Below are 232,368 nucleotides of genomic sequence, written 5' to 3' on the forward strand. Positions count from 1 at the left end.
CCACTTGTTAGTTGTAAGACTCTGGGCAATTTATTTGATCCCTCTGAGTCTCAAATCTCTCATCAGTAAAACAGAGGTTAGAATAATAAGTACCTCATAAAGTGACATTTACAAACCCAGTAAGGATAGCAAAAAACAGTTCTGGCACACAGTAGTCAACAGTTGTTTTCTATTACAGGATTGGATTATTCTGTAGGGAGGAAAATGGGGAATGAAATGGTAGGGTTGGGGGGATGGATTATAAGGGATGGACTGGGGTTGTGCAAAGAAGGACTTAAGAGTTTAGTCGGAGGCGGGTAGTTGGAGGCAAAGGTGGTGTGTGGAGTCCTTACCTTGGTCCTCAAGATTTTTGGAATGGTGACATGCCAAAAATCTTAGCGACACTTAAGAGTACTGTGGTTTATTTACAAACAATATGTGGCTAGATAAAGGAATGGTCAGAAGGAGTATCTGGATACAGGGCTGGGGATTAGCTGACTCTGCAGGCTGTCTGCCTGTGCTCAGGAGTCAGGCCACTCTATCCCCTCCTGCTTAGTGTGGTCCACAGACCAGCTGCATAGCACCACCTGGGATCTTGTTAGGCAGAGCCTTGGGCTCTGCTCCAGTCCTGATGAATCAGAATCTGCATTATAATAAGATTCCCGGGTGATTCATGCATATATTTAAGCTTGGGGGAGATGTGTGAGCTGCTGAGATTTAAAAACTCTTTACACCAGGACAGAATGCCATCAGGTGATGCTAAGAACCTGATTACATTCTAATTTTAAACTAACTTTATACTTTAGTGGGCTCATTCTTGAATAAAATCTTTGTATACGGACCAATACCAGGAGGAAACCATATTACCAATGTGCCTTTGACATATTTAACCTTCTTGACCCTGACTCACGTGGGTACGGGCACATGCATACATGCATGCATGTACACACACACTATAACATCAGCACTATTCAGCATGAGTTTTGACTACCAGACATAATTCCTGTATTAGTGATTCACTAGACATTCCCTAATGCATAACTTCTATTAATAGTCTTCTTAAAAATTCCCCTATTGCCACCTGCCAGGGGATGCAGGAAATCAATTCAAACAACCTTCAGCAGTCCTGAAGGGAAACTTTTAGGTCTCTGTGCAGAGAATCCAATCCCAGAAGGACTGAGAGCTAGGTTAAAGTGTCTATTGCTGTGTCCAGCATGGTTCCTTGAATACGTCATTGCTGTGTGCCTCAGTTTCTCTTCTGCAAATGAGCCACATGATTGACAAAGAGGGTTTCAGCTTATTGAACAGACTCTCCCTTTCCTCTTCTGTTTTACCCTTCCTTTTTCTGGGTCCTAAAGAGACCCCAGGTTCTTTTAACTAGATGCTGGTGTCAACCTGGGATAGTGTAGATTTAGACTCAGGCTAAGACAGTGAGGCTTAGAGGCTCAAAAAGTAGTTTGGTTGCAGGGAGTGAAAGGGGAATAGAAGAAGCTAAAGGATTTAGCCTTTCTGCAAGCTCAAAGCCAGCTCGGATGATACTTGAGAGCCCTAAATTATCTCATGCTCAAAGGTTTACAGTTCAGTCCACTGTGGGTGCAGTATTAGTACCTTGCTTACACTGAATTACATGCCAAATGGGCCACTGGCATGCCTTTTTAATTTCTTCATTTCCTTATCATAGATGTTTCCATAAAACACTGGTCTACTAAGAACCTGTAACCATGCCTGATAGTCAGATACCCCGTTTCCATTGTTCTTACCTCCATCCCTTCATCTTTTCTCAAGCCCCTCTACACGGACCAGGAAGGACCAATTCCATATGGAGTTACCTAGGATATCCTACCATATATTTATGGAATATTAGGACTGTAAAAGACTTTACAGTTAAGTAACTGCCAAATATCAGTTTATGAACCAGTACTAGAATTCTAGCTTCTAAAAAAAATAGTTTCCTAGACCCCATCATGTATATTTTTAAAAATGCTGGCTGGCTGATTCTGACACTCTGACAGATTTCTGACTCATCTTTGCCCATTTATAGGTGAGTATAAGGCCTGCCACAAGCTCAAGTCCCACAGCGAGGGATGGCTGATCCGGGTTCACGCTTCCTCAGGCATGCGTCAGGTGCTTACCTGCATTTCTAAGCCCACGTGTGTGTCAAAGAAGCAGAAGCCCTATAATGCTGAATCAAAAATAACCAAAAAGTAAAAATGTAAGGAACATTTCGATAAAGTCACCTTGACTACCAGAGTTCTCTTCTGAAAGAGGGGAAGACCGATGTGTTTCAGATGTCCCTCCCTGACCCCTACCCACAGCCGGCACTTTGCCTGTCCCCAAAGCCTCACTGCTCTGAGGTTGGGAGAATGAGGGAATGGACTATGTCTCTCCATGATTGCACAGTTTCAGTTACTTCTAAATCTAGAAATATCATTTGCCTTATAGGCTGCCAGACTCCACTTAGGACTTATCAAAACAGACAAAGCAAAGCAAAACAAAACATAAAACCAGACCAAACAAGAGCTTTCGCTCAAGACTCCTCAGATGACCTTGGAAAGCTTCGCGGCCTTCTCTTGTGGATGACTGACCCAGCCCTCGGTTCTTCACTTCGGGAGCTCTTTTCCTCCCTCCACATTGGTAATCATTTCTATGCAGGTGACTCTCAGACCTTCCTCTGAGTCGTTCCCCTTCCCCAGCACACATCCCACCAGGATGTCCTGTCATCACCTCCCTCTTCACTGCATCCTAACAGAACACAGCCCTCTCCATCCACATGTGTTATCTCCAGGTGCCCCCATTTGGCTGGCACTTTCACAGTGCTTCTCATTTCCTAAGCTTGAAAATTGAACGGAGGTTTCTAGTTAAGTACCCTGGACTCCATCACTGGTCTTGTCTTATGTTGGATAAAGGACAGAAGGAATTATTAATTCTGTAGGTGGCATAAAGTTAGGGAAACTGGCAGATACAGTTGGCAGAATCAAGACCAAAATGTTCACAGAAGCTATGAGGAAATATGGAAAGCAATATGATTATATTTAATAGGAATGAAATTGTATTGCATTAAGATAAAAAAGTTATAATACTGTATTTTCCCACTTATGTGAATGTCAGAAACAATTTTTGTCTTTGTAAAATGAATCTATAGGGCTAGAAATCAGAATAGCGGTTGCCTCTAGGAGTTTGAAGAGGAGATTGACTAGAAAGGGGCATGAGAGAAGTTTCTAGGGTGATGATGATGTCCTATATTGTGATTGGTGTATTGTTGCAGGATCGTACTCACTTATTAACTAATGCTTGAGATCTGTGCATTTTGTGGCACATAATTATGACTCAATAATACAATATGTGAAATTTATTTGGAGTAATTTATTATTACTTTATATTATATTATTATTTAAAAAGTAATGGTACAAGTAAGAGATGGGGCCACAAGCATGCTACATTCCAACTGTGAAATGATTGGATAAAAAAGCAAGGCATTTTGCAATGCAGAGGTAGGGAAATGATGATGGTTCCCTGTTTTCTGTGCTGGCCAGTACAGTTCTGTGTGCCATATTTAAAGAGGGACACTAGGCCAGGCGCAGTGGCTCATGCCTCTAATCCCAGAATTTCGGGAGGCCCAAGCCGGGGGCCTGTTTGAGTTGAGCCCAGGAGTTTGAGATGAGCCTGGGCAATACAGCGAGACTCCCATCTCTACAAAATAATAATAATTATTATTATTATCTGGGTGTGGTGGCATATGCCTGTGGTCTCAGCTACCCAGGAAGCTGAGGTGGGGGAATCCTTTGAGCCCGGGAGTTTGAGGCTGCAATGAGCCATAATTGTGCCACTGCACTCCAGCCTGGGCAACCTCGTCACACACACACACACACACACACACACACACACACACACACACACAGTGAAGGACACTAATAGACTGAAAAACAAAGTTCAGGGCTGAAAAACCTGTTAGCAGAGGAGTTGAAGGAACTGAGAATATATAGGCTGGAAACTAGAAGATTATAAAGACAGCTCGGATGACTGACTGTCCTTAAATATTTGGAACAATGTTATGTTGAGGAGAAGACTGTCTTTCCCTGGGCAGGGCCAAGGAGATTGTGGATAAAAGCTACTGAAAGACAGATTAGCCTGACATAAGAAGGTCCATTCTATTTTTTTTTTTTTTTTTTTTTGAGACGGAGTCTCGCTCTGTCGCCCAGGCTGGAGTGCAGTGGCCGGATCTCAGCTCACTGCAAGCTCCGCCTCCCAGGTTCGGGCCATTCTCCTGTCTCAGCCTCCTGAGTAGCTGGGACTACAGGCGCCCGCCACCTCGCCCGGCTAGTTTTTTGTATTTTTTTAGTAGAGACGGGGTTTCACCGTGTTAGCCAGGATGGTCTCGATCTCCTGACCTAGTGATCCGCCCGTCTCGGCCTCCCAAAGTGCTGGGATTACAGGCTTGAGCCACCGCACCCGGCCAGAAGGTCCATTCTAAATGGCAGAATGAACTAAATATGGAATGTGCTGTCTTTGACACAGGGCTCCCTGGAAGTGTTCAGGCTGTGGCTAGAGAGCCAACTGTTGAGGACATCATAAGGTTCTAATGTGAAGATCTATGGTTTCCCAAGAATCTGCTCTGTGCCAGGCACTCTGCTAAAAGCCAGAGACAATCAACACCATAAGACATGGCAAAATAAATAAACAAAGAAAACAAAAGCCAGAGACAAAATGAATGATATGATTATTATTCCCCAATAATTACCGAATACCAAATAATGCTTACTTTGTACCAGACACCATCCAAAGCAGTTTACATACATTATGACATTCCATTCTCAAAATAGTTATGAGGGAATGGTACTATTACATCTCTATTTTCATAAATGAGACACACCATTCATACATGTTGAAGTCTGAAGTTGAACCGGACAAAGGGTGTGTGCACCAGCACGGAGCCAGAAGTAGACGCCCATGTCACAGACCGTGGAGCCCTCTTCCCCGCTAGGGCTCTCTCTCATGCAGACTGCAGTCTTGACTCTGTCTTCATTCAGCGGCAGCGGCTACAGACGGGTCTGGGGGTAGGAGCACTGGACATTCCATGAAGGAGCTGGATTAAAAGAACCAGTCGGCCCCACCAATCTGGTAACTGTTTGGTCTTCCTAGGATCTTCCTGAAGGCTGTAGAACTTTGGTGTCCCATATGGTAGCCACTAGCCACATGTGATTGTTGAGCAACTGCAATGTGACTAGTCCAAATGGAGATGTGCTGGAGGCAGAAATTACACATTGGGTTATGAAAAAATGTAAAATGTATCATTTGTAGTTTTTATGTTAAGGATATGCTAAAATAGTAATATTCTAGGTATATTGGGTTGAATAAAATATATTATTTAAATAGTTTTATTGAGATATAATGCACCATTTAAGATGTACACTCCCTTATACTTTTAGCCTATTTACAGAGTTATGCATCCATCACCACAATCAAGTTTAGAACATCTTCATTACAAGAAGAAACCCTGCACTCTTAGCTACCACTTCCCAATCCTCTCATCTCCCTGACCCCTTCTGCTAGGCAACCACTAATCTGCTTTCTGACTCCATGGATTTGTCTGCTCTGGAGATTTCATGTGAATGGAATCACAAAATATGTGATACATTGTGCTTGGTTTCTTTCACTTAGCATAATGTTTTCAAGGTTCATCCATGTTGTAGCATGTATCAGTACTTCACTCCTTTTTATTGTGTATAATATTCTGTTGTGTGGATATATACCACGTTTTATTTATTCATTCATTATCAGTGTTGATGGGTATTTTTTTCCCACCCTTTAACTTTTATGAATAATGTTGCTATAAACATTACTGTATAGGTTTTTGGGTGGACACATGTATTCAGTTCTTTTGGGTATAGACTCAGGAGTGGAATTGCTGGGTCACAGGGTCACTATGATTAACCATTTGAGGAACTGCCAGACTCTTTCACAGCAGCTGCATCATGTTGTGTTACCACCAGCAGTGTATGAGAGTTTCAGTTTCTCTACATCCTCACCAGTACTTGTTACCTGTCTTATTCATGATAGCTATCCTAATGGGTGTGAAGTGGTCCTGAATTGTGGTTTTGATTTGCATTTCTCTAATGGCTAATGATGTTGATGATCTGTTATGGTATTTATTGGCCATTTGCATATCTTCTTTGGAGAAATGTCCTTCAGATCCTTTGCTCATTTAAAAATTGGATTATCTTTTTATTATTGAGTTGTAATAGTCCCTCATATATTCTAGACACAAGTTCCTTATCAGATATTGGATTACACACATTTTCTCTCATTCTGTGGGTGGCCATTTCATGATGGTGTCCTTTGAAGCGTAAATATTTTTAATTTTAATAGATAAAAGGTCTAGTTTATCTACTTGTTCTTTTGTGGTTTGCGCTTTTAGTGTCATATCTAAGAAACCATCAATCCAAGGTCATCAAGGTTTATACCTATGCTTTCAACTAAAAATTCTATAATTTTAGCTTTTACATTTAGGTCTTTGATCCATTTTGAGTAAATTTTTATAGAGAGAGGTAGGGGCCTAACTTCATTCTTTGGCCTGCAGCTACTCAGTTGTCCCAGCACCGTTTGTTGAAAATACTCTTTTTTCTCCATTGAACTATCTTAGTACCCCTGTAGAAAATCAATTTACCATAAATACTAGGGTTTATTTCTGGGTTCTCATTTCTATTCCATTGATCTATTTGTCGTCTGTCTTTGTGCCAGTGCCACATTATCTGGATTACTGTAACTTTGTCGTAAGTTTTGAAATCAGGGAGAGAGGGTCCTCCTACTTTGTTCTTTTTCCATATTATTTGGGCTATTCTGAGTCTCTTCAATTTCCATATGAAGTTTAGGATCAGTTTATCATTTTCTGCAATGAAATCAGTTGGAATTTTATAGAGACTATGTTGAATCTGTAGATCAATTGAGGAGTATTGCTATCTTAACAATATTAAGTCTTTCAATTCATAAACATGGGATATCTTTCCATTTAATTTAGGTTCCTTTACTTTCATCCAACAATCTTTTGTAGTCTTCAGAGTAATAGTTTGGAACTTCTTTTGCTATTTATTTCTGAGATTTTTTTGTTTGGTTGGGTTTTGAGAGACAGAGTCTTGCTCTGTCGCCCAGGCTGGAGTGCAGTGGTGCTATCTCAGCTCACAGCAACCTTCACCTCTTGGTTTCAGGCGATTCTCCTGCCTCAGCTTCCCAACTGTCTGGGACTACAGGAATGTGCCACCATGCCCAGATAATTTTTGTATTTTTTAGTAGAGATGGGGTTTCATTATATGTTGGTCAGGCTGGTCTTGAACTCCTGACCGCAGGTGATCCACCCACCTCAGCCTCCCAAAGTGCTGGTATTACAGGCGTGAGCCACCACACCTGGCCTATTCCTGAGTATTTTATCCTTTTGAAAATTTTATTTTAAAGAGACAGGGTCTTGCTCTGTTGCCCAGGCTGGAGTACAGTGGTGTGATCATAGCTCACCACAGCCTTGAACTCCTAGGCTCAAGGGATGTTCCTGCCTCAGCCTCCCAAGTAGCTAGGGCTATAGGAATGCACCACCATGCCTGGCTTATTCCTGAATATTTTATTCTTTTGGGTTGTTTCCATAGTTTTATTTTCATGTAGAATGTATTACTGAAAGAAATTTTCTGGCCAGGCACAGTGGCTTACACCTATAATCCCAGTACTTTGGGAGGCTGAGGCGGGCGGATCACAAGGTCAGGAGATTGAGACCATCCTGGCTAACACGGTGAAATCTCATCTCTACTAAAAATACAAAAAATTAGCAGGGCGTGGTGGCAGGCGCCTGTAGTCCCAGCTACTCGGGAGGCTGAGGCAGGAGAATGGCGTGAACCCGGAATGCGGAGCATGCAGTGAGCCGAGATCGCACCACTGCACTCCAGCCTGGGCGACAGAGCGAGACTCCATCTCAAAAAAAAAAAAAAAAGAAATTTTCTGTATTTCTTTAAAGTAACTGTTAGAAAAATTAAAATTATATAAGTGGTTCACATTACATTTCTAATGGGCAGCACTGCTCTAGAATAAAAAGGCTGAGATTAGAGAAAACAAAGGAACATAAAATAATGGGATATATTCAAGGTACTCATAACATTATGCCCCTGGAGCTACATGTGTGAGCTAAACTTGGTCTAGAATTTTCCCTGTTATAGAAATCACAGATCTTGAAGGGTTCTGACTGTACTTAGAGAAAACACACCTAGCTGCTTGTTCCTACTCTACCTGGAGGGGATTTAATCAGATGTAACCTCCAGGGTCTTCTGTGATTTCTCTGCCGTTCGGGCTTCCAAAGGTAGTAAAAGTGACATTGCTTGAGCCCAGGCATGAAAAAACAGAAAAAAAGCAAGAAGACAGTTCACGTGATGTTTCTCTCAAATCTTTTCACATTATATCCAGGAAAAGGAGTACTAGAGTATTGGCGTAGGCACCAGTCTAAAGCTCACTCATCTCATATCACTCCTGCCCCACCCAGTTGGCTCCCCTCAAGAAATTCTTCCTGGATCTTCTGGAGTTGGTATAGATTCTCTCTTCTATGTGTTCCCATGATTTTTGTTTTTGTTTTGTTTTGTTTTTTGAGACAGGGTCTTGCTCTGTTGCTTAGGCTGGAGTGTAGTGGTGCGATCTTGGCTCACTGCAACCTCTGCCTCCTGGGCTCACATGATCCTCCTACCTCAGCCTCCCAGGTAGCTGGGACTACAGGCATGCACCATCATGCCTGGCTAATTTTTTTATAATGACAGGGTTTTGCCATGTTGCCCAGGCTGGTCTTGAACTCCTGGGCTCAAGCCATCCGTCTGCCTCGTCCTCCTAAATTGCTGGGATTACAGGCGTGAACCATGGCACTGAGCCTCCATGATGTTTTCTAGAACATTTCCTGCACAGAACTGACACTGCGCATTTACTTTTTTTTTCTTCCCTATACACTGTAAGCCCCTCAAGCAGAGACAACACCTTGTTACCAATGAACCACCTAATGAAGTGATTGGAATAAGTACTGAGTGAGGGAGTGAAAAAATGAGTACTATGCTCCTTCTTCCTTTAGAAGAGAACAATTTTACAGCATATATATATATATATACACACACACACACACACACACACACATATACATATATGTGTGTATATATGTTTTGGAAGTGTACTTTGGTTGGTTCAGTGGAAAGAGTATTGTTTGTTGTCAGGAAACTGACCTGAGTTCCAGTTCAGATTTGCTACTTACTATCTGCGTGACCTTGAATAAATCTCTTAATCATCTCTGGACTTCGTCTCTCATCTGAAAGAAAAGAGGGTTGAACTACTGAGCTTCAAGCTTCTGTCCAACCCTAACATTCTGTGAGACTTGCAAAACAAGGCACATCTAGGGGTCAAATGTAGGCTCCCTTTCAGACAGGCAACTCAACAGAGCAGCTGAGATGCCCAGCCTTTCTCAGGAGCCTCCACCGCCTTCCCCTCCTCCATGTCTTAGCGAATATTAATAGTCAAGGACCTCACTGAATGTGGTTTTTAATAGAATCCAATTTCAGTCCATTTACAGTGGGACTTTTCATGCTGACTTGGTAATTTGAACTATGCCATGCCTGATGGACTGAATGCATTTTCCCTGCCTCCGCTGCCCGCCCTGGGCTGCTGTGGAGAGAGAGTGCTGGCATTGGGACCAGGGAGTGGGGCATCTTAAAGCAGCTGCAGACCAGCTATTTGACCTTACAGACAGTCTTGTCTTTCCTGCCCTGAGGCATGTGATGAGGATACCAAGGTCATTGGAAGGGGAGTGGGCAATGGCCATTCTACTTCCTGGCAATGGCCATCTCCTTGCAGCTTAGAGGCTGCTGGCTTCTGGTGGACTATCAGGAAGAAAACTGCATTCATCGTTGGATGTGACTGGAAGACAGCTGATTCTGAGAACCATCAGAATTATTCCAACTGATTGCTGTGGAGTCTCTTTGAAGCCTGGAGAGGCATGGGTTGGAGCATGAAGTTTCCTCTGTCTTTCTACTCCCCACCTCCAAGTACTTGTCCTGTTTGAGCAGAGAGTAACCTAAGGTCCTGTTGGAAGGTTTCCTTCCTTCTACAGTGCAGAGAGGGGGAATATGGAAGGTGAACGTGCAAGTATTAGCAGCCACACTATAAACAAGGAAACTGAGGCCAGGGAGGGTGGGGGAAGGAAATAAATGTTTTTTCTGTGCTTATTGTGTGCCAGCCACTGAGCTGGGACATACTTATTTCTTAGTCCTCCCAACACCCTTTTAAGGGATAAAACATTTCCCCAGCCTGGCCAACATGGTGAAAGCCCGTCTCTACTAAAGATACAAAAATTATCCGGGCGTGGTGGTGTGTTCCTGTAATCCCAGCTACTCAGGAGGCTGAGGCAGGAGAATTGCTTGAACCTGGGAGGCAGAGGTTGCAATGAGCTGAGATCACGCCACAGCACTCCACCCTGGGCGACAGAGCAAGACTCTGTCTCGAAAAACAAAACAAAACATTCACCCATGTATGGGTGAGGAAAATGAGGGTCAGAAAAGTTAGACTACTGCACCAAGGTCACATAACTAGCAGATGTTAAAGCTGGTATTCAAACAAAACTCCATCTATCCACTGTAAAATGTCACATGGTTTGAAATGGTGGAGCGGCGTGCTCTAAAGTTTGCTGGGCCTCAGCAGTGGCCCCCTTAACCTGGCTGGTTACCTCATGGTGTTCAAAAAACTATCCTGAACATTATCCCTGTGAAACTGATTCAATGGGTCTAACGTAGAGTCTGAGATTATGTATTTTTAAAAAGCTCTTCCAAGTGATTCTGATGTCTTGGAAAGCACAGGGCTGGAGCATGTGGCTTCTCTTCTGACCCAAGTCTCTCAGGACATCTTCATTTCTCAGAAGCACAGATCTAGTCCAGACCTGCATTTACCTCAAGTAACATTTGCCACTGAACCCATTATTCATTCATTCCAGGCTCAATGCTCAACATTTTCTCAGTACCTACAATGTGCCAGGCATGGTGCTCGACATTCTGACTGCAAAGATGAATATAATACAGTGCCTGTCTTGAGGAACACCCAGGGTGTGCGGGAGATGAATGTAAACTAGAAACTACAATTTGTTGTAGCAAAAGCTAGGCTGAGGTAGGCTTGCGTTGCTTTAATAATTCAGACTAAAGGACCAAGGAAGGCTTTCTAGCAGTAATCCTGAGTCAAGGCCTATACGAGCTAGCAAGGCAAAGAGAGGACTGAAGGGCTAAGGAATAGCCAGTGAGGCAGAGGGAAGCAACAGCGTGGAAAGGTCCAGAGACCCAGCACAATGGTTCAGGGCAGCACAAGATGTTGTGCAGCAGTGGAATGTAGAATACTTTGGGAAGAGGACCAGCAAGTGAGCCTGGAAAGATCAGTGGAGACAAAATATGAAAGACCGTGTGTGTTGTTAAGGCATTTGGCCTTTATCCTAAAAGTGACGAGGCGCCATTAAAGATTTTATTTTTTTCTTGAGACAGAGTCTCACTCTGTCGCCCAGGCTGGAGTGGAGTGGCGCCATCTCGGCTCACTGCAACCTCTGACGCCCAGGTTCAAGTGATCCTCCTGCCTCAGCCTCCTGAGTAGCTGGGATTATAGGTGTCTGCCACCACACCCAGCTAATTTTTTTGTATTTTTAGAAGACATGGGGTTTCACCATCTTGGCCAGGCTGGTTTTAAACTCCTGAGCTCATGATCCACCCACCTTGGCCTCCCAAAGTGCTGAAGTTGTGGAGTGACATGGTCAAATTGTGTTTTGGAAGGGTCACTCTGATAGAAATAAGAGAATGAACTGTAGACAGAAGCCAGCAACAGAGGAACCAATTAATTGCAGAATTAAGAATTTATGTATGTCAAAAAGCACCATAAACAAAATTTGAAAGCAAAGCACTTGGAAAGCATATTTGCAGCATTTCTTGACAAAAATAATATTCTTAATAAAATTACAAATTGATAATAAACATACCGATATCAAATAAATAGAAAATTCACAAAGAAAGAAGTACAAATGGTCAATAAGCATATGAAAATGTTATTCGCGAAGAGTCAAAGAAAGTTAAAATAACATTGACATACTATTATCCCAGCTATCAAATTGGTAAAGATTTGATAAGTGATGATACCTAGTGTTAGGGTGCAGGAAACAGGGTACTCTCTAGACTCCAAATAGGAGAGTGTTTTGGTACAAACTTTCTGGAGGGTGGTTGGCAACATGTATCAAAATTCTTAAAAATAGCCAAGCAAGTCTCTTCTTGGAGTTTATCCTAAGGAAATAGTTATAGACATGTGCAAAATTTAGCTACAAGAATGTCAGCTGCAACACTATTTACAATAAAGATTGGGAACAAATGAAATAATCACTATTTGGTGACTGATGATAAAAAAAGGGTCCATCCGTATAAATGAAGATGCTGTTGAGAAAGTTTGATATGCAGAAAATGTTCATGATATTATTAAGTGAAGGAATAGAAGGAACAAAAAACAAAAAGTGTCCAATATGCTGCCATTTGTGTGTGATAAAAGAATATATACATATGTTTGACAATGTGTAAGCATCTCCAGAAGGATGTAAAATAAATCAGAGGGAAACTAGATGCTGGCAGACAGGGTAGGGAGAAGATTTACTTCCGACTACAGAGCAGTTTGTACTTTTTGAATCTTGTGTCTGTGTATGTATTACATATTCTAAAATATAAATACACATTTGAAAAGTTATTAAAGAGTATATTCAGTGTGATCCAGTTTTTGTTTAAAAAAACCCACAACTGTGCGTGTGCATGTGTACATTTACACCAAAAAGAACTAAAAGGTATATTCAAAAGAACACACATTTGTCTTGGGTGGTAAGCTTATGGATTGGATTTTGTCCTTTTTTCCCCTAAAACTTCTACAATACACACATGATGCTTTCACAATAATTAAAAAGCATTAGTTTTTCCCCCAAAGAGTCCATCGCAAAAGTCCAGGCAGGGGATGACAGTGCAGGTCAGATGCATGATTAGTACTCCAGTTATATAGGTCAGCAGTGACATCCACAAAGTATGGAATTAAATCACAGTTCTTGTTTTGGGGAGGGATGAGGAGAAGGAAGCTGAAGATTTGGTAGGGAGAATGAACGTGGTTTTGTGCTCTAAAGCCTTTGTTGGACAAATGCACAGAAAATTCAGCCCTGTCACCCCAAACATCAACCAATACCCCAGGTAGCTTTTTTTCTTTGGGATTATTTAACTTCGGGTCACAGTGAATGGAGTTCCAATAAGCCTGTATATCTAAGTTAACCAAATAAGCAGATGACCTGGACGCTTGTTCTATGAGGTTCTGAGAGGCTGTCCTCATTTCGTTCTGGTTTTTGATCTTTCTACATGGGATGGCTACAATCATATCCCCAACTGTCCAGCCCTGCCCCAGCACACTCATGTAAACAAGACCTCTCTCCTGTCTCTGCACGGGGAATAATTACTCAGAGTCCTTCCTGACGCATAAAGACCAAGGGAAGACCCTGGCAGTTTGAACTGGTTCTCCGGGTGACCTCTGCCCTTCTCTTCATCCTTCAGATCCTAACAAACTATCTGCCAAATCACAAACGTTCTAAGTTGGAGGCTTGGGAATGGGGGTGGGGGTCGGGGAGTTTGAACACATGCCCGTGTGGGGCCATAGGGTAGTTTTGGGTTAGGGTCATATAAAGCCAGCTAGGAGGAAGAGGAAAGACAGCCTAACATAGTAGGGATTGGGGAGAATGTGGCAGCTGAAACAGCTTCTTCCTTTTCCTCTTCTCCAGAGAGTGAGCTCTAGGTGAGTAATGGCAGGGCCCTCAATATTTCCAGCACCTTCCCCGTACCCCCCATTGAAAGCCTTTGGGGAACTATGTGAATATAACTTACGCTGCTCTCTTCTGGGCCCCTGGGCTGTGATTGGATTCTGCTGTGGTGGGGCATCTGCTTATATAATTAACCCATATTTAACTTTGTGTTTCCTTTCAGTCTCAGTTGTGACCCTTTCCCAATGCTGGGGATGGGTGATGAATGCTACAGGAGTTGTTGGGATACATGCTGGCTCCATCAGTAAGTAGAATGAGCAATACATAGACATAACTACTGGACCTCAGCTGCCTTTTTCTGACCTGTCACTGCTCTGACCACTAGGGATTCTGGCCTCTGGTCTTTTTGGGCCCTTGAGTAAATACATGAGAAAGCCATGTACTATCACTGACATCATGAACACTTTTCAGGTTAATACATATAGTCCTGTTCTCAAATGGTTATAATTGCCCAATATTATACTTATAGAGAGGCAACTAAGTATAGCATAGATACCAGCCAGAGCTCTGGAGTCAGGCAGGTCTGGTTCAAATCCTAGCTATGCCACTAAAGGCCATGCAGCCTTGGGATAATTAATTTTTCTGGTTTTCAATATTCTTACCCATCAAACGGGAACAGTATCCCAGAGTAACTGCATGAAAGAAATGAGATTATACATGTAAAGATCTGAAGATAATGCATTTAATAAATCCTAACTATTCACATTATTGCATCTGTATATATTTTAATTTTCTACAACATTGTCTTTTTCACTAGTCACACGAAAAATACATGAAAGTGCTCTGGTAATTTTAAAGCATTATATAAATTAAAGGTGTCATTGGTAATAATCTCATATGCATTTCTTAACCCTTCCATTTCCTTGAAGACTGAGACTACATCCCATGTCCCACAGCACATTGCACAATGACGGGCAAACAATACGCCCTCAGTAAGTCTTTCTTGTTTGACCGAAGCAACATGGCTTAGCATAATGAGCACAGACATCAGGAGACTAGGCTGGGATGAAATTAGTTTAAGGCAGGAGAGCCAGTCTGCAGTCATAATTTATTCATTCAACAAGTATTTGTTGAACACATTCTATGTGCTAGATATTGAGTTCGGATAATTTCATCAAAAGAAGATTGTACAAGTTCTGACAAAGTCAAGCCCCTGGGCGGTCTCCACAATCCCAGCCCACTCTTAAAAGCACAAAGGCTGCAGCCACCATTGTCTGCCACTGGACAAATGGCCAATTGCTTTGGGGGGACGCCCCATCCTGCCTGGCTGTAAGTAGCTCTGACTGAGGGTTGGAGGAAGGAGTAAAAGTGAGGGAGCGGGCTGCTTACAGAACTGACAAGAACTACTATCTGTTAATTTATTTTTATTTACACTGAATCAGTCCACAGTTCATTCCCCTAGTCTATATGATGCTCTTTCCCCTGGTCATCATCTTTCCCTCCCTGTCACCTACACAGTCACCCTGTCCCAAACCTTGGCCCACTTCATCCTGCCCTTCTGCGGTCACAGCTGCCCGCTGGGTGGGAGTCCGGGGGAATGGTATGTGTGGTCACCAGAGGGCACTGAGTGGGCTTCAGTGGCATGTGAATCCTGGCAGAGTCTCGGATCCCTGACGGGGAGAGGAGAAAGCACAAGCCAAGACAACGAGTTGGGGAAGGAGGCAGGGGCTAAGGTGACTGGTTGGGGGTGAGGGGTGGGAACTCCAGTGTACACATTCACAGTCTCTACGTCGGCTTCACCAGTGCTTCTGCTGTTTGTCTCATCCCTGGATTTCGAACAGTTGCCTTGAGATGTTCTGGCTCTGGTCTGTCAGGAAGGTGTGGAAGGATCCAGCCCATGGGCTGTGTGCCTGCTGCCTATGGGATGCTATGCTTGCCAGGCTCCGCCTCTGTCAGAAGCACTGGCCAAAGTCAAAGCCACAACAGCATCCCAGCCCGCGAGACTCCTCTCCAGCTGTCCCAGCAGAAGCCGGGCCCCTCGCAGTCGCTGACCTGCCAGAGGAGAGGATGTCTCCAATGTCTGGGCGACCTACCGGATTCCAAATTTGCATCTCTCCTTCTTTTCACACTGGGAGGAGACAAAGAGTTGGGGTGCAACAGGAGGAAAAACGGGGAGCCAGAAGAAGTGGGGAGAAAGGGACAGAACCCAGGACAGGGCTCTCCACCAGGGGGTGTCTGGAAGTCCCTGGTGAGGCGTGGGCGCAGCTCTGGAGCTGCTTCCTGGTTACATGGCTTCTTTCTCTCTCTGGGAGCATCGGCTGAGCTTCATCTCCGTCAGCTGGATATACCGAATCACGTTGGTGTCTGTGAGGAGAGAATAAACCTTAGGGAACACCAGGTGAGGGCAACTATCACATTTACACAGAATCAGCAAAGGCTGTGTCTGCAGACAACCAGCAGGCCAGGCTCACCCAACCAAGGTCCCTTCCGCCTATCCATGGTGGCTGAGAGGGCAACTAGGTGTTGGCCTTCTCCTTCACTGCCTCCCCTTAGCAAATGTGGACAGGTTGGCCTGACCCAGGGGACATGAGAGAGGATGGGTGGGAGAGGAGAGATAATTTCTCTCCTTCTTTCTATGCAGCAGCATATTCCAGTGGTTGGCCAGCCAGCGCAGTTAGTTTAGTGAAACCCCAGTTGGAGTTTAACAGCAGGCAAGTTGCCACCTTCTCTGAGCCTCCTGTCCCATCTGCAAGAAGCAACCTCCACTTTTTTTTTTTTCTTTTTCTGAGATGGAGCCTCGCTCTGTCGCCCAGGCTGGAGTGGAGTGGCGCAGTCTTGGTTTGCTGCAACCTCCACCTCTCAAGTTCAAACAATTCTCCTGCCTCAGCCTCATGAGTAGCTGGGATTACAGACACATGCCACTGTGCCCCGCTAATTCTTGTATTTTTAGTAGAGACGGGGTTTCATCATATTGGCCAGGCTGGTCTTGAACTACTGACTTCAGGTGATCTGCCTACCTTGGCCTCCCAAAGTGCTGGGATCACAGGCATGAGCCACCGTGCCCAGCCAACAAGCTCCATTTTTGAATGCCAACCTTGTGCCAGGTTTCTAACCTTCATGATCTCATGTAATCCTCACTACAATCCCGCAAGGTATGTATCCTCCTCCTCACTGTGACAAAATGGAATAGGGATCTTGAGAGATTAAGTCAGATGCCCAAGGAGACACATAGTAAATTGTGTGTCTGGCTGCAAAGCCTGCCTCTCCTGAGGACTGTAATACCTGCCTCATGAAATTGCTCTGAAGCCCAAAATAGGTAAGTCTAAAAGTGCTTAAAACAATGATCAATAAATATTAATCTAATGTAATTTTTTTTTAAGCTTGAAGAGTTTAAAATGACTTTGCTTCATTGTCTTATTTTTGTCCTTATAAGTAGGGTCAGATGACCACCTCACCAAAACAGGGGCATTTCTTCTCAGTTCCTGTTATTAGTGAGGAGGGCACGGCATGGAACAACTGCTAAGTTCCACACACACCAGAACATAAGAGTGACGGGGTGCCTGGAATAGTTACTTCTGGAAGTAAAAATGAATACTATATCATGCTAAAAAATGCCAAGCGTATACTCCAGGACAGTGCTGGCAGATAGCAGTGCTCCAGAAAATTCTGTTGTATGAGTCCAATGCTTAGTCTTCAAGCTGCTTACAGTTGGTAGAACACAATTTATATACAGAAAATAAATCAACAACAAGGTGTTCTTTAAAAAGATAAAAAAAAGTATACATTTAGACGTTTGTAAATTGATCCTAAAGTTCTTTAAAAACTTTTGAAAGGAGGATTGTATTAAAAAAAAAAAAAAAAAAAAAAAAAAGGCTGGGTGTGGTGGTTCATGCCTATAATCCCAGCACTTTAGGAGGCTGAGGCAGAAGGATTGTTTGAGCCCAGGAGTTCAAGACCAGCCCTGGCAACATAGCAAGACTTCGTCTATACAAAAAATAAAAAACATTAGCCAGGTATGGTGGTGCATGCCTGTAGTCCCAGCTATTGGGGAGGCTGAGGTGGGAGGATCATTTGAGCCCAAGAGGTGGAGGTTGTAGTGAGCTGAGATTCCAGCCTGGGTGACAGAGCGAGACTCTGTCTGAAAAAAAGAAAAAATTAATCATATAAACAACAACAATAGCAACATCTAGTCAAGGTTGTTGTTTAAATGTTACTTCCTCAGAGAGGTTCTTTCTGACCACTTGGTCTAAAATAGCTCCCCACCTTTACTCTTTTTTTTTTTTTTTGAGACAGAGTCTCACTCTGTCACCCAGGCTGGAGTGCAGTGGCACGATCTTGGCTCACTGCAACCTCCACCTCCTGGGTTCAAGTGATTCTTCTGCCTCGGACTCCTGAGTAGTTGGGACCACAGGCGCGTGCCACCATGCCCAGCTAATGTTTTGCATTTTTAGTAGAGACAGGATTTCACCATGTTAGCCAGGATGGTCTCGATCTCCTGACCTCCTGATCCACCCACCTCAGCCTCCCAAAGTGCTGAGGATTACAGGCGTGAGCCACCGCACCCGGCCTTACTCTTTATTTTTTTTTTTAGACAGGGTCTTGCTGTCGCCCAGGCTGGAGTACAGTGGTGCCATCTTGGCTCACTGTAGCCTCCGCCTTCCAGGCTCAGGTGATCCTTCTGCCTCAGCCTCCCAAGTAGTTGGAATTACAGGTGGCCATCACCACACCCAGCTAATTTTTGTATTTTTAGTAGAGACGGGGTTTCATCATGTTGGTCAGACTGGTCTTGAATTTTGGAGCTCAAGCGATCCACCTGCCTCGGGTTCCCAAAGTGTTGGAATTATAGGCATAAGCCACCACACCCAGCCCTCTGTTTACTCTTGATCTCTTTATTCTGCTTTATTTTCTTCACAGCGTTTATTACTACTAAATAGTTCATTTGTTTACTGTCTGTTTGCTTGTTTACCGGTTGACTTCCAGTCATCCCTTGGTGGAGAGTCCCTCCCTGGGTTCTGTCCCCTCTCTACACTTTTTTTTTTTTTTTTTTTTTTTTTTTTTTTTGAGACGGAGTCTCGCTCTGTCACCCAGGCTGGAGTGCAGTGGCCGGATCTCAGCTCACTGCAAGCTCCGCCTCCCGGGTTCACGCCATTCTCCTGCCTCAGCCTCCTGTGTAGCTGGGACTACAGGCACCCGCCACCTCGCCCGGCTAGTTTTTTGTATTTTTTAGTAGAGACGGGGTTTCACCGTGTTAACCAGGATGGTCTCGATCTCCCGACCTCATGATCCGCCCGTCTCGGCCTCCCAAAGTGCTGGGATTACAGGCTTGAGCCACCGCGCCCGGCCTCCCTCTCTACACTTTTTTTCCCACTTACCATAGACAGTGAGCCATTATAATATAAGCTCTTTGAAGGCAACAACTTTCTTTGTTCACTACTATATACCTAGCAACATTGTACCCCCTCAATAAATATCTGTAGAATGAATGAATGAATGACTGGTGGATATGATCTAAGTGAATGGTATAGATTACACATGTCCTAAGGATTAGGATCTGACTGGAGGAGTCAGAGCATGCTTCCTGAAAGGTGCTGGGCTTAGCACCAAATTTGCCTGTTTGTATTCTGTGTCATCAACCAGACGTGAGCTCCTCATGGGTAGGGACCATGTCTTTTCATCTATTCCCTTGGTGCTCAGCACAAATCTTGGCACATAGTATGAATTCAATATATATTTGTTGAATAAGTGAAGAGAGCTGGATTCTGAGTTGAAAAAGATGAGGAATTCTCTACTCTATTTGAACAGAAGAGGTGCCCATGCTCCCTGGAACTCAAACCCTAGGCAAATGCATGGGCTGTGTGCTCCTCTTACTTACGTCTTATCATATATCTGATCCCTAATTTTGCCATCTCTGCCCCTGCCTGGCCCTCCTAGCCAAGAAAACTGCTGCAATGAGAAGGTTCCAGGAGCCACCAGAGCGGGGAGGAAGTAAGAAAACGGCTATTTCCGCCTTACCTGTTGGTTGTTGGGTCCTTGCTTCTTTCAGGTAGTAGAGTGCTTTGTCATAGTCCCCAAGGTGATAGAAGGCCACACCAGACCGGTAAAGGGCCTTGAAGTTCTCCCCTTCCTTCTTCAAGACTTTGAGGCAATATTCCTTGACTCGTTCATAGTTTACCAGCTCAGCCTGGAGCAGGCAGGCTATGGAGGAAGGGAGGGAAAATGCCATCAGCACAACAGCGGCCGGCTCTGCATGTCTCCCTTGAGTTCCCTCTCTCCAGAGGTTTAGCAGGGTTGGGGTTTTCCACTGGGGTTTATGTCATGGGATTTGTCTTCCAATAATCCTAGGCTCCCCGACCAGTTTCATCACTAACAAGCCATGTTAACAAGCCTTGAGCAAGTCACTTAACCTTCTGTTATGGGTTGAATGATGCCCACCCTTCCACCATGAAAAGATATGTTGAAGTCCTAACCTGCAGTACCCAAGAATGTGACCTTATTTGGAGACAGGGTCTTCACAGAGGTGATCAAGTTGAGGTCATTAGAGCAGGGCCTAATTCAGTTGTTTGGGTGAGGGAGAAGGGACAAGATGGAGGAAGGTGAACAAGATGGAGCAGTCCCTGTTGTTTCCGGGTTCTTCATCACAGATTTTCCCACGCCCGGGAAAAATTCCCGGGCCCAGGGAAAGAACCAAATCAACTGAGCATGCGCAGAGTGACGTCAAGCCGGGGACACCGAAATTCAAGAAGCCACTCCTACACACAGGCCCCAAACTCCTCCCCTTCCAGCTCCCAGGCATAAAAGTCCGCCGCGGGTAAGCGCCGGTGTGACTTCTTCGGCCCTGGCATTCGTGGACTGGAGAACCTCACCCGAGAGCGCCGGCACGACTTCCCTGGCCCTTTCCTGCGGACCAGTGAACCTCGCCCGAGAGTGCGTGCATATTTGCAAATAAAAGGGCTGCCACTTTCTTCGCTCGTTTTGGCCTTTATTGATATTTAGTCTTTGCATCTATTAATAATAGTAATAGAGAAACAAAACACCAGTGTGACTGGTGTCCTTATAAAAAGGGGAAATATGAACATAAAGACAGACACACACAGAGGAAAGACGACGTGATAAAACATGGGGAGAAGATAGCCATCCATAAGCCAAGGAATGCCTGAGGCTACCAGAACCTTGCAGAGAGGCATGGAACAGATTCTTCCTCACATCCCTCAGAATAACAACCCACCAGCACCTTGATCTTGGACTCCTAGCCCCTGGAACTGTGAGACCATACATTTCTGTTATCTCAAGTCACCCAGTTTGTGGGACTTTGTTATGGGCAGCCTTAGGAATAAGCTACCAGAGGCAATCATCATCATCTTCATCATCATCTTCGTCGTCATCATCACCATCATGGCCAATATTTGTTGAGTGCTTACCTTGTAGAGATGCTGGTCTCATTGTTTTACATGTATTACTGATACAATCCTCAGAATACTCTGATGTGGGTACTACTATTGTTTCAGTTTTACAGGTGAGGAAGTTGAGGCTCAGAGAGCTCAAGAAATTTCCCAAGGTCACACAACGTGAAAGAGGCAAAGATGGGATTTAAACCGAAGCTGTCTGGCTCCAGAATCCAAGTCCTTCCTAATCTAGTTGTTGGAGGGATTATGTAAAATAATGGCTATAAAGTACTTAACGTGGGTTTGGCACATAGCAAGCATGAAAAAAATGTTAGTTAACATTCTTAGAATTCTTTTTAGCCTTGTGCCAGTAACATCTGCCTCTGACTTCCCTCAAGTTCCCTTTCATATATATTTGTCTCTGCAGTTCCTGAGAAAAGGGGCTTTCTGGTAGGCTAGTGACCAGCTCATACAGGGCACATGTCTGGACATGAGAGACCTAGGTGTCCCAGGCAAGAGGAAGCTATGGCAGGCAGGTCTTATGGTAGAGAGCCCTCCCCATCCCACAAACAGCCATCTTTGAGTAAACTGTGTCCCTTTGAAGCTTTCTCTTACCAGCTCTGAGCCACAGGGAGCCACAGGGCTGAGACTAGGGTGATGACACGCCTGGAGGATGACTAAATAGCCTTGAAGAATGATTGAAATTTTGTGCCCTAGGCACCTCCCTCTAATCCCAACCCTGCTGAGCCACCTCACCTCGATTTAACCACTCAAATATCTAGTAGGCATTGACCAAAGGCAAAGAATGTTGTATATTTGGAGGGATTACAAAAAAAGAGACAGGAAAAAGGCACCTGTCTGCTTCTTCAAAGCACATAAAATCAGAGACTTAGGAGGCAAAACTGGTGCTTCTGTTCACAACCCAGCTGGGTGGCTGGGGGAAAATGCTGATGCTCTGTTCCTTCTTTGTGCCCAGACTTTTCCACACTGACAGAAGACACCTCAGGATAGAGACAAGTCACTGATTTCAATCTTCAGGGATCTAACTTCAGTCATTCTGACCCCTTAAGTAACTTCTCAGGTATCAGAATTGCTGAGATTTTTTTAAGAGACCAGACTTTTCTTTGAGCATTTAGGACCAAAAAAGTCCATTCTTTCACAGAATGAGGAGAAATACACAGACTCTCAAGATGAAGGTATGAGAACCAGGAAGTGAAAGAGAATCAGCCCAGATCTAGAAACTGACCTGTCAGGTTTCACTGGCTGCAGGGCAGAAAGCCAAGTCAACAGAAGCAACAGGCTGCTAACCCCCTGAGGGCAGCTCCTGTTCACCCAGGACTACAATCTTCTGGTGCGCCAGGGGGTCCTTCTGATCAGCTGATGCTACAAGCCCCGCTCCCCTCTCCTCCCTCCATGGTGGGGTCTTAGGCCCTTCTGTTCCCTTCCTCACCCCCATGTTGTTGGAGCCTGTGCTGGTGCTTATGTGGCTGTACAAAGAGAGAGAGGGGTTTCTGTACAAAGGTTCCTGGATGTGAACCTCAGTGAATGCTACTTGTGTGGACTTGGCTCCAGCACCTGCTCCCAGAGCTAAAAGCTGTCCTGTCCACAGCTTCCACACTCCCTGTCTGATGTCCTCTCTGACCAGGCCCGGCAGCCCTCTTCCTGTCCAGCCCTCCCTCTTCAAACAGACACTTCTGTTTGCTGACCCTGGCAGTCTAGGAAAAGGACCTTTGTTTTGTTTTTTTTTCCTTTTTTTTTTTTTTTTTTTGAGATGGAGTCTCGCTCTGTCGCCCAGGCTGGAGTGCAGTGGCCTGATCTCAGCTCACTGCAAGCTCCGCCTCCCGGGTTCATGCCATTCTCCTGCCTCAGCCTCCCGAGTAGCTGGGACTACAGGCGCCCGCCACCCCGCCCGGCTAGTTTTTTGTAGTTTTAGTAGAGACGGGGTTTCACTGTGTTCACCAGGATGGTCTCGATCTCCTGACCTCGTGATCCACCCGTCTCGGCCTCCCAAAGTGCTGGGATTACAGGCTTGAGCCACCGCGCCCGGCCCCTTTTTTTTTTTTTAAACAGTTTTTGAATGCATAAAATGGTGGTGACAGGGGGAGGGGAAGCAAAGAGGCCTGGAAATGGGGAAGGCTCCTCACTCCCACAAAGGGTCAAAGGAACCACAGCAATCAATTTTCGGCACTTATTTGGTAAAAACATTTCTAGGTCCCCTGCAGATCCGGTGGGAACTGGCATACCTGGCTGTGGACTAGGATTCAGACCTGGGGGGAGGCAGGGCTAGGCTGGTTATAGGGTGTGCAGCCTCAGCTGACACGAGAGACAGGGCCCAGAAAGATAGAGAAATGGCTGGGCCAAGAAGTGGAATCTGGATAAGATGTTGGGATGCCACGCCAGGACTCTTTTTTTTTTTTTTTGAAATGGAGTCACGCTCTGTCGCCTAGGCTGGAGTGCAGTGGTGCGATCTCTGCTCACTGCAGCCTCTGCCTCCTGGGTTCAAGCAATTCTCCTGTCTCGGTCTCCCGAGTAGCTGGGACTACTACAGGTGCCCGCCACCATGCCTAGCTAATTTTTGTAGTTTTAGTAGAGACGGGGTTTGCCATATTGGTCAGGCTGGTCTCGAACTCCTGACCTCTGGTGATCTGCCTGCCTCAGCCTCCCAAATTGCTGGGATTATAGGCATGAGCCACTGCACCCGGCCCAGGCCAGGACTCTTAAGGGAATCCAGGGGTGGAGGGGGTGAGAGCCAGGCAGGAGGCTGGCCCCAGTGCTACCTCCAGGTGATTTTTAGGCACCTCTCTGCTTTTGGGTGGGTAGCTACTGGTACATCTAATAAGCCCATGGGATAGGTCAGATGGCATGACAGCAGGCACATGTGAGGGTGGAGGAAGTTAAGAAGAGGTGGACTGGCTGCCTCCTGATTGCTCCTTCCCCATCCCTGTAGCCATTAGCCAGGACCTGGCATTGCAGTGGACCTCAGGATAAGTGGTATCACCCCACAGTGTGTTCTCCTCATGGTTATTAATCCCTTCTCTGGTGTCAGAGGTGCTAAATACTTCACATACACTATGTCTTTTTAATCCTCACATCAACTCCATGAAACAGGCTCAGGTTCTATTTTTATCTTTCTTTTATAGATGATGAAACTGAGTTCCAGAGAAATGAAGTAACTTGCTGAAGGTCACCCAGCTGGAAGGTGGTAGAATTAGGATATCAGCCCACTTATGTCAGGCTTCCAAGACTGTGCACTTGACCTCTGGGGTGTCTGTGGGGCTGCATTTGAAGCCATCGGAAACCCACACAGCCCCTGGGGAGAAAGAGAGGTCATCTGTGGAAACCCCCTTCTGCTGTGTTCCAAAGCTAACAAGCAAAAATTGATGCCTAACTGCTGGGCACTGCGTGGGGCAGTGGGATCAGGTGATGAGCTGACATCCCCCCCACCCACTTGGGGCTAACAGATGGGCAGGGAGGGCAGAGGTCATATTATCTCAAATATTCACATGTGGGTTAAGTGCTATGAAGGACAAAGGTAGAGAAGGAGCATACCCAGGCAGGAGGGGCCTTACCTTGATCTAAGGTATAATGGGAGGCCTTCTTGGAAGAAGTGGTATTTTAGCTGGGATCTAAAGATTGGGTATTTCTCAGCCTCAGCACTATTGGCATTTTGGACTAGATGATTTTTTTGTTACATGAGGATGTCTTGAGCCTTGCAGGATGCTTAGCAGCTCCCCTAGCGTCTTCTCACTACATGCCACTTGTGACAGCCAAAAAATGTCTCTGGAAATTTCCAAGTATTCCCTGGGTGGTGGGGTGGTGGTAAAATCACTCATGTTTGGGAATCACTGATCTGGGTGAAATTGAGACGTTTTCAAGGCAGAGCCCAGAGAAAGAGAGTGGGCGAGGGTGAATGGACTGTTTGAGAAAGTTTGGGAAGCCATGCCTGCAAGGTTGGAGCAGAGAACCAGAGGGAAGGGTGAAAGAGGTAAAGCTGGAAAAGAAAGAAACCAGGACACAGAGACCCTTCTGGTCCACGTAGAGGACCTGGGACTTCATTGTGAGGCAAGAGTGGATTTGGATGATGAAATGATGGTGACTCATGGGGCCAAAGTGGAGGCAGACGAGCAGGAAAAACGGATCAATGTAAGTGGCATCCAGGAGGTAGAAGTCACCAGCAGCAGGGAATTTCTGCAATATTTTCTCTCTACTGTCCACATTTGTGAAGTAGAGCCGTTCATCCGGGAGATCTTTATTGTCATTTTGGATTTCCTGATTGTCGAGAAGTGTTTCTCCATGTTGTGGTGACCTGGTCTCTGTTTGAATTAAGGATTATCGTCTCACAGTCTCTGTACTCTGCCATTTGGCATGCATCAATATTTTAAAGAGCACTGAACTAGGAATCATAAGAGCGGGATTCTAGTTCCATTTTTGACACTAGCCAACATTACGAAAATTAGTTTCTCTTTCTGGGCATCTGCAAAATGAGGGATCTAAATTTCACTAAATAACCTCTACCGTCCTTTCAGATCTAACAGCCTCTGAATACAAATGCTTGCCACTTAACAGAAGGACAAAATAGTTTCACTGGTTACTCTTCAAAAGGATTTCCATTCTCCCTATTAATCAAGGTCAGGTATCTTCATCAGAACTGGTAAAGCAGTGATCAAGAGGGCTTCTGTAAGACAACAATTACATCCTGCTGTGTGGATTTTTTTTTTTTTTTTTTGGCATAGAGATTGGATTATGTTCTGATGTGAGTCTTCCCAAGTCATGGCACTGGAGTGAGATCTTCCCTGAAGGGAGTAAACTTCCCCACTGTCAGTCATCCTGAGCACAGGAGGCTGTTGAGTTGGAAAGGCAGGTTTTGGACTGACTGGCAAGGGAGCCTGGCCTGGACTCTGTGGATATACTTGGATTCAAAGATGCAGTCACTTGGCAGCAGAGAGGTGCAGGGTGGAAGATGCATGGTGAAGGGTCTGGGCTCTCAGACAACCATATCTAGAGGCTCCATTGAAATAAGTGTTATTAACTTTCTGGCCTTTGGGTCTTTTGAAAAGGCTGAATAAATGCAGTGGCCTGGAATCAGTCAAATTGTGGAGAATGAAGACAAGCCTCTATCAAGGCATGGGAAGAAGTGCTAGAGGAGAAACAGCCTTCCTTGAGCCAAACGAAGTGACAGCAGAGGTGGCCAGTGCAACTTACAAGAGAAAGGCAAATCTGGGGGACAAGAATTGAAGCTGCAAATCTCCAACCACCCCTCCCAAGTACAGATTCCTCCTCCACTGCCAGCCTTAGGCGGTTGGGGTGTGATCTTATGAAAAAAATTGGCAGGCCTTCTGAGCCCCACAAAGGGGTCGTGGTTAGCAAATGTTAGAGAATCAGCTACTCAGAGAGCCCCCTGGCACACTCATGCACACAGATGGAAAATCCTAAGTGTGATGTTCCTCACAGCAACCACACTCAGACCTCAGGCTAAAGCATGTCGAGTTCTCCTCGCTCTGGCACCTGTTTTGTTTTTGTGTTTCCTGGTGCATGCAGGGCAAAATGCCACCCACTGGCATGAGATAAAGGGAAACCAGATGAAAGGAAGAACAAGTTCATGCAATCACTGGTTTTCTTCTTATAGCTGACTCACTATAGTTTGCTTTTACCTGCTGAACAGAAGGGAAACATGGGCTAAATGGAAGGAAGACCAGACCCATCTGGGGCTAGGAGGGAGGAGGAAGAACCCACTCTACAAGGCTGCCTCACTGTTTGGGGTTGCACTGTATCCATTTGCACAGGATACGTTACAGTCCTCATCCTCAGTACCTAAGAATGTCACTTTATTTGGAGATAGGGTCTTTGCAGAGACGATCAAGTTAAAATGAAATCGTTAGAATGAGCCCTAATCCAATATGACTAGTGTTCTTATAAAAAGGAGAAATTTGGACACAGAGACAGATACACAGGGTGGAAAGATGATGCGATAAGATCTAGGAAGACGGCTATCTACAAAGCCAGGGAGTGCCTGAGGCTACCAGAAGTTAGGAGAGAGACCTGGAACAGATTCTTCTTCACAGCCCTCAGAGGGAACCAACCCTGCCAACACCTTGAGTTTTGACTTCTAGCCTCTAAAATGACAAGACAATGAATTTCTGTTATTTTAAGCCACCCAGTGTGTGATATTACAGCAGCCTTAGGAAACTAATATACCTTGCTAGTCACTCCTTTGTGAGATGGGCCTAGGAAATGGCCATTGCGTTCCTGGGGGAAAATTTTCCCAAAAGTTTGCCAAATTATTTGATTTGCTTTCAAATTTATTTCAAGAAGCAATGGCATAGTAGTAAAATGGGAGAAGTCTAGGATCTGGACAGAGGTGATATTAAGAATACTGAATGGCTGGTATAGACCAAACCGAATAGGCAAACAGTATTGTACCAGCTCTGGGCGCCCTGGCTGAAGACCAATACTGGGTCTACAGATACAGTCCTGACCTGGAATCTGAGCTCTGCCACTCACTAGCACAGGCCTGAGGGTGAGTTATATGATCACCCTGGGTCTTATTCTTCCCATGTTAAATAGGAACTTTGTGGGAACTCTTATGATGAGGAAATGAGATAATTAATGCACATTATATGCTTCTCACAGTGCTGGGACAAAAATGGATTCTCAGAAATACTAGTTCTTTCGAAAGCCACTTATCAAATATGGTTTGCCCAGCAATGTGTACATGAATTGGAGAAAATTTCCATCTTGAGTCCTATATACAATGTGTGGTACATACACAAAGCTACAGCGTAATTTAAAGTAGATTTTCTATCTTCTGTAGATAATCTAAAGTAGATTTTCACCCATTACCCACAAGGGCAGACAGGTGTCAGATGGCCAAGTCCTAGAGCTGGAAATCTGCACATGTGCGCAAATAATTGTTCTCTGTTACGCTGTCAACTTGTGACATTTGGATACATCTCGTCTTAGCAATTTGAAATATTCCCCCTGGAGAATAAGAACCCTGGCCAAGGAGATGGGGAAACATAAATCATTTGGGACGGTAACTTAGAGGGTCTTGCTTCAGAGGACATGGAGTATGTGCAGTGAAATTTTTACTCCCTGACACCCCATATCTAAGACTACAATGACCCACCCAATTTCACCTTTCTATGAAAGTGATGATTTTCTCTTCTGCATACACAAACGCATGCATTTGCAGTTCTGAAAATGACTTTCTTTAGTTTGAGTAGGTGTTTGGGGAAAAAAAGACTCTCTCTTTTTAAAAAATTTATTATTTTGGTTTCATGGTCTAGGGTGTACATAAACCCACACCTGCACTGAATGTTTCTGAAATCTAGGTTTGATCTTTGGTTTTACTTACCAGGTTTCCTTCCAGAGGTGTATTTTCCGTTTTGGGGTGAGGTAAGTAAACGTAGAGAGCATTACAAAAGCAACTTTGCAGCCAGATAGAAGCTTGGAGGGAAAGAATGGAATGGGTTCCAGGCCTATTTTCACCTCTTACAGATTATAAACCCTCTGAGTCAACAGCTGGTTGTACCCTGCCCCCTCCATATCCCCAAGTTTCAGACACTAGTGCTGCCTGCTGCCTGCCCTCAGCCCCTTCCCTTTCCATGAGTGGATTCCACAGTCATATCTGGCTGACAGCTTTCTGGATGGGGTGGGGGAAGGATCAAAAGTCTCTGGGCTCCCCTGCAGTCTTGATTGTTCAGGGGATCTTGGAGCTCTAAAAGCCAGCTGTGGCAGGAAGAATGAATAGAACCAGTTTCTGACTCTATAGAGCATGACAGAGCCTATGAGATGACAGGGAAGTAGTAATTTTAGCAGAGAAGTTACCGGACAGCTTTTGCGCCTCTGAGCTGGTTCCCTCAAGACCATGTCCAAGTCCCTGGGTTAAAACAGCCTACCTTTCAGGGTCTCAGTGTTGAAAATGGCAAAAATGAAGATAATTATGGTTACTACCCACCTTTTCCTTGAAGGCCTGTTGGCAGTAGGAAAACTGTGTTTCCCAAGTACCAGATCTTCACATGTGGAGAGCCTCAAATATGACTGTTTCTTAGAAAACTATTTAGGCTGGGCATGGTGGCTCATGCCTGTAATCCCAGCACTTTGGGAGGCCGAGGCAGGTGGACCACCTGAGGTCAGGAGTTTGAGACCAGCCTGGCCAACATGGCAAAAACCCATCTCTACTAAAAATACAAAATTAGCCAGGCATGGTGGAGTGCACCTGTAATCCCAGCTACTTGGGAGGCTGTTGCAGTGAGCCAAGATTGCACCACTATTCATAAAGCTTATTTAACATAGAGATTCACAGATTCCAAGCCCAGCAACTCAGGTTCCGAAGGGCTTGGGTGGAGCCCAGTAATCTACATTTTTAGTAAGTCCCCAGTGAGCTCCTGCAGGTGAGCCTCCTCACCTACTGAGGTTGTACTGACATTTTAGCATTTGAGGTATGTGTTTCTTAAGAACCATCCAGTTGGTTAAACCATAAGAGTCCAGGACAGCCATGGGGAGCTCCAGGACTACCCACAAGGGCAGACAGGTGTCAGATGGCCAAGTCCTAGAGCTGGAAATCTGCACACGTGGGCAAATAATTGTTCTCCGTTACGCTGTCAACTTGTGACATTTGGATACTTCTCTTCTTAGCGTTTTGAAATATTCCCCTGGAGAATAAGAACCCTGGCCAAGGAGATGGGGAAAAGGAGCCAAAAGATGAGGTGCTCCGTGATGCACTCAAGAGAATCTGGCCCTGCATCTGTGGACAGTATCCATCCATCCTCCCAGAAGGAGAATAAGAGAAAGAGCAGGTCATGTTTATTAAGCATGAATGGGGCAGGCACTGCTCTAAGCATTAACTCGTTTAATCTTGACAGCAATCTATACTAGATTCTACTATTTTGCCCATTTTTTCAGATAGAAAAATAGAGGCCCTAGGAAGTTAAGTCACTTGCCCACAGTCACAATGCTAGTAAGTGTCAGAGCCAGGATTTGAATTTAGGCCATCTGGCACCTGAGACTGTGCTTTTAACCATTACACACACTGCCCTCCTAGGATGCTTACTTGCCTGTAATGATTCTAACTCAGTTCCTTCATTAGACATATTTGAGGCATGGGTATTGCTTCCTGTAGGGCTTAAGTGTGAGACCCTAATTGTGCCAAACTGTTCTCACTTTATATGTAAATACTTCTCATCCGGAAACTTCCTATATAACCCTCCAGAACCTTCTCTCCCACTAGTTCCTTTACATTCAGAGAGAAAAACAAAAAGCAAGCAAACAAAACCAAGTGCAAAGTTTCCCCTCCTCCTGCTGTGGCTGCTTTTTTTTTTTTTCCTAAGTTCTAAAACCACCAGTATCTCCAATTCCATTGAGAGTCTACTGTTATCCTAATAGGGCTGACATGACACGTTTCTGGTTTCTTCCTGAAACAACACCTGTCTTTGCTTAGCTACGGCTTGCAAAGCTAACCCCCCAATTATTATTTTTTACTTGAAACTTTTATTATGATAATCATAGATTCACCTACCATTGTAAGAAATACTACAAAGGGACTTCCTATACCCTTTACCCGTTTTCCCTTAGTGGTAATATCTTGTAAAATGATAGTACAACATATTGGCTATGATATTGACACTGATAGAATCCACAGATCTTATTCAGATTTCCTTATCTTTACTTGTACTCAGTGCGTATGTATGTGTGTGTGTGTGTTTAGTTATATACAATTTTATCGTGTGTAGGTTCCTCTATCCTCATCTCCCTCCTGTCCCACCACCTCCTCTTTAGCCCCTGACAACTGCTATCCTGTTCTCTACTTCTAAAATTTTGTCATTTTGAAAATATTATATAAATGGAATCACATAGCATGAAATCCTTTGGAAGGGGCTTTTTACCCTCAGCATAATTTCCTTGCAACGCATCCAAGCTGTTGCATGCACCAATAGTTCATCCTTTTTAATTGCTCTGTAGTATTCCGTGGTATGGATGTACTACAGTTTGTTTACCCATTCATCTGTTGAAAGATGTCTACGCTGTTTCTAGTATTTGGTTATTATGAATAAAGTTGACAGGAAGAGTCAGTCAGGTATAGCTTTTATTTCTCTAAGATAAGGGCTCAAGAGTGCAATTCCTGGATCATAAGAGAAAGAATTCCATTTCTTATCATCAACTATGATGTTGGCTTCAGTTTTTTTTATAGGTGCTTTTAGCTGAGATCAGGCAATTTTGCTCTAATTTGCTAAGAAATTATTATTTTTTAAATATCTATGAATTACAGCACATCCTTGCCTAATGGTAATGCTTTGCAGAACCTGTTAGGGAGTCTTTCTAATGAAGTCAGATCTACAGGTACAATAATCAAACGTGCCCTTTAGTTTTACAAAGAATAAAATTATTTTTCATAGCCACATTCTCAAATCAGGATCATTACAATTGTTTATGAAATGTGTCTCCCTTGCTCTTTCAGACAAGCATCTCCAGAACATCTTTAAATTCTCACACAGCACCTCTCACAGTGGTTATGCTCAATTGGCAGCAAGACCTAACATATATATGGTGTTTTACAACTCATTTAACCTTCATAGAGACTCTGAAAATAGCTATTATTAGCTCTGCTTCCAGGAGCTGAGGCTTAAGGAAGGTAAGTGACTTGCTGAGCCCACTCAGCTCTTACAGGGAAAGAGCTAGTGTTACTTAACCCCAAATCCCATATTGGTTCCAATCCAACAGAGCTGGTGGTAATGGTGGAAACCTGGATTGGCTGATCTCTGAAGGTCTTTATCAAGTCTGAGGACTGAGAAGGCTGGCTCAGAGAGTTAGCACCCTCCGAATTCCCGTTTCTTTCATTGTTTGTTTGTTTGAGATGAGTCTCGCTCTGTCGCCCAAGCTGGAATGCAGTCGCCCCATCTCGGCTCACTGTAACCCCTGCCTCCTGGGTTCAAGCGATTCTCCTGCCTCAGCCTCCCAAGTAGCTGGGATTACAGGCGCCCGCCACCAGACCTGGCTAATTTTTGTATTTTTAGTAGAGATGGGGTTTCACCATGTTTACCAGGCTGGTCTCGAACTCCTGACCTCAGGTGATCTGCCCGCCTCAGCCTTCCAAAGTGCTGGGATTACAGGCGTGAGCCACCACACCAGGCCCACAAGTGGCCGTTTCTTTGTTCACTCCAATACCTGTTTCTCCTGCCTACTGCCCAGAGAGTCTCCCACTACTGCTGCTGCTATTTCCACTGCCAGGAGCTGTTTGGCTTTATCTGGGGGGCTAAATCACCTTTGATTCCATTCACATTAATTTCTGACCTCCCACTTTTCCAATCTAGTATGTGCTCGCACTAGATTCAAACAAACACTGTCAAGTGTGTCTTTTGCTTTCTTTGTTTTAGCAAAGAAGAGAGATCTCTCCTTTTCATCATAACCAAGCTGCTCCCTTGAGTCCCTCTGATTCTTCACATGGATGCCCCACCTTTGGGATCGCTACCAGAGCTGCTGCTTCCCACACATCATCACTACACAATTTTGGGTAGGCACTCTTAGTAAACTGAGTCAACAAGGATTCACTCATCATGGCCTGTGCCCAGGGCTTCATAAGGAAAATGGAAAGCATTCAAGAGATATTGATATCTTCAAGGAGTTTATATTCTTTTTAATTACCCTCTGTTGGCAAAAATAGCTGTCAAAGTGGCAGGTGAAAGAGTTAGATGGAAAGTCAGTATAAAATCCTATAAGCTGAAAGCTTACATTGACAGTCCTTTAAAGCATATTGGAATCCACCCAAAGGAGTTGTAATGCCAAAGCTTAAGGTCAGCTCAGACCTTTGGCACCAATCTGGGTGCTATGGCAGAACACTTAGAAGTTATCTCACCTGTGGCCCCTTACTCTCACTCTTGACTTTGGTGTAGTAGACAGAGAGGGAGAAGGCAGAGGTGAAAAGTTGGTAGGACAGAGATGTTGTTTGCTGGAATCTTCATTAACACCCCTTCCTCAGTCTGGAAGTGGGACTTTGGAGGGGCCAGACTGGCCATTTGGAATGTGAGGATGAGTATATTCCCAGAAATATTCAGAAGAAACCCATCACCCCGTATTATCTTTTCCTTCTCAGCTCCGGCCAAGTACACATATCACATTCATTGGCAGAAACTCTAAGCCAGGATGAGGGAAGACCTTAGAAGCCAAGGTTCTATCCTGTTCTCTTTTTGGACATTAAAGAATGTCCTCCCCGTTTCAATCCCCTCTCCTGCCCCAGAGACATGTCCCCTGTTCCTATTGCCTCTCCCACCCTCCTTCCCTCATGTCCTCAGATGTGTCTGGGGATAGGATAATTAACAGGCACACGTATAGCGGAAAGAGCACTTCTGTGGCAGCATTGTGTTGTAATCACAGAATGCTGGAAATAACCTAAGTATCCATCAGTAGATTAGTTAAATAAATAATGGGACATTGGTGCAATGGAACATTACACAGCCATTACAGTCATGCTGTGGAACACTGAAAAATATTTTCAATGAAAACACTGGTGGAAAAAAATGAAGGTTGCTAAAGTTTGTACAGTATAAACCTGAATGTTGTGAAAAATAAATGTGTGTGTGTCTGTGTATCAGAGTGAAGAATTAGTTTTTCTTTTAAATGTTCTATTCCTTCTGTATGGGTGAAGAATTTATAACATCTATAGCAGAGTTTCTCTAAGGGAAGAAATTCTCTTTTTGGAGGAGACTGGCTTCATCAACTGCTTCAGGTGGGGAAGGTGAAGCTTAGAGGTCAGTGGTAGGCACACACGTAGATGAAAAGATGCCCAAACTGCTTTGTATATGAAATGAAGGGAATCTGAGAGTGGGGAAACCTAAGAAGCTGAGAAGGGCTGGAGGGGAGAAAGAGTCCAAGCAGCACGGCGGGGAGCTGGAACCTGCCAAAAAAGGTGAGTGGTTCATTCGAAATTCGTCTGATGGTCAAATGAGTTTTAGGAGGAAGAATTTCTAATATTCAATTTTTGAGATGTAAACTCCTTCTGTATCCCATAACCTTCAGTAAAGTCTAGTGAAATTATACATCTGGGTATAGTGGTGCCGTGGAATGTGAAAAGGAGGTAGCAACAACCGGAAGTCGAGTGGCCCTTTGGTTGTCATGCAAACAGAGTGAGCAGCATCCTGTGGGAGGGGAGGGGAGAAAAGACAGGAGGTCCCTGCAGTGGCCCCAGCCCACGTGAGAACAACCCCTTGTTTCCTAAATACACTGGGAAAGGTAGACCTGAAAGGGGTTGGCTGATGTTTGCTTTGCATATAAATGATCATACACCCACACAGAAGAAAAACGGCAAGGAAATAAACCAAAAGTTAAGTGTCATCATCTTGGGGTGGTAAATGACTGAGTTTTATCTTCTTCTTTGTAAATTTTTTTTTTTTTTTTTGAGATGGAGTCTTGCTCTGTTGCCCAAGTGATGCTGGAGAGCAGTGGCACAATCTCAGCTCACTGCAACCTCCGCCTCCCTGGTTCAGGCGAATCTCCTGTCTCAGCCTCCCCAGTAGCTAGGACTACAGGTGCACGCCACTGTGCCCAGCTAATTTTTATATTTTTAGTAGAGACAGGGTTTCACCATGTTGGCCAGGCCGTTCTCAAACACCCAACCTCAGGGGATCCACCCACTTCGGCCTCCCAAAGTGCTGGGATTATAGGTGGGAGCCACTGCGCCTGGGCTTCTTCTTTGTAATTTCTTATGCTTTTCAAGGCTAAATTAAATTTAGCCTAAAGCTGCCTCCTTACATATTCTAAGTTTGGCCTAAAGGTTTCTTTGTACATAATGAACCATAGTGAACTGAAAACTAGCTGGATGTGTAAACAGTCTGCAACCTACTCTTACATCAATCAACTGAGTTTTAGCCAATCAAAGGCAACCAACTGTTCAAACTGAGTTCAAATAAGGCAAATGCAGAGCTGTTAAGTATCAGCTGTTTCTGTACCTCGCTTCCACTTTTTTGTACGGTGGCTTTCCTTTTTCTGTTTCGTAAATCTTCTTCCACCATGTGGCTGCACTGAAGTCTCTCTGAGCCTATTTGGGCTTGGGAGGCTGCCCGATTCACGAGTCATTCTTTGCTCAATTAAACGCTGCTAAATTTAATTTGTCTAAGGTTTTTCTTTTAGTATCAATAACTTCTGCAACTATGATGCTTTACTTTTGTAATTAGAAATTTTTTTTTTCTTTTTCTTTTTCTTCTTTTTTTTTTTTTTTTTTTAAGACAGAGCCTCGCTGTCACCCAGGCTGGAATGCAGTAGTACGCTCTTGGCTCACTGCAACCTCCGCCTCCTGGGTTCAAGCGACTCTTCAGCCTCAGCCTCCTGAATAGCTGGGACTACAAGCATACACCACCACGCCCGGCTAATTTTAGTATTTTTAGCAGAGACAGGGTTCCACCATGTTGGCCAGGCCAGTCTCAAACTCCTGACCTGAGGTGATTCACCCGCTTTGGCCTCCCAAACTGCTGGCATTACAGGCGTGAGCCACCACTCCCGGGCAGAAACTATATTTAAAAAGTCACCACTGACCATTATCATCCCTTCAGAGAGAGCTGGGGAATGAGGGGAAGAGGAACTTGGGAGGAGAGGTGTGAAAAGGGATTCAGAAGGGTTTCCTAGGCAGAAAGCACTGCCTCTTCATGGGACACTGTCCTGGGGATGGTTAGGGTCATGAGGGACCCTGGGTGTTGTGGAGGAGCAGCTGTGAGCAGGTCCAAGGGAAACACCTGCTGGTGCTCTCACTCCCAAGATGCCTGATTAAGCTAAGGACTTTCTTCATCCTACCCCAATAAGGAGGCTCAGTAAGCTGGCATCTGCCTGATGCACAAGAGGGTAGGGCAGGCCCGAGGCTGCCAGCCCCATGGCTTCTCTCTCAGATGTCTCCTTCTCCGACGAGCCTCTGCCATCCTCTGTTTCTCTTCCCACCAGAAAGCTTTCTTGCTTGTTAAGCTCCCCTGGGGACTCAAATGATCACAGCGTGTACCTTCTCTTCCTGGCAGGCAAATCCTTATTTTCCGCTGTCAGATTCTCAACTGGTCTGACTTGTGAGAGTGCCTGAAGTTCTTTCCCTGCTGTTTCGTTTCAAAGACAGGGTCAGGGGGAACCGTGGGGCAAAGTGTGAAAAGTGGCAGGGAACAGGCAATTTCTAACTGAGCCTTATTCACTTGGATAATCTCAGGCTGGAGATAATGTGTGCCTAGAACCCAGAGTTTCTAAGTGTTTCTTAGACTGACCCAAATCCTGAGAAGCTGGAAGGGGCATGGACCCCTGACCCAAGGGCTCTTGGTCATGGTGGAACTCTGCGGTCTATCAACTAACTGATGAGTTACATGTTCACTCAGCCTCCCTAGACCAGGAGTACACCAGGCATGGTGGTGGGAAATGTCCACACCAAAGGCTGTTGGCTTATACCTTCTCACCTCCCCTCTCTTGCAGATACTTAGGGAGATGGCGCTCTTTCCCCTGGCCCCTGTTTTGCCCTCACCTTTTTGCTCACTTGCTTCCCATGTTTCCCCATAGCCTTCTTTGCTGCATTCTTTCCCCCTCTCTTTCTCTATATTTTCCTCTGTCTTCATGCATAGTGGAGTAGGAGTTAGATTCAAATATTAACTAGCATCTATTAAGCATCTGTTATGAGCCAGGCACTGTGCTAGGCATGGGTGCATATATCATTAAATTTAATCACCATAACAATCCTGTGTGGTACACTATTATTACTCCCATGCTGTCATGGAAACAGAAGCCACAGTGGTTGGGTCCTGTCCAAGGTTAATGGAGGAAGAAGCAGGGAAGCTAGGATTCAGATTCAGATTTCACTATGTAAAGACCTGTTTCCATTATGCCACATCACCCCTCAGGTTTTCTGAGGTCTAGGTTGCTTCCTGTCTTTTCCTCTGTGATCTATCTTCCTTGCCATCCTTATGGGCACACATGGGATACCCCCCCTCTCTGTATAGGCATCAGAGTCCACTCAAGTTTCCAATGGTCCTGTGGTCTCCACAACCTGGAGGTGCAGATCCATTAGAGAAAGGAGTGCAGTTCTGATTGGACATAAGCAACAGGCCCAGAATCACATCCCCAAATGCTCAGATCCAGCCTAGAATCCCCAGGGCTTTCCAGCCTTGAGCCATGGGTGGGAACTCTCTGAGATGCTATAACTTAGCCAGCAACTGTTCTCTCAAACTCTTCCCAGTCTGTTTATCAAAAGCTTTTGTTTTATTTTGTTTTTTGTTTTCATTGCTACCAGTACTTCCTGGTCTAATTTAGCCAGCATTGCCAGGTTTCTGATGCTGAATGGCTGCTTGATTAGTTGAATTTGGGGATAATCTAGGAAGGTACAGCAGCAATGAGTACTATTTGGTGCCATCAACTTAGATTCCCGGGCCCAGATAAGATTTTATATAGGCTTCAATTCCTACTCATTTTCTCTCAGAAATCCAGTGCTTGACTGTATCATCTAAGGAGGCTTTGACATCTCTTTGGTTTACCCTCAAATTTGCAAGGGTTGCCTTGGAAATCTCAGTTGGGATCGTTTAATGCTTATTTGTCAGCACATACCAGTAAGCTGGAATAAAAGAGAGCTTGTCTCCTGTTTCCTTCCCAAATCTGACTGCTCCCAGAAAGATCAAGGCAGGGAGGGGGTTGCTAGAAGCCCTTTGAAATCCTGGATAGTTCAATGCTTCTGAAAGAAAGCTTGGCAGGAAGCTGATCTAACCCCCAGTGTTTACAGATGGGGAAACTGAGGCTTAGCAGGATGTGACTTGCTCAAAGTCAAAGAATAAGTTAGCAGCAGAGACTGGACTAAAACCCTGGTCCCAACTGCCCTCACTCCATTTAAAAAAAAAAAAACAAAACAGAAAGGATTTAGATTTGGGCTGTGAAGAGTCATAGCAAGTATCCAGTAAAGATCCAATAAATGAGTGAGCTTCCTTCTGGGTGCTCCAGCTGCTCTGGCTGAGCCTCCAACGTGCGGGATTTCTAGACTCAGGAGCTAACAAGAACCTTGGATGCTGAGCACCGACACCATGCCTTCCTCGACACCAGAGACATGTTACTAACATTCAGATCCAGTTTACATCACAAGGGCTGACTCAGCTCTCTTCTTTGCCTTATCAGAAGATTCAAACTGTCACTAACGTGCAACAGAGTCTAGGGGGCATACTCCTACTCTGTGGGGTACCATGCTGCCAGGATCTAGCCCTGTGTGTGGACTGGGATGGTGGCCACTGCAGAAAGGGAGACAAGTCTTTTCATGAGATATTAAGAGAAAGTTTGAGGCGTGGGATAATGTTGCTTGACAAGCATAGACAGGGCATGATAATACCCAGAATGGCATTAAAATTATGTTTGTAGGTTATGTTTTCTTCAGAAATATTTTTAAAACGCAAAATTACTCATAATTTTTCTACACAGATAACCCATGTCATCATTTTTCTTGAAAAAAAGAAGTAATAATGCATGTAGGTAGAGAAGTCAAACATGACAGGAAGATTTAAAGTAAAAAGTTAGGCCAGGTGCGGTGGCTCACGCCTGTAATCCCAGCACGTTGAGAGGCCAAGGTGGGGGGATCACTTGAGGCCAGGAGTTAGAGACCAGCCTGGCCAACCCAGCGAAACCCCATCTCTACTAAAAATACAAAAAGTTAGTTGGACATGGTGGTGCACGCCTGTAATCCCAGCTACTCAGGAGGCTGAGGCAGGAGAAACGCTTGAACCCAGGAGGCAGAGGTTGCAGTGAGCTGATAATGCACTACTTACACTCCAGCCTGGGTGACAGAGTCAGACTATGTCTCTAAAAAACAAAACAAAACAAAACAAAACAAAACAAACAAAAAAAAAAGTTAAAATCTCTCTGCGCTATTCCTTGCCTAGCCTCTTTTTTCCAAAGGTAACAGTTAACTGTTTCTCTGGTATGACTTGAGACAATTTTCTTGAATGTAACACGGTACTAGCATATATGTTTATTCTCTTATTAAAATTCTACACAAAGAAAATCATATTAAAGACTGTTCTGCATTCTGCCTTTTCAAGTAATGTAGGTTTTGGAGACTAGTATCTCTAAGCACACATAGAACTTCTCTATTCCATGTAATGACCCACACAGTTCAGAAAGAATGATGTGGAGAATTTTTCTTTAAGACCTAGGAAGGAGATTAGAGATCTTGGAATTCAACCCTTATTTTCTGAAATTCAGAAAACCATGGTCCAAGAGGTAAAATTCCTTGATCCAAGGCACACAGAAAGTTAGACACAGAACTTGCAGTCCAGGTCCTTTTCACTAAGCCCCACTTCTGCTACGTTCTTAAAAGAAGAAGATGTCTGAAGAGAATTGGGGAAATTTTAGCCTTCAAAGAACACCCCGTTTATTTTCCTCATCAAGTATATTCTTTTTTTTGTTTTGTTTTTGAGATGGTGTCCTGCTCTGTCGCCCAGGCTGGAGTGCAGTGGCACGATTTCGGCTCACCGCAACCTCCGTCTCCCGGGTTCAAGCGATTCTCCTGCCTCAGCCTCCTGAGTAGCTGGGATTACAGGCACACGCCACCACGCCCAGCTAATTTTTGTATTTTCAGTAGAGACGGGGTTTCACCATGTTGGACAGGCTGATCTCAAACTCCTGACCTCAGGTGATCTACCCACCTTGGCCTCCCAAAGTGCTGGGACCACCGGTGTGAACCACCGTGCCTGGCCAAGGGACTTATTTCCCTTGGAGGTGGACTAAGGAGCTTCCAAATCCACTTTAGGAACTCAGCCCAATTCTTTAATGGCTGAAATGAACTCCTAGTCTTCACATTTCTACTTCGATTTCTCAAGACCTCTTAACTGGAATTCACACACCGTAAAGCAAGGGAGGAAGAAAAGAGGAGAGTGGGGATGGGTGGGGATTTTGCAGTCTCTATGTTCATTAAAAATTATGACTCACGGGGCTTCTCACTCCCCACTGTCCATACAAATTCAGGTCACCTTCCTAGTGACATGGGAGGACCTAGGGAAACAATGACCTGGTTTCAGAACACAGGACACTTTCCCCTTAACCACCCAGGATGGCCATGGAATGGGAGTCCTAATCACATAAGGCACATTCGCAGTAAAAGGATGTCTAACCACCAGAAGGAAAGACTGGAAGATGGGCAAGACAGTTACCCTAAAAATGTCAAAGCTTGTCTTTGCTACAGAGATGATACTCTGTGTTGTTTCAAAGAGTAGAATATTGATGGATTAAAAGAAATTTCAGTGAGACAAGTTTTAGTATCTAAGGAAGAAACCCCTAAAGACGGAGGTGGTAGGGTGAATGGCTAAGACTGCAGGCTTTGGAATTACAGCCCCAGTGGTTGAGAGATCCCAGTTGGCTACATACCACTATGTGACCATGGGCAAGTAATGTAACTGTTCCAAGGCTGACTTTTCTGTCTCACAGAGTTGTATAGATCAAATGAAATTATATATATGTAAGTTCATGTAAGGCAGGGACCTTGTCCTTCATATTAACTGCTGTATACCCAGCCCCCAAGCCTGGGGTCTGGTGTATAATAAGTGCTCAATAAACATTAATGGAATTATTGAATTTGTTGGATCCTTAACAAGAGACAGATACTGGGACAAGCATTTTCATTCATTTCAAACACATTTGTGGAACATCTACTATGTGCTGGGCTCATCATGGTAATCCTTTCTGTGATTACTGATACCATTATTATTATAGTTGTTTTGGTGGTGGTAGTGGTGGTGGTTGTCAAAAAGTTTGCTTCAGATGGTGGTGAATATCCCTATCATTGGAAATGCCTAGCTCATGTGGGATGACAAGCTGGTAGTATTGACAGGGGAATTTACGCACCTATGAAGGGTTTGGGGTCATATCCAAATCCAAAATCAAAATTCTGATTTTTACAGAAATCTTGGGCTTGTTAGTACCACTTCATACTTTTGGTGGGGATATGACACTGTATGTCTGTATAAGATAGTGAGCATTACAGTGCTAATGAATAATTCCAAGGCCATATAAATGCCACAAGGTAGGCTAAACTCCTTTAATCCCTGTAGCATTATCTTTGGCTTTTTTAAGTCTGGTACCACTGTCCGAGCTAGATCTTAGAGTTGCTGCTCCGTGCCTGGGCCTGGGCCACCCTATTCATCCGGGTGAAATGGAAAATTCTGTTCCAAACATGGACATCTGCCTTCCCAAAGGCGTTTAGGAAATCTCTAGTTGGTTGATTGAAACATTCAGTTTTCATCCTAGCTGTCTGGAGTAGGCACAGTCTGGTGGTGAAAGAGAACAGCTGTAAGGAGAGGATTTCCTTATAGTGAATCTGGAGGTCACCCACAACCTGTGAAAGCTCTGGGAGCTGCTTTTGGCTGCTCCACATCTTGGCCTTCCTGTCTGCTCTGCAGCTGAGTTTCCTTGCCATGGAGGGGGCACTCCCATGTATTTTGGCTGTAGGGACTCTGATTTCAAGATGTCCTAAAGAGTTCCTGGCTAAAAGCCACCTGACTTATTTCCCTTGGAGGTGGACTAAGGAGCTTCCAAATCCACTTTAGGAACTCAGCCCAATGTCTAAATTTGTAATGTTCTTCCCAGTACCTTCCTTGAAAGCATTCTGCAAGTTTCAGTTCTCACTTTCTTCCTTGGAAGAAGGTATTACAAGTCCCATTTACCTGATCCTTAAGATTTATTGGTCAAGGGGCTACCTAAGGAACAGCCCCAGGTTAACAGCGGCTTAGCCACTCAAGCTTTCCCATTGGGATGGCAAGATCTTGGCTGAGCATCTTAGCATGAGGCCTATATTCTTTTCCCTCCTTTTGACCAGTCCTTACCCTAGGAATTCATCCTCTGACTGCAAGGTTACTGCTTGTCTCTAGCCCCTGACCTCCTTTTAAAAACTCCTGACTGAGTTTTTAAATTTGTAATTCATCCATCTTTACACCAACATCTGTTGAATACCCTTTGTTCTTAGCCTCTGCCTTAGAGTCTGTATCCAATTTTGTCTACCTCAGATGCATCCATCCAGCCATCTTCTGGTGTCCCATGGAGGGCTGGCTTCAAGGGTGGGCAACTTGCGCTGTTGCATAGAGCCACACACTCAGAAGGAACCTGCACTTCATTTAATAACCTGCTATTGCCTTCTTGAAATTCTTAGTCGCTTTATCTTTAAGCTTGCGATTTGTTTAAGTGAAGTCTGATGGGACAACACAGCGTGAGCAGGGACAGAGAAGATGGGCACAATGCCACTCTTTGCTGCCCCATTTGCATACAGCATTCACGATGCCCCATGAGCAAAGAATTCTAGGAGCCCCACGATGCGTGAGAGTTCATCAAGACTTAATTACGCCCATAACCAAGTGAATATGCTGCCAGTCCCAAAGGGCCATTCTTTCTATTCAAACTAGAAATGGCTTCAAACGTGGAAAAAAAAGTTCTCAGAAACACAAATAATCTAGGAACCCTATCATATCCTTTCCTACCTATGTTGCTTTCCCATATTAGCCAACCACTCATGCTGAAAATGATGACACAGAAGGAAAGGGTAGGGTCACGTGTAGTCCCTTTTCGTTTCCTGGCTCATCTGAAAGCCTGGTAGAAAGTGCACATATGAAGTATGCATATAAAGTACACATATAAAAAAGGGAAATAAAAATAGTTCAGTTTATTTGGTGCAGCATTTCCACTGTTCTAGTAAGAATAAATACATATGCATGTAGGAGCTACAGAAGTATAAATTGTATAATTTTTATAATTCCTCATATAAGTAAAGTGTTCCTGTAAGTTCATTTAAAACTGGCACCACACAATATAAAGAATAGTAAAATCTATGCTAATAATTAAATTTTTAAATTTTTTTATTTGCAATGACATTAAATAGCAAATACAAAGCACCATGTCAAGTCGAGAGAAAGAATGAAAGAAAAAAGCTTTATCTTTTAGGATCGTCAGCGACACTTCCTGCCTGCCTTTTCAACAAAGAGTCCTACATTTCATTTTGCGCTGGGCCCTGCAAATTATGTGGCTGGCTCCGATCCCATGGCTTTAAGACATGTCCACAAGCATTGAAAAGCTTGTTTCAAACCAGCACCATCCCAGGCCTTTTCCCAGTGTGACTTCCTTCTAGGCCTTGCCACATCCCTATCCCAAGGCTTCAATTGGGATCAATGGATATTAGGTGCCCCTTTGGTAAGATCAACAAAAATCTCCTAAACATAGCTCTCAGTAGATGGGAAAATGAAGGTAAAATAAAATGGCAGGGGCTTATCCAAGGTCACAAGGTATCCCAGGGACAGAGACACAGCTCCTAGCCTTCAGGTCCAATGCCATGGTTTGTTGATTTCCATCTCTACTGCTGGCCTTGAACATCATTTGAAGATACCAGCAAAATCATTGTGTGTTATATCCCTTTGATCATACTTCAGCTAGGGCCACCACAGCCCCACAGGAACCAATGTAGGGCAAAAGGCTCTGCCCTTCAAAGGGTCCTACACAGAACATTCCAAGGCCCCAGGGGAGTCCTGTATCTTGTTCAATGTCAAGAAGAGTCCATCAACAGGCCAATACATGCTTCCTCTGTAGGCTCTGTAAAGATCAGATTCCTATGTCTCCCCAGGAAGGTCAGGCTATCTTTTCTAAGCATTGTATCAGGATCACCTGAAATTCTGTAGAAACAGAATGCTCCCCACCTATTTCTTTGAATTTCTTGGAAAATAAGATACACAAAAATCACATCCAGGGGCCCAGCACAACTGGTCAGATCCCTTCCAACCAAAAAGAAATCCCAGCCAGAAGAGACCACAGCCTGGAGCCGTTTGCAAATTGCCTGCACATCTTTCATGTGTCCCCTCAAGTCATCCAAACGGATTTTTAGACCAACATCTCTTAGCACATCCTAGCTGTCCCCTTGCTATTCTTTTGGAGGCTTCCATGTGGAGTACAAGGGTTTACTGAGCCTAGATTTACTCCAGAAGCCTCATAACCACCTCTTGTTTGGAGCAGCGATGCCCTTAGCAACACAGCTTAATTTTCCAGGTACTTCTGGGCTAGTAGTCCAACTTCCTCCTAAAACCCAGTCCTCTCTCTCCATACACAGCTTTGTGTAGAAGGAGGACAGATCCTTGATTAAATATATTCAGACGGTCCCAGAACCTGGAGCTTGTTGGGCTACTCAGCTGGTGCTGCAACCCTGGTGGAAGGGTCAACTGCCTTTCTTCCAGAATAAACCTCCAGTTGCTGGTCTCCTTCCTTTTGGCAGGCACACAGGGGAAAAGATATCTCATGGGCCATGCTGCACTGTTCTGGCTCTAACAGCAATACCAGTGATCATCTTTCCTTTCTTTCTAGCCAATGAGAAGTATAAATACATATTAAAACTTTTCTGTTGCCATTTAAAATAATCTTCATGAAAATATTTTCACGAAATGTGAAAAATGCTGCTGACATAAGTAAACGGGATTAAAAGCAGGATACCTGATTGTATACACAGAAGGACCTCAGCTTTGTAAACTGTTTACATTTATTCACAGAAAAAAATACAGGAAGGAAATACACCACAATGGGTTTCTAACTGGATTACAGGTAATTGTGTATTTTCTTCTTTAAATGTTTTAGTATTTTACAAAAGAAAATACATATTACAGGCATTGATTATTTTGTAATCTAACCAAAAAGGATATTTTCTTATTAGCTAGGACTTCTGAAATAGTCATCACTGATTTTATACATAGCCCTGAAGGAAACAAACATAAGGCTTCTACTTCTCCCCAGAGTGACTTTTAAGTGGAACCATCCTCCTAGCTCAATTTTCTATACAGGATACAGATTTTGGTTTTGACAAAACTGCTTTGCTTATAATCACTCTTTTCTTTCTTTTGTGAAACTTGACATCTGGAAATAGCCAGTTAGAGCCTTGAATCAAAGTATTCTATTTCTTTCTCCTGGTTACCAGGCCTGAGATCTCCCAAAGGAATTTCCAAAGTGCAAGGCTTTGGAGCCCACCTGAACCTGGGCTCAAGTGAGACAGAGGACCAGAGGATGCTGACTTTGTGTATCAAAGTATGATGACAAGAACATTGCCTTTGGAGAAGAATGGCTCTGGAGCCTTGAGCTTTTTCTCTGCAAAACTGATGATCATATTTCTTTTATACAGATTATAAAGATTTAAAGAGACAAGGTATGGAGGATGCCTAACAGCACACACAATTAATTATTAATATAAGTGGTGAGCACTGGAGAAGGCAGAAGAGGGGAAATCTGCTATTGCTACTTTCCATTCTCTCACTGTTGAAGTTTTCCAGTGTGTGAGGTGAGGATGGGAGTGGTGGAGCTGTCCAGATTTCAGCCCCACCCTGACTGGGCTGGCCTGACCAAGGACACATCTTTGATTTCACCGTGGAAATGTAACCACGTCTAGGGTGGAGGGCAAGCAGTGCTAGCCACTGGCTGGCAGCCCTAGAATGTCCATGGATAATACTGACTAAATATAAGACTCCATTACCACTCCAAAGTCACCGCATTAGCAATCCACAGTGCCTCTTCCTCCACCCATGGCTGCTCTGCCCTTTAACTATTCATGGGGCAGCAGCCAGTATGCCAGAGACTTACGGGAACTAAAAGACTCAAGCTGTATCTTATAATGGATTGAAAGAGTCAATTTTTGCTGTACTACAATTTTATCTGCTGCTATTACTGCTAGTATTGCTATTAGCACCACCATTCCTCCAACTGCTGCTACTACTACTCTATTAATCCTTTAAGTCTGTAAACTACTTTACAATTTACAAAGTACCTCCGTAGCCTGATCAAAAATGAGACTGGGCATGGCATTCCGAGAAGACAGAGGTACGTTGGTACTAGAAACCTCAGAGGGAACAGAGAGATCTGCATTTAAGAACAGAGCAGAATTGCCAGGATTTATTTTTACCCCCCTAACTGCCTGGGCTTCATACACATTCACCATCCTCTGCCACACCCAGTCACTCTTCCACCCCTACCCTGCTCTAACTGTCCATAGACAGTTTAGGCAACCTCACATGTTAGGAACTAGGAGGAACTTCCCTTTATTTGGTCGGAGAAGGTTGACCAAATGGGGCAAGAGAAGAGTAGAGAATGCTTTTCAAGTTGCCTTTGCCAACCTCTCCCACCTTCTCACAGGAAGGCCCTGGCACAAGCCAGACTCTTCCTTTTTTAAGAGACTTTAAATATTCCTGCGCCTAAATTAAAAATTTTTTAAATGCCTGATTTTGGCCCTTATCCCCAAAGGGAATGTTGGAATGTACACCTTCTTTGCCCAAGAGAAGGGCCCCCTTTTCCTTCACCCCTAGCAGCCAGCTGGCGAGAGGACTGATGCTACACATAGTGAGAAAGGGGCAGGGAGGAGAGGGAGAATGCAGCACAGTTCAAGCCCAACCATGAACCAAGCTTCCTTTGAGATTGTGATCTTCACCTGGCAACCAGGAGCCCCAGCAGAGCTCAGAGAGAAGAAAGTGGCATTCTGGAATCCATTTTGCTCAAGATGCTGAAGGCATGGTATCAGACTCCCCTTTGCTACTGGGGCCAAAAAACTTGGGCAAGATCTTACCTACAGGGATGCGGTTAGTTGGGGAAAAGGCGAGGACAAGTCCTGGTGCTAATGCTACCTGAGAGCAGACAGGTGCGTGGCCTCCCTCGGGACCCACTCGCAGGAAAAAGCTGGGCTAGCGGTGGTTGCGGGGGCCCACCCCGGGCGCTGCTTCCGCATTTTGGACCCAGGTCCACTGGTGAGCAGTAACAGCAGCAGCCATAGCCAGGCCAGCGGGGTCCCCTTCTATCTATCCAGTCATTTCTAGGTGAGATTTACGATGTATGCTAGCGAAGGGACAAGAGATGACTATGGCCTTTGAAAACCATAATCCTGAAAGTCACACTTTTTCCAAAGCGCCTCCCTCCCAGGTTCTTCCCAGGAGCAGCACAGTCACAGCAGGAGAATCTGCACCGCGGGAGCGCCGCAGTGGTCCGCGGAGGGACCGGGCCAAAGACCTGGGACCGCGGGGCGGGGGGCGCGGCGCGGCTCACCTGCCAGGCTGTTGTAACAGTCGATCTCGATGGCTTCCACTGTCTTGCTCTGCTCCTCCGAGAGGCGGCCGGGCTTGGGGGCCCCAGCCGGGGAGGCCGCGCGCGACTCCTGCTCCCGTTCCCCGGGGGGCGGCAGCAGCCCCTTCAGCTCCAGCAACGCCCGGTGGTATTTGCCGATGGCTTCACGGAATTTCTTGTCCTTGTAGCACTGTGCCCCTTGGCTTTTGAACTCGTGCGCTCGCCGGATGAGCTCGGCCGGCTCGGCCGCCGCCCCAACCTGGCCCCGCGCCGGGGCTCCTCCGCCGCCGCCCGGGACGCACAGCGGCGGCGGTGGCCGCTGCCCCTCTCCGGCCGCTGGCGGGCTCGGGTTCCCCTTGGCCCCAGACGCCGAGCCCTTTCTCTCCATTCGGCCGCCGCCCCGGCGCCTGGTGCGCGCCGCGATCTGCCCGCCGCCGCCGCCGCCGCGCCTTCCTGGGTTTAAAAGCCGCGGGCGCCGGCCCCGCGCCTCGCAGGCTTCGTGGCGGCCGTGACACCCCGCGGCGGTCTGGCGCCCCGCACTCCCATTCTCCCCGCTGCTGCCAGAGGCTGCTCCCGCCGCCGCCGCTGCCGCCGCCGCCGCCTCGGACGCCCGCCCCTCCCCCGCCTCCCCGCTCCACGCCGCCCGCTCCCGCCCTCCTCCCTCCGCAACCTGCGGGCGGCGGGGGCCGGTGCTCGCGGGCCCGGGGCTAGCGCTGCGGGGAGACCGTGGCCCCGAGTGGGGTGGCGGGGATGGTCGCTGACCCGGAAGAAGCTTGGCTGGCCCAAAGGAGGGGAGGATTAATGACAAAGACGGCCCCGCTTTTTACCATTCAATCCCGCTCTCCGAGGCGCGCCTCGTCTGAAAGGCGGCTGGGTGGGGGGGTGGAGGTGTAGGGGGAAGGGGAGTGCGTGTGTGTGTGTGTGTGTAGGGGTGGGGGCGGCGGCGACGAAATGCGTGCAGAAATAGATTTCTTAACTACAAGAAAAGGTGCGGCGGGGAACAAGGGGCGCAGGCGCAAGCCGTAGGTTTTAGTTCTTTGCAGTAAGGTGTTAGTATTTTTAAGGGGGCAGGGACTCCTTTTTGTGGATCCAGGTTGTCGCTGAGGTGTGTCTCGGTGTGTGTGGCCGTTGGGGCGTCCAGAACGCCGCGTGCTGTACAGCGTGTGGGGCGCCGTATTCTGGGAGCCTGTGTGTGCGTGCGCTGTGTATGCGCAGCTGTGCAGAATGAATCACAGACATCAGAGATGGAGAGCACCTGTTACTGTGGGTCATCGGCTTGGCGTGTGTCCGGTCTAGTTTCCATTTACAGGACAGTTCTGTGCCCTTCCTCAGGAGGTCCCATTCCTTTCTTCTTTTGGTCAATTCTGAGTGTCAGCTGTCTACTGGGAATTTGCTAAGGCTAAGAGGCAAAGATAGGCAAGTCACTCCCCTGACCTCAAGAAACTCCCAGTCTACAGGCAAAGATACACCACCAACCGGGAGAGTCTCTGGACCAGGTACAGATGGTGTCTGTCACTGGGGAGGAACGAAAAGTGCTGTGCAGCCCTAAGGAGGGGAGGGAGAGGTAGCTTTTTGAGTAGTGGTAGATCAGGAGGCTTTATGGAGGAAATAGCATTTGAGGACCTTGAAGCCTGAGTAGGATTTGGCATGAGGAAATAGAAGGAAGTGGCATAGCCGGAGTGAGGAAATCCAGCGGAAGTCCTGATGTTTGAAATCTCAGGTGCATTTAGGGCATAGTGGTTTGATTTTATGGCCTAATGAGAAGTAGTAGGAAATGATTGGGTTGCATTATGGGGGCTTTTGGATGAAGAATTTCGATCTGATTTTGGAGGCAATGGAGGAGCCTGACATATTTTTTAGTGCCCTCCCCTCCTTAATGTTAAGAAAAAAAAAAAAAAAAAAGATTCTAGAGCACCGGTTGTGAGAGTGCTGTTCACAGACCTGCAGTGTCAGCATCACCTGGGAAACAGTCAGAAATGCAAATCCTAGGATCCTACTCCAGACCTACGAAATCAAACTCTGGGGGTGGGTCTCAGTTAACCAGTACATTGGTTCAGATATGCTGCTTTAAAACCTTGCTATTCAAAGTGTAGACCTTGGGCCAATATCATCAGCATCACAAGAGAACCTATCAGAAATGCAGAATCTGAAAATCCCATACCTACTAACCCAGAAGCTGCATTTTAACGAGCGTACTGGGTGATTTGTTTACCTATTAAAGTGTGAGAAACACTGCTCTAGAGACTTTGGAAAATACAGTAAAGTATAAAGAACCCCCCAGTCTATACCCAGTTGTATTCTTTGTTAATATTTTGATGTAATTCCTACCAGTTGTTTTCTAGGCATCTATATTTGTAAAAAGTGCTCTTTTAGCAAACATAAGTAGTATGGAACAATATACACAATTCATTTACTGTTTTGTTGTTGTTCTCTTTTCTTTCTTTCTTTCTTTCTTTCTTTCTTTCTTTTTTTTTTTTTTTTTTTTTTTTGAGTCGGGGTCTTTCTCTGTCACCCAAACTGGAGTGCAGTGGCATGATAATTGCTCACTGCAGCCTCAAACTCCTGGGCTCAGGGGATCCTCTCACCTCTCACCTTATCCTCGTGAGGAGTTGCAACTGTAGGTGCACACCACCACCCCTGGTCGATTTTTTTTTTTTTTTTTTTTTTGTAGAGACAGGGTCATGCGATGTTCCCCAGGCTTGCTTCCTGGGCTTTTTACTTTACATTATATGTAATTAAATATTCTTTTAAAACCTCATTTTTAATATTCTGTACAATATTCTATTGTAAGTGGCCAGGTGCAGTGGCTCATGCCTATAATCTCAGCACTTTGGGAGGCGGAGGTGGGCAGCTCACCTGAGACTAGAAGTTCAAGACCAGCCTGGCTAACATGGTGAAACCCCATCTCTACTAAAAATACAAAAACCAGCCGGGCGTGGTAGTGGGTGCCTGTAATCCCAGATACTTGGGAGACTGAGCAGGAGAATCTCTTGAACCCGGGAAGCAGAGGTTGCAGTGAGCCCAGATTGTGCCATTGCACTCTAGCCTGGGTCACAGGGGGAGACTCCATCTCAAAAAAAAAAAAAAAAAAAAAAAAAAAAAAAAAATTCCATTGTAAGTGTACCGTAGTGTACCTAAGCATTCTTCTATAGTCAGGCAGATTTTGCTATTATAAATAACACTGAGATAAAAATAATAGATACCACCTCCATATAGTATTTACATTGTGCCAGGCATTGGGTTAAGCACTTAACATATAATAATCCACTGAATCTTCATAATAACTTAGTGAAATCAGTGCTATTGTTGTCCTCATTTTAGACACCAAGGCACAGAGACTTGCCTGAGATTACACTGCTAATGAGTAGTGGAGCTGGGACTTAAACCCAAGAAATCTGGCTCCAGAATCTATGCTCTTAACTATCTTTATACTTAAATTTTTGTCCAAATTTATTTTTTCTTACAAAACATTATTTCAAGTTTTAATAAAGTCTCGAAGCACATTGTCAACTTGCTTTTCAGAAAGATTGTACTAACTCGTGCTCCCGTCAGCAAAGTGCTAGTTTCACCGCCTCCTTGCCAACACCAAGGGTGAGCTCTTAAGAAATATTTTCTAATTTGATAAATTAAAAGTGTATATAGAATTAACTGAGGTAGCTCTAATTATAAAGGTGAAAAATTTTCACATATACAGTTGTCATTTATAGAGAACCTAGGGCTTTTATTTGGACACAATTTTAGTGTGCTAAATTATATCTTATATTTTATATTTCTTTACTTTCCTAAATGCTTTGACATTTTTCATCTCATTTGATCCTCACATTATTCCTGGAGAAGGTAGATGATTCTCTGCCCACACAGTGCATTTCCAGTGGTATCTTACAAGTGAGACATCATATAAGTTCAGTGGTTAAAAGATTCTAGACTCAGACAAGTGTTAGCTGGAATTCTATCTTGACTATTTCCTGGACAAGTTATTTAACTTCTGAAAACTTAATTTCCTCATTCATTAAATAGGACTACTACTTATTTCATAGGGTTGTTGTGAAGCATATCATAAGTGCTCGACAGATAGTAACTTTAATTATTGCTCATTAAATCCTGTCATTATTGGATCCCATAAGAATGTAATGACAGAACTCCAGTAAATTAATAAATATTTGCCAACCGCCGGCTCTTTTTACTTTAAGGTATTGCATCAGGTAGAGCAAAGAGAAGAAATTGGAGGTTGGGCACTCTGAATTTTTGTTGTTACCAGTCCCTAAAATAACTTAGGACAGGCTACAGGAGGCAAATGTTGGATAAAGACCCAGGCCTGGGATTTGGCTCCTGTCAGAAATAAGACATTAATTGGGTCACAGTGGTCACAACCATTTAAAGGTAAGAAATACTGACATGCCAAATTGCTTTATTTTCCCACTGTGTGCTGGCTTAATGGTACAGTATCTCACTCTTAGATTTTGGGTTTGAGGACAAGGCTATGAGAAACATGTAACCCATGTGGTACCACCCTGTGTGTGAGACAGAACTCAGCACAAGAGCTTAGTAGTGGGTCTGATAAAGGCAAGCATGAACGAGGAAGGGAGGGAATAGTAAGAGCGGTAGCATGGAGTGAGGGTAGAATTACCATGCCCATCTGTCCCGCTCCACAGAGTTGTCTGTGTATGTCTAGAATTGTTCTGTTTGCTTGTTGTTAGTATGCTTCTGTCTCTGTTTAAGTCACTCATTGGTAAACGTGTTCTGGCTTCCCAGAAATGGTCTTCTCCCTTCAAATGGAATTAAATAAATGCCAACAAGAATTTCTTAAACATTCTTTCATTAACCATTGGCCATATGCAGAGCACTATTTTAGGAAGTGAGAAAAGACCCAAATGACAGAAAATCTGAGCATGAACTTAAGAGTCAGAAACTCAGTGCTTCTCCACGTATGTTTATAGCAGCACAGTTCACAATTGCAAAGATGTGGAAGCAACCTGTGTGCCCATTGACTAATGGGTAGGTAAATAAAATGTGGTATGTATACACCATGGAGTACTGCTCAGCCATTAAATGGAATGAAATAACGTCTTTTGCAGCAACTTGGATGGAGCCAGAGGCCATTATTCTAAGTGAAGTAACATAAGAGTGGGAAACCAAAAAACATATGTTCTCATATATAAGTGGGAGCTAAGCTATGAGTATGCAAAGACATACAGAGTGGTATAATGGACTTTAGAGACTTAGAAAGGGGAGAGTAGAGAGGGCCTAGGGATTAAAAAAACAAACAAACTCTACCTTAGGTACAATGTGTAATAGATACCACCTACATATAGTATTTACATTGTGCCAGGCATTGGGTTAAGCACTTAACATATAATAACCCACTGAATCTTCATAACTTAGTGAAATCAGTGCTATTGTTGTCCTCATTTTAGACACCAAGGCACAGAGTCTTGCCTGAGATTACACTGCTAATGAGTAGTGGAGCTGGGACTTAAACCCAAGAAATCTGGCTCCAGAATCTATGCTCTTAACTATCTTTGTACTTAAATTTTTGTCCAAATTTATTTTTTCTTCGGTGATGGGTACACTAAAATCTCAGAATTCACCACTATACAATTCATGTAACAAAAAACTACTTGTACTCCAAAAGCGATTGAAATAAAAAAATACTAAAAATGTAAAAAAGCATCTCAGTGCTTCTCAAACTTTAATGTGTATATGAATTGCTTGGAGACCTCATTAAAATGCAGTTTTCTGACTGTTAATTTAGGCTGGGGCCCAAGATTATGTTTCTTTCTTTTTTTTTTTTTCTTATTTTGAGACAGAGTCTCACTCTGTCACCCAAGCTGGAGTGCAATGGCATGATCTCAGCTCACTGCAACCTCTGCCTCCCGGGTTCAAGCGATTCTCCTGCCTCAGCCTCCCGAGTAGCTGGGACTACAGGCATGTACCACCATGCTCAGCTAATTTTTTTGTATTTTTAGTAGAGACGGGGTTTCACTGTGTCTTGATCTCCTGACCTCGTGATCCGCCTACCTCGGCCTCCCAAAGTGCTGGGATTATAGGCGTGAGCCACCGCGTCCCGCCCCAAGATTATGTTTCTAACAAGCTGTCAGGTGCTGCTGATATTGTTGGTCCATGGACCACATTTTGAAGAGCAAGTGTTTAAAGGGAAGGGAGTGTAGGATACAGTAAATTCCTCTTCAAAGTTTAGCCTGTTAACTCCCTTTAAAATTCAAGAGGGAGAAAAATTGTTAAGTACAATGAGCTCTGAGTTCCTCTTCAAAGAACCAATATGTCAGTATGTTTAGCTTCCCTGTTCTTTGTTTTCCATTTTAAAGTTTAACTTCCTTGTTCTTTGTGCCTCTTTGACCCTAGTTTCAGTAAAGAACCCCCTCCTAGCCTCTGTCACCTCTTTTGTCTGTAGTCATCCTTAGTCACCTGTTCTGTCCTTAGTCATTCTTAGTCACCTGTTCTGTAACCATCCTTCCCAACCTACCAGCAGAAACTACTCACCCTGCCACTCTGGCTTGTACCCTCACTCTCTTTAAAACAGGCAATTGGAATTAGCTTAGACTGTGTTCTTGCCATTGCTCCATCCATGAGACGCATCCTTCTATAGAATTAAGTTGCCTTGCTGAGAAAACTTTTGCCTGAGTGCTATTTTCACTTGGTGGCACCGAGCATTTACTTCCAACAGGAGGCTCAATACCTTCCCTTCTTTCCTAATCTTCACCTTTTCCCAGAGAGGGGTTGTTTACAGATTGACCAGATTCTAGAGAATCAATTGATCCATGTTTAACATGAACAGAGTTATGAACCTCCATTCAGCTTTCTCTTAATGCAGCAGGAATAGGTAAGCTGAATCAGAGCCTTCCCTTGGGATCTGGCCATATTTTCTCTTCCTCAAATGCATAGCTAAGTGTACATTTTTTGCTTGCATCTTGTTTAATGTGGCAGGAAAGAAAGTGAGATCTTGGTATGTCACAGGGAGACGAAGGCCCTTGTGGGCCTTTAGTATAGGCTGCTTGCTCTAACTTTGTTTTTTTGTTTTGTTTTTTTTTGGAGACCGAGTCTTACTCTGTTGCCCAGGCTGGAGTGTAGTGGCGTGATCTCGGCTCACTGCAAGCTCTGCCTCCCCTGTTCAAGCAATTCTTGAGCCTCAGCCTCCCGAGTAGCTGGGACTACAGGCACATGCCACCACACCCAGCTAATTTTTGTATTATAGTAGAGAGGGACTTTCACTATGTTGGCCAGGCTGGTCTCAAACTCCTGACCTCAAGTGATCCGCCCACCTCAGACTCCCAAAGTGTTGGGACTACAGGTGTGAGCCACCGTGCCTGGCCTCTAACTTTGTTTTTGAAAGAGAGTTCTACACTAAGAAATTGGGCATTTATTCAGGTAACTATAAAGTGATATTTTAATTTCTCATCTGTCAGTGGCACATGCATATATGGATTCTTCATGAACCTCATGAAGGAGAAAGATGACTGGGCCACGTGGCAAGTTTCTAGTACTCATGGTACTTTGGCCCAATGTCATCAAAACCTGTCTCTTCTATCCTAACAAGCTAGCCTTGAACACACCCCAGTGAATCCTCTAGAGGCTCATACCACTAGCGGAACAGCTCATTACTGCTGAGATATGCTGGAAGATTTCCTAGAGAAGTGTGTGGAACTGTTTTGAAGGAAAGACCTTTGCATGGTCAACAGTAGAAGGCACAATGTTTGTTTTCAGGCTTCAAGCATTGTGCCTGCCCCACTTCTGGATCTTGTTTCTGCTTTTTGGAGCCTTTGACTCTTCTGCTACCCACTGGTCTTGGAAGACTGGAGGCCCCTTTCTCTCCACACGCACTCTGGAGCTTGCGTACCTTCTAAACAGATGGCTTGTGCTGCTTTGTCTCTTCCTTCAGCTCAATTTCTTGAGCATATGTGAGACATGTATTTGAATATCTTTTGTACTAAGCTAAGCTCTTCAGGGTTTAGTCACATGATAACCAAATCAAAGCTATTTTGGGGATGTTTTTCTAATTGCATCAAACTTAAAATTTACCTGACAAAATTATAGCATTTTCATTATCAGTTGTTATCCATATTCAATCTTCAAATATTCCTCTACGGGAAAGCAGGAGATTTTTGAGTACTGTGTGTCCAGATGTAGCTAATGTGAGATTCATATTTTCATTCATTCTACCTTCTGCCCACAACCCCAACCCAACAACAGATTTCTCTATGATTCCAAAGTCTGGTTCAGCCTGACCTTATTTAGAAAAATAAGCCCTCTCTACCTATCTCCATTGTCTCCTACCACCCAATCCATTCTCTGACTGCCTCATCTCCAGTATCAATTGAAGCCCTCCTTGGGGCCATGATATCATTTATTTGGATCAGCTGCCAACCTTCCTTAGGACACTCTTCTTTCCCCTGTTCCATGTGGTCGGGTGGAACTGTCAATCATGGTGTCCTCTAGCTCCCTGCACTGCCCCTGTCACCCCGCCACTTGCTAGTACCTATTCCAGGCTTAAGCCCATCGTGTTACTCTATCTTCCTACGCCATAGTGATTGCTTTCAGGGAGAAGCACATGGACAATCAGAGTTTTCTCTGAGATTTATATATATAGACATTCTTTTATACTCATTAAAACATAGTTTATTAATTCTTAACTTTGTATTATAGACAAATTTAAACATATACACAAAAAAGAGTGGCATAATGAATCTTTAAGAACCTATCACCCAGCTTACACAGTTATCAACAACCAATGTTTATTGCCATATGTTTAGTTTTCCAGATGTACTATTCTTATATCTCTATGCCTTTGTACTTACCGTTTCCTATGTGTTTCATGTTTCTGTATTTCTCCTTTGCTTGCTCTTAGAATATTAGGTCTTCCAGTCAAAGTCACCCAGATTTGCCAAAAGAGCTGGCACAAATGTCACTTCCACTATGAAGTCCCACTGACTTCCATATACAAGGTTGGTGTTCATTCTGCTATGTTCCGGTAGCTCCCTTTTCATGCTTTTATACTGCATAGCACTTATTTATTCAACATTCATTCAACAAACTTCTATTGAAATATTTCACTGTTTTAGGTGTTGGGGATCAATGAATAAAAAAGGCAAAAATTGTCACCTTTGTAGAATGAGGGAAGACTGAAAATAAACATCATAAATAAATAAATAACATAGGCTGTTAGAATGTGATAATTGCAGTGGGAAAATAGCTTAAGTGGAATTGGGTATGTGTGTATGTCTTCACATTTTAAATAAGGAAAATAAGATAAGCCATACTCATTACACTGCATAATGGTTATCTGCTTGTTTTTTTGTCTCTACAACTAGACTGTAGCTATTTCAAAGCAGGGATTGTGTCTTATTCTTTTTGTAGCCAAGCACTTAGTATATATATTAGCAAGCATTCTGTAATGGTTGTGGAATAAATGGAAAAAACAGAAGAATACAAGACACCAACTCTAAATACTGTTGGTGTCAAGGAAGGTTTTTTGTTTGTTTGTTTTTTGTTTTGTTTTTTTGAAATGGAGTTTCACCCTGTCACCCCAGGCTGCAGTGCAGGAATGCCATCACTGTAACCTCCACGTCCCGGGTTCAAGTGGTCCTCCCACCTCAGCCTCACAAGTAGTTGGGATTACAGGCATGTGCCAGTATGCCTGGCTAATTTTTGTATCTTTAGTAGAGATGAGGTGTTGCCATGTTGGCCAAACTCCTGACCTCAAGTGACCCACCTGCCTCTGCCTCCCAAAGTGCTGGGATTACAGGTGTGAGCCACTGCACCTGGTCTTTTTAATTTTTTTTAAGGATAGTATAGGTACATGGGAAAAAATTCAAACAGTACTCTACATAATGGAATATATATTAAAAATACTACGTGTTCCTTCGCCCCTGGCCCCAGCCTTCCAAAATCCTTCCCAATGGCATCTACTCTTACTTGTTTTTTATGTATCACTCCAGAGATAGAGATTATCTGTCTCTCTAGCTTTCAATGTAATATATCTTCAATAATAAGTATTATCTTGGAAATCACTATATTTCAGTATACAGAACTGCTACATTTTAAAATATAGCTAGATAGTATGTGTTTTTATGAGTGCATCAGAATGTATTTCATCAGGCCTCAGTCGATGGGTATTTAAGTAGTAAAAAAGATGTTTTGGTGAACCACTTAACTAGTTGAAAAGTTAGGTTGCAGTGTGACTCTGATGCATCGAATCTTTCATATTTAACTAAGTCAGTAGCTTACCTGTTGGGGAGAAGGCCAGTCTCTACACCTCTGTGTGTATCACTTAATTTCACCCATACCCATGAGGTTGTTATTCCGAGGCTCAACTTAGAAGAAGTTCGAGGTTTTCAGAGGTTCTGTAATTTAACCAAGGTCACATAGCTTGGAAGCAGGTCTGCCTTACCCCAAAGACCATGCTTTTTGCCTCCCTTAGAGTTTTTGGTATTCCTGAAATAAAGAGGATCTCTGCAGAATGCCTGGTGGATGCTCCTGGATGATCTTTGATTCTTTCTAATCTGAAGATGCTCCAACACTGTGCCACCCTCTGCTATCCATTCCCTGTCTTTTTCTGTTGGCTTTATGTCCTGGTTGACCTCTGTACCAATTGGGCTCTTCACCCTCTTATTGAGGGTCAGCTTTGGCAAAAGGGAGGCACCAACGTGAGACTGGAGGATGAGAGAAGAGAAATTAACATTTTATTCCCACTTTCTCCCTGCTTTGACACCAAGGTTTTGGCAGGGGTCAATTTGTGTCACTATTATAACTGGGTGGGAGGGGAGCCTTCCTCCTTGGGTCTACCTCTTAATGGGTTCTGGTAATACAATTTATTTCTCCCTTCCCTTCCCTTTCCCTCCCCTCCCCTTCCCTCCTCTTCCCTTTCCTTCCTTTTTTTTTTTTTTTTCCTAAATATCTTCCCTCTCTTGCTGGTCTCTGGATACTTCACTATTCTTTCTTGGTTTCTTTAACCATGCCCACACTTCTATAAATAGTCTTTGTATTAAAAGTCTCTTCAGATGAACCATTCGTTAGTTAGATTTTTGTCTTCTGTCATAATCCTATTATAAATACTATTTTAAGATATAATCTCTTCCAGGAGAACTTTAAAGACCTGATGCTATAAGGTTCAGTAACATTAATCTCTAATGGTAAAATTTCAGGCTAACTAAGGGTAATTGGAACTTTTAACTCTCAAATTCTATCTACTTGGCAGCAGCCTATTTGGCCAAGTGCTAAGACTGGCTCTGCTGTTGGTTATATGTAGTTTTTTTGGTTATTGTCTTGTTCTTCATAACTTTATATGAAACTCTGATCCTATAACCTTGGGTTTCCATTAGCAGGCATTTAACATTTTAGCAGTCTTTTTTAAATCCCCCAATCCCGCCAATCACACTACTTTTTTTCCTACGGAATTGCTAGAGAGATACTTTAGTTATCTATAGCTGTGTAACACATTATCCCCAAACTTAGCAGCTTAAAATATCATTTATCATTTTCAAACAATCTCACGGTCTCTCTGGGAGTCTCTTAGTTGCATAGTTTTGGTTAAAGTTATTTTAAGATGTTGCAGTCCAGTTGTTGGTCAGGACTAACGTTATCTGAAGGCTCCACTAGAAGAGATTCCAGCTCCAGCCTCAGTCACATAATTGTTGGCAAGCCTCTGTTCCTTGCTGGCTATTGGCTGAACATCTTGGCATCTTGATGATCTTCTGCATCATAGGCCCTGAGTGTCCTCACAATATGGTACCCAGCTTCCCCCAGAGCAAGAGATCTAAGAGATCCATAATCTTTTAAAACTGAGTCTTGGAAATGATATATCATCACTTCTGATGTACAGTTGACCCTTGAAGAATGCGGGGGGCAGTTAGGTGTGCTGACCTCTGTGCAGTCAAAAATCCTCATACAATTTTTGACTCCCCCAAAACTTAACTAAAAGCCTACTGTTGAACAGAAGCTTTATGATAACACATAAACAGTTGATTAACACATCTTTTTTGTTATATGTTTTACATACTGTATTCTTACAGTAAAGTAAGCTACAGAAAAGCTAATGTTACTAAGGAAATTGCAAGGAAAATATATTTACTATTCATTAAGTAGAAGTGGATTATCATAAAGGCCTTCATCCTTACCATCTTTATACTGAGTAAGCTGAGGAGGAGGAAGAAGAAGAGGTGTTGGTCTTGCTGTCTCAGGGGTGGCAGAGGAGGAAGTGGTGGAGGAGGTGGAAAGGAGGTGAGAAAGGCAGACACACTTGGTGTCATTCTGTGGAAATACATCATAATTTTTATCTGACATTTTTCCTTTTCTGTTTCTCTAAAAATGTTTCCTTGTGGCACCAATCCTTCTTCAACCATTTGCTTTAGTTTCAGTGCCCATATCATGGAAGGGTCCATATGATGAAAGAAGTCAAAGACAGTCTTGAACAATTGGAAACCTGCCAGATTTTCTAATGTCAATTAATTTTCTGGCACCGCTTCTTCTACTATGTCTTCTTCCTCATCATCTAGCACTGGTTTGGAAGCACTCAGCTCCATCAAGTCATCTTTATTAATTCCTCTGGTTTGGTATTTAATCGCTCTTGAATTTCTCTGAGATCCATATCTTGAAACTCTTTATCCATTACTTTTTTTTTTTTTTTTTTTTTTGCCATACCCACAATCTCTTTTCATGATTTCCTCAATTGGCTCTGTTGTAATTCTCGTGAAGTCATGCACAGCATCTGGACACAATTTTCTCCAGCAGAAATTTATTGTTCCAGGCTTGGTAACTTTCACAGCTTTTTCTGTAACACTGATGACATCTGCAATGGTGTAATTCTTCTAGACTTTCATGATGTTCTCTCCGTTGGGGATTTCTTCCTCAGCACTAACAATCCTTTCCATAGAGTACCATATTTAATAAGCTTTAAAGGTCCTTATGACCCCCTTATCTAGAGGCTAACTTAGCAACATTGTGTGTGGGGGCAAGTAGACCACTTCAACACCTTTAGTGTTGAACTCATAGGGTTCTGAGTGGCCAGAGGCAATGTCCAATATCAAAAGAACTTTAAAAGGCAGTCCATTACTGGCAAGGTGCTTTCTGACTTCAGGGACAAAGCATCAGTGGACCCAATCCAGAAAAAGGGTTCTCATTATCCAGGCCTTCCTATCAACCAAAAGACTGGCAGCTGGTGTTATCTTTTCAAGGCTCAGGGGTTAGCAGGTTTATAGGTAAGGGCAGTTATGATTATAAACCCATCTACATTTCCATAAAACAGTAGAGTTAGCCTGTCCCTTCCTGCCTTAAATTATTGTGCTCACTTCCCTTCCTTATTAATAAATGTCCTTTGTGGCATTTAATTTTTAAATAGGGCAATTTTATCTGCATTAAAAACCCATTCAGGCAAATATCCTTTCTCCTCAATGATTTTTATTTCTTTCTGGTTTTTGTTTTGTTTTGTTTTGTTTTGTTTGAGACAGAGTCTAACTCTGTCGCCCAGGCTGGAGTGCAGCGGCGAGATCTCGGCTCACTGCAAGCTCTGCCTCCCGGGTTCACACCATTCTCCTACCTCAGCCTCCCAAGTAGCTGGGACGATAATTTTAAAAATTACCCGCCACCACGCCCGGATAATTTTTGTTTGTATTTTTAGTATAGATGGGGTTTCACCGTATTAGCCAGGATGATCTCCATTTCCTGACCTTGTGATCTGCCTGCCTTGGCCTCCCAAAGTGCTGGGATTACAGGCGTGAGCCACCGCGCCCGGCCAGTATGAGTGCCACATTCATAATGACATAAATTCATCTAGTACTTTGTGACTTATTAAGCATTTTAGCCTCATTTAGATCCTTACAGTACTACCTCAATGTGTAAGGCGAGGCATTTTGTTTTGTTTTGTTTTGAGATGGAGTCTCCCTCTGTCGCCAGGCTGGAGTGCAGTGGCGCGATCTCTTCTCACTGCAACCTCCGCCTCCCCGGTTCAAGCGATTCTTCTGCCTCAGCCTCCAGATTAGCTGGGACTACAGGCGCCCACCACCACGGCCCGCTAATTTTTTGTGTTTTTAGTGGAGACGGGGTTTCACCGTGTTAGCCAGGATGGTCTTGATCTCCTGACCTCGTGATCCGCCCGCCTCAGCCTCCCAAAGTGCTGGGATTACAGGCGTGAGCCACGGCGCCCAACCCTCCTCAATGATTTTCTTAATGGCATCTGGGAACTCATCTGCTGCTTCTTGGTCGGCAGAAGCTGCTGCTTCTATATTGACCTTCTTTTAAGTCAAATACCTCTTTGTAAAATCATCAAACCATCTTTTGCTGACATTAAATTTTCCACCTTTAGATCCTTCACCTTCCTTTTGATTTAAGTTGTCATATAATGACTGCACTTTTGCCGGCTGGGCGTGGTGGCTCACGCCTGTAGTCCTAGCACTTTGGGAGGCCAAGGCAGGCGGATCCTCTGAGGTCAGGAGTTTGAGACCCGCCTCGTCAACAGGGTGAAACCCCATCTCTACTAAAAACACAGAAAAATTAGCTGGGTATGGTGGCAGATGCCAGGGATCCCAGCTACTTGGGAGGCTGAGGCAGGCGAATCGCTTGAACCCAGGTGGTGGAGGTTGCAGTGAGCCAAGACCATGCCACTGCACTCCAGCATGGGTGACAGAGCAAGACTCCCTCTCAAAAAAAAAAGGACTGCACTTTTTTCTTGAATCACATTAGAGTTGATAGGTACACCTTTCTTATAGCAACCCTACTCCCACATAAAAGCTGGTTTTGTTGTTGTTGTTGTTGTTTTTGAGACAGAGTCTCACTTTGTCACCCAGGCTGGAGTGCGGTGGCATGATCTTGGCTCACTGCAACCTCCAATTCCCGGGTTCAAGCAATTCTCGTGCCTCAGCCTCCCAAGTAGCTGGGATTACAGACACACACCACCACACCCAGATAATTTTTGTATTTTTAGTAGAGATGGGTTTTGTCATGTTGGCCAGGCTGGTCTCAAACTCCTGACCTCAAGTGATCTGCCCACCTTGGCTTCCCAATGTGCTGGGATTACAGGCGTGAGCCACCGTGCCTGGCCTAAAAGCTGCATTTTAAATATGAGACAAAAAGCTATTTCACCAAAATGCTGGTATAGGTGCAGTTGTGGCTTTGCCCATTTCCTTTCCTTTTCTTTTTTCTTTTTTTTTTTTCTCTCTCTCTCTTTTTTTTTTTTTTTTTTTTTTTTTTTTGCAGTGTTCCTTATGCTGAATTCTTTTATTGTGAAATGGTGGGCAACTGCAGCTGCACACCTCAATCTACCATGCATATCAAGCAATGTAACTTTTTCCTGTAATGTCATGCCTTTTCTCTTGTTCTCAGGAGCACTTCTAGCATCACTAGTATCACTTCATATGGGTCCCATAGTGTTATTCAATGTTTATGATATTGCACTAAACAAGATGAAAAATACTTAAGAACCATGAGAGTCACTTTTTATTATGATACACAATTTACTGAAGGAGGAACTGCTCAAAAGGAGATGATTAGAGTGTTTTAAGTGACTACTTGTAACGCTTGAGCTCACCGCAATAACGAGAGAAGGTGGCTACAAAACTATTACAGTAGTATGGTTTGTACTATTAATTTTACACATTTCTGATTTCATATTGCATCTTTTCATTTGTTTACATTTCTCTCCACTAAGAATGGTGCCATGCACAGTCTATAAGTGTTTATGTGCATTTTGATAAATTTTAACTTTTAATAATGGACTTGTATTTTATGGTAGTAAATGATAAAATAGACCAGTATTTACATATACTTATGCATTCATGATGTAGCTAACTTTTTTTTTTTATATTTCTAGGCTATGTAGTTTGTCTGCAATTTTTGCAGATCTCCAAAAACTTTTCCAATATACTTACTGAAAAAAACTGTGTGTAAGTGGATCCATGCAGTTTATTATAATTTATTTTCATTTTTATTTTTTGAGACAGGGTCTGGCTCTGTCACCCAGGCTGTAGTGCAGTGGCATCTTGGCTCACTGCTGCCTCTTCTCCTGGGCTCAAGCAATCCTCCCACCTCAACCTCCCCAGTAGCTGGGACTATAGGTGTGTGCTACCACTAATTTTTGTGGGTTTTTGTTTTTTGTTTTGTAGAGATGGGGTTTTGCAATGTTGCCCAGGCTAGTCTCAAACTCCTGGGCTCAAGCGATCCTCCCACCTCCACCTTCCAAGGTGCTAGGATTACAGATGTGAGCGACCACACCCCATCCCTATGCAGTTTAAACCTGTCTTGTTCAAGGGTCAACTGTATTCTATTGGTTACACCAACTAAATCTGGTGCAAGTGGTAGACCACATAACGTGTGAATACCAGGAGGTGAGAAATACTGAAGAGAGATTTTAGAGGCTGGCTACCTCAAAAGAGAAGTAAACGTTATATTTTTTATTGCACTTAGCCACATGCCAGAGCTTAAGAGGCCATTTGTGTAATATCAAAAGAAAAAATAAAGTTGACCATTGATCACAATAATGTATACAAGTACACATTTTTATTACAAAGGTCAAGACATTGGAAGGAATTTAGAGCTCAAAGCTCTTTAGGCTTTTTGTTTTTCTGTAAATTTAACTTCTTACTTTTAAAGTAGAGCAACATTTTTAAGATGTTAAAATATCATTGGCTCCTGGAAAATTTCTTTGAAGCTACTCTGATGATAAGAAGGGTTCATAAGATTGTTCTGTCAACCACTACCAAGTAGCTGGGATTACTGGGAGGCACCTCCATGCCCAGCTAATTTTTGTATTTTTAGTAGAGATGGGGTTTCACCATGTTGGCCAGGCTGGTCTCGAACTCCTGACCTCGTGATCCACCCACCTCGGCCTCCTAAAGTGCTGGGATTACAGGTATGAACCACCGCGCCCGGCCCTGAATAATATTTTATTGTATGTAATACTTTTGCTTATCTGTTCATCTGTTGATGGACATTTGGATTGCTTTCATCTTTTGGCTATTGTAAATAGTGCTGTTGTGAACATGGGGGTACAAATAGCTCTTCAAGACTTTGCTTTCAGTTGTTTTGGATTTATACCTAGAAGCTGGAGTGTTGGATCATGTGATAGTTTTATTTTTAATTTGGTGAGGAAAATCCGTACTGTTTGCCATAGTGGTTGCACCATTTTACAATCCACCAACAGTGCACAAGTGTTCCAGTTTCTCCACATCCTTATCAACATTTGTTATTTTCTGAGGTTTTGTTTGTTTGTTTGTTTTTGGCTAGTAGCCATCTTATTGGGTGCTCAGTAATATCTCATTGTGGTTTTGATTTGCATTTCTCAGATAAGCAGTGATGTTGAGCATCTTTTCATATGCTTGCTGGTCATTTTTATGTCATCTTCAGAGAAACATCTATCCAAGTCCTTTGCCCGTTTTTAAGTTGAGTTATTTGATGTTTTGTTGTTGAGCTATAGGAGTTCTTTATATATTTTGGCAGTTAAGCCCTAATTAGATAATATGATTTGTAAATATTTAATCTCATTTTATAGATATCCTTTTCACTATGTTGATTCTGACCTTTGATGCACAAAAGTTAAGTTTGATGTAATCCCAACTGTCTATTTTTGCTTTAGTTATCTGTGCTTTGGTGGTCATAATTCAGAAATTATTGCCAAGACTAATGTTAAGAGATTTTTCCCTATGTTTTCTTCCAAGAGTTTTATAGTTTTAGATCTCATGTTTAAATTTTTAATCCATTTGAGTTAATTTTTGTATATAGTGTGAGACAGGTTTCCAACTTCATTCTTTTGCATGTGGATGTCCAGTTTTCCCATCACCATTTGTTGAAGACTGTCATTTCCCCATTGAGTGGTTTTGTCAGTCTTGTCAAAGATCATTTGATCATATACATGAGAGTTTATTTCTGGGCTTCATATTCTATTTCATTGTTTTGTCTGTCTTTGTGTCAATACCACACTGTTTTGATAGTATGTTTGGAAATCAGAAAGTTTAAGTTCTCCATATTTGTTCTTTTTCCTTTTTTTTTTTTTTGTTGTTGTTATTTGAGGTCTCTTGAGATTCCCTATGAATTTTAGGATGGATTTTTCCATTTCTACAAAAAAAAAGCCATTAGGATTTGATAGCGTTTGCATTGAAGCTGTACATTGATTTGGATAGTAGGAACATCTAAATAATATTAAGTCTTCCAACCCATGAACAAGAAATGCCTTTCTATTTATTTCTATCTTCTTTACTCTTTTCAGCAATGTTTTATAGTTTTTAGTGTACAAGTTTTTCACCTTCTTAGTTCGCTTTATTCCTAAATATTTTATTGTTTTTGACGCTGTTATAAATTGAATTGTTTTCTTAATTTCCTTTTCGAATTGTTCATTGTTAGTGTATAGAAATGCAACTGACTTTTATGTGTTAATTTTGTATCTTGCAATGTTGCTAAATTTATTGATTAGTTTTAATATATTTTCTGTCTCTCTCTCTCTCTCTCTCTCTCTCTGTCTGTCTCTGTGTGTGTGTGTATGTGTATATTCCTTAGAGTTTTCTATGTATAAAATTATGTCATCTGTGAACAGAGGTAATTTTACTTCTTCCTTTCTAATTTTGATACATTTTATTTATTTTTCTTACCTAATTGCTTTGGCTAGGATTTCCAATCTATGTTGAATAGAAGTGGAGAGAGTAGAAATCCTTGTCTTGTTCCTGATCTTAGAGGAAAAGCTTTCAGTATTTCACCACTGAGTATGATTTAGCTGTGGGCTTTTCATAAATGATCTTTGTTTTGTTGAGGCAGTTTCCTTCTATTCCTAGTTTGTTGAGTTTTGTTTTTTAATCATGAAAGTATATAGAATTTTGTCAAATGCTTTATCTGCATTGAGATGATCATGTGTTTTTCCCCTTTCCTTCTGTTAATGTGGTGTATTACATGGGTTGATTTTTATATGTTGGAATATTCTTATATTTCAGAAATAAATCCCACTGGGCTATGGTGTGAATTTTTTTTAACATCTGACTGAATGCAGTTTGCTAGTATTCTCTTGAGGATTTTTGCATTAATATTCATCCAGGATATTGGTCTATAGTTTTCTTTTCTGGTGACTTTTTTTTTTTGGCTTTGGTTGCAGGGGTAATGCTAGCCTTATAGCCTCATAGAATGAGCTTGGAAGTATTCCTCATCTGCCATTTCTTAGAAGAATTTCAGAAGAAGTGGTGTTAATTCTTTAAATGTCTGGTAGAATTCTCTAGTGAAGCCCTCTAATCCTATACATTTCTTTGTTTAGAGGTTTTTGATCACGAATTCAACATCTTCTTATTGATCTTTCATATTATCTATTTCTTCATGATTCAGTCTTGGTAGGTTGTGTCTTTCTAGGAATTTATCCCTAGATTATCCAATCTGTTGGTGAAAATTGTTCATAGTATTATCTTATAATTCCTTTCATTTCTGTCATATTGGTTGTAATGTACCCCCTTTCAAAAATTTTGTTATATGAGTCTTCTCTTTTTTTTTTTTTTGAGTAAATCTAGCTAATGGCCTGTCCATTTTGTTTATCTTTTCAAATGCGAATTCTTAATTGTATTGATTTTTCCTATTGTTTCTCTATTTACTTTGTTTACCTCTGCTCTAATCATATTATTTGTTCCTTGTCATAGCTTTGGGTTTAGTTCTTCTTTTTCTAGTTTCTGAAGTGTAAAGTTAGATTGTTGATTTGAGATCTTTATTCTTTTTTAATATACACATTTACAGCTATAAACTTCTGTTGTGCTGGACCCATATTGATTCCATTGATTCATATTGATTCACAGAGGTTGAAGAAAAGACTAGAGACAGCAAACAAGACATAGGGTTTGTTGGGGACTTACATACATGGTGGTCCAGGACCAGTGAGCTAGACAGGCAAACCAGTCCCATTTGTAAAAAGCATGCATGTTATGCCACATTTTCATTTAGCAACCTCCACTTAACAACCTCCACTTGGCAACCTCCATTTAACCCAAAACAAAGGACCTTGATCCCCTGTACAGCCTACATTCGAAGGGATGACCAGGGGTTTGGATGTTCTTCATAGTTAAGGAGTGAATTTCCAGGTTGGCCACTCCTGAATTCCTTAGCTTGAAACTCTGAACACACATTCTTCCTAGACCATAGGGTCATTCTCAGGGTATGCTTGAGTTATTGCTGTCACATGTGTCTGCCATACAACTTCCCTCTTAGCACTGTTTTCACTGCATCCTGTAAGTTTTTGTATGTTGTGTTTTCATTTGCAGTTTTCTCAAGGTATTTTCTAATTCCTCTTCTGATTTATTTTATTTAATTTATTTAATTTCCATGCATTTGTACATTTATTTTTTTATTTTATTTTTTTTTTTTTTTACAGTTATCAATGTGAATGTCCTTTTTTTTTCTTTGGGTCTTGCTGTGTCACCCAGGCTGGAGTGCAGTGGCAAGATCTCAGCTCACTGCAACCTCTGCCTCCCAGGATCAAGTGATCCTCCTGCCTTAGCCTCTTGAGTATAGTCATATACACTATAGGGACTAGAGGCATGTATCACCATGCTCAGCTAACTTTTGTATTTTTGGTAAAGACAGGGTTTCACCATGTTGCCCAGGCTGGTTTTAAACTCCTGGACTCAAGCAATCCTCCTTTCTCGGCCTCCCAAAGTACTGGGATTACAGGTATGAGCCACCATGCCTGGCTGAAAACATTCTTTGTGTGATATCAATGTTATTGAATTTGCCAAAACTTGTTCTGTGGCCTGATATATAGTCTCTGCTGGAGAATGTTCCACGTGCATGCAAGAAGCATTTATATCCTACTGTTGTTGGATGGAGTGTTCTGCTTATATCTGTTAGGTTCAATTGGTCTATAGTGTTGTTCAGGTCCTCTTATTGATGTTATTTGGTTGTTCTATTCATTATGAAAGTGACCTTTCTCCTTTTAATTCTGCCAAGTTTTGCTTCATATGTTTAGGAGCTCTGATGTTTGGTACGTAAATATTTGTAAGTTATATCTTCTTAGTGAATTGGCCATTTTATCATTACATAATGCGCTTCTTTGCCTCTTGTAACAGTCTTTGATTTAAAGTCTATTTGGTCTGATATTAGTATAGCCACTGTTGCTCTACTTTGATTATCATTTGCATAGAATATCTTTTCTCATCCTTTCACCCTCAACCTCTGCATGTCCTTAGATCTAAAGTGAGTCTCCTGTAGATAGCAAATAGTTGGATCCTATTTTTAAAAACTGATGTAATCAATTTCTGTTTCTTGATTGGGGAATTTAACCCATTTACATTTAAAGTAATTACCTATAGGGAAGGAGTTGTTATTGCCATTTTGTTCATTGTTTTGTGTATGTCTTATAGCTTTTTTCTTCCTCATTTCCTCTGTTATTGTCTTCCTTTATATTTCATTTTTTTGGTAGCAAAATGATTGGATTTACTTCTCATTTTCTTCTGTGTATATTCTGTAGTTTTTGTGGTTACCATTGCAGTTACATAAGACATCTCAAAGTGATAGCCTTCCACTTTAAATTGATAACAGCTTAACTTCATTGCGGACAAAATTCTGCTCCTTTACAGCCCTACTCTCCCCAGATATTACTGATGTCACATATTACTTCTTTATATGTTGTATACTCATTAACACAGATCTATTTTTTAAATATTTCTTTCATTAATATTTCAGGCACAAAAATTATAACAGTATAGGTTTGTATATTTGTCTATATACTACCCTTTTTAGAGAACCTTCTATTTTCATAGGGCTTTGTGTTGCTCTCTACATTTCAACTTTAAGGACTCCCTTTAGTATTTCTTGTAGAGAAGGTCTAGTAGTAATAAATTCCCTCAGCTTTTGTTTATTTTGAAGTCTTAATTTCTTCATAATTTTAGAAGAACAGTTTGCCAGATATGGTATTCTTGGTTGACCATTTTTTTTCTTTCATCACTTTGAATATATTATGCTACTCCCTTCTAACCTGTAGTTTCTGCTGATAAATCTACTGATAATCTTATGGAAGTTTCCTTTTATGTGACAAATTGCTTTTCTCATGCTTTCAAGTTACTCTCTTTGTCTTTGACTTTAGAGTTTGATTACAATGTGTTTTGGTGTGATTCTCTTTGGATTTATTCTGGTTAGGGTTCTTTGAGCTCTTGAATCTGTATGTTCTTCTTTTTCCTCAGATTTATGAAGTTTTCAGCCATTATTTCTTCATATAAGCTCTCTGTCCCTTTCTCTCATTCTTTTTCTGAGATTTTAATAATACATATATTAGGCTTCTTGATAGTGTTTTGTAAATTCCTTGGGCTCTCTTCTCTTTTCTTCATTTTTTTTCTTCTTGCTCCTCTGACTCAATGACTTTACATGACCTGTCTTTGAGTTTGCTATTTATTTTGCCCGATCAAGTCTGCTGTTGGATCCTTCTACTATTTTTTAGTACAGTTATTATATTTTTCAGCTACAGAATTTGTTTGGTTCTTTTTTATAATTTCTATCTCCTTGTTGATATTCTCATTTTGTTCGTGCATCATTTCCCTGATTTTACTTAGTTGCTTATCAGTGTTCGCCCAGTCCAGTGTTTGTTATCTTTTAGATAGCATCTTTATGATAGTGTTTGTTATCCTTTTGGTAGCATCTTTATGATAGTTATTTTAAATTCCTTTTCAGGCAACTCATAGATCACATTTCTTCAGAATTGATTTCTGAAGTTTTATTTGATACATTGGGCCATATTTCTCTGTTTCTTTGGATGTCTTAAAATGTTTTGCTAGAACTTGGCCATTTGAAGACCTTTCCCAGTCTTTGGTTTCATACAGGGAAAGACCTTCACCAATCAGCTCTGCTGGAGGATCTAGGACCTCTCAAACCTTTTCTGATCTCTTACTCCTTCTGGTGTCTGCCTGTGGAACTGCGACTCTAACCTGCTACTCACCTCTGTTTTTAGTGGCTTCCAAATGCTTGACCTGGTCCTGTCAGCACTGATTTCTGTTAGGTGAGACAGAAACGAATCCCTTGGGCAGCCCCCAGATAAGCCAGAACATTCAATGCATGGCTCATTCTTCTTTTTCCATCCCTGAGGGTGAAGCCTTGGAGTAAGGGGTTTCTCCGAAGTTGCTCAGGTTTATGCCACAGAGAGGAAAGGACACAGATGGGCACGCCAGATGTTGCAAAATTGTCTATCCATTTTGCCAGAATCCCTTCTTGGTTTTACAATGACCTGGGTGCTGTAGCTTCTCAACCTGTCTCTAGAGTTCTCACAGAGTTATTCTGATCTGTATATTGTTAATTCAGTGTCTCCGTGAGGAAAGGAGGGCCTGTATCTTCCTATTCCACCATCTTACTGACAACACTCTCTCCCACTAAAACCTTTCCATCAATTCCCTTTGGATTTGAGTACCTGAATGGTATAATGTGGTTCCTTTGGTGTCCTAATGTTGAAACTAGGATGTCATCAAGGTTTAATGTGTGAAAGGGGCATTTCAGACCCAGCAAGAGACCCCTTTTCTGAACAGATGGCTATTTCCATGTTCCTCAAATTACACTGTTGACTACCACACATGTTTGAATTGTGTGGGATCACTCTGGTTGCCCTGTGAAAACTATGGAATATGGGTTCAGAATCATGGAGCTCCTGCATATGGCCAGATTTCCTTTCCCTTCTTTTTTACCCAAGATCTTTTCAGATCTGCAAAATTGCATCTGAACTCCTGCAGATTCTGCTAGTGCTACAACAGTCTGTCACCAGCCAAGCTAATCATCCATTATTTATTCCCTGTTCTTGCATTCTGCCCCAGCCCTCCCATATGTAGTGATGCTGAGACTTTGTTGGTAAACTCAGGACTAGAGTGTGGGCCTAAGAGGAAGGTATTTGGGCACAAGGGTGGGTAGGACAGAGAGAAAAAATTAGGATGAACATACAGCTTGATTTCCTCTTAACTCTCTTACAGGAACCAGATAATCTTACACTGGGAATGTAAAATACCTGACCTGTCAAAACCAGAAATTCAGGGCTCTCTAAACTCCTCCAGTAAATAAAAGTTTAGGTTCACTGGTGGGGATTAAATAGGCTATTTAAGGATAATATTGAGAGAAACATAAAAACACATATACCACAGACAGCATTTATTAACAGTTTCCCTTCTTTCTTTACCACAGACAGAATTTATTAACAGTTTCCCTTCTTTCTTTACCTCTTTCTTTTTTTCTTTCTTCTTCAAGTCTTTTTTTTGAGATGAAGTCTTGCCCTGTCGCCTAGGCCAGAGTACAGTGGTGCAATCTTGGCTCACTGCAACCTCTGCCTTCTAGGTTCAAGCAATTCTCCTGCCTCAGCCTCCTGAGTAGCTGGGATTACAGGCACGTGCCACCACACCCAGCTAATTTTTGTATTTTTAGTAGAGACAGGGGTTTCACTATGTTGGTCAGGCTGGTCTCGAACTCCTGACCTCGTGATCTGTTCCTGTCGGCCTCCCAAACTGCGGGGATTACAGGCACAAGCCACTGCCCGGCCCAAGACTTTCTTTACTTTGTATTTGCCAGCAGCTAAGTTGCATTGTAGTTGACAGATACATTTTATCTTCATTAAGTACTTTTCTGTGCTAAGAAGTAAAGAGACTGCATTGTTTCAAGTTGGCTGTTACTTAAGTTTCAAAGTGAATTCCCTCTTTTCTGCCACATACTAAGTTGGCTCTGATAATGCTACTACTTTGTAATATGGGTTCATAATCATGGAGGTCCTGAATATGGCCAGATTTCCTTTCCATTTCTATTACAAAGTAGGAATGTTACTACTTTATAGCATTAACAGAGTCAACTTAGTATGTGGAAAAACAGAAGGAAGGTCTAAAGAAGAATTCAGAATCAGAATTGTTAGATCTGAATTGTGGGGCTGAAGAGCAGTTCAAAGTTGTTGTGGGAATTGGGGCCTCTCAGACAACTAGTTAGAGGGAAAGTACAAAAAAAGAGGCCAAGTATTCATTTTCTAGTCTAACCCATTAGCTTAGAGACTTTCGGGAGTACCATACTCAGGATTTATTTAAAATGTATTTTTAAAAATTATGGTTACTTCCTTTACCAATCCTCTTTCAGTAAAAAAAAAAAACAAAAACAAAAACAAACAAACAAAAAACCAGAGAAAGGTGAAATATTTTTCTTTCTTTTTTTTCTTTTTGTCCCGATATATCTGGGGTTTGGAATTCTTCCTGAGCACTAACAAGGAAATCTAGCCAGCCTTATGCTCCTTTGAGCCAAAGGAAGAGCCAATAGAATACTGCTTGGTGAAGCAGATGCTGCCATTGGCAAAGGAAGCTTCTGCTGTATGGAAAGGTGCTAGATTCTTCCAGAATCTAGCTGGGGAGAGTGGGGTGACTCAGTCCTTTTCCTGTACCTTTAGGGTTGAAAAATAAACCTTTCTGCCTCATTTTGGTTCTGAGCCAACCTGTAATGTTTCACCTGCCCCTTCCTCCTCAGCTACTTCCAATGCTCAGGCCAAAGAACTTGTTAAACCAAGTTGAATATAAAGTTTCTAAACTTAAATATCCTAATATTATAAAGTCAATATATAATTCAAAGCCATAATTTTAGCAGTATATCTTATGTGAAATAAAGTGTGATAAGCCGCCTTGTTATAAGAACAAATCACGGAATCTTTGTATAGATGGCCGGGGTGAGTAAGAGAAGAGGGTCCTTAGAGGTCACCTAGGCCGACGTGTGGTGATTACAGTGAAGTCTCTGAAGTTAGACTTTTCGTATTCAAATCCTGGTTCTGCCACTTGTCACTTGTGTTCACTGAGCAGGTGACAACTTCTTTAGGCTTCAGTTTCCTTCTCTTAAAAATGGGGACAATTGGCTGGGTGCAGTGGCTCATGCCTGTAATCCTAGTGCTTTGGGAGGCCAAGGTTGGCAGATTGCTTGAGCTCAGGAGTTTGAGGCCAACCTGGGTAACATGATGAATCCCCATCTCTACAAAAAAAAAAAAAAAAAAAAAAAAAGCCAGGCGTGGTGGCTTGTGCCTGTAGTCCCAGCTATTTGTGGGAGCTGATGCAAGAGGATCACTTGAGCCTGGGAGGTTGAGGCTGCAGTAATCCATGTTTGTGCCATTGCACCCCAGCTTGGGTGACAAAGTGAGACCCTGTCTCAAAAAAAAAAAAAAAAAAAAAAAAAGAAAGAAAAGAAAAAGAAAAAATGGGGATAAAACTGTTGGGAGGAGTAAATGCTAAAATCCTGGTCAAGTGGTCAACTGTTTCCATTGAATTCCTAGGGCATAGTGAATACTTCACACAAGTTAGTTATTGTTGAGGTAAGTATTGTCACTGACACAAGTAAAAGATAAAAAATAGGAGCCAGGGTAGCATTGTTGTTAGAGTGTTGGCTCTGTGACCTTGGGAACACTATTTAACCTCTCTAAGCTCCAGTATCCTCTCATAGCATTGTTGTGAGGCTTACATGAAAGAATATTGTCTCTATTTAGTTTAATATCAGCCCAACGTCAGTGGTTACTATTTAGTCAAAACTGAGACACAGAGAGATTTACTGCCAAACTAGAAAAACACTGTGATGTTCCCTAAAAATGGAAGGGGGAGCAGGAGGATGTAGAGGAGTTGGTGTTGAAGGAATCCCACTAACGTTTTGTGGTCAACCTAACTTACGTTTAGGCAAGGGCTTGCCACCATGCTAGTCTGGGCTGGGCTCTTCTTTACTGGAAGAATGCCTAATTTTTTTGCAGTGATGAATTAGCATTAGAGAAGGGAGTTCATGGGACTATTTATGTGTCTGTGGCAGCTGCAAAGAAAGGAGAGGTTCGGACATTACCCTATTTTAAACACTTAAAAAGCTAGGTGCTATTGTTTCTGAAAAACAAGGTAACCTTCATTATCACTCTAAGTCACTTTTTTCAAATGTAGCCCAGTTTGGCGATTACAGCGAGGACTCAGTGATATAATGAACTGCCTGGAATGAAAAGTGTCTAGAAGAGCTTGGCAGATAGGACTTGCTTCGTAATAAACACCAGGTTTTGGGAGGTCCTCATTTAGCAAGTAAGGCTAGGATATCAGAAAAGTATTTTAACTCAAGCCCACAGCAGGACAATAAAAAATATCTATACAACTGATTTCCTTTCATATTATTGATTCAACCACCACTGTGTTCTGCTATATCCTCAGTGGCTGCTAGGACTCCCAAGTTTATATATGGGATTCATGGATTTTTCTTAGTTATATTTGTCCTGTTGACATCTTCACTTGGAGGATCCACTGGCACTTCAAACACAACACACCTAAAACTAAACCCAACTATTCTACCCTCTTTTCCAAATTGCTCTTTCAACTGTTTTGTATCTCAGTAAATCACCCAATTGCCAAGCTAGATAATTTGAATTCTTTTTCTCCTCACCCCATGTTTTTCACCAATTCCTATTCATTCTACCTCCTAAATATCATTTTATTTAGTTAATTTATTAGTTTATTTCTTTTTACTGTTACTGTTACTTACTTAGCATAGGTCATTGTCTTTTCAGGCTTAGATTATGATAACACATTTCTAAATTGAAATCTTGCCTCCTTGTCACTTGCCTCTTTAAAATCTTTCTTTAGTGTCCCACTGCTCTCAATTCCTTGGCATAGTTTACAATGATCTTATTTCTGATTTCTGCTACAATCTTCTCTTCTCCAGTCTTCTCATATATTCTATGTTCCAGCTATTCCGAACATTTTCCATTTTCTTTTTCTCTCTTGCCTCTTGGCTTTGGTTCATGCTCTTCCTTCTGCTTGCATTTTCTTACCTCTCCTTTTCACTTGGCTAGCTCCTACTAGTCTTTCATTGTTTCTGCTTAAACATCCCTTCCTCTAGGAAGACTTCCCCATTCTCCCATATGTGTTTAGTACCCTCTCCTCATGCTCTCAGACTACTCTGCTTCCTCCCTCATAGCTCTGATTACAATACGGTTTATGAGTGTTTTTGTCTGTATCCCTCACTAGACTGAAATGTTGAGACTATGTCTATCTTATTCACTGCTATTTCTCCATCACCCAGCACAGTGATTGGCACATTATAAATATTTTTTGAGGTTACATTGTAATATTTTTTGATTGAATTAAAAAATAATAACAAAAATATCCTTTTATAGTTTAGGGCTTTTGAGGTTAAATAAGCCACACTTAGTAATGTTAACATGCAATCAGAAATGGAAAGATCCTGAAGTTCTCTCTTGACCTGCATTCCCTGCAAGTTCATCATTGGGAATTATCATCCCGGTGCATGTAACCTATAGACAAGAGGGAGTGAGTCAAGTGCATGATGCATGAGTCTTGGGTTATAACAACAGCTTGAGGTGTCAAAAGTTTTCATTTTATACAGATTCAAGAACCTACAAAGTCACTGAGATTCTCATGAGAAAACTTAGAAATGACATTTGACCCACTATTTTGCATTGAATCACCAATAAATATTTACTGAATATGTCACAGTATGTGTTGCACCATATTCCGAATATCAGACAAAAATCCTGGCCTTTGAGCTTTTGTTCACACACACACACACACCCCTCTTTATTTTATTAAAAAATTTAAATTTATTGTTTTAATTGACATATTGTTATTGTACATATTTATGAGGTTTATTTTAATGTTTCAATACCTATTTATGTTGTAGAATGATCCAATTAGAGTAGTTAATGTATCACCTTTTGTATTTATCATTTCTTTGTGGTGAGATCATTCAAAAGCCCCTCTTCTAGCTATTTTATAATATGTGATATTTTACTATTAATTGTATTCACCCTATTGTGCAATAGATGATCAGAATTTGTTCCTCCTATCTAATCATAACTTTATATCCATTAGCCAACCTCTCTTATCCTCCCTTCCTCATTTCTCTCCCCAGTATGTGGTAACCACTGTTCTGCTGTTTCTATTATACCAATTTTTTTTTTTTTTTTTTTTAGATTTCACATATGAACCTGCAGTATTTCTCTTTCTGTGTCTGGCTTATTTCACTTAACATGATGTCCTCCAGTTTCATCTCCGTCATCACAGATGACAAGATTTCATTCTTTTTTATGGCTGAATAATATTCCATTGTGTCTATATACCATATTTTCTTTATCCATTTATTTGTTTTTGGACATATAGGTTTTTTCTATATCTTGTAGAATTCGGCTGTGAATCCATCTGGTCCTGGATGGGGTTTTTTTTTGTTAGAATTTTAAAATTACTGATTCAATTTCATTACTCATTGTTGGTCTGTTCAGGATTTCTGTTTCTTCCTGGTTCAATCTTGGAGGGTTGTGTGTTTCCAGGAATATATCAATTTCCTCTAGGTTTTCTAGTTTGTGTATATAAAGGTGTTCATAGTACTCTATGAGGATCTTTTGTATTTCTGCGTTACCAGTTGTAATACCACTTTTCACATTTTTGGTTACACTTATTTGAATCTTCTCTTGTTTTTTCTTGTTTAACTAGAAGTCTATCAATTTTACTTATCCTTTCAAAACACCAACTTTTTGTTTTGTTTATCTTTTGTGTCATATTTTTGGTCTTGATCTCAGTTAGTTCCTCTGTCATCTTTATTTTTTTTCTTCCACTAGCTTTGGTTTTGAATTGTTCTTGTTTTTCTACTTCCTTGAGGTGTGACATTAGATTATTAATTTGTGATCTATCTTTTGATGTAAGCATGTAATGCTATAAACTTTCCACTTAAGACTGCTTTTCTTCTATCCCAGAGGTTTTGGTATATTGTGTCTTTATTTTTATTTCTTTTGATGATTTTAAAAAATTTCTGCCTCAATTTGTTTACCCAAAAGTCATTCAGGAGCAAGTGGTTTAGCTTCCAAGTTTGTGTAGTTTTGAAAGTTCCTCTTGGTATTGATTTCAAATTTTATTCCACTGTGATCTAAGAAGACACTTGATATGATTTAGGTTTTTTTAAAACAAATTATTGATACTTGCTTTGTAGCCAAACATATAGTCAATTTGGGAAAATGTTCCATGTAGAGATGAGAAGAACGCATATTCTATGGTTGTTGGATAGGATGTTCTTTTTTTTTTTTTTTTTTTTTTTTTTGAGACGGAGTCTCGCTCTGTCGCCCAGGCTGGAGTGCAGTGGCGCAATCTCGGCTCACTGCAAGCTCCGCCTCCCGGGTTCACGCCATTCTCCTGCCTCAGCCTCCCGAGTAGCTGGGACTACAGGCGCCCGCCACCTCGCCTGGCTAATTTTCTTGTATTTTTAGTAGAGACGGGGTTTCACCATGGTCTCGGTCTCCTGACCTTGTGATCCGCCCACCTCGGCCTCCCAAAGTGCTGGGATTACAGGCGTGAGCCACCACGCCCGGCCTAGGATGTTCTTTAGATGTCCATTAGGTCCATTTGGTCTAGAGTCCAGTTGAAGCCCAGAGTTTCTTCGTTGATTTTCTGGCTCAGTGATCTGTCTAGTGCTGTCAGTGGGATGCTGAAGTCCTCCACTATTATTGATACTCTGTTGAAGCAGCACGAAATGGATTAAGATATCCCCAATATCCAAACAGAGAAATGCTTGCAAAACTTTGAATATGTCAGGATGCTTTATGCTCACATATTTCCTTTCCTCTTCCTTTCTCCTTTCTTCTTCCCTCTCACATGTCATCTCGTATATGAAACCGTTGCTGAAAACCCCACCTTGTTGCCGTCATTATTTTCTAGGTAGAATATTTTAATGCCTAGAGTATAGTAATAAATATTCACAATGATTAATTTTTGAACAAATAAACAAATGGGTATGCCCTTCATTCACTAGTAGGGAAATGTTTTTTGGCAGGAGTGGTGGCTCAAGCCTGTAATCCTAGCACTTTGGAAGGCCAAGGTAGGAGAATTCCTTGAGTCCAGGAGTTTGAGACCAGCCTGGGCAACATAGTGAGAATCCATCTCTACAATTTTTTTTTTAAAGTTAGCTTGGCATGGTGGTGCGTGCCTGTAGTCCCAGTTACTCAGGAGGCTGAAGTGGGAGGATTGCTTGAGCCTGGGAGGTTGTGGCTGCTGCGAGCCGTGATTGCGCCACTGTACTATAACCTAGGTGACAAAGCAAGACACTATCTCAGGAAAAAAAAAAAAAAAAAAAAGGTCAAATATGTTTTTAAGGCTACACCCCTGTCTAGGAGAGCTTGTTCCTTCCTAATGGGTTTCAATTACCCCCTCTATATAACTAACTTCCAAAAGTTCCAGTTCTGTATCTCTTATTGCTTCCCAGATATTCTGATGGGAGAAATAAACCAGAGGCAGGGATAGTAATCAGAAGTCTATTACAATAATCTAAGTGAGAGGTGATAAGAATGAAAATTGGGGACACGTTTAAGAGATATCTGAGCTATGAGTTGCCTCCAAGGCAGATGGGGGAGACTCTTGCCAGTGCTCTGAAATTACACAGCATGTGCTACTGCCTACTTTTCCTGTGGCGAAGACTGACACAGTGAATGCTGACAGGACTGAGGAAGGTCAAATATTTTCAGAGCCCCATTCTTTTTTCCTTTATTTTTCTTTTCAAAGTCTGATGGGTAGGGAATCAGCAGAGTTAGGAAATGAAAAAGAAAATTTCAATTTCTCTTTTCTGTACCCAAGCCCTGGGTCTGATGTTTGGTCTTTGCTTCCCAGATATATAAAATCAAAATAGCCAGTGCCCCTAGAAATTGCCTGACATTAAGCCAAAACATCCCCTTACGCTGTTTATTCACAATGTATGGCTTTTGGCAGATTGGCATACTGGACCTGAATTCACCTCTATTTATTACCAGATATGGATACTCTTGGAGCGTGGGTCCAGGACTCAGTCCCATGTGTGATATTTCAGGCCCTCCCATAGGCAATTACAAGGTGTTGCATGGCAGGCCTCATAAGAGGAGCTGCTCTCCCCACATCTAACTTATTGTACCACCAGTGCATTGTAGTTTTCTGGAAGGAGTTGCAGTTGAGGACTTAGGCTCCTTTGAACTGCAGTGCTAAGTATGCATAACTGCATTTCCAGCTCAGGCACCTCCATTCAGAAGCCTCTTGACTGGGGCCTCTCTTGAGATACTTCCCAGGCACCTCTGCTGAGACCTTGTTATTGTGGGCCTTGGCTGAGACAGTTTTATCCATTTTGACTCCAGACCTTTTCACTCCTAGCTCTTCTCCCCCTTTCTTTCCATGGCCCTATAAGTCCATAAAAAGCAGGAATCTTTTGTTTGGGGCTCCTCGGAAATGAAATGATTTCCCTTACCTGTGCTTCCATTTGACTATTGCCTGGCACTGTTCTATTGGGAAAAAACAGTAGGGAACCAGTGCCTTTCTCTTTTGACTCTTGCCTGCACTGTCACAACCAATGAATTGGTAGTTATTTTCAGTTTGGCTTGTTGTCTTAATTGGTCACCTCAACACATGGTAGCCTGGCACACATCTGTTTGGTTTCCCTGTCTTTTAAGTAGGAATATTCCATTTTAACCCTCTTTTATTATGGGCTCTGTGCTCTTTGAAATGAGAAATTTAATTATTTTTATTATTATTATTACTTTGAGACAGGGTCTTGCTTCGTCATACAAGCTGGAGTGCAGTGGCGCAATCACAGCTCACTGCAGCCTTGACCTCCCCAGGCTCAGGTGATCCTCCCACCAGACTAATTTTCATATATATGAAAATATGAAAAACTATATAAAATACATATATTTTATATATAACTATATTATATATTATTTATGTATTTATATATTATATATATTACATTATATAATATAAAATATAAATATAAACCATCCCACTACTGATCAGCATGGGAGTTTTGACAGAGGTTTCCAACCTGGGCCGGTTCACTCCTCCTCAGGCAACCTGATTGTCCCCTGCTCACAAGGGGTCATTATATAATATATAGAATAACACATAGACATGTGTAATATATTAATTATATATTACTTATATAATATATATTATATATTATATATATATAATATATATATATATTTGTGGAGACGGGGTTTCGTCATGTTGCCTAGGCTAGTCTCCAACTCCTGGGCTCAAGCTATCTGCCCACGGTTTCCCAGAGTGCTGGGATTACAGGCATGAGTCACCATACCCAGCTGAGAACTTTTATTGAATATACCATATATTCTACATTTTCTTTTCATTTTAGTGAGATGCAAATATTAGAAGAAAAGAACAAAGAATTCAGATGTACATTAGACTACATTTGATTGTATAATAAAACCTCTAAAATGAGACAAATATTTTTCTTGGCTCACAGAATAATGTGACTAATTTTAGCCAGATGGAGTATGATTATGAATTAGCTACATGTAAATGAGATTTGAGACACTAAGCAATGACCCACTTCATAACTTTAAATTATACAGATGAGAGTCTTTGCCCCATGGTGGTTTAATTATTTTCTTGGAAGACATTACACATCTTCATTCAGAAGCTTAATGAATTTTACAATTACTCTTTCCTCTGAAGTCACAAGTGATGATGCCCCATCTGGATTGGTAAAGAACTCACAGCAAGAAAAATTATTGATGTGGAAAAACTCAGGACAGCATTCCTTGGTGACCACTTACCACTTTTGCATTTGCCCAGCAGCCCATTGAAGCGCTTGCACCTGTGTGCCTGGGGAAGCTGGGGAGAATATATCTTCTTTTACCCCTCCAAGGTCTGTATCTTTATTACTTTGATAGTTCCTGCCTTAGTTTAGTTCACCATCACCTCTCGTCTGGATTATTAGGAACTATTCCTTAATATGCATCCAATCCACCCTCCACCCTGACATCTGAGTTCTCATTCTCCAAATGCAAGCCTTCATTGATTAGCCAGTGCCTTCAGGATCAAATCAAAATTCCTAAGTGCAGAAGAGCCCTAGCAAACTAGACCCAAATGTCCCTTCCAGTCTCGTCTTCCAGCACTGTCACATTGTATGCACAAGGCACCATGTATTTGCTCCTCTTGGAAGAAAATCCCTCCCACTTCTGTGACTCTTTACCAGCTCCTCACTCTCCTCCAGCCAGAGAAAAGCATCCTTTCCCTTTCCTCTACCAGAAAAATCATACTCAACTTTCAATACCTAGTTCAAATTTCAGTTGCTGTGTTCAATATGTTAGAGGCAGAACAGCAAAATGGGAAAGAGTAAGGATTCTGGACACTTGTGCTCCTCCATTGATCACATTTGTAAGATTGAGTGACTTGTTTAACTTTCCTAAGTTTCTGTTTTCTTACATGTAAGTTGGAGACTTAACAGTAACTACCACATCAGGTTATTGGGAGGATTAAATGTGACAATATTTCTAAAGTACTTAGGACTGTGCCTGGCATATCATAGGTACTTAACATGTGAACATTAACTATTATTCTAGTTTTGCTGCCATTTTCTCAACCCAGTTATATTTTGGCTTAGCTGACTTTAAGAAACTTAATTTAATTAATTAATTTATTTTTGAGACAGGGTCTCGTTATGTTGCCCAGGCTGGGGTGCAGGAGCTGTTCACAGGCGCCATCCCACTACTGATCAGCAGGCGAGTTTTGACAGAGGTTTCCAACCTGGGCCAGTTCACTCCTCCTCAGGCAACCTGATTGTTCCCTGCTCACAAGGGTCATCATATTGATGCCAGACTTAGTGCAGACATCCAGTGGGCTTCAGGCACTACAGACTAGAACTCCTGGACTCAAGCAATACTCCCCCCAGTCTCCCAAGTAACTGGGACTACTAGCATGCACCACCACACCCAATTAAAATGGCTTTTATACCTAGAATTGTATTAGCTTGGGTGAATTGAATAACCAAAGTAACAGCATTACCAACTCTAGTTCATTTATTCCTTAATATTTACCACAGCTGCATCTCATGGAGTGTGGTTTGAACAAGTTGTATTGAACTGCCGTGTGGCAGTGACCCTTGTAAGTATAACTCTGTCAAGAACTATTAATCTGGGCTCAAGCTTTTGTATTTTGGGAATTCTGAGAGTCTGGTCAGGTATTTCTAGTGCTTTGCTTTAATAATAAGAAATATGAACATCACCAAATAATTTAAAGATTCTACTTGTTCCTTGAGAGGGCAAAGCAACTCCTAAATGCCGAAGAAGATGAAAAACTAAAGAAGGAGGTGGACAAATCCACTTGGTTGGTTTTGGGTAATTTATTATGGGGAACTTACGGACAGAAGTGTGGTTTTGGGCATACGCAAGATAGGTAGATCTCTGTACTTTAAGCCCCAGACCCAGGGCTTATATTTTGAGAAGAAAGCATACATGCTCTGGAAGCCAGTTTTGGGCATCACAGCCTGTGATTTCTGTGACAACAAGCGTTGTTTTGGAGGAAACCTACAATAAGTAGATGTTTCTACATAAAGAGTAATACATCAGCTAGCCATTTTGGAAGCATTCCCAAACTCAGGGTTAATTAGAAGTTACATGGCAGGTTCACCTTTAAAATAAAGTAACTCTTGTCCCCATAATACCTTTGTAAAATCTTCCTACCTATGTTGACTATGCCTGTATGGAGACAAATACTTTTATTGAATTTATACATACAAGGCTTATTTTCATTACCACTTCGAACTTATTCAATCTAATTTCATATCTGATTTATTTCCATTTCGACTATACCTCAAAGTCAAATTTATTTTCATTCTATATTAAAATATACAATGATCACTATGATTTCCAATCTTGCTTTTGAGATCTGACAAATTCTTATGTGAAAATATAGTTTTCTGGTAAGAGGAGTAATAGATTTGCAACAAAAATTATGAATTACTTGTTTTGATGTATATATGTGTATGTGCATGTCTTATTCATCTAAAACACAACCTTAAGCATGTTAAGAATAGAAGCCTTTCCCCATTATTCCACACCTCCAATGGGGGCTTTAGAGTTGACTGATATTCTATAAAATTACAACATCTATTACATCACTTTTCACTTTGTATTACAGTATTGGATTATATGGCCATTCTGTACCTGCCCACAACTGAGAGCTGAATGCATAAATAAATGAAGACTGAAATGGTTTGTTTGAGTGATTTGTCCATGAATCAGACAAATATTTTCAGGTTTGTACATAGCATATATATATATATATATATATATATATATATATATTTTTTTTTTTTTTTTTTTTTTTTTTTTTTTTTGAGACGGAGTCTGGCTCTGTCACCCAGGCTGGAGTGCAGTGGCGCGATCTCGGCTCACTGCAAGCTCCGCCTCCCGGGTTTACGCCATTCTCCTGCCTCAGCCTCCCGAGTAGCTGGGACTACAGGCGCCCGCCACCTCGCCCGGCTAGTTTTTTGTATTTTTTAGTAGAGACGGGGTTTCACCGTGTTAGCCAGGATGGTCTCGATCTCCTGACCTCGTGATCCGCCCGTCTCGGCCTCCCAAAGTGCTGGGATTACAGGCTTGAGCCACCGCGCCCGGCCCATAGCATATATTTTTTAAAGCCCTGAATGTTAACACATATACAATATGGTTTTACGTTGTTTACATGGGTTTACTATATATCCAAAAATTATATACATTGATACTCTTCATTTGCTTATACCTTGAAGATGACTTATAGCACAAACTGGAGACAAGAAAAGACACTGTATTATAAAGTATATTATTTTCAACCTTTTTTTTCCCCTGCTGTTAAGGTTTATTTGGCTGATAGTGAAGTTTTAAAATCTTCCTATATTTTTTATTTTTATTTTTATTTTTTGGTTTTTGAGACAGAGTCTTCCTCTGTCACCCAGGCTGGAGTGCAGTGGCATGATCTCAGCTCACTGCAACGCCTGCCTTCTGGATTCAAGCGGCTCTCCTGCCTCAGCCTCCTAAGTAGCTGGGATTACAGGCGCACACCACCACACCAGGCTAGTTTTTGTATTTTTTAGTACAGACAGGGTTTTACCATATTGGCCAGGCTGGTCTCAAACTCCTGACCTCAGGTGATCCGCCTGCCTCGGCTTCCCAAAGTGTTGGGATTATAGGCATGAGCCACTGTCCCAGCCTAAAATCTTCTTTTAATCCTGATCTGTGAAATGACATTGAATCTTACTCTTGGCCACCCACAGAAATGTAAAGAATTAGCTCACTTTATGTATGAAAATCACATAAAGCCATACTCACATGGACAGACACTGGTGGGGAAAGGGTCATTTTCATCTGGCAGGAAATGGAACAAAAACCCAGAAATTTTTTTCCTATTAATAAATATCTTGTAAATGTTCTTATATAAATATACACCATACATGAGCCTATGAAAATGAAATATTTCTTTATGTCCACATATTATAGATTTAGAAATAAATATAAACTTCAGGAAAACTCAACAGGAGATAATTATAAGAGAATACAAACAACATAATTACTAGGAAGACAAGCCTGGGGTCAGGATTACCAGGTGACCAATCCCAGGGGAAAATAACATGAAGGTGAATTGGGATATAGAGTCAGCTATATAGATTCATCCAATTAGCCAAATGCCTGGGCAGCTAGGTGTCTGAGAAGTAGTGGAATTGAACATGATATTTTATGGTGGCTTAAGAAAATTTCCTAACAAGTCAACAGAGAAATGATGAAGAGTAGGGGACTATTTGCTGACATGTTATTTCCTGTTTCCTGCCTTCCCCCTACCCGCCTATTTGTCTCCAACTAAAATTTCATTAATCACCAATTGTCAGCATCTGCAGAATAACAAACTTTTGTTTAGTTTTTTTTTTTTTACATATTCTAATCTTGCTTGCACATGAGTAGAATTTTTCAGATAAATGTATATTTGTGTGTATGCATGTGTGCATACACATTTGCTGTCCTGTGTGTGGGTTAAGGGTGTGAATGAGGATAGAGACACAATAACATTCCAAGTTTCCAGGTAGAATGATGTCCAAAGACCCAGAGACATAAACATCTCAAGCAGTTTGGGGATCTGTGAGAAGCTCAGTGTTGCAGGGGTTCAGTGTGTGCAGTGGTGATTTGGGGTTGAGAGATAATGCTGAAAAGTAGGTTGGGGCCCATTTACATTTCATGTTGTGGGCTGAAAATAGAGTTGGTAAAGCTTTTAGAGCAAGAAAACACTATTTATAGAAAAATTACCCTGGCAACAATGTTCAGGCAAGACAGAATGGGCATTGGGATGGAAAGAATAGCAGTGAAGATGCAGAGGAGAAGCCTGATTTGAGACAGGAGCCTGAGAAGACTTGGCACTAGATTAGTGAGGGAGGTAAGGAAGAGGGAGTGGCAAGGTTTCTTAGTAAGATCAAGAATACAGGTAAGAGTGAATCTCTTGTACTTTGAAACAGAACAGCAAGTTGGGGCTATCCAGTATGCAGTTACAAATATGTTCCTGGGGCTCAGGAGAGAGGTCTAGATTAGGCTGTTTTGTGAGCCATGATAACATAGATGAAAACTGCAGCCACAGTGTGAATGAAATCGAGAGAGGAGAGTGAAAAGCAGGAAGATAGGAAAGATGAGGGTAGGTCTGAAGATTAGAGGTCTTACAGGTAAAATAGAGGAAGAGAAGCCCGTGTAAGGAATAGAAAAGGAATAGTCTGAGAGGTGGCAGAAATACTAGTGGAGGGTAGTGCCATGGAGACCAAGAAAAAAGACAGTATTGAGAAGTTGGGGTGTCTAACACTTCCAGATTCTGTATCCAGCATTTAGAGGATGCATTGCTTTCTTAAGCACACATGATCATATAAGGCATGAAGCAAATCTAAACAAAAATTAAAGAATAGGTATTATGTAGAACATGTTCCTTGAGGACAATGCAATTGAGTTAGAAGTTAATAACAGGCTGGGCATGGTGGCTTGTGCCTGTAATCCCAGGACTTTGGGAGGCCGAGGCAGGTGGATCATCTTAGGCCAGGAGTTTGAGACCAGCCTCACCAACATGGTGAATCCCTGTCTCTACTAAAAATACAAAAAAATAGCTGGGTGTGGTGGTGCGCACCTTTAGTCCCAGCTACTGGGGAGGCTGAGGCAGGAGAATTGTGATGGAGTGAGAGTCTGTCTCAAAAAAAAAAAAAAAGTTAATAACAAAAAGATAATTTTTAAAATTTTACATACTTTGGAATTAAAAAATGACTCACAAATCAAAGAAAAAATCAAAACTTAAAAAAACACTTAGAACTAAATGATAAAGAAAATACTATACATCAATACTTAAGGTATACAATGAAAGTGTTTCTTTGGGGGAAAATTTATAGCCTTACATGCTTACTTAAGAAATGAATAGAAGGCCGGGCATGGTGGCTCACACCTGTAATCCTAGCACTTTGGAAGGCCAAAGGGAGGGGTGGGGGCAGATCACTTGAGGTCAGGAGTTCGAAACCAGCCTGGCCAACATGGTGAAACCCTGTTTCTACTAAAAATACAAAAAAAATTGGCCAGGCTTGGTGGTGGGCACCTGTAACCCAGCTACTTGGGAGGCTGAAGTAGGAGAATTGCTTGAATTCTGGAGCTTGCAGTGAGCCGAGATCACACCACTGCACTGCACTCCAGCCTGGACAACAGAGGGAGACTCTGTCAAAACATAGAAAGAAAGAAAGAAAGAGAGAGAGAGAGAGAGAGAGAGAGAGAAAAGAAAAGAAAGGAATAGAAGCTGAAGATTAATTGATTAATGTTCATCTCAATAAATTAGAAAAAGAACAACAGAATAAAGCCAAAGGAAATAGAATAAAAATATGAACAAAAAATGAACAGAAATAAGTGAAACAGAAAAAATACAATAGAATGAATTAATCAAGATAAAAGTTCATTCTTTAAAAATACAATCAAATTGGATAAATCTTTGGTGACATTCATCATGAAAAAAAAGAAGAAATATAATTAAAAAGGGAGACATGGGTTTAGATGTAGCCCAGATTAAAAGGAGAATATGAGAATACATTGAGCTATTTTAATTACTGATAAGGTCCCAGAATTACTACTTTCTTCCCTGCATTTTTCTTCAGGAAACTGTTTAATCCTCTACCCACAGATCCTTAACAGTAAAGCAAGAACTACCAGCGGATTTCCAATATATTGCCACAGCCACCTCCTTTTCAGGGTTTGCTGGGATTGTTACTTCAGATACAGCAATTTGAGTTTGAGCCCCTACCTGCTGTATTGAGTTGGCGGTCAAGCATCTTCCTTGGGATGCTTCTCTTTGCTCTGCTCCAGAATTAACCAAGCATCTCAGGGACATACACACCCCAAAGAGTGTGGGGGTTATTAAATATTTTCTAATGACATACTGGAGTATGATGATCTAGTTTGCCTTTGTTACTGCTTTTTGATGCCTTGATGGAGTCTTACTTAAAGTTAGCACTGTGTAATCTCATGGGCCCTTGACAACTATCCTGCAACGAGAGGAAAATCCACAAAGGTTCTTTGAGGGAAGATGATTCTGTTTGAACTAAGCTTATTTGTACTCTATGTTTAGGATTCTAGAGTTAAAGCTTTGTGATTAGATTTTTTTGGTTTATGATTACAGCCACTTCCTAAGGTGAACAGCTGCTTTCAGAATTACTGCCATAGGTCAGGTTTTGGCATTTGCCTTAAGGGGTTGTGTAGCTTTTCTTGTAACCCTTAAATCACAAAAAAATTGGTACCATACCTCTCCCTAGACCACTGGGGCCAATCTCAGAGTTTCCAAGGTAACTTTTCAGAGATAATTCCTCAGTATTTCTAAGGCAATTTTCTGCTCTGCTTTGTATAATGAAGTAGCTGGACTTTTCCTCACTAAATAAGTAGAAAAAACACCTCACACATTTGTCATTTGCTAAAATAGTTTCTTGATAGGACACCAAACAAAATATAACCATGTTGTTTTTATTTAGAATATTAGTATAAATAAAGTCGTGCACTTGGCATTATTCTAACATCAGGGGAGATTTTAAGAATTTTCTTATAACTTCCCATAAATAAATTTCTATTAGCAATTTCATATTTCATTTATTATTGAATTAATGAAGTTTATTATTTATCTGAGGGCCATCATATCATCCATTCATTTATACATGAATTTGTTCATTCAACAAATATTTGTTGAACACCTACTATATCAAAAACACCCTGCCAGAGACTAAGTAAGTAACACCAGGCAAACAGAGACACGACCATGTCCTCACAGAGTTTACAGTCTAGAAATTTTATTTAGAAAAGTTTCTGAATTCAGGACATGCAATTATAGAGGTATTCCTATAGGACACACATTTCTATAGGTACAGAATGGGATGACATGACATGTGTAAGTTTAGAATATTGGAGAGAATGTTAGAGAAAGAAAAACGTAGTAATGAGGATCATGGTGTCAGGTATTTAAAGACAGCATGTGTGAAGAAAAGCTGTTTTTTTAGATGGTGATCTTATAGAGGAAGATGAGTACCACACATTATCAATTATCCATGGGCATCATTTCATCTTTAACCAATCAGAAATCATTCCCACTTCCTTACTAAAGATCTTGGTTTTTTCTCTTTTACTTGCATTCTCACACTTATGTATTAAATTATCTAAGTTTCCAAATCATAAAGCCTCAAAATGTCATACTGTGTATAGGGGAGGCAGGTACACATTTTAATATATCCTACAGAAAAGAGATTACACCAGTATTACTGATTTTATGGAGGAGACAGTACATAGCAATTTTGTGTGCGTGCATGTGTTTTAACACAATAAAATCTTATTTCTTGCTTTGAATCCAGTTTAGGTCAGCAAGGTGGCTCAGCACCTGTGGTCAGTCATTCAGAGACCCCACCCCCTCAACTCCCTATGACCACCACTTTCAATCCATGACCTTAGGTTTTCTGGCATCTAGCTGGTGAATACAGAGAGAGAAGATGAAGATGGAACCAGTGTTTTTCGCTATCTTGGTCTGGAGGTAACACTTATCACTTCCGTTCACAGTCCCTTGATGAGAACTGGCTACGTAGCTCCATCCAGGTGCAACAGTGGTGGAAAATATAGCTTAGCTGTATACCCAAGTAGCTAATAAGTTTGGTGAGAAGCTAGCTCATCTGCTTCAGTCAGTCTCCTCATTTAAAAATGGGAGTAATACTTTCTAACTCGGCTGCGGCCATGGCTCCTGTGAAAAAGCTTGTGGCGAAGGGGGCAAAAAAAAAGAAGCAGGTTCTGAAGTTCACTCTTGATTGCACCCACCGTGTAGAAGATGGAATCATGGATGTTGCCAATTTTGAGCAGTTTTTGCAAGAAAGGATCAAAGTAAATGGAAAAGCTGGGAACCTTGGTGGAGGGGTGGTGACCATCGAAAGGAGCAAGAACAAGATCACCGTGACATCTGAGGTGCTTTCTCCAAAAGGCATTTGAAATATCTCACCAAAAAACATTTGAAGAAGAATAATCTACATGACTGGTTGCGCGTGGTTGCTAACAGCAAAGAGAGTTATGAATTACGTTACTTCCAGATTAACCAGGACGAAGAAGAGGAGGAAGATGAGGATTAAATTTCATTTATCCAGAATATTTTGTATGATTTCTTGAATAAAACTTGGGAACCAAAAAAAAAAAAAAATTGGGAGTAATAGCTTCTGCCTCATAAAATTGTTTCAAGGGAACAACTAGATAGTTCATCAAAGTGCTTAGCTCGGTGCCTCATCCATAGTAAGTGGCTCAATAAGCACAACAAATACTTTTGACATCCATAAGCAAATTTCCAGTCAGAACTAATACCTTCGTGGCATTCTACTCTTTCAAATCTTTTAATAGCTTCCTATGTTCTTTGAATAAAAAATAAATTATTGACCAGGCTCTCTATCATCTGGCCCCTGCCTTCATTCCCAGTCTCTTTTCCCACCATTCATCCTTCACTCGTACAACCTGGCTTACACCAGCCTTTGTATGGTTCTCAGACCAACCCCTTTCCCACTGTAGGGTCCATGGTCCCCTCTGCCTGAAATGCGTGTGCCCCAGCTCTTCACATGAGTGATTTGCTTTCATCATCCAGGTCTCATCTCAGGTATCACTTCCTCAGAGAGTCCTGTTCTGTCTGTCCTATCCAAAGTGGCTTCCTCACTATCTTGTCTTCTCTTGTTTTTGTTACCACAATCTGTAACACTTTTAAATTTATATTTCATTATTAATTGAAACAATTAATATATAATAAATAGAGATGGGATCTCGCTATGTTGACCAGGCTGGTCTCCAGCTCCTGGGCTCAAGCGATCCTCCCATCTTGGCCTCCCAAAGTGCTAGGATTACAGGGGTGAGGCTGTAATGCTCTTCTTTATTTGTTTACTTGTTCATGGTCTTTATTTTCCACCAGAGCTGTTGGCTCCTTGAAGCCAGGGGCTTTGTCTGTTTACTGCTTTATCCTCTGCAATGAGAGCTGCAATGAGGTGTTAAATACCTGATGATTGACTGATGAATAGGTGAACAATTTTAAGATAAACTGGAGGTATTCTCTCTGAGTCTTTCACATTACCTATCAACATATTCACATTTCCCTATGATTATTTCCATATCCCCTTCTACGTAGGGTTCTAGCTCTAGCCTTCCTTCTCAGCCAAGCTTCTTGAAAGCACAGTTTACACACCATGCCACCTCCTTTTACTGCTGAACATATCTTCCTCTGGCTTCTTCCCCTTCCTACCATTCCACAAAAATTATTCTTGTTATGGGCATCCAATTTACCAAATCCAAGGCCTGCTTCTTGGCCATTACCTTACCTCGCTTGTTTTCTTGATGCTGTTGAGTATACCTTCTTCCTGAAACTTTTCTGCTTTGACTTCATATTCCCATAGATACCAGTGTATAGCAGTGGTTTTCAACCAGGGATAGTTTTGCTGGAGAGGTCGGGGGAGCTATTGGCATCTAGTTTGTAGAAGCCAGAAATGCTATTAAACATCCATCCATCTTCAGCAAAGAATGATCTGGCCCAAAATATCCATAGCGCAAAGCCTAAGAAAACCTGGTTAACAGGATGTCCTATAGATACTTAATGAACAACATGGTCATGTTCAGAAATAAATCACTACCTCTTTTCTCACCTACTAATTTGTTACTTGTTATTCCTAATCTGATTAATGATATTTATCTTATAAACTAGTATCTCTAATATCATTTTCAATTCCTCCCTCTCCCTCATCAGGCCCATTTATTAGTCACTAATTCCCTTTTGATTCTGTCACCTAAATATCTTTAATCCTGTCTTTCTCCTCAGCTACCACTCTTTGTATTAGTATAGACATTATTTAGCTTGCAAGAATCTCCTAAATGCACTCCCTGCTTTGAGTCTTACAAACACCTCCAACTCATTCTCCTCAAGTAATCTTTCTTTCTTTTTTTTTTTTTGCATTTTCTTTTTTTTATTTTATTATACTTTAAGTTCTAGGGTACATGTGCACAACGTGCAGGTTTGTTACATATGTATACATGTGCCATGTTGGTGTGCTGCAACCATTAACTCGTCATTTACATTAGGTATATCTCCTAATCTGTCCCTCCCGCCCCCCCCCCCCCACCACAATAGGACCCGGTGTGTGATGTTCCCCTTCCTGTGTCCAAGTGATCTCATTGTTCAATTCCCACCTATGAGTGAGAACATGCTGTATTTGGTTTTCTGTTCTTGCAACAGTTTGCTGAGAATGATGGTCTCCAGCTGTATCCATGTCCCTACAAAGGACACGAACTCATCCTTTTTTATGGCTGCATAGTATTCCATGGTGTATATGTGCCACATTTTCTTAATCCAGTCTGTCACTGATGGACATTTGGGTTGATTCCAAGTCTTTGCTATTGTAAATAGTGCCACAATAAACATACATGTGCATGTGTCTTTATAGCAGCATGACTTATAATCCTTTGGGTATATCCCCAGCAATGGGATGGCTAGGTCAAATGGTATTTCTAGTTCTAGATGCTTGAGGAATCACCACACTGTTTCCCACAATGGTTGAACTAGTTTACAGTCCCACCAACAGTGCAAAATGTAAAAGTGTTCCTATTTCTCCACATCTTTTTTCCTCCACTTTTTTTTTTTGACGGAATCTCACTCTGTCACCCAGGCTGGAGTGCAGTGGCCCAATCTCAGCTCACTGCAAGCTCCGCCTCCCAGGTTCACACCATTCTCCTGTCTCAGCCTCCTGAGTAGCTGGGACTACAGGCGCCGTCACCATGCCCGGCTAATATTTGTATTTTTAGTATTGACGAAGTTTCACCTTGTTAGCCCGGATGGTCTCGATCTCCTGACCTCATGATCCGACCACCTCGGCCTCCCAAAGTGCTGGGATTACAGGCGTGAGCCACTGTGCCCGGCCCTCCTCAAGTAGTCTTTCTAAAATGGAAGCTTGATAACATTTCTCCCATTGCCTACAAGAAAAGGTTGAGCTTCCAGGTCTCATTTACCATACATACCATGTGTTTTATTGTCTACAGATCTGCATTCTGTCACAATTCTTCCTAATCTCCTTCTAGCCTAATCAAAACACAAGGAAACAAAAAACTAGAAAAACAAAAAGCTTTATGTATCACACTTTTTATTGGACACGATACTCCTCCTTTTTGCAATGTCCTCCCACTAGGCTCCCAAACAGGCCCTCCTGAAAATTTCCTTCCTGAAAAATTCTCTCTCAAAACTCTACTCTGTGCATGCACATACTTCTGTTGGGACACCTATTTTATACATACTATCTCAGGCAGAAAATTCCCAAACTGAAATGTACAGGCAATGTACTTTTATTCTACGGAGTTTTAAAAATTTTGAATTCCCTGTCTATGAGGTTCAAAATCCCAATTAAATTTATGGTCTTCCCCTCTTGCTCCTGGGTTGTGGTTAAATTCTTGCGGAGTCTTCACAGTGCCTAAGTTTTGGAGAAGATGTAGGCACCCGCCCACATCCCTCCTTCAGATTTTGGCATCCTCTTCCTAGTATCTGCGTGTTGTTTTCATATTTCTGTATCATTTTGCTTTTACAGAGCCACACTGAAGCTTGAGAATCTGAGGCTTTCTGTGGCTTCCCCGTACACAGAATCATTCCCTCTTTGGAGTCCTGCTACCTACTCCAGACTACTTGGAATGCAGACATTCGCTCATTACTGTGGGACCCAGGGGTATTCCCTTTCTCTTAATCTTATTAATATTTCACTTCAGAAGCATTTCCTGTGCTGTGAAATTTTTCTCAGAGGCTTAATTGGTTTAGAGTTTTAATGGATTTGGTCACAGAAAAGCCAATGACTCCCAAATTCTTAAGTCCTGTCCCATCCCAATACCTGAGGCAGGGAGAAAAACATAAATGACCATCGTTCCTAAATCTGATAGCTCAGTGGATACACCCGAGGAGCTTTTAAAATTAAGAGACGCTCCCAAGCGTAACTGTACAGCATCAGAATTTGTTTTCCTGACGATCACAGACGATCAAGACAGAATTATTCCATCAGTGGTGGGCGTGGGGCGGGACTCCACTCGGCCTTCCTGTCCTCTAAAGTCTTCTAATTTTTTCCCCAGTAATCCGTCCTCCCATTCTCCTTTTTTGGCCCATCCCTCTCCTCCCAGTCTTTCCCTGCTGCCCTGCACCAACCTTTCTGCGTCCCGTCCCCCCATCCCCCCACCCCACCTCGCGTTTCCCGCCTCTCCCGCTTTCTGCCCCCTCCCCTCCCACTCGCACCTCCCAGCCCTGCCTCTCTCCCGCCCGCCCCTCCCCTTCTTCCGCTCTACGTCCCTCCTCACCCATGCGCACTCTGTTCAACCCGCTGCTTCCGGCGGCCTAGGCTTACGTTTACTTTGCGCCGGAAAGAGAACCTCTGAACGCTTTCTGAATTATGGCGGGGGTGGATATCCGAGGTATAGTCTGTTGCTATGTTTTGTCTCTTGATTGTCTATGGACTAGTTTGGGATGTTATAGCTCGCACTTTCAAGGTTTAGGTTCCTTTGTGTGAGGTCTCAAGCTTTTTTGAGTGGTTTTTGTGGACAACGCAAGGCTGTGATCTAGCAAAACGTTGACGAGTTTTTTTTTAAGTTCTTGAAACGTCTCTTGGAAGCGTCGGAGAGAAGGGGTTGGAAGAAGCTCTGGGCCTTGAGCCTTCAGAGCTGGAGTATTGTTCTTCACACGTACCTCTGCGACAACATTAGGGCTATTCTATTGGAGTGAAGGAATGGCCTTTAGGCAGAGGAGGGAGTGGGATAATGAGCCAACTTGATTTGATTCATCTCTTGGGACTTGGCATGGTGGCTGCCAGATTCTTTAGATCGCGCGCCGCGGGTCCCTGAGCATGAATCCCAAATATTTTCTATTGTAAGGTTTTGGTTTTTTTTTTTTTTTTTTTTTTTTTTTGAGCCGATAATACTTTACATCGAACATGCAGCAATTATTATGGCCAGGAGTCGTATTTTTTTCACAGCTGAACTGTAGAGGTACTCACATACTGAATCAGTCAGTGAATAAATGTATGGAGATGCCCCCGCTTAATTGCTGCTTGATCTTGGGGAGCACGTAGAGTTGTTTTTGTTTGTATATACAGTACTTGATTTTTAAAGGGAAGTGTTTGAGATGCCTTTTTTTATATATTAATTGGATTGTTGTCTAACACATTTATTACAAATATTTTCATTTGTAGTTATCCGGTGATCTTCAGCACTTCTGGATCATGATTTTACATACATGTCTTTCATTATAAGTGGGCGTTTCAACTGCCTAATTTCATCACTTGCTGATTGTTAGAATGCTTGGACTATGTCAACATGTTGCCTTGCTACAGAATAAAAAAGAGAAACATTTAGTCTATCAGACTGTTTTCAAATATTTAGTTTGTAAAATGTTTTACTTATAATTCGGATTTGTTAGGATCATGGCAAAGACTCTAAGAGTGTGTTTGGTATGTTAAAGGAACAGCAAAGAGGCCAGTGTGGCTGGAGGGAAATGAGAGAGGATGTGGTAAGGAGATGAGGTCAGAAAGGTGTTGAAAGCCATGATAAGGTCTTTGGCTTTTCCTCTGAATAAAACGGAGAGCCATTGGAGGGATTTCCATCATAGGAATGATGTGATCTGATTTTTTTTTTTAAGGACTACATTGGCTGCTGGGAACAGTGTAGGAGGACAAGGGTAGAATTAGGAAAACCAGTTAGGAGGCCTGAAAATGTTATTTCCTGGCCTATTGTGTATTTGGTTATTGCATGATCCAGTTATGATGAACTATCTAAATGGTCTGTACTAATTATTTGGTTATTAACATACTTTGTCTCCTCCTTTATTTTATAGCACACAAAGTGCATTTTATCTTTATATAATTTTTCTCAGTTGAGTCACTTGGCTCAAAACTGCCTGTCACCTTGAATTAGGTCTGACTTCTTTGAAGATGCCTGAGGTAATGACAGTATAAGAGAGATTGAAGTTTTTCAACCAGTATTGTATAGGCATTTTGATGTTCATGATTTACACCTAGTGTTGTTCAGTACAGTCAGTGGTATGAAGCATCATCAAAGCCAATGGCCAATACAAGCTCATTTATTAAAAGTATCTAGCTCTATCATGTCTTTTTAAAAGCCATGATTTAATTCTACTCTAAATATGAAACTGTGTGGCTATAGTTAAGGTAATTCTACTTCCTGTTTATCCCTTAGCTTTTACATCATTATCATCTCATCTACAATAATAGCTTCCTAACTTCTCTATCCCTAATTGAGAGATCGCAAACTGGTAGCTATGGATGTGTTCTCTTGGGCATACATGTTGTTTGAAAATTTTGAATTCTTTGCCAGCATTAAGGATTTCCAATTAAAAAAAAAAAAGTCCTTTCTAAATTTTAAATCATATCACTTCTTCACCTAATGAAATTATCCTCTGAAGATATAATATACTTTGTATTTTTATACCTCTTTATATACATTCTCTCTGCTTGGAGTTACTTTGCCCTTTTCTCTGTGTAAGTTTCTATCCTTTAACAAATCATGCTAAAACCCATCTTCTCACCCCATGAAAAATGATTTTCGTTCCCCCAGGTCCTCTGTAGTCTTGTAACACATTTCTTCATATCTTTATTTTTGAGATGGAGTCTCGCTCTGTTGCCCAGGCTGGAGTGCAGTGGCGCAATCTCAGCTCACTGCAACCTCCGCCTCCTGGGTCCAAGCGATTCTCCTGCCACAGCCTCCCAAGTAGCTGGGATTACAGGTGTTCACCACCACGCCTGGCTAATTTTTTGTTTGTTTTTTTCTTTTTTTGAGATGGAGTTTCACTCTTGTTGCTCAGGTTGGAGTGCAGTGGCACGATCTCTTCTCACCGCAACCTCCACCTTCTGGGTGCATCGATTCTCCTGCCTCAGTCTCCCAAGTAGCTGGGATTATGGGCATGCACAACCACGCCAGGCAATTTTTGTATTTTTAGTAGAGGTGGGGTTTCTGCATGTTGGTCAGGCTGGTCTCAAACTCCCAACCTCAGGTGGTCCACCTGCCTCAGATCCCTAAAGTACTAGTGTTACAGGCGTGAGCCACCGCGCCCGGCTGGAATTTTTTGTATTTTTAGTAGAGACAGAGTTTCACCATGTCTTTATCATAACACTTACATCATGTTATTGCTTTCTTGCATAATCTCTTCTGTTACATCATGAAAGTATGTTGGTTAGGATCTATGTCATCCTTATATTCATAGTGCCTACTACATTAGATGTATAATAAATGTTTGTTGGATTGGATTCTTTCTTTTTTTTCTAATTCTTTATCATTTTGTTTTCTTTCCCATAGACAATCTGCTGGGAATTTCTTGGGTTGACAGCTCTTGGATCCCTATTTTGAACAGTGGTAGTGTCCTGGATTACTTTTCAGAAAGAAGTAATCCTTTTTATGACAGAACATGTAATAATGAAGTGGTCAAAATGCAGAGGCTAACATTAGAACACTTGAAGTAAGTTATTTTAAGAAGGTAGCATTTTTACCAAATACAGGTTTTACAGTGAACAGTTCTTTAAAGCTGTGGATCATGAAGTGCAAAGTAGAATTTTAGAGGAAAAACTGGAGTTTTGTTTGGGTTTATACAAATTTGACATGCAAGATAATTATTAGTATTCACTTTTAACAGAGGTCTTTTCTGTATAACTTCATAATGTTTAATTAAATATAACAGGTTTAGATTTCGATCTGATGAGTGACTTTGGCAATGCTACTGCTATTCTCAACTAGGCAACTATAATTATTGTCCCTTTTATATCTAGTTTATATTACAAAAGTATTTGAAACAACTGTTGATATAATTTTCCTATTGTCAGCTAAATATTGAGGAGGAGAATATAAAATTAAATATCTGTCATATTTTAAATGGCTTTTGTTATGGGGCAAATACAGCTATTGAGACAACTTATTGTTTTTAAACATAATCTATCAGGTAAAAAAATTTGTTGGGGTGAGGATAAAGTTTTTGATGTTTTCTAGTTTGGTAGTATATGAAGTTGTGTCTTCATGTTTATTTTTATATTTTATAAGTATTCGTAGATTTGGTCAGGAAGCATCATGACATTTTGATTGCCTTTTTGAAGCAGACACTCTTCGGTGTCCTTTCCTAACTGAAAACACTCAGATTTAAATTTATAATACATTTTTGTAGAGAAATTTTGTTGTTTAAAAACAAACTAGTTTTACTCGACGGTAGATTATAACACCAAACATAGGCAGTTTTAATCCTATTAAAGTGTTGCCGCATTTTTATATAATTTGTCTTATAAAATTATTTGTAGGGCATTTATAGATATTTGGATGTCTGTGTTCTGTTTTCAGTCAGATGGTTGGAATCGAATACATCCTTTTGCATGCTCAAGAGCCCATTCTTTTCATCATTCGGAAGCAACAGCGGCAGTCCCCTGCCCAAGGTAAAATGTGTAAACTTTAGGCATTGTTTTCTTTTTAAAATACCATGATTTATTTACTTCCTGACCTAACTTGGTTTTTTTGATTGGTTTCTGTTTGGGGGGTCCCCAAGACCACATACATGTTCAGTACTATGCTGGAGGACTCACCAGACTTAGCATATGGTTGTACTTACAGCTGAGATTTGTTATGACAACACAGTAAGGGTACGCAGCCAGATTAGTACTGGAAAAAGACATGTCAGGTGAGGTCTGTAGGAATCCATGTGCAGGTTTCCTATGCTTTCCCTCTTGCTTGTGAAGGGCCACAGAGTGTGCCCTCCATCCAGCAGTGAAATGCAGCTGCATTCAATATGTCTGCTCAAGGAAGTCCATTTGAGGTTCTGAGCCAGGGATTTTTATTGAGGGCTGGTTGTTTGGACATCCTCTGCCCACCAAATTTTTAGATTTTCCAAAAGAAATCTGGTGTCTACTATAGTCACATTGTTTGTACAAATTGTCTGCAGAGGCTGGTACAACCAGCATAACTCTCATGTAGGAAAAGTTTCAAAAGCCAAGTTCCACTAGTTGTATACTTGGATACCAGGACTCTTCCAGCATGCCCAAGGAGAACTCTTCAAGCACTAACAGAGCAACTCACTGCATCAAATCTCCCTCTTTCTGTGAGCACAGTTGGTATACCAACTGAATGTCAAGCATCCCAAGTAACTTTTTTTTGTTTTTTGACCTCTGAACTTTTTATTGGCCTCCTGCTCCTCAAAGAGTACCCTGCTTCTGCTGGCTTAATGTCTCAGAACTTTGATGTTGTTGGTCTCACACACCACTCTGCCATCCACTACCTGGCAGGTGGGGTCTTTTGGATGGTTTGCATGGAGTTGCTGCTGTCCAGGGCATCACTAAGATTGAAGTCCTGGCTGTCTTCCAGCAGGCAGCGGTAGGTGGCAATCTCAGCCTCCAGCTTGACCTTGATGTTCAACAGGGCCTCATACTCCTGGGCCTGGCGCTGCCTCTCTGCCCCAGCCTGTGCCAGCTCCGACTCCAGGTATAGCAGGATCCTGTTGAGCTGCTCCATCTGCAGGGCGTAGCAGGCCTCCACCTCCCTCAGGCTGTTCTTCAAGCTGGCCTTTAGATTTCTCATCGAGTCCAGGTCAGTCTCCAAGGACTGGACTGTACCTCTCAGCTTTGTGAGCATTATTACCTCAGCAGCTCCAACCTTGGCAGACTGCATAGTGACCACTGTGGTGCTGTCCTCAATCTGCTGAGACCAGTGCTTTTCTAACTCCTCTCGGTTCTTCTGAGCCAGCTTTTCATATTAGGCCCAGATGTCTGCTATGATCTTGGCGAAGTCCTGAGATTTGGGGGCATGTACCTTCATCGTCAACCCAGAGCTGGCAGTCTGGGCTTGTGGGCCTTTTACTTCCTGTTCATGGTTCTTCATGAAGAGTAGCTCCTCCTTGAGAGCCTCAATCTCTGTCTCTAGCTGAAGCAGGGTGACATTGGTGTCATCATTGGCCTTCCAGAGCCCATGGATGTTGTTCTCCACAGACTGAGGCATGGCCAGCTCTGTCTCATACTTGACTCTATCAGCAGCAAGATGGGCATTGTCGATCTGCAGAACAATGCAGGCATTGTCCACAGTATTTGAGAAGATCTGAGCCTTCAGGTCCTTGATAGTCTTGAAGTAATGGACCCAGTCTCTGACCTGGGGTCCCTTTTTCTCCAGGCGCTCCTGATTTTTTTGCTCTCTAGCCTCTGGTTCTCGGTCTCCAGGCTCCTCACTCTGTCCAGGTAGGAGGCCAGGCCTTGAACCAGGTAGGTTCAGGCTTTGCATGGTCTCCTCCTCGTTCTGGATGCCTCCCATTCCTGTCAGAACCCTGGCCATCCCGTGGCCAGGCCCCCGTACCCCAAGCTGCCCTGGAAGCTGATGGAGCGGGACACGGAGATCCGGGAACCAGAGCCTCCGGTGCCTGCATAGATGCTGGCTGCGCTGCTGACCGGCCGGGTGCCCTAGCTGGGCGCCTGGATGGAGCCCAGGGACCAGTAGTTGGTGGAGAAGGTGGAGCGAGTGGTGAAGCTCATGCTCTCTGGGGAGGAGAGCGAGAGGACAGGACTCAGGCTTTGCTGATGATCACAATTAACTTTTCATCTCAGTCCACTGAGTTAATTCTTTTACAAAATGCATGGTAGATACGGTCGTATCAAACTAATAGAGGATCAATTGAAAATCCTCAGTGATGCATTGAACTAAAAGCCTTGCCTGGGTTATACTACCTACTGAAAACTTGGTTTAGAAACAACACTGAAGAGCGTAGAGTCCAGATTTGGTTTTGAATCAAAGAGCTAGACACCTTTTCCAGTGATGACCAGAAATTGAAGACATTAGAATCAAGCCAAGACCATGGATAAAGTCATACTGAAGAGAAGATTCAAGATAGGGGAGCCAGATGGGTGTTACTCTAGCTACATCTCTCAATTGGATACCCTCATTAAGACATTTACGGACAACCTTTAACTTGGCATTGTTTTCAGAGAATGACTTGATAAAGCAGTTATGATTCTAGAATCCAAATTTAGTTTCAAAACCAAAGATCTAGAGTCCCTGCCCAGAGTAAAAGAGAACCTTAGAATCAAGGCAGACCAGCGACAAGATAAGATTTCCATGGTGAGAGGATTCAAGGTATAGAAATTATACAAGACGGCAGTATCCTCACTGGCAGTTATCTTATTCCTTAGGACCCAGCACTGGGGCACAAAAGCAAGCTCATTGCATTTGATATCTTTACACTGGACCCCCAGTCTGTCTTGCTTCAAGGTCTTACTACCTTAAGTAAGGTTGACTGACAACAGTCTTGGCATCTTTTGGGAACTTGTTAGAAATGCACTATCCCTACTGAATAAGAATCTAATTTTAACAAGGTCCCCAGGTAATTCAGATGCACATTAAAGTTTGAGAAGCACTGCTGGAGGGCAACAGTGGGCATACTTTTTCTGAAAAGGGCCAATGACTAAATACTTGGGGTTTGTGGGCCTCCTAGTCTCTGTGACAGCGCTCAATTATTGCCATAGCAGCCATAGATAATATGTAAATGATTGGATGTGGCTGTTTTCTGGTACAGCTTTACCAAAACAGTAATTGTTAAACCCTGCCTTATGAGAAAATGTCAGATTTTAGTTCTTTTTATGAGAATCTCTTTAGCAGTTTGTGTCCATAGCTGTATTTGTAAACCTTTTTTCCCACTGTTTTAGTTATCCCACTAGCTGATTACTATATCATTGCTGGAGTGATCTATCAGGCACCAGACTTGGGATCAGTTATAAACTCTAGAGTGGTAAGTGTCTTCACATTCTTTTAAGCACTAAAGAAAACTTGTAATTAGCTACCTTGCTTCCAGTAATCCAACTGGAGCTCCTCTGCCTTGTGTAAGTTGCTATAAAGTATTGACTATTAGAATGTCTTCAACTTTGGTTACTATGAGCCAAGTCAGTGGTCAAAGTATATTTCATAGTCTCAATTATATAGTAATTTAGGTTCTGAAAAATGGGTTCTGTCTTTGCATATGTAATATTTTGTGAGTATTTACTTTGGAAATTTTTGTTGACCTAATGAGAAATTTAGAATTTATTTTCCTTTTTCAAGCTTACTGCAGTGCATGGTATTCAGTCAGCTTTTGATGAAGCTATGTCATACTGTCGATATCATCCTTCCAAAGGTTATTGGTGGCACTTCAAAGATCACGAAGAGCAAGGTAAGTAGAACATCCAGACCCTCCTAACACACTTTTTGATCCTCTGAGAATGAAGCTGTTTTCTTTAGGAAAGTGGCTGTTGATCTTTTCTAAGTGTGTTTCACTTTTTTCATGGGATGCTGGCTTTGTTGCAGCTGAGATTCATGTAACTAGATGTATAATAATAGCTTTCACATAGGAACAGATGCACGTTCACTTTGTTAGGTAACTGGTAGTCTTAGTCAAGGTGATTGAAGGTTTGAAAATATTTGGGACCAGGTGCGGTGGCTCACTCCTGTAATCCCAGCACTTTGGAATGCCAAGGCAGGTAGATCACCTGAGCCCAGGAGTTCAAGATCAACCTGGGCAACATGGTGAAACCTGGTCTCTACAAAAAGAAAAAAAAAAAAAAAAAAAAGGAACATAGGAGAGGCAGTGACGTGGAATGAGCAGAGATGATATTCCTTACTTACCTGACTGCTGAGTTATCTTGGAATCTGGAACTCTTTATTCCTCCAGTCTTCAAAGCAGAGGAGATGAGAGAGATTGCTTTTTAGAGCCCTATCCCTAGATGGCCAGTCTGTTTTCTGATCTTTCCATCTCTCCACCTCTTGTGGCTCCAGGTTCTCTCAGTTTCCATCTGATCTGCTACTGTCTTCATCATGTTTTACTGTTCGACTACCTCCAGAAATGTGCCTGTAACAGCATACTTGTATTCTCCATTTCCTTGTCTGAGAAATAGCAACTCAGAATAAATTGTTGAGGGAAACATAGTGTTTGTATAGAATTCAGACCTGTATCTTCTTAATAGTAGGTATAAGCAGGAACATTTGATGAAGGAAAGTTTGCCTTTGTTGACTAAAATTGGCCCAATGGTTCTTTTCCCCTACCATAACCAAGTGTTCGGAGTAACACTTATCTGGAACCCTTCGCTTGGATACGGTTTCCCAATACACCTCCCTCCCAGGGGCAAATCCCATATGTGATTAACTTCAGAATTTCTCTTTCAGGTTCTGTTCTTTTTTGTCTTCATGATTTTCTGTTTTGTTATTTTTTTTTTTTCAGTGAATTACAGTCTTAATAATTGAATATGGTAGATTGAGTTTGTGAAACCTGCATTTCCATTTGTTCCTAGTAGGTTTTGTGGGAAAATACCATTTAATACACTTAAAATACACAAAGGTAATTTCAAACCAAATAATTTGGATTTTGATTTAGGTAATTTTGAAAAACTTTAGCTTTAAAACTCTTATGGTTGTGCATGCTTATATACCAAAACTGAAGTATCTTTAAAAGACATATGTATCAGCTTAAATGTTAGAATTTGACTTCAGTTAAGAGGGAGATGGCCGGGCGCGGTGGCTCAAGCCTGTAATCCCAGCACTTTGGGAGGCCGAGACGGGCGGATCACGAGGTCGGGAGTTCGAGACCATCCTGGCTAACACGGTGAAACCCCGTCTCTACTAAAAAATACAAAAAACTAGCCGGGCGAGGTGGCGGGCGCCTGTAGTCCCGGCTACTCGGGAGGCTGAGGCAGGAGAATGGCGTAAAAACCCGGGAGGCAGAGCTTGCAGTGAGCTGAGATCCGGCCACTGCACTCCAGCCTGGGCGACACAGCGAGACTCCGTCTCAAAAAAAAAAAAAAAAAAAAAAAAGAGGGAGAGTTAACAGCACTTCTGTATATATGCTGTGTTTACCTTATTTTGGGAATTATCTTTGGTCTAGCAGCTATTAAAAATAATGAAGTTTGGGTATATTCATAGTGGATAAAGATTTGTAAAATATGAGACACCAAACTAAGTAGGCAATGTTTTGATTTGGACTTTGTATTTAATAGATAAAGTCAGACCTAAAGCCAAAAGGAAAGAAGAACCAAGCTCTATTTTTCAGAGACAACGTGTGGATGCTTTACTTTTAGACCTCAGACAAAAATTTCCACCCAAATTTGTGCAGGTAATGAGAATATGTGTGGTTAATCTTGATTTGACACTTCTTTATGGCATATATATTTATTTTTAATTGAGAACCGTTTCAGATTTGACCTAAAATTATGATTTTCCTCATTAGTTAAAAAATGATCTCTGTTTCAAAGGAAAGGTTTCTAAAGACTTAATGGAAGAAATAGGTAAATGGAATGGAATTAACACTGTTTGTGTTTCTTACTGAATCTTCACAAACTGTGAGGACTGCATATAGATCATATTCTCATTCAAAAGGTTGCTGAAAGTGTCACACGTGGTAACAAAACTAGAATATGAAACTCATGCTCTTTTTACTCTACCTGCCACCTTCCAGCCTGATGTAGTAGATGTCTGAACAATCTAAATGATAGAATGATTAACACTTGTGTAACAAAAAGAACAGAACATGTGAGGTAGAGTGTTTGGCATAATAAACAGAGGAGACAGGAGTGATTAATAGAGATACACTATATTGGGGTTTTAAGTTATATGAATCCACTGTGTGATTTGGAGGGGCAGGGAGATTTCTAACAGCAATAGCAAATCCACCTGCCATTCTAGTAAATGAGCTTTTGGAGTGAAGTAGATATGGAATGGAATCGATGAATATGCTGGTCTCATGGCTAGTCTCAATTCTTCTGGACCTTTGCAGTGTACATACAAGATCATATACCTCTTTTTTGTTAGGAGCTCCTTAAGGGATTTTCAAGGGAAATTTTAAACTAAATGAAATTTTTTACATGAGATGAATTTAGAACAGGCCTCCCCTTCCCTCTTCCCTGACTGTGCTGTAGTGAGAGATAGGGGCTATTGGAATTGTGATGTGGTGGTGAAGAGAGCAGAAGACGCAAGATGGAACTCAGGACAGGAAAGCCAGTTTAGAGGAATCTCATCAACTGCACTTGAAGATGGAACATTGTCTGTTGAATAAATAAATAAATAAATAAATAAATTATAGCTGTGCGTAGGGTGATGAATGACCTCTACAGAATGTAAAAAGTTAGGTGTAGTTGACCATTTATTTGGTGAGTACATAGTGCATGCTAGATAGGCAGGGGAAGACATCTAGACATGTGCTGTCCAGTACGGTAGCCACGAGGCATGTGTGACTATGAGCATTTGAAACACAGCTAGTCCAGATTGAGTTGTGATGTAAGTGCAATATACATACTGGATTTCAGACTTGTATGAAAAAGAATGCATGTAAAATAGTAGTTTAAAAATATTGATTATGTGTTGAAATAATATTTTGGGTATATTTGGTTAAATAAAATACATGTTTCTTTTTAAAAATGTGACAAGAAAATTTAAAATTACATGTGTATCTTGCATTTGTGGCTCACATTTCTTTTGAACAGTCCTCATCTAGAAAATGATAATAGAACATGCAAAACTGGAAACATGAGTTAGTGAACATATGTTCAGAAACCAGAAAAATCCTCTGAGGGCTTACTCTGTGTTTGTGGAGGGGAAGAGTAATGGAAGATGAGACTTTAAAAATAGATTAAGGTCAGTTGAGAAGGATTTTATATGCAATGCAAAGAAGCTGGGATTTAATCCTGGAGTCCTATGTTTCTTCTCTATTTTAAACTTATTACTCATTACCACTCCCATAAACATAACAGGCCTCCAGATGCATTCAAAATTATTTTAAGTTTTAAAACAATAGCTATCATAACCAAAGACAGACCAAACCAGGGGAAATTTTATACAGTCTTTTTCAAGTATATACTTTCCAGGAGTGTATTCTCACTGAAATCTCCTCTACCTCATCTTCAAGTGACTAGCTGAGAATGATTGCTGATGGTAGTAAGGACCCACTGGATATTTAAAAGTAGTTGCAAGGGAGTAATATAGTCAGTTTTGTGTTTTAGGAATGTAACTAATAACAGGAGGGTAGGGGATGCTTAGGAAATCACATGTGAAGTTTGGAGTCAGGGCACTTAAATTGTGGAAAGCTTGAATTAATTCTGTGGCCATAGGATAGAGAGGATACAGATTTAGGAGGTATTTACAGAGTTAGGATTGCTTTATTTTGGTGGTTGGATTTGGAGAGATTGGACAAAGGGTGATTCTGGGGTTTCAGGCCTAGAATTAGGCTAGGTATTGTCAGCTAAAATTCAGAATACAGGGGAAAAAAACCAGATTTTGGTTGAAGTACAGTTGTTAGGGGTTTGGTTTTCATTAACTGACCTACAGAACATTCAGTAGTTTGCTATTGTATTTGAGTCCTGGGGTATTCAGTGAAAGACAACTTTTTTTTTTTTCCCCCTGGCTAGGGGTGCTGTCTTGATTCTTGTTTGCTGTCCTGTCCTGGTGCGCTAGGCTAGACATGGTAGAAAGCTCAAAGACTCTCTTGATTCTTAAAATAAAAACTCTTTACTTTATAGAAAAGTATGGTAATCTTAAAAACATGAAAGCAGAGAGAGTAATTAAAAATAAAACCCCCCATACCCTTTAGTCTGCCTCAGCAGTTATCAAAATGGCCAAACTTATTTTATCTCTTTTCTCCCTACTTCCTCCCAATTATTTTTAAGCAGACTGCAGATTTCTTATCATTTCAGTGAGTGTTTTACCTTTTTCTTTTAAAGGTTTAGCCACATTCATACTTATATTATCATATTCCTGGACCCCACATTTCTTTTACCATCCAAGAGCCAAAAACCAACTCCCAAAGATAGAGTATATCCAGCTGTGTATAACATAACTAGGAGAAAGATGGCTTTCTCTAGAACTATTAATAATCTTTTTGCTTTTCCTACCAAAAATTTTTCCAGCCTCAGATCTAGAGAAGAAAATAATCTACTTCAAGTCTCCCAGAACTTCTTTTAGCTCATATTAACTCCTCTTTACCCATTGGGTCCTCCATAACTGTTTGTAGTCCAGATAAGGATACAGCAGCTATTCCTACTTACCAGTTTTATCGAGCAGTTGGGCTTGTGGTACCCAAGAATGTTGCTTCTATAAGGGATGCTCAAGAGAATATTGGAGAAGTCCTCTCTGCTTCTTTGAAGCTCTTTTTTCCATATTTTAATATCGTTACTGCTGGAAGTTGCACTAATACTGATGTGATGAGAGTTTCGGTCTTTGGAGCCTTTTATGAGGACTGTCTTTTTATTGCTGTTTTTAGAAGCTGCTAGAAGGATATTTACTTCACCTAGGATTATCTAAACCAAAGCCACCTGATTAAATTTGCTCCAAGAAGCACCCTTGTTATATATCCCCATCTCAAACCATGTTCTACTAGTCTGGCAGGATTTACTGGAAAAGATTAGACAGTGTATTATGTTGGGTAAATAACGACATTATTCCAATGTCCACATATAGTTCAGTGTCCAATATAGTTTAAATGGTTCAGTGCTGACAGTAGAAAAATCCCCCCTTTCAAATTTTTTACTTTCTTCAATGTTCCTCCCTATGTTTCCTCTCCTATTTTAAAGAAAAACAATTTGTTCCCTCAGAATTACTTTAGACATGTTTAAGTATTGATATTTTCACAAGATAATGTGATATGTGGCTTTGTTGGGGGTTCTTATGACAACTCCTGTAATTGGAGATTGCTAGCAGGATTCAAAGGACTCAGCATGTAGTTGTACTCAGCTAAGATTCATTGCTATAATACAGTCAGGATGTATAGCCAGATCATAAGGGAAAAGGACACAGCAGAGTCTGGAAGAATCTATGTGCAGGCTTCCTTATATTTTCTTCTTCCCTTAAGAGGTTACACAGAGTGCACTGTTCTCTCAACAATGAAAATGCAGAATATGTGATATTTCTTCCCAGGGAGATCCATTAGAGACCTGGTACCCAAGGTGTGTTTTTGGAGTTGGGGGAGCTCTTCATGCAGGTACCCTCTATCTAGCACATACCAAAATTCCACAACCTCTGAAGAAAGCAGATATTCAGCCTAAACTGCATTGTTTGTACAGTCTAGGCACAGTGAGCCACTATTATCAGGGAATGGTGGGAACCCTCCAGAAATCCAAGTTTCTAGACACTAACCAAGGGCCAACCTTGCAAGCAGGACTAAGTATAGCAGCCTCAGGCCTTCTGTGGTAACCTTTTTATTGCACAGTGGATAATAATATGAAGCTCAGTTTTGGTCTTGTTAAGTGTAAAGATTCCCAGGACTTGCAGTTGGAGTAGGATAGTTGGCAGTTGTCAGCATGAACCTGGAACGTGTAATATCAGAGAATTTTGTAGTTGTTAGGAGTGGGAATATGTAAGAAGGCCTAGGGAGGGCATGTAAATCCAGAAAGATTCAGCAAACAGATGGAGGCATTAGAAATGAAGAGACTGCTTTTTTCTTCTAAGATGATATGGAAGTACTAAGGTGTTTTAAATATATATATATGTGTATATGTATATAAAGTTATAAGTTTAAAGGTAGATGGTAAGGAAGTTGGTGGTGTTGGCATCGGTTTTGTTGTTGTTTTTAAACATGGGAGACAGTGTCATCGGATGAGAATGAGGGGTAGAAGAAGACAAGAGTGTTGTAGAGCATTTAACTTGGGGAATGGGGCAAAGGAGATGACAGAGCTTAATCAAGTGAAAGAATTGCTCTACGGAGTGAAGGACCTGACCTTATTTCTAATCTTTTTTTCCTTATCTTTTTTTCCTATAGATTGGTTTTTAATAATAGACTCATCAGAAATCTCTTTTTCCTCCAAATTTCCCATGCCTGCCAACTTTAAAAGTCATGGTTCATCCATACTTCATTCTCCCTTCCCATAATTCATACCCATTAAGGAAATAAGACTCTGGAGTATTGGAAGACTTCATTATTTCTTCCCATAAGATTCTACCGAACTGCTTTTTATAAAGCACTGTAGCCTGGGTGTGGAGGTGGAAGTCCTTGTTAAATGTTCAAGTATTTTTATGGTTGGTTGACTATCTTGTTCTAGTTTTTGATTTGTGTCTTTTCTGGAATGGGGAATAAGAAACAGACAATGATAAATGTACTTTATAGTACATAAATAGTAGCTTTTCTTCACAAAGTCATTTGAAATGTAATTTGGATGAAGCTTTCATTTTATTAATATGACATTAAGAAGAAGAAACTTTGCCAACTTGACCTGTTTTCTTCTTTTTCCTCTTCCTCCCCCTCCCTCTTTTCTAAAAAATTATAGCTAAAGCCTGGAGAAAAGCCTGTTCCAGGTATGGTTCATCTAATATTACGCTTGAAATAAGATCAAACAGCTTGTAAATCAATAACTGTAGCATGTGAAATGAGCCGCGGTCATTTTGTCCTTCTAGAGCTGGGGCTGGGCCTCATTGGAAGAAGAATTGTCTTGGTTCACACATAAAATAACACTAATGATAGCTGATGAGCTGAAAAAAGAAAAAAAAGTCTCATAATGTTTTAAGAAAGTTTACAGATTTGTGTTGGGCCACATTCAAAGCCATCCTGGGCCGCATGCTGCCCGTGGGCCACAGGTTAGAGTCTCCCGTTGTAGTTTTTTACTCTTAATCTTTGAGATGTGCTGAACTGTCAGCAGATGGTGCCATTGTGGTAGTGAAAAGATGAATTGGGAGGGAGAAAGTAGGTATTGAGGAGATATGAGGAAGCCACCGTGATTCGAGGTTTCTTCTAAAATCTGTATTTTTATATAATGTTGTTTTCTGTTACATTACTGAAAACAGGTGTTGAACCATCATGGTACTGGGTTAGAATAATTATATATCTTGTTTTTACATACTGTCTTACTTAAATGCTATGTAGTTTTGTCTAGTATCATTAATTTCCTTGAGTTATCAGGTTGTTAGGTTTGTAACTGGGTTCTTGTGTACATCTGCCTATGGGAACAGCTAGATCTAGAACTTGAGATAAACAGTTAAAAATGAATTTGAAAATGTGAACCGTTCATACCAACCATTGTTTGAATTTATCTCATTCCCTCCACCCGTGTCTCCCTCCCCAAAAAATCTACTTTTGATATCAGTGGATCAAACAAAGAAAGAGGCAGAACCTGTACCAGAAACTGTAAAATCTGAGGAGAAGGAGACCACAAAGAATGTACAACAGACAGTGAGTGCTAAAGGCCCCCCTGAAAAACGGATGAGACTTCAGTGAGTACGGACAAAAGAGAAGCCTGGAAGACTCCTCATGCTAGTTATCATACCTCAGTACTTTGGCTCTTGAGCTTTGAAGTCCTTTATTGTAACCACCTTATTTGTATGGGATGCACTTATTCTTTGAAAGGATATTAGGCCGGGCGTGGTGGCTCACGCCTGTAATCCCAACACTTTGGGAGGCTGAGACGGGTGGATCACTTGAGGTCAGAAGTTCGAGACCAGCCTGACCAATATGGTGAAACCCTGTCTCTACTAAAAATAAAAAAATCAGCTGGGCATGGTGACGGGCGCCTGTAGTCCCAGCTACTCGGGAGGCTGAGACAGGAGAACTGCTTGAAGCCAGGAGGCGGAAGTCGCCCTGAGCTGATCATCACACCGTTGCCCTCCAGCCTGTGCAACAGAGCAAGACTTTGTCTCAAAAAAAAAAAAAAGAAAAGATATTATTCCCATCATGATTTCTTGTGAATATTTGTTATATATCTTCTGTAACTTTTCCTCTCCTGGACTTGTGCAACCTACACACATATTTACTGGTAGATATGTTTAAAAGCAAAATAAAGGTGTTTGTATATATTGCTTCATCATGACTTTTTTCTTCATCATGACTGATATTTTTCAGATGCACTTTGAAGACACAAAGGATGTTAAAGTAGTAACTAAGCATATTTTTTTTGTTAAGTTACATAATCCTTAGTATTAAAATAAACAGTTGCTGACATTTTGGAAGATGAAGGAAAAACCTCACCAATACCATTACCCTATAAATACTGTAACAACGTTGTGAGTTTTCATCTTATTCTACGTGTAGATACTTTTTTTTTTTTTCAATAAAGAAAAGGAATTTATTTTTTTTTAAGTTATGGAGGCTGAGAAGTCCAGCATTGAGTGGCTCCATCTGGTGAGGGCCTTCTTGCTGGTAGGAAGTCTGCAAAGTCCCTAGGCAGCACAGGGTATCTCATGGCAAGGGGACTGAGTGTGCTTGCTGCATGTAGATGCTTTTAAAACTACTTTAATCATTCCTTTCATGCAATTTTACTTTATTATATCTGTTGTAAGCTTTCCCCCATGTTTATATAGTTTTTATAGACTGTTTTAGTGTCTGAATTTCTGTAAATGATTGTATCTCAGTTTTCTTTCTGTGTTATATTTGGGATTTTTTTCTCAATTTACATTATTTTAAATAAGACTGCTGTGATTATATCTTTGTATAATGCCTTTTCAATATTTGGTATTTATTTCCTTAGGATAGAGTTCCAGAAGTGGAATCACTAGAGTCTGCATTTTTATTGCTCTTAGTCCGTATTGCTAAGTTGTTCCTCAAAAGGTTGGACTAGTGATCACTCAAACAGCAAAGTTGGAAAGTATGTATCAGGTTTTCCGGAATTGCTACCACTAAATTTTGTCATTTATGTTTTTAGTGTTAATTAAGTAGCAAAAGTGGTATTTTAGTATTTAAAGTGGTTGAAGAATTTGTTATCTTTGTTTTCTGCTTTTGTGAAATGTCTAATTTTATGTATTGTGTGAGATTTTTGTCTTTCAACTTCTTATTTTGACATAATTTCAGGCAAATAAAAGTTGTAAGAATAGTACAAAGAATTCCTATATATACCTTTTACCCTAGTTCTCCATCTGTTACCATTTTTCTGTATTTTAGTCTTTATTTTCTTTCTCTCTCTCTTCTGTCTCTAACTCTTGCTCTCCTGTTACTTGCTGTTTCTCTCTTTCTCCCTTTCGATCGTATTTATGTTTCACCAGTGGTGCCAATAATGTCATTTACAACAGAAGAAAATCCCGAGTTGTGGGCTACATTTAGTTGTCCTGTCTTTTCAGTCTCCTGTAACCTGGAATAGTTCTTTAATCTTGCTCGTTTTTCATAACCTTGATATTTGAAGAGTTGAAGCCATTCATTTTGTGGAATGTCTCTCAATTTGGGTCTGTTTGATATATCCTCATGATGAAATTCACCTCATGCATTTTTGTGAGGAATGCCATAGAAAAGATGCTTATGGAGGTACATGCTGTCAATTTGCTCCATTTCTGGTGATGTTAGCATTCATCACTTGGTTAAGGTAGTGTCTATAAGGTTACTCCACTGTAAAGTTATTTTTCCTTTTGTAAGTTATAGGTATCCTGGAATATTTTGAAGCTCTGAGTGTCCTGTTATTTCTTAAACTTTTACCCACTGGCTAGCCTCCATCAGTAAGTCTTGCCTGAATCATTTATTACTCTGATGTTTGCCAAATGGTGATTTTCTGATTTCATTGTTCTATGTTTTATTGGTTAGCTTTCTGCTATAAACAGCTTTCATTTCTCCCCCCTTTTTAAAAATATCATTGTGGACTCCTGGGTTCTTATTTACTTCAATGCGTGTATTTCCTTACTATCATTCATATTGATGCCCAATTTGTCTTAAATTGGAACAGTGGGAGCTACTTCAAGCTGATCCTGTGTCCTTTTGGTATGACTTCATCATCCATTGAGTGATTTCTTTGCTCTTTAGCACAGTAAGATATGCCAGGCTCATTTCAACTCTGGAGCCAGGCACTTCTGTTTCTTTTAGTGGAGAATCGCATTTGGAAATCAAAATCTGTGTGCTGGGTATGTTCATTGCTACTGGGGTGTCATTGCTTCTAGGCCTTTTTAACTGACAGGGTCAGTAATGGAGTAAAACTCACTGTAATCATGTAACTTATGTGGTTTAAGAAATTGAACTTTGCTAGTACCCCAGAAGCACCTTTATGTCCCCTCCTGATTTTAACGCTTAATCACCTTCATCTTCAGTTTAATGGTAATCACTTGTCTTCACAGTTTTACTGTGTAACCGTGAATCCCTAAATAAATGTTTAGATTGCCTATTTTAAAAATTTAATATAATTGGTCAGTGTATGCATTTCATGTATGGCTTCTTTTATGTCTATGAAGTTCATCAGAGTTGTTTCATTTGTAGTTATTTTAATTTCTGTGTAGTATTATATTGCATGAATATATTACAACTTTAGATTTCATTCTAATGGTGATAGACATTTGTATTGTTCATAATTTTTGGCAATTAAAATTGCTTTTATGAATATTCTATTTTTATGAACTTATGAAATTTCAGGAATATTCCAATTGTATGAATATTATATTGCTTTTTGGTATATGTTATGGGCTGAATTGTGTCCTGTTCTTCAAACAAGGTGTACAGAAATCTTAACCCCTGGTACCTTAGAATGTGACCTCATTTGAAAACAGGGTCATTGCAGATGTTATGGGTTAAAATGAGGCCATACTGGAGTCGGGTGGGCCTCTTATCTGATATGACTGGTGTCTTTATAAAAGGAAAGCTGTGTGAAGAGACAAAGGGAGAATGCCATGTGCAGATGGAGGATCAGAATGATGCATCTACAAGCCAAGGAATGCCAAAGATTTCCGGCCAGTCACCAGAAGCTAAGAGGCAAAGAAGGATTCCCCTACAGGTCTCAGAGAAAGCATAGCCCATAGTCCTACTGACACTTTGATTTTGGATTTTCAGCTTCTAGAATTTTGAGACAATAAATTTGTTGTGTAAGTCCCCCAGATTGTTGTACTTTGTTAGGGCAGTTCTAGGGAACGAATGCAGTGTACATAGGCTCATTTTACTATTTTATTCAAATTGCTAGCTCACGAAGCTGCCTTTATTCAGTTTTAGTTGATGACGTGAAAATACTTACCGAAGTGGTTATACCAGTTTATACTCCAGCCAGCAGGGTGTAAGGCTCCAGTTGTACCACTCCTTTGTTGACCCTTGATATTGTCAAGGAAAAATTTAGTCATGTGTTCAGTGGTATCTTTTTTGGGCTGCAATTTACATTTCCTGGTAATTGGTGATGAACATTTTTTCATATGATTTGGCTACTTGGATACTCATTTTTGTGTTTTCAGGTCTTCTGCACATTTTTTTCTGTTGGTTCATCAACGTGAAGTACATTCATGTTGTACTTTCACTTCACCATTATTCATCTCCAGAACTTTGTTATCCCAAATGGAAACTCTGTACCCATTAAACAGTAACTCCACTTTCCCTTTTTCTTCCATCTCCTGGCAACCACCATTCTACTTTCTGACATTGACTAGGTACCTCATATAAAATCATACAGTATCTGTCCTTTGACTTAGCATGATGTCTTGAGGGTTCTTCTGTGTTGCAGCATGTGTCAGAATTTCCTTTTTAAGGCTGAGTAATATTTCAGTATCTGTGTGTGTGGACACACATCTTGTTTTGTTTATTCATCTTTCAGTGAACATTTGAGTTGTTTCCACCTTTTGGCTATTGCGAATAATGCTTCTATGAACACTGATGTATAAATATCTATTTGAGTCCCTGCTTCCAATTCTTTTGTGTATGTATTCAGAAGTGGTAATTCTATTTTTAACTTTTTGAGGGACTACCATGCTGTTTACAATGGCAGCTGTACCATTTTACATTTCAACCAGCAATCCCTGAGGTCTCCAGTTTCTCCACATCCTCACCAATTCTTGTGATTTTCCGTTAATAGCTATACTAATAGGTGCAAGCTGGGATCACACTGGTTTTGATTTGCAATCCCTAATGACTAGTGATATTAAGATTTTCACGTGCTTTTTGGCTATTTGTTTAGCTCCTTTTGAAACATGATCTATTCAAGTGCTCTGAACATTTTTTTAAATTTAATTTTTTTAGACTGGATGTGTGTGTGTATTTTTTATTATTGTTTATTTTTGTTGACTTTGTCAAATATCGATTGTGGATGTGTGGCTTTATTTCAGGGGCCTCTATTCTGTTCCATTGGTCTATGTGTCTGTTTTTGTATGAGTACCATGCTGTTTTGGTTATTGTAGCCTTGTAATGTAGTTTGAGTTTGGATAATGTGATGCCACTGACTTTATTCTTTTTGTTTAGGATTGCCTTGGCCAATCCATGAGTGTGGAATGCATTTCCATTTATTTGTGTCATCTGTGATTTCTTTCAGCAATGTTTTGTGGTTCTCCTTATAGAGAACTTTCACCTCCTTGGTTGGGTGTATTCTTAGGTATTTTGTGTCTATTATAAATGGAATTGCATTCTTGGTTTGGTTTGCAGCTTGAACATTATTGGTACGTAGAAATCCTACAGATTTTTGTATGCTGATTTTGTATCCTGAGACTTTGCTTAAATCATTTGTTATGTCTAGGAGTCTTTGGCAGAATCCTTAGAGTTTTCTAGGTATAGAATCATATTGTCACTGAAGAGAGATATTTTGACTTCCTTTTTTCCCTATATGTATGCCTTTTAATTCTTTGTCTTGCCTGATTGCTGTGGCTAGGACTTTCTGAACAGACACTTCCAAAAAGATGTACAAGCAGCCAAAACAACAACAACAAAAAATGCTTAATATTACTAGTCATCAGATAAATGCAAATTAAAACCACGACGAGATACCATCTCATGTCAGAATGGCTATTATTAAAAAGTCAAAAAACAGATGTTGGCAAAGATGTGGAGAAAAGGGAACACTTACACACTGTTGGTGGGAATGTAAATTATTTCTGCACCTGTGGAAAGCAGTTTGGAGATTTTGCAAAGATCTAAAAATAGAAGTCCCTTTCGACCCAGCAATCCCATGACTGGGTATCCTACCAAAGGAAAGTAGATCATTCTACCAAAAAGACACCTGCACTTGTATGTTTATTGCAGCACTATTAACAACAGCAAAGACGTGGAATCAGGCAAGGTGCCCATCAGCAGTGGATTGGGTTTTAAAAATGTACATACACACTTTTGGAATGCTATGCAGCCATAAAAATAAATCATGTCCTTTGCAGCAACATGAAAGCAGCTGGAGGCCATCATCCTAAGCAAATTAACACAGAAATGGAAAACGAAATACCACATGTTCTGACTTATAAGTGGGAGCTATACATTGAGTATACATAGATACAAAGATGGGAACAATATACACTTAAGTGGGGAGGGATGGGGGCAAGGGTTGAAAAACTTATCAAGTACTATGTTCACTGCTTTGGCAACAGCATTGTTAGAAGTCCAAACCTCAGCATCACACAATACATCCATGTATCAAACCCCTGTGTGTACCTTCTGTATCTAAAATTTAAAAAAGAGGCATCTGGTCATGTCCTTTGCCCACTTTTAATGTTACTTGCTTTATTCTTGTTCATTTATTTAAGATCCTTATAGATTCTGGATATTAGTCCTTTGTTGGATGCATAATTTGCAAATAATTTCTCCCAGTCTGCAGGTTGTCTGCTTATTCTGTTGATTGTTTCTTTTGCTGTGCAGACGCTTTAGTTCGATTAAGTCTCATTTGTCTATTTTTTTGTTTTTGTTGCATTTGCCTTTGAGATCTGAGTCATAAGTTCTTCACCTAGGCCAATGTCCAGAAGAGTTTTCCCTAGATTTTCTTCTAGAATTTTTATAATTTGAGGTCTTACATAAATTTAAGTCTTTGGCGCATCTTGAGGTAATTTTTGTATATAGTGAGAATTAGAGGCCCAATTTCATTCTTCTGCATATGCCTAGTCAGTTTTTCCTATACCACTATTGAATAGGGTATACTTTCCCCAGTGTTTATTTTTGTTGACTTTATCAAAGATCATTTTTAAAAATGGAATTTTTTTGGTGTTTTGAATTGTAGAAGTTCTTTTATATATTCTGAATGTGAATTCAGTATTAGTTTCATGATTCACAAAGATTTTCTCCTATTGTGTGTGAGTTGTTTTTCACTCTGTTGATCATGTCCATTGATGTACAAAAAAGTTTAATTTTTATAACGTCCGATTTACTATTTCTTCTATTGCCTGTGCTTTTGGTGTCATCCAAGAAATCACTGCCAAATCCAATGTCATTAAGTGCTTCCCCTATGTTTTCTTCTAAGTGTTTTCCAGTGTAAGCTCTTATATTTAGTTCTTCGATCCATTTTGAGTTAATTTTTGAATATACTGTAAAATAAGAGTCCAGCTTGTTCTTTTGCATGTGGATATCCAGTTTTCCCAACTCCATTTGTTGAAAAGACTATTTCTCCATTGAATAGTCTTGGCACTCTTGTCAAAAACCATTGACCTTGTATTTGAGAGACTCTATTGTATTCCTTTGGTCCATATGTCTGTCTGTATACCAGTACTACACTGTTTTTGATTACTGTAGATTTGTGGTAAGTTTTCAAATCAGGATGTGTGAGAACTCCAACTTTATTATGTTTCGAATGAATTTTAGGGGTTATAGTTCTGCGCCAACCATTTGTCTTTCAAGGCTTGAAAGTAGTTGTTTCATATATTCTAGTGTTCTAGTTCTTATGGTGTAAGGACACATTTGGTTCCAGTTACTCCACTATGGCAGAAAGTGGAAATCTAGTAGTTTTCAACTTTATCAAACACATTTTATATATACTTTTTTGGGAGGAGCATCTGTTGAGATAACAGATGATACTTCTCTTTTCTTCTGATAGTATGATGGATTACTGTTTTAATTTTCATCCAAATGTTAACCAATGTTGTATTTCAGGAATAAACCCCACTTTTTCATGATACTATCTTTTTATGTACTATTGAGGTTAATTTGTTGAGATGTGGCTTAGGATTTTACACTTGATTTAACATTTAAGATTAGCCTGTAATATTCTCTTTCCTGTAAGTTCTTTTTTATTTTGGTAACAAGGTTATGTCAGCATCATATGAGTTGGGAAATATTATCTTCCATGAAAGAGTTTGCATACCAAACAGTGCGGTTCCTGGAAGGGCTTCTAAGACCTTTATGCCTTTGAATGCCTGTTCTTGTACCTAGGCTTTCTTATCCTTTTTGCCTTCCTTCTTCTTGCTTATTCTTCACAGCCCAGTTCAGGGAACATTTACTCTGGGAAACATTTCCTGAGTTTTCTGGTCTCAGTGGGTTGTGAATCCCCCTTCTGTCTATTGTGCAGGCAGCTTAATCCTAGCATTTTCCCTAGTGGGAAAACATGTCCCATGTGTATCCAGTGTTTAGCCCAACTGATAAGTGAGAGCATGCAGTATTTGATTTTCAGTTTCTGCATTAATTCTCTTAGGGTAATGGCCTCCAGCTGCATTCATGTTGCTCCAAAGGACAGTCTCATTTTTTATGGCTGTGTAGTATTCGATGGTATATGTGTGCCACATTTTCTTTATGCAATCTACCTTTGACAGAAACTTAGGCTGACTCCATGATTTTGCTATTGTGGATAGCGCAGTGATAAACGTACAAGTGCATATGACCTTTTGATAAAATGATTTCATTTCCTTTAAGTATATACCCAGTAGTGGGATTGCTGGGTCAGATGGTAGTTCTATTTTAGTTCTTTGAGAATTCTCCACACTCTTTTTCTAGAGGGGTTGAACTAGTTCATATTCCCTACCAACAATTTATAAGCATTCTCTTCTCTACAGCCATACCAACATCTATTGTTTTTTTTTTACTTTTTAGTAATAGCCATATTACCAGCATGAGATGAGATCTCATTATGGTTTTAATTTGTATTTATCTGATGATTAGTGATGTTGAGCATTTTTTTCATGTTTGTTGGCTGCTTGTATGTCTTTTGAGAAATCACTGTTAATGTCCTTTGCCTGCTTTTCAATGGTTGTTTTTTTTCTTGTTGATTTAAGTTCCTTATAGATCATAGATATTAGTCCTTTGTCAGATGTGTAGTTTGCAAATATATTCACCCATCTGTAGGCTGTCTGTTTACTGTGTTGACTGTTTCTTTTGCTGTGCTGAAGCTCTTTAGTTGAATTAAGTCTGATTTGTCTATTTTTCTTTTTGTTGCATTTGTGTTTGAGGTCTTGGTCATAAATTCTTTGCTCGGGCCAATCCAGAAGAGTTTTCCCTAGGTTTTCTTCTAGGAATTTTATAGTTTGAGGTCTTACAGTTGAGTCTTTAATCTGATTTGAGTTAATTTTTGTATATGGTGAGCGGTAGAAGTCCAGTTTAATTCTTCTTTATATAGCTAGCCAGTTTTCCCAGCACCATTTATTGAATAGGGAGTACTTTCACCATTGATTGCCTTTGCCATCCTTGTCAAAGATCAGATGGTTGTAGAGGTGTGGCTTTATTTCTAGGTTCTCTGTTAAATTCCATTCATCTCTGCATCTGTTTTTGTAGTGTAGTAGTAAAATTTGAAATTGGGTAATGTGATGCCTCCAGCTTTATTCTTTTTGTTTAGGATTTCTTTGGTTAATCAGGCTCTTTTTTGGTGCCATGTGAAGTTTTCATAATTTTTTGTTAATGCTCTGAAAAATGACATTGGTAATTTCATAGGAATTGTGTTGAATCTGTAGATATCTTTTGGCAGTATGGTCATTTTAGTTGTATTGATTCTTCAAATCCGTGAGCATGGAATGTTTTTCCATTTGTTTGTATCATCTATAATTTCTTTCCAAAGTGTTCTGTAGTTCTCCTTGTAGAGGTCTTTCGCTTTCTTGGTTAAACATATTCCTACCTATTTTTTTTGTGTGTGTGGCTATTTCTAGATGGAATTGAGTTCTTGATTTGGTTCTCAGCTTGAACGTTATTGGTGCGCAGACATTCTACTGATTTTTGTACATTGATTTTTGTATCCTGAAACTACTAAATTTGTTTATCAGGTCTAGGAGTCTTTTGGATGAATCTTTAAAGTTTTCTAGGTACAGGAGTATGTCAGCAGTGAATAGAGATTTAATTAGACTCCTTTTTTTTCCTATTTTGATGTCTATTGTTTCTTTCTCTTGTCTGATTGCTCCAGCTAGGAGTTTCAGTACTATGTTGTATAGGAGTGGGGAGAATGGATGGATGTATTAGTCAATTCTCATGCTGCTTATAAAGACATACTCGAGACTGGGTAATTTATAAATGAAAGAGGCTTAATTGACTCACAGTTCAGCATGGATAGGGAGGCCTCAGGAAACTTACAATCATGGCAGAAGGGGAAGCAAACACATTCTTCTTCACATGATGGCAGGAAGGAGAAGTGCAGAGTGAAGGTGGGGGGAAAGCCCCTTATGAAACCATCAGATCTTGTGAGAACTGATTCCCTATCCCGAGAACAGCATGGAGGTAACCACCCCCGTGATTCAATTACCTCCTACCGGGTCCTTTCCACAACACATGGGGATTATGGGAACTACAGTTCAAGTTGAGATTTGGGTGGGGACACAGCAAAAGCATGTCAGTGGACATCCTTGTCTTGTTATTGTTCTTAAGGGGAATTCATTCATATTTGCCCATTCGATATGATGTTGGCTGTGGCTTTGTCATTAATGGCTTTTATTATTTTGAGGTATGTTCCTTCGATATCTAGTTTGTTGAAGGTTTTTATGAAGGGATGCTGGATGCTATTGAATGCCTTTTCTGTGTCTGCTGAGATGATCATATGGGTTTTGTTTTTAATTCTGTTTGTGTGGTGAATAATATTGATTTGTGTATATTGAATGATCCTTGTTTCCCAGGAATAAAACCCACTTGATCATGATGAATTATCTGGTTGATATGATGTTGAATTAAGTTTGCTAGTATGTTGTTGAGGATTTTTGCATCTATGTTCAGAAAATATATTGACCAGTGGTTTTTTTTATGTGTGTGTCCTTGCTAGATTTTGATATCAGGATGATGCTAGTTTTGTAGAATGAATCAAAGAGGAATTGTCCTTGATTTCCTGGAACAGTTTCAGTAAGATTGGTGCCAGCTCTTTGAACGTTTGGTAGAATTTGGCTGTGAATCTGTCTTGTCCAGGGCTTTTTTTGGTTGGTAGATTTTTTTATTAACTGATTCAGTTACATAACTCGTTATTGGTCTGTTCAAGATTTCAATTTCTTTCTGGCTCAATCTTTGGAGGTTGTGTTTTTCCAGGAATATATCCATTTCTCCTAGATTTCCTAGTTTGTGTGCATAGAGATGTTCCTAGCAGTCTCTGGTGATTTTTATCTTTCTGTGGTATCAGTTGTAATGTCACCTTTATCATTTTTTATTGTGGTTATTTGAATGTTCATTCTTTTCTTGAGTAATCTCACTACTACTCTATCAATTTTGTTTACCCGTTCGATGAAACAACTTTTCATTTCATTGATGCTTTGTTTTTGTTATTTTGGTCTCAGTTTCATTTAGTTCTCTAATATTCTTTTTTTCTGATAGCTTTGGATTTGGTTTGTTTTCCTAAGTCCTTTAGATATGACCTTAGGTTGTTAATTTGAGATCTTTTCACATAGGCATTTAGCACTATAAACTTCCATTTAAACACTGCTTTTGCTTTACTCAAGAGGTGTGGATGTGTTGTCCAAGAAGATGCTTGGTATGATTTCAGTTTTTTTGCATTAATTGAGACTTGCTTTATGACCAAACTTGTGGTCAAATTTAGAGAATGTTGCATGTACAGATGATTAAGGAAATGGCTATTTGCAGTTCTTGGGTGGAATATTCTGTAGATGTCTATTAGGTACTTTTGGTCAAGAGTCCAATTTAAGTCCAGAGTGTTTTTTTGTTAATTTTCTGCCTCAGTGATCTGTCTAGTGCTGTCAGTGGGGTAGTGAAGTCCCCCACTATTATTGTTTCACTGTATATCTTTGAAGTCTAGTAGTATTTGTTTTATAAATATGGGTACTTTGACGTTGGGTGCAGGTATAGTTAGGATACTTAAGTCTTCTTATTGATTGAATTGAATGTTTTATTATTAAATAAGGCCATGTTTTTCATTTTCTTTTTTTAACTTTGTTCATTTAAAGTCTGTTTTATGTGCTACCAGAATAACAACTCATACTCTTTTTTGTTTGTTTGTTTTCTATTTGCATGATAGATGTTTCTCTGTTTCTTTACTTTTAGCCTGGGAATGCCATTACATGTGAGATAGATCTATTGAAGGCAGCAGAATATTGTTTTTTAAATCCAGTTTGCCACTCTGTGTCTTTTGAGTGGAGCATTTAGACCATTTACATGCAAGACTAATATTGATACGTGAGGTTTCATTCCTGTCATAGCTTTCTTAGCTAGTTGTTTTATAGTCTCAATTGTGTAATTGTTTTGTAGCATCTGTGCATTTTATACTTATGTGTTCTTTTATGGTAGCAGTATCACTCTTTCATTTCCATCTTTAGAACTCCTGTGAATATTTCTTATAGGGCTTGTCTGGTGGAGACAAATTCCCTTAACATTTGCTTGTCTAATAAAGGGTTTATTTCTCCTTTGTTTATGAAGCTTAGTTTGGCAGGATATGAACTTACTGGCTGCCATTTTTTTTTTCTTTAAGAAGGCAAAAACTGACTTCAGTCTCTTCTGGCTTGTAAGGTTTCTGCTGGGAAGTTTGCTGTTAGCCTGATGGGACTTCCTTTATAGGTAACTTGGGGCTTTTCTCTAGCTACCTTTGAGGGGTTTTTTTTTTTTTGTATTAACCTTGGGGATGGTTGTCTTGTATAGTATCTGTCAGGTGTACTCTCAGTTTCTTATATCTGGTTCTTGACCTCTCTAGCAAGATTAGGGAAATTTTCCTGAATTATTTCCTCAAATATGTTTTCCAATTTGCTTGCTTCCCCCCCCCCCCCCAAAGGCTTTGTTCTTTTTGTTACTTTTATCTGGGTTAATTTGAAGGACGAGCCTTCAGGTTCTGAAATTCTTTCTTCTGCTTTGTCTGATCTATTATTAAAACTTCCAACTGTATTTTGAAATTCCTTTAGCAAAATTTTCAATTTCAGAAGTTCTATTTGTTTTTTTCTTAATATAACTATCTTGTCTTTCATATCCTGAATTATTTTTCTGGTGTCTTTGTATTGGATTTCAACTTTCTCTTGGATCTCATTGAATTTCATTGAAATCCATATTTTGAATACTTTATCATTTCAAACTTTTCAGTTTGGTTAGTATTCATTGCTAGAGAGTTGGTGCAATCCTTTGGAGGTGTCAGGACATCCTGACTTTTTATACTGCCAGAGTTCTTGCTGATTCCTTCTCATCTGAGGAGCTGCTGCTTCTCATTTTTTAGTTTGCTACCATTTGCATGGAATCTTTTAATTTTTTAACCCTTTTTTCCCTTGACGGTGCTGTATGTTGTGTATGATCTTTTGGTTTCATTTATTGGTGCTTTCAGGGGGCCAAGGCTCTATATGGGTACCTTGGTTGTGGATGGCCTCTGTGTGGTGACTTTCTTAATGCTGATTGTTGTAGCGATGTATTGAACATATGAGTGGTCACACTATTTCCTGTGGGGTTGAGAGTGCAGGTGCACAGGTCTCAGGAAACTTATCTCATAGACTAGCACTAAGCCCTTCTGGTAGCAGGTTTTTTATTTGGTGGTGCAGTTCAGGCTGTAGTCCAGTAGATGGAGATGACACTTAAGAGTAAGAGACAGCTCATGGCTCAGGCTGATGTCAAGTGGTAGCACCTGTGTTGACAGGAGGCGGGAGAGGGGTTAGGGGGCCAGTGGGGAACAGGAAGCAGTCTTGTTGGGGCCCGCTGAGATCTTGGAGGAAAGGTTGGGGAGGTGCACCAGGTCCTTATCCTGAGTCAGCAGGAATGCCATCTGCTTCCCTATCTTGCCCCTGTTGCAGAGCTCATGACCTTAGTTCATAAATACTTTTGGTTCCTGGTTGCAGAGGAGCTGTGGGTCACCGAAACATCTTCTTGAAGGCTTGGAACAGAGCCTTTTCTGCCAGTTCAGGGCAGGCAACTCTAGTGATTTCTCTGTTCTCTGTTGCTGGGATGCTGCCATTCTGTGTAGGGAGGGCGAGTTAGGCCCCGCCATTCGAGTAAACCCCATGCAGCATGGGCTTAACTTTCAGTAGGGATGGAGCTGCAGTGAAAAGCTTAAAAAATGCTTTCACTGAATACATTCCCCAGCCCCCAGTGGGAAGAACCACGGCTGTGTCTGCAATAGTGTATGGCATTGGATGGGTGGAAGATGTCCCTCTCTCCATGTTAATTCCCTGCTGCTGGCACTGCCTCCTTCAGCAATCAGTGCTGCATCCACATTCCCTTTGTCCTAAGGGGACTTTGGCAGGCTGCACTCCCTTGTTGGTAGCCCATGCTGGGGGTTAGATCTCCAGGGGTCTCACAACTTCCTGGGGCCCATCAGTCTCCTGTGCTTGCCACAGCCAGAGTGGGTTGTAAGATATTTGTGAGGGTTCTGGTGGTGTGATGACTCAAGGGCAGAGAAACCCTGGGCAGGGCAGAGGTCCACTAAGTGTCCACACCAGTATTGCACCTGTCATCTCAGTTTGGGTCAGGGGAGTACATGAATTCCTGCAGGAGCTAGTCAGCTGGTTCTCTATCCCTGGGCAATTCCCAAGTAACCACCAATAGCTTTGCCCTAGGTCATGAGGACAGAGTGGTTCCCAACAGTTTGGTGGTCAGCAGATCATCAGAGGGGTGAAGGGAGCAGAGTAAGCACCTCCTTTTTTTTTTTTTTTTTTTTTTTTAGATGGAGTTTTGCTGTTGTTGCCCAGGCTGGATTGCGATGGCATGATCTTGGCTCACTGCAACCTCCACCTCCTGGGTTTGAGCGATTCTTCTGCCTCAGTGTCTGAGTAGTTGGGATTATAGGCGCCTGCCACCACACCTGGCTAATTGTTTTGTATTTTTAGTAGAGATGGGGTTTCACCATGTTGGCCAGGCTGGTCTTGAACTCCTGTCATCAAGAGATCCTCCCACCTTCTCCCCAAAGTGCTGTGATTACAAGCGTGAGCCACTGCACCCGGCCTCCCACCTCCTTTTTCTGCAGGGCTCCAAGTTTCTCTGGGGTTGATCTCTGCCAGATTCTTCCTCTTTGTCTTTTGTTTTGGGAATTTAATTGACTTACATGTAAAGTAATTATTGATGGGTAAGGGCTTACTATTGCTATTTCATTAATTTTTTTCTGGCTGTTCTATAGTTCTTTATTTCTTCTCTTACCCTTTTGTCTTCTTTGGTGACTTGATTTCTGTAGTGTTATGCTTTGATTTTTTTCTATTTCTCTTTTGTGTATCTCCTATAAGTTTTTTCCTTTCTGGTTACCATGGGACTCACATAAACATATTTCTAATAGTCTATTTTAAGCTGATAACAACCTAACTATGCTTGCATGCAAAACTACCCATTTACTCTGCCCTAATTATTTGTTATCAATGTCACAATTTACGTCTTTTTAAATTGTGTATCCATTAACTGTTGTAGTTCTTAGTACTTTTGACTTTTAACGTTTATATTAGAGATAAAAGTGACTTACATACTTTACAATATTAGAAGAGTCTGTATTTACTTATATATTTACCCTAACCAGTGAGTTTTATACTCCTGTGGTCTTTCATGTTGTTATTTAGTGTCTTTTTGTTTCAACTTGAATAACTTCGTGTAACGTTTTTCATAAGGTAAAACCTAGGGGTGATGAACTTCCTCAGCTTTTGTTTGGGAACTTTCTCTCTTGCCTTCATTTCTGAAGGACAGCTTTGCTGGGTATAGCCTTTTTGGTTAGTAGTCTTTTTATCTTTCAGCACTTTAAATATATAGTGATCCCCCAGTACCTGTGGGATTATTGATTCCAGGAAACTCCACAGATAATATAATCCACAAATTCTAAAGTCTGTTATATAAAATAATGTATTTGCATATAGACCATGTACATCTTCCTGTATACTTTACATCAGCTGTAGATTACTCATAATACCCAATAAAATATCTAAAAAATTTTAGAACAGAAATATTTGTTCTAACTATATCACACTTTTTATTTAAATTTTTAATTGTTAGATTGTTTTTTGTTTTGCTCTGCAGTTGCTTGAATCTCCAGATGCAGAACATGTGGCTATGAAGGGCTGACTATATATCATCTCACTCTCTTGGCCTGCATTGTTTCTGATGAGAAATCTGCCAGTAGTCTTATGGAGTTCCTTTGCCTATAATGAGTCACTTTTCTCTTGCTGGTTTGAAAATTCTCTAGTTGTCTTTGATTTTTGACATTTTGACTATAATGTCTTGTTCTAGACCTTTTTGGATTTATTCTGTTTGGGTTTCATGAATCTGGATGTTCATTTCCATGCCCAGATTTGGGAATTATTGAGTCATTATTTTTTTAATTAGGGTTTTTACCACTTTCTCTTTCTCTTCTCCTCTGGGCCTTCCATAATGTATATATTGGTTTGCTGGAGTACCATGATTCCCTTAAGATTTCTTCATTTCTCTTCATTATTTTTTCATTTTGCTGTTCTGGCTGTGTAATTTCAAATTGCCCATCCTCGAGTTTTCAAATTCTGTCTTCTGCTTGATAAAAGTTTGCTGTTGAACCTCTCTTGTGATTTTTCAAATCTAGCTATTCTTTAATAAAATCCAATTTTCTAGTATTTTTAAAATTTAAATTATATTTATTTTATTTTATGTTATTTTTGAGATGAGGTCTTGCTGTGTTTGTTGCCCAGAGCTAGAGTGCAGTTGTGTGATCATAGCTCATTGCAGGTTCAAACTCCGGGGCTCAAGCAGTCCTCCTGCCTTGGTCTTCTGAGTAGCTGGGACTACAGGCATACACGATCATGCCTGTCTATCAAAAAAAATTTTTTTAGACAAGGGTTCTTGCTGTATTACCCAGGCTGGTCTTAAAATCCTGGCTTCACGCAGTCTTCCCACTTCAGCCTGTTGAGTAGCTGGGATTACAGGTGTGAGCCACTGTGCCTGGCTGAAAAAAAAAATTACGTCTTTCTCTTTGTTAATATTCTCAGTTTGTCCATGTTTTATTTTTTGATTTAGTTTAGTTGTCTATCAACATTCTCTTTTATCTCACTGACCTTCTTTAGGATGATTAATCTGAATTATTTTCAAGTACTTCATAAATTCCCATTTATTTTGGGTCAGTTAGTAGAGATATATTTTCTTGCTTTTTTTCAATGTTTTCTTGATTCTTCATGTTTCTTATATGATTGTATTCATGCCTGCACATTTGATGAAACAACACTTTTTCCCTGTGTTGCAGAGCAGTGTAAGCTGTAGAGAGGCCCCCTCCCTTCTCTTGTTCCTGGCTGGTCGAGTCATCTAGCTGTCCCGGGAATCTAGATTCTACTGTTTTTAATGCTAAGTATGAGACAAGATAGAAATCAGGCCCTTGGAAATGCACTGAAAGTTTGAGGACAAGGCTCAGTTTGCTTTTCTCACTCCCTCCTGAAGATAAAGCCTTAGTTCTCTGACTTTTACCCATCTTGCTGAGCAGTGCTAGTGTAAAAGGATACCTGCCCCCTCTCTTTTGCTCCTAGTTGTCTCAGGCTCACAGGCTGTACTAGTCTTTCAGTGCTTCAAATGTGAGATGACAGAAATTGGCCCTTGGGGAGTACACTGAAATGGCAGTAGGCCAGGCAGCTGGCACACTCTTCATTGTGTCCACTCATGGGAGAAGTCATGGGCTGAGGTGATCCTCTGGCTCTAAACTAAGCCAGTTTGGGGGAGGGACTGATGTGGGAAAATTAAGTTTGCTTTTTGGATTAGGCCCTTCTTGCATTGCTATAAAGAAATACCTGAAATTAGGTAATTGATAAAGAAAAGTGGATTAATTGGCTCATGGTTCTGCAGGCTATACTAGAAGCTGCTGGCATCTACTTGGCTTCTAGGGAGGCCTCAGGGAGTTTTACTAATGGTGAAGTTAAAGTGGGAGCTTGCATGCCACATGACAAAAGCAGGAGCAAGAAATGGAGTGGAGGGTGGTAGGTGCCACACTTTACAGCAGCCAGTTCTTGGGGGAATACACTCACTATTACAAGGACACCACAAAGCCGTAAGACATCCAGTCCTGTGACTCAAACACCTTCTAACAGGCTCCACCCCCAACACTGGGGATTACATTTTAACATGAATTGCAGGCAGGGACAAATGTCCAAACTATATCACTCTTCTTCCTATGTTGGTTGCAAGTTTCCTCTGATTTGTTCTTGTGTAGAGTAACACAATTTTTTAACTGGATTACAAGTTTCTCACAAAGGTATTTCAGTCCAAATATTATTTTTGTGTTTCTGAGGGTAAACCAACACCAGAGTTCCGGCTCTGCCGTCTTGATGTCATCTCTACACATCTACTTTTTTTCTCCCAGAATGTCTGTCTCCCCTGCCTGCAATATAGCAAACTTCTTCCTTTGGGGAATTGTTCATTTCTGTGTACTCCAATCGTGGGTTGTAATGAGGGCTGCTAATTACCTGTCACTCTCCTTCTGGCTTCAGGGAAGGGTGTGTGACTTAGACCTGGCCAAACGGGTCATCTCATTTGGTCCAGTTATGGTTATGTGACTCAAGCGTGACAATGTGTTCATTTCTGGATTTCTAAATGGTAATTGTGAGAATTCTTCTCAGATTGCTAGGGAATATGAATCCAAAGCTGATTGAAAGTTGTCAAGTTTAATTAATGAATATCCGACTGTAGGGAGTATGGTTGGGCAGACATTGAAATAGATGTAATTTAGAGAAATGACAAGCTACCAACATTGAAAATTCTTAATCAGAAACGTATTTCTCCATTTATTCAGAAGTTGTATTAGTTTGTTCTCACATTGCTATAAAGAACTACCTGAGACTGGGTAATTTATAAAGAAAGGAGGTTTAATTGACTCACAGTTCCACAGGCTTAACAGGAAGCATGACTAGGAGGCCTCAAGAAACTTACAATCATGGCAGAAGGCAAAGGGGAAGCAAGCACTTTCTTCACTTGGTGGCAAGAGACAGAAAACAAAGGGGGAAGTGCCACACACTGTTAAACCATTGATCTTGTGAGAACTCACTATCATGAGAACAGCAAGGGAGGAATCCACCCTATGATCCAGTCACCTCCGACCAAGCCCCTCCTCCAACATGAGATTTGGATGGGGACACAAATCCAAACCATATTATTTCACCCCTGGCCTCTCCCAAATCTCATGTCATTCTCACATTGTAAAAATACAATTATTCCTTCTTAAAAGTCTCCCAGCCTTAACTCATTTCAGCATTAACTCAAAAGTCCACAGTCCAAAGTCTCATCTGAGACAAGGTAAATTCTTTCCATTTATAAGCCTGTAAAATTAGAAACAAGTTAGTTACTTCCAAGATACAATGGAGATACATGCTCCCATTCAAAATGGGAGAAATTGGCCAACACAAAGTGGCTACAGGCCCCATGCAAGTCTGAAACCCAACAGGGCAGTCATTAGATCTTAAAACTCCAAAATAATCTCTTTTGACATGTCTCACATTCAGGGCATGCTGATGCAAGGGATGGGCTCCCAAGGCCTTGGGCAGGTCTTCCCTATGGCTCTGCAGGGTACGGCCCTCCTCCCAGCTGCTTTTGTGGGCTGGCATTGGGTGCCTGTGGCTTCTCCATGTGCACAGTTCAAGCTGTCCATGGATCTGCCATTCTGGGGTCTGGAGGATGGTGGCCCTCTTCTCACAGTTCCACTAGGCAGTGCCCCAGTGGGGACTCTGTATGGGGGTTCCAATCCCACATTTCCCCTTTGCATTGTCCTAGTAGAGCTTCTCCATGAGGGCTCTGCCCCTGCTGCAGACTTCTGCCTGGACATCCAGGCATTTCCATACATCCTCTGAAATCTAGGCAGAGGTTTTCAACCTCAACTCTTGCCTTCTGCATCCTGCAGGCCCAACACTATGTGGAAGCCACCAAAGCTTGGGGCTTGCACTCTGAAGCCATGGCCTGAGCTGTACCTTGGCCCCTTTTAGCCATGGCTGGAGCTGGAGTGGCTGGGATGCAGGATGCCGTGTCCCAAGGCTGCACAGAGCAGTTGGGCCCTGGGCCTTGCCCACAAAACAATTTTTCTCTTCTAGGCCTCCAGACCTGTGATGGGAGTGACTGCCAGGGAGGTCTCTGAAATGTCCCGCAGACATTTTCCCCATTGTCTTGGCTATTAACATTCAGCTCCTCTTTACTTATGCAAATTTCTGCCACAGGCTTGAATTTCTCCCCAGGAAATGTTTTTATTTTCTACTGTATGGTCAGGCTACAAATTTTCTAAACGTTTATGCTGTGCTTCTCTTTCAAATATAAGTTCCAATTTCAGACCATCTCTTTCTTCATGAATATGTGCATACACTTTTAGAAACAGCCAGGTCAAATCTTGAATGCGTTGCTGCTTAGAAATTTATTCCACCAGATACCCCAAATCATCTCTCTCAAGTTCAAAGTTACATAGATCTCTAGGGCAGGGGCAAAATACCACCAGTATCTATGCTAAAGCATAGCAAGAGTGACCTTTACTCTAGTTCCCAATAAATTCCTCATCTCCATCTGAGACCACCTCAGCCTGGTGATTGTTCATATCACTATAGGCATTTAAATTTTGGTAAAAACCATTCAATAAGTTTCTAGGAAGTTCCAAACTTTCCCATATCTTCCTGTCTTCTTCTGAGCCCTCCAAACTGTTCCAGCCTCTGAATGTTACCTAGTTCTAAAGTCACTTCCACATTCTCAGGTATCTTTATAGCAGAGCCCCACTCCTGGTACCAATTTTCTGTATTAGTCCATTCTCACCCTGCTATAAAGAACTACCTGAGACTGGGTAATTTATAAAGAAAAGAGGTTTAACTGACTCACAGTTCTGCAGGCTTAACAAGAAGCATGACTGGGAGGCCTCAGGAAACTTACAATTGTGGTGGAAGGTGAAGGGGAAGCAAGCGCTTTCTTTACATGGTGGTAGGAGAGAGAGAGTGAAGGGGAAAGTGCCACACACACTTAAACCATCAGATCTCCTGAGAATCACTGTCATGAGAACAGCAAGAGGGAAATCCACTCCATGATCCAATCATCTCCCACCAGGTCCTTCCTCCAATTCAACATGAGATTTGGGTGAGGACACAAATCTAAACCATATAAGAAGTTTTCTGATTTTTGGAAAAATTTTATAATTTTTTTATGCATGAGTCACATTTCTTTTCGGGTTTACTCATAGGTATTTTATAATTTTAGTTGATACTGTAACTAAGATCTTCCTCCCCACCCCCATTACATTTTCTAAGTGGTTTTTGGTATGTTACCGGAAAGCTGCTGGTTTTGGATTGTTTATTAGCATCTTTATTCAGCCATGTGCCTGGACCATTATAAAATCTTTTTTGATTGAGCCTTTTTTGTATTATAGGTAGACTATCAGAAAGTTCATAGTGATAGTTGAATGTTTTTATTTCTATTTCCTTTCTTTTTGTTTTAGTAATACATTTTAAGATTGCTGTTAAAATATTGACAAACAGTTATTCCAGGCAACATCTTTACCTCATTCATGAATGTCTTTTAATACCCAGATTATTTTCTATGAATATTTTTTATTCACAGCCGGCTAATAAATTTTATATTGGATGAGTACTGAGTTGGATGAACACATATTTTGAGAATGCTTTAGATTTTCCTAAATTTTCTCCCCTTTATTCTTAATGTAGTGAATTAGGTTAATGGGTGACACAATAACATAATAATTATTATTAACACAAGATAAATAATAGAATAACCTCCCTATCTTGGTCATAGGCTAGTCATTTAAATACATTCCTTTATTCAAATGGATTTACTTTATGGATCATCCCTCCCTTGCTTTCTTCTTTCCTTTCTTTATCTTTACCTCTCTCCAGGTTTCCTTCTCTCCATCTACACAGGTCAAAGGAGCAGCAAGAATAAAGACCCTGAGGTGGGTGTATGCCTTGGTCTGTTAGTGTATCAGCAAGGAGACCAGCTGAAATGAACAAAGGGAAGAATAAATAGGAGATGAATTAGGTGAAAAAGGAGAGAGCGATAGTGATGGCAGGAGGTATATTGGGTACAACCTTGTAAAGCCTTGTACAGACTTTTACTATGAATAAGATGGGAAACCACTGGAGCATTCTGAGCAAAGTAATTATGTGATATGACTTATATTAAAACAATTTCCCTGATATATGAGAATTGAGTGTCGAGTATAAGAATGGATGCAGGAGACATGTTAGGAGGCTAAGGCAATAATCAAGGTGGGAGACAATGGTGAATTTGACCAGGGTGATAATGGTGGGGATGGTGAGAAGTGATCAGATTTTAAAGGTCAAAACAATAGGATTTGCTGACAGATCGGTTGTGGGGTATGATGGAAAAAAAAAGGAATTAAGGATGACTATAAGTTTTTGTTTTTCTAGGCAACTTGAAGGATAGAATTGGGATTAACTGAGATGGGGAAGGCTGTGTGTTCAGCAGTTTTAGGGAGGAGGTGGTGGAAGGAGGGAGCTAAAGAATTCAGTTTGAACATACTTATTTTCAGATGCCAATTAGACATTTCAAGTGATGATGCCATGTAGGCAGTTAGTAGCATGAATTTAGGTTTTACAGAAGTCCCAGGCTGGAGATACACATTTTGTCATCATAGAATATATATGGTCTTTACTACCATGAGATGAATGAGATCATCAATAGAGTGAGTATAGGGAGAGTTAAAAAGATGTCCAAGGACTGAGCACTGGAAGGAACTCTAACAACACTTAGTGTTGGGGAAGATAGGGAAGATATAAAATAATAGCAATTGAATATGAGAAGTAGCAGCTACTGAAGTGATCCCATGGAAACCAAATGAAAGAAATTCAAAGAGGAGGAAGTCATCAACTCTGTCAAATGCTGATGATAGTTTTTTTGTTTGTTTGTTTGGCAAATGTTTTTCCTTTTGCCTGAAATTTGTGTATTCTGCCTCCCCAATTTATTTATATATTTTATTTATTTTTACTTCATTTTCATGTCTCCCCTCCAATAACTTGTACTTCCAAGAACACTGTGCACACCCATGTTATAGCATTTATTCCACTCCACTGTAGTTCTGTACTTTCTTATCTGTTTCTCCCAGCTGGACAATGAGCAACTCTGAGGGCAGGAGAGTCTCTACAACTCTGAACACTGTACTTGGCACTACACACACACACACATTCATACATGACACACAGATATATATGTTTGAAAAATAATTCACCAGCATCATTATCCAGACATCTAATTGGCAGTTAAAGACAGCTAGAATCTCTAAGGTTCCTTTCTTAGTAGCCAGGGTAGTAAATATCAAGTCTGATCTATTTATGTTTTCTTACCAGATTCCTTTTTGAAACTACTTCACTGGGCTTTCTACAAAATCCTTGTATTTGACTATAAGACTTTCTGTATCTCTTTATAATTTTTGTTCCTTTCTAATTTTTGTCCCTTTATGGGATAAATTTATTATCCTTATTCTTTGCTATGATTGCTTCTACCATTTCTCCTTCAGATTTTACAAAGGGAGTCTGTACAATATTCTGTCTCTGTGATTGTGCCACATACTTGTTACCTTATATCTGGTTAAAGGGTGTATCCACAGAGCTAATAAGATAAAAATAATGGAACACATTCCAGGATTTCCTACAGAGTGCAATCCTACCCTAAATGGAAAGAAATGAGTACTTTTTTAAGGACAACATGTTTAATTTTAAAAATTCAGTGCCTGTTTGTCTTTCAATTAAATATAAGGAACCAAGAAAATCTGCCTTTGATCATATCTTTTTAATCAAGGGTGTCCAATCTTTTGGCTTCCCTGGGTCACACTAGAAGAAAAATTGTCTTGGGCCACACATAAAATATACTAACAATAGCTGATGAGCTTTAAAAAAATTGCAAAAAAAAAAAAAACTCATCATGTTTTAAGAAAGTTTATGAATTTGTGTTGAGCTGCATTCAAAGCCATTCTGACCCACATGCAGCCCATAGGCCATGGGTTGGACAAGCTTGTCTTAATTAATGAACTGGAGATCACTGGACAGTGATCATGTACTATCTTCTCTTTCCAAAAATGTTTTCTCTGAATCAGTGAATATTTCGTAATACTTCTATTTCCTGTTTAAATCCTAATGATATTTTCTTGAGTAAAAACTTTGTTGAAAACAGTACTCTGATAATGAGATAATGAGGCATGAGACAATGAGGCAAGGCAAAAGAGTGTGAGTAGAATTACTGTGCAAAGAATTGTTAATAGTTGGGGAAGGAGACTACCCCCTGGAGCTGAGCCACTGTTTGAGCTTCCTCCATAGCCGTAACCTCACAGTAGGGAGGGCCCACCCATATAAGCTGTGGCAATCTTATGACATTTCTCCAATTTGCAGTCATATATAGAATAATTGACATAGCTCCATCTCATATATATCTTTTCTAGGCCACACAAAGTACCATCTTTTACTTGCCCAATATCAACTGTATCCCTTCCAAAGTAATAGTTCCCCAACATCTGGGACCATTAACTGATTTTTAAATCATAGCATCATGATGTTTTACATTGGAAATTGTTTATATATTTTCACAGTGGACTCTCACACAAATTATTTGAAGAAGGGCATCTTTTGTATATTAAACCTTCCATGCCACAGGAACTGAAATGATCTCCTTGTATATTAATTTTTTATAACAGCTCAGAGAGGCCCTCACTCCTTGCTGTCTGGCCAAAAATATATCTACATTTTTTATTGTGACTGTTGCATATTTTGTGATAGGAGTAGACACTGTAGACCACAAAGTGTCCTATCTGATACATAAGGATCCTCAGGGCACCACCTTGCACTTTCATAGCACCGTTCAAGAAGGTCACACGCACTGATGTGTGCTCTACACAGCTTTCCCAGAGAAGTAAATTTACATTTCACACCACAAGGCCCAAAAATCACAATCTGCCCAAGGTTTTAATTTACAATTAGAGTCATGGCAAGGATCCTTTCTGCATTGAAGTTCTGACTCATAGTCACACCCTTCTTCACCTTCCAGTATCTTGGTACCACATTGTTCCAGTGGGTTAACATTTCAAGAAGACAGTGTGTTTATCAGACTCCTCTGTGGTTCATGAGGTTAACCACAATGCCTAAAATGCTGGTATTTGTATTATAGGCATTCATGATGCAATGCTTTTTTCCTGCATAAGCAGAATTCCTCAGTGTGAGACATACCAAAATTATGGCCCAGTGGTTGAGCAGTGGCTACTGCAAAATGAAAGAAATCTCTCTTTATACAAACTACTGACCCAAAATGAGGGGAGCATATTCCTGAATCCAAGCCAATCCAAAGATTAAAAATTATTGCCCACAGAGAGTCCAAGAATCACATGGCAAATGAGGATAAAGGTGAACACTGCTGTATTCACTGAAACTGTCAAGAAGTTGATTTGTGTCTTGTTCAACATTGATAAGATTCTCATTTCCAAATCTCGGTCTCAAAGAAACCTGAAGGCCTAACTGTATTGAAGTAGAATCTACTAAATTGATCACATTTATCTTGTTGACTTTGAGTAGTTGAAACTGTAGTTACCCACCACTACAACTCCACAAAGGGCCAGCAGTGAGTCCACCAGCCAACAGAATGTTGTGGTGGTTTTGAATTCTCTATCTCAAACCGCAGCTTCTGATACTCTACACAGTTGTCCCTTGGTGTACCACAGAGATTGGTTCCTGAACTCCAACTTATACCTAAATCCATGCATACTTCAGTCCTGTAGTTAGCCCTGCAGAACCTGTGTATATGAAAAGTCGGTTTTCCATATATGTGGGTTTCACATTCTGTGAATACTGTATTTTCTGCATCTGCGTTTGCGGAGGGCCGACTGTATTTATTGAAAAAATCGCGCATGAGTGGGCCTGCACATTTCAGACTCACGTTGTTCAAAGCTCAGCTGTATTTCCTCTTTTGTTAAGCCACATTTCAAGGCGACAACTGAATCCTATCTTATCTGGTGTTCGTATGTGGTAAAATGCCTTATGGGCTTGGTTTTGTAAGTTTGCTTGGTTATCTGTATCTGTACATCTCTCCAAAGTTTTCCAAAGGGGTACTGAGGACTCCCAGAGACTCGGGGCTGGGGGCTCCATATAACCATGATAGCAGCAGTCATCTTGGACAAAGGGCTGATCCTCGTGGGGAGCGCACTGCTCCATGCAGGTGAACACTAGGAGGTGCCTGGAAAGGAAGGGCCTCTTAGGCCCTAAACGAATGACGTAGTATGGCGCCGCAGGTGCAGGCCGTTAAGACAGCCCTCAGACTTGTTGAAGGCCCCACTTCGCAGGGGGAAATTCTGGGGAATTACCACTTGGGCGGGGCAGAGCGCCAGTAGGGCCTGGTTTGTGAGCCTCTGGCAGGGGCCAGGAGGATCACCCGAAAAGCAGGAGAGCGTCCTGCTGCAGGCTTCCGGCTGCACCTGTTTCAGGCAGCTGCCTTCTGGAAAGACTTGGTTGGTGACCGCTAGGAAAGTGGGGTTGGAGATGAGTCGGAAAATGCTCTTCGGAGGAGGGAGCCCTGCCTCCTGGGTTTGTTGGCCGCCACCCTATCCAGGGAGAGGTTTCTCGTCCTTGGTCTGTTAAAAGGAACTGTCGCAGGTAAGGCTGGGATTCTAGGGATAGGAAGCTGGCAGGAGAGAGGTTTAACGGAAAAAGTAGATGGTGAAAACAAGAGGGGATTGAACCAGAAACTAAGTGGTTTGGAAGGGAGACGTAAGAGGGTGCAGAGGGATGAGTAGAGACAGCAGAAAAAGTTGCACTGGGGTGATGGAAATTAAAGTAAATTCAGAAGAGAAAAATTTAGGGAATCTTGGCCACACTGTAAGAGGCTATGGAAAATTAGAGCAAAGGCACCCCTTAATGTCTGTCGTGAAAAAAAGAAGGTAAAACTAAATTTTAGGTTTGCTAAATCTAGCTGCTGGCTGTCCCTCAAAGGGATTTAATGCAAGAGTTTCCCAAAAAAGACTAAGAGGGTGTTGGTATATTTTTACCAAATTCCTGCAGTAAATAGTGTATGTGTTATAGAAAATTCTCTAAACAGTGTGATTTTTCACCTTTTTTAAAATTACAGTTAAAATTGTATGTATTTAAGGTATACAACTTGATGATTTGATATACACTTGCTTTGTGAAGTAATCACCCCAATCAAGCTAATTAATGTATCGACATCTCACACAGTTATCATTTTATTTCTTTTCTTTTTTTGTGGTGAGAACACATAAGATCTATGCACTTAGTACATTTCAAGTCTAAAATACAGTACTGTTAACGATAGTCACATTGTTTGTTGTACATTGGATTTCCAGAACGTATTCACTTTCATTACTGAAACTGAGGCAGGAAAGTAGAGTCTGGAGGCTGGGAACATAAGGGCAATTCATACTTCAGCTATAACAGGAAAATATTCTCTCCATAGAGCGTATGTCGTAAATGACTTTGTAACTTTACTTCATCCACTCCATTTACATAGGGCATACCCAAAGCAACCAGTGGAATACTCTAGGGGGTATTTAAACTCCTAAAAATTCTGTCATGGGGCCTTTGAGCCCCCAAGCTCGGGCCCTCTGCCACACTGTGGAGTGTACTTTCATTTTCAATAAATCCCTTTATTCCTTCCTTGCTCTGTTTGTACGTTTTTTCAAATTTGTTCAAGATGCCAAGAACCTGGACACCCTCAACTGTTAACAAAACTTTGTACTCCATGACAAATGTCTTCCCATTTCCTCCTACCTCTAGGTCCTAGCAGCCACTATTCTATTCTCTGCTTCTGTGAGTCTGTTTTAGATTCCACTTGTAAGAGATCAAGCAGTATTCGTTTTTCTGCATCTGGCTTTTTTCATTTAGCATGATGTCCTCCAGGTTTATCTATGTTGTTGTAAATGGCGGGATTTTCTTCTTTGTTAAGGCTGAATAATATTCCCGTGTGTGTGTGTGTGTGTGTGTGTGTGTGTATCACAATTTATCCATTCATCTGTCGACATTTAGATTGTTTCCATATCTTAGCTATTGTGAATAATGCTGCAGTGAACATGAGAGTGCAGTTATCTCTTTGAGATCCTGATTTCAGTTCCTTTGGATATATATTTATAAGTGGAGTTGTTAATTGTTCTAGTTAGTAGATAGTTCTATTTTTAATTTTTAAGGAATCTCCATACTCTTTTCCATAATGGCTATGCCAATTTACATTCCCACCAACAGCGTACAAGGGCTCCATTTCTCCACATTCACACCAACACTTGTTATCTTTTATTTTCCTGATAGCAGCCATTCTAAAAGGTATTTTATTTTATTTGTGGCTATTGTAAATGGGATTACTTTTTTATTTCATTTTCAGATTGTTCACTGTTAGCATATAGAAATGCTACCAATTTTTGTACCCTGCAATTTTACTAAATTTATCAGTTCTAATAGTTTTTTTGTGGAGTCTTTAGGTTTTCCGAATATAAGACAATATCATCAGTGAACAGTAATCATTTGACTTCTCCCTTTCCAGTTCGGATGCCCTTTACTTCTTTCTCTTGTCTGATAGCTCTAGCTAGGACTTCCAATACAATGTTGAATAACAGTGCTGACAGTGGGCATCCTTGTCGTTTTCCAGACCTTCAAGGAAAGGCTTTTAGTTTTTCCCCATTCATGATGCTAGCTATGGGTCTGTCATGTATGGTTTTTATTATGTTGAGGTATGTTCCTTCTATACCAGTTTCTTTTTTTATCCTGAAGGGATGTTGAATTTCATCAAATGCCTTTTCAACATCAGTTGAAATGATCACATGGTGTTTGCCCTTCATTCTGTTGATATGATGTACCACATTAATTGATTTGCATATGTTGAACCATCCTTACATCCCTGTGATAAATCCTGCTTGGTCATGATGAATGATCTTTTTAATATGCTTTTGAATTTGGTTTGCTAGTTTTTTTTTTTTTTAGGATTTTTGCATTAATATTGACTAGTGTTATTGACCTGTGATTCTCTTTTTCTTGATGTGTCTTTGGTTTTGGTATCTGGGTAATACTGGCCTTGTAGAATGAGTTTAGGAGTATCCCTTTCTCTACTTTTTGGAAATATTTGAGCAGGTTTGGTATTAGCTCTTTAAAGTTAGAGCAGAATTCAGCAATGAAGCCATCACATCCCAGATTTTTCTTTGCTGGGTGACTTTTCATTATGGCTTCTATCTCGTTATTTTTTATTGGTCTGTTCAGGCTTTGGGTTTCTTCATAGTTCAATCTTGTAGGTTGTATGTGTCTAGGAATTTATACGTTTCTTCTAGATTTTCCAATTTATTGGCATATAGTTGCTCATATTAGCGACTAATGATGCTTTGAATTTCTGTGACATCAGTTGTGATGTCTCCTTTTTCATCTCTGGTTTTATTGATTTGGGTCTTCTGTCTTTTTTCCTTAGTCTTGCTGAAGGTTTGTCAATTTTGCTTAACTTTTCAAAAAACCAGTTTTTTGTTTTTTGGGTTTTTTTTTTTTTTTTTTTGGTATTCATTTCAATGTCTTGAAATGTTGATCTTTTGTATTTTCTTCATTTCAGTTTCATTTAACTTTGCTCTGATCTTTATTATTTTTTCTTTTACTAATTTGAGGTTTGGTTTGCTCTTGCTTTTCTAGTTCTTTAAGATGCATTGTTAGGTTGTTTATTTGAAGATTTTCCTTTTTTTGATGTAGGTGCTGTGAAAGGAAAGTATCTTGGACCCCCAAAATCACTAAGCTAAAGGGAAAATTCAAACCCAGATCTGCTCAGGGCAAACCTGCTTTCCATTCTATTCAAAGTCATCCCTCTGCTCACTAGATAGATGCATATTCTGATTGCCTCCTTTAGAAAGGCTTATCAGAAACTCAAAAGAATGCAACCATTTGTTTCTCACCTATCTGTGACCTGGAAGTCCCCTCTTTGCTTTGAGTTGTCCCCGCCTTTCTGGATGGAATCAATGTACTTCTTACATATATTGATTGATGTCTCGTGTCTCCCTAAAATGTATAAAACCAAGCTGTGCCCCGAACAACTTGGGCACATGTCATCAGGACTTCCTGACACTGTGTCATGGGTGCACATCCTCAAACTTGAGAAAATAAACTTTCTAAATTAACTGAGACCTGTCTCAAATTTTGGGAGTTCACAGTGGTTATACCTGTAAGGTTCTTTCTTAGTATGGCTTTTGCTGTGTCTCATAGGTTTTTTTATGTTGTGTTTCCATTACCATTTGCTTCACGAAATGTTTCAATTTTCTTCTTAATTTCTTCATTGATCCACTGGTCATTCAGGAGCTTATTGTCAAATTTCCACACGTTTCTACAGTTTCCAAAATTCCATTTATTATTGATTTCTAGTTGTGTTTCATTGTTGTCAGAGGAGATATTTGATGTTATTTCAGTTTTTTGAATGTTTTCAGACTTGTTTTGTGGTCTTGTCCTTGAAAATGATCCATATGCTGAGGCAAAGAAGGTATATTCTGCAGCCATTAGATGAAATGTTCTGTAAATATCTTATGGGTCCATTTGTTCCATACTGCAGATTAAGTCTGACATTTCTTTGTTTATTTTCTGCCTGGGAGATCTATCCAATGCTGAAAGTGGGGTGTTGAGGTCTCCAGCTATTGTTGTATTGGAGTCTCTCCCTTGCTTTAGCTCTAATAATATTCGCTTTATATATCTGGATGCTGCAGTGTTAGGTGCATATATATTTACAATTGTCATATCCTCTTGATGAATTGACCCCTTTATCATTATATAATGACCTTCTTTGTCTCTTCTTTTTTTCTTGAAATCTATTTTGTCTGATATATGTATAGTGACTCTTGCTCTTTTTCGGTTTCCATTGGCATTGGATATCTTTTCCCATTCCTTTATTTTCAGTCTCTGTGTGTCTTTATAGGTGAAGTACATTTCTTGTAGGCAACAGATTATTGATGCTCCCTCTTTGGGCAGGTGTCAGGTGAGCACAGCCTGGTTCTGCTTTCTGCTGTGACGGCAAAGCACTGAGTTCAATGCAAAACCTCACAATCTCTGCACTGCCCCTCTCCCAATTGCACAGATTCTCTGTGCCAGGTGGGATAGGGGAGAGGTCATGTCAGCAATTCAAGACTGTCTTTCCTACTCTCTTCAGCAATAAGAAGTCAAAACTGGGCTCTGTGAATGCTAACCTGATTTTTGGTTCCTATGAAGGTGCTGCCTTTCTGTAGATAGTTGTCAAACTTGGTGTTTCTTCAGTGGGGATGATTGGTGGAGTTTTCTATTCAGCCATGTTTTTCTACCCAAAAATCTTTTCATTGTATCTTTAAAGGTATTTTTCTCATGTTGCTGAAATTTTCAAATTTATTGCCATAAAGTTGTTCCTTAGTACCTTCTCATTGTTTTGAAAATGTGTATAGGAACTAATACCTACAATTTGTGTTTTCACTATTAATATTGATCAATATTGCTAGATATTCATAAATTTTATTATTCCTTTCAAGAACCAGCTTTTGTCTTTGATTTTTAAATTTTTAAAAAACATTTTAAACATCTATTAATGTTGAAAATTTATTTTTAATTGATACATAATGATTATACATATTTATGGGATATAGTGTGATGTTTGATATATGTTTATAGTGTATAATAATGAAATTAGTATAATTAGCATATCTATCACCTTAGACATTTATCATTTCTTTGCGATGAGAATATTCAATATTTCTAGCTATTTTGAAATACACAATATATTATTGTTAACCCTACTGTATAATGAATTATTTTGTACTTTCATTCTTAGTTTTTATTTTATTCTGTTAAAGGTTTAATTAGGTATTTTTCTCTGTTATTTTAAAAAATCACTTTTTATATAAAATATTTTCAGTCTTTCTCCTTTCTCATATATGGGCTGAAAGCCAGAAATTTCCATGTAAGCATTGCTTTAGCTGCATCCTACAAGTTTAATATGTAGTATTTTCCTTACTAGTTGTAAATTTTCTATTATGCATTTTGAACATATTTGGACCGTGGTCATTTAGAAGGATGTTCTTTAATTTTGAGGCATATAATTATTTTCTAGCTGTAAGAGTTAAAAAAAGAGGAAAGAAACATGAACAGTGGCTCAACAGTCAAAGACAAGTTTATTTTGGAGAATAAACCTGACAGGGGCTTCTGGCCGATTTTGGTCAGGAGTGCTCTTTCTTATAGATTAAGGGTTTTTATTGGTTTTAGGATGAGAGAGCTTATCACAGGCTTGGAATGTTTCTGTGTTGGGGAGAAGTTTCTGGCGGGGTTGGAATGTCTGTGGTTGGAAGGGAGGTTATTTGGGGCTGACATCTCTCTGGCTCGAGGGGAAGTTACCTTGGGGCTGGCATGTCTCTGGTTGGGGAGGGGTTTATCTTATGGTTGGAATGTTTCTGGTTGGAGATGTGATTTGTGGTTTATGATCATGCTGACCTTAGCCATTAGGCTGATGCCCTTTGGATTTAGGCAGCTTTTTATCAAGGTGAACCTTAAAATGGCAGTGCTTATCCAAGATGGTGATGCTCCTGCTCTGTCAATTCAGACCCTATAGTTATAAAAAGGATGAGGGGTGACGTGTTCTTTCTGGCTACTTCCTGTGGACAAGGGGTTGGAGAGTTTTCTGGTCTCAGAGTGATTGTAGGAGTAATGCCATCTCTAGATGTTTTTGAGTAGTTGTCTGTGAAATGGCCATGATTCTGTCAGTTAAAAATCTTTGAAAAAGGTTTAGTAGGCAGGGTAAGAACATTAGTCCTAGGCATATTATTAGGAGAGGGCCCAGGAATGGGATGATCCATGCTATTATTTTGTTCTCAAACCAAGAATCTATTTGGTTGTTTTGGTATTCCTTTAGCTTTTTAGCCCTTTCTTTAAATTATATAGCAGTGTTTCTTACTAGGCCTGACTGGTTGAGAGAGAAACATTCCTCACCCAATAAGAGGCAGAGATGCATGTTTGGAAAGGCCCATGTGTTATTTTCTATTAGTAATTGTTATTCCTGCTGTGAGGATAATAATTTAGCAAAATGCTACAGTAATTGAGATTCTGTCTGCTATTCTACCCTAAGGGTGCTACAGTATATAGTCCTACTGCAAATAGTAGAGTGGGTAAAGCTTTCCCCACAGGGTAGCATAGTAAATAATTTCTATTAAAAAGTTTTAATATTTGGCTTAAAAAGAGAGGTAGGAATGACAAGACGTATTTGGTGAGGAAGGGGGTATTGGAATGTAATTTAAACAGTAGAAAATAATAAAAATTGAAGAACATTAGGCAACACTAGAATTTAGCAACAGGTATGCAATAGTTTTTAAAACATAATTTTCTTTAGTTTCCCATTTTTATTAAAAGACAAATCACAGTAGTACTAATTTGCTTTATTATACTTTGTTTAATTATTTGCATACAGTGCAGCAAGAATAATTATTTGTTACATAGGCCATTTTTTTTTAGATGGAGTATTGCTCTGTCCCTTAGGTTGGAGTGCAGTGGTATGATCTTGGCTCACTGCAACCTCCACCTCCTGGGTTCAAGCGATTCTCCTGCCTCAGCCTCCCGAGTAGCTGGGATTACAAGCATCTGCTATGATGTCTGGCTAAGTTTTGTATTTTTAGTAGAGACAGGGTTTCACCATGTTGGCCAGGCTGGTCTTGCACTCCTGACCTCAGGTGATCTGCCTGCCTTGGCCTCCCAAAGTGCTGGGATTACAGGCGTGAGCCACCATGCCTGGACATAGGCCTTTTAAATTGGCTTTGATGGAACTTTGTTCCATAGATGGAATCTGAGATAAGACCATTTTAAAGCCAAGCCCAGCCATGGATTTGTACCATCGAATACTACCTATGTATTTGTGAATTCCTCTCCTCTTGAGGTTCCATGATAACTTGGGGTTCCTGACCTGTCAGAAAGTGACATTCTTTACTTATCACAGGTCAGAAACCCTGTACAGGGACTGTGTACACAAAATATGAGGCCAGTTTCCCAAGGGCTTTATTAGCTTCATAAATCAAGTTTGATTCCTTAAAGGAAAGCACACCATTCCAGTCAAAGTCTTGGTAAAAATAACCAGTTTTTCCAATTGTATCCTCTTATAAAAGAAAACAGATTCTTATTGAACTTATGCAAATAACTATATTGCCATAACTTAAGAATACTCACAGATAGTTTCCAAATTCTGGAGAAAATCAGGTAGAGAGAAACAAGTATGCTCTAAATTTTGTTCATGGGAGTATACTAAATTTTTCAAAGCTGTCAGTAGCACAAAAGAAAAGTTTATTTGACTTTGAAAAACAAAACAAGGGATTAGCAATATCTTAAACAAAACATCAGAAAGATCACTCTAGTCTCCCTATTAGTTCAGTTCATGCAGTTAATTCCTGTCCTACTTTTTATCAAAATCTTTCATTCAAGGGCACCTGTTAGAGCTTTATAGCAGTTATAAAACCACCTTTAGAAGGTGGTTTTATATAAACAAGACAAGAATTGTTTATGGATGACAAAAAGTTTTAGGGTAGCCAAGGTTGAAGACACAATTGACAGGGATATCTGTTATCTTTGTGGCACACAATAATTTTAACATAACAATTATAATTATTACTGATAATGTACAGTAAGATATCAGAATTATAGGAGTCTCACATAACTTTGGAACACATACCAATAACATATTTATACAAATATAGCCCAAAGAAAACCAAATACCATTTTATATTTGACAATGCTTCCGGTATGCTTTTATACCAAATAAGCCAAGTTTTACCTTTGTATTAGTATGCTATTAATGTTAAACTCGATTTTTAATAAAACCTTGTAGACACATGTACCTCATTTTAATGTTTGACCATAAGGTAAGATTTTTATAGACCTTTTTTTTAACTCTTTATAATTTTTGTAAAAGAGCAGGTTAGTGTTTTCAGAAAACCCAGTGTGCTTTTAATGCTCAATTTACAGAATTTTCTTCACAATTAACCTTTCAAAACTTGCTTAACCCTTCATTTTAATTTTATTCAACTTAAAACAATTCTTTAACCTTTTAATCTAGGTAAAAATGTGTCCTAGATCTTACCTAGTTGCAAACCATGGAAGTGTACAGCTAAGGGTATTAGTGGCATTTTATAAAGCATTCAGGAGGCCTAATCACTTTTAAATTGTACATTTCTTGCATAAATTTCCTTTTATAAAATTTTTCATGACCTTCACAGACTAATCTCTAACATGCCTTGACTTTCTGACTTGTTGTAAACATTCCTTTCTTTAAACAACCAGTTAATTTACTTTAGGACAGGAATTTACCATATGAGATTATTTTTTGCCTGGGCGTGATGGCTCACACCTGTAATCCCAGCACTTTGGGAGGCTGAGGTGGGTGGATCACGAAGTCAAGAGATCGAGACCATCCTGGCCAATATGACAAAATCCCGTCTCTACTAAAAACACACAAATTAGTTGGGCATGGTGGCACGTACCTATAGTCCCAGCTACTTGGCAGACTGAGGCAGGAGAATCACTTGAATCCAGGAGGTGGAGGTTGCAGTGAGCTGAGATCGTGCCACTGCACTCCAATCTGGTGACAGAGCAAGTCTTAAAAAAAAAAAAAAAAAAAAGAGCAGGGCTAGGAAAACAGTTTCCAGGGCCTAATAAACAAGTATGGCTGGAAGACAAAGATGATTTTGAGAGGTACTTATTCACCTCTAATTCCAGGGGTTCTGTAAGGAAAACAGATTTTTCCTGAAACAGGATTTTTGGTGCCTTTTCTGTTTTCCCAATGAGTCCCAGGGCACCAGAAGTCATTTTAGTGTTCTTCATACATGCACCAAGAGTGGGAAGACAAAGTGGAAAAAAATATTTCAGTTAACTGGGAAAATACCTTTTCCAAGAAAACAAGATTTATGAAGAGAAAAACATAAAGGCCTTTTGAGTATACTTAGCTTGGATATTAATTAAGCTGAGTGGTCTTTTTCATCAGAGTGAGAGTGGAGGTTAGAATTATATAAATATCATGCCAAGTTAAATTAAAGGATTGGGTTATGTGTCAGGAATTCCCTGTGATAATGAGGGGGATTTTCAGAGAAAGATCCCAGATGCTGTTTGATCTGTGACAAATCAGACATGGAAAAAGGCATATGAACACGAGCAGTGCCTTCAATCCCAGCCACTTCTCAGAAAGGGAGAATAGCACAGGTGGTTTTTGAATGGGTAGCAGATGGAGGAGGAGAAGTGGGATTTGGGGCTGAAGGCTTGGGGTCAGGGCAGGACACCAGGGCAGAGAGTTCAGATGGGCGAGGAGCATCATGATGCAGGGGGATGAGAATACAGAGGGAGTTCATCTGCAGGGTCAAAAGGGGTTTTGGAGGAAGCAGTTTTGAAGGAAGAAGTTTGGGAGGAAGGAGAGACCCAGGGAGGGTTTTCATTAAGAAAATGGATTTCATGAGGAGTACAAGCTTGACACAGGGGGAGTTGGGATCTGAGGTAGAAGAAAGCCTGAATATAGAGAACCTCTTGCCATTTACTGTTCCTGGTTATAAAGTTATCAAAGTCCCTGAGAATTTGAAAGTCAAAGGTGCCATTTTCGGGCCATCAGCTGTCATTATCTAATTTGTATTGGGTCCAGGCCGTGTTGCAATAAAAAACTAAATGCATACATCAAGTTTGGCAAGGTTGTGAAGGAGACAGCCCAGAGGAGAGGACGTAGGAATGTGGGCTTGTTTGGCACACATGTGGACTGGCAAGAAGAAGCCAAGGGTGTCTGTTTTTGTTCCAGTTGTCTCCAGACAAAAGACAGAAACCTGGAATCCTCTTTCTAAAGAGGACGTCAAGCTAAGAAGAAACTGGGCATACTCAAGATTTCTTCTAGCTTAGTCCCACTGGTCCTCCAAGGACTGGGACAGCAGACCTAACTTTCCCCAGGTACTGTAAGAATGCCAGGGGAGGGCAGATCTTACCAGTTGGGTGAATTAGTGTCTGATATTGGATGTTCTGGTTTGAATCAGCAAGGGCCTCTTGGACTGGAGCCATACAAGAAAGAGAGTGAAGGGAAGATGAGAGAGGAGGAGAGGAGAAAGTGAAATACCCGTTATGGGTGGTCAGAGGTGGATTCCTGAGACCTGAAGGTTTTGAGGGCTCACTGGAGAGTAGCCCCAACCTGAACCCTCACAGTCCCCTTCAGGTTAGTTGTCCTCCTCATGCAAATTGCTCGAAAAGTGAAGTGAGAGACAAGACGAGGTAGGTGGCAAGAGACTCTCAGGATCCAGCAGGGTGAGCAGCTGCTATCCACTGCTTCTTGGGTTGCAAGACAGCCTGTATCGCCAACACCCATCCTGGGTTTTGGCACCAAATGTAAGAAGTAAAGAAAGAGGAAAGAAACATGAAAAGTGACTCAACAGTCAAAGATAGGTTTATTTTGGAGAATAGACCTGAGAGGGGCTTCTGGTCGATTTTGGTCAGGAGTGCTCGCTCCTATGGACAGAGAGTTTTTATTGGTTTTAGGGTGAGAGAGTTTATCACAGGATTGGAATGTTTCTGTGTTAGAGAGAAATTTATGGCAGGGTTGGAATGTCTGTGGTTGGAGGGGAGGTTGTCTTGGAACTGACATCTCTCTGGCTGGAGGGGAGGTTATCTCGGGGCTGGCATGTCTCCGGTTGGGGAGGGGTTTATATTATGGTTGGAATGTTTCTGGTTGGAGATGTGATTTGTGGTTTATGGTCATGCTGACCTTAGCCATTAGGCTGATGCCCTTTGGATTTAGGCAGTTTTTTATCAAGGTGAACCTTAAAATGGTGATGCTTGTACAAGACGACGATGCTCCTGCTCTGTCAATAGCTCTTTGTATTTATATAGTGTTCTTTTTAAATTCCATAGTCATTAAGGGACATACACTGTGCAATTCTTTTTTTTTTTTTTTTTTTTTTCCGAGATGGAGTTTTGCTCTATTGCCCAGGCTGGAATGCAATGGTGTGATCTAGGCTCACTGCAACCTCTGCCTCCCAGGTTCAAGCAATTCTCCTGCCTCAGCCTCCTGAGTAGCTGGGATTACAGGTGCCCACCACCATGCCTGGCTAATTTTTTGTATTTTTAATAGAGTCAAGGTTTCACCATGTTGGTCAGGCTGGTCTCGACTCCTGACCTCGGGTGATCTGCCTGCCTCAGCCTCTCAAAGTGCTACGATTACAGGTGTGAGCCACCATGCCTGGCCAATTCTTATTTTTAGGATGTGCTGATACTTCTATCATGCCCATGGATATTATGTATTTTGGTATATGTCCCATGCACATTTGAACTTCATAACTGTGCTGCAGTTGTTGGGTGTTTTTACATGTGTACATTAGATTAATTTGATTAACATTTCTTAAGCTTTGTATTTCCTTACTAATTATTTTTTAAATTGTTCTATCAGTTACTGAATGTTCTATCATATAACTGAATGAAGCATGTTATACCAACAAGTAGACTTTGAAGTTTTCTATTTATTCTTTTATATCTCTTACAATTTCCTTTATATATTTTGAAGCTATTTAGTTAAATACAAATTCCTGTTGAATTTCATTCTATGAAGTCTATCCTCTTTATTTTTGTTCCTGCTTCATCATTTCTGTTATTAATATGGTTTCTTTGGCTAATATGAATTAGTAAAATGTTGCAAATATTTTGGAGTAGAAGTTATTTCCTTCCAATTCTGATTTGAAACTTTTTGCTCTTGAGCATGTTGAGATCTGACTCTTGTTTCCTTCTAGAGCCAATAAGGGGTGGTAGGAGTATGTCTTGAGGAGTCTATGCATCCCTTTTCAGGATAAGTTCCCCAGCTGAGCTCATTATAAGGTCTCAAGCTTGAGGTGCATAGACTTCTCAGACAGGAGAGCTGTGCATTCTTTCTCTATTAAAGGAGACTCAGGGATATTTTGGAATGTTTAGATGTTCAAAGTCATCCAAATTCACCAGGAATTCTCTATTTCAAGTCTCAAGGTTTTCCCCCTTCCCAATCAGTTTCTTCCCTTTCCCTTGGCATATCTATGTATTCAACTTATATTGTGACTCTGCAAGCATTCCAATTAAATTTTGTTTTCAGTGAGCTTGGTTGTATGGCTAAAACAAAGGAGAGATTCTTTTAGGTCCACCATTATAAGCTCTGTTTGAACTGTGAATTTCAAGCCTTTGGCCTCATCATGTAAATTTACCAGTATAGTTAAATACAGCTATTTCACCTCTCAGTCTTTGAGGTGCTCATAGTAATGATCACAGCAGTCACTTCATCCCCTTACACACTTGTCAATAGGGCAGTTCACTGTAATCAACATTGAGTAGTAACTAATTGTGATGTCATTACATGCCATTCTCCATTGGATGGAAGTTCAGCAGTGTGTTTAAGACTAGGGTCATGCCCACATCAATTTCAGATTCCCATTTTATCTTTTTTTTTTGATATCACTATTAGTACCAAGTCTTGTGTCTGTCAATATCCTGTCCAGAAAAGAAAAACTCACCAAGGAAAACTAATATAGGGAAATTTTTAAAAGTTATTAGAGGACTGAAAAGATAAAAATGGAACACTGAAAGACACAGAGGTAAGATTTGCTAGAAGGAGCTACATTATTATTAACTATATGCATATTATTGTACAGCAGATCTCTAGAACTTTTTCATCTTGCATGACTGAAATTATATATCCATTGAATAGGAACTCCTCATTTCCCTAATCCCTCAGCACCTGGCAACTAACATTCTATTTTTTTCTTCTAAGAGTTTTACTACTTTAGATACCTCATAAGTGGAATCATTCTGTATTTGTCCTGTGACTGGCTTATTTCACTTAGTATAAAATTCTCAATGCTCATCCATGGTGTAGCAGCATATGACAGGATTTCCTTCTTTTAAATGACTGAATAATATGTATGTATATACCACCACTTTGGGCCACGCATCTGTTGGGTAACATTTAGATTTTTTTCCCACCTTTTGGCTATTGTAAATAATGCTGCAGTGAACATGGGAATGCAAAGATATCTTCAAGAGCCTGATTTCGATAATTTGGATAAATACCTAGAAGTGGGATTACTGGATTGTATGATAGTTCTATTTTTAATTTTCTGAGGAACCTCTATATTGTATTCCATAGCAGCTGTGCCATTTTACTTTCCTACCTCCAACATTGGAAGTCACATTATTTTTAAGCATGAGAATTTTATGTGATACATGAGAAGGCTTCTATAAGTATAAAATAAAATGTAAAAGAATTTAGGATAAGATTAATACATTTAAGTGTTTTGGTTTGTTTGTTTGTTGTTTTGAGACAGGGTCTCACTCTCTTGCCCAGACTAGAGTGCAGTAGCCCGATCTTGGCTCACTGCAACCTCCGCCTCCCAGGCTCAAGCGATTCTTCTGCCTCAGCCTCCTGAGAAGCTGGGACTACAGGTGCCCACCACCACACCCGGCTAATTTTTTTATTTTTAGCAGAGACGGGGTTTCACCATCTTGGCCAGACTGGTCTCGAACTCCTGACCTCAGGTGATCCACCCGCCTTGGCCTCCCAAAGTTCTGGGATTACAGGCATGAGCCACCGTGCCCAGCCCGAATGTTATTTTTTCTAAGAGGGTTTTTTTTTTTTTTTTTTTTTTTTTTTTTTTTTTTTAATTTTAAGTTCTGAGATACATATGCAAAACGAGCAGGTTTGTTACATAGGTTTACATGTGCCATGGTGGTTTGCTGCACCTATCAACCCATCATCTAGGTTTGAAGACTCACATGCATTAGGTATTTTTCCTAATGCTCTCCCTCCCCTTGCCCCCATCCCCCAACAAGCCCTGGTGTGATGTTCTCCCTGTGTCCATTTGTTCTCGTTGTTTAACTCCCACTTATGATTGAGAACATGCATTGTTTGGTTTTCTGTTCCTGTGTTGGTTTGTGGAGAATAGTGGCTTCCAGCTTCATCCATGTCCCTGCAAAGCACATAAACTCATTCTTTTTTATGGCTGCATAGTATTCTATGGTATATATGTGCCACATTTTCTTTATCCAGTCTATTGTTGATGGGCATTTGGGTTGGTTCCAAGTCTTTGCTATTGAAAATAGTGTTGCAGTAAACATACGTGTGCATGTGTCTTTATGGTAGAATGGTTTATAATCCTTTGAGTATATACTCAGTAATGGGATTGCTGGGTTAAATGGTATTTCTGGTTCTAGATCCTTGAGGAATTGCAACTCTGTCTTTCACAATGGTTGAACTAATTTACACTCTCACTAACAGTGTAAAAGCATTCCTATTTCTCCATGTCCTCTCTAGCATCTGTTATTTCCTGACTTTTTAATAATTGCCATTCTAACTGGCATGAGATGGTATAAGAAGTCACATTTTAACATGAAATTTGGAGCATACAGAACATCCAAGCCAGAGGTGAGATCTCTTTGTGGTTTTGATTTGTATTTTCTCATGATTAGTGATGTTGAGCATCTTTTCATATGTTATAACATCATTCATAAATGGTGTTGGCCATATATATATATTTTTGCATAAATGCCTATTCAGGTCATTTGCCCAACTTTTTATTTTGAAAAAACTTAGTTTCTTGCTTTTGAGTTTTATGGATATCTTATATATTTTGGACAGTAATCCCTTATCAGGTATCACATAGATGTTTGGCAAATACTTCTTCCATCATGTAGGCCACTGTGAATTTAGGGCCTTGGGCCTTGTTGTATAAAATGCCAATACAGTTAAGTATAGCTGTCTCACCCCTCTGTCCTTGAGGTACTTATAATTACAGCAGTCACTTGGTCACCCTGCACACTTGCATCAATAGAGAACTTAATCACAAGTAACATTGGGTGGTAATTTAAATAATTATGATGCCACTACATGCCTATCTATTTCCAATCTGTTGATTGTCTCCTTTGCTGTTAAGAAGCTTTTTAGTTTGAGGTGGTCTCACTTATTTTTGCTTTCGTTGCCTGTGCTTTTGGTGTCATACACAAGAAATCATTGCAAAAACAAATGCTGTGAAGATTTCCTTGTGTGTGTTTTTAAAAGAAGTTTTATAGTCTCAGGTCTTATTTTTATGTTTTTATTCCATTTTGAATGATTTTTGTGTTGTATAAGGGTTCAGTTTCATTCTTTTGCATGTGAATATCCAGTTTTTCCAGTACTGCTTATGGAAGAGACTATATGGAAGAGACTATATTTCCCCCATTGTGTAGTTCTGGCACCTTTATCAAAGGTCATTTATTCATACATGTCTGGATTTACTTCTGGGCTCTATATTCTATCTCTGTCTGTTTTTATGCCAGTACCATGCTGTTTTTATTACTGTATATTTATAATATATTTTGAAGTCAGATAGTATGAGGCTTCCAGCTTTATTCTTCTTTCTCAAGATTGTTTTGGCTATTTGGGGCCATTTATTCTTCTATATAAATTTTGACTTGTTTTTCTATTTCTGCTAATAATGCCATTGAGATTTTGTTAGGGATTCTATTGAATTTGTAGATTGCTTTGGATAGTATGGACATTTTAACAATATTAAGTCTTCTATGAATGAGATGTCTTTCCATTTATTTATGTCTTCTTTAATTTTTTTTCAGCAAGGTTTTGTGATTTCAAGTGTACATGTCTTTAATTTTTTAAAGTTAAGATTATTCCTAAGTATTTTATTCTTTCTGATACTATTGTAAATAGAATTATTTTCTTATTTTTCAGATGATTTATTGTTAGTGTATAATTATGCAAGTGACTTTTGTGGTTGATTTTGTATCCTGCAACTTTGTTGAATTCATTTATTAGCTATAACAGGTTTTTTTTGTAGAATTTTTAGAGTCTTCTACAGATCAAGTCATCCGTGAACATAGATCATTTTACTTCTTCCTTTCTGATATGGACATTATAATTTCTTTTTCTTGTCTAATTTCTCTGGCTAGTACTTCCCATACTATATTGAATAGAAGTGAATAAAATGGATATTCTTGCCTTGTTTCAGATCTTAGAGGAAAAGATTTCAGTTTTTCACCATTGAGTACAATGTTAGCTGTGTACTTTCCATACATGCATGTATATTGTTGAGACAATTTTCTTGCATTCCTAGAATGTCAAGTATTTTTTTCAGAAAAGTGTGTTGGATTTTGTCAAATGCTTTTTCTGCATCTATTGAGATGATCATGTAATTTTTATCCTTCTGCCTGTGAATGTGATATATCACAATGATTGGTTTTTGAATGTTAAACTATCCTCGCATCATAGTAATTTCTTTTAGACCTTTTTATTTCTAAGTCATTAGTTATAACGTTTCCTTTTTCATTTCTGATTTTTGTTTTGTTTTTCATTTTCTCTTAGCTGCTCTAAAGGTTTGTCAATTTTGTTGATCTTTTCAAATACCAATTTGTATTGATTTTTTACTTGTTTATTCTCTATTTTGTTTATTACTGCTCCAATGTTTATGTCTTTCCTCTGTTGACTTTGAGCCTAGTTTGTTCTTCTTTCCCTCTAGTTTCTTAAGGTTTAATGTCAGGTTGTTTATTTGAGATCTTTCTCTCTCTCTCTCTCTCTTTTAAATGTCAGTATTTATCTCTGTAAACTTCTCTTTTAGGACTGCTTTGCTGCATCCTATAAGTTTTGGTATGCTGTGTTTTCATTTTTGTGTCAAGATATTTGCTAATTTCCCTCTTAGTTTCTTCTTTGACCCAATTGTTGGTGTTGTTTAATTTCCATCTGCCATCATGAACCACATAAGAATGTTTTGGGCAATGATGGATCGCATATATGACAGTGGTCTCATATTACAATGGAGCTGAAAAATTCCTACTGTCTAGTGACTTTGTAGCCATGTAATGTCATATCGTAATGCATTACTCATGTGTTTGTGGTGATGCTGGTGTAAACCTATGCGTTACCAATCATGTAGAAGTATAGTACATGAAATTATGTATAGTATATAAAGTTGATAATGATGATAAAAGATTTCCTATACTGTACTTTTTATCATGATATTAGAGTATACTTCTACATATATATTTTTAAAGTTAACTAACTGTAAAACAGCCTCAGGCAGTTCATTCAGGAGGTATTCCAGAAGAAGGCATTGTGATCATAGGAGATGACAGCTCCATGTATGTTATTGCCCCTTCCACTGGGACAAGATATGGAGGGAGAAGACAGTGATTATTGATAATCTTGACCCTGTGAAGACCTAGGCTAATGTTTGTGTTTGTGTGTTAGTTTTTAACAAAAATTTTAAAAGTAAGAAAAAATAAATAATTTTTAAAATAGAAAAAGCTTATAGAATAAGAATATAAAAATTTTTGTATTTTTAGTAGAGATGGGGTTTCACCATCTTGGCCAGGCTGGTCTCGAACTCCTGACCTCGTGATCCACCCACCTCGGCCTCCCAAAGTGCTGGGATTACAGGCGTGAGCCACCGCGCCTGGCCTAGGATGTAAAATTTTTGTACAGCTCTACAATGTTTTTATGTTTTAAGCTAAGTATTATTACAAAACAGTCAAGAAGCTAAAAATTTAAAAGTATATAAAGTAAAAAAGTTACAGTAAGCTAAGTTTAATTTATTATTAAAGAAATTTTAAAAAATAAATTTATTGTAGCCTAAGTGCACAGTATCTATAAAGTTTACAGTAGTGTACAGTAATGTCCCAGGCCTTCACATTCACTCACTATTTACTTACTGACTTACCCAGAGAAACTCCCTGTTCTGCAAGCTCCATTCATGATGCGTGCCCTAAACAAGTGAACCATTTTTTATCTTTTATGCCATATGTTTACTGTTTCTATGTTTAAATGTGTTTATATACATGAATACTTACCATTGTATTCCAGTTGCCTACAGTATTCAGTATAGTAGCATGCTGTACATGTTTGTAGCATAGGAACAATAGGCTATCCAATATAGCCCAGATGTATAGTAGGCTATACCATTCTAGGTTTGTAGAAGTACACTTTATGACGTTTGCACAATGACAAAACCACTTAACAACACATTTCTCAGAACTTGTCCCTATTGTTAAGTGATGAATGAGTGTATTTGTGAATTTTTCAGATTTAATTACATTATTGATAGCTAGTCTCATTCTGTTGTGCTCAGAAAGATGCTTGGGGTGATTTCAATGTTAAATTTGTTAAGACTTGTTTTTTTTTTTCTTTCATTCTTTATTATACTTTAAGTTCTAGGGTACACGTGCACAACGTGCAGGCTTGTTACGTATGTATACATGTGTCATGTTGGTGTACTGCACCCATTAACTCGTCATTTACATTAGGTATATCTCCTAATGCTATCCCTCACCACCCTGCCCCCACCCCATGACAGGCCCTGTGGTGTGATGTTCCTCTTCCTGTGTCCAAGTGTTCTCATTGTTCAATTCCCACCTATGAGTGGTTTCTCAGTAAACTAAGGCAAGGACTATCACAAGGACAAAAAGACTTGTTTTATGACCTAATATGTGAACTATCCTGGAGAATATTTTGTGTGCCCTTGAGAAGAATGTGTATTCTGATGTGTTGGGTAGAATGTTCTGTGTGTGTCTGTTAGGTCCATATGGTCTATAGTGTGGTTCAAGTCAGTTTCTTAAATTGATTTTCTGTCTGGATGTTCTATCCATTATTGAAAATAGGGTATTGAAATATCTTACTATTATTGTGTTGCTATCTATTTCTCCCTTAAATTATGTCAATGTTTGCTTCATATATTTGGGTTCTCCAATGTTGGGCACATATATTTCTAATTGTTATATCTTCCTGATAAATTGAACCCTTTTATCATTATATAGTCTCATCCTTTGTCTCTTGTAACAGTTTGTTTTGCTTTTAGATGAATATAAAATTATTTTTACCACAAACAAGATGTAGTCAAACCTGCTTTAGGAAGCTTCAGTCATTCTCTAACACAGATGTTCCAGGCGACTGCCCATTCTGTCAGACTCAAGGAGGCTCTCTCTTTTCATGTGGCCATCTATCAGCCTGTTTATAGTTTTCTCTTTTCTATAGCATCATCTACTGTGTCCTTGTCAAAACCTTTCCAGGTTTGGGTTTGTGTATTTTCCCAAACCTCTAATTTCTTGGACAATTTCTTTCATCATTGTCAGTCAAATCTGACATGGTCAGGTTATGTCCACTAAGCTCTGGAATGAGGAAACCCTTTTTTTTTTTTTTTTTAAACACACCTTAAGAGAGGATGCTCCAATTCTGCCTGGACATATGGAACAGTTCAACCCCCATACATTAGGGGAAACCTATGTATCCAGTGATTAATATAATCATGAAAAGAATTAAAGTATCCTGTTATTAATACAATCATGATAAGAAAATGAAAAGGACTTTCTTAGAAGATGGACCTAATTGATCCTTATCTATTCACTTTTTGATCCATTTCCTCACAACCATATCTAAAAAAGAAGATAGTAGATGGCAAAGATACATAATTATCTCCCAATTGTTGTTCCAACCCGCCTCACCACTGCGAGTGCATCATCATTCTGCGAGTGCTTTTAAATTGTATTGAACTTCACATTCACTTTTGTTTTATGCAGGTTTAACATAATTATATTAAGGATACTAAGCTTTCTTTAACCAAAAATATGAACACTTTACATCATTAACAATATTTCTGCTATATTTTTCTACAAAATTGTAATTTAACTGGTGATGTGGTAGAACCACACACAAAAAAGCAGACCGCATACATAAATATTTCAAACACAGGATATGATGCTTATTCAGAAGTTTATAGAATATTAATGTTGCAAAGCAGAAGTTGAATTTAATCTGAACATTGAAGGATACTATAATGTGGTTCAAGAGTGAGGAAAGGTTTAGATTATTTAGATAAGGGTAGAGGATGAACAAAGTTCCTAAAGCAGAAGTGAGCATATGCTGTGTGTGGAGCTCATAGGATGGGGTTGAAGAGGCTGACCTGACACTTGCATGTTGGGGAGGGATGGAAAAAGAAAACTGGATAGAGGTGGTGGAGGCAGAGTCAATTGACTTTAAGAGCCACGTGGTGTGATCTGTAACTGAGAGGACATTGTTACTAAGCAGTGAGATCAATAACCTAATCCTCTGTGAGATCCACAGAGATCTGTTTACTTTCGCCATGTGAGATGTCAGTTACATTTGTTTTTTGAGAGGGGCAATAGAGACCACTGATGACCGTGGCCATTGAAAGAACTATGGGCATAATTGTTCAGTTTGCTGGTAAGTGATTCTTGTCCATTAAAGAGAGAAAGTTCTAGTGGCAAGCTGGTAGCCATGGGAGTATGTGAGAATAAAGGAAGATAAATATTTTAAGGTTAGTAGAGATTTGAGCATGTTCATGTACTGGAGGTAAAGAGAAAGTAATGAAGCAAAAGTTGAGGATAAATCTGACAGTCAATCTTCAAGTAGGTAGGGCTATAGGATTCATAGTACAGATAGAGGGGCTATGAGCTGGAACTGGAGGAAGATACATCTTTCACTGAAATTGAATCCAAGATCCCAGGGAGAGATAAGAATGACTGTAGTTTCAGATAGGATTTTATTTTCAGCAAAGAAAGAGGGACAGAGTTTTTCTCTAAAGCTTTCATTTTCATTGCTTGGCTACTGCTCTTCCAATGGATTTTGACTGTGACCACAATAAGAAATTTAGCTTAGTTTACATTGAGACTCAGTGAGCATGGGAGTATGCAGATACAAACACAGACACAGAAAATTAAATATAAACTTTCGTTACAGTGTGTGAAGCTCTTGGTAAGCATCTGTGTAAAACCCTCTGATATTTTCTACACAATTGTGTTTCCTTTGGTTGTGGCCCACTAAATTGATTTACAGTTTGTGACCTGAGTCTGAGAAACACGAAATTAGGCTGTCACTGTGAGTGAGGGGAGAGATCATAAGACAGGTGTTGATGCGTTTTAAATTGTTACTGGAATTAGAAGAAAGAGTTAATTACTGATGCAGAGGAAGATTCTCACAGTGGTTGAAATCCCAGTAATATTAGAGGAAAGGCCTTCAGAATACACCCGTTCACAAAATTAATGGGAAGGCAATGTTCCTTTAAGACTTGTCTTTGGAGTAATGCATTGATGACAAGGACTGGCCTATCACAGATTCTTTGGAATAAACTTTTGTATTATAACCTCATCATATTTCTGACTATACATAATACAGGTTTTATCTTCTCTACAAGGCTTTTTCTTTCATGATCCTCTCTCAGTTCACCCATTTCCATCTTAATATTCCAAACTCTATGACACATACCAAGAATATTATGAGGAGAGCTATGGAGAGGAAATCTAAATTGGGATTTCACCTGTATCAGATATACTTGCCCTAAGAGGTCTCATCCAGTGATCCTGATTTCCTCTTGTGGCATCTGGTGGCCATCCATTAGTTCTGGACACCTACACGGAGGGATGCAGGTTTTCTTGACATCATAATGCTAAGGATGTTGCACATGTTCATTTGTGCTCTTAGAATATTGAGGCCGCCAGTATATGTTAACAACGTGTCTCCAAATTTGTTTTAATGTTTTGATTTCAAATATTGAGTAAATCATTAACAACATTTTTAAGTGAAAGTCAGGAACCGAGCAAAGTTAGCTTTTACTTGAGCCAAACTTTTTTTCAACAGTGATGAGGTTTTTAAGTCTACTCAAATTGTGGTCTTCTGAACATTACAATGAACGGACTCTAGGCTTAAGCTCCTCTGTGTAGGCTTTCTTTGGAACATTGAGATTGAAATCAATCCAGGTAACTCATCAGCCATGTGAAAAATAGAATCAAATCTGTATTGACATGACCAGGAGGAGCCTCTTATGATAGAGATCATGATGCTAGTTGGCTCTGTGCCCTGCCCCAAAACAGCTGCCCCACTCCCTGTTACCCCATCACATGCCTTCCTTCCTTGGAATGCCCAGGGCTTTTCTGCAGATAAGAATATATTATAAAGTTTAAAAGTCTTGATTGGAGGAGGTCTCTCAATACTAATAAGCCCTTTTAGTGGGGCTTTTTTGACTACCAATTTAGAGCAGAATTAGGTATACATAAAATGTCTGGGATAGGAGAGGGGAGATGGAGCAAACTACACGAATAAAGGAACACAAAATGGTGGATTTTGAATGTGTTGTCCATATGCTTATTGAATGTGAGGTTGCCAGTAGGTTTTTGGTTGGAAGAAAGATTTGTGTCAGAATACAATGTCTTTAAAATGAACAATTTTGCCTGGTGTGACAGCTCATGCCTGTAATCCCAGTACTTTGGAAGGCTGAGACAGGAAGATCACTTGAGACCAGGAGTTTGAGACCCACTTGGGTAACATAGTGAGACTCCATCTCTACCCCCCAAAAAAAATCAAAAAGAAAAATTAGCTGGGTGTTGCAGTGCATGCCTGCAGTTCTAGCTACTTGGAGGCTAAGGTGGGAGGATCTTTTGAGTCCAGGAATTTGAGGCTGCAATGTGCTATGATTGTGTCACTGCACTACAGCCTGGGCAACAGAGCAGAACCCCATCTGTAAAATAAAGAAATAATAAAAGAAATACATACATTAAAATAAAATGGAAAATGTCTTGCCATTTTACATGTTTAAAGAACAGTATATAATGACTCTTTAGGTATCCATCATGAAAATTTGAAAATAACTCACCTATGTGCAATCTCCCCCATCTGGAAATCTTCTTGGCCATATGTATTAAGAGAATCCTATGTATTTTATTGCTTCAAATATGGTCCAAATGCAGGAATCACCTTGCCTTTTTTCTCTCTCTTTTTCTCCCTTTCTATCCCACCCACCCCATCCTGGCTCTTTCGGTTTTTATTTTCAGCACTGCAACTCTGATGGTCCAGCTCCACCAGGACACAGATCCCCAGATCCCTAAAGGTCAGCCATGCACCCTGAACAGCTCAGAGGGAGGAGCCAGACCACCAGTGCCTCACACCTTGTCCTCTTCTGCTCTAGACAGATGGCTCCATAATGACAGCTTCATAATGGCAGTGGGTGAGCCCCTGGTGTACATCAGAGTCGCTCTTCTGCTGCTCTGGTTTGGGATGTTTTTGTCTGTTTTTGGCCACTCTCAGGCCAGGCCCTCCCAGCGTTTCACTTCTCCAGAAGTGGTGATCCCTTTGAAGGTGATCGGCAGGGGCAGAGGTGCAAAGGCTCCTGGATGGCTCTCCTATAGCCTGCGGTTGGGGGGACAGAGATACATTGTCCACATGAGGGTAAAGAAGCTGTTGTTTGCCGCACACCTCCCTGTGTTCACCTACACGGAGCAGCATGCCCTGCTCCAGGATCAGCCCTTCATCCAGGATGACTGCTACTACCATGGTTATGTGGAGGAGGTCCCTGAGTCCTTGGTTGCCCTTAGTACCTGTTCTGGGGGCTTTCTTGGAATGCTACAGATAAATGACCTTGTTTATGAAATCAAGCCAATTAGTATTTCTGCCACATTTGAACACCTAGTACATAAGATAGACAGTGATGATACACAGTTTCCACCTATGAGATGTGGGTTAACAGAAGAGAAAATAGCACGCCAGTTGGAGTTGCAATTGTCATATAATTTCACTCTGAAGCAAAGTTCTTTTGTGGGCTGGTGGACCCATCGGCGGTTTGTTGAGCTGGTGGTGGTCGTGGATAATGTTAGATATCATTTCTCTCAAAGTAATGCATCAACAGTGCAGCATGAAGTATTTAATGTTGTCAATATAGTGGATTCCTTCTATCATCCTTTGGAGGTTGATATAATTTTGACTGGAATTGATATATGGACTGCATCAAATCCACTTCCTACCAATGGAGACATAGATAATGTTTTAGTGGAATTTTCTGTTTGGAAGAATTATAACCTTAATAATCGATTACAACATGATGTTGCACATCTTTTCATAAAAGACACACAAGGCACGACGCTTGGTGTTGCCTACGTTAAAGGAATATGCCTGAATCCTTTTAATAGTGGAGTTGATGTTTTTGAAGATGAGAAGTTGGTCATTTTTGCAGTTACCTTGGGCCATGAGCTTGGTCACAATTTGGGTATGCAACATGACACCCAGTGGTGTGTGTGTGAGCTACGGTGGTGCATAATGCATGCCTATAGAAAGTTAACAACTAAATTTAGCAACTGCAGTTATGCCCAATATTGGGACAATACTATCAGTAGTGGATTATGTATTCAACCTCCTCCATATCCAGGGAATATATTTAGACTGAAGTACTGTGGGAATCTAGTTGTTGAAGAAGGAGAGGAATGTGACTGTGGAACCATACAGCAGTGTGCAAAAGATCCCTGTTGTCTGTTAAACTGTACTCTACGTCCTGGGGCTGCTTGTGCTTTTGGAATGTGTTGCAAAGACTGCAAATTTCTGCCATCGGGAACTTTATGTAGACAAAAAGTTGGTGAATGTGACCTTCCAGAGTGGTGCAATGGGACATCCCATCAATGCCCAGATGATGTGTATGTGCAGGATGGGATCTCCTGTAATGTGAATGCCTTCTGCTATGAAAAGACATGTAATAACCATGATACACAGTGTAAAGAGATTTTTGGCCAAGATGCAAGGAGTGCATCTCAGAGTTGCTACCAAGAAATCAACACCCAAGGAAACCGTTTTGGTCACTGTGGTATTGTAGGTACAACATATGTAAAATGTTGGTCCCCTGATATCCTGTGTGGGAGGGTTCAGTGTGAAAATGTAGAAGTAATTCCCAATCTGCTAGAGCATTCCACAGTACAGCAGTTTCACCTCAATGACACCACTTGCTGGGGCACTGATTATCACTTAGGGATGGCTATACCTGATATTGGTGAGGTAAAAGATGGCACAGTATGTGGTCCAGAAAAGATCTGCATCCGTAAGAAGTGTGCCAGTATGGTTCGTCTGTCACAAGTCTGTCAGCCTAAGACCTGCAACATGAGGGGAGTCTGCAACAACAAACAACACTGTCACTGCAACCGTGAATGGGCACCCCCCTACTGCAAGGACAAAGGCTATGGAGGTAGTGCTGATAGTGGCCCACCTCCTAAGAACAACATGGAAGGATTAAATATGATGGGAAAGTTGGGTTACCTGTCACTATTGTGCCTTCTTCTTTTGGTTGCTTTTTTATTTTGCTTACGTGTGCTTTTAAAGAAACGCACAAAAAGTAAAGAAGATAAAGAAGGATAAGAGAAATGGGAAAAAGAAGGAGACTAAGCTTCATATTTCATTTTTAATATCTAATGTTTCTTAATAGAAAAATATGAATGCATGTCTCACTGTTTAAATAAAACGTCATGGACATTTCATGTCAGGATCACAAGCATTATCTATCACAGCAAAGGATTCCTAGCATATTCTTACTCTACAGTGTCTTAAGCAATATTAAAGATTCCTTTTCCCAGAAGTTGTGTCTTTATGTTTCCTGAGCAAAGGCACAGAAAAGATAGTTTCAAGCTCTTGTCCCTCTGTTTTAACCCTTCTCTCTCTCTCTCTCTTTTTTTTTTTTTTTTTTTTTTTGCTGTACTACATAATGTTCAGGATGTGCCTGTACACACCTCATTTCTGTTTGGCACATTTAGCTGTGCCAAAGGGGGCAGTAGAAGTAGCCTGGAGTGATGATGAAGGAAGAAGGGAGCTTTCTTTCCTGTGTGCTTACCATGAGTGTCACCATTATTTTGGCTGGACCCGTTCACTCTGGTAATCATATTTGGTTTCAGATTCCAGTTCTGTTGTCACTTTTAGAACCACCCTCATTTTTTCTTAGAAATACCAGCAGCAGTTGGACACTGACCTCCTCAGGGGTCCAAGTTGCAGCCTTGGAGTGAGCAGGGTTGTGGTCCTCTGAGTTCTTGAAGCAGGAGCAGCTGTTCACTGTGCCGTCTTTAGAGGTCTGGGTCCTTGCTCTGCAGGGAATGTTCTTTAATCATCTCTGCTCTAGTAAACCCAACTTCTTTCTTATGTTCTCCTGGCCCTAGGAGTGCTAGGTGCCTTCTGTAACTACTTTGTTGTTGTAGGTTGAGTTCTCCAGAAGCAGACACTGAATTGGAGTTTCAAGTACAAGATTTTGTTAGGGACCAACAGCTGTGAAAAAAGGCAAGGAAGTTGGTTGTGCAGATGAGAAATACAAGTACAGACGTACCTGGGACATAATACAGGTTCAGTTCCAGACCACTACAATAATAGGAATACCACAATAAAGTGAGTCACACAAAATTTTTGGTTCCCCAGTACATAAAAAAGTTATATTTACACTATACTGTAATCTGTTAAATATATAGCATTATGTCCAAAAATGCAATACCTTAATTAAAAATATTTTATTGCTAAGAAATAGTAACAATCCTCTGAGCCTTTAATGAGCCATATGTTTTTGCTGGTGGAGGTTCTTGCCTCATTGTTGACAGACGCTGACTCTTCCGGGTGGGGGTTGCTAAAGGTTGGGGTGACTGTGGCAATTTCTTAAAATAGGACAACAATTAAGTTTGCTGCATCGATTGACTCTTCCTTTCACAAATATTTATCTAGCATGTGATGCTGTTTGATAGGATTTTACCCACAGCAGAACTTCTTTCAAAATTTGAGTCAGTCCTTTCAAATTCTGCCACTGCTTTATCAACTAAGTTTATGTAATGTATTAAGTCCTTTGTTGTCATTTCAACATTGTTAACAGCATCTTCATCAGGAATCAATTCCATTTCAAAAAAACCATTTTCTTTGCTCACCTATAAGAAGCAACTCTTCATCCATTCAAGATTTATCATGACATTATGGCAATTCCATCATATCCTCAAGTTTCACTTTTAATTCTAGTTCTCTTTCTATTTCCATAACATCTACAGCTCTTTCCACCGCTGAAGTCATCTGTGAAGGTTGAACTCAGTGTCTTCCAAACTCCTTTTAATGTTAATATTTTGACCTCCTCACGTAAATCAGGAATGTTCTTAATGACATCTAGAATGGTGAATCGTTTCCAGAAAGGTTTCCATTGATTTGCCCAGATCCATCAGTGGAATTACTATCAATGGCAGCTATAGCCTTATGAAATATATTTCTTAAATACAAAGACTTGAAAGTCAAAATTACTCCATCCATGGGCTGCAGAATGGATCAACATCCATCCATGTTAACAGGCATGAAAACAACATTAATCTCCTTGTAAATCTCCATCAGAGCTCTTGGGCAGTCAGGTGTATTGTCAGTGAACAGTAATATTTGAAAAGATATCATTTTTTTTCTGAGCAGTAAGTCTCAACAATGGGCTTAAAATATTCAGTAAACCATGCTCTGAACAGATATGCTATCATCAAGGGCTTTGCTGTTTCACTGACAGAGCACAGGCAGAGTAGACTTAGCATCATCCTTAAGGGCCTTCAGATTTTTGGATTGGCAAAGGAGCATTGGTTTCTATTTAAATTCACCACCTGCATTAGTCGCTAACAAAACTGTCAGCCTGTCCTTTGAAGCTTTGAAGCCAGGCATTGACTTCTCCTCTCTAGCTGTGAAACTCCTAATCTTCTTCCAATAGAAGGCTGTTTCATCTACACTGAAAATCTGTTGTTTGGTGTAGCCACCTTCATCAGTGATCTTAGCTAGATCTTCTGGATCACTTACTGCAGCTTTTACATCAGCACTTGCTGCTTCATCTTGCACCTTTATATTATGGAGATGGCTTCTTCCTTAACCCTCATCAACTAACCTGTGCTAGCTTCAAATTTTCACTCTGCAGATTCCTTACCTCTCTCTGCTGTCATAGAACTGATGAAAATTAGGACCTTGCTCTGCATTAGGCTTTTAGTTAAGGGAATGTTGTGGCTGGTTTAATCTTCTATCCAGACCACTCAAACATTCTGTATATCAGCAGTAAAGCTGTTTTGCTTGCTTATCATTTGTGTGTTCACTGGAGTAGCACTTTTAATTTTCTTCAAGAATGTGTCCTTTGCATTCACAACTTTGGCTGTTTGGTACAAGAGGCCTAGCTTGGCTTTTGACATGCCTTTCTCATTAAGCTTAATCATTTTTAGCTTTTGATTTAAAGTGAGAAATGCAAGACTCTTCCTTTCACTTGAACACTTAAGCTATGGTAGGGTTATAAATTAATGGGTCCAATTTCCATCTTATATCTTAGGGAATATGGAGGCCCAAGGAGAGGGAAAGAGATGGGGAAATGGTCAGTTGGTGGAGCAGTTGGAATACACATAATTTTTTTTGGCTTGTTTGTCTTCTTCTGTGGTTGGAATTTGTGGCACCCAAAACAATTATGGCAACATCAAAGTTGACTGATCACAGATCACCATAACAGATATAATAATAATAAAGACTGAAATATTGTGAGAATTACCAAAATGTGACACAGAGACACAAAGCAAGCACTTGCTGTTGAAAAAATGGTGCCAAACAGATTTGCTCAACAAAAGATTGCTACAAACCTTCAATTTGTAAAGTGAAAGCAAAAGAGTATCTGTCAAGCACAATACATTGAAGTGTGATAAAATAAGGTGTACTTGTATATTGCAGCTTTGGCCAGTCTGGCAGTGAGCTCTGGACTGAATGTTGCTTGACAAATTTGTCCGAGTTGGGCCAAAATGGTCTGGTCTTCATCCCTTCAGTTTGTTCATTCCCTTGGATGTGGGAGAAGGGCATGAGCTTGGTAGGATGCCTCTTTGTAACTGAGGCTGACCCCAAAGAGCTAACATCTGGGTGCTGTCTTCTGATCATAATTATGGAGGTGGTCAGCAAGTCCTCTCTTGAAGGAGGATCCAAGAGGCATATTTGTGTATTCTACAGTCCAATATTTGCACTGCTCTGACCCACTTTTTTGATGTATATTGTGGGAACAACACCTCCAGGATTATGGTGGACATCCCTTTCTGTGGGGAACCTTAGAAGAGGGAAGTTAATGGGATAAACCATAGTCCCTCTGCAGCATTTGGGATTGAGGCTGAAATGGATACTTACTGTCTCACTCCTCCACTGTCCATTCTAGTTTCCTTGACTGTATGTTATGACCCAGGTATTTATCTCCAAAAGACCTGAGCACTGGGTCATCATGCCCTTCTCAGGCTATGATTGCTGAACCTGTCCGTTTATACTGACAATCAGGCTGGGGAGTACCAATAGGCACCTAAGGAGATTACCTGGGTTCTATGCATACATCCTTATGTTTCCATCTTGTAACAGAGGCCCTGCCTTCTCCTGATGATTAGGGTCAATCACTTCTGTCAACAATGTGATCATCTTCTTAGTTGGTGCCAGGACACAGTGAGTTCTAGTGGCAGCTTAAGCTTATAATTTATTGGGACTCTAGCTTTGCCCTGGTGAAAATATGTCCCACTGGGGACCAGGACCTTTGGGCTGCAGAGTCCAGAGTTGCAGTAGGCAAGAAGCACAAACCACTCCAGTGAGTCACTGTGAGTGACAGTAAGTGGGGCTACTCCTGTTTCCAGGCCTTGGTTCCCAGACCCATGTAAAGATCTGTAATTCAGTGCACACAATTCATTCTGGGGAATAGTAGTATATTGCCTCTGAACAAGCACTTCAGCTTTAGCTCAGTTGTACCATCAGTAGATATTTCCAATGCTTTATTATGCTGGCAGCTCCTAGATTATGTTGTCTGATATACAGCCAGTATGTACCATGTTCTTTGGCCCCCTTGCAAAACTTCTTCACTGTAAAGTGGTACCTTGATCTGATATGATATTATATGGAAACACCAGACCAGTGGGTCAAATACTCCCAATGTCTTTGGATATTGGTGCTCACTGAGGCTCACTGCCTTACCTCAGTGAGATAAGGCAAATTAATATCAAGAATATGTGTCTATTACTGTAAGAATGAACCACTGGCCCTTCCAGGATGATAATGACCAATTGTAGTCAATTTCCCTCTATGTGTTCTTCTAGAAATTATGGCAGATTAGTGGATCAGCTTGGTCTTTATTGTCAGTTGGCTGATGGCATGCCTCTACTTCAGAATCCCAGAGGCATACACTGTGATTCTTTCTCTGGGGCTTACCACAAACTCCACCCAACATCCTTTTCTGTCACAGATACTTTCAACATCATAGGGTCTACTAGAGGGTATGACCCCAGTGGAAGGCTGTTTGCATCACAACCTGGACCTGGTGCAGAGCTCTTTCCTTCTATGGTTTCCACTCAAAGATGACATCATTATATGTTACCAAATATAAGGACCAGAGTTGTGGTCCTAGGTATCAAATTTGCTGCCTCTAGGAACCAAAGCAATCCCCAGGCATTGTGTTTTCTTCTTCATGATAGGAGATGGAGAAAGGAATAATTTGGCCTTACTTTGGAAGGGATAACCCAGCATATTCCTGGCTCTTAGAAAACTAAAAATTTTACTGACACAGCATGTCTTTGATTACAATTTATTATTCTTCACAGAGCTTATCTTCCATTCTCTGAGCTCATGTGTTTTACCAAGGCCTTCAATGTCATTACCACCTCTTGTACACCTGGCTTGATCAACATAATGTTATCAATGTACTCGATCAATGTGATGTTCTGTGGGATATCCAGACAGTCCTCTCACTATACTATATTATGACAGAGGGTGGAAGAATTATCATAGCTCTGTGTCCACAAGACCAGTAATCCACTGAAAGTCAGAGTGTTGCTAAGACTTTATTTATTACCTGGTCCTCATATATGTCTTCATTCTAACAGGAAGGTCTTCAAAATGTTTTGAGTACTTGGACATTAATGTCAACTCAGTCCCTGTGTTCAGTAGTCCTCGAAATGTATAGATATTCCCCCTTCCTTATGCACAGCTATGTATGTGGCCATAGTTCCCTTTGGTAAAGGTCTGGAGGAATCATTATTATTTTTATATTTGCCATGATTTTATAGCATCCTGGGCCCAAGGCTCTGTCCATGTCATCAGGGATTGAGTTCCACGTTTGAAAGAAGTTGAAGTTCACAAACTGGGAAAGTGATTAACTTTTGGGGAGTCAACTGCTTTTTGCTTCCCAGTCATCTATCTTTGGCTTCTTCTATTGGCATAAAGTAAGTATCCTTCTTCGCTGCCTATCTATTTTGCCCTTAAGGATTCTAGAATCCTTCTACTACCATCTCCTTAGGTCTTGGCTGCCATTCTGACCTTGCCAGTCTTTATGACAATTGCAACTTCTTATTTTTATTCCTTGGGATGGTTATGTATTGCCTACTGACCTCTAGGTGTTAGAGTCATATTATCACCAATGCTATCAGTGAGCAAAGTTCTGTAACACCCTCTCCTACTCTGAGCCCGGCTTGCAAAGACTCAATACTGGACCTTTTGGTAATGCCAGTGCTCCTCTCATTAGCACATGCTTTATGCCTTTGGTAAATTGTATATTTTCTGGACATTCCTATGGAACATTATCATCTGAAGGCCATGTATAATTCCATTTCAGCATGCCCATTTCCATGAACCTTTTAATCCCATAATCATTCATTATGGCAGTTCTGGCATTTCAACTTCACTGTATGAGCATTACTTTTTCCATGCTTCTAGAAGCCATCCCAGGAACAAATTTGCACCATGCCCTAGGGTCCTTGCCAAGGTGTAAAATCCTCTATCTTGGGAGAGTGAACTTTTTTCCCTTTCCAACTTAATGTTTGCCATTTGATTATGCATCTCAGAATGTAGTGCCTTTTCTCTGAGCATGCTGAGCACTTTTCCAGTTGATTATGCTGTGACTCAATCCTAGCTTTATGTCTAGTGGCCAAAAGAGGAGGTGGGGGAAGACTCTGCAAAATACATCTATTGCCTCATGGTGGAGTGGCCTCTGCATTCTCTTTCACTATACAGGGGTGAATCACTCCTGTGGATGAATATATGGAGCGTGAGTGTTCAAGGGATCTAGTCAGATGTTCCCATCCTGTGTGTCAGAGTCTCAGGTTTTCTCCACCAAGGTCCTGATTACAGCGCTCCCTTGGTTGGGCATTTAACTTTTTTTTTTTTTTTAGGTTCAGCCACTTGGATTTCTTTATCTTCTCCTGGAAGGAAATGAGGGTCACTTTGTATGCCGTCAGAGAGGATACTGACATTCATGCCTGGATTGTAATTGCCATCAGCTGTTCACTATCTTGCTGTAGTATCAAAGGCACTTAGCAATCACTCTTCAATGCTTTTATTCTTCTAGCTCCGATTTCCTCCTTACCTCTTGTGGTGGGCAGAATTCTAAGATGTCCCCCTTGCATCCCATCCCCCTGGTATCTGCCTTTATGTATTCTTCTCCCCTCAAGCTTGAGTGAGACATGTAACTTGCTTCTAACCAGGCTATAGCAAATGCGGGAAATTTACAGATGTCATTAAGGCCCTTAACTAATTGACTTTAAGTTAATCAAAAGGGAGATTTTTCTGGGTGGGACCAGGTGATCCCTTTTAAGAAGGGTCTGGAAGTAAGACTTAAAGCTGCAGACACTTCTGTTGCTGACTTTGAAGAAGCCAGTGGCCATGAGTTCTACAACTGCCAGAAAATGAAACCCGCGACAACCTGAGTGAGCTTGGAAGCAGATCTTTCCCCAGTCCAGCCTTTGATGAGAATGCAGCTCAGCTAGTGCCTTGACTGTAGCCCTGTGGGACCCTGAGCCAAAGACCTAGCTAAGCCTGCCCCAACTCCTCACAAATGGAAACTGTGAGATAATAAATGTATTTTGCTTAAGACACTAAGCTTGTGGTAATTTGTTGTATAGTTTAGAAAATGAATACAACTCAAACCCTTGCTCTGGTTCATCTGTTAGTGATTTCTTCCTCAGTGGCACATATCCCTAGTCATTACTGATAAGAGTTTTAACCATTGGAATACCCACCTTGTGCCAGGGGCTGTTTGTGCTCCACCAGAAGTAGAGTCACTGTTACCAGTTCTTGGGGGCAGGCTAACTCGCTGCAGCTGTGTCAAACGGTGAAGTAGCTGAAAGCTCAAGGCTGGTTGCTGACCCCCGGGACACCTTGTCCTTCCGTGAGAGGGAATCTGGGCTTCTCATCTTCTATTACATTTTTGTTATCTTAGTGTTTTCTTTCCACATTTCATCCTCTAATACTTGTTTAGCCACTTTTGTGTTTAACCATTCTGTATATTGAATTATTGCTTTTAAAGTAAGTGATATGCTTTGGTTTTCCTATCTGGGTAATGACTCATATAGCATTTTGAATATATTCTTTCAGTTTTTAGCAGGCATGATGTCCTTTTGTCACTCTCTGGCTTCACGGTGCTCTTGTGTAATCCTTGAAGTCTACAGATATGTATGGAGAATTGGCTTCTGGGAAGCCTATCATTAGGTAACTGGGATTCACCCATTCAATTCTCCTCAAAGTTGATATGTAACTGAAGCTGATAGAAGTACATAGGTCTTTAGTTCCTCAGAGGTCCTAATCCTAATGTGACTAGGGTACTGGTGTCATAACCTTGATGGGGACTCAAGCACAGAGAGCAAGGCAGAACCCCACTAATCAACATTAGGGAACAAGCTAGCCCCTAATCTCAGGAGAAAGCAGAGAAAATAAAACTTACATGTAAGTGCAAAGAACAGCTGGCTAGGAGGAAGAAGAATTTTATATCGAGTCCAGGATGTTAGTCTAAAGCTGTTTAGTCAACATCAGTCTCCATTCTAGAAAGAGGTGCCAGCATTGGACCTTCCTGCTTGGGTTACAGCTGGAGCTACAGGAGGAATGCAGAGACCGGGGAGACAGGAACTGACAGAATAGGGAAACCACTGACTTTGGACATGGGTATAGGTGGCTAAGTGACCAAAACTAAACAAAACAAAAAAACAAAAAACCTTCCTTTCTACCTCTCAAGAGCCTTGGCTCTTAGATTCTCACATGAACTTCTTTTTAAAAAGTTTTTATTTTATTTTAGATTCAGGAGGTCCATGTGTATGTTTGTTACATGGGTATATCTCATACTGATGGGGATTGGGCTACTAGTGTACCCATTAGTGAACATTATACCTGATAGGTAACTTTTCAACTCATCCCACTTCCATCCTCCTCTGTTTTGGAGACCCTGGTGAGTTATTGTTTCCATCTTTATGTCCATGTGTACCCATTGTTTAGCTCCCACTCATAAGTGAGAAGCAATATTTGATTTTTTGTTTCAGTTAATTCACTTCCTTCTGCCTTTCACCCTCTGCTTTCTTTCTCCTTGTCCTATTTTACCTTTTTCTCCTCTGGCTTCCCTTTCTTCTTCCTTCTGTTCTTTACCTTCCTTACCCTGCTCCTCTCTGTCTTCCCTGTTATTTTTTTTTTAATTATTATTATACCAGAAGTAAAGACATGAACATTCATTTTGTGAGACATTAAAATTTTGTAGATAGAATTGTAATCCCATTTTACTGTCCGCCTGTCAAGAGGAAACTTTATCAGCTTATTTGGCAAGATTCCAGACTCTTTTCTTTAGACATACATTACAAAATAATACGTAATTTTGATGGACATGTAGATGTCCATAATTTGTATTATTTTTGTTATCGTTATAGATTTTCATAGTACCCAGACTGTTCTATTTTATACTATCTATGCTTTTTCACCAAATTTAAAAATATCCTCTACTTTGTTTATGGTGACAGAATTTAAAATTTGTTAAGTAGTCGTATTTATTTTCTCTAACACTGAACTTTTTAAAAAAGATTCTTAGACAAGAATTTTTTTTTTTTTTTTTTTTTTTTTAGATGGAGTCTCACTCTGTTGCCAGACTGGAGTGCAGTGGCGCAATCTCAGCTCACTGCAACCTCCGCCTCCTAGGTTCAAGCAATTCCTCTGCCTCAGCCTCCTGAGTATCTGGGACTACAGGCACGCACCACCATGCCCAGCTAATTTTTTGTATTTTAGTAGAGACAGGGTTTCACCATGTTGGCCAGGATGGTCTCAATCTCCTGACCTTGTGATCTGCCCCCCTCGGCCTCCCAAAGTGCTGGGATTATAGGCGTGAGCCACCATGCCCAGCAAGAAATATTTTTCTACCCTCAGATCATAAAGACATTCTCTTATTTTTCTAGTAGTTTAAGAGGAGGTTTTTTTTTTTTTCATATTTAGGTCTTTATTCTTTTTGAAATATGTTGTGTCTCTGTGATGTACAGATAGAATTGTATTTTTCCATATGGAAAGCCAATTTTGCCAAACCCTGATTTTATATGTGTGTGTATATATATACATGACTATTTCTAGGGTTTTAAATCTTTTTTTTTTCCTTTTTTTTTGAGATAGAGTCTCGCTCTGTTGCCCAGGCTGGAATGCAGTGGTGAGATCTTAGCTCACCACAGCCTCTACCTTCTGGGTTCAAATGATCCTCCCACCTCAGCCTCCTGAGTAACTTGGACAGCAAGCATGTGCCACCACACCCGGCCAATTTTTTGTATTTTTAGTAGAGATGGAGTTTCATCATGTTGCCCAGGCTGGTCTTGAACTTTTGGACTCAAGCAAGCCGCCTGCCTCAGCCTCCCGAACTGCTGGGATTACAGGCATGAGGCACCGCACCCGGCCTGCATTTTAAATCTTGATGTATGTTTGTCTGTTTCTATATCAATTCCAAATTGTTTTAATTATTATACATTAAAAATAAATCTTAATATATAATTGGTATAGATGCCAATCCCCTTGTCTTGATTTTCTTTTCAATTTGTTTGGTTTTTACTTAATGTTTTACTCTTTCAAATATATAATTTTAATATTTTTAAATTTTCTTCAGTTTTTTTGGGCATGATTTAAAAAATTGCATGTATTTAGGGTATACAATGTATTTTTTTTTGAGACAGAGTCTTGCTCTGTTGCCCAGGCTGGAGTGCAGTGGTGTGATTTTGGCTCACTGCAGCCTCCACCTCCCATGCTCAAGCGATCCTCCCACCTGAGCCTCCCAAATAGCTGGGACAACAGGCATGCACCACCACACCTGGGTAATTTTTTTTTTTTTTTTTTTACTTTTGTAGAGATGGGGTTTTGCCCTGTTGCCCAGGCTGGTCTGAAACTCCTGGCCTCAAGTGATACACCTGCCTCAGCCTCACAAAGTGCTGGGATTACAAGTGTGAGCCACCACACTCGGCCTGATGTTTTGATATATGTATACATTATGAAATGATTAGCACAATCAACTTAATTAACATATCCATCACCTCAGGTAGTTTGAGTACATTTGTCTATCCTATGAAATATTACCTTGGGATTTTGACTAGAATTCAACTTGTTTTAATCACCAATATGATACATATCTCAATTTCCTCAGTTCTTTTTTGTGCTTCAATAGTGTTTTAAAATACATCTCTAAAGGCATGCACATACTTTTAAAAAATATTTATTCCTCAATAAGACATTATATTTTGCTAATGTGTATATTTTTTTCGACTGCATTTTATAATTATTTCTTGTGTATAATAATGATATTTACGTTTGCATGTTGGTCTTGTATTTAGGAAATTTGTTTAGCTCTCATTGGTTTAAATGGTTAGTTTCAAGCTTTTTCTGTTTGATTTCCTGTGTGGGCAATCATATTATCTGCAAATGATGATATGTTTTCCTTCCACTGCAAGCATTATACCCCATTTTATGTTCTTGGCATGTTTGTCAAAGGTCAGTTGACCCTAAATTTGTGTTTATTTCTAAGCTCTCTATTATGTTCCTTTGGTCTATGTGTCTGTTTTTAATGCAATTACCATACTGTTTTGATTACTATACCTTTGTAGTATATTTTGAAATCAGGTAGTTTGATGCCTTCTTCAGCATTGTTCTTTATGCTCAAAATTGCTGTGGCTATTCTTTTTGTGTGTGTGTGTGTGGTTCCATACAAATATTAGGGCTCTTTTTCTATTTCTATGAAAAATGTCATCGGGATTTTCTTTTACTATACTTTAAATTCTGGAATACATGTGTAGAACATGCAGGTTTGTTACATAGGTATGCATGTGCCATGGTTGTTTGCTGTACTCACCAACCCATCATCTATATTAGGTATTTCTCCTAATGCTATCCCTCCCCTAGCGCCCCCACCCACCAACAGGCCCTGGTGTGTGATGTTCCCCTCCCTGTGTCCATGTGTTCTCATTGTTCAACTCCCACTTATGAGTGAGAACATGAGGTGTTCCGTTTTCTGTTCCTGTGTTAGTTTGCTGAGAATGATGATTTCCAGCTTTATCCATGTCCCTGCAAGGGACAGCTGAGAATGATGATTTCCAGCTTCATCCTTGTCCCTGCAAAGGACATGAACTCATCCTTTTTTATGGCTGCATAGATTCCACGGTGTATATGTGGCACAATTTCTTTATCTAGTCTATCATTGATAGGCAAAAAATGCCATTAGGATTTTGAGAGGGATTGCATTGAATCTATAGATTGCTTTGAGTAGTATGGACATTTTAACAATATTCATTCAATTCATGAACACAGACTATCTTTCCTTTTATTTGTGTCTTCTTCAATTTCTTTCATCAATGTTTTATAGTTTTCAAGGTACAGATTTTTTTTTCACCTCCTTGGTTAAATTTATTCCTAAATATTTTATTTCTTTATAGCAGTTGTAAGCGGGATTGTTTTCTTGATTTATTTTTCAGATAGTTTGCTGTTGATATAAGAAATGTTACTGATTTCTGTATGTAGATTTGTATCCTGCAATTTTATTATATTCGTGTATTAGCTTTTGATTGTCTTTGGGGTTTTCTGTACCTAAGATCATGTTATCTACAAACAGAGATAATTTAACTTCTTCCTTTCTAATTTAGATGATTGTTTTTCTTTTGTCTGATTGCTCTGGCTAAAAGTTCCAGTACTATATTGTACTGAATTAGTGAGGGTGGGCATCCTTGCCTTGTACTGCATCTTAAAGAAAAAGCTTTTAGTTTTATCTTACTGATTATGATGTTAGCTGTGGGCTAGTTATATATGGTCTTTATTGTGTTGGGGAAATTTTCTTCTATATCTAAGTTGTTGGAATTTTTAATCATGAAAGGATGTTGAGTTTTGTCTATGCCTTTTCTGCATTCATTAGAGAATCATAGTTTTTACCCTTCATTCTGTTAATGTGATGTATTGCATTTAATGATTAGTGTATTTTGACTATCCTTGCATCCCAGAGATAAATCCCACTTGATCATGGTGAACAATCCTTTTAATGTGCTATTAAATTTGGTTAGCTAGTATTTTGTTGAGCATTTTTGCACCCATGTTTGTCAGATATATAGGTCTGTAATTTTCTTTTCTTGTAGTGTCCTTAACTGGCTTTGGTATCAGGGTAATGCTGACCACAAAAAATTAATTTGAAACTATTTCCTCCTCTTCAATTTTTTTTGAAGAGTTTGAGTAGCGTTGGTGCTAGGTCTTTTCACATGTTTGGCGGAATTCATCAGGGAAGCCATCAAGTTCGGAGGCTTTGATGGGAGATATTTTTATTACTTCTTCAATCTCTTTACTTATTGGTTTGTGCAGATGATCTATTTTTTTTTTTTTTTTTTTTTTTGAGACGGAGTCTTGCTCTGTCGCCGAGACTGGAGTGCAGTGGCCGGATCTCGGCTCACTGCAAGCTCCGCCTCCCGGGTTTACGCCATTCTCCTGCCTCAGCCTCCCGAGTAGCTGGGACTACAGGCACCCGCCACCTCGCCCGGCTATTTTTTTGTATTTTTTACTAGAGACGGGGTTTCACCGGGTTAGCCAGGATGGTCTCGATCTCCTGACCTCGTGATCCGCCCGTCTCGGCCTCCCAAAGTGCTGGGATTACAGGCTTGAGCCACCGCACCCGGCCGATGATCTATATTTTTCATAATTCTGTCTTGGTAGGTTGTAATGTTGTAGGAATTTATCCATTTCTTCTAGGTTATCCAATATTTTGGCTTATAATTGTTCATAGTAGTCTCTTATGATCCTTTTTATTTCTGTAGTGCCAGTTGTAATGTCTCCTCTTTCATTTTTGATTTTATTTAAGTTTTCTCTTTTTTTTTTTTTAGTTAGTCCATCTTAAGGTTTGTCCAATTTGTTTATCTCTTCAAAACCCAACTCTCAGTTTTGTTGGTCTTTTCTATTTTCTATTTAATATATTCCAGTCTCTATTTAATTTATTCCTCTCAGATGTTTATTATTTCCTTCCTTCTGCTTGCTTTGGGCTTAGTTCTTGTTTTTCTAATTCTGTCAAGTGTAAAGTTGGATTGCTTATTCAAAATCCTCCCCTTTTTTGATAAAGGCATTTACTGCTATAAACTTCTGTCTTAGAACTGCTTTTGCTGCATTCCATAAGTTCTGGTATGGTGTGTGTCCATTTTTGTTTGTCTCAAGATATTATTTAATTTCTCTTTTAATTTCTTGTTTGAAGAGCCATCAGTTGTTCAGTAACATGTTTAATTTTCATGTATTATGTAAATGTAAAAAATTCCTCCTGTTATTGATTTCTAGTTTTATTTTTTATTTTTTTAAGGACTGTTAAAAATTTCATAATGGTTTTAACATTAATATGGCTTGTCTTTTGGATACATTTATTTTTTTCTTATTTATTTATTTATTTATTTATTTATTATAATTTAAGTTCTGGGATACAATTGCAGAACATGCAGGTTTGTTACATAGGTATACATGTGCCATGGTGGTTTGCTGCACCTATCAACTTGTCATCTAGGTTTTAAACCCCTCATACATTAGTTTTTGTCCTAACGCTCTCCCTCCACTTTCCTCCCACCCCCGACAGGCCCTGGTGTGTGATGTTCCCCTCCCTCTATCCATGTGTTCTCATTGTTCAACTCAGACTTATGAGAGAGAACATGCGGTGTTTGGTTTTCCGTTCCTGTATTAGTTTGCTGAAAATGATGGTTTCCAGCTTCAGCCATGTTCCTGCAAAGGACATGAACTCATTCTTTTTTATGGCTGCATAGTATTCCATGGTGTATATGTGCCACATTTTCCTTATCTAGTCTATCATTGATGGGGATTCGGGTTGGTTCCAAGTCTTTGCTATTGTGAATAGTGCTGTAATAAACATACATGTGCATGTGTCTTTATAGTAGAATGATTTATAATCCTTTGGGTATATACCCAGTAATGGGATTGCTGGGTCAAATGGTATTTCTGGTTCTAGATTCTTGAGGAATTGCCACACCGGCTTCCATAATGGTTGAACTAATTTACACTTCCACCAACAGCATAAAAGCATTTCAGTTTCTCCACATCCTCACCAACATCTGTTTCCAGATTTTTTAATGATCGCCATTCTAACTGGTGTGAGATGGTGTCTCATTGTGGTTTTGATTTGCATTTCACTAATGATCAGTGATGATAAGCTTTTTTTCATATGTTTGTTGGCCACACAAATGTCTTCTTTTGGGAAATGTCTGTTCATATCCTTCATCTACTTTTTGATGGGGTTGTTTGTTTTTTCTTGTAAATTTGTTTAAGTTCCTTGTAGATTCTGGATATTAGACCTTTGTCAGATGGATAGACTGCAAAAATTTTCTCCCATTCTGTAGGTTGTCTGTTCACTCTAATAATAGTTTCTTTTGCTATGAAGAAAGTCTTTAATTAGATCCCATTTTTCAATTTTGGCTTCTGTCACCATTGCTCTTGGTGTTTTAGTCATGAAGTCTTTTCCCATGCCTATGTCCTGAATGGTATTGCCTAGGTTTTCTTCTAGGATTTATACGTTTTAGGTTTTATATTTAATTTACATTTAATCTTTAATCTTGAGTTAATTTTTGTATAGGGTGTAAGGAAGGGATCCAGTTTCAGTTTTCTGCCTGTGGCTAGCCAGTTTGCCCAGCACCCTTTATTAAATAGGGAATTCTTTCCCCATTGTTTGTTTTTGTCAAGTTTGTCAAAGATCAGATGGTTGTAGATGTGTGGTATTATTTCTGAGGCCTCTGTTCTGTTCCATTGGTCTATATGGTTACTGTAGCCTTGTAGTATGTTTGAAGTCAGGTAGCATGATGCCTCCAGCTTTGTTCTTTTTGCTTAGGATTGTCTTGGCTATACAGGCTCATTTTTTATTTCATATGAAATGTAAGGTAGTTATTTCTAGTTCTGTGAAGAAAGTCAGTGATAGCTTGATGGGAATAGCATTGAATCTATAAATTACTTTGGGCAGTATGGCCATTTTCATGATATTGATTCTTCCTATTCATGAACATGGAATGTTTTTCCATTTGTTTGTGTTCTCTCTTATTTCCTTCAGCAGTGGTTTATAGTTCTCCTTAAAGTGGTCCTTCGTGTCCCTTGTAACTTGTATTCCTAGGTATTTTATTTTCTTTGTAGAAATTGTGAATGGGTGTTCACTCATGATTTGGCTCTCTGTTTGTCTATTATTGGTATATGGGAATGTTTGTGATTTTTGCATGTTGATTTTGTATCCTGAGACTTTGCTGAAGTTGCTTATCAATGTAAGGAGATTTGGGGTTGAGATGATGGGGTTTTCTAAATATACATCATTTCATCTGTGAAGAGAAGTAATTCGACTTCCTTGCTTCCTATTTGAATACGCTTTTAAAAATTTATCTGACCTGATTGCCCTGGCCAGAACTTCCAACACTATGTTGAATAAGCGTGGTTAGAAAGGGCATCCTCGTCTTGTGTCGGTTTTCAAAGGGAGTACTTTCAGCTTTTGCCCATTCAGTATGATATTGGCTATGGGTTTGTTAGAAATAGCTCATATTATTTTGAGATATGTCCCATCAATACCTAGTTTTTTGAGTGTTTTTAGCATGAATAAGTGTTAAATTTTATCAAAGTATTTTCTTCATTTATTGAGATAATCATGTGGTTTTTGTCATTGTTCTGTTTCTGTGATGGATTACGTTTATTGATTTGCATATGCTGAACCAGCCTTACATCCCAGTGATGAAGCTGACTTTATTGTGGTGGATAAGTTTTCTGATGTGCTGCTGGATTCTGTTTGCCAGTATTTTATTGAGGATTTTCGCATCGATGTTCATCAGGGATATTGGCCTGAATTTTTCTTTTTTTGTTGTTGTGTCTCTGCCAGGTTTTTGTATCAGGATGATGGTGGCCTCCTAAACTGAGTTAGGGAGGAGTCCCTCTTTTTCTATTGTTTGGAATAGTTTCAGGAGGAATGGTACCAGCTCCTCTTTTTACCTCTGGTAGAATTTGTCTGTGAATCCTTCTGGTCCTGGGCTTGTTTTGGTTGGTAGGCTATTAATTACTGCCTCAATTTCAGAACTTGTTATTGATCTATGCAGGGATTCAACTTCTTCCTGGTTTAGTCTTGGGAGGGTGTGTGTGTCCAGGAATTTATCTATTTCTTCTAGATTTTCTAGTTTATTTGTGTAGAATTGTTTTTAGTATTCTCTGATGGTGGTTTGTATTTCTGTGGGATCAGTGGTGATATCCCACTGATGGGGATCCTTTTGTAGGTGACCTGCCCTTTCTCTCTAGCTGCCTTTAACATTCTTTCTTTCATTTCAACCTTGGAAAATCGATGATTATGTGTCTTGGTAATGATCTTCTTGAGTAGAATCTTGCAGGAGTTCTCTGTGTTTCTTAATTTTACTGTTGGCCTCCCTAGCAAGATTGGGACAATTTTCATGGATGATATCCTGAAATATATGTTCCAAGTTGTTTGGTTTCTTCTCCTCCCTTTCAGGGATGCCAGTGATTCATGGATTTGGCCTCTTTATGTAATCCCATACTTCCCAAAGAATGTGTTCACTTTTAAAATTCTTTTTTCTTTATTTTTGTCTGACTGTCTTGTTTCAGAGAATCAGTCTTCAAGTTCTGAAATTCTGTTTTTTGTTTGTTTGTTTGTTTGTTTGTTTGTTTTGAGACAGTTTTGCTCTTGTCGCCCAGGCTGGAGTGCAATGGTGCAATCTTGGCTCACTGCAACCTCTGCCTCCCAGGTTCAAGCAATTCTCCTTCTTCAGCCTCCCAAGTAGCTGGGATTACAGGCACCTGCCACCATGCCCAGCTAATTTTTGTATTTTTAGTAGAGAGGGGGTTTCACCATTTTGGCCAGGCTGGTCTCGAACTCCTGACCTCAGATGATCTGCCTGTCTTGGCCTGCCAACATGCTGGAATTATAGGCGTGAGCCACCGTGCCTGGCCTGAAATTCTTTCTACAGCCTGGTTTATTCTGCTCTTAATACTTGTGATTGCATTGTGAAATTCTTGTGTTACTCAACTCTGCCAGACCTGTTAGGTTCTTTTTTATACTTGTTATTTCATTCTTTATCTCCTATATCACTTTATTGTGATTTCCATTTTCATTGGATTGGGTTTTGCCATCCTCCTGAGTCTTGGTGATCTTTGTTTCTATCCATATTCTGAATTCTATTTCTGTCATTCCAGCCAGTTCAGCCTGGTTAAGAACTCTTGTTGGAGAACTGCTGTAGTCATTTGGAGGAAATATGACAGGTACTGAAGTTCTTACCTTGGTTCTTTCTCATCTGTGTGTGTGAGTGTTCCTTTAACTGCAGTGCAGATTGAACACAGTCAATAGATTTCTTTTCTGGATGCTTTCACTGGACCAAGACTTTGTATAGGGTCTTTATTTGAAGCTGACTTCTTATCTCTGGTTTCAGAGTAGGGTATGTTAATGAGGTATTTTTGGTGTTGAAGCCTTGGGGTATGATCCAGCAGGCGACACTTAGGCTTATTGGTCAGTTGGTAGACTCTTGCCCCCTTGTGTGGCCTCCCTATGTTTTCCTGCAGTTGCAGTCAAGTTCCCTCTCAGTGCTCTGAAAATGGGGGTTCCTCTCCTCCTTAAGTACAGGCTGTAGTTCACGATTTGGCACTCCTGGGCTGCCCACTGCAGCTCTTGGGTGATTTCAGTGTTTATATTCTTTTCCCAGCTTTGAGGCGCAGAGGAACAGATCTTAGTAGTGGTTGTAGCCAAGGGTCATTTGCTTGACTCCTTGGGGCTGCAACCTAGAGAGATGCAGGTCAGCAATTGCTCAGTGCAGTCAACCCAAGATGGAGAGTTTGTGCTGTGGGCCCAAGCCAGGGGTTTCCTGACTAGTGACAAGCCATAGGGGCTATATGGGACCCATGGGAGATGGACTGACCTCCTCCCCTTGGGTCAACTGCAGCTCACTGGAGGTGTGAATAAGGCACTTAGGGTCTCTACTTCTTCATTAATCTGAGGGTGGCAAGGGCAGTTCCCTTGGGAGCTTTGTCAAGGGAGATATGGACCTGTTGCTGGCCCAAAGACATGTATAGGAAGTGGCTAGAGACCCTGGTTGGGAGGTCCTGCCCAGTAAGAAGGAATGGGATCAGGACCCATTTTAAAAAGCAGTCTGTGTCCAAGTGATCTCATTGTTCAATTCCCACCTATGAGTGAGAACATGCGGTATTTAGTTTTCTGTTCTTGCAATAGTTTGCTGAGAATGATGGTTTCCAGCTGCATCCATGTCCCTACAAAGGACACGAACTCATCCTTTTTTATGGCTGCATAGTATTCCATGGTGTATATGTGCTACATTTTGTTAATCCAGTCTGTCACTGATGGACATTTGGGTTGATTCCAAGTCTTTGCTATTGTGAATAGTGCTGCAATAAACATACGTGTGCATATGGCTTTATAGCAGCATGACTTATAATCCTTTGGGTATATCCCCAGTAATGGGATGGCTGGGTCAAATGGTATTTCTAGTTCTAGATCCTTGAGGAATCGCCACACTGTTTTCCACAATGGTTGAACTAGTTTACAGTCCCACCAACAGTGTAAAAGTGTTCCTATTTCTCCACACACACCGGGTCCTATTGTGGGGAGGGGGGAGGGGGGAGGGATAGCATTAGGAGATATACCTAATGTAAATGACGAGTTAATGGGTGCAGCACACCAACATGGCACATGTATATATATGTAACAAACCTGCACGTTGTGCACATGTACCCTATAACTTAAAGTATAATAATTTAAAAAAAAAAAGCATGCCTTAAAAAAATTAAAAAAATAAAAAGCAGTCTGGCCACGTTTTTGTAGAGCAGCTTTGCTATGCGGCACTGGGGGTCCACTTCAGTTCTCAGTCACCCCAGACACTCCAAAACCCAAAGGCTGGAACAGCTAAGTCACCCAAACAGCAAAGATGGTGACCTGCCCCTCCCTCTGGGAGTGCCATGCCAGGAATAATTCATATCTCTGTTGGTTGGAGTGCTTAGGTGGGGTGGCTTGAGGCCCCAGTTGGGAGGTCCTGCCCAGTAAGGAGGAACAGGATTGGGCACCTGCTTAAAGCAGCAGTCTGGCCACATTTTGGTAGAGCGGCTGTACTGTTCCGGAGGATCCCTTCTGCCCCAGGTCAGCTCAGACTCTCCAAAGCCTGAAGGCTGGGATGACTAAGGTGCCTGAACAGCAATAATGGCCACCCACCACAACCCCAGGGAGCTCCTTCTTAGTGAGGTACAATACCACTACTGGTAGCTGGCTGGAATTCCAAGTCAGTGGGTCTTATCTTGTGAGGTGCTGTGGAAGTGGGGTCTGTGGGCTGTTGCTGCTCAGCCCCCTGGATTCATCCTCTTTCCTAGGGATATGCACAGGAGTCTAACCTCCCACTTTGCTGGAGCTGCAGCTACGTTTGCTAGAAAGTCCCAGCATCTAAGGTTGCAGGGTCTCCATGCATGCCTGAGCAGCTGCTATGCCAAGACTCTGCCTAGTTCTGTCTGTCAAACTGAAGACTGAAGGCCCTGGTGGAGTGGGTTCACAAGGAGGCCTCTTGACCAGCAAGTTGCAAAGATCTGTGGGAGAAGCATGGTTTCCCAGGGCTGCTCATTCACTCACTGCTTCCCTGGGCAGGGGGGAATCCCATGGCTCCATGTTGCTCCTAGGTGGGCCATTGTCCTGTCTTGCTTTTCTTTGTTCTCTGTGCGTCAGGCTGTTTCCTTGATTAACCCCAGTGTGAGTACCTGGATGTTTCAATTGAAGGTATTGTATTTATTCACCCCATCTTTTCCTCTCCATGAGAGCCATGCACACTATCTACTTCTATTCGGCCATCTTGGCCGCTCCTGTTCTTTTTTTTCTCTTTTTACTATGCTATAAGAAGTAGTTCTTACAGAAATTAAAAATTATTTATTATGTTGTTTTTCACTATGGGCTACTTAGAAACTATATAGCATGTTTTTCCAAACTGTGTATTGAAATTCTTTAGTTTTTAAAAATTTTTAAATAATAATTTTATTTAATATAAAAAATATAGAGCACTTCACAAATTTGTGTGTCATCCTTGTGCAAGGGGCCATGATAATATTCTCTGTATTATTACAATTTTAGTATATGCTTCTGAAGTGAGCATTGCTAGTTTTTTTAGTTTTTTTTTTTTTTTTTAAGTTTTGTGGGTTCATAGCAGGTATATACATTTGTGGTGTACATAAGATGTTTTGATACAGGCATGCAATGTTAAATAATCCACATCATGGATAATGGGATATCCATTCCCTCAAGCATTTTTCCTTTGTATTACAAACAATCCAATTACACTTTTTAAGTTATTTTAAATGTACAATTAATTTATTATCGACTATAGGCACCCTGTTGTGTTATCAAATAGTAGGTCTTATTCATTCTTTCTATTTTTTAAAACCTATTAGCCATCCCAACCTCCCCTCTGCCACCATGTCACCTTCCCAGCCTCTGGTAACCATTCTACTACTGCTCTATGTCCACAAGTTCAATTGTTTTGATTTTTACATTCCACAGATAAGTGAGAACATGCAATGTTTGTGCCTGGCTTATTTCACTTAACATAATGACCTCCAGTTCCATCCATGTTGCTGCAAATGAAAATGATGGGATCTCATTGTTTTTAATGGCTGAGTAGTACTCCATTATGTATATGTACCACATTTTCTTTATCCATTCATCTGTTAATTGACACTTAGGTTGCTTCCAAATCTTAGTTATTGTAAGCAGTGCTGGAACAAACACAGGAGTGCAGGTATCTCTTTGATATATTGTTTACTTTCTTTTGAGTATATACCCAGGAGTGGGATGGCTGGATCATATGGTAGCTCTATGTTCATTTCTGTGAGGAACCTCCAAACTGTTCTCCATAGTGATTGTACTAATTTACATTCCCACCAACAGTGTACGAGGTTTCCCTTTTCTCCATATCTTCATCAGCATTTGTTATTGCCTGTCTTTAAGATAAAACCCATTTTAACTAGGGTAAAAAGATGTCTCATTATAGTTTTGATTTGCTAATGGTCAATGATGTTGAGCATATTTTCATACACCTGTTTGCCATTAGTATGTCTTTTTTTGAGAAAGGTCTATTCAGATCTTTTGCCCATTTTTTAAATTGGATTATTAGTTTTTTTCCCTTTAGAGTTGTTTGAGCTCTTTATATATTCTGGTCTTTAATCCCTTGTCAGATAGGTGTTTTGAAAATATTTTCTTCCACTCTGTGGGTTGTCTCTTCATTTTGTTGATGATTTCCTTTGCTTTGCAGAAACTTTTTAACTTGATGTGATCTCATTTGTCCATTTTTGCTTTGATTGCCTGTGCTTGTGTGGTATGCCTTAAGAATTTTTTGCCCAGAGCATTGTCCTGGAGAATTTACCCAATGTTTTCTTGTAGTAATTTCATAGTTTGTGGTCTTAGGTATACGTCTTTAACCCATTTTAATTTTATTTTGAATATGTTGAGACATAGGGGCCTAGTTTCATTCTTCTGCATATGGATATCCAGTTTTCCTAGCACCACTTAGTGAAGATACTGTCTTTTCTCCAGTGTATGTTCCTGGCCCCTTTGTAAAAAATGACTTCACTGTAGGTGTGATGATTTGTTTGTGGCTTCTTTATTCTGTTCCGTTGTCCTTTGTGTCTGTTTTTACACCAGTACCATGTCATTTTGGTTACTATAGCTTTGTAGTATAATTTGAAGTCAGGTAATGTGATTCCTTCAGTTTTGTTATTATTGCTTGGGATAGTGTTGGCTATTCTGTGGTTCCGTATAAATTTTAGAATTGTTTTTTCTATTTCTTAATTTTTTCTTTTTTGAGACAGGGTCTTGCTCTGTCACCCAAGCTGGAGTTCAGTGGTGCGATCCTGGCTCACTGTAACCACTGCCTCCCAGGTTCAAGCCATCCTCTCACCTCAGCTTCCTGAGTAGCTGGGACTACAGGCCCATTCCACCACACCTGGCTAATTATTGTATTTTTTTGTAGAGACAGGGTTTTGCCATGTTGCCCAGGCTGGTTTCAAACTTTCTGAGCTCAAGCAATTCACTCACTTCAGCTTCCCAAAGTACTGGCATTACAGGCATGAACCCCTGCACCCTGCCTTTTTTTTCATGAAGAATCTTCACAGATGATAAAAATATAAATTCCATATAAATTTTATGATTTTTTTTTTATTTCTGTGAAGAATCTTATAGGTATTTTGATAGGGATTGCACTGAGTCTGGAGATTCCTTTGGGTAATATGCACATTTTAACTATGTTTATTCTTTCAATTCATACACATGGAATATATTCTATTTTTTGTGTCCTTATCAGTTTATTTCGCAGTGCTTTATAGTTTTCATTGTAGACATCTTTCATTTCTTTGGTTAAAATAATTCCTAGGTAGTTAAATTTTTGTTGCTACTGCAAATGGAATTACTTTGTAAATTTCTTTTTCAGATTGTTCACTGTTGGCCTATAGAAATGCTACAGATTTTTGGATGTTGATTTTTATATTCTGCAATTTTACTGAATTTGTTTATCAGTTCCAACAGTTTTATTGTGGAGTCTTTAGGTATTTCCAAATATAAAATTATATCATCTGTAAAAGAGGATCATTTGACTTCTTCCTATCCAATTTGGATGCCCTTTCTTTCCTTCTCTTGTCTGGTTGCTCTAGCTAGGACTTCCAGTACTGTGTTGAACAACAATGGTGAAAGTGGGCATCCTTGTCGTATTCTAGACCTTAGAGGCAAGGCTTTCTCACTTTTCCCATTCAGTATGATACTAGCTGTGAGTCTGTCATATATGGCTTTTATTTGTTGTATGTTCCTTCTATACCTAGTTTTTTGAGTTTTTATTATGAAGGGATTTTGAATTTTATCAAATGCTTTTTTAGCATCAATTGAAATGATCTTATGGTTTTCTTCCTTCATTCTGCTGATCTGATGTATCACACTGATTGTTTTGCATGTATTGGACTGTCCTTGCATCCCAGACATAAATCCCCCTTGGTCATGATGAATGATTTTTCTAATGTACTGTTGAATTAGGTTTGCTAGCATTTTGTTGAGGATTTTTGCATCAATATTTTTCAGAGATATTTGCCAGTAGTGTTTTGTGGTTTTTTGTTTGTTTGTTTGTTTGTTTGTTTTTTGATGTGTCTTTAGCTGTTTTTGGTATCAGGGTAATACTGGCATTATAGAGTCTAGAAGTATTCCCTTCTCTACTTTTCAGAATAGTTTGAGTAGGATTGGTATTAATTCTTCTTTAATACTTGGTAGAATTCAGCAGTGACACCATTTGAGTGCCAGGCTTTTCTTTATTGGGAGACTTTTTATTACAGCTTCAATCTCATTACTTGTTTTTGTTCTGGACAGGTTTTGGGTTTCTTCATGGTTCAATTTTTTTTTTTTGAGACAGAGTCTCACTCTGTTGCCCAGGCAGGAGTGCAGTGGTATGGTCTCAGCTCACTGCAACCTCTGCCTCCTAGGCTCAAACAATTATTGTGCCTCAGCCACCCAAGTAGTTGGGATTACAGGCACGTGCCATCATGCCTGGCTAATTTTTTGTACTTTTAGTAGAGACAGGGTTTCACCATGTTGGCCAGGTTGGTCTTGAACTCCTGGCCTCAAGTGATCCACCCACCTTGGCCACTCAAAGTACTGGGATTACAAGTGTGAATCACCATGCCTGGCCCATGGTTCAATCTTGTTCTCATAATAGTGAGTGAGTTCTCACAAGTCTTGATGGTTCTATAAGTAGAAGCTTCCCCTTCTCTTGTACCTCTCACCTGCCCCCATGTAAGCCGTGCTTGCTTCCCCTTCCCTTTCTGCCATGATTGTAAGTTTCCTAAGGCCTCCTAGCCATGCTTCCTATTAATCCTGCAGAACTGTGACTGAATTAAACCTCTTTCCTTTATAAATTACCCAGACTCAGGTAGTATCTTTAAAGCAATGGGAGATTGGACTAATACAGTAAATGGGTCCTGGTAGAATAGGGTACTGCTCTAAAGATAACCTGAAAGTGTGGAAGCAACTTTGGAACTGGGTAATAGGCAGAAGTTGGAACAATTTGGAGAGCTCAGAATAAGACAGGAAGATGTGGGAAAGTTTGGAGCTTCCTAGAGACTTACTGAATGGTTTTGACCAAAATGCTGATAGTGATATGGACAATGAAGTCTGGGTTGAGCTGGTCTCAGATGGAGATGAGGAACTTATGTTTAAAAGGAAATCAGAACATAAAAGTTTGGAAAATTTGCAGTCTGACTATGTGGTATACAAGTAAAACCCATTTTCTGGGAAGGAAGTCAAGCTGGCTGCAGAAATTTGCATAAGTAATGAGGAGCCGAATGTTAATAGCCAAGACAATGGGGAAAATGTCTCCAAGGTATGTCAGAGACCTACTGGGAAGCTTCTGTCACAGGCCTGGAGGACTAAGAGGCAAAAATGGTTTTGTGGTCCAGGCCAGGGACCTGCTGCTTTGTGCAGCCTCGGGACTTGGTACTCTGTGTCCCAGCCACTCCAACCTTAGTGGTGGCTAAATGGGGCCAAGGTATGGCTTAGCATTGCTTCAGAGGGTGCAAGCCCCAAGCCTTGGCAGTTTCCACGTGGTGTTGGGCCTGTGGATGCACAGAAGGCAAGAGTTGAGGTTTGGGAACCTCCACTTATATTTTAGAGGATGTATGGAAATGCCTGGAAGTCCAGGCAGAAGTCTGCTGCAGGGGCAGAGCCCTCATGGAGAACCTCTGCTAGGTCAGTGCAGAAGAGAAATGTAGGGTTGGAACCCCCATGCAGAGTTCCCACTGGGGCACTTCCTAGTGCAGCTGTGAGAAGAGGGCCACCATCCTCCAGACCCCAGACCCACTGACAGCTTGCGCTGTGTACCTGGAAAAACCACAGACACTCTGGGTTTTGAACTTGCATGGGTTTTGTGGCTCCTTTATTTTGGCCAATTTCTCTCATTTGGAATGGGAACATTTAACCAATGATACCCCCATTGTATCTTGGAAGTAACTAACTTGTTTTTGGTTTCACAAGATGAGACTTTGGATTTGGACTTTTGAGTTAATGCTGGAACAAATTAAGACTTCAGAGGATTGTTGGGAAGGCATGATTGGTTTTGGAATGTTAGGACATGAGATTTGGGAGGGGGCAGGAGCAGAATGATATGGTTTGGCTTTGTGTCCCCACCCAAATCTTATCTTGAATTGTAATCCAAATTGTAATCCCCAGGTGTTGAGGAAAGGTCCTGGTGGGAGGTGATTAGATCATGGGGGTGGTTCCCCCATGCTTTTCTCATGACAGTGAGTTCTCATGAGATCTGATGGTTTTATAAGTAGATGTTCCCACTGCTCTCATGCTTCTTGCCTGCCACCATGTAAGATGTGCTTGCTTTCCCTTAGTCCTCCACCATGATTGTAAGTTTCTTGAGGCCTCTTAACCATGCTTTCTGCTAAGCCTGCAGAACTGTGAGTCAATTAAACCTCTTTCCTTTATAAATTACCTAGTCTCAGGTTGTATCTTTATAGCAGTGAGAATGGACTAATACAGATATGGACAGTGAAGTCTGGACTGAGGAGGTCTCAAATGGAGATGAGGAACTTATTGGGAACTATAATAAAGGTCACTCTTGTTCTGCTTTAGCAAAAAGACTAGTGGCATTGTGCCCCTGTTCTAGAGATCTGTGGAACTTTGAACTTGACAGAGATGATTTAGGTTATCTGGCAAAAGAAATTTTTTTTTGAGACAGGATCTCACTCTGTCACCCAGGCTAGAGTGCAGTTGTATGATCTCAGTCACTGCAACCTCTGCTTCCCAGGATCAAGCAATTTTCTAGCCTCAGCCTCCCAAGTAGCTGGACCTACAGGTTCACACCATCACATAGAGCTAATTTTTGTATTTTTTATAGAGAAAGATTTGGCTGTGTTGCCCAGGCTGGTCTCAAACTCCTGAGCTCAAAGCGACCTACCCAACTTAGCCTCCCAAAGTGCTGAGATTATAGGCATGAGCCAACGTGTCCGGCCAGGTGGAAGAAATTTCCAAGTAACAAAGCATTCAAGCTGTGGCCTGGCTGCTTCTAAAAGCCTATGCTCATTTGCATAAGCACTGAAATGAATTGAAACTTGAACTTATATTTAAAAGGAAGCAGAGCATGAACATGTGGAAAATTTGCAGCCTGGCTATGTGGTAGAAAAGAAAAACTCATTTTCAGGGGAGGAATTTAAGCCCAAGCTGGCTGCAGAAATTTGTATAAGTAAAGAGGAGCCAAAGGTTCATAGCCAAGACAATGGGGAAAATGCCTCCAGGGCATTTCAGAGACCTTCATGGCAGCCCCTCCCATCACAGGCCCAGAAGCCTAGGAGGGAAAAATGGTTTCATGGTCTGGGCGTTGGTCCTCAGGCCTCGCTGCCCTGTGCAACCTAAGGACACTGCTCCCTGCATTCCAGCCACTCCAGCTCCAGTTGTGGCTAAAAGAGCCCCAGATACATCTCAGATTACTGCTCCAGAGGGTGCAAGCTGGAAGCTGCCAAGACTTCTTTGTGGTGTTAAGCCTGTAGGTGCACAAAGGGCAAGAGTTGAGGCTTGGGAGTGAAGTGACACAAGCACCCCTGTGGCCACCACCACTATGACTTTGTTGGGTCAGAGCTGCAGCCAGAACAGCACTGGGTCTCACCCAAGGCCTGCTGTAATGAATCCCTTGCTACTGTCTGTGTTTACACAAGGTCCTGGGGCTCTACAATTAGCAGGTGGAAAAGCCACCCAGGCCTGTGTTTTTTTTACTTCAAGAAAGCAAGTGCCTCAAAACCCCAGGTGGGTCCAGAGATGTTCTCTGGGAGTTGAGGACTAGAGTTGAAAGCTTTAGCAGCCTACCTGGTATTCTATTTTACTGCAGCTGAGCTGGCACTCAAACCACAAGATGCAATCTTTTTCACTGTTCCCTCCCCTTTTCAAAGGCAGAGGAGCCTCACTCCATAGCCACCACCACCACATGCCACAAGGAGTACTGCCAGACTACTGGTAATTGTCCCTAAAGGCTCAAGGTCTCTTAAGTCAGCTGTGGTGAATACTGCCTGGCCTGGGACTTGCCCTTCAGTGGGCACCCTTACAGCCCAGGGCAGGTCCAGAAATGCCATCCAAGAGTCCAGTCCTGGAATCAAGGACCCCAAGAGCCCACTTGGTACTCTACTTCTCTGTGGCCATGCTGATACATAAGGTAGAAGACAAAGTCCCCTTTACTTTTCCCTCTGCTTTTTTCAAGCAGAAGGAATTTCTCCCAGTAGCCACTACAACTGGTAATGTGCTGTCTCACCTGAAGCCGGCAAGTCTCAGAGGCTTACCCAAGGTCCTTGACATAGTACCTGGGTATTGCTGCTGGTTATTCAGGGCTTAAGGGCTCTTTAGTTAGCAGGTGATGAATGCTTCCATGTCTGAGCCCTTTTCTTCAAGGCAGCAGGTTTTCTTCTGGCCCAGGATGTGTCTAGAAATGTTGTCCAAGAGCTAGGGCCTGAACAGGGGCCTCATGACTCTGGCCAGTGCCCTATCCTGCTGTAGCTGAGCTGATATCCAAGTTGCAAAACAAGTCCTCCCCACTCTTCCCACTCGTCTCCTCAAGTAGAAGGAAGGACAACCAGGTCTCTTGCAAGCTGTGAAGTCTGGTTTTAGAGGAGGAGTGATGCCAGTGCTCCGTTAGCCACCCTGGCTGGTGTCTCAGTTGGTCAGGTGCCTCCCCGCCCCCCTAACCCAGTCCCCTGTCTCTGGGCCTAGTTCAGCACTAGGACTTGTCTTAGAGTTGCAGTCCTTATAGCCTATACTACCTTTCAAGTTTACTTAGAGACATACAGCACTGTAGCCCTCAGTGGTGAGGTTTGCAGGTACTCAAGTACAGACTGCTGGGACTAGCAATTCCCCTCTGGCTAGGGTTTATTTAAATGCTACCTGTGTGGGCAAGTGTCAGCTGAGTTCAGTCCGATTTTCCTTTCTGCTCTAACAGGACATCACTGAGTTTAATCCCTCCAATTGCTGTGCTCTCTCTCCCCCAGCATCCAGAGATGCTCTCTGCACCCCACTATAGTTGCCTGGGGCAGGAGTGGTGGTGTCAGGAATTCAAGACTGTTCTCTTCTGTTTCTTCGGTCCCTCTTTCAGGGATACAAAGTGATATGAAGATAAAACCAGGTACTAGGAGTGCTCTCGTGAATTTTGGTTCTTTGGTAGATAGTTGTTAAATTGGTGTTCTTGTAGGGGTAACAATTGGTAGAGCCTTCTGTTCCACCATATTGCTCCACCTCTGCTCCTGCTTTCACATTGGGTTATTTTTAAATTTTTTAAATTAATATACTTCATTTTTGGAGCATTGTTAGGCTTACAGAAAAACCGAATAGAAAGTACAGGAAGCTTCCATTTACTTCCTGTCTCCCCTACCCACATTCTTCCCTATTATTATCATCTTGCATTGGTAGGTACTGTTGATACGATTGATGAATCAATATCAATACATTGTTACTAACTCAACTCATAGTTTACATTTAGGTTTACCCTTTGTGTTGTACATTTCTATGGATTTGTAAAACACATGTCATGTACCCACCATTGCAGCATAATACAGAATAGTTTCACTCCATAAAAATCCCCTGTGTGCCAGCTATTCATTCCATCTCTTTAACACTCCCCCCGCCCCCAACTCTGGAAGCCACTGATAGTTTTGATCTCTATAGTACCGCCTTTTACAACATTGGAAACATAAAAGTATGTCGGCTTTACAAACTGGTTTCCTTTATTGAGTATTATGCATTTACTTCTTCCATGCCTCTTTCTGGCTTGAATTTATGACAGAATAATATTCCATTGTATGTATGTATGTATGTATGTACTGCAGTTTGTTTACTCATTCACCTATTGAAGGATATCTTTGTTGCTTTCAATTTTTATCAATTTATGAGTAAATTGGCTATAGCTATATGTACACAGATTAAGTTTTTCAATACATTGTGTAAATACCTAGGAGTGTGATAACTGGATCATATGGTAAGACAGTGTTTAGCTTTGTAAGAAACTGCCAAAATGCTTTCCAAATTGGCTGTATCGTTTTGCATTCCCACCAGCAATGAAGGAGAGATATCTGCACTCCAGACGTTTTAAAGTTCTTTTAAAAAGTTATTTATTTATTTAATTGAACTGTTGCAATTGTTTATATATATGGGGTACAATTTAAAGTTTTGATACATATCTATGTTGTATAATGATCCAATCTGGGTAGTCAATGTACGTATCACCTCATGCATTTACATTCCTTGAGGTGAGAACCTTCAAAAGCCTCTCTTTTGAAGAGCTATTTTGTAATATACAATATTTTAATGTCAACCATAGTCCCTATACTGTGCAATAGAACACCAGAATTTACTCCTTCTAATTGTAACTTCATACCCATTTACCAACTTCTCCTATCCTCCTCTTTTCCTCCATCTGAAGGTTTTTTCCTTTTCAGTGTTTCTATGGGGGAAGGAGAGCTTGCAGTTTTCTAGCCTGATACTTTACTGATCTCACTCTCACTTAAAACTTTTTAAAACATCTGTGATTTCAAAAATAATATATACTAATTCATGAAAAGCCAGATGAGACACACAAAGAGAGAACTAAATTCAAGATTTTTAGAAGACTAAACACAACACACACACACACACACACACACACACACACACACACACGATTACTCAAACGTAACTCATTTCTAGAATTTGTCTGTACGCCCAAACAGTCCTCTTCACATCATTGAAATAGTCTGCTAATTTATACAACATTGTGACTGGGGGGTTTCCTGGTGTATCTTTTCAGTATCTGTGATATTATGAATACACACACACACACACACACACACACACACACACACACACACACAGGTTTTCATCCATAGTCCCTAGCTTACAATGCCCACAACCTTGTTACAGTTTTGTTATAATTAATGTTGGAGTGCTTTAGGCCTCAGAAACATACCTGAAGAAACAGAATCCCTCTCTTTCTCTGACCCTTTCCTGTCCTTTTTCACCTACCCAAGGCAGGACTAATCTGATTATGGGGCAGAAGACCCTCATTCCAGAGGGGGTCCTGCCCAATATCAAAAGAAAGAATGGTAAACACAGAGGCCAAGACTGAACAGACAGGCCTTGCTGGGTTTAGATCATGTACTTTTTCCAATCACATTTTTACATGGTTCTCAATCATGCCTATGTAATGAAGCCTCCACAAAAACTCAAAATGGTAGGGTTCAGAGAGCTTCTGGATAGCTGAACATGTGGGGGCTCCTTGACGATTGTGCACAAGGAGGGCATGGAAGCTCTGTGCCCCTTGCACCATATGTCACCCTATGCATCTCTTCTTCCATATCCTATATAATACCCTTTATAATAACTGGGTAAGCATAAGTGTTTTCCTGAGTTCCATTCCAACAAATTAACCAAACTCCAAAAAGGAGTCATGGGAACCCCAAATTGGAACTTGTTGATCAGAAGTTCTGGAGGCCTACACGTGTGACTGGTAGCTGAAGCTGGTGACTGGACGTCCAACCTGGGGGATCTGACACTATACCCAGGTAGATGGTGTCAGAATTGATTTGAAGGACACATAGCTGGTATCTGCTGCTTGTTGTGTGTGAAAAAAAAAACAAAAACACTTGGTCACAGAAGTCTTCTTTAGTGTTGATTGTTGTTGCAGTGTGAGAGCAGAGGACAAAAATGGTTTGACAGTTTGGTGAAAACAGTACCTGAATATAAAAAGCAGCCTAATTATCTTTCTAATATGACTTCCCTCATGTCATCCCCCCTCTTACAGATTCCAGTCAAAATTTCCCATCACATCAAATAATAAATGGATAACTAGCTATTACTGCTCCCCAAAGGGCCCAACCCTTTTTATCTGTTCCTATTTTTCAATAATTATTAATATACATATAATGTATAAATTAGTACATTTTATAATTCTTACCATTACAATTACTTTTATTCCTCTTTCTACTTTTACTACATTACTTTCTTCTTAGAAATTAGTTTTTTTTATTGTGGCCAGTTTATTTCAGGCTGAGATCAACTCATTCTTCTACTTTTAAAATATTTCTGACTGCACTGAATTTAAAACAAATCTTTCAATGTTGCACACAACACATTTAAATATTAATATATTCTTCTTTTCTAAATATTACTTTGTATAAATTCTCCCAGCTAAAAGGTATGATTCATAAGAGGAGAAAAATAAATGAGGTAAACTGCTTTAGGTAACTTCCTTATACCAAATTGAGTCTGTTTTCGTGCAATTCTATGTTAAAACTATTTTTGAAAAGGAAAGGGAGATGGTTTCTAAGATAATTTCATGATGTGCTAATTCTGGATTGAGTCAGAAAGAAGTTGAAGTCAAATCCTTTATAGAAAATTAACTCTTGAGGTATCCTTAGTTTATGATAAAACACACAGATTTTAAGGGTGCAGCTTGATGAGCTTTTACTTGAAATCACCATTGCAATCAATATATTTGACTGATACTTTACATTTTTCCAGAAAGGTCTCTTTATGCCCCATTCCCCTGCTCATACATCTAGAAACTAATAATTACATTTCTATTTCCATAGATTAATTTGAAGTATCCTAGAACTTCATACAAATTAAATCATACATTAACTACTCCATTTGGTCTGCCTTGTCTCATAATTTCTTTGAAATTCAACCTTGATCTTGCATGTTTCAGAAGTTTGTTCGTGTTATAACAGAGGAGTATTTCAATGAATGAATATATCAGTGTGTTTATCTATTCACCTATCAAGGACAAGTTCTTGGTTTCCAGATTGCAGAATGCTGTGAACATTCATAGACAAGACTATGTGGTAAGCTCCTAGGACTGAAATTGCTGGATCATAGTGTAGGTATATGTTTAACTTGATAAATTATAGTTACACACCCTAATTTTTCTCATGACATTTTACTCTCCAGTTCATCCATTACCCTCAACTCCATTTGATTTCTCTAATCTCCAGGTCTATCCTCAAAATTCTTTCAAGGAAAAGTTTCTACTTTCCTTATTGATTACGCTTCCCTCTTTGAATTACAGGTTGAGACCTTCCCTCATTTAGGCTTGAGAAAAATGTCCTTAAGTGTCCTAACCTTGCATCAAACCGACTTACTGATCAAACTCCACTTATGACTTCCCTTAGAGGACAAGGGACATTTCAGCTCAGTTATACACTGCTATTCTCAATTCCTGCCATTGTTTTCCTCTTCCTTTGACCCCCTGGCCTACCTCTCCAGCTCACTGAAAACAGCCTCCCCTGACGAGCACACCATTGTTATGTAATAGCCTAACCCTTCCCACTCACCTATCAGGGGGTGCCAAGCCTGCAGACTCACTCTGCTTTCATCATAACTGCCCTGAGGAGAAGGCTGAAGACTGAGGAATCCTCTTTGTGCCTCCCATTTGATTGCATTTTCTTTGGTCAAAAGTTCCCTTATTCATGGGACCTGCCTGGGTCCAGGACCCCTTGACAGGTGCTCTCTGGCTGCCTGTCCTCTGGGCACTCTTGTCCCAGGTCTATTGTTTTCATGATCCACCAGGATGGCGCTTTACCTCCTCAGAAATTGTGATCCCCAGGAAAGTGCCCCACAGGAGGCGTGGAGTTGAGATGCCAGACCAACTCTCTTACAGCATGCGTTTCCGGGGCCGAAGGCACGTGATTCACATGAAGCTCAAGAAGAACATGATGCCCAGACATTTACCTGTTTTTACTGATAATGACCAGGGGGCCATGCAGGAGAACTACCCTTTTGTCCCGCGAGACTGTTACTATGACTGCTACCTGGAAGGGATTCCTGGGTCTGTGGCCACATTGGACACCTGCCATGGAGGGCTGCGTGGCATGCTGCAGGTGGATGACTTGACTTATGAAATCAAACCCCTGGAGGCTTCTTCCAAATTTGAGCATGTAGTATCCCTGCTTGTGTCAGAAGAAAGACCAGGAGAGGCTAGTAGATGTAAGACTGAAGGGGAGGAGAGAGATCAAGAATCTGAAAAGGTAAAACTGTCTGAAACTCCCAGAGCAGGCCACGTTTATTTGTGGAGGCATCATAGAAAAAACTTGAAAATTCACTACACGGTTACTAATGGATTATTCCAGCGGAACCCTAATGTGTCACACATAATAGAGAATGTAGTGATTATTAACGGTATCATACATACCATTTTCAAACCAGTTTATTTAAATGTTTATGTACGTGTTTTGTTCATATGGAATCAAAAGGATGCAGTAAAATTTTATGGGAGGCCGGCCCAAACTGCTGTAGAATTGTTTGGTTTGTGGAAATACCGTAAAGTTTATCCAACAATTGCACATGATACCTCAGTTGTTTTTACAGCATATCGACTTGGAAACCGGGACTGTTATACCAGCTTTGATGGAATATGCAACCCCAACTGGGGAGCATTGTTTGTGTATTTAATGAGGTATCACTTATTTAAGGGGGCATGTTTAACAGCGCATACACTAGGTCATAACTTGGGCTTGTCACATGATTCTGCAGGTTGTTATTGTTTTCGACGAACCAACTGTCTCATGGCCCCTGTTCCTGATCTTAATGATATGATGAGCAATTGTTCTTATGAGCGGATGCAAAACAGGTTGAATATGTGGGATCCTTGTTTGAGTGATCCAAATGCTCCATACACTAATTTTCCTTATGTAGCTCCTCGTTGTGGAGACAAGATCAAAAATCAGAGGGAAGAATGTGACTGTGGCTCCCTTAAAGATTGTGCCAATGATAGATGTTGTGAGACCTCTTGTATCCTTTCTCTTGGCAGTGTTTGCAATACAGGACTTTGCTGCCGTGAGTGTAAATATGCTGCCCCTGGAGTGGTTTGCAGAGACTTGAGTGGTATATGTGATCTACCGGAATACTGTGATGGGAAAAACGAAGAGTGTCCAAATGACGTCTACGTCCAGGATGGAACCCCATGTTCAGCAGTATCTGTTTGTGTAAGAGGAAACTGCAGTGACCGTGATATGCAGTGTCAAGCCCTTTTTGGCTACCAAGTGAAAGACGGCTCCCCAGCGTGCTATCAACAATTGAATAGGATTGGTGACCGATTTGGAAACTGTGGGGTTATTCGACAGCGAGGAGGAAGTAAACCTTTTCCATGTGAAGAAGATGATGTTTTTTGTGGAATGTTGCACTGTAGTGGTGTCAGCAAGATTCCCGGTGGAGGTGAGCACACTACATTTCGTAGTATATTAGTACACGACATAAAAGAAGAAAAATGCTTTGGCTATGAAGCACACCAAGGGACAGACTTGCCAGAAATGGGGCTGGTAGTGGATGGTGCAACCTGTGGCCCAGGGAGCTACTGTCTTAAACACAATTGTACTTTTTATCAAGACCTGCATTTTGAGTGTGATCTTAAAACATGCAATTACAAAGGAGTATGTAACAACAAAAAACATTGTCACTGTGTGTTTGGGTGGCAACCACCAACATGTGAACTGAGAGGAACAGGAGGTAGTATAGATAGTGGCCCTCCACCTGACAAACAATATCGTATAGCAAGCAGCATACTTGTGAATACAAACCGAGCACTACTTTTAATATTTACTCGTTACATCCTTTTTCTGGTTTCGCTTCTCTTTGGTGGCTTTTCACAAGCATTACATTTTTATGGAAGAGAAAGGGAAGGAGACAACACAATGGAGTAAATTACATTGACACTTACTGGGAGATATAATCAATAGTCACTCTGACAATTAGATCATCTTTTAGCAATTTGATATCATCTTGAAATAAAATCACTTGGCAATTTAAAAAGGGTCTGTGTGTTTAAATTTACTTAACATTTCATGTCTGGTCATATTCTCAATACTTCTACAGATGACGGCAGAAACTCCTAGATTCACTAACAAGAGGACTTGTACTCATTTATGATTTGGGGTCTAATGTTTTCTAGATACCCCTGTGGCAAATCCTGTTTGCACTAATATACATTTGCTTTGCTTTAACACTCTTAAGGTCTTTTTCTTTTGCTTATTTAAATTTAATTAACATTTCATGTCAGGTCATATTCTCAATACTTCTACAGATGATGGCAGAAACTCCTAGATTCACTAAAAAGAGGACTTGTACTCATTTACGATTTGGGGTCTAATGTTTGCTAGATACCCCTGTGGCAAATCCTGTGTGCACTAATATACATTTACTTTGCTTTAACACTCTTAAGGTCTTTTTCTTTTTTTTATTTTTGAGACAGGGTCTCACTCTGGCGCCCAGGCTGCCAGGCTGGAATGCAGTGGTGCGATCTTGGCTCACTGCAACCTCTGCCTCCTGAGTTCAAGCAATTCTCCCGCTTCAATCTCCTGAGTAGCTGGGATTACAGGCACACACCACCATGCCTGACTAATTTTTGTATTTTTAGGAGAGGGAGGGTTTCACCATGTTGGCCAGACTGGTCTCAAACTCCTGGCCTCAAGTGATTCACCTGCCTTGGCCTCCCAAAGTGCTGGGATTACAGGCGTTAGCCACCGCACCCAGCCTTAAGGTCTTTTTCTGATTGGTTACATTTGAGATGTTTGTTATTTGTCCATTTTATTGTTAGTGTTAAACAAATAAGCATAAAAGGCTACTTTGGCACTTACATGGTAGGAAGATTTTAAAAATCTTTGTGTCATAGGCACCTTGAATTTCAACAGTGGTAATACATAATCTGTGTCTTGTAATAAATCTTAAAGAGAATGCTACATTGTTGCACAGATAAGTATGATGTTTGTTGTAGGTTCATTTTAGTTTGCTAATGGTTGTTTTTTATTTTAGTGGTGAATAGATGTTGGATTTTAGCCAAGTAATTGCATTATTGGATCTGATTATATAGTCTTTCTTCCTTAATCTTTAATGTACTGAATTATATTGATTGATTTTCAAATGTTGAAACAATGTTGCATTACTAAAATAAATTCAACTTGGTTGTAATATACTATCTTTTTTATACATTACTAAATCTGACTTAATATTTTGTGCAGGATTTTCTTTTTTAAGATGGAGTCTCACTCTGTCACCCAGGCTGGAGTGCAGTGGTGCAATCTCGACTCACTGCAGGCTCCACCTCCCAGGTTCATGCCATTCTCCTGCCTCAGCCTGCCGAGAGGCTGGGACTACAGGCACCCACCACCATGCCCGGCTAATTTTTTGTATTATCTTGTGTAGGATTTTTAAATCCATGGTCATGATTGAGAGCAAGCTATAATTTTCTTTCTTGTGCCCTCTTTCTTAGATTTGAGTGTCATGATTTTATACCATCTCTTAAAATGAATTGAAGAATGTTCAATGATACAACATTGGAGTTATTTATTTCTTGACCGTTAGGTTTAGCTTGTAAAACCATCAAAGCTTGTTTTCCTTTTAGGAAGATTTTAAACTATTCATTCAAACTTTCAATTGAAAATTTTATTGAGACAATTATACATAGTTATAAAAATAATAGAAAGATCTCATATAGCTTTTACCTAGTTTCTCCCAATGGAAGAAAAATATAGTTATTAAACTATAGTACAATAACATAACTAGGTTGTTGACATCAATACAATTTCCTGGGCTTACTCAGATTGCCTCAGTTATATTTGTACTCATTTGTGTGTGAAAGTATGTAGCCACTCCTGCTTTTTTAAAATCAATGTTTGCATGGTAAATCTTTTTCAATTCTTTTACATTCGGCCTATTTGATTAGATTTGAAGTGAATTTTTTATACACAGCATAGTGTTGTGTCATGTTTATTTACCCACTCTGCTTCTCTCTGTCTTTAGATTGGTGTATTAAGATCATTTACATTTAAGGTAATTATTGTTAATGCTTAAGTCTTCCCTTTCATTATTTATTTCTATTTGTTATAGCTATTTCTTATTTGTATTTGGTTTTTGGTTTTCTGTTACCTCCAGCTGTGTATTTGTTCATTCGCACACTGCTATAAAGAAATCCCTGAGACTGGGTAATTTATAAAGAAAAGAAGGTAATTGACTCAGTTCTGCAGGCAATACAGGAAGCATGATGCTGGCATCTGCTTGGCTTCAGGTGAGATCTCAGGAAACTTACAATCATGGCAGAAGGTGAAGGGGAAGCCATCACTTCATATGGCTGGAGAAGGACGGACAAAGAGAGTGAAGGGGGAGGTGCTACGCACTTTTAAACAAACAGATCTCATGAGAACTCACTCACCATTACCTGAGAAGATGATGCTAAACCATTCATGAAGGACTATCCCCATGATTCAATCACCTCTCACCATGCCCCACCTCCAACACTGGGGATTACAATTCAACATGAGATTTGGGTGGGGACACAGATACGCATCGTGTCAAGCTGCATCTATGTTACTGCAAAGGCATGATTTCATTCTTTGTATGGCTCTATAGTATTCCATGGTGTGGATGTACCACATTTTCTTTATCGAATCCACCATTGTTGGGCAGCTAGATTGGTTCTATGTCTTTGCTATTGTGAATAGTGCTGCAATGAACATACAGGTGCATGTGTCTTTCTGATAGAACAATTTATTTTTCTTTGGCATATACCCAGTAATGGGATTGCTCAGTTGAATGGAAGTTCTCTTTCTAATTCTTTGAGAAATCTCCAAACTACTTTCCACAGTGTCCTTTGGCCAATCTTTAACAGTAGATCCGCGAGCTGCAAACTCTTGTAGTTCTCCTTCCTTTCAGAATGTCTTTATTTCCTGTTCATTCCTGAAGGACAGTTTCACATGATATAATATTCATGGTTGATAGCTCTTTCTTTCAGTACTGGAAAAATGTTGTGCCACATCCTTCTCGCTTCCATGTTTTCTGATGAGAAATCTATTGTCATGGCTAACTAGTTTTCTCAGCACCATTTATTAAATAAGGAATCCTTTCCACATTGCTTGTTTTTGTCAGGTTTGTCAAAGATCAGATGGTTGTAGATGTGTGGTGTTATTTCTGAGGCCTCTGTTCTGTTCCATTGGTCTATATATCTGTTTTGATGCCAGTATCATATGCTGCTTTCGTCACTGTAGCCTTGTACTGTAGTTTGAAGGCAGGTAGAGTGATATCTGCTGCTTTGTTCTTTTTGATTAGGATTGTGTTGACTATATGGGCTCTTTTTTGGTTCCATATGAAATTTAAAGTAACTTTCTCTAGTTCAGTGGAGAAAGTCAATGGTAGTTTGATAGGAATAGCACTGAATGTCTAAATTGCTCTGGGCAGTATGGCCGTTTTCACAATATTGATTCTTCCTATCCATGAGCAAGGAATTTTTTTTTCATTTGTTTGTGTCCTTTCTTTTTCCTTGAGCAGTGGTTTGCAGTTCTCCTCGAAGAGGACTTCAGGTCCCTTGTAAGTTGTATTCCTAGGTATTTTATTTTCTTTGTAGCCATTGTGAATGAGAATTCACTCATGATTTGGCTCTATGCTTGTCTATTTTTGGTGTATTGGAATGCTTGTGATTTTTGCACATTGATTTTGTACCCTGAGACTTTGCTGAAGTTGTTCATCACAAAAGCAATGGCAACAAAAGCCAAAATTGACAAATGGGATCTAATTAAACTAAAGAGCTTCTGCTCAGCAAAAGAAACTATCATTAGAGTAAACAGGCAACCTACAGAGTGAGAGAAAATTTTAGCAATCTATCTATCTGACAAAGGTCTAATATCCCGAATCTACAAGGAACTTAAATTTACAAGGAAAAAACAAATCACCCCATCAAAAATAGGGCAAGGGATGTGAACAGACAATTCTCTCTTTTTTTTTTTTTTTATTATTTTTTAATTTATTTATTATTATTATACTTTAAGTTGTAGGGTACATGTGCATAACGTGCAGGTTTGTTACATATGTATACTTGTGCCATGTTGCTGTGCTGCACCCATCAACTCGTCATTTACATCAGGTATAACTGCCAATGCAATCCCTCCCCCCTCCCCCCTCCCCATGATAGGCCCCGGTGTGTGATGTTCCCCTTCCTGAGTCCAAGTGATCTCATTGATCAGTTCTCACCTATGAGTGAGAACATGCGGTGTTTGGTTTTCTGTTCTTGTGATAGTTTGCTAAGAATGATGGTTTCCAGCTGCATCCATGTCCCTACAAAGGACACAAACTCATCCTTTTTGATGGCTGCATAGTATTCCATGGTGTATATGTGCCACATTTTCTTAATCCAATCTGTCACTGATGGACATTTGGGTTGATTCCAAGTCTTTGCTATTGTGAATAGTGCTGCAATAAACATACGTGTGCATGTGTCTTTATAGCAGCATGATTTATAATCCTTTGGGTATATACCCAGTAATGGGATGGCTGGGTCATATGGTACATCTAGTTCTAGATCCTTGAGGAATCGCCATACTGTTTTCCATAATGGTTGAACTAGTTTACAATCCCACCAACAGTGTAAAAGTGTTCCTATTTCTCCACATCCTCTCCAGCACCTGTTGTTTCCTGACTTTTTAATGATCGCCATTCTAACTGGTGTGAGATGGTATCTCATTGTGGTTTTGATTTGCATTTCTCTGATGGCCAGTGATGATGAGCATTTTTTCATGTGTCTGTTGGCTGTATGAATGTCTTCTTTTGAGAAATGTCTGTTCATATCCTTTGCCCACTTTTTGATGGGGTTGTTTGTTTTTTTCTTGTAAATTTGTTGGAGTTCTTTGTAGGTTCTGGATATTAGCCCTTTGTCAGATGAGTAGATTGCAAAAATTTTCTCCCATTCTGTAGGTTGCCTGTTCACTCTGATGGTAGTTTCTTTTGCTGTGCAGAAGCTCTTTAGTTTAATGAGATCCCATTTGTCAATTTTGGCTTTTGCTGCCGTTGCTTTTGGTGTTTTAGACATGAAGTCTTTGCCCATGCCTATGTCCTGAATGGTACTACCTAGGTTTTCCTCTAGGATTTTTATGGTATTAGGTCTAACATTTAAGTCTCTAATCCATCTTGAATTAATTTTCGTATAAGGAGTAAGGAAAGGATCCAGTTTCAGCTTTCTACTTATGGCTAGCCAATTTTCCCAGCACCATTTATTAAATAGGGAATCCTTTCCCCATTTCTTGTTTCTCTCAGGTTTGTCAAAGATCAGATGGCTGTAGATGTGTGATATTATTTCTGAGGACTCTGTTCTGTTCCATTGGTCTATATCTCTGTTTTGGTACCAGTACCATGCTGTTTTGGTTACTGTAGCCTTGTAGTATAGTTTGGTAGTCAGGTAGCGTGATGCCTCCAGCTTTGTTCTTTTGACTTAGGATTGTCTTGGAGATGCGGGCTCTTTTTTGGTTCCATATGAACTTTAAAGCAGTTTTTTCCAATTCTGTGAAGAAACTCATTGGTAGCTTGATGGGGGTGGCATTGAATCTATAAATTACCTTGGGCAGTATGGCCATTTTCATGATATTGATTCTTCCTATCCATGAGCATGGTATGTTCTTCCATTTGTTTGTGTCCTCTTTTATTTCACTGAGCAGTGGTTTGTAGTTCTCCTTGAAGAGGTCCTTTACATCCCTTGTAAGTTGGATTCGTAGGTATTTTATTCTCTTTGAAGCAATTGTGAATGGAAGTTCATTCCTGATTTGGCTCTCTGTTTGTCTGTTACTGGTGTATAAGAATGCTTGTGATTTTTGCACATTAATTTTGTATCCTGAGACTTTGCTGAAGTTTTTTATCAGCTGAAGGAGATTTTGGGCTGAGACAATGGGGTTTTCTAAATATACAATCATGTCATCTGCAAAAAGGGACAATTTGACTTCTTCTTTTCCTAACTGAATACCCTTGATTTCTTTCTCTTGCCTAATTGCCCTAGCCAGAACTTCCAACACTATGTTGAATAGGAGTGGTGAGAGAGGGCATCCCTGTCTTGTGCCAGTTTTCAAAGGGAATTTTTCCAGTTTTTGCCCATTCAGTATGATATTGGCTGTGGGTTTGTCATAAATAGCTCTTATTATTTTGAGGTACGTTCCATCAATACCGAATTTATTGAGCGTTTTTAGCATGAAGGGCTGTTGAATTTTGTCAAAAGCCTTTTCTGCATCTATTGAGATAATCATGTGGTTCTTGTCTTTGGTTCTGTTTATATGCTGGATTATGTTTATTGATTTGCGAATGTTGAACCAGCCTTGCATCCCAGGGATGAAGCCCACTTGATCATGGTGGATAAGCTTTTTGATGTGTTGCTGAATCCGGTTTGCCAGTATTTTATTGAGGATTTTTGCATCAATGTTCATCAGGGATATTGGTCTAAAATTCTCTTTTTTTGTTGTATCTCTGCCAGGCTTTGGTATCAGGATGATGTTGGCCTCATAAAATGAGTTAGGGAGGATTCCCTCTTTTTCTATTGATTGGAATAGTTTCAGAAGGAGTGGTACCAACTCCTCCTTGTACCTCTGGTAGAATTCAGCTGTGAATCCTTCTGGTCCTGGACTTTTTTTGGTTGGTAGGCTATTAATTATTGCCTCAATTTCAGAGCCTGCTATTGGTCTATTGAGGGATTCAACTTCTTCCTGGTTTAGTCTTGGAAGAGTGTAAGTGTCCAGGAAATTATCCATTTCTTCTAGATTTTCCAGTTTATTTGCGTAGAGGTGTTTATAGTATTCTCTGATGGTAGTTTGTATTTCTGTGGGGTCGGTGGTGATATCCCCTTTATCATTTTTAATTGCGTCGATTTGATTCCTCTCTCTTTTCTTCTTTATTAGTCTTGCTAGTGGTCTGTCAATTTTGTTGATCTTTTCAAAAAACCAACTCCTGGATTCATTGATTTTTTGGAGAGTTTTTTGTGTCTCTATCTCCTTCAGTTCTGCTCTGATCTTAGTTATTTCTTGCCTTCTGCTAGCTTTCAAATGTGTTTGCTCTTGCTTCTCTAGTTCTTTTAATTGCGATGTTAGAGTGTCAATTTTAGATCTTTCCTGCTTTCTCTTGTGGGCATTTAGTGCTATAAATTTCCCTCTACACACTGCTTTAAATGTGTCCCAGAGATTCTGGTATGTTGTATCTTTGTTCTCATTGGTTTCAAAGAACATCTTTATTTCTGCCTTCATTTCGTTATGTACCCAGTAGTCATTCAGGAGCAGGTTGTTCAGTTTCCATGTAGTTGAGCGGTTTTGATTGAGTTTCTTAGTCCTGAGTTCTAGTTTGATTGCACTGTGGTCTGAGAGACAGTTTGTTATAATTTCTGTTCTTGTACATTTGCTGAGGAGTGCTTTACTTCCAATTACGTGGTCGATTTTGGAGTAAGTACGATGTGGTGCTGAGAAGAATGTATATTCTGTTGATTTGGGGTGGAGAGTTCTATAGATGTCTATTAGGTCTGCTTGCTGCAGAGATGAGTTCAATTCCTGGATATCCTTGTTAACTTTCTGTCTCGTTGATCTGTCTAATGTTGACAGTGGAGTGTTGAAGTCTCCCATTATTATTGTATGGGAGTCTAAGTCTCTTTGTAAGTCTCTAAGGACTTGCTTGATGAATCTGGGTGCTCCTGTATTGGGTGCATATATATTTAGGATAGTTAGCTCTTCCTGTTGAATTGATCCCTTTACCATTATGTAATGGCCTTCTTTGTCTCTTTTGATCTTTGATGGTTTAAAGTCTGTTTTATCAGAGACTAGTATTGCAACCCCCGCTTTTTTTTGTTCTCCATTTGCTTGGTAAATCTTCCTCCATCCCTTTATTTTGAGCTTATGTATGTCTCTGCGTGTGAGATGGGTCTCCTGAATACAGCAGACTGATGGGTCTTGACTCTTTATCCAATTTGCCAGTCTGTGTCTTTTAATTGGAGCATTTAGTCCATTTACATTTAAGGTTAAGATTGTTATGTGTGAACTTGATCCTCCCATTATGATATTAACTGGTTATTTTGCTCGTTAGTTGATGCAGTTTCTTCCTAGCCTCGATGGTCTTTACATTTTGGCATGTTTTTGCAATGGCTGGTACCGGTTGTTCCTTTCCATGTTTAGTGCTTCCTTCAGGGTCTCTTGTAAGGCAGGCCTAGTGGTGACAAAATCTCTAAGCATTTGCTTATCTGTAAAGGATTTTATTTCTCCTTCACTTATGAAACTTAGTTTGGCTGGATATGAAATTCTGGGTTTAAAATTCTTTTCTTTAAGAATGTTGAATATTGGCCCCCACTCTCTTCTGGCTTGGAGAGTTTCTGCCGAGAGATCTGCTGTTAGTCTGATGGGCTTCCCTTTGTGGGTAAGCCGACCTTTCTCTCTGGCTGCCCTTAAGATTTTTTCCTTCATTTCAACTTTGGTGAATCTGGCAATTATGTGTCTTGGAGTTGCTCTTCTCGAGGAGTATCTTTGTGGCGTTCTTTGTATTTCCTGGATTTGAATGTTGGCCTGCCCTACTAGGTTGGGGAAGTTCTCCTGGATGATATCCTGAAGAGTGTTTTCCAACTTGGTTCCATTTTCCCTCTCACTTTCAGGCACCCCAATCAGACGTAGATTTGGTCTTTTTACATAATCCCATACTTCTTGCAGGCTTTGTTCATTTCTTTTTCTTCTTTGTTCTTTTGGTTTCTCTTCTCGCTTCATTTCATTCATTTGATCCTCAATCGCAGATACTCTTTCTTCCAGTTGATCGAGTCGGTTACTGAAGCTTGTGCATTTGTCACGTATTTCTCGTGTCATGGTTTTCATCTCTTTCATTTCGTTTATGACCTTCTCTGCATTAATTACTCTAGCCATCAATTCTTCCACTTTTTTTTCAAGAGTTTTAGTTTCTTTGCGCTGGGTACGTAATTCCTCCTTTAGCTCTGAGAAATTTGATGGACTGAAGCCTTCTTCTCTCATCTCGTCAAAGTCATTCTCCGTCCAGCTTTGATCCGTTGCTGGCGATGAGCTGCGCTCCTTTGCCGGGGGAGATGCGCTCTTATTTTTTGAATTTCCAGCTTTTCTGCCCTGCTTTTTCCCCATCTTTGTGGTTTTATCTGCCTCTGGTCTTTGATGATGGTGATGTACTGATGGGGTTTTGGTGTAGGTGTCCTTCCTGTTTGATAGTTTTCCTTCTAACAGTGAGGACCCTCAGCTGTAGGTCTGTTGGAGATTGCTTGAGGTCCACTCCAGACCCTGTTTGCCTGGGTATCAGCAGCAGAGGCTGCAGAAGATAGAATATTTCTGAACAGCGAGTGTACCTGTCTAATTCTTGCTTTGGAAGCTTCCTCTCAGGGGTGTACTCCACCCTGTGAGGTGTGGGGTGTCAGACTGCCCCTAGTGGGGGATGTCTCCCAGTCAGGCTACTCAGGAGTCAGGGACCCGCTTGAGCAGGCAGTCTGTCCGTTCTCAGATCTCAGCCTCCGTGTTGGGAGATCCACTGCTCTCTTCAAAGCTGTCAGACAGAGTCCTTTGCGTCTGCAGAGGTTTCGGCTGCTTTTGTTGTTATCTGTGCCCTGTCCCCAGAGGTGGAGTCTACAGAGACAGGCAGGTTTCCTTGAGCTGCTGTGAGCTCCACCCAGTTCGAGCTTCCCAGCAGCTTTGTTTACCTACTTAAGCCTCAGCAATGGCGTGGGCCCCTCCCCCAGCCTCGCTGCTGCCTTGCCGGTAGATCAGACTGCTGTGCTAGCAATGAGGGAGGCTCCGTGGGTGTGGGACCCTCCTGGTCAGGTGTGGGATATGATCTCCTGGTGTGCCTGTTTGCTTAAAGCGCAGTATTGGGGTGGGAGTTACCCGATTTTCCAGGTGTTGTGTCTCAGTTCCCCTGGCTAGGAAAAGGGATTCCCTTCCCCCTTGCGCTTCCCAGGTGAGGCAATACCTCGCCCTGCTTCAGCTCTCGCTGGTCGGGCTGCAGCAGCTGACCAGCACCGATTGTCCGGCACTCCCCAATGAGATGAACCCAGTACCTTACTTGAAAATGCAGAAATCACCGGTCTTCTGTGTCGCTCGCGCTGGGAGTTGGAGACTGGAGCTGTTCCTATTCGGCCATCTTGCTCCGCCCCCCCGAACAGACAATTCTCGAAAGAAGACATTTATACGGCCCACAAACATGAAAAAAAAATGCTCATCATCACTAGTCTTTAGAGAAATGCCAATCAAAACCACAATGAGATGCCATCTCACGCCAGTTAGAATGGTGATCATTAAAAAGTCTGGAAACAACAGATGCGGGAAAGGATGGGGAGAAATTGATACTCTTTTACATTGTTGGTGGGAGTGTAAGTTAGTTCAACCGTTGTGGAAGACAGTGTGGCAATTCCTCAAGGATCTAGAACCAGAAATGCCATTCGACCCAGCAATCCCATTACTGGGTATATACCCAAAGGATTATAAATCATTATACTATAAAGGCACATATACACGTATGTTTATTGCAGCACTCAAAATTATTTTAATGAGAAGTTTCCACTTTCCTTATCATTGGATACGCTTCCCTCTTTTAATTACATGTTGAGTCTTTCCCTCATTTAGGCTTGAGAAAAATGTCCTTAAGTGTCCTAAACTTGCATCAAACCGACTTATTCATCAAACCCCACTTATGACTTCCCTTAGAGGACAAGGGACATTACAGCTCAGTTATATGCTGCTATTCTCAATTCCTGCCATTTTTTTCCTCTTCCTTTGACCCCCTGACCTACCTCTCCAGCTCACTGAAAACAGCCTCCCCTGACGAGCACACCATTGTTATGTAATAGCCTAACCCTTCCCACTCACCTATCAGGGGGTGCCAAGCCTGCAGACTCACTCTGCTTTCATCATAACTGCCCTGAGGAGAAGGCTGAAGACTGAGGAATCCTCTTTGTGCCTCCCATTTGATTGCATTTTCTTTGGTCAAAGGTTCCCTTATTCATGGGACTTGCCTGGGTCCAGGACCCCTTGACAGGTGCTCTCTGGCTGCCTGTCCTCTGGGCACTCTTGTCCCAGGTCTATTGTTTTCATGACCCACCAGGATGGCGCTTTACCTCCTCAGAAATTGTGATCCCCAGGAAAGTGCCCCACAGGAGGCGTGGAGTTGAGATGCCAGACCAACTCTCTTACAGCATGCGTTTCCAGGGCCGAAGGCACGTGATTCACATGAAGCTCAAGAAGAACATGATGCCCAGACATTTACCTGTTTTTACTGATAATGACCAGGGGGCCATGCAGGAGAACTACCCTTTTGTCCCGCAAGACTGTTACTATGACTGCTACCTGGAAGGGGTTCCTGGGTCTGTGGCCACATTGGACACCTGCCATGGAGGGCTGCGTGGCATGCTGCAGGTGGATGACTTGACTTATGAAATCAAACCCCTGGAGGCTTCTTCCAAATTTGAGCATGTAGTATCCCTGCTTGTGTCAGAAGAAAGACCAGGAGAGGCTAGTAGATGTAAGACTGAAGGGGAGGAGAGAGATCAAGAATCTGAAAAGGTAAAACTGTCTGAAACTCCCAGAGCAGGCCACGTTTATTTGTGGAGGCATCATAGAAAAAACTTGAAAATTCACTACACGGTTACTAATGGATTATTCCAGCGGAACCCTAATGTGTCACACATAATAGAGAATGTAGTGATTATTAACAGTATCATACATACCATTTTCAAACCAGTTTATTTAAATGTCTATGTACGTGTTTTGTGCATATGGAATAAAAAGGATTTAGTAAAGTTTTATCGGACGCCTGCCGGAAAAGCTGTAAGAGATTTTGGTGTGTGGAAATATCATAAATGGTATACAAATATTAAACATGATACCTCAGTTGTTTTTACAGCATATCGACTTGAAAACCGGGACTGTTATGCCAACTTTGATGGAATATGCAACCCCAACTGGGGAGCAATGTTTGTGTATTTAATGAGGTATCACTTATTTAGGGGGGCATGTTTAACAGCACATGCACTAGGTCATAACTTGGGCTTGTCACATGATTCTGCAGGTTGTTATTGTTTTCGACGAACCAACTGTCTCATGGCCCCTGTTCCTGATCTTAATGATATGATGAGCAATTGTTCTTATGACCGGCTGCAAAACAGGTTGAATAAATGGGATCCTTGTTTGAGTGATCCAAATATTCCATACACTAATTTTCCTTATGTAGCTCCTCGTTGTGGAGACAAGATCAAAAATCAGAGGGAAGAATGTGACTGTGGCTCCCTTAAAGATTGTGCCAATGATAGATGTTGTGAGACCTCTTGTATCCTTTCTCTTGGCAGTGTTTGCAATACAGGACTTTGCTGCCATGAGTGTAAATATGCTGCCCCTGGAGTGCTTTGCAGAGACTTGGGTGGTATATGTGATCTACCGGAATACTGTGATGGGAAAAACGAAGAGTGTCCAAATGACGTCTATGTCCAGGATGGAACCCCATGTTCAGCAGTATCTGTTTGTGTAAGAGGAAACTGCAGTGACCGTGATACGCAGTGTCAAGCACTTTTTGGCTACGAAGTGAAAGACGGCTCCCCAGCATGCTATCAACAATTGAATACGATTGGTGACCGATTTGGAAACTGTGGGGTTATTCTACAGCGAGGAGGAAGTAAACCTTTTCCATGTGAAGAAGATGATGTTTTTTGTGGAATGTTGCACTGTAGTGGTGTCAGCAAGATTCCCGGTGGAGGTGAGCACACTACATTTCGTAGTATATTAGTACGCGATATAAAAGAAGAAAAATGCTTTGGCTATGAAGCACACCAAGGGACAGACTTGCCAGAAATGGGGCTGGTAGTGGATGGTGCAACCTGTGGCCCAGGGAGCTACTGTCTTAAACACAATTGTACTTTTTATCAAGACCTGCATTTTGAGTGTGATCTTAAAACATGCAATTACAAAGGAGTATGTAACAACAAAAAACATTGTCACTGTGTGTTTGGGTGGCAACCACCAACATGTGAACTGAGAGGAACAGGAGGTAGTATAGATAGTGGCCCTCCACCTGACAAACAATATCGTGTTGCAAGCAGCATCCTTGTGAATACAAACCGAGCACTACTTTTAATATTTACTCGTTACATCCTTTTTCTGGTTTCGCTTCTCTTTGGTGGCTTTTCACAAGCATTACATTTTTATGGAAGAGAAAGGGAAGGAGACAACACAATGGAGTAAATTACATTGACACTTACTGGGAGATATAATCAATAGTCACTCTGACACTTAGATCATCTTTTAGCAATTCTGATATCATCTTGAAATAAAATCACTTGGCAATTTAAAAAGGGTCTGTGTGTTTAAATTTAATTAACGTTTCATATCTGGTCATATTCTCAATACTTCTACAGATGACGGCAGAAACTCCTAGATTCACTAACAAGAGGACTTGTACTCATTTACGATTTGGGGTCTAATGTTTTCTAGATACCCCTGTGGCAAATCCTGTGTGCACTAATACACATTTACTTTGCTTTAACACTCTTAAGGTCTTTTTCTTTTTTTTATTTTTGAGACAGGGTCTCACTCTGGCGCCCAGGCTGCCAGGCTGGAATGCAGTGGTGCTATCTTGGCTCACTGCAACCTCTGCCTCCTGAGTTCAAGCAATTCTCCCGCTTCAATCTCCTGAGTAGCTGGGATTACAGGCACACACCACCATGCCTGACTAATTTTTGTATTTTTAGGAGAGGGAGGGTTTCACCATGTTGGCCAGACTGGTCTCAAACTCCTGGCCTCAAGTGATTCACCTGCCTTGGCCTCCCAAAGTGCTGGGATTACAGGCGTTAGCCACCGCAACCAGCCTTAAGATCGTTTTCTGATTGGTTACATTTGAGATGTTTGTTATTTGTCCATTTTATTGTTAGTGTTAAACAAATAAGCATAAAAGGCTACTTTGGCACTTACATGGTAGGAAGATTTTAAAAATCTTTGTGTCATAGGCACCTTGAATTTCAACAGTGGTAATACATAATCTGTGTCTTGTAATAAATCTTAAAGAGAATGCTACATTGTTGCACAGATAAGTATGATGTTTGTTGTAGGTTCATTTTAGTTTGCTAATGGTTGTTTTTTATTTTAGTGGTGAATAGATGTTGGATTTTAGCCAAGTAATTGCATTATTGGATCTGATTATATAGTCTTTCTTCCTTAATCTTTAATGTACTGAATTATATTGATTGATTTTCAAATGTTGAAACAATGTTGCATTACTAAAATAAATTCAACTTGGTTGTAATATACTATCTTTTTTATACATTACTAAATCTGACTTAATATTTTGTGCAGGATTTTCTTTTTTAAGATGGAGTCTCACTCTGTCACCCAGGCTGGAGTGCAGTGGTGCAATCTCGACTCACTGCAGGCTCCACCTCCCAGGTTCATGCCATTCTCCTGCCTCAGCCTGCCGAGAGGCTGGGACTACAGGCACCCACCACCATGCCCGGCTAATTTTTTGTATTATTTTGTGTAGGATTTTTAAATCCATGGTCATGATTGAGAGCAAGCTATAATTTTCTTTCTTGTGCCCTCTTTCTTAGATTTGAGTGTCATGATTTTATACCATCTCTTAAAATGAATTGAAGAATGTTCAATGATACAACATTGGAGTTATTTATTTCTTGACCGTTAGGTTTAGCTTATAAAACCATCAAAGCTTGTTTTCCTTTTAGGAAGATTTTAAACTATTCATTCAAACTTTCAATTGAAAATTTTATTGAGACAATTATACATAGTTATAAAAATAATAGAAAGATCTCATATAGCTTTTACCTAGTTTCTCCCAATGGAAGAAAAATATAGTTATTAAACTATAGTACAATAACATAACTAGGTTGTTGACATCAATACAATTTCCTGGGCTTACTCAGATTGCCTCAGTTATATTTGTACTCATTTGTGTGTGAAAGTATGTAGCCACTCCTGCTTTTTTAAAATCAGTGTTTGCATGGTAAATCTTTTTCAATTCTTTTACATTCGGCCTATTTGATTAGATTTGAAGTGAATTTTTTATACACAGCATAGTGTTGTGTCATGTTTATTTACCCACTCTGCTTCTCTCTGTCTTTAGATTGGTGTATTAAGATCATTTACATTTAAGGTAACTATTGTTAATGCTTAAGTTTTCCCTTTCATTATTTATTTCTATTTGTTATAGCTATTTCTTATTTGTATTTGGTTTTTGGTTTTCTGTTACCTCCATCTGTGTATTTGTTCATTCGCACACTGCTATAAAGAAATCCCTGAGACTGGGTAATTTATAAAGAAAAGAAGGTAATTGACTCAGTTCTGCAGGCAATACAGGAAGCATGATGCTGGCATCTGCTTGGCTTCAGGTGAGATCTCAGGAAACTTAAACAATCATGGCAGAAGGTGAAGGGGAAGCCATCACTTCATATGGCTGGAGAAGGACGGACAAAGAGAGTGAAGGGGGAGGTGCTACGCACTTTTAAACAAACAGATCTCATGAGAACTCACTCACCATTACCTGAGAAGATGATGCTAAACCATTCATGAAGGACTATCCCCATGATTCAATCACCTCTCACCATGCCCCACCTCCAACACGGGATTACAATTCAACATGAGATTTGGGTGGGGACACAGATACGCATCGTGTCAAGCTGCATCTATGTTACTGCAAAGGCATGATTTCATTCTTTGTATGGCTCTATAGTATTCCATGGTGTGGATATACCACATTTTCTTTATCGAATCCACCATTGTTGGGCAGCTAGATTGGTTCTATGTCTTTGCTATTGTGAATAGTGCTGCAATGAACATACAGGTGCATGTGTCTTTTTGATAGAACAATTTATTTTTCTTTGGCATATACCCAGTAATGGGATTGCTCAGTTGAATGGAAGTTCTCTTTCTAATTCTTTGAGAAATCTCCAAACTACTTTCCACAGTGTCCTGTGGCCAATCTTTAACAGTAGATCCGCGAGCTGCAAACTCTTGTAGTTCTCCTTCCTTTCAGAATGTCTTTATTTCCTGTTCATTCCTGAAGGACAGTTTCACATGATATAATATTCATGGTTGACATCTCTTTCCTTTCAGTACTTGAAAAATGTTGTGCCACATCCTTCTCGTTTCCATGTTTTCTGATGAGAAATCTATTGTCATGGCTAACTAGTTTTCTCAGCACCATTTATTAAATAAGGAATCCTTTCCCCATTGCTTGTTTTTGTCAGGTTTGTCAAAGATCAGATGGTTGTAAATGTGTGGTGTTATTTCTGAGGCCTCTGTTCTGTTCCATTGGTCTATATATCTGTTTTGGTGCCAGTATCATGCTGCTTTTGTCACTGTAGCCTTGTACTTTAGTTTGAAGGCAGGTAGAGTGATATCTGCTGCTTTGTTCTTTTTGATTAGGATTGTCTTGACTATATGGGCTCTTTTTTGGTTCCATATGAAATTTAAAGTAACTTTCTCTAGTTCAGTGGAGAAAGTCAAGGGTAGTTTGGTAGGAATAGCACTGAATGTCTAATTGCTCCGGGCAGTATGGCCGTTTTCACAATATTGATTCTTCCTATCCATGAGCAAGGAATTTTTTTTTCATTTGTTTGTGTCCTCTCTTCTTTCCTTGAACAGTGGTTTGCAGTTCTCCTCGAAGAGGACTTCAGGTCCCTTGTAAGTTGTATTCCTAGGTATTTTATTTTCTTTGTAGCCATTGTGAATGAGAATTCACTCATGATTTGGCTCTATGCTTGTCTATTTTTGGTGTATTGGAATGCTTGTGATTTTTGCACACTGATTTTGTACCCTGAGACTTTGCTGAAGTTGTTCATCACAAAAGCAATGGCAACAAAAGCCAAAATTGACAAATGGGAGCTAATTAAACTAAAGAGCTTCTGCTCAGCAAAAGAAACTATCATTAGAGTAAACAGGCAACCTACAGAGTGAGAGAAAATTTTAGCAATCTATCTATCTGACAAAGGTCTAATATCCCGAATCTACAAGAAACTTAAATTTACAAGGAAAAAACAAATCACCCCATCAAAAATAGGTCAAAGGATGTGAACAGACAATTCTTGAAAGAAGACATTTATACGGCCCACAAACATGAAAAAAAAATGCTCATCATCACTAGTCTTTAGAGAAATGCCAATCAAAACCACAATGAGATGCCATCTCACGCCAGTTAGAATGGTGATCATTAAAAAGTCTGGAAACAACAGATGCGGGAAAGGATGGGGAGAAATTGATACTCTTTTACATTGTTGGTGAGAGTGTAAGTTAGTTCAACCGTTGTGGAAGACAGTGTGGCAATTCCTCAAGGATCTAGAACCAGAAATGCCATTCGACCCAGCAATCCCATTACTGGGTATATACCCAAAGGATTATAAATCATTATACTATAAAGGCACATATACACGTATGTTTATTGCAGCACTCAAAATTATTTTAATGAGAAGTTTCCACTTTCCTTATCATTGGATACGCTTCCCTCTTTTAATTACATGTTGAGCCCTTCCCTCATTTAGGCTTGAGAAAAATGTCCTTAAGTGTCCTAAACTTGCATCAAACCGACTTATTCATCAAACCCCACTTATGACTTCCCTTAGAGGACAAGGGACATTACATCTCAGTTATATGCTGCTATTCTCAATTCCTGCCATTGTTTTCCTCTTCCTTTGACCCCCTGACCTACCTCTCCAGCTCACTGAAAACAGCCTCCCCTGACGAGCACACCATTGTTATGTAATAGCCTAACCCTTCCCACTCACCTATCAGGGGGTGCCAAGCCTGCAGACTCACTCTGCTTTCATCATAACTGCCCTGAGGAGAAGGCTGAAGACTGAGGAATCCTCTTTGTGCCTCCCATTTGATTGCATTTTCTTTGGTCAAAGGTTCCCTTATTCATGGGACTTGCCTGGGTCCAGGACCCCTTGACAGGTGCTCTCTGGCTGCCTGTCCTCTGGGCACTCTTGTCCCAGGTCTATTGTTTTCATGACCCACCAGGATGGCGCTTTACCTCCTCAGAAATTGTGATCCCCAGGAAAGTGCCCCACAGGAGGCGTGGAGTTGAGATGCCAGACCAACTCTCTTACAGCATGCGTTTCCGGGGCCGAAGGCACGTGATTCACATGAAGCTCAAGAAGATCATGATGCCCAGACATTTACCTGTTTTTACTGATAATGACCAGGGGGCCATGCAGGAGGACTACCCTTTTGTCCCGCGAGACTGTTACTATGACTGCTACCTGGAAGGGGTTCCTGGGTCTGTGGCCACATTGGACACCTGCCATGGAGGGCTGCGTGGCATGCTGCAGGTGGATGACTTGACTTATGAAATCAAACCCCTGGAGGCTTCTTCCAAATTTGAGCATGTAGTATCCCTGCTTGTGTCAGAAGAAAGACCAGGAGAGGCTAGTAGATGTAAGACTGAAGGGGAGGAGAGAGATCAAGAATCTGAAAAGGTAAAACTGTCTGAAACTCCCAGAGCAGGCCACGTTTATTTGTGGAGGCATCATAGAAAAAACTTGAAAATTCACTACACGGTTACTAATGGATTATTCCAGCGGAACCCTAATGTGTCACACATAATAGAGAATGTAGTGATTATTAACAGTATCATACATACCATTTTCAAACCAGTTTATTTAAATGTCTATGTACGTGTTTTGTGCATATGGAATCAAAAGGATTTAGTAAGGTTTTATCAGATGCCTGTCGGAAAAGCTGTAAGAGATTTTGGTGTGTGGAAATATCATAAATGGTATACAAATATTAAACATGATACCTCAGTTGTTTTTACAGCATATCGACTTGAAAACCGGGACTGTTATGCCAACTTTGATGGAATATGCAACCCCAACTGGGGAGCAATGTTTGTGTATTTAATGAGGTATCACTTATTTAGGGGGGCATGTTTAACAGCACATGCACTAGGTCATAACTTGGGCTTGTCACATGATTCTGCAGGTTGTTATTGTTTTCGACGAACCAACTGTCTCATGGCCCCTGTTCCTGATCTTAATGATATGATGAGCAATTGTTCTTATGAGCGGATGCAAAACAGGTTGAATAAATGGGATCCTTGTTTGAGTGATCCAAATATTCCATACACTAATTTTCCTTATGTAGCTCCTCGTTGTGGAGACAAGATCAAAAATCAGAGGGAAGAATGTGACTGTGGCTCCCTTAAAGATTGTGCCAATGATAGATGTTGTGAGACCTCTTGTATCCTTTCTCTTGGCAGTGTTTGCAATACAGGACTTTGCTGCCATGAGTGTAAATATGCTGCCCCTGGAGTGCTTTGCAGAGACTTGGGTGGTATATGTGATCTACCGGAATACTGTGATGGGAAAAACGAAGAGTGTCCAAGTGACATCTATGTCCAGGATGGAACCCCATGTTCAGCAGTATCTGTTTGTGTAAGAGGAAACAGCAGTGACCGTGATATGCAGTGTCAAGCCCTTTTTGGCTACCAAGTGAAAGACGGCTCCCCAGCGTGCTATCAACAATTGAATAGGATTGGTGACCGATTTGGAAACTGTGGGGTTATTCTACGGCGAGAGGAAGTAAACCTTTTCCATGTGAAGAAGATGATGTTTTTTGTGGAATGTTGCACTGTAGTGGTGTCAGCAAGATTCCCGGTGGAGGTGAGCACACTACATTTCGTAGTATATTAGTACGCGACATAAAAGAAGAAAAATGCTTTGGCTATGAAGCACACCAAGGGACAGACTTGCCAGAAATGGGGCTGGTAGTGGATGGTGCAACCTGTGGCCCAGGGAGCTACTGTCTTAAACACAATTGTACTTTTTATCAAGACCTGCATTTTGAGTGTGATCTTAAAACATGCAATTACAAAGGAGTATGTAACAACAAAAAACATTGTCACTGTGTGTTTGGGTGGCAACCACCAACATGTGAACTGAGAGGAACAGGAGGTAGTATAGATAGTGGCCCTCCACCTGACAAACAATATCGTATAGCAAGCAGCATACTTGTGAATACAAACCGAGCACTACTTTTAATATTTACTCGTTACATCCTTTTTCTGGTTTCGCTTCTCTTTGGTGGCTTTTCACAAGCATTACATTTTTATGGAAGAGAAAGGGAAGGAGACAACACAATGGAGTAAATTACATTGACACTTACTGGGAGATATAATCAATAGTCACTCTGACAATTACATCATCTTTTAGCCATTCTGATGTCATCTTGAAATAAAATCACTTGGCAATTTAAAAAGGGTCTGTGTGTTTAAATTTAATTAATGTTTCATATCTGGTCATATTCTCAATACTTCTACAGATGACAGCAGAAACTCCTAGATTCACTATCAAGAGGACTTGTACTCATTTACGATTTGGGGTCTAATGTTTTCTAGATACCCCTGTGGCAAATCCTGTTTGCACTAATATACATTTACTTTGCTTTAACACTCTTAAGGTCTTTTTCTTTTTCTTATTTTTGAGACAGCGTTTCACTCTGGCGCCCAGGCTGCTAGGCTGGAATGCAGTGGTGCTATCTTGGCTCACTGCAACCTCTGCCTCCCGAGTTCAAGCAATTCTCCCGCTTCAATCTCCTGAGTAGCTGGGATTAGAGGCACACACCACCATGCCTGACTAATTTTTGTATTTTTAGGAGAGAGAGGATTTCACCATGTTGGCCAGACTGGTCTCAAACTCCTGGCCTCAAGTGATTCACCTGCCTTGGCCTCCCAAAGTGCTGGGATTACAGGCGTTAGCCACCGCACCCAGCCTTAAGATCGTTTTCTGATTGGTTACATTTGAGATGTTTGTTATTTGTCCATTTTATTGTTAGTGTTAAACAAATAAGCATAAAAGGCTACTTTGGCACTTACATGGTAGGAAGATTTTAAAAATCTTTGTGTCATAGGCACCTTGAATTTCAACAGTGGTAATACATAATCTGTGTCTTGTAATAAATCTTAAAGAGAATGCTACATTGTTGCACAGATAAGTATGATGTTTGTTGTAGGTTCATTTTAGTTTGCTAATGGTTGTTTTTTATTTTAGTGGTGAATAGATGTTGGATTTTAGCCAAGTAATTGCATTATTGGATCTGATTATATAGTCTTTCTTCCTTAATCTTTAATGTACTGAATTATATTGATTGATTTTCAAATGTTGAAACAATGTTGCATTACTAAAATAAATTCAACTTGGTTGTAATATACTATCTTTTTTATACATTGCTAAATCTGACTTAATATCTTGTGCAGGATTTTCTTTTTTAAGATGGAGTCTCACTCTGTCACCCAGGCTGGAGTGCAGTGGTGCAATCTCGACTCACTGCATGCCTCACCTCCCAGGTTCATGCCATTCTCCTGCCTCAGCCTGCCGAGAGGCTGGGACTACAGGCGCCCACCACCATGCCCGGCTAATTTTTTGTATTATTTTGTGTAGGATTTTTAAATCCATGGTCATGATTGAGAGCAAGCTATAATTTTCTTTCTTGTGCCCTCTGTCTTAGATTTGAGTGTCATGATTATACCATCTCTTAAAATGAATTGAAGAATGTTCAATGATACAACATTGGAGTTATTTATTTCTTGACCGTTAGGTTTAGCTTATAAAACCATCAAAGCTTGTTTTCCATTTAGGAAGATTTTAAACTACTCATTCAAACTTTCAATTGAAAATTTTATTGAGATAATTATACATAGTTATAAAAATAATAGATCTCATATAGCTTTTACCTAGTTTCTCCCAATGGAAGAAAAATATAGTTATTAAACTATAGTATGTTGGGGTCTGCGTGTTTTCTAAACAAAGGAATGAACACACAAGACAACACAGGACAAGACATACAGAGAACATGGCGGCCGCGCCCAGAGCCTCTGCCTCACTTTATTTATACTCCATAAACCCCACGTCAGCAGAAAGAACACAATGCAAAACAAACTTTCTTTACCCAGATGTAACCTTCTGCTTAGTTCCTTGTCTCTATGCTCTTCCTTATTTGTCCGCCTTCTTGGCGCCTACGGGAGTTCATTAAAAGTTCAATTGGAGATACTGTCCTTGAGCCCTATCTATTCTCAGCATACTGTTTTCAAGGGCCCCTGCATTTCCCCCTTTTTGTTTTGCCTCAATCCTAGAAAGGTAGCCCATATTTGTTCCTGTGTTTTCTTTTGTTTTTGGAGGCGACGGAGGGAGCATCAGGTCACCAGGAGAAGCAGACCTAATCCGAGTGCCCAAAGCAATATACTTCCAGAGATTGTAGAAATCCATGTTTTCATCTGGGTCCATGGGTTAAGGGCAGCAAGGCGTTGACCCAGCTCCTGCAGGGTTGCAGTTCCAGACAATACATGTAATTGTTGTCGAAATGCTTCGGAAATGTTTGGAGTGAGCTCTTGGATGTCCAAACTAATATTTTTATGGCCTACTAATAATTTTCAGATTTCCGTCCAGTTCTGAGAGATATAAAAAGGCACAGGCGTTACACAAAATTGAGTGGAGTTCCAATCACATTGCAATGTTATCCGAGTACCGAGGACAGTGAGCTGATCTCCAAGCCATGTCAAGGCTTGCTCCATGTTGTCCAATCTTTCAGCAAGTTGAGTATCAATGTTTCGTTGTTGAAGCCATAACCGGTGAGATTGCTCGTGCAATTGCTACACAAATTCAGCATTTTGTATGCTTTGATGTAGAGCGAGCCCTGCTACGGCCGCAGTGGAGGCAATGGCGACAAGGCTCATCACCGAGGCAATTATAAGTCCAAGGGCATGGCAGGTTCACTGGAGAGAAGTCCTAATATAGTCTCAAGAGGTGATGCCCCCCACGGTCGTGTAAGGTTAACAAGTAGCCAAATTTCCTTACAAGTCCTGAGGATATAAATATCCCCAGTAAAGTTGTGCCACCATGAATGATTGAGGCAAGACAAAAATGTACACGTATCTGTACAATTAACAATCCCCGTATCTTTATCCCATGTCAAATTCCCCGCTAATAATAGGTAGGGCTTACGGACACAAGCAATAATATATCGGGAGGTATTCCGATATAACTGAATATGAAAGGAGTTATTTGGGTTAGAAAGATTAAGGGACATATTCCCCACAAAAGTGCTAATGGCATCGCCTGCAGCTAACAACTTCCAAAGATGACTCTGTACTTGTAAAGAGTGTCTAAGATGAGGCATACGTGACGACAGGCCTCCTTCATGTCATACCAAGGTTTCATTACCGTTAGCGGCAATACTTTTATTTACCCGGTGCCATTTCAAAGGTATGTGACTAAATTTTGTTTGAAAATCACCGTGCACACTCCAATTAGTTACTTGCATCCCATTGTATTCTAATAAAATCCGGGGTTTAGTTCCCCGACAGTGTTGCCACTCCAGCACCTCAATATTAGGGGAAACCTCTGGGATAGGACAAAAAGGTAAAGAACTAGGAATAGTCTCATTACTATATACAGTATGATTATACTGAAAGCTTCTAGTTACAATAATAACAATATTAGCAGCCACATGACTATGATTATAGCGAACAGCCCAGGCTTCATGCGATTTTCGGAGACAATGAGGACTATTTCCCATGCATATTGGAAGTCCTTCCACTCCAAATTGGTATGTGCTGTTTATGATTCCCATTTCCCGTTCTATATTGTCCTTGTCCATATAGGGGGACGGCATCCAAGTAGTGTCATTGGTGAAAACCTTAATTTCCGCCTCCCCCCAGGCAACTCCCTGATACAAGGGCGGAAAGGGAATATAAGTCCAATATTCATACAAAGCCTCACTAAGGGAAATAAGTCCCCCACCAAGGCACATCCAACAAAGGAAGAAATGCATGCTGAATCCAGTTTTCTTTTCAACAGGGTTTCAATCGTCTTGTAGGAAACCACTCAGGTCTGCTCCCTGTAAGGACAAGAGCATAGCCCCGTCCCTGTTTTAGAACTTGCCCTTGAACATACTTACCTTCTTCATTAGGATACCAAACCCTTAAATTGTCAGCGGGGACTATCACCGAGGGAGGTGAGGAAAGATGGGTTACGGCAGCAGAGTCTTGCAATTGTCTCCATTGAAAGAACCTTCAGAATCTGGTTTCTGGGGGACTCATTTCCCCCTTTTTGTTTTTGCAGTTGAGTTTTTAAGGTTAAATTTGCACGTTCAATGATGGCTTGACCTTGACTGTTGCCCGGGATCCCGGTGATATGCTGAATATTGTATTGCTGTAAGAAAACTTGTAATTTACGAGAGACGTAGGCAGGGGCATTATCAGTTTTAAGTATAAGAGGAATGCCCATGATGGCGAAAAAAGCTAAGAGATGTGTAATAACAGAATCAGCTTTCTCAGATGGCAACGGAGTTGCCCATTGAAAATGAGAAAAGGTATCAATGGTATGATGAACATACTTTAATTGTCCAAAAGAAGGGACATGAGTGACATCCATTTGCCAAATCTGATTAACTTGAGTACCTCATGGATTAACCCCAGGATGGAAGGATGGAATGCTCAAAGGAGCACAGGAAGGACAAGCTCAAATAAGAGAACGAGCTTGTTTACGAGTTAAATGAAACCGTCGTTGAAGGCCAGAACTATTAGTGTGATGTAGAGCATGTTCTTGTTCTGCAGCCTGCAGGTGGCCAGTTAAAAGCGAATGAATCTGAGTGTTACCATGAACTAATGGTCCGGGAAGTTGAGAATGAGAACGAAGATGAGTGATGAATAAAGGAGCTCGACGTTGGCTCAAAGTAGAGGATAACAAAGAAAAGAGTTTTTGAAGAGAAGAAGTAGCACAAAGAGGTAAAGTGGCCTGAGAAATATAAGAAGTAACATAAACAGCATATTGAGAATCACTAACAATGTTACAACTAGTAGTAGGGAAATCAAGTCAGACCATGAGAATAGCAAACAATTCTCCCTGTTGCACCGAGGGATAAGGATAAACTGTAACTCGAGATTAATAAACACTCCAATATCCAGCCTTACCATTGCTACTAGCATCAGTAAAATAGGTAGGACCTTGAACAGGAAATACAGAAATTGGTGAGAAAGGCAACACAGAATGTTGCCTAAAAAATGAAAAGATCGGAGACTTAGGATATTGGGTAGAAAATTGTCCAACAAATGAAGCGCAAGCAACTTGCCAAGAATCAGAAGTTGCAAGAAGATAAGTAATCTGACTATGAGTGAATTGAGAGATAATTAAGGAAGGATCTCCTCCCCAAAGTTGTCGACAGTGATGCCGTCCTTTGATGATCAGTTCAGCTAAACAGTCGATATAAGTAGTCAAGCGTTTAGATGTTTTATTGGACAAAAAGATCCATTCTAGCGGCCTGCAGGGGCCTTTGAAAACAGTATGCTGAGAATAGATAGGGCTCAAGGACAGTATCTCCAATTGAACTTTTCATGAACTCCCGTAGGTGCCAAGAAGGCGGGCAGATAAGGAAGAGCATAGAAACAAGGAACTGAGTAGAAGGTTACGTGTGGGAAAAGAAAGTTTGTTTTGCATTGCATTCTTTCTGCTGACGTGGGGTTTATGGAGTATAAATAAAGTGAGGCGGAGGCTCTGAGTGCGGCCGCCATGTTCTCTGTGTGTCTTTGTCTTTTGTGTGTTCTTTCATTCTCCACCACCCCCGGCACGGTCCCCAACAAGTGGCGCAGCGAGCAGGGTCATAAGTGAGTAGGGGAGAACAAGAAGGGGAACCCCCTAGGGGAAGGTAAGGCCCAGATCTTGTTAAGGGGAACCTTCTTAAGCTTTCATTATGGGGAATTCCATCTCTCTGGCCTCAGAATATTTACGGCTGTTTCAAGGACTGTTGCTGTCTATAGGAGTGGAAGTAAAAGAAAAAGACTTTGAAGCGATTGTTTGCCCATGTTGAACAACATTGTTACTGGTTTCAGTATCAGACTAAAGTGCAGCTGAATCGCAGAGAATGGTTACAGGTAGTAAAAACTCTGCTTAGAGCTCTCCAGTTGGGGGATATTATGCCTCTAAAATTATGGACCTTGTGTATCACTCAGACATTAGAGTTACTTGAGACTGATTCAGAGTGTGGTAATGTAGCCACAGGAGCAAAGGTATCTGAGGATTTGAAAAAAATAAAAAATAAAATAAAATAAATCTGAAATGGAGCCCATTTGTGCCAGGATAACAGAGGATGGGGGGGTAGCAAAAGGGGGAGAAGAGAAAAAGCCAACTCTTCCTTCTTCTAAGGGAAATTCTGACATGCAGTGTATTATGGAAATGCTTCAACAAATATTACAGATATATTCTTCTAATTCACCTTTGCGAGCTTTCCCTGTTTCTTTTCCTTCTGCCCTGTTAAAAGAGGATTTTCCAGAGCCTCCAACCCCCCAGCTTCCTTATCTTTACCTTTGTTTGGCAAAGTTGAAGCCCTGTTCACATCAGACATACTTTAAATTTATACTAAACATCTGTTTAATATGTCAAAACCAGTGTATATGTATATCTTATTGTTTGTTAAAATATTATGAGTATTTCAATAGTCAATAAGCACATTAATATTAACTATTAATATTAATATAGTATTAATAACCCCAGCTAGGAAATTGTTATGTTATAGGGGTGCATAGGTTCCACCAATTTACACTCCAAACAGAAGTTGAGTATTCGAGTTGCTTAACACATTAACTACCTCTTGATATTTTTGTGTTTTTAAATTTTAACCATTGTATTATGTATGTATGATTCTTAATTTGGTATTAATATACATATTTCCTAGTGAGTAATGATGTTAGACATATAGGTTTATTGTCATTTCTTTGTTCTGCTACTTTTGGTTGGGTTATTTACCTTTTCCTATTAATATGTTGGGATTCTTTATATTTGGGGATATGAGTATTATTATATATTATATATACTTTTAATTAAAAAAAAAATTTAAGGAGCTGGATCTGTTTCCAATTATTTGTGCTTCTTTTGCTCCTAATGCTCAGTTTTCAAATGGTGGCAATAATGTCCAATTTAATGCCTTACAATTTAATTTTTAAAAAAGAAATGAAAGCTGCCATTTCTAACTATGGACCTCAACCTCCTTTTATCCTTGGTCTTCTTGATATTTTTCATCAGAAAATTTGATAATTCCTATAGACTGGAAGACTTTGGGGAAGGCTTTTCTTGATCGTTCTCAGTGGTTACAATTGCACAGCTGGTAAATGAACAAAGCACATGTACAGGCTAGGAAAAATGTTATGTGTGATCCCCCTGGGCCCACTGAGGAACAGCTCACAGGCACGGGCCAATATGCTACTCTTAATGCTCACGCTGGTTTAGATGATGTTGCCCTTACTCAAATCAAGATTTTGTTTTTAAGGGCCTGAAATAAGGTAGAGATAACAGGAAAATCTTCCCTTTCCTCTGTGAAGATTTTACAGGGCACAAATGAACCATATCTATATATCGTAGCCCGTCTTCAGGATGCTGTCTTCAAAATTGTGGGTGCTGGCCTTGCTTCAAAAATTTTGTTACAAACATTGTCTTTTAAAAATGCTTATGCTGACTGTTAAAAATTGTTAAAATCGTTAAAGGCCAATGGGGCCAATTTAGATAAATATATTAAAACTTGTGTTAGTGTTGGAGGGGCTATTTATAATGCTCAATTATTTGCTGGAGCTTTGTTTAAAGCCTTAAAAGGAAATAACAAACAAGGTGTTTGCTTTCAGTGTGGTAAACCTAGACATTTCAAAAAAGAATGTCATAAAAACTGAACACTTTTATCCCTCAAGGCAGAAAGCTGCCTTCAGAGGTGTACAAATGTGTGGTAAAGGTTGACATTAGACAAATAAATGTCGTTCCAAAACTGATAAAAGTGGAAATTTACTGTCTCCTCTCCTGAGAAACGGGAGCCGGGGCCCACAGGCTTGGGGCCCCAACGATTACAATACAAGTCTACTACAATATTCAGTGAGCAATGGCCTACAACATTAAGGAATAAATTCAAGTCCTCCTTAAGGATCCCACACCTTACCCCAGTTTCTCAGCTTTATGCGGCAACTAAGCAGAGCGCCACTGCTGACTTAGCTATTACTCAGCCTTATACTTTGTCTCCTAATAGAGGAGTATATAAATTAGCTATTAGAGTGTGTGACCCTTTGCCAAAAGGACATGATGTTACTAACAAAATTCTTATTATGGTTCAAGTCTCACAATTTATATGCCTAGAGGCAGGGGAACGTATTCTCAATAGGGAGGGTTTGGTAGCACAGAAAAAACTGTTTTTTGGGAAACCTTAGTTTCTAATCAAAAGCTCGTATGTTCATTGCACATTAATGAAATAGTTTTTAAAGGGTTAATTGATACGAGGGTGAATATGTCTATTATTTGTTTAAATTAGTGGCCTATACAATGGGAAAAAAGACAAGTTTCAGTTATACTCACTAGCTTGGGTGCTGCTTCTGTGGTTTATCAAGACGTAGAACCTTTAACCTGTGTCGGTCCTAAAGGTCAACAAGGTCAAGTGTTTTTTTTATTTTTATATTGTTCCTATCAATATTAATTTTTGGGAACAAGATCTTTCACAACAATTTGCTGCTTTTTTAAACATTCCTCATATTTCCTCAGCTGCCAAAAATATGATGTTCAAAATGGGCTACAATCCTTTAAACTCATAGCCACCACTCCTATTTAGGTGAAACAGTGACCATTATTTAAAGAAATACTTAGGATTTTAAAAGAGTAAGTCAAAAAACAAATGGCCGAGAGGAATCTAAAGCCACGTACTTCTGCATGGAATTCTCATCTTTGTCTTGTCTTAAAACTATAAATGTTTACATTTAACCTAGGGAAAGTTTACAGCCCAGTCTTCCTAATCCTGCCATTATCCCACAAAGTTAAAACCAGAGAAAAGCAGCAAGATGCTTTTGTATCATTACAAACTCAGCTTTCTTTCTACTCACTTAATATTGCCACAGAAAAAATTTAACTGGATTTTCTTATTCAATATTTAGGTTATACCTTGGAGGCACAAAATATTCGACCCCAAAAAATTCAAATTCGACGTGATCATTTAAAAACATTACATGATTTTCAAAAGCTTCTAGGAGACATTAATTGGATGCATCCTGTTTTAAGAATACCAACATATCAGTCATAACATCTTTTTTCTATTCTAGAAGGAGACAGTCACTTGAACAACTCACGCCATTTAACTCCTTTGGCTTTACAGGAACTCCAGCTTGTTGAAGAGCAACTTCAAAAGGCCCTTCCTTTTGTTTATTTCATACTTTACCTTCTCCCACAGGAATGATTCATCAAACTAATCGACCACTAAAATGGATCCTTTTGTCCAAAAAAATATCTAAACGCTTGGCTACTTATATCGATCATTTAGCTGAACTGATCATCAAAGGACGGCATCACTGTCGACAACTATGGGGAGGAGATCCTTCCTTAATTATCTCTCAATTCACTCATAGTCAGATCACTTATCTTCTTGCAACTTCTGATTCTTGGCAAGTTGCTTGCGCTTCTTTTGTTGGACAATTTTCTACCCAATATCCTAAGTCTCCGATCTTTTCATTTTTTAGGCAACATTCTGTGTTGCCTTTCTCACCAATTTCTGTATTTCCTGTTCAAGGTCCTACCTATTTTACTGATGCTAGTAGCAATGATAAGGCTGGATATTGGAGTGTTCATCAATCTCGAGTTACAGTTTATCCTTATCCCTTGGTGCAACAGGGAGAATTGTTTGCTGTTCTGATGATCTTACTTGATTTCCCTACTACTAGTTGTAACATTGTTAGTGATTCTCAATACGCTGTTTATGTTACTTCTTATATTTCTCAGGCCACTTTACCTCTTTGTGCTACTTCTTCTCTTCAAAAACTCTTTTCCTTGTTATCTTCTACTTTGAGCCAACGTCGAGCTCCTTTATTCATCACTCATCTTCGTTCTCATTCTCAACTTCCTGGACCATTAGTTCATGGTAACACTCAGATTGATTCACTTTTAATAGGCCACCTACATGCTGCAGAACAAAAATATACTCTACATCACACTAATAGTTCTGGCCTTCAACGACGGTTTCATTTAACTTATAAACAAGCTCGTTCTCTTATTCGAGCTTGTCCTTCCTGTGCTCCTTTGAGCATGCCATCCTTCCATCCTGGGGTTAATCCATGAGATGTCCCTTCTTTTGAACAATTAAGTATGTTCATCATACCATTGATACATTTTCTTATTTTCAATGGGCCACTCCATTGACATCTGAGAAAGCTGATTCTGTTATTACACATCTCTTAGCTTGTTTTGCCATCATGGGCATTCCTCTTATACTTAAAACTAATCATGCCCCTGCCTATGTATCTCGTAAATTACAAGTTTTCTTACAGCAATACAATATTCAACATATCATCGGTATCCCGGGCAACAGTCAAGGTCAAGCCATCATTGAGCGCGCAAATTTAACTTTAAAAACTTAACTATTAAAACAAAACAAAAAGGGGGAAATGAGCCCCCCAGAAACCAGATTTTGAAACCAGATTTTGAAGGTTCTTTTTACCTTAATTTTTTTGAATCAATGGAGACAATTGCAAGATTCTGCTGTCGTAACCCATCTTTCCTCACCTCCCTTGGTGATAGTCCCTGCTGACAGTTTAAAGGTTTGGTATCCTAATGAAGAAGGTAAGTATGTTCAAGGGCAAGTTCTAAAACAGGGACGGGGCTATGCTCTTGTCCTTACAGGGAGCGGACCTGAGTGGTTTCCTACAAGATGATTGAAACCCTGTTGAAAACTGGATTCAGCATGCATTTCTTCCTTTGTTGGATATGCCTCGGCAGGGGACTTATTTCCCTTAGTGAGGCTTTGTATGAATATTGGACTTATATTCCCTTTCCGCCCTTGTATCAGGGAGTCGCCTGAGGGGAGGCAGAAATTAAGGTTTTCACCAATGACACTACTTGGATGCCGTCCCCCTATATAGACAAGGACAATATAGAACGGGAATCGGGAATTATAAACAATATATATCAATTTGGAGTGGAAGGACTTCCAATATGTATGGGAAATAGTTCTCATTGTCTCCGAAAATCACATGAAGCCTGGGCTGTTCGTTATAATCATAGTCATGTGGCTGCTAATACTGTTATTATTGTAACTAGAAGTTTTTAATATAATCATACTGTATATAGTAATGAAACTATTCCTAGTTCTTTACTTTTTTGTCCTATTCTAGAGGTTTCTCCTAATATTGAAGTGCTGGAGTGACAACAGTGTCGGAGAACTAAACCCCGGATTTTATTAGAATACAATGGAATGTAAATAACTGATTGGAGTGTGCATGGTGATTTTCAAATAAAATTTAGTCACATACCTTTGAAATGACACTGGGTAAATAAAAGTATTGCTGCTAACAGTAATGAAACCTTGGTATGGCGTGAAGGAGGCCTGAAGTACAGAGTCATCTTTGGAAGTTGTTAGCTGCAGGCGATGCCATTAGCACTTTTGTGGGGAATATGTCCCTTAATCTTTCTAACCCAAATAACTCCTTTCATATTCAGTTATATCGAAATACCTCCTGATATATTATTGCTTGTGTCCGTAAGCCCTACCTATTATTAGCAGGGAATTTGACATGGGATAATGATACAGAGATTGTTAGTTGTACAGATATGTGTACATTTTTGTCTTGCCTCAATCATTCCTGGTGGCACAACTTTACTGGGGATATTTATATCCTCAGGGCTCGTAAGGAAATTTGGCTACCTGTTAACCTTACGTGACCATGGGGGGCATCACCTCTTGAAACTTATATTTGGACTTCTCTTCAGCGAACCTGCCGTGCCCTTGGACTTATAATTGCCTTGGTGATGAGTCTTGTTGCCATCGCCTCCACTGTGACCGTAGCAGGACTCGCTCTTCATCAAAGCATACAAAATGCTGAATTTATGCAGCAATGGCACGAACAATCTCACCGGTTATGGCTTCAACAACGAAACATTGACTCTCAACTTGCTGAAAGATTGGACAACATGGAGCAAGCATTGACATGGCTTGGAGATCAGCTCACTGTACTCAGTACTCGGATGACATTACAATGCGATTGGAACTCCACTCAATTTTGTGTAACGCCTGTACCTTTTAACATCTCTCAAAATTGGACTGTAATCCAAAAATTATTAGTAGGCCATAAAAATATTAGTTTGGACATCCAAGAGCTCATTCAGAACATTTCCAAAGCATTTCGACAACAATTACATGTGTTGTCTGGAACCGTAACCCTGCAGAGCTAGGTCAGCGCCTTTCTGCCTTTAACCCATGGACCCAGATGAAAACATGGATTTCTACAATCTCTGGAAGTATATTGCTTTGGGCACTTGGATTGAGTCTACTTCTTTTGGTGATTCGATGCTCCCTCCGTCACCTCCAAAAACAAAAGAAAACACAGGAACAAATATGGGCTACCTTTTTAGGATTGAGGCAAAACAAAAACAAAAAGGGGGAAATGCAGGGGCCTTTGAAAACAGTATGCTGAGAATAGATAGGGCTCAAGGACAGTATCTCCAATTGAACTTTTAATGAACTCCCGTAGGCGCCAAGAAGGCGGGCAGATAAGAAAGAGCATAGAAACAAGGAACTGAGTAAAAGGTTACATGTGGGAAAAGAAAGTTTGTTTTGCATTGCATTCTTTCTGCTGACGTGGGGTTTATGGAGTATAAATAAAGTGAGGCGGAGGCTCTGAGTGCGGCCACCATGTTCTCTGTGTGTCTTTGTCTTTTGTGTGTTCTTTCATTCTCCACCACCCCCGGCACGGACCCCAACATTTTATTGGACAAAAAGATCCATTCTAGCAGCCGATTAGTTTGATGAATCATTCCTGTGGGAGAACGTAAAGTATGAAATAAACAAAAGGAAAGGGGAACGTCGGGAAGGATATAATGTAAATGGGCCTTTTGAAGTTGCTCTTCTACAAGCTGGAGTTCCTGTAAAGCCAAAGGAGTTAAATGACGTGAGCTGTCCAAGTGACTGTCTCCTTCTAGAATAGAGAAAAGATGTTGTAACTGATACGTTGGTATTCCTAAAACAGGACGCATCCAATTAATGTCTCCTAAAAGCTTTTGAAAGTCATTTAATGTTTTTAAATGATCATGTCAAATTTGAATTTTTTGGGGTCGAATATTTCATGCTCCCAAGGTATAACCTAAATATTGAATAGGAAAATCCACTTGAATTTTTTCTGGGGCAATATTAAGTGAGTAGAAAGAAAGCTGAGTTTGTAATGATGCAAAAGCATCTTGCTGCTTTTCTCTGGTGGGTGCAGCAAGAAGAATGTCATCCATATAATGATATAAAAGAACAGAAGGATGACGCTTTCGAACAGGATCCAGGGCCCGATGGACAAATTCTTGACACAAGGTAGGACTGTTTAACATACCTTGAGGTAAAACTTTCCATTGATATCGAGAAAGTGGCTGAGAATTATTAAAAACAGGGACAGAGAAGGCAAAACGCTGACAATCCTTTTGATCCAAAGGAATAGAAAAAAAAACAATCCTTTAAATCAATAACCATGAGTACCCAATCTTGAGGAATCATAGAAGGATTAGGAAGGCCAGGTTGTAAGCTTCTCCTAGGTTGAATGTAAACATTTATAGTTTTAAGATTAGTTAATAAACACCATTTTATGTAAACATTTATAGTTTTAAGATTACCATTTTATGTAAACATTTATAGTTTTAAGATTAGTTAATAAACGCCATTTTTCACACTTTTTTTTTTTTTTTTAACATGACAAAGACAGGGGAATTCCATGCAGAAGTACTTGGCTTTATATGCCCCTCGGCCAATTGTTTTTTGACTTACTCTTTTAAAGCCCTAAGTTTTTCTTTAGATAATGGCCACTGTTTCACCTAAACAGAAGCGGTAGTTTTTCACTTTAATTATAAAACTTGAGGCTGGTGAACAGTGGCTATGAGTTTAAAGGATTGTAGCCCATTTTGAACATCATATTTTTGGCAGCTGAGGAAATATGAGGAATGTTTAAAAAAGCACCAAATTGTTGTAAAAGATCTTGTCCCCAAAGATTAATATTGATAGGAACAATATAAAAAAACACTTGACCTTGTTGACCTTTAGGACCGACACAGGTTAAAGGTTCTACGTTTTGATAAACCACAGAAGCAGCACCCAAGCCAGTGAGTATAACTGAAACTTGTCTTTTTTTTTTCCATTGTATAGGCCACTAATTTAAACAAATGATAGACACATCCACCCCCGTATTAATTAACCCTTTAAAAACTATTCCATTAATGTGCAATGAACATAAGGGCTTTTGATTAGAAACTAAAGTTTCCCAAAAAACAGTTTTTCCTGTGCTACCAAACCCTCCCTGTCGAGATACCTCTCTAGATAGAAACGGAAAAAAAAGGCAATAAAAGTAATTGTGTAATACGCTCCCCTGCCTCTAGGCGTATAAATTGTGAGACTTGTACCATAATAAGAATTTTATTAGTAACATCAGGATCAATGATTCCTGGAATCACCATTAACCCCTGTAGAGCACTGTTGTTTTGACCTAACAAAAGTCCTACATGTCCTTTTGGCAAAGGGCCACACACTCTAATAGCTAATTTATATACTCCTCTATTAGGAGACAAAGTATAAGGCTGAGTAATAGCTAAGTCAGCAACGGCGCTCTGCTTAGTTGCCGCATAAAGCTGAGAAACTGGGGTAAGGTGTGGGATCCTTAAGGAGGACTTGAATTCATTCCTTGATGTTGTAGGTCATTGCTCACTGGGTATTGTAGTAGACTTGTATTGTAATTGTTGGGGCCCCAAGCCTGTGGGCCCCAGCTCCCGTTTCCCAGGAGAGGAGACAGTAAATTTCCACTTTTATCAGTTTTGGAACGACATTCATTTGTCCAATGTTGACCTTTACCACAACATTTGTACACCTCTGAAGGCAGCTTTCTGCCTTGAGGGATAAAAGTGTTCAATTTTTTGTGACATTCTTTCTTGAAATGTCCAGGTTTACCCCACTGAAAGCAAACACCTTGTTTGTTATTTTCTTTTAAGGCTTTAGACAAAGCTCCAGCAAATAATTGAGCATTATAAATAGCCCCTCCAACACCAGCACAAGTTTTAATATATTTATCTAAATTGGCCCCACTAGCCTTTAACGGTCTCAACAATTTTTAACAGTCAGCATTAGCATTTTCAAAAGACAATTTTGTAACAAAATTTTTGAAGCAGGGCCAACACCCACAGTTTTCAAGACAGCATCCTGAAGACAGACTACGAAATCTGAATATGGTTCATTTGTGCCCTGTAAAATCTTCACA

The 232,368-nt window shown here is 40.4% G+C and overlaps 6 protein-coding genes, 1 long non-coding RNA gene, 1 other non-coding gene and 1 pseudogene across 17 annotated transcripts; 6 read left to right on the forward strand and 3 right to left on the reverse strand.

Moving 5' to 3' along the window:
• Nucleotides 1-11,844: 11,844 nt before the first annotated feature.
• LOC105494315 (tetratricopeptide repeat domain 9) lies at nt 11,845-47,807 on the reverse strand. The gene is made up of 3 exons (XM_011762646.2): nt 47,182-47,807; nt 19,790-19,972; nt 11,845-16,141 (listed from the first exon to the last, which is right to left on the reverse strand). The coding sequence occupies exons 1-3, from the start codon at nt 47,585-47,587 to the stop codon at nt 16,062-16,064; spliced, it is 669 nt and encodes a 222-aa protein (XP_011760948.2). The 5' UTR covers nt 47,588-47,807; the 3' UTR covers nt 11,845-16,061.
• Nucleotides 23,208-38,912, reverse strand: LOC139364257 (uncharacterized). Its single transcript, XR_011625770.1, has 2 exons — nt 24,729-38,912; nt 23,208-24,469 (listed from the first exon to the last, which is right to left on the reverse strand). It is a non-coding gene; the product is annotated as an uncharacterized lncRNA (long non-coding RNA).
• A 355-nt stretch (nt 47,808-48,162) lies between the features above and the next one.
• LOC105494314 (large ribosomal subunit protein eL22 pseudogene) lies at nt 48,163-89,596 on the forward strand (annotated as a pseudogene). Its single transcript, XR_011625788.1, has 4 exons — nt 48,163-48,695; nt 56,060-56,156; nt 80,598-83,181; nt 88,792-89,596. The product of XR_011625788.1 is annotated as a large ribosomal subunit protein eL22 pseudogene (transcript).
• A 4,150-nt stretch (nt 89,597-93,746) lies between these two features.
• Nucleotides 93,747-110,230, forward strand: LOC105494318 (mediator complex subunit 6). 3 transcript variants are annotated; one of them, XM_011762647.3, is made up of 8 exons: nt 93,747-93,883; nt 96,776-96,935; nt 97,802-97,893; nt 101,137-101,219; nt 101,528-101,636; nt 103,453-103,568; nt 108,706-108,733; nt 109,519-110,230. In XM_011762647.3, the coding sequence occupies exons 1-8, from the start codon at nt 93,862-93,864 to the stop codon at nt 109,647-109,649; spliced, it is 741 nt and encodes a 246-aa protein (XP_011760949.1). In that variant the 5' UTR covers nt 93,747-93,861; the 3' UTR covers nt 109,650-110,230. The 3 variants fall into 3 exon arrangements, with proteins under 3 accessions (XP_011760949.1, XP_011760950.1, XP_070956059.1); XM_071099958.1 differs by lacking the exon at nt 93,747-93,883 and adding an exon at nt 95,608-95,631; XM_011762648.3 differs by lacking the exon at nt 103,453-103,568.
• Nucleotides 110,231-124,035: 13,805 nt separating this feature from the next.
• LOC105494320 (disintegrin and metalloproteinase domain-containing protein 20) lies at nt 124,036-171,820 on the forward strand. Of its 7 annotated transcripts, XR_011625772.1 has the most exons (5): nt 135,926-136,203; nt 159,080-159,252; nt 162,248-162,431; nt 167,099-167,254; nt 168,200-171,814. XR_011625772.1 is itself a non-coding variant. In XM_011762652.3 (2 exons), the coding sequence occupies exon 2, from the start codon at nt 159,093-159,095 to the stop codon at nt 161,418-161,420; it is 2,328 nt and encodes a 775-aa protein (XP_011760954.2). In that variant the 5' UTR covers nt 124,036-135,919; nt 159,080-159,092; the 3' UTR covers nt 161,421-162,238. The 7 variants fall into 7 exon arrangements, 4 of the variants coding, with proteins under 4 accessions (XP_011760954.2, XP_011760951.2, XP_011760952.2 ...); XR_011625771.1 differs by having other exon boundaries at nt 162,248-167,254; nt 168,200-171,816; XR_011625773.1 differs by lacking the exons at nt 162,248-162,431; nt 167,099-167,254 and having other exon boundaries at nt 168,200-171,820.
• Nucleotides 171,821-182,328: 10,508 nt separating this feature from the next.
• On the reverse strand, nt 182,329-182,432 carry LOC112428967 (U6 spliceosomal RNA). Its single transcript, XR_003021047.1, has one exon. It is a non-coding gene; the product is annotated as a U6 spliceosomal RNA (small nuclear RNA).
• Nucleotides 182,433-193,320: 10,888 nt separating this feature from the next.
• Nucleotides 193,321-197,130, forward strand: LOC105494321 (disintegrin and metalloproteinase domain-containing protein 20-like). Its single transcript, XM_011762654.3, has one exon. It carries the CDS (start codon nt 194,793-194,795, stop codon nt 197,019-197,021), a length of 2,229 nt encoding a protein of 742 aa, XP_011760956.2. The 5' UTR covers nt 193,321-194,792; the 3' UTR covers nt 197,022-197,130.
• A 104-nt stretch (nt 197,131-197,234) lies between these two features.
• LOC105472914 (disintegrin and metalloproteinase domain-containing protein 21-like) lies at nt 197,235-214,886 on the forward strand. The gene is made up of 3 exons (XM_011726519.2): nt 197,235-199,381; nt 207,898-212,482; nt 214,806-214,886. The coding sequence occupies exon 2, from the start codon at nt 208,101-208,103 to the stop codon at nt 210,327-210,329; it is 2,229 nt and encodes a 742-aa protein (XP_011724821.2). The 5' UTR covers nt 197,235-199,381; nt 207,898-208,100; the 3' UTR covers nt 210,330-212,482; nt 214,806-214,886.
• Nucleotides 214,887-215,008: 122 nt separating this feature from the next.
• Nucleotides 215,009-221,693, forward strand: LOC139364258 (disintegrin and metalloproteinase domain-containing protein 21-like). Its single transcript, XM_071099949.1, is given in 2 exon segments — nt 215,009-216,662; nt 216,665-221,693. Coding segments are annotated over 2 exon segments (2,226 nt in total). The 3' UTR covers nt 217,237-221,693.
• Nucleotides 221,694-232,368: the final 10,675 nt, after the last annotated feature.

The sequence above is a fragment of the Macaca nemestrina genome, chromosome 7, assembly GCF_043159975.1.
Source record: "Macaca nemestrina isolate mMacNem1 chromosome 7, mMacNem.hap1, whole genome shotgun sequence".
Lineage (NCBI taxonomy): Eukaryota > Metazoa > Chordata > Mammalia > Primates > Cercopithecidae > Macaca > Macaca nemestrina.

Coding starts and splice junctions, on each gene's coding strand:
- LOC105494315 (XM_011762646.2), bottom strand. CDS start 47,587: ATGGAGAGAAAGGGCTCGGCGTCTGGGGCCAAGGGGAACCCGAGCCCG. Junction 19,973..47,181: donor CTGTTACAACAGCCTGGCAG/GTGAGCCGCGCC, acceptor CTTCCTCCATAG/CCTGCCTGCTCCAGGCTGAG. Junction 16,142..19,789: donor AAGGACCCAACAACCAACAG/GTAAGGCGGAAA, acceptor CTCTCCTCACAG/ACACCAACGTGATTCGGTAT.
- LOC105494321 (XM_011762654.3), top strand. CDS start 194,793: ATGGGACCTGCCTGGGTCCAGGACCCCTTGACAGGTGCTCTCTGGCTG.
- LOC105472914 (XM_011726519.2), top strand. CDS start 208,101: ATGGGACTTGCCTGGGTCCAGGACCCCTTGACAGGTGCTCTCTGGCTG.
- LOC105494320 (XM_011762649.3), top strand. CDS start 136,052: ATGAGTAGAGACAGCAGAAAAAGTTGCACTGGGGTGATGGAAATTAAA. Junction 136,204..159,079: donor TCTGTCGTGAAAAAAAGAAG/GTAAAACTAAAT, acceptor TTTTATTTTCAG/CACTGCAACTCTGATGGTCC.
- LOC105494318 (XM_011762647.3), top strand. CDS start 93,862: ATGGCGGGGGTGGATATCCGAG. Junction 96,936..97,801: donor CTAACATTAGAACACTTGAA/GTAAGTTATTTT, acceptor TTCTGTTTTCAG/TCAGATGGTTGGAATCGAAT. Junction 97,894..101,136: donor GCGGCAGTCCCCTGCCCAAG/GTAAAATGTGTA, acceptor CCACTGTTTTAG/TTATCCCACTAGCTGATTAC.